This window comes from Prinia subflava, chromosome 2 (genome assembly GCF_021018805.1).
Source record: "Prinia subflava isolate CZ2003 ecotype Zambia chromosome 2, Cam_Psub_1.2, whole genome shotgun sequence".
NCBI classification, from domain to species: Eukaryota; Metazoa; Chordata; class Aves; order Passeriformes; family Cisticolidae; genus Prinia; species Prinia subflava.
The window spans coordinates 96,379,490-96,667,847 of NC_086248.1; the positions used below are offsets into that span (position 1 = coordinate 96,379,490).

Genomic DNA, 288,358 nt, shown 5'->3' on the forward strand with positions numbered 1-288,358 from the left:
GAAAGTTACTTGTATTTCCTTCTGAGGTGTTCAGTGTGTCCAACCAGTTCTTGGGCAAAAACTGAGTTCAATGACTCAGCTGAGCAAAAATGGAATTAACTGATTTTTCTTTCAAAAGATTTTGGATGGTCCACGTGGTGGTTAAAGCAAGAAACACAGGGACTGTGATTTCAAAAGACTGACTTTTCCAATGACTTATGTAATTCAATTTCTCTGTGCTCTCTGAGCACAGAGAAATTGCTCTCATGTCTGAGCAGTGGTGGGAGGATAATGCTGATCCTTCAGGGAACAAAGGGAAGTTTACAAAGTACTCGGGAACTGCAGGCTGCTGTTACATGGCATGAATTGTGCACAGTTCACCCAGACATTCCTAATCTGCTCCTGGAAGGGACTACCTGGTTACTGAAGCCCTCTTCCCTAGAATCCCAAATAAAAAATATCAGTGGGATGATATGGCCATGAAAAAACAGAGACAAAATGTGCAGACACATGAGCAGAATTTCATCTTTTCATTGCACAGCTCTGTTTCCAGAGCCAGCAGGACTGAGACCGGGTCCTGTCTGTATCTTGGATTTGTCTTTTTTGAAGTACAGATTGAAAACAACAGCCTGAATTTTTGAGGGTTTTGGGGTTTTTTTTCCCTCCTGTAGGAATTCTTTAATTATTCCCCAAAGTTTTGTATGTCACACCTTGCACTCTTCAGCTCTCCAAGAGCTCTGTACAGTGTTGTCATGCTTGGAGACGCTTCACCTTAGATACATCCCATATGTCAGATATGGCTTGGAAATGAGACAGAAGACGATGGGTTGGAGTGTGATGACTTCCACATGATATATAAATCTTATATAAACTTTATATAGCACACAATAATAATGCTATATAAAAAGTTATCATAGATGCTGGAACACTACCATGGCCTAACAGATTTCCCAAGGTACTGGCATTTAGGCATCCCGTGATTCTTTGCTATCCCAGGGGATACTTTGTCCAAGGTCAGTTATAGATGGGCTTAGGTTTTGGAACAAATTTTGGTTTGTAGCATGTGCAAAGTGGAGTGGAAGTCACAGAAGCCACTGTGTGTAATCCAAAGGCAAATATTTTACTCAAAGCTCTCAGAATTTTGCCTTTAAAGTGCCCTTTATCGATTACCTGGTTCTTCCTCTTCCAATAATAGCTTTTCTGATTTTTTTTGTCTGAAAAGTGAAATCACATTATGAAGTTACATTAGTGTGCATCGAGAGAGCACCAGTTATCTCATCTGACATTTTATGTATTGATTGAAATGCTAAGAGACAAGAAAGTCATGATTTATATGAGTACAGTGAAAAACTGAGAAACAGGTGAGGGAAGGTCACAAACATGAGCAGTAAAAGGGGTCTGAGCACACTCAGATGAGTCTGACAGGGCTATTCTGTGATGAGAAGGAAGAAATTTGAGGGGGGCTCTTGGATTCCCCAATCCAAGTTTGGTTTGCTTAGCTGTTTTATTTTTCTAAGTAGTCTTACCAACCTAGATGGAATGAACGCCAATGACTGTAAGAATTTATACTAATACCTAATGCAGAACTTCTTATGCAAAAATGGTTCAGAAAGTTAAAACAGTCAAAAATAGTTCATAAAGTTAAAGGAGCAGAGATGCCCCAGGGTGGTAACCTAGCAGGCTGCTGGGAAAGCCAGGACAGCCCCAGCACTCCTGAGCCCCAGTCAAGGAGTCTGTGCTTTTGGCTGGATTGCCTCTAATCACAAGACCAAGAAGGAGTGATGTCAGGTTTGTGTTGTCATCTGCAGTTTGAAATAGCTGGGCAAGTCACACTTAACTTGAGCTGGTTTGTGGAGCTTGCTTGGCTTTGTCAGCCCACCAACCTTGGCCACTGGGAAAAAGCACAGAATGACTTTTAGGGGAGGGTTTTTACAAACAAGATTTTTGCTTTAATTGCTATTTACACGTTCCACCCTTCACCCTTTTTCAGATCTCCTGCAGGGAGATCTTGTTCTATTTTAAAAGCTGGGGCAGGAACTTGAGGCTAGAGACTGCAGCCAAATCAAACAGGAATCTCACCAACCCAATAGAGGGTTGGCTGATAATAAAGGCTATCTTCCCGAGCCTTTAAAGCTCTCTTCTTCCAAAGACACTCCCTTATCTGAAGCCTCTGGCTTCCCATGCAAGGGTATAAACATCTTCCTATGCAGCAGGGTACCCTTTGACATTAAGAGGAAAGCACAACTCAAGATAAATTGAAGAGGCTTTTATGTCTAATCTCAGTAAGCATTCAGAGGCTGTGAATGTCTTTTTATCCTGAGTTGTTGAGGTTTGTTTTGTTTTTTTGGCTGGGAGCACATTTTGCTTGGAGTTTTATTACATCCCTCATGGCATTTTTTTTCCTTTTTTCCAGATGAGCTATCAGGGCAGTACTTGTTTGGTCAAGACTTGTGTGTTTACTTGGCATCTTCAGTGTATAAACCCAGTGCTGTTTGCAGGGCTTCCATGCAGCCAATTCTGCTAATATTTTAAGGCTCTGACTAATGTGGCTTGAGGGTAAATGTTTTCTGACTTTAACATTGTACCCTGCTCACAGGAGCAAATTCTGATTACTTCCTTTCATTGGCAGAGGTTTCAACTTTGTCAATTCACTGCTATTCCTCATTAGTGGTTTTTTAAAAGGTGTCAAAGGTTTTTTCTTTTTTTTTCAGAGCTGTTGGGATCCCATCAATGAACAGCTCACAGAAAGCCCAGCTCACTTCATAGAAATGCATCCTCTGTGACTGCTGAAGGCAAGACCCCGTGCTCCCTCTGCAATAATAATCTCTCTTCCAGCAGTGCTGATCTCCAATGTGCTCTCCAGGACCTCTTCATTGATCCTTGTTTCATGTCCATTCCCAGCCCTTGCATCCCAACACCCTTCTCCTGGCTAATGCAGAGCAAATGAGGTCTCACTCAGAACCTGGTTTAAAAGGCCCCAGTGCTGCCCTAAAGGATGGAGGCTGAAGGATTTATGGGGTTCTTCGTGCCAGCCCAGGGCTGTACACTCTGCTTCTGCTGCCCTCCAGCCTGGGGAGACACTGGAATTGACCTTCTCCTCCCAGCAGCAGTGCCAAAGGCCTTTCTCTTCTGCTTGCTGGGAGCCAAACAGAGAGAAAACAAAGACCCTTCAGTGTAAGATTCAGCCCTGTGACTTACCAGCAGTGCTGTCTTTCCTCAAAGGCCGTCTCAGGCCTCCTCCTTCCATCCCATGGATAGCAAGGAGTGCCTGACACGTTCCCAGTAACCATGGCAGGCCTTCCACACTGGATGTACCCTCACGTTCCAGCCACTTTCATTTCTTCCAAAAGGAAAATATCCCTCGAGGCTCATGGAGCGAACGTGTTTTTAGATAAAGAACATGTATCCAACCACTATAATTAACCTTTCATTTTAAACCCTCCAGTTCCAGATCAGCTCCCTACAGGCTAATTCTTGTGTTTGCAGGAATGCATGAGTGATGCACAGATGCTCTGTAAGGACGCGCTGCCTATTCATTAAGTTTGATTAGGTAGCATTTGCACTCTGCCATCTACGAGTGTGCCACTTTCTGATATAATTAGTGTTCCTCCAATTAGGATAAATGGCTGTTTCATTACTTTTAAGTGGATCATTAAAGTGCCATTCCTGTCTCCTGCCTCTGGAGCTGACAAGGGTACCTGCACACTCCTTTTTGCAAAGTCAAACCTAATTTCAGGAGGCTAATGGGGAAGGTAATGTACCAGGGCAGATGTTGCTCAGGGCTCCTGCTGAGAGCAGTTCCTGGGTAGTTGATTTTCCTGTGTGCTTGAGGCTTTGATTTGAGAAACAGAAGAGCCTGATTGCCAAGACAACTTTTAAAGAAGTTCCTGGAGGCATCGAAACCTGGAAATTATTTAAAATACATATTGATAAGCTTCTGTTGCCAAATGAATTCCTGCTATGCCTGTGGAACTGTATTATTGTCACAGGGAAAACAGATTTTGCCTCATCAAGACCAGTCCTTGCATCTTTGTTTTCTCATCCCACATTCATCCACAAGGATGTCTTCTCTACAGGGGTCATGCAATGCTTGGAACCTGGGTGTAGCAGCCCTTTTTTGTTTCTCCAAGAGGCCTTGCAATTCCTTAATCGTTACATACTGCTGTGTTAAAAACACCATTTTCTGAGAACCAGAGGGCAGGTTTCTGGCCCCTATCAGAGAATTGTGACTCACATTTTGGGAAGGGATAGAGACATCTCTTTAGTAAGGGAGATTTGAGTTGTGAGTCACCATGCTGGTCCCTTTCTGTAATTTTTTTCCTTTTTAGATGTGGAATTCATAGATAACTGTATATTTTAAAAACAGTTAAGGCCACATCTGCAGAAGAATAATCCTGACAATTTTGGATGCTGTAAGTCAGAAGCTGGTCCAGTTCTGAGATCATCTGATTTGCCAGCTGATTAGATCAAGATCTAATACTGTTTCTAAAAATTTCTCAAGAAGGACTAAGATTTGGAAAAACCAAGATTATACTTCTTGCTGCAGGATTAATCTACTCAAGGTGTAGTAAAAAAAACTTTTTAAAAAACCTAAAATATCTGTGGAACCCCCTGGGTATCTTTCTATTGATGAAGCCGAGTCAGATCTTAGATCGCTTGAAATGTAAAAGGCCTATTTGTTTTCCTCTGCTTTCTTTGTTTTCCTCTAGTTTTCTCTGATTTTCAAGCCCTTTTGTTATCTTCTGGCTTGTGGTCACTGGTTCTCTTTTTACCACAACATAATTGTGTGAGATTTATCCTCCCCGGTTCATCCACATTACAATCATCCTCGTTCACATCTCAGATGACTCACGAAGGCCAAAACATCCATAAACCAGTTACCAACTTACTGGTTGCATTTATTTCTCATAAGTCTGGAAGAAAAAAACACTCAGAGATGTTTTTCACTCAGAGATGTTTTTCCCATCCTCCTCAAAGTCAGTGGGTATCAGGCAGGTGGGCTGCAACCTTCATCCCCTTCAATGACTTCTCTGTGGGTAGACTGAAACATGCAGAGCAGTCACAAAAGCCAAGGGAGAGCTGGGCAGGGGGGATTAGATCTTGAGGAATTTTATTTAATTAATCTTTCTGCTAAACTAATCACATCTCACTTCTCAGACCCTTACCCTTTTAGGTCATGTTTTCTCTATCAAACTGTGAAGTAACACACAGAATTATATAGCCTTCTTGGTATCTTTGATTTAAAATAAAAACATAAATAATTCTGAAGTGACATGAAAGTATAAATAGATGGGGTAAGAAAATATTTACTGCTGTGTAAACAGCTGTCAGTCTGTCAGAGATGTATGCAGCTGCTGGATCTCGGTGGGAGGCAGCCTGAGCCTTGCACCTTGAGCCACTTGTGACAAAGGTTTGCATTGATCCCAGATGCTACTTGGAAAACTGAGGCTCGATACATCTCTAGTCTTTGCAGGAAGTCAGAATAAACCCAGCAGCTCCTGTCTGAAAACTGTGCTGCCTTGGCTGTGGAGGGTGTTTTGGGGGTGTAGCAGCTCCAGGTGAAGATTCCGGCTCCAGACACACATTCCAGAACAGAGCGGGATTTTGCAGCGCCACATTTCAGTGACTCAGGCTCCAAACACATCAGGGTAGATCGTCAGCCATTATTAATGCATGGATCCTGCAGCTCTCAAGATGAGGTCTGGCCTCAGGTTCACAGGTTCAAGGCAGGATGTGCTGCTTTGTCACGCCAATGAAACACGGTCAACAGGATATGGGGAGATCTCCAACCTCAGGAAGGGCTACCAAAGGGTCACTGGGAGAAAAGCTGCTTCTTCTATACGTGAAGCATGAGTGCATCCCTTCAGAGTGGCTCCTGCTAAGCTTTTCCTTCAAAGAGGTAAAACCAAGGTCAGGGAGCAGTGAGTTATTGAGTTAAAATCTCTGGATTTTGAGGCCATCTGGGAAATCTACAACATAGCAATAGGAAAGGTGAGGCTTTGCTGAGAAGAGCTGCTCTTGTGCTGCTGTTGATGCAGGTCTGTTCAGTGAATTTCATCACCCATTGTCTCATGAATGTGAAGCATGAGCCAGTTTCTGGGTAAATGTCCTGCTCCCACGGGAGAGCAGACATCCGAGAAATACATTTCTCTGAAAACTGAGAAGGCAGAACAGCCCAGCCATAATGATTACTTGCAGCAACCCACTCCATAAAATATTTTTTCTCCAGATATTCCTGATGGTCCCTAATTTATAGTATCAGGCCTCTTGTCTAAGGGTTTGCAAATACTGAGTACATGAAACCCTGAGGTGAGTCACAGATCCTTCCTAAACCTTGGACCCTGCAAGGAGCCCATGGTGAGTACATTGAGTGGCAGAATAACAATAAGAGTGTCCCTGGTGCAGCTCTCTGAGATCAGTCAGTGGTGTCTGTGCAGGTGTCCCAGGCTGCCTCTTGGATGAGGAGGATGAAGGACACTTGTAGAGTGCCACTGCTGCCTCCTCGCCACAGTATCAGCAGGATGGACTCAAAGGGTGCATCTCTGGTGCCTCTGGCAGCTCCCAAGTGTGTTGGGGCTCTGTAGAAAACAGCAGTTATTGTTTTTGTTCCTCAGGCTTGATACAACTGGGCAGCCCTTTTATCTCCCAGTGATTTTAGGAGTGTAACTCATGTCAGCCTAGTGGAGTTGTGCAGAGGAGGAGTCAGGCTTGGTAGCTGTGCGCACTACAGTGCTGTAACATGAACAAGATAGTTTAATTCTGTCCCTTCAGGTAACTCCAAGCTGTGCTATAACCCATCCTCAGGCAGGACAAACTTTCCTGTGTGCCCTTCCTCCTCGCAGGGCACGGATGTGTCCCCTGAACTGTGGTTGGCCACCTGCAGCCTGGCCTGCCTCTCTCTTCGGGGTCAGGCTCTTGGCTGACTGGGTCAGTCTTCCCCAAATCATTTACTGCAGCCACTCTTAAGCATTTTATAGGCCTTCCTCTTTATTGCTCAGCTTGCAGGTAGCTTATTCCTCCCTCACGAGGCGTACGCTCTGTGTTCTGACGGCACACGTGGCCTGGTGTGGAAACAGTCACGGTGCCAAATCCTCTAAATATTGTAAAATTCCAAGACCCAGTCCAGGTCTCCTAAAATAGCATGTCTGAGCAAACTTCCTGGGGCTTTTTAAACAGCCTTCTGATGTGTGTGCTGGGGTACGACTGGAACTGCGGATTTGTGAAGTGTCAAGGGGGCGAATGTGTGTGCACCCAAATGAGAATATTATGAATGAGTCTCTTCAGAGAAGAACACTGATGAAAGGGACACTGTTAGCAAAAACAACCACAGAAGTATGAGCAAATACTCGAAAGGAAGAACACCCAGGGGGAGTGGGTTCCCACTTTCTAGTGAACTACATTATTTTCTTTTCAGAAGTCATGCTAAATAGGAAAGACCTTCCAGTTTTAGCAAAAAAACTGAAATAACGTCTGTCCTTAGTGTAAGTTCTCCTGGGTGTGAAGACAAGTCCCAGTGTACTTCCATGGCCATAGGATAAGCCTATGAATTTGTCTCTTAAGAGGAGTTAAGTTTAAAAAGGCTAAGCTCTTATCTGTCTTCTGTGTTTACATTGCTTCATCAGCATGTTAATTGTCTCTCAGTTTTAATATCTTTCCAATTACAACATCCTCATGATACAGGGCTTGTGCTGTCTTCTCACAAAAAAGATGAAAAAGTGAGGCACGAAGAGGGTGATTTGCACAAGATTCTTTAAAAGTTGAATTTGTCTCCATTATTTCAGGTTATTGCCCCCTCGTACCACTCTTTGTCTTCCATTTGGTCATCTACAATATGAACAGAAAGTGAGCTGACAGGGACAGTGCCCTCTGTAATAGTGCAGCTCCACTTTCTTCACACTGAAAACCTCTGTTGGCCTCAGATAAAACTTTTCTGCAGCTGTTGTTTGTAGTTCTGTTTCTCTGGGCTCTTCAGCTCTTTCAAATCAGACTAAAGATCTTTCCTAACCTCTGTCTTGAGTGATTTGTTTCCATCTTCAGTGAGGAGAATTGCACAAAAATGGAAAATAGGGCAGAAAACTGCATGGGCTATTCTAAAGCATGTCCCAAGTTTAGGAACAAAGAAGTAGAAATTCCCCCTTTATTTAAACTAATCAAGCTTTGTCATTCCCAGCTTGGGTCTGTTCTCCATCAAGTCACATTCCAAAATTGCTCCTGATAAAGAATTGTGAAGACAAAACTGAGTGAAATACCATTGGCTTTGGGCTAACTATGACAGCCTACATTTTTCCCCTTGCTGGCTGTGTCCCTGAAGGGTCTCAAGGGATTTGGCCAAGGTGAAGTGTGTTCTGGATTTCTCTTTCTTCCACACCAGCCCATATTTTCCCTCATGCCATGAGGTCTGTCAAGGGCAGCACTGGCTGCTACAGCTGAAGACTGAGCTGGCATCTTCATAAAAGGTCTTGCCTCAGCCAGGAAAAGTGCAGCCCAGACTTCAGAGATATGAGGAAGGGCTGTGATTAATCCGTGGCTTTTCTCTGAAGCCTGGGTAGTGAGTATGGTGGGCATACGTGGGTAAATGGTTTGTAGATCTTTCCTGACTTGTATTTCATCACACAGACATTCATGGTCCCTGTCAGCTGCTCTCAGTCCTCCCTCGCAGCACAGGATGGGCTTTTCCTGGGTGTCTGCAAATCTGTTTATAACAAAAGATGGTGCAGGGATGTTCGATGTTGCAGAACAAGGGAGGATACAAAAAGGAGTTGCAAAGCAGTTAAAGTTTGAAATTAAAGAAGCTGATACTGAAAGTTGCAAGATTGCTTCCAACAGGCAGTTGGAATGCAGCTTGAAGGCTGTTCTCCCTAGGAAGAGTGAGAAATCCAAGGCCTGCTTTTTGGGAGTGCTGAATGTTTATGTCAGGAGGGCTGCAGGTGTTAGTGCTCTTATACACAGTAAGTGATTCACCCTGGCATTTCTCACCATCCCAAAGGAAAAGCTGGCTGTATGGGCCTGGGTATTCCCTTCTGATGAGTTAAAGTGAATAAATTCCAGAACACCAGTTGTTTGGATAAAAAGGAGATTATAGCTAGGATATTTTTGTTCATTTCTCATACTCTGTACAATTTATTGTTTCACCTGGGTTTTTTCCTTATTGACTTTGAATTCTTAGGTGCCATTGTTTTAAGCAACAAATCCAAATGGCCATTCCAAAGATTTTTCATGATCGCTGATGAATTTTAGTATCTGACAGTTCTCAAAATAGAATTCATGGACTTCAAATTATCTTGCCTTCTCCCTATTCTCCCTAACCCATCACTCACTTTCCCATAGGTCCATCTTCATGAGGACAATGTCCTTATGGGGCCATCTGTTTTTGTGGGTTTTCCTATCATTCTTAATTTGCAAGCCCTCATCAGAAATAGCAGACCATGTGGGTACCAGAAAAGTGTTAGCATCTCCCAGTGAAATGCCCCGTGGATCCTTGCTCCCATCCTGAACAGGCTCAGCTCAGGTTGGTGACACTCAGTGACTCTCCAGCTGCCTTCTCCTCCCTGGGAAACCAGTTCTGACCCACATGAGCAGATGGGTAGTCATTAAGTGGAGGCTTTACACTGTTAATTAGTTCTGCTGATAAACAGAAGAATTCAGTTCGAAGGTAATAAAAATGCCCATTGTAAAACTCCTACTAAACTGGGCAAACAGACCTAAGAGCTCTGACAAACCTGAGCTCTCTTCCCAGTGCTGCCCATGCCCAGAGGTACATAACTTGATTCTCTCTGCCTCAATTCTTCCGTCTTTAAAGAGGAGATAATAACATGCACTCATCTTTATAAAACACTTCTAGGTTTACTGCTACAAAGTCCCACATGTGCCAAATATGTGTTTTGATACTGCACCTGATCTCAATGCTGAAATCACATTGCCAATCCAATTTTTAGGAACAGCGTCAACAGACCTCACGACCTGAAGAACTCAGCTTTAGGTGGCAGCATGAACAGCCTGGTGGGTATAATCCTGATCCAACACTCTCCCCCAAATCTGCAAATCTGATATCTCAAACTGTTGTTTTGCATGAGGATTCTCCATTTGCTCCACTCCTATCCATCACTGCCCTCCATGCAGGCTTGAGGCAGCCTGATTTCTTTCACTGTGGAATCATGTATGTAGTGACCAACCCAGGGCAATGATTGTTCATAAATCCAGTTTTTCAAGAGACTGGTGAACTGGTAAAAATACTCTAAACAACATTTGGGACATACTAAATAAAGAGTGAAGCCTTCTTTGATACTTACTGATGTTTACATACCATGTAATTATTATTATCATTGAAAATCCTAACTTCCTCTCTTTGAACATAATGTCTAAACAGGAAAAAGCTAACCTTCCTGTTTGGAGAATTGTTAGTTTCAGAAGAAATAGATTATTTTCCTCTCTTGCTTGCAATTCTCAAAGATTTTATTTTTAATACAAATGAAAAAGACAAACAATAGACTATCTAAAAGGAAGGAAAAGCACATGTCTGAAACAAACAGAGTCTGCTATGAATAGATAATCTTTCCACTATGAAATAATTCATGTCATACCTACATTTTGACTTTTGCATATTGGGAAAGGAAATGTAGACTTATTTTTGGCACTCACTGCACTGTATATACACAATACAGAAAGCAAAGTTAAGGTTAGAGAGGGAAGAGAAGCCTCCTGTAGATCTGTACAGAGAGATGGAATCATGTAGGCAGTGGCCTGGCCCAGCAGTAATTTCTAGATGTGAGGCAAGGCTGAATTTAAAACTGCAGGTACCTGCTTGGCATACAGTGTTCTCCGGTTCAAGCCAGTGCTGACACGGCTTTCTGGGTAAATCTCACCTCCTAAACTTTGCTTTTGCAGCTTTTAGTTTAGCTAAAGGAAATACTGGTGGAGCAACACCTGTTCCAGGTGTGGGTGGAATTTTTGATAGCTGCCAGGAGCAGCATAGTGAGACTGAAGAGTGAGACGAGACGCTCAGCTCGTCTTTGGGAGGCAGAAATAAGGAAACAGGTAACTGAAAGCTGAGAATGAAAAGGTGCCCATACCAAAGGCAGAATGAGCTGTTTGGCATTCCAAAAGTGTTTCTTACCTTCCCAGAGTCTGACAGGCAGCCTAATGGAATAACCACCAGGAGAGGCCTTGTGCAGACTGCTGATGTCAGTTTGTCAGTATGGGAAGTGTTCATATTGTCACTTCTCCTTCATGTTATTTCATTGCAGTCAAGGCTGTAGTCTTGCTGATCCTATTTAACAGCAACTACTGAAACATCTTGCATGAATGGAAGAGGATATATATAAGATCACTGCCCACAGAGGGCTGGGAAGCTGGAAAGGCCTGTCTTCTCTCCATCTTCCTAAAGTTCTTTATTCCAGGCCTGACTAATTTAGATGTTCTTCACAGCTAACCAGAGGTTCTGAAATATCTGGGCAATTTCTTGGCTTATTTACATACTGTATAAATATCTACCATCTTTTGATTATGTAGAAAGTATGAAAATGTGGTCTTACAGGGTCAAACACCAGACATTTGTAATTGTTTTCTATTCCTTGGAGTCTTTTTACATCAGTCTCTGATTTTGGAAGCCTTATTTTACAAAACTGCCTGCTTACTGCTGGCAGTACTGTGTAAGTGTAGAGAAACCCTGCCAATATTTTCTCAGGCTATTTCCAGGTGGATCTTCTCACTACATTAGAGCATTATGCTTGCTCGTGTTGGTAGAGTCAGACCCTAAAGACGTATTTTGTTCCTTGTCTGTCTTTGCTTGCTTCATGTTTCTCTTCTCATGGAACCCAAGTGTGCACCCTTCCCAACTTAGTGCTTTTCCAGAGATTTGCGTGTGAAGCTTCAGCTCCATTTGCAACTCACTCAGTCGTGTGCTGCTCTTCATCTGTATTTTCCCAGGTATGGGCCTTGCTTTGTGATTTACTGGACTGCAGCCCCAGCAAGAAGAGAACATGTCAAAGCCATTCTAAAATAATGGGCACCACACGAAATCGAGAATGTGGGGTCCAGTGATCTGAAATGCAGATGGTCACTGGCAGGGAGAAGAGCTGTCATGCTGAAAAAAGACCCAGAAGTCAGCAAATGAGCTGAGTTAATGATGTGACACAAGAAAATTAAAGGCAGAGTGTTTGTGGGCAATGCATGTAGGAGTGTCCCTCCTGAGACTGAGCTCTCTGTAGCCTTACCCATGCTCGTGTTCTCCACGCAGGTACTGGGGTGGAGCAGTGCTGGATATAGGCAGTAGATAGATCACCTTGTAAATTAACAACATGATACTCTACCAGCATGGTGAACAGTCTCTCTGATGGGGATTAACAAGTATAATTGGGCTTCACTGAGAATACTGTGCATGTCAGATAGGAGGGGATGCCTGATTTCACTGTGTGGGAAATGATAATAACAACGTAAAACGTTAAATAATATGTGGCCATACAATTGTTGGCTTCTGGTAGTCTCCATAGGGATATGTCTGTAGAATCTGGGTTCTGGTCCTGAGTGCCTGGATTTCAAGGAGGGGCCCATGCAATCCTTGGACTCTGAGAGGCTGGCTAGATGTCACTGCTGAACAACACTGCCCATTTAACCAGTTAATGTTTATCACATGTACTGCAATGCTAGGACTGGGCTTTGCTACTGAAGATCTGAGCTGATGCCATGGGGCACTGAATCACTGTCCTCCCCTGTGCTGCTACTGTGAATAAATCCACCAGCTTCCACCTTAATAGCTTGCTTTAGAGCCAGTGCCACACTTCACACCCTATTCTGGATCCTCTCCAACAAGTTAATGTTTTTTACTGAGGAAGGTGAGTAAAAATGATGAGAGTATCCTTAACTAAGGAGCCATAAAATTCTGATAGAGCAGTAATGTTCCCAGTGAGCCTGAAGGAAATCCGATCAATAGTTATGAGGCTGAGGCTCAATTTATGGCCTGAATTCATCAAGCATAGTCATTCTCCATCTTTGTACAGGATGCTTTTGTGGTTCCTGCTGAGTAGAGGAGCATACAGTCAGCACAAGTCCTCTCAACAATTCCCCAGGCTTTGTCATTTAAGATAGCTGACTCTACAGAGGTGGTGAGCAGGGTCCTATGATCTATCTGAAGGCAATTTTTCATCATATAGGACAGGCTGTACCAACTGTATGTGTTCTGAGAGTCTCGGGCTTGGAATGGTTTCACAAAGAGTAAAAAATAAAGTTATTTTGGATCTCTTTAAAATTTGACACTGCAGTTATTCATTTGCCTGCAAACCACTTCACAGCCAGGAATGGTTCAGTAGCATATTCTCCAAAAATCCTTTTACTGCTTTTTGTAGACCCCTTGCAATAGGATTTTTAAGATGAAGGCTGGACTAATTCTACATTTCTAAGCTGCCTTTGTTTGGAAGAAGTTTTCCCATCTGCTTCCAGCACAGGTGTGATCTCTTTAAGTTTTGAAATTGGTTTTTAAGGACAGAGGCAGACAATGACATTTTATCCAAGGATTTTATTAAAACCTCCCATGTAAAAAATCAGACATTTCCAAAGCCTGAATTAAATGCAAACCTTATGTAGCCACCTCCCACCAGTGGCATAAGCATGAAATAGACAGAAGCTTTTGAGATGAAATGGAAAAGCTTTGGTTTAAGCCATCTCCTGTATCTACTTGTCATTCCTGAACACACAGGTTAGCAGGAGAAAGTTTTAAGTATCTGAAGTGACAGGAGTATTTTGTAAATACACACTAATGTCCTAAGTGGAGAGGGCTCTAAATTAACACTTGACCAAAACCATTTTGTGATACTCATTCAAATATAATTTCTTAAGGGTGCTTTTAAATCCCAACTCTTACACCATGCACAGATCCATAGACTGAGCACCTGGACCTGTAGATGATCTTCCTTGTACAGATTCCTTCCTGCTTTGGCTATCTGCCCGTGGGTTTTAAGATAAATACTCCCTGGTATAGCCTCTGCATTTAAAGGATGCCTAGAAATATCTGCACTGGTTGACAGGACAAAAGGAGAAAGAGTTGGACATTTTTAGAGAAATGTAAGAAGTGCAGCGAGCTGAAATGCCCAGTGATGGGCAAAAGTGGTGGCTTTTCTGCCGGCTCATGGGGGGCTCTGGGAAGCCAGGGCTGCTGGTGCTTTCCCAGCCCTCTCCTTGCAGCAGGATTTTCCCCTCCTGCCAGCAGCTGCAGTGGCAGGAGACAGCAGGGGCTCAGGAAAGCCAGGCTGTTACCTGAGCCAACAGCGACACCCAGGGCTCCACCAGCACAGTCAATCCCTGCTTTCATCTGCAACCCCGCGTCCCATGCTGCCTGGAAAATATTCCTAGGTTTAACCCTTTCTGCCTTCCTGAATGACTACACTTATTGAGAAGGAAGAGGTATTTTGCTGTAGTAATTTTATCAATCGAAATCATGTACACTGGGCTGAGAGTAAATTAGATCAGCCACAGGCACATCTATATTCCAACGACTGCATTCACACAAAGTGGATTGCACTCTTTCATCTCTACCAAAACAGTTAAGATGATGTTATTTGTTTGCAGCTAAGGTCGAGGCAGACAACTTACAAAACCTCCCATTTCTGCTTCATCACTACTGCAAAAAATCTCACTGAGACCACACTGAAATTATTTTGGTAAGCTTTTGTTGAATAAATGCACAGAGGTGAACAGTACGCTCAAGGAATACATCACGACCAAAATAATAGGTGCAGGTTCTACAACAGTGAACACTGAGTCAGAATTTTATTGAAATGACCCTAAACAACCCCTTGAAGACACACACCTGAGCAGACAGTGGTAAAATAATTAGAGAAGAGAGAGCCAGGCATTAATGCCTCTAGAAAAACATTTCAATAGAAGCAAGAAAACACCTTAGAACTGATCAGCGCACAGGGTGGGCTGAGGACAACCCAAACTACACAGGACAATTACAAAGTACAAATGTATTTCCCACTCCCAGAACGCAAAAGTGCTGTCACCAGGGTACAGCCTGCACAGCTGCTGAGGTAGTGTCTTGTCTCCTTTCCAAGCTCAGGCTTGCTTCAGATCCAAAGGGAACACGGGTTCCTCTCTGCAGGGCAGGAGGCAGGTGAAGGGAAAAAGCACCAAAGGTGAACAAATAGCAAATGTTGTAGACCAACGATTGTAGTTTGACCACCAAGCAGACAAGTTGGTGGAGGAGAAGGGCATGAAGGGAGTCCAAAATTTGTATGTTCCAGCTGAGCTGAGGTAAATTGAGAAGAAAATAAACAAACGACATCTGTGTTACACCAATATAAAGCATAACAGTGCAAAGCAATGATTGTACTGTGAAACAGAGCATGAAAAGCTACCAGTGCAGCAAGAACAGAATTAAATAGTCCAGGAACCACAATGATCAGGCTTGCCAGGGCCTGAGAGCACTTTTGGTCACTCCTGGACAGTACCATGGGCTCTTCTTGAAAAAACAACCATGAGCATTCTTCTCTAGCTGAAACAGACCATTAAGCAGTACGCCAAAAATCAAGACTAAAGGGCCTGAAGATGCATCCAAAATGTGAAGCATCTGTGATTCATTCACTTCTTCTGTGATTCATTCACTTCTTCTGAACATGCATGTTGTAGCCCACAAAACCATTGCGCTTTCATAAACCTGCTGGGTGCTTTGTCTCTGTGTTCTGAAGGATTTATACTGAAACTGTTATCATTCTGCATGTCTTTTCAAGGAAAGATGAAGCCAACTTCTGTTTGTTCCTGCCATGGCACAGCTGGAAATGGGATATTTGCCAGGAACTCACAGTCATTATGAGATAGTTGCTATACGCTGCAGCTCTATACCACTGGCTTTCTTTTGCACTTTTTTTTCTGTCAGAATTTGGCAAGAAAGGTTATCTAGAAACCAATCTACATCTTGATAATCTTCAGGCCACCGCAAATACTGACTCCTTTGTAAGAAGTTTCGAATTGGTTTGTGTTTCTTCAGCTGATACTGAGAAAGTGACCCGACCACTACCACAATGAGGACATCCTTCAGGTCACAGAAGTACCTGCTCTGGGCGACATTAAAGGCTTCCACACACCACCCATCTTTGAGAAACTGCCTGGTCACAACGCAAATCGTTTTCCTGCTGTTCCAAATGGCATCACGGATATTGTTGATATGTTCTTCTCCAGGCAAGAAATCTCTTTCCTCAAAACACAAGGTAAATCTGTTTTTATCAAAATACTGTGAATCCAGGTGCTTTAGCAAAGAATTCTGGACCCATTCAAAGTCATTTTTGCTGTAGCACAGATATGCATCATATTTGTATTCACTTTTATCTGCTACTCGTGGTTGGTTGTCTATCAGTCTTTTTGTGATGGTTTTATACCAGACGAAACAAATTCCCCTGCAGCGAGTGAAAATGATGACTGCCACCAGAAGCATGAGAGGAATCACCGAAGAGATGATGAATAGTGAGAATCTGAGTGTCTGCTGGAGTTCATCCTCATCACAGCCATCAAATGTCAGATATGACAGGGGTACCCCCTCAAAGGCAGGGGGGTACACACAGTACCTGTCAGACTCAGAGCCAGCCAGGGTCACATTGGTTTCATTCAGCCACACCAGCAGGCTCTTTAAAGCACAATCACAGACATAATTATTATGTGTTATATCCAGAATACTCAGAGTCATAAAGACTTCAGGCTCAGGGGAAAACAGCTGGTTTCCAGATAAGTTTAGATTTGTTAGGCTTTCTGGGAAAAGCCCAGGAGAAAGATGAGACAACAGGTTGGAAGCCAGGTTAAGTCTTTTAAGAGATGTTAGACCTCTAAAAATCTCCTGTGGAAGGGCACTAAGGTAGTTGTTATTCAGATGTAGAACCTGAAGATTGGGCAATGCCCCAAACACATCCAAACATAAATCTCTCTCCCACACCAGCTGTAACATATTTTCACCTAGATCCATATATACTAACTGATTGTTTTCTATAACATTAGCACTTTTCCTGCAGTTAGAGAAGCGGTTCTGTTTTAACAAGATATACTGCAGATTTGGAATTCGGAAAAGAGTATACAGGTCACCTAAGTCTGACAACCAATTTCTTTCTAATTCGAGGAATGTTGCAGTTATTGCTTTGTCAGCTACAGACAAGAGCTTATTGTCACCTAAAAAGGCAGAGGCCAGATGTGGAAAGGAAGGGAGTTTTTTAATGGCATTGTCTCGGAGGTCAATTGTTTTCAGATTTACTAATTTACTGAATGCTTGGTCACCAATCATCCCAATATGATTTTGCTGTAAATCAATATATGTTACACTATGCAGACCCTCAAAAGTATAATCGTACAATTCACCCAAAAGGTTACTGGAGAGATTGAGAGTTTTTAGGTTGCCCAAGCCAAAAAATGCTTGCCTTCGGATTTGATTTATCTTGTTTTTGAAAAGGTTCAGTGATTCCAGATTACCAAGACTTTGAAAGATTAAAGAATTGAGAGAGAATATGTAACCTTGTGAAATATCAAAGAACCTAAGATTACTTCTTCCTAGTCCTGCAAAAGTAAAATTATCTGGATTCTTTAAGTTCTCAAAGCCAAATCCTGAACCCATTATATGAGTGCTAAATGTTAAATAAGTTATTTGAGTCCCTTTAATGGCTGTACAGAAATACTGGACTCTCTCTGTGCTCCAGCCATTGTCACTAAGGTCTAGTACACTAAATGTAATATTTTTGAAAGGATTGGAGCACTTGGCCCAGACCACATCTTCTGTCTTGTACAAATGATTAGAACCAAGGTTAAAATAGAAAAAGTTTTTTCCTTGGAAGCTGGTAAGATTAGCTTGACACAAGTTGGATATGCTGTTGGATTTCAGGCTCACACTTTTCAAGGCTGTCAGATTATAAAATAAGGGATGAGGATGAAGATTTGTGATTACATTTATTGAAAGATCCACTTCTTCTAACGACCTCAAATCTTGAAAGTAACGCTCTTCCAGGATGGAGTCTCCAAGGGAATTGTAAAACAGACGGAGGACAGTCAGGCTTGGCAAGCCCACAAACGCATCAAGATCCAGCTGAAGAACCTGATTGCCTCCCAAGTCTAAGACTCGAAGGTTTGGCAGGTTCCTGAACGCTCCTTTTCCTATGGTAACAGGGTGGACTAACTGGTTTCCCATTTCCAACAGCAACAAGTGCTCCAGCAGTGGAAACGAAGTCACAGTCACTTGTCTGATATAGTTGAAACTCAGGAAAAGCTTCACTGTGTCCTTTGGCACAGGTGGAACATCTGTGAGGTTGCAATAAAAATATATGGCAACCTGGGCTTCTGAGTAGCAGCTTCTAGATACCCACACCCCGCTAGCTACTGACAGGCCAAAGACAAGCAGGAGCTGATGACACAACATCATGAACCTATGTGAAAAAAAGTGACAATAGTGAGAATTAGTTCTGCAGTTGGCTGTCTTTGCAGTGAGTTTCAGACCATATTTTTAACAGCTGTAGAACAGAGGGCTAATGCCACATTAAAAATAACTTGTGATTTGAGATTTATCCTTTCTCTGAAGTCTAACAGGAATCACCTGATAGGCTCTTTGGTCAGAACACGCATCCCAAAAAGATGTGAGGACCTCCTATGACCTAAAAAGTAACTCTCCTTTATGTTCCTTAAAACTCCACCAAGTAAGAGTAAAAATCTTGGCCTAGCTATTTAATCTGCACCATTGAACTTGTAATGTTGGTGCATTAGCTGAACTCCTTAATTAGTTTTTCCAAAAAGGCTAAACCAGTTTGGATTGCCCAAGTCAAGTGCAAACACTCTTTCCTTGAGTGTCAGGACACTCACCTGTTTGGAATTCAGATTGTTGTCACACAGAGGTGCCTGACAGCCACGAGTTTTTAAGAAGGGGAACCTCTTTTGAGGCTCCTTGAGCCTCAGACTAACCTGACAATGGGAAATTGTTCTGGAAACGGCTGTAAAATAGTTTTGAAAGTACAGGCAAGAACAAGACTAATAGTGATGGAACAACCAAAAAAAAAAAAAAAAGCAGTAGCCTGAAACTGTGCTGCAAGATTTCATGTTTTATGAAAAATTACATTTCCCAAACTGTAAATTCCTAGATTATTCCAAGATTATCCTAGAAAGGTGCATAGCACAATTTATGCAGCTTGCTGATGAATCCATTTATTCCCACTCTGTTTTCCTTGCATTATGCCATCTGTCTGCCTGTTGCCCTTTTTATCTGAGACATCAACCTCTTCAGAGCAAGGAAGGTCTTTTTTATCGAGCATGGAAAAGACCAGAGCAAATTACTAGCCCTAAGGTGGTGGCTTGTGTAGGGTAGTTTAAAACAACTCCCAACCTTCTAACTAAGACTGCAACCATCTGCTTCTGCTTTTAGCCAAGCATTTATTGAAATGAAATGACGACCCAATGGATGAATTTTTGTGTCCTCCAGCACAATCTGCTTAAAGATTGGTAAGTGTGAACTCTTGTAGAACCAAACCCCCAGCAGCCAAAGTCTGCAAAGTAAATGTATTTCAGAGAGGAATAAAGTGGGGCTTTGAACGATTGCTGGTCTGATTTGAGCATGCCTCCCTCCTTAAAGGACAAGGACAAAACTCTACGCAGAATATTGCACTATTAAATCAAATTAAATTTAAATTATGCTTATTGCTGCCATACAATGGGATTCCTGGGAAATCAGAGAGTATGTCAGTATAAGCCACTATGACATTCCCACTGCAAACACCAAAGGAAAGATCCAGCCAATTTTTAGAGACTATCTGCTCCACAGAAAGTACAAGGATACTACAGTACAATCCAGTCTCATAACTGGCATGCTCCCACTGTATCAAACATTTTTGGTGATGTTCTCCAAGTCATCTGATTATATTAAAACATCAACTTGTAGCAGTTTTGACTGCTGGAGTGAGTCTGCAAATTTTCACCCTAGAGGCTCAAACACTAAGTGGGAAACCCACATAGCTCACTACTTAAAACTGTGATCTTGTCATTTTTAAGACAATCTCATGTGCTTGAGACAAGCTCTGATCCTTGAAAATAAAAGAGATTAGGGAGATACGATAAAAGTTGAGTTCTGAAGTCCTGGCATTCAAACTTCATTCATATTTTGTCTCACTAAGGAATTTAGGATGTGCCATAAAGGAAATCAAATTGCAGGCAGTGAGTATCAAAGTTCTCTTTTATTGAGCATAGTAAAGAACAGAGCAATTTATTACCCCTAAAGGGGTTGTCTGTATACTGCACTTTAAAAAGTGAAGAAATTTTAGCTTCTTCTATGGGGAATAATTCCAAGTACTAAAAAATAATTGTATTTACTAACCTCTTTTTTGACCTAACATGCACTTTTAAAGGGGACTTTATAAGCAGTAAACTATTTAATGTTTGTTGTGACTACAAAATATTGTAGGTTATTAAAAAAGACACAGCTAAACGTACAGCAGGTCATTCAAGATCTTGTTTACTTTTTTACTTTTCTCATTGCTTGAACCATGAAAATAAAACACCTAGTTACCCTTTTAATATTTGATAACTATTATATTGCTTCTTCTTGACACCTTGGTATAAGGTGTTTAGTACAAATAATTCTAAATTACACTTATCTTTCAGACATCTAGATTTTCATCCTAGATGAGATTGCTGCTTTTAAAGTTTGGGCAAAATCACAACATCACCAAAAGCAGTGACAAAGAGAAAATACTTTGAAAGTCAATATTTAATGGATATGTGTAGAATAGACAGCTAAAAAAAGCTCAGAATGTTTAGAATGCAAGAATTAGAAAATGTTGTTTTTAAATTTTAAAGTGTAGTTTTATTTTTATTTTGAGAATATAAGAAAACGGGGAAATGTTTTTAGAGATCTTTTCTTTTACACTGACCTGCTTTCCCACATTCTTGTAAGCTAAAAACCATCTAACAATCTTTTAGCAGTTGGTACACTCCAACTTTGCTCTGGTCTAGTGACAAGCAAGATTTCACTTGTAAACTCTTTGCTCCCTTTCTGCCAAGTTATTCTCTTCCCCCCTGAATCCATGAGCAGCAGAGGGATGCTGGCAGTAAAAAATGCCTCAGGAAGACAGCAAAGATTTGTAATTTATCAGAATCCCATCATGTAGCCGTTTATGCAACCCCTCAGCACTGTACATTAGCACGTAAAAACTTTTGGGAATATTATTCCCACAAAATGCCGATCACCCCATCCAGTTACATGTCTGTGCAGGGGCATGGAGATGGAGGGATGTGTAAATGCTTAATTCATAGAATCACAGAGTCACAGAATCTTTAAGGTTGAAAAAGACCACCAAGATCACTGAGTCCAACCTTTGACCAAACACCACAATGCCAACTAAACCGTGGCACTAACTGCCAAGTCCAGTTGTTTCTTGAACACCTCCAGGGATGGTGACTCCACCACCTCCCTGGGCTGCCTCTTCCAATGTTTAAATACCCTTCCAGTGAAAAAATTCTTTATGATGTCCAACCTAAACCTCCCTGATGGAGCTTGAGTCTATATGCTCTTGTCCTGTCCATTATTGAAAATTTTCTTTATTGAAAACTGGAGCACTGAAGTTCAGAGAACCAGAGCCCAGCACGTGAGATTTTGTTTCCCTCTACTGCACGGATGTCAGAAAATAGTAAAGGGGAAAAGTGGGAAGGCTTTGAGTCATCTGGAACTGGCCTTCCCTATTGCACTCACTGTTTTAAAACCTGGTTTTGCTAACCCGGTTTCAAACCACAGCAAAAGAGGATGGGAACTGGCAGTCCCTGAGAGTGGACGCTGTAGCAGTGCCTGTCCATCTCAGCACTGCTGTGTTTGCCTGAGGACACCCTCAGACTGTCAGTAAGCAGGGCTTGCAGGAAAGCTGGAAAGGAGGGCTCAGACTGTCTCTTTTTGTTGCTCATGCCAGAGTAGCAACTCTCTCATGGAGATTTAGAAAGCACCTGCTGCTCCCTTTTCCACACCCCCAACAAAAATGCACTGGAAAAGTTGCTGTGCAATTGCTGCCTAAACCCCATGAAAATTCACCTGAATAGACAAATGTGTCTCAATCTCCTTCTTCAGACCTTCCAGCCAACCAAAGGAGTCTCCTTTGTGCACTCTTCTCTTTATATTCCCGGGTCACAATTCTGCAGGGAGATGAGAATCATTCCTACTTCTTGGAGAAAGTGCAGAACAAAATATCATTGTCAGATGTCCTAGTATCATTCATGTTTTCCTCACTCATGGCAAAAATTATGACCATCTTTCCCAGAGGCTGGTGATACTCACTGACTGTGAAGGACTATTCATATTTGGTGCTTGGTAAAATTTCTCAGAAAAAAAACCCCAAAGACCTTCAAAGAGCATCCTTTTCCTTTTAATCTATCAGAAAGCCTACTGACAAGGCGTTTGTAATATTTATTTAGGCCATAAAAAAGATCTTGAAAGATATATTGCAAAACAGTAAGCCTTTGTTCTTAGACTGGTCAGATAAAGGCCAACTGCTATTGTGAAAATTTGTATTGCTGCTGTTATCTGATTAGATCAAATCTACTTACTGAAAGAAAAATAAAGCTCCAAGCTTTTCCCTGGGCTTTAGGCCATCAAAATATATGCATTTGTGCTCATAAAAAGTTGTGCAGAGTAAACACACTTTTTGTCATGGGGCACCTCCAGCCAATTAACATCTAAAAAATAAACTATTTCATTCCTCAGATGACTAATGAATGTGCCCCATCCCACCCCCTCAGTCCCTCTCCCTTAAGTTGCCAGGATGCTTAAACCAAATATAACACATTTCCTCTTCAAATCAGGAAGCATCTTACAAGGTAACTGAGCACTGTGACAGTTCCTATCATTGATGGAGAAAAGCATAAGGCAATAAGGCATTTAATGACCTGACAAAGCAGAAGGACCATAAAAGCCAGTACGGGTTTGGGTGTAATGATCTATTTCCTGTTTGTATTTATTTGTTTGTTTTGATATCCCATCAGATCATATTATGAGATGCAAGCACACAAAGACAGATGTGATTCCACTAATTACAGTGAAACAACTCTTTACAAGAGAGCAGTCCCCAGAAGGGTAGGAAAACAAACTTGAAAATAAAGACTAAAACATACTCTGCTCTATTCTGTGGAGGACAGCAGTAAATGGCATAGGCAGAGAGAGTGTGCCCAAGCCCCAGACCTCAGCTTTTGGCCCTAGCTCAGTTTTCAGCCTACAGCACTGTTCTGAGTGTGTCCCTGCTGAGCAGGGCCAGCCTGCTCCCTTCCCTGCCCAGCAGCCAGCTGGGTTTTGTTCCAGCCGGGTCCCCAGCACTGGGCATGGTCCGTGAGCCAGCCCAGCTCTGTCCTGTGTGTCACAGGACACCCCAAAGGGACAAAGAGCCTCACTGGGCCTCAGAAGAGGACCAACAACTTCTTCCAGGTCCTAAGGAAACCAGGCTTCAGTGAGGATAGTGCAGATTAATTTGGAGGTTTTTCATTTGGTGGGGTTTTTTGTTTCTTGTTTGTTTTTCCAAAGTTTTTGCTGCTGTTGTTTTGCAGCAGTGACACTGGTTCACAGCTGCACAAACTACCTGTGGGCAGTCACAGTCACCACTCAGGTATTCTTACCTCACATCTTGAGGCCATGTTTTCCTTATTCTCTGAAAGCTGTCATGTGAGAACTGCCTGGTCTATGCTAGAAGCCACCCTGGGGGAAAAAAAGCCTCCTTCCTGTTAGTTTCCCTTCCCTCTTTGCTAGAACTTTGGACTGTGTTTTTCAGAAACTGGATTTAGCCCAGGGACACAATGTTCTTTTTCTGTGCTTGCAGGATTAATTAGAATCAGCCAGGCTTTAAGCTCTCACCTGGAAAAGATCAAAGTGATAATAGGAAAGGAGTCTTAGGAATGACAGTCAAGTTTTTAAGTTACAGGAAGCCAGCTTTGACAGATGAGGCAGAAATTCTTCAGGAAGCAGTGAATTCTTGACGAAGTGGAGAAGCAGCATTCAGACTGTCACTCCTGGGGTCACAAGCAGAGCTCTGTACAGTTCTTTTTAAAGGTCTCACCTTTTATAAAGCTCATTAGTGCTGTCATGCCTATGAAACACTTGTCAGGCATAAAATAGTGGTAATGCTTTGGTGACCTGAAGTCAGCAAAGATGAGTAACAGTGACTAGACGGAGGGGGAATGGCATGGTTACCATCCCTGCACTTCTGGGACCAAGTCTGGCCACATTATTTATTAAAGAACTATTAAAAAAGTATGGAAACAGAATCCTGAATATACAGAGCCAAAGGAACAAGTTATAAAAGAGATGTTTGCTTTTGCAAATTTGTTTTTTTTTTTTTTTTTGCACGCGCATTTTAAAAAAGCAACCAAAAGATAACAAGCTGCAAATGTCCAGTGACATTGAAATGTCCAATGACCATAAATATAATACAAAGAGAGATAAGATCTGCCCAGCTTTTAGGTGAAATTGGAAACTAGCTTCAGACTGTCCTGGAATCGATATGTTTGAATTTATTTGAAATAGGCTTTAGATCTGAATGAATTTGAGTTTGCTCTAGGTGGTGGAGGATAAAAATGTGAAAATTTCACTCATGAGTATGGCTGACAAAACTCTGTACTGTTGAACCTGTGATGCAATGATGACCTACAAGAGAAGAAAGTAGGAAAGTGGTAGGTAGCCCTCCTGAACTCGTTCCTGTGGGAGGCTCTGGGTGAGGGAGCTGTTCCATTGACTCCCAGCATGGCAGGAGCATCCTAGGGCTCACCTGCATATAGATCCCAGATCAATTGCTTATCTACTGATTTTCCTTACACAAGGTAGTCCCAACCCAAGCAGCTGTCACACAGGCTGAGCTGCATGAAAGGCATTTACAGTGGAGGCAGGAGACTGAATGACACACTCCATGTAGTGCATCCAGAAGAACCTGATTTCTGAATCCAGAAAGACCTGCAGTCAGACACCAAGGGGTTGCCAAAACAGAAATCCCCATGCAGGTTATGTTTTAAATTTTCTCTCTACCCAGCTCTTTCCAGAGAGAAAGCCAGCTATGTCTTTATTTAGCACATTAATCAGTCAAGTAAAACAGTCAGCTCTGTTTTCTTCACAATGCAACACCAAACCCTTTTTTCACACTCATACCCACTAACTGGGGAAGCATTGGTTATTTTGGACAGGAGGCACTCCTCTCTTCCATTATAGCTCTTCCAACTGAGTGAATAATGCTCAAGACTCTCTAAATCATGTTTCAACCTAATGAGGAGTTGGGGGATGCTTTGTATAGGGCTGAGGGAGGAAAATGAGAAGGTCTGCCCTGGGTTTCTTCCATACTCTGACTGTGTACAACCCAAGACATTATCCTTAGAGAGCACTGTGGAGGTCCTTCTTGCCCTGCCCTCCAGTTCCTGTCTTTCACCACCTTATTCAGCTTCTGAAAGTTCTTACACAATGACACAGTTTCACAAGGAAGCCGGAGGAGGCCAAAATTAGCCTGTTGCCAATTAAGAGCAAGACACACATCTCATTCACCCTCGGGCAGAGATCTGATGGACTGAACTCTCCCATGACCTGGGTGAATGCTCCCAGCTGTAAATCATGAATTAAGGAAATACAGTAAGAGTTCACTTATCCATTTTACAACACTGCAGTGTTTTATGCTAGGTCTGAGCTAGACCCTGCCTACCTAACAACTCCTATGCCATGTAGCCAGATTGGTGCTGGCAGTCAGACTGCCAGACCCGGGCACTGCAAAAGCAAAACGCTTCATGCCCGAGTTCTCGAGTACCGAAATCCAGAGTGGAACCTCTGAAATCCCAAACTGGAGCCCTCCAAGGCCAGGTGCAGATGCGGCTTTGTCTTATCAAGTCCCATCTCCACCGTCTTTGTGCCTCTTAGGGACTTTGTACCTCACCGATCTATTTTCTTCCCCCATAAAAAGAGTGTAGTGATCTTTGTCCGCCACGGGGGGGAAAAGTGAATGAGCGCTAAGCTACACAGCTCTTCCAAAAATGCGAAGCGCAACCCCGCAGCCAAAACATTCTCCTAGGGGTGGAGAACCTTAATTCTTGGCGGCTTAAAGGCACAGCGGGAAGGGGAGGCCGAGGGTGGGCTCAGAGGGTGAGGACTGAGCCCCGGACTGCCGTGGGCTGTGGACTGAGCCCCGGACTGCCCTGGGCTGTGGACTGAGCCCCGGACTGCCCTGGGCTGTGGACTGACCCCTGCAGTGCCCTGGGCTATGGACTGAGCCCCGGACTGCCCTGGGCTGTGGACTGAGCCCCGGACTGCCCTGGGCTGTGGACTGACCACTGCAGTGCCCTGGGCTATGGACTGAGCCCCGGACTGCCCTGGGCTGTGGACTGAGCCCCGGACTGCCCTGGGCTGTGGACTGAGCCCCGGACTGCCCTGGGCTGTGGACTGAGCCCCGGACTGCCGTGGGCTGTGGACTGAGCCCCGCAGTGCCCTGGGCTGTGGACTGAGCCCCGGACTGCCCTGGGCTGTGGATTGAGCCCTGGAGTGCCCTGGGCTGTGGACTGAGCCCTGGAGTGCCCTGGGCTGTGGACTGAGCCCCGCAGTGCCCTGGGCTGTGGACTGAGCCCCGCAGTGCCCTGGGCTGTGGATTGAGCCCCGCAGTGCCCTGGGCTGTGGACTGAGCCCCGCAATGCCCTGGGCTGTGGACTGAGCCCCGCAGTGCCCTGGGCTGTGGACTGAGCCCCGCAGTGCCCTGGGCTGTGGACTGACCCCCGCAGTGCCCTGGGCTGTGGACTGAGCCCCGCAGTGCCCTGGGCTGTGGACTGAGCCCGGCAGTGCCGTGGGCTGTGGACTGAGCCCGCAGTGCCCTGGGCTGTGGACTGAGCCCGGCAGTGCCGTGGGCTGTAGACTGAGCCCGGCAATGCCGTGGGCTGTGGACTGAGCCCCGCAGTGCCCTGGGCTGTGGACTGAGCCCCGCAGTGCCCTGGGCTGTGCCGGACCCGCCTGTGCGGGGCTGTCGCTCTCCCTCTCCCTCTCCCGCCCGCAGCCCGGTCCCTGTCCCGGCGCCCCCGCCCGGAGCCCCGGCCGGGAAGAGCCGCCGGGCTCCGCGCCTCGCTCCCCGTTCCCCGCGGTGTTCCCACATACAGACCGGCCGGCTGGAGCGGGACAGCGTTCTCCATGTGCCGGGAATGGCCGGGGCGAGGCAGGAGGGAAGCACCGCCCCGGGGAGAGCGGGAAGGAGCCGAGCCGCTGAGGCCCTCACCCATGGCAGCCCGGAGTAAACATAGGGCAGAGCCGGAGAGCTGGCACCGGCAGGGAGCAGGGGGATTATGTGGATAGGAAACGGGAAAAAAAAAAACCATTAAAAGGTAGAATCATCCGTGAAGAAGCACTGGAAGGTAAATTCCCCAGCAGAATGGAAATCCTCGCTGGCTTTCCAAGATCGGCGGCTGGATGCCGATCTCTAGGGCCCCAGGAAAAGAAGGAAGTGAAGTGTTGGAGCAGAGCCAGAGGAGGGTCACAAAGATTCTTAGAGGGCTGGAGCATCTCTGCTGTGAAGACAGGGTGAGACAGCTGGAGTTGTTCAGCCTGGAGAAGAGAAGGCTCTAGGGAGACCTCATAGCACCCTCCAGATCCTAAAGGGGGCCCACAAGAGGGCAGGGGAGGAGTTTTTAAAAAGGCATGTAGTGACAGGACAAGGGTGAATGGCTCTAAACTGGCAGAATCTAGCTTAGATTTGGATTAGATGTTGGAAGAAATTCTTCACTGTGAGGGTGGTGAGTCACTGGAACAGGTTTCCCAGAGGAGTTGTGGGTGCCCCATCCCTGGAAGTGTTCATGGTCAGGTTGGATCGGGCTTTGAACAGCCTGGACTTGTGGAAGCTGTCCCTGCCCCTGGCAGAGGGGTTGGAACTGGGTGATCTTTACAGTCCCTTGCAATCCAAACTATGCCACGATTCCATGGGAGAGGGTCAGGCCAGGGAAAACCAGACTGAGGGGTGCACCCAGAGCACAGCTGCATTTTAATCTATAGGAGATGATTAGACTGACTCAGCCTAAGAAATGTGAACATTTGTGTTTGCCAGCTGCTTGGTGCTTGAGCTGTTCCTTCTGGTCTTTTTTCAGGTGGAAAGAGCCATCATATCTCTGTCTCCTACCTCTAGTACAGCTGACTCTCTGATCTGCACTTAATCTGACCCAAGATAACTGTAAGCAAGTCATCTTCCACTCACATTATTATCCTATTTCTAATGGCCATTATATTCCATTTCCTACATTACCTTATACTAAGTGGAATACTTAGGCTTCCTAAAGAAGTTAGGATTGAATGATAGATCTGTAACTGAAGTGATTTATTTGCCTTTTACTGTAATTCTAAGAGAGCAATGCAGGAATGAAAAGGGGAGATAAAAGAGAGGACAGGGTAACTTTTATTTTTTAAAAATTATAGTAATTTGGGTTTTCATGTTACATTTAGATAAAATTTCTGGAAATTGATGCTATTTGAAAAAGTGACCACCTCTGAGCTAACTTTTGAGCTCACTTCTGCATGGCCATATCCACAGGAGAGAGCTGGGGATTCAGTAACATTGCATGGGAGACATGGGAGCCTAAAGCACTGGATCTACAATACACATCTTGCTAACCAAAGCATCACCTTATCTGGACAGCTGGAAATGCAGCACTGAGCCGTGTTTTAAGATTATCAAATAAAATTAGTCTTTTGGTGTTGCAGAAGTCTCAACCTCTTTTGGAATTAAGTGCCTAAGGCAGCTCTTGCTCACAAGTGGCACCAAGTTGTGGACCCTTCTGTCCAGATCACTCCTTCTGGAGCCTCCCTCTTTGCTTCATAATAGCTTGTGAACTCTGCTTCTGTCCCCTGGTCCCCACCAGATGATGAGAATATCTAGACAGGAAATTCTTAGTCTTTCCTGCTTAAGCTGTTCTGCTTTCTATGGACTCTACTGGGCCAGAGAGGACACCAAAGTGCCTATTTTCATACTAATCTGTGTTAGGTACCCTTAATTACTTACACTTATGTCACTCCTGTATTAAGTACTTATAAATGTTTGCATACCATAAAGCCTGGACCTCCAGAGACATTGCAACTACAAAAGGCATGCAAAGGAGAGCACTTCAGGTAATCTCATTACACTGGATTACAATCACTTCGTTTCAGAATTTTCATTTATTTCTTTAAACTGAATTTCACTTCGTTATATGTTCACTCCAGTCAGTTTGTTTCACTTTGTTCTCTGACTTCGAGATTTTATTTCCTTTCATATAAGGAAATTCTTCATTTCATGAAGGGAAATGAAATATTGTGATTTCAATGAAGATCCATTCGACAACGTTTGGTCCATTTCCCTGCACTTGAAATATTGAAATCAGAGAATAAAGTGTGATAAACACTAGGGAAAGGAGATATGATGAAATAAAATGAAATTTAAAAAAATAAAAGAAAGAAAATTCAGAAATGGAGTGACTAAAACCATACAGATTGCGGTGAAATGAAGTGCAGTGAAATGAGGTGCAGTGAAAAGGAACAAAATTTGGCAGAACTATACTTACTGAAATCCCAAAATCCGGACATGAAATTAAAAAAAAAAAAAGACAAGAGATAAAATTAATGAAATAAAATGCTAAAAAAAAAAAAAGGAAAATTTTGCAATGAAGTGAAAACAGTGAAAGCCAATAGGATTATATGAACAGCAGGCAGTGGCTCAAAGTGTGCTGCTGCCTTCTGAAATAGTGAACATGGTAGGACTTCTCCTGGACCAAAGCTGCCACCACCTAAATTTCTGGCTGCCCTTGGAGCTCCAAATGCCACCTCTGAGCTGACCCCAAGACACTGGGGAAACGAGTTGTTTTTCCCATGGAAGATGTCCACTGTTCGCCTCCAGTCGCACTGGCCCACCGTGGGGTGCCATCTCCTTAATTCACAAACCATGCAGCATTGCTCTCAGAACAAAGCTGCCAGGTTCTAGGACTGTGGCTGTCCTTGGATCCCCAGACACCTCCTCTGAGCTGACCCTGAGACACTGGGGGCTGAGTACTGTTTTCCTTTGGAAAGGGACCGGTTCTCATCCAGGCATTGGAAGTCCAGGGAGATGGACCAAACCTTGCCAAATTAATCCTCATTTAATTCTCAAGTATTCATTTCCTCTCATTAAATGAAGAATGTCTTTCAATTAAATGTAATAAAATCTTGAATTCTGAAAAGAAAGTGTAACAAACTCTGTTCAAAGGAGATATTACAAAATGCAGTTGAAAGAAAGAAAAATAAAATTTGTAAATGGAATGACTGCAACCTAATGTATTGAGATGAAATGACCGAAGGTTTTCAGAATTATACTTTATGTAATCCTGCAATCACAGAATGAAGTCAAGTGAAGAGACAGGAGAAGAAATAGATGAAATTAAATTCTTTTAAAAGAAAAAAAAGAGAAAATTCTAAATCAAAATGAAAAGACTGTAATGGAATAGCATGACATCAAGTGTAGGTAAGTGGACCAAACCTTGCCAAATTTTTTCTGATCGAACTCATGAGATTTTGTTTCCTTTCATGAAACGAAGAATTGTTTTGAAGTAAGCCCATCCTTCCTGGAATCCTTTGTTTTTAAAGGCTGCTTCCCAAAATACTCTCCAAATAATTCTCTTCAATAGGCCAAATTCTGCCCTCTGGGAATCCAGTGTGGATGTTTTCTTGATGCTCCCTCTTGTTTCACCAAATATTGGAAACTCTACAATTTCACGATCACTGTGCCCCAGACGGCCTCCAGCCACCACATCCCCACCAGGCCATCTCTGTTTGCAAACAGCAGGTTGAGCATAGCCCCTCCGCTGGTAGGCTCGATGACCAGCCGGGATAAATTGTCCTCCACACACTCCAAGAACCTCCCAGCCTGCCTCTTTCCTGTTTTGTGGGGCTCGCAGCAGATATTTGACAGGTTAAAGTCACCTACAAGTCTGTAACAGACTCCCACCAGGATGTCAGCCTTGCCCCTGATCCTTACCCATAGGCACTCAACCTTATCATTGTTAATCACAGTGTCCACAGCATCAAGAGCCTCCCCAATATATAGAGCCAGCCCTCCATCTTTTCTCCCTCGCCTGTCTCTTCTGAAGAGCTTGTAGCCATCCACTGCAGCCCTCCAGTTATGTGAGTCATCCCACATTTCTGTGATTGTGAGTACATCATAGCCTTCCTGCTGTACCATGGCTTCCAGCTCCTCCTGTTTGTTACCTGTGCTGCGTGCATTTGTGTACATCCCCTTCAACTGGGCTGCTGATTTCACCCCTGGCTCTGGCTTACCCTCCTTGGGCTTGTTTCTGGAGAGCCTTTCCCCTCTGAACCTAGAGCCCTCTCAGTCAGCCCCCACATGGGCTAGAATCCTTTTGCCCTTGTTAGTTAGATGGAGCCCATCTGGCTCTAGCAGGCCAGGAGTCATAAAGGTTGCCCCATGATCAAGGAACCCAAAGTTCTGCCCATGGCACCAACCCTTGAGCCATTTGTTGATAATGTGGGTTCTCCTGTTCCTTTCATGATTTGTTCCTGCTCCTTAAGGAATTGAGCAGGACACCACCTGTGTTCCTGCCCCATCAACCAACCAACCCAGAGCTGTGAAGACACTTTTAATTGCCCTGGTACTTTTCTTTCCAATCTCATCACTGCCAGCCTGGAGTATCAGCAGTGGATAATAATCAGAGGGCTAAATCAGCTTAGGGAGTCTCCCACTGATATCCCATACCCAGACACCATGGAGGCAGCCGACTTCCCTGTGGGATGGGTCCAGTCAACACACAGGGCCCTCTGTTTCCCTCAGAAGGGAATCACCTACTGTGACTCCCCTTCTTTTCTTTTTAATGCTGGAGGCAGTGATCCACCTGACACACAAAGTGTAATTGGGAGGCTCTCTGGGCAGATCATTTTCTTCAATGGCACCTGGCTGACCCTCTGGGTCCAGGGCCTTACACCAGTTCTGAAGTGGGGCCCGGGTGGGTGATGGGGGTTGGGAGGAATTTTAATTAACTCCCCAAGTAGGGACTCATTTACCCTCCTCTTTGTCTACTGGGTCTCCTTCTTCTGCCTGATGATAGGAGGCATGGGAGTCCTCTGACTGCTGGGGGGCTGGAAGGGCAAAACTCCATCAACCTATTTCCCTTTCACTTTCCTTAATACTCTTAAGTCTTTCTAGGTTTTCTTTGAGCCTGCCACCAGACAGAGGACATGGTTCACCTGTTTGCACCCCACACAGGCCTTTTGCACTGTCCCTGGTGCTACTGACAGCCTCAAACAATCCTTACAGGAAGGGGTCTGGACAGACACATCCTTCTTGGGGTGTTCTGTTTGGATTGGTACACATTTACTAGCTATAACTTTTAATCATTTGGAGACCATTGCTGGGGAAACCAACCAACCAACCAAAACAAAAAAAAACCACACCCCAAACCAAAAGAAACCGCAAACAAAGAAAAATCCCAACATAAAATAAAAACCTCACAACCAGGAGGATGTCTACAGCCCAGCCTCCTTCCCTTGCCTGCGTGAACCCCTGTGCCACACCCCTGTTTGCCCACTCCTGGCCACTGCCCTCCCCAGAGCCTTCTTCAAAGCGTCTTCTCCTCTAGCCAGAGAAGCTCCTTCCCGAGCCTGAGTGATAACGGGAGGAAAAGGGAACCACCTGGTCAAGTCTCTTTTGAAAGCAACTCCAATGGCACGGATTGGAATGAAACAAGTGCAGAGAAAAGGATAGAACCTTGCAAAAATTGTGCTCATTGAAATCTTGAAATCAGGGAACGAAGTAAATTGAGGAGACAGGAGGAGTAATTGATGAAATGAAATTGCGTTAGTGCACCTCTGTGGTTGCCTGGGATATATTATGCTTACATTAAATCAGGTGACAGATCTGGCACTGAAACAGTCCTAAGGCCACAGAGAATGGGACCTTGAAGACCAGTAATTTTGCTATGTTTGGAATAGTGTGTTTAAACAAAACACAGGGAACTGAAGAGAGACAAATATAGGAAAACTCCTATATAATTCTTTGAGGACACATGGGATATCAGAGAAGTATCTGGAAGCAAATTGTTTTGTGCAAATTTGCATTGTGAGGAAATGGTTGTGATACTTATGCTCAAAAATCTATTTTCTTTTTGGTCCTGCTTCTCCCTTTTATAGTTGAATAGAGAAAACTGGATAATTTAAGTTCTGAATATTTTCAGGATTACTCTTAGCTGTAAGAGTAATAGTAGGAAAATAATAGGAAAAGACAGCAAGCCTGTAGTAGGTCTCTTTTCTACTGAATCTACCACCACAGCACCTCTTTTTATGTGCTGACAGTAAGAACTAGCATCATGATTTAACCATGCTTGCCCCCAGTTCACAGGCTACAAACACCTGTCTGATGTAGATATTTCACTTATAATCTTGTTATTGCAGGTGGGAAGCACCTCAGTCATTGCAGATCCTGTCAGCTTGGGCCTCCAACTGTTTGTCCATATACCTAAAAGGTGAGATATTTTATATTGACTGTACTAAAACAAGGTCTGAAATGCTGTAACAGTTGAGGTGCCAGCTAAGCCAGTTTCAGTTTGTGAAACTGAAGCTGAAATCTTCAGAAGTGGCTGAAGCAGCAGGTTAGCAGGACATCCTTTCATGGCTATAGTTTTTGAGAACCTTTTTGTTTCATACATAATGTGCATTTCAGAATACATGGAAGCAATGTATTCACTACTGCTTGTTGTACAGTCACATGGTGCTAACAAATGCTCATGAATTTACACCAGTGTTTCTTTGCAGAAATAAGTTATGGTTGAAAATCCAACCTGGAACTTTCTGGGGTTGGTGCATTGGCTGATTTGTCACTGAACAATGGTTGCACACCATTATTACGACTGAGGACTTGCTTCTGGATTAAATCTTTTTGATCCAGTTATTAAAAATCTCCAGGCTTCATGTGTATAAATCACAGGACTCCATAATAAAGATGCCAAAATATTCAGCTACTGTAGTTGTTCTCTCTCGCAGAGAGAAAAGAAACAGCCAAGTTGTTTGTTAATGCAGCTGTATTTCCTGTAGCAGTGCGCTGACACCTTTCAGTGCCTTCTAGCACAGAGGAAGTAATGCAATTCCAAATGATGCAGATGAGCTTGTCCTGCATGTTATATTTTGACAACAAAAGGCACACCTACACAGCCCTCTCATGCTGTTCTGTCACTTGAAAGAAATGATGGAAACAAAAACAAAAGTTGTCTTCCTGCCAAGGTGTCTCTGTTAAGCACAGACATGTTTCTTGTTCTTCCCTTGTCTTATGCAAGTCACATACACACAGTGAGCTAGACACCTGGCAGGCACCAAAAGGGATTAGGATGGAGGGGGTAAAAATTCCCTCTCCAGTATGCATGGGAGAACACCAAAAATTAGGAAGAATTACTTACAGAATTTTACTGTCTCCTAGATTTATGCAGCTTCTTGAAATTAAGTACCGAGAGACCTAATTTTAAGGATGTTGCTAATTTCAAGAAAATACCATATATGAAGGTTCATTTATAAAAGATCAGTAAATGCTGTAACAGGTTTTATAGTTCACTGTCTCACATTTTGATAAAGACTGCACAGGTTAATAGGCTGTTTATTGCCAGGGTTTATCACCAGCTATGATGTCTTCTATTGATGTGCTCATAACATTTCCAGTGTATCCCACCCCATTTTAAACATGTTAATAAAATACATGAATAACATGCAATCTTTATAAGCCCTCTTAAAATGCAGCCAGGATATAGTCTTTATTGAAATAAGACCCAAACAGGTGCTCTCTCTTGTATTTAATGGAGTGGATTTAATAGAGAAAAAAATGTGCTTCCAGCCAAAACCAGCCCCTTGTGTGTGCTGGTTGTGCAAATGACATTTGCCAGTTGTAATGTACCCAGCCTATGAAATTCTTATAGCCACAGAAGGTTATCTATGGCGAGTGACTAATACCTTCTAAATTAAGGCCTGTAATTGCACTCCAGTGATTAATGCATTAAATTACCCATTTCTTACATGTAAGACACTTACCAAATGTGTATCTTATTGTAGCTCTGAGCTCACCTATAATGTACAATAGGCAGGTGAAGTACATGAGCATTTCCCCCAGGCTCCTTCTAAAGCAGGCTTCCACCCACACAAGATCAACGCTGTAATAAGGTCATTATTTCTGGAGATGCACATTCTCAGATCTTGTACAGGTAATGCCATTAAGTTCCTTTGCCTTATGAGTCCCAGCTAAAATTATCATAATAAATGCCAAGAATTATTTGATTTTTCCCTATATGGATTTCACAACTAACATAGGAAAATCTATGATCTCTTTAACAAACCTCTAACTTAAAATAAAAAGTACAGTGAGAAAAAACAGTATTTTGGGAATAATTAAGGTGTTCTAGAAAGATTTTTATCAAAGTGGTGAACTCAACAGTTTGTCCACATAATGGAGAGAATAAGAAAAGATAAAATTCTACATGTGCAAACATAATTATTCTCTCTGTATGTACATAGAAGAATCCAAAATGAACTCCTGCAAATTAATTTTTTCCTGCGTTAGGTAGCATTGATTTTGATCTCAGTCTCCTTCTGTGAGCTTTTTTCTTAGTGAGACTAAAGACTTTGGAGAGGCAGGTTTTTGCATTTATCTGCCTTTAGAGCCTTGGCTACCACTGACTTCAGTTACAAATATGACTGTGTTAATTTGAGCAAAGAAGAGAAAAGCAAGTTCAGTAAAGGCTAACTGAGCAAAGCTTGATCAATTGAATAAAGTGCTCTATCCAGCTCAGCATAAGAATAATTCAATATATTACATTTTAGCTTGAAATTATGATGTTTTCATTTTAGCACTCACTGAAACCAAAGTTTCTCTGTTGAAATTAACATGGTCTGATCTTGGCAAAAAAGAAACCCTCAGAGCTGTGCTTACCCTGCTTTAGATTCTTAAACCCAAGGGAAAAGTATGCAAAAGGATAGTGATGGAGGAACTGGTTCCTCCCGGATCTGAGTAGGTTGTAGGAAAAAAATGTACTCCCACAGTTCATTATGGATAAAATACAGCCCTGGATTGTCTGACCTCCACAGCTGTACAGGATAAATTCCTGTTTTGGGCCCTGCTGTCAGGCCAGCCAGACACAGCAGCAGCAGCTGCCCCCCGAGGCCACTCGGAGTAGAAGGAGACCTTTGTTCAGGCAACATCCACCAGCCAGCTGTTCCCTGTATCCAGCAAAAAAAGGCTGACTGAAGCTGAAATCTGGTTTTACTCTAACCTAAATACCTTTGAAATGCTGGGGCTGTAGCAAAATGGCCTGTGACAGCTTTCCTGTTATTCAGTTGTCTGGCATCGGGATGTGAGTGTGCACACGGAGCACTTGTGCAAGCTCAGGATCTGCCACAGAACCCCCTGGGAATCACAGAGGGCACATGGGATCAGGAAAGACAGGAGAGAGCCTCAAGACATAGGTTTCTGCAGTGTTAACAAAAAGGGGAGATGAAGGTGAAACGAAATCCGCTGGTAACACCAGAAGAAATGTCCCATGGAACTGAAAACTGTACATGCTGACAATACACCAGGGTTGTGCATAAGCTGGGATTTAAAAGCCAGCAGCTCCACGACAGCCTTGTATCCTTGTGGCTCCTGTGGCACTCGAGATGTGAGTCAGTTAACAACAGCATCCTCAGCCAGGGTGGCCAGCTTGGTCCATCCTGGCCGCTTCTCCAGATGTAAAAATGACACATGAATTGCAACACCTCGTGTTGTGCCACTCAAAAACACAACAGATGAGGAGAGCGTAAAACTGGCACATCACTTCTTGCACTCCCAGAACGTTATTCTTTTAAGGATCTCCAGAATGGTTTAGTAGCAAAGCATGTGACATCCTAGAGAAAAAGTCCTTAACTTTTTTTTTCATGGAAAGATTACTACAGGCATTAAAATAACAACCTGAAGTCTCAATACTAGATCACATTTGTACCAAGGGGCAGGTGGAAGTAATCTTCTGTTCAAGAGGGAGGATTGCTGGGTGACCACATGAATTCCCAAGCTGGGAATTCTCAGCCTCTCTGCTGCTGCTGCCTCTGGCTCCTATGTCCGGGCAGGAGTGGCCCCAGAGTGGTGCAGACAAGCAGGACCTGCTCACCAGAGGGCTGTGCCAGAGGCTGTGCTTCCCAGTGGCCATCAAAGCCCTCTTTGGAGGGATGCCCTTCCACTCCAGCTCCTGCCCCACAGATGGGAACCACATTGGTGGGGTGAATACAGAATAGAAAAATACAGCAGTTGTTCTGCAGCTCCTTCCACCTCCCACAGTGCTCTGTTTAGCCAAACTCCATCAAGTGGTGCTTTGCACTCCTGATCTTATGCCAATGACACCTGCTGGCCAGAGGAACTGGAGAAAGTGCTTGGAGCAGCACGCCACATCACTTCTGGCTTCGTCCACACCTGAAAGTCCAATCATTCAGGCATGAAATGTGTTTTACTTTTGTATGGCCTCGTCCTGTATTATTTCTGCCTGTTTTGATGTGACAGCAGTTTCTGCTCATTTTGTGCTATCAGCACAAGCCCTAAAACACTGCTCTTGTCCACACCTGTTCGTGTCACAGAGCGTCACTGCCTGAAGAAAAGAGAGATGCTGCAGATGCCAAGAAGCTTCTGTGACTCACTGCCTGTAAAGCAACCATCACCTCACAAATCATGTTTGCCTGGAAAGGGCATGCTTGCCATTTTCAGTAACCCTACCCATTGCTGATATTTTCTTTGTACATTTGAGAGGATTTGGTGCCTGGTCACCTTTGCTCCTGGCTTTTGTGGCCAGTGCACCATTACTGATGGAGCTGTGTGGGTCAAGGCCCAGAGATGGGCTAAACAGTATAAACTTATGTCTCTTTTGCCCTGATGTAGATGGTGAAAATCAAAAAATAGCCTTCAGCAGTGAACAGCTGTTGTTTTTAAGAGAGCAGAATCAATTCCCTATGACCGTGCCAAGGGGCAAAGCATTTGCTCAAGTGGAACATTTGCCAGTTATCACAAATTTGTGATTTGAGGGTTTCTTGCATTTCCTACTTTCTTCAAGTTATATAGAAACAGTTGTGTTTGGCATCTGAAAATGCAAGTCCATCTACATTTGGAATTTAAAATGTATCACAACCTGCTTGGCAGCAGTTTCCCTGTAAGCTTTCAGCATATACTTATGGCTCTCCACAGTCATTCTTCATTTCTTTTTCTGTGGCTCTGCTAATCAAAGCCGCAGCTCACTTTCCTTTTAAGGTCCAAACTCTCCTCACTCTGTAAAAGAGAAAAATACTCATCAAATGTCAAAGGTCTTTGAACTGTTGTGTTGGTGTAATCCTGATGATTACATAGAACTCTTTCCGACCAGCAGCCTGGGATTTGTGCCTTCCTCACTCAGTAAACAAATCTTTTCCACAGAGCCTAAATATGTAATTTCAGGGCAGAGGCTGTTGCTTCTTAGAAAAAACACTTATGAACACATCTTGCACTAAGTGTTGAGATTTCAGTGTAATTACGGGCTAATATTTTTCTGGTTTACAGGCTGGATTTCTTCCCAGGGTCTAAATTATGAACATGAGATTTGGCTTCCCTGTTGTGAACTTCCTGTTCTTCAAGTGCATGACTAATCTGAAGAGAAAAATGAATGCATGGGGACAACACAACAAGGCTAGTCCTAAGCTTTCTTTCTTTATTTATTTTAAAAACCACATTTGTTTAGTTTTCAGTGGTACTCACTTTGGAGCTGATGGGAGTTGAAAATATTCACTGCCTCACAGAGCCAGGCCTGATGGACATCCTGATACAAAGATCTGACAGTGCTGAATACTGCTGAGGCAAAAACCTAAGAGGATTTGCAACCATTTCTAATGGGCCCAGCCCTGACCAGTGGCATGTCCACATTTGGAGTCACCAGGAACTGGGTCTGCTAAACTTGGAAGACGGTTCAAGCAACTTCTCACAAAAGCCACTCCTGTAGTCCCACTGGTTACCAAAACCAGGCAATGCTAAACCAATACAATTCCATTCCATTCCATTCCATTCCATTCCATTCCATTCCATTCCATTCCATTCCATTCCATTCTTTTCACATAATTTCCCATTTTTCTCTCTTTTTGCATTTCATTATATTTAATTCTTTTTCTTTTCCTGTCTTTTCATGTAACTTCATTCCTTGATTTCTCATTTAATTTCCTTTCATGAAATGAAATCACGAGATTTCAATGAGTATCATTTCAGCAGGGTCCATTCCATTCCATTCCATTCCATTCCATTCCATTCCATTCCATTCCATTCCATTCCATTCCATCCCATCCCATTCCATTCCATTCCATCCCATTCCATTCTTTCTACTTAATTTCGCAACTTTTTTTTCTTTTCAAATTCATTCCATTCTATTTCCTTTCCTATCTTTTCATTTCATGTCATTCCTTGAATTCTCATTTCATTTCCTCTCTTTTTATATATTCCAGAGGAGGCAGATACTTGATTTACGTCTGCTGTCTCCTAGTGACATAAAATACAGTTTGGTGACACAGCCTCAATGAAGAAGCTGAAGGTCAGGGCACAATTAATCACATTCTTGCCCATAATTTAATATGAAAATATGTGGCCATATTTAGGACACTTAGGCATCCAAAGGTGAAGGCAGTGCTAGCCTGGATTTATAAGTATCTCAGGGAAACTCTCTCAGTTTCACTTGCTTGTCTTTGCCTAGAGCAGCCAAAGGCTATTTGATGATCTGTTGCACAGCCCTATATTGTGAAGACTCAAATGAACCCACAGCACCACAATGCACCCAGTCAGCCTCGAGTCACTGCAAATGCTGTACTGCAAGTAAAATCAGAAGTCTGGGTGGATTTTCCAGAGTCCAGTTTTGTTCTAAAGAGGTGTCATGGTAAACCCCACCTTCCCTTGAGAGGCAGCACGTGGCCTTTCTTCTGCATCTACGAATCAGATGGGGACTTCTGACTGCACGGTCAGAAAGAGCTCATTGCTGAAAGAGGTCCCAGTTCTCATCCATTTCGCTGGAAACTGAGAGCAGTGTGTATATCCAGAGCCTTCTGTCCGTAACAGCTCCTAGATTCAGAAATTCAGGGAACAGGAGCCTCCCAGACCAGAGAAAACTGAGCGAAGAGGCACCATTATCTTTAATGATTCTTCTTCTTGGCAATTTTTCCTCCCACTTTTCCCATAAAGAGAACACCATCATCTAAGTCTTGTTGTAGGTATGCCTCTCCCCAGTAAGATGTATTTGTAATAGATCAGCCCAGCACCCTAATAGAGAAGTTGGACACTTTACAGCTGTCATGATGTCTTTTCTAACGCCAGGCTTCAGCACTTCTGTAGCTCTGTGTATACTGCACGCTGCTGCAATGTGAATGGATACGTAAGAAAACCTGCTAAGTAATTGTGGCACTTCTCTTCCCAAGTGGTTGTCCAAAATCCAGTGGAAAACCAAGCAGGAGGTGTACAAGCAGACAGCTCCCTTTGCCAGTTGGATTAACCCTCATTTTTGCTGCAGGACTTCAGTAAAAGCCAATTATACTGAACTCCAATAATGGCTCTACCAGTGATAGACTGCAGACATTTATAGTCTTCATCAATGAACAGGCTAAGTGAAGCTAAATCGTTCTGCTAAACTTTTTAGTAAGTAATTAACCCTGAATTATTAACAACAGGCAGCTCTGGTAATGGTTATGAAAGAAATAACAACTGGTTGCACAGTTATTAGCATGAGAGCACTGAACAAGGCAGGCGAGCAGCATGTGCTGCCATGGAATTAATAGAAGGGACAGGGGTGGCAAATGTGATCCCCTGCAGGGCAGTGCAGTTCCAGGGGCTCACAGAGCTGCTCAAAGACTCTTGCTTTGGCAAGAGCAGCACGTACTCAGCGGTGGATGGATGGAAGTCAGAAGCGGATGGTAATAGGGAACGTTAAAAATAAATCCAGCCTCATTAGGTTAAAAAAAAAGAAAAGAGGAAGTGTGTGAACCTGACAGCTCAGCAACTGGCAACTCTTTAGTTCAAGCAGTTATCCAGGGGACAAGAAATTCATACTGGAGTACCAGGAAGCAGGCAGATGAAGTGACCTGCTGTGCACCCTGTGCTCCCTAACTGGACCGTATCAGTGCCAATTTTCTGAAGGTGTGAGCTCACCAGTTCCAGAAAGGAGGGGGTCTTTAAAGAGGTCTTACCTCACCAACACCTTAAAACATTAGCAGATCCTTAAAACCCTTGGCTACTGTGTTTTTACAGGAGTGTTCACGTGTGCCTGTGAATGTTGGGCCGATGAAGGCTGGTGAGATGACAGTCCTGGGACGAGGCACAGACACAGCACTCACCAAGCCATGTGGGCTCCCCTCAGTGCCCCTCTCTAACCATTTTCATGGACCATTTGCCTGCAGAGTGAGAGCTCCATGTCCCTTCTTGTCCTCTCTGCTGAGAACTTAAATGAGCAAGGCAAATAAGAGCAATCTCTTACATGAGAGGGGAAAGTGTCCTGCTGGGTACTGCACTGCAATTAAGCAACTTGCTTTGCTTCCCAGCATGACTGGGGTCACAGAATGAAACTGGAACAACATTCCAGTATTTGGTATTAGCTACCAAAAACCCCTGAGTGAATAGAAGGATAAGCAGAGGAGAAATGAAGGCAAGTACACTAAAATGGAAAAAAAAGTGAATCCAAACGAAAACCAAGGCTGTTATTATAGGCAGAACCAGTGTGATGATGGAAATGCAGAGGTGAAGGAAAAGAGCTGCAGCAGCCCCAAAACTTGGAAGCTTGTGCTTGCCTCTTGACTTTCTTTTGAATGAGTTGTATTAAACAAACAGCCCCCTCCCTTCTTACTGGAGAGCATGGAGAATTTATCCATGTCTCCTGGACTTTATTAAAATTTAAATGTCTTTTCTTCCTTCTCCAAGTTTCTGCTTAATATATTTTAGCAGGTGAGTGCAATTTTCCTGGGTTATAAAATGTCCTCACATAGCAGCTGCCCCTGCCCTGCAGGGCAGCCCCTTTGCCTTGCTGAGGAAAAGTGCCTCGAATCCCAGCCAGCCTCATCCATCCAATTTCTTTATGGGGTCTTTGTGAATTATTAAAAGTCTGCTCTGACACCAGGACAGAAGATAATCAATCCCAGCCCTTTCTGCTGCTGTTAAATAACCTATCTTCCTATCCTGGAAAATGTAGGGCTGGAAGAACAGGCTGTGTGCCACTATAGAATAGAAGTGTGGAGAGAAATCTCAATAGATGAAGTAAGTTATATACATTACACTGGGAGAGAAGGATTTATCTGTCTATTCTGGCTGCACACCTTGGCCTGAGAGAGTGACAGGCAACGCAGGGCCCTGCTCCCCTATGCCACAGGGCTTCCCCTCCAGTTAGTGCAACTCCCTTGGGAGCAGTGTCGAAGGGACTGGATGTGTCCTTGGCTATGGGTGATCCCCTTGAGTTTGGAGCAGATGTTTACTTGCTTTGTAATTCTTTCTGCCCTCAAGTCATGCCTGGGCATCCACAGGAGATCAGGAACAGGAGCTTGAGACGTGCTTCTCTCACCTGTGCTACCCCCCTCCGACAGCTGACATGCTGAGCTGTGCTACCATCCACAGCACGGAGCAGGGAGGAACAAGCAGCTCTTTGGGCATGGGAAGCAAGTTTTGCATAAACATGACAATGGGCTCTGTGCTCCAGTTGCCTGAACTGCTGTTTCTCATTGAACTCAATAGGTGTCTTCAGTTAATTGCCAAGAGAGGATTTACTTCACCTAATGCGCAGGGAGTATTAGAAGGGCTGTATTCATTCAGCTGCCTAAGATAGACAGGAAGACCAGAAAATCCCAAGTTTGGATTTGTAACAGAACAAAATTCTGAAATCAATGTCACTTCAATGCAACAGGGTTTAATGCACAGGATTTTATTGGAGTTCAGCCCACACTACATGGAAGCTTCTGCAGGTGGAATAGGGAGTATTTCTGGCTGTGGTTTTGGTGAGTGCTGACCACTGTGCCCAGTACCATCAGTTTGGAATTAGTCTATGAGCAAAACTGGGCATCAGCCAAGTTTAGTTCTCACAAGCTGGGAATCATGCAGAGACAGAATATGAAGGGGCTCCAAAGCACACATTGTGCATCTCCCCCAATGTTTTCCTGGCCTCTATTTATTTAAAACAGTCTTAAAAAAATCTCTCAGAGGTTTTTACAGCTTCTTCAGACCCTATCTCTCCTAGTAACCATCCCTGTGACTAGAATGTTTTTCCTAATATCTAACCTAATTCTCTCAAACTTCAATTAAATCTAATATTCTTGTCCAACTTATATGGATAAATTCCTTCTTTGCAAAATATGCTTCTTACAGAAAACTGAACTTCTGTGTTCTCGTTGGTGTTCTGTTGTTCACACTGGACGTTACATAATCTGTGACCTGTGAGGACAGGACAGGTTCTTCCAATTCTCTCTGCTTGATTCTCTCTGCTTGGCTGCCATCCAGCTACAGCACGTTTCCCTTGCAGAGGAAAAAATTGCTCAACATTTGACACAGTGCTCTGGCTGAGGCCTTACTAGTGCTGAGTGCAGCTGAAGGATTACTTCATGCATTTGATAAGCTACAGTTCTGTGGGAACACTCCTGTGTTGACATTTAACATGTTCACAGCAGCCAGGTTCTGTTGACTCATGCTCACTTGTGATTCACTCCCTGCAGAGCTCCTGTGAGACCTTGGATCCCCACCCTGCACCCAGCACTCTGCAGGTCAAGCCCCCGATTGTAAGTCAGTGTCAAAGGCTGGCACGTTGCTCACTTCTTCTCTTTCCTCATTTTTAAAAATACTGGCAGAGTGAAGCCAGTTCTTGTTTTTCTTTCCTGGAGTTCTCAGTACAGACCCTTTTTCTCTCTGCTGAAGGCACATGGGTTGTCCACCTTTGCTGACATGCTGCTTCTCCCCTCACCAACAAGGGTTTTCCTGGATCTCTTTTAATTCACATCCAGTTAGCTCAAGGGAAAACAGCCTATGATCTGCCTAAGATGTGCTCATCCTTCCATCTGGTTTCATTTACACATTGACCATCCTGCCACGATCAGAGCAGCCCTTTGGTCTCTTGAAGCCCTAGAAACATCCTGAGGTCTTGGGCCAGGGAGCTGTGGAATTCTCCAGGTTGCTGACACCCCAGCCCAGGGTGTCACCTTGTGGGTTGGGACACAGGTGTGGATCCAGAAGCAGGCAGTCCTCTCATGAGAATTCAAGCCCTGTGTGGAAAAAAAATAGCATGAGAAAAAAATCCTCTCTTTCCCCCCAAGTATTCAAGCATGCAAACCCCCCAAACTCAACCACACAAATAATCCCCCTCCAAAACAGCCTTTCAGAAAGTCTTATCCAACATAAGCAAAACATGGTAAAATTCCCTTCGCTTTACAAGCTGTATTTAGCAAAGTGCTATCAAAAGGCTATCAAGCAAAATTAATACATTCATTTTTTCTGGTGTGTTTGCAGTTCTGCACTTCTTAAAATAAAAATGCTCTTATAAGTCATAAATTTACATTTCTTAAGTTACCCTGTCTGGCTCCCTTAATGAAATGACTGCAATACAATACACACAGCAGTGTAAATATGTAAAACCTCAGAGCTCCAAATATTAATCAAGAAGCTTTCACAACAGAAATTAATAAATGGAAGCAAAAAAATTTAATAAGGAATGAAATTTCACAAGCCACTAAAAGACCAGCAAGAATGGATTTCATATTATTTTATAAGGCATTTAAAGTAAATTCAATACTTTTCAATGGCATTATGAAACTGAAATCACATAACTGACTGGAGGCTTGGGGTGTGCTTCAGCTCAGGCTTGGTTTTACAGCACTTCTGTCTTGTTTGCTGGAGTGATAATTCCAAGCATCAGCTGGTCATGCAAACACCTCTGGAAAGCTTGAGATCTAAAAAGGAAGGCGTAGCCAAGAAAGTACAAACACCTGATAGATACAACCTCGGATAAACCTGAACATACAGCTGCCACTGAGACAATTCAGGAGAAGAAAAATGCAAGTATTGTGTAAGGAAGAATGGAGGATAATATGGAATACATCCCATTTTTCAGTACCCATCGCTGTGTTTTCATCAGTCTTACCGTAGGAAAATTGACATAATTACTTCTGCTCACCACAGTTTTTGGTCTGCTTTTGCTTCTTGCTGTCATGTGTAGTTGCTGACAGGATGCTAATGAACACTTTTCTTGAATGGTTGCAGCACATCTATTATTCCACTAGCCTGACTCATGAGTGGGGCCACTAAATGCTACCACAATACAAATAAATCATTAAACAGTCATGAAAAAATAACAGAGCAGCTTGTAGTGATCCTCTATTTACAGCAATAGAGATATTATTAATTTACTTCGTACATAAAATCAGAACTCCCTTTTGGCTTGGATTAGCCCACATGATGGCAATCTCTGTCATTAACACACAGTGAGTTATTCCTTCAAACATTGCCAGTTTAGGATGTTTCATCTGCACAATACCAAAAATAAGACAAGAAAATCTGCTTGGATTTCCCTAAGTACATGAAACAGCCAGGAATTTTCCTGACAAAGAATAAATAGTGTGTAACGCCATGGAGTGAACCCTTCATACAGGCTTTAGCAAATGCTCTGGCACAGCCTGCAGAGCAGAGAAAACCCTTAACAAAACCCACACTGCATCTGTAGAAGCTGTGCCCCTGCTGCACCCATTCCCTGTGCTCTGCTTAACCAAAACCACTCTCCATTTTCAGCTGGATAATGGTTGTAAAGCTGAAAATGCCACAGGATAGGTGTTCTGCTACCTCCTACCTTCAGGTAGAAGCCAGTGAAAGAAGTAAGGGAGGGAAAAGAAGGCAAACACAATAGTCAGATAAGTCAAAAGAACTGAAACTCAGCTTTATTGTTTTTTTTTAAAAAGTATTCTACAATAATGGCTCAGAATACTACCACAATGTACAGGGACAAGGCAGTGCTCTGGGCTATGACTGTAGATTACTCTCATATATATATATATATTTAAGAGCTTAAGAAAGGTTGAAGCACGGCAGTTCAACATTTCTTAAGCATATATTTCATAATTTTAACATCTTCTAGACCTCTCATATTACAGCAGGATTTATCAAATGCAATGTAGTCACAGAAGTCTTGCATAAATACAAATATTGATACTTTACTTTGAATATTGTCTATGATATAAATTCTGCCTTACCTTTTAAAAAAATCTCCAGATTGTTATGTGACCTGGGAGTCTTTCCTTTTCTTTCTCTTTAAGAGTTTTTAAATATATATATATATTTATATATATTTGCTATTGTACATCAAAGTATATATGAATCCCATCATTTCTGTTATATTTTCTGCAGACATGGTCTGAAGCAAAATCACCAACAACTAAATCAAAAACTTCCTGGTTATCATAGGAAAGCCAAAGAGGATCGTTCCTCTTTTGTTTGTGTTTCAGTACTGATATTTTTTAAACTTGAAAGGATTCTTCATAAACTAGAGGTCCATAGATCATTTAAAGCAGTCTTTATAAGCAAATTTACATCTTTTGACATGCTTCTGTGAGGCAGTTAGTATCAAAATCCAATAGCATTTCTTACAGAGCCATATGACTTTCTGCGATGCAGATATACATTTCGTTTCTAAAAAGCCACAGTTCTTTGTCTACATCTGCTCTCATCAAATCCCCAGGATTCATTCATAAAACTGCTGCTGTTCCCAATGCTGATGCTGTTACCCCTGCTGTGGATTAAGACATACACCCAACCTGGTGACATCATCGCGTGGAAGATTGATCGGTAGGAAAACACCCTCCCCAAATCCACAGAGAGTCTTTTCTGTCTCGGCATCCTCATGATTCATGTCACCCAACAGTGCAATGCGACAGAGACACGACTCAGTGCAGGCTAAGGGTCTTCTTCCATCAAAGGAATCTCTAGGAGAAACAAAGAAATACCATTGGCTGCTGATGGCAATTTCCCTTTTCACTTTTGCAGAGTATTATTGTTACCAATTCTACAAAACCAGAAATGGACAGTGCACATATCTGAACAAGACATGGGATATTGCCAGTTCTAGACCCACTCAGACCCTAACACCTCTATGAAAATTAGATTACTAAAACTACACAGATTTTCTTCAACAAGTTAGGACCACAGAAACCTAAATGCAAACATCCTTGCCACTACATTAATTACTGAAGCAGCATTCAGGGGTGGCAGGGACTTCAACTGGCAACCCCATAATTTCTCCCTCTCCTCCTGGGTGTCCTGTTCCTCTTGTGATACCAGTAAAACTACCCAAACCCCTCTGAAGCAGAAGACTTCCTCCACCCAAATCTTCATCCACACTGGGTTTAAGACAGTGAGCTTCAGCTCAGTGATGGTGATGGTGGAGAGTGGGATATGAGCCTCTCCCTCTAAATGTCTCCAAGGAAAGCCATCTAGTTTCCTTAACACACTGAGCAGCACCAATCAGAACCCCATGAAATCGTGTCAGTACACGCTCATGTTTGATTTAAAGGAAGGCAGTAGTGCATGGCAGGCTCCCCCCCGCACGTAGACCTCTGGACACGTTCTCCTTATGCTGCTGTGACTTCCATGTCCATGGCTTAAGGCTCATGTGCCTCAGATGGAAGGAGCATTTTGCTGGATGCACAGACATGATGAGTTTGTTAGTAAAGGCTGCTAATTTTGGCCCAGTATGAAAATATGATTTGTTTTCTCTTTCAAGGAGAAAATCCTGCTTTTTGCTGTGAAAGCCAGGGTTATGTGAGGGAGCAGTGAACGTAGGAGTTGAGGAGCAGATGAACAGACCAGCACAGGCAAGGTGAGGGTTGGCTTTGCTGCTGTACACAGGTATTTGCTGACATCCCTGTTGATGAGGCCGGGGTCTGGACAGGAGCCTTCAGGCCTGACATTCAAATCACACACACCACAGCTAGCAAGGACACATCACAGACATGAAATTCTATAACCATGGAGCTTTACGATTTAAAAAAAGTTTCAAATTCAGGTGCAGACAAAACCACAGAGATAGTATGAGTGAGTCAGCTGGGTGAATTCCTGCTCTGCCAGTACGGAGAGATGATGTTCATGGACTCACCTACTGCCCCTGTGCAAGACTCACCATCTGTGATATCGATCCGGGGGCTCGTGGACGCAGCGTCCCCGTCAGTGCTCTGGGATGTGTCAGTTCGATCTGGGCCGGGCAGTGCGGCCCCTTGGCACGCCAGGGACGGGTACAAACTTTGCAGCAGTTCAGAGGAGCCCGACCTACTGCCACAGGTCTCAAATTCACTGGGCTGCGTGTCCGGAATCCTGGGACCGGGGTAAGCAGGAGGATTCTGATCTTCTGTCTGCAAAATGTGCCCCTGCCCCGGGGCAGCTGAGTATCCGGGTGCCAGGGCGTTCAGGCCGCTGCTGACGGCTTCGTCATAGGAAGGCAGCATGACAGGAACTCCATCCACCACCACAAAGTCGGGGTCGCCCATGGAGCCCTCCTGGTTGCCTCTACGTCAGACACAGAAAGGTTATTGCAGAGAGCAGGGGCATGTCAGCAGCAGCTCGGAGCAGCTGCTGAGCTTCAGTAAACACCACGCTTTCTGGTCATGCCAAACGAAGCCACAGGGTCATTAACATGCACAGAAATGTTTGCCAAGCTATGCTGGGGCTGACAGGTGGGATCTGTTACAGTCGGAAAAAGTGAAGCCAGTAATGGGCAGAACCGTTCCAAGGAGGGAAGGTAAACAGGTATGTGGAAGAGGTAAGGAGCACCATTTGCTGTGCTGTGCACAGTGGGTATCATGGATATGAGATCACAGACGTAGTTCACCAGGCAAAAGTGTCTGAACCCCTGGCAAAATGTATGTGCTAGAGCACAAAAGTGTTCAGAGCCCAACAGGCCCTGAGATCACTACTGCTGGATGACAAGGGTTTGGTGGCAAGATCTGTGGCCTCCTTCAGGCCTTGTTTTCAAAGGATGGGGGCTTCCTTAGCCAGTATTAAACTGGTTTCTTTTTTAAGCAAAATGTTTCTGTTAATTGGGAAGGTCTGTTAAACCCTAAAGTATCTGTTTAGTAGCCTATTAAACACAGCACAGTCCAGGCAGGAGGGAATTGCTCCCAGGTACCTTTAAGACATTAAAACATCTGAAAAGGAGAGGGCTGAAAGTCATTTTAGTAAGCTAGACAAGTCCAGGCTGTAGGCCTTCCTCATGAAAAGCACTATGTCAATCAATGTCAAATGCTCCCAGCTCCGTAATATTTTATGGAAATAAAGGAAGATGTAGAAGATGTTTATGAATTGTGATGAAAATAACACTAACGGAGGTAAAGCAAACATTTAATACAAATTTGTCCATAGAGAAAAAAGAAATTCTTTCTTAAAATTTACATTATTAAGTCTACAGTAGTTAAAAAATTAATTCCCCTAGCACCTGAAAACGAGTATTTAAAAATATTGTCAGCTATTTTTACAGGCAGGAGCAGCAGCTCTCAATAGAGGAGTGGTAATTACTCCCAGAGTGAATCTGGCAAACTTTGCCTGTTATCTTAGCTGCATGAAGTACTACTGCAGGTTTTTGGGGCTGCCCTTCCACATCAGTGGTTCAGAGACTTCTGCTCAGAGCAGAACAAAGCATCTGCAAGGCTCATGAGCTGCTCCATCTCTCCAGTAAGCAGTGCTGAGTGTGAAAACTGAATCAAGGCCCTCAACCTTCAAAATAAGAAAGAAACCAGTACAAACCGTGGAAGGAAATGTGTCTTAAATTTGGTCTGGAACATCCTGGCTAAAATAACCAGTAGCAGTACTAATAAAACACTGGTAGCAGTAAATGCCACTATTTTCCATGTAGTCAGGAGGGTCTCCTGTGTATTTGGCCAGGTTTGTTCTGTAACAGAAAGACAATACAAGAGTTGTGCTTGTATATTCCCGTTGTTATTTTATATTCAACACCACTCAGAAGTGCCAGTTAGGACCAGACATTTGTTATATGCAACTTGTAAAAACACACATAAACCCTCTGCCCTGTACTAAACGCAGTCTTAACATGAAGCTGTCACAGAGGCTGGATCTTGCTTTTTCCCCTTGACTGGTCTTTTATACATGCAATCATGACCTTAGCTTGCATACATATAAAAACACCCAGTTGTTAAAAAATACATTTGAAGAAGTAACGATCAAAATGGTTTAGAATCATTCAGGATCTTGGGAATGCATAATTGTTATATTTTAGCTTTTTTCAAAACCTGAGACTCTTGAAAATAGCAGCATCTTAAAATCAGTGCTCACCCACTTAAGCATGACATAGACGAAGCCCACCAGGCATCACCAACCTACAGATCTGCTCCAAACGAGGGGCTGTGAGAAGACAGGGCTGTCGGGCTGGGAGTATCCCTTACCTGTTTTGACACAGTACACTTGGTAGGAGGGGAACCACTCTCCGTACTGGCAGGTGATGTACTTGTAGTCGTTGGTGAGGGTGTAGCCGGGGTCGCAGTAGAACTCCACCACGGTGCCGTGGTTGTAGCGCTCGCAGGGCCGTGGGTGGCAGATGTAGTCGCCGTGACTCACCATGGGAGGTAGCGGACAAACTTGGGCAAAGGAACAGAGAGAAGAATGACATTAATGACATTAATGACATTAATGACATTAATGAACCCCCCACCGGCCAGCTTCAGAGTGCCAAAATGCAGCAGGCACACCTCAGGCTCCCTCTCAGCTCCCTGCGGGGACGCCTCATCCACACCCATGGGGGGATGCACATGCCAGGGATCACTGAAGTGGGACCTGAGAGGCTTCCAATACTTGTGGGAAGAGGAGGGTAAGAGGAAGACAAAAGGGGACACATGCCCATCAGGTGGCTGCATGGGGATGGAGCAGGGCAGTCAAAATAAGGAGAACCGCGCTTTTCACGAAGCATTTATAATTCAGCAGTAACATGCTATTTTTTTTGTTTCATTAAGATAATTAAATGGTTATATGCATTAATTAAATTCCTTTTAAAAATAAGTTTGCTGTCAGCAGTGCTGCAAGAGATGCAAAGCACCTAGTGTTGCTTAAGCATGTGCAGTCTGTATCACTGTAATTTTATTAAGTTGAGCTTAAAGTCTACTGGTGGTATTTGTGTTTTGTTATTTCTGAACAGCCCGACTGATCTCAGTGGGACCACTGGTGGAGTGAGGTCTTAAATATAGCAGAGGCTGAGCCTGTGTTAATTAAGTGGAGTGGTTTACTTAGGGTTAGGTAAATAAGAGAGAATTGCAATATAAACATATGGGACTTTTCCCATAGGCCCTGAAATGACAGCCCAGGCAGATGAATTCCATGGAGACCTGAGGGAGCACTCTGGAAAACAGCAGTGGGGAAAGCAGCTCACAAGCAGTATTTTTACAAGAGAGAAAAATTTTCCACTGTGTAAGTGTTGGTTGATTACTGCTTTCTTAAGTGCTTCTAGCACAGGGCAAAAAAACCTTACAAAGTGTAATGATGTTTCAAATGACTGCATACTGACCCAAAAGGGGCTTCAGTTACTGGATGGCTGCTTTTATTTCCCTTCAGAGGCAGTTCCCATCTGGCTCAGTGCCCCATCTACAGGCCCTTCCCTTCACTTCATGCCTCTCTCATGCAGGCAAGACCTACTGCACTGATTTAAATAATGAAAATGACATCTCTTGGAAGAAGAATCTTCCCAGAAATTACAATTCAGCTGCTTCTCCCTGTGAATCTTGTTACATGAATAATGCATTTCATAAAAAAATACACAAGATATTAAATGAATCTTCAAGAGAGGCTGATTACAATGTGCAGCAATGTCTATTCCCCATCCTCTGGAGACACGGTTTTGTTTGCATTTTCACTGGCAAGGCTTAATAATAACTTGAAATCAGAGTAAGTTATTCACATAAAAATTCACATCCTCAATGCTCTGCACATTTTCTAAAGTCTCTGGGCCCACAAGAAAGAGGAATACTTTACTTGGAAGTCAACTCAAGATTGAAAACAATTTTCTTAAGATTAGGGTGAGGTTGTCAGATTGAAATAGCAGGAAAGCACCTATTAATAATCCTTGTATTAAAAAGCAAATGATCAGTGAAAGCCATGATCCTGGCTTGCCACAAGGAAACCCGCTGTATTTTTATTACCTATGCTTAGAACATGAGAACAAAGGAAGAGAACAATTTAAGCTCCTCTGCAACTGAGTTTTGCCAAGCTCTGGCAGTGTGCAAGAGATGTGCAGATGCCCACAACCTTTCCTGCAATGAGCAAGTAGAGCACACCTTATCACAAAGAGCAACACTCAGAGAAACTAATTTTCCCCTCCAGGAATGTAGCTGCTACATCATCCCTAACCTCTTAATGTCATTGAGAGCCAAAGCAGCCTGCTGAATAGAAAAATCCCTCAAAGCTGGCATCCCAGCAATGTGGGTCAGCTCGGGAATGACACATTTCCAGGCAGATTTAAAGCTTTACACTGTGGGGACAACCCAGATATGGAGCTGTCACTCTGTTTACAAACGGAGGTGTGTTTTATAACACCCAAAAATGAGAGTATCACTCTTTGTGTAGGATATGTCCCCACTGCTAAAAAGAGTGCCACCCCTTCCAGGGACACATCCATATTTCAAGGGAAATGCTTGTGCATTGCAGGTGCTGCCTGGAAACTCCTGCAAACAATTTTTTATTGCCCTGTCAAGTATTAATCATGAATTAGTCGAGGTTTACGGGGTCATACCTGCCAACAGCTCCTGCATGAAACACTGGGAACCAACAGAGGCAATGGAACAGGTTTGAGGCTGAGGGCTTTCAGCTCAGCTGAAACAGTGCTTCATTCTTATGTCGACTGGACTGCAGGAGTCAGGGATTCTAACTCACTTGGAACATCACTCACCACCTCCCATGAACTTTATGTTCAGCCAGTTTCAGGATCCCCTCAACACGTCCATGGGCAAACTGGCCCCACGTACAGTCTGTAGCACTCAGGTTCAAAGCCTCTTTTCACAAATCAAGTCAAAGATACATCACAAACAACCCCAAATGAACTCACTTTGAGCTCTGGGCAATTAGTTGTACACCGAGTCCTTTTCTCAACTCACTTCATTCCCATGGGCATCCTGACCCAAGATCCTTTAAAGCCAGTGGAAGGAGAGCCAGCAAGTGGCCTTGGTTTTGATCATAGAAAAGAAAGATTATGAAAGTCTGGAGGGCTGCTGAACACTCTTGGCTGTCTTGGACAGAAAATTTTTAATGCAGAGCTGGTCACCTTATAGAGTCTGAACCCTTATTCATGCCAGATGCCAGTGTATGAAACCGGTTACACGGATTAAAGGAATGTGTCAGATCAAAAACTCAGGTGACAAACCTAAGGCCACTGAAATTTTTTAGTAAAGTTAAAATTCTAGCATTCCCAGTGATGAATCCTAATTGTGTTTGGAAATTACAGGCCATGGACTTCAAATGCATCAAACTCACAGAATGAAAATAGCCATAAACTGATTACAATAAAAGCATTATCTGACAAGTACATTTTCAGTGCCAAAGCCAATAGCAGTATGCACAACAATCATAGAAACAAGGGAATTCTACTTCAGAAAGTTCTCACAGATTGAAAAAAGCCCTAAGTGCTCTTCTTAAATGTTATACTAAATCTTTACTACCAATAGCTTTCAGCATCTTCACTTTATAAGGCTTTGGAGACTTTAATGCTCTAATTACAACATCCAGCGTGGATAATCCAGTAGTATTTTCTGACGACCAGCATTAAAAGACCACATGCCTGTCCTTAACTTTGAAGTTTGGCAGAGGGACAGACATAATTCAAACAGTGTCTTCTGGTGGTTCTGCAGCAGGTGATGCCGGGTCTCTGGATCTGTCTTTGTACAGCAATTGGCCACAGACTGTAAGGGGATTTACAGGAACTTTATAGCTCAGCATTCTCAGCTGAAAAGTTGAATCATTCATCAAAAAGAAAGAGCAATTGTGTTTATATGGCAAACAAATCCCTTGCTGGATGCTCAAGAGTCCTGTTACTCAAGGAAGTTGAAGGGAAAAATTCCTCATTCGATTTGGTGGACTTTGCTGCCTGCTCCTAGGAGCTGCTGGAGCTGAGGGTTCTCCTCTGAGATCAGCTTTCTGCTCTGGCTGATTTTAATGAAGGACTAACACTATCAACAAGAGCTTAAAACCCAGGGAGCTGAGCCTTGTGTCACCAGCAGTGTGACACTGTGGCCTGGAGCAGAGCCAGGCAAGGGTGGCTCAGGCTGAGGGCACTTGAGGAATTAATAAGGTTCACCCAGTGATTTTTCCTACCCATTATGGTCAAGAAGCTTTTTAAACTCTGCCCTGAGGATGCTGCAGTAATTCTGCAATGTTGACACTGGAACTGAAGGAGGGAGGGAAGATTTTTTGGCATTAGCATATTCTCAATTAACATCGAAGGCACATAATAAAGACATTACATGACTTTTTAAAAGCCACTGGTAAAGAGATAACAGTGGTGTTACAGATATTTACACAGCTCAAAACCCATTTTTTTAGACAGTGCTCAAAGGCTAGTGGTTTTAGTCTGTGGTCAATGTAGACAGGTGTAAATCACTCAGGTTTTGCCCAGCGATTTTTATGTGAGCCAAAAAGTAAAAGCAAAAATGCCTTGAAGTATGGGAAAAGTATTAAAAATAATAATTAAAAAAGGGCTAGGAACAAGCAAGCTAATTTTCCCCAGTGTAAGGCCAGCCATTTCTGTTTGACACGGGGATGGAGAGGATTAGAGACATTTGCACCTTGTAAAGAATAACACTTCTTCCAAGCACATGGTGAATGCCTGCTCGTTATTCAGAGTGAGAACAGATTAAGATGAAACTTCCAGATGAGAAAGACACAGATAAAAACCTGCCAGCTCCAGTGTGCAGGGAAATGCTGGTGTGTCTCACTCAGAGAAACATCTGAGAGGAGGAGACACTGTCTGCTTTGCTCACACACTGGAAGAGAACAGGAGTTTCTCCTGACCCTCACTTGTCGTTTTTGTACCCATCAGGACAGTAATTATCACCAGGAATCTGGACACTTGTCACCTGGCTACTGCAACCCAACCAATGTTTAATTCAAGCTGTCACTTACTGAGCAGAGCACAGCTGTGTGTCCCAGCAGGTCTGACCCTGCCCATCGAGGGTGGCCAGGTCCCCCCTGAAGCTTTACTGGCTGGCTTCTGGGGCCTAAGGAGGGATTCTTTTCCATATCCTGCTTCTGTACAAACACATGCTTAGGGTTTCAAGATCTGAAAATTGTATTTTTTATAAGAACATAGAAGATGTAGATTATGTTTGTTTGTTTTCTTTCTTCTTTATGAACACTGTGCTAATAGACTTCCTTTCTTGGTTCCCTCAGGGTGCCATCACCCTTCATACCTTCACAATAAAATCATCAACCAAGAAGTTTTTCTTTCATATTCATAAGAATTCCTGTCCAGTTCACCTGACAGACCTGTCCATTTCCACAGGTATTACCAGCAAATGAATCACACCTGCACTGCACAGTACAGAGCCTGAGGAAAAAAATCTGCACTTTGAATACTAAAAAAGGGATTTTTCTATTCTATACTTCAATTTACAGAAATTTCAGTTATACATAATTTCAATTTACAGAAATGTATAAAATCCAATGTATTTTAATTCTAAAATAGCAAAAGAAAAAATCCCATTAAAATGTCCAGTGTTCTAAGTAGGATGGAAGAAAAACTACTGGACTTAACTGCTCATATCCAATCAAAAGCATGAAGAAGAAATCTGGAGGTTTGTAAAAGGAAGGAAATAGCAAATCCAGTTGCTTTAAAATAAGCCCTGTCAAAACATCTCATTCTAAGAACAGCTGCTTAATTAGACTTTTTTTTATGACACTCTTTAGGAAAGTAAGCAGAACAGGAAGCGTTACTGGAGTAGATTTTCATTTAGGGTGAATGTCAGCCTAACAATATCCTAATGAAACATTCCTACAAGAAATGCTGCTGGCACTGGGAAGAGAGACTTGGTGTCTATTACAGCTGTAAGGGAACAAACTTGGAGGCCATTGAATTTGTGTTCTGAAAGTGATGCCATGCTTTCAGGAATTTTTCTGATTACTCATTCCCATGGCAAAACAGTTATTACAAGAGTAATAACAGAATAGAATATTTGGTGGAAACAACTGAGCACTCATATATAAAGTAAATCCTATTTAAGCCTGACTGGAGATGTAAAATAATGAAGATACAAGATGTTTACTTTGAACTCTCAAGTTGCCAGAGAATTTATTTCTTGAAAGCCTAGAGCAAGAATTATTAATAATATTGTATTCTTAGCCAATAGAGTCCAAATTCTTTTCAGTCTTAACCTTTCTTGATTACTTGACCTTCACAATGCCACTTAGATGTTTTCTACTGAAAAGACACCAAACAAATAAGCAATTTCTTCCTCAGCTAGTCAATGTTCAAGCAGCCAGGAACACACCCCAGGTCTCCTGGCCCCAGACTGCTGGCTGTACCCCTAGAAAATCACCCCAGGGTAATTCTGACCCAGCTTTGACACTGAGGTAAGCCTTTCAATGTGCACACAGTGAGAAGAAGAACTTCTCACCTTCTACAGAGTGTGAAATGAATTGAATAATTAAGTTTTTAAAGAAAAGCTGCTTCTCTGGTCTAGCTTTGATGAGCACCATCTTGCCGAGAATTGCATGAAACAGTATAAAACTAGTTTCAAACATGTTTTAATAATAATTTAAGATTAGCTGATTCCAAAATGGAAACAGACAGTGTTTTACAAGCAGTTATGGTACACAATTCCTTCCTGGAACTGCAAATTGTCCAGCAGGTTTTGCAGTTCCAGTCAGTTGAGCTCCTACAGGAGCATCATGCCAAATTCACACTCAACCTCAACAACTCTGCCCTTCCCAGCACAGTATCCTGTGAAACATTGCTGAAGTCTTTAGTATCAAATGCATTTCACAACAAATACAGGATGAAGCACACCCCAAATGTGCTTCTTCCTATAAATTATAAGTTAAACAATAAAAGTTTCATTTAAACTACAAAAAATTGATTACAAGTTTGCAGCTAGAGAACTAGGACTTCTTTTAGCAAATGCCTCACAATTATATTTAAGGAAATATTTACATTCCTTATTAATTTGTGAGCGCTTGGAGCACTGTGGTCTCATTTACAGCAGATAAATCTGGCTTTCTTCATCCCTTGCTTCCAGTTCTGTTTCCTCCTTCCCTCATGAGTGGATGGCTTTACGATCAGCAATGGTCTTTTTAGGACTTTGAGAAACAGATGCTGGGAACTACATAGACACTTTGCAGGGAGGAATTAGAAAACTCCAAAATCAATCAAGGCTTGGGTATGTGACAGGCATCCCAGGATAACCTGATGACTGGGAAAGGTCAAAGTGCTTAGAAGTATAATGGAAGGGAGAGAAAGAACAGTCAGGAAGCTGGCTAAGAAAACCAGACAGCCAAAGGCTCCTGTCAGGAATGTCTGAAAAAGCCAGTGCTCACTGAAAGCTGGATGTATCAGCAGGTTTTTATGTTACTTTAATCCCTCTATTTTGAATAGCTTTTCCTTCTTTGTCATAAGCAAGAATCCCTTGCTTGTGTGGGGTTACCTACACCCATCATCAGGGACTGATGGAGACAAGGAATGCTGGAATAGACAAGCTGTAATCCAGGGCTTATCTGAAGGCTGAGGAAATCAAGCTGTACCACATAAGGAAGGAAAATCACAAGGTCCCATTCCCAATGGAGAGCTACAAGAAAAAAAACCCAAAATGGTTTGGGGAGGAAAACCAGCACATGATCTTAGCACTGTAATTTCACAAACCATCTTACAAGACCAGGAGGGCATGGAGGAGTGATGGTTTCTGGTATTTGTGTTCAGTTCCCAAGTGCCTGCCTACACTGATTGGTAGAAGTGCCACCTTTTAAATATTGGGGTTTATCTCTGGAAATGAACAAGGGAGTAGACTTCCTGATTCACAGAGTCCATAGCTACAGTTCCCTCCATCTGTGGAAGATGTTCTGTGAGTGCACTGTGCGGCCAAATTTAATGAACATGTCCGTAAAGCGCAAAGATGTTTGATTTCAAGGTAGGCAATGTATTATTTTCCCTTCCTATCCTTGTCAGATACAGTTAAAGATTAATATCAAAAAATAGCCCTCAGGAAGAATTTTTGCCTGCTTTCCCCCACCTAACTCACAGTATATTTAAAGCGCTATGGATAAAACACTACATGCATCTGGCAGCTGATATGGAACTTCAGGGCAGAAATTATGACTCCATGAACAAGCTGGGATGTCTGACTGATTCTAGAAATGCTAAGGAGTTTCTGAAAGGTACAGGGGTGATAGAGCAGGTGTAAAACAATGATTTACTGTGCCAGTCCTGTGCAACAAGCAGTATCAATGACATGAAAGAAACAGATTACAAGATGTTACTCTGTTCCTTTCTTGAAAAACTATGAACAGTGCAGAGGGCATCTATTTCAAAACCAGCCAAAATCAAAGATTTCTGCAATGCAAAAAAGGAGCAAGCACTTAGAAATATAATGCACTTCTTAGAAATATATGTTCTTCCATGTCTTCAACTTGGAGCCTGTTCTCTAAACCTTCCATCCCTCACAACAAGAGCTGCAAAAAGCTCATTTTGTTGCCTATCCATTCTGTCTTGGATGTGGACTATTTTCCTTCATGTTTCACTTTGCAATACAACTGCTGGAGTTAAGAGACTGAATGACTACTTAGTAGCATAACTTGACTTCTCTGTCTAGCATTTCATGTCTCTGCTTCTTTTTTATTCAATTCTTTTCCACACCTCTTCTGCTGTGGGTAACAGATCAAGTTCAGCATTTTCCAACAGCACAAAAATCCAGATGTTCCAAGTTAAAGTGTTCGCCTTCCACACTCACACATGGATGCATATAATTTCTGCACTCCTGGATGATGAATGAATCACCTGTCTACAGTGCAGAAACAAGCAGAATTATTAAATGACTTTTTCTAAAAAAAAAAAATATAATCTTAGATTTCTCATCATGCTTGCTTTCCACAACAAGCACCCTCCGGGTGAGACACTGTCAGCCTATTTCATCCTTTGGGTATCAGGCTGAAGGTGTCACTGACATAAAGGTGTTGCCCTGTCTATCCTTAGATATATGGTTGTCTGCTGCTATTTAAGCATTTACTGCTGGTTGTAGTGTCTGAGTCACACATTTTGCTGTAGGCAGTGAAATACCACTGTAGTCAGAGCTATTAAAAAGCAGGCTATCAATATGTCCTATGTTAACATTAACTCAGTTAACTTGGATGACCTCTTTGGCAGTTGAGCAATATTTAATTTATTCTCCCTCCTGCCTGCAAGCTGAGTAGCTGCAAACCAAAAACAGAATCCCGGTATCTATCTCACTTAATTTCTCAATACCACAGTGTTTCATAACTTGCTTGTATTGCTGCCCTCTGCTCCCTCTACAGGACTTCTATGTGTTGGAGATGTGCTGCATCAACATTATCATCCCTGAGGATACACATCAGTCTGTCATGTTGGAATTTATCTAAAGCCTTCTCAAAGTCAGCAGAGAAACACAGAGAGAAATCCATTTGTACCACTGTACAACATCTCAGGCTTAGGATTACTTACTTCATCCCATCTCCTGAACATAACTGATTGCAGGCTGACTTCTGTCCTTTTTTCTTGGGGTGTTGCTCTATGCTCCTTCAAGAATTTAAAAGATTTTAAGCCTAGTTTATCAGATAGATGGCTTGGTGTCAGTCACTATTCCTGACATTAGGAATTGTTATGGAAGAATATACATCTGTGAAGCTTTCCTTCAAAGTGTCCTGCACGTAGCTAGTAACAAAGTTTAAGCTATTTTGTTTTGAACAATTACAAGGCTAAGGCATTTCATCTGTCGTATCAACCTCTTCTGTCACACCCCTTCTAGGGTCTAAATCAGAATTACCAGCCCCTCTCTACGAGTGTGTATCCTCAGGCCTACGAGAAGAAAAATTTTAAACCTCTGTTCTGTGTTCTGGCCTGTCTTTCAAGAGTATTTTTTTTCTCTGCAGCATACTTTGTTGGTTTTGATTTTCATCTGGCTAACCCCTTTTTAATCTCCACAAATCTCCTGTTGCCCAGGTAAGGGGGGTTGGGTTCCCTTGCAATTCTTGCTTTGTTGTAAAATTTCTTAATTCCTTCCTTCTCCTACCTTTCTTCCACAGTTTCTATAATTTTCAGAATCCTGTCAGTACCTTTATGGTTGCTTAGCTTTGTATCTTTTCATCTACCCTCACAATGAGGTGGTTTTATATTCCAGAGTTCAGAAATACCTTCAGGTTTTTTCTGTGTTTCACTCTCTTCTGTTTATTGAATATCTCCTTTGAAGTCTATTCCTCATGTTTGTTTCATTTTGATTTCAGATCTACCTACAAAAATTTGAAATTTTCTATTTTACCTTCTTTCAAGTTTAACTTCAGCTAAAGAATCTGCTGGTCCCAGAAAGGAGAATGAAGCTTTGATATTGCAATATATTTGACTTCTTGCAAGACCAGCTTTTCTGTTCAGCTGGGATGCTGCTGAAACAAGACATTCTAGGTAACAGGATCATGTCTATTGTTTGCAAATTCTATCAACCTGTTTTCCCTTTTACTCTTAAATACAAAGCCAGGAATTCCCAATGACACTATCCATACAACTGCTTTATTTTCTGGCACTATAATCAAATTCTCCCAGCCCTTCCTCTCTTTATCTCCTTCCCTTGCCACTCCTCACCCAGTTCTTTATAAGAACTATTCCTTACATCTCCTTGGAAGATTTCCAAAGGGCATGAAAAATTAAAATACAGACTCCAGATGGCAAGGAATGTAATCATATGCAGATCTTGTTCCCAAAGTACTCATGGCCAAGGTTTCTTTTTTCAGTTTGGTTTGGGGTTTCTTGGGTTCAGGGTTTTTGGGGTTTTTTGTTGATTTTTTTTCTCAAAGTCCTGTGTGATCTCTCAGTTCACTTTAAAGTACCATATCATAAACATTTCCTAGTTTTAAATGTTTCATTTCACAGAGTTCCATACAGGTATGTTTTCAAGTGTTTGCTCTCCTCTGATGTTTCTGGAAGCCATTTGATTTATTTTACAATTAATATTTATACCCCCTGTGGTATTCTTCACTCTCATTAATTCTGCACCCATGTTTTGCATACTGGATTTTACAGAAGGCAATCACTATCTTACATCAGTTTCTACAGATGGATAATTAACCCCAAATTGGTAATTTAAAAATCATATTAAAAACCCCAAAGCCCATTTTCCTTCAATTTTCTTGGAAGTGCCTATTGAGTTTCCGTACAAAAGAAGGTTTAAAAAGTTTCTGCATAATTGTGGAAGTCCACTAGAAAAAAAAGGAAATTAAGAAAGTTAAAGAAGAAGAAAATTCAGTGTGAAGATGCTTCATCTTATCCTCTAAATGAATGTAAAAATTTCTAGAACTGGTAAAACAACACTGTTTCCTTTACTGTCCTCTGATACCGCTCAACCATTTCAACTGCAGCCACCCCAAATGATTCAGCTTGAGGCAGACACTCAAAAATCAATCCAAATGTTTTAAATCTGGCACAAGCATTTAAGAAGAGGATCTCGTAGCAGCGAACACTTGGCAGCCTGAGCCAGAGGCATCCTTTTTTGCCAGAGCCATAAGCACTGCCCTGGCCACAAGCAGCTGTCCCTGAGCAGTCGCTGCTCAGCTCTGCACTGCTGGCTGCACTTCAGTGCCAGGTGACACACTTTCTATGCTCTGCTCTGAATAAAGTGGCACTGGTTTCACAGAAATCAAAAAAACCTTCCTTCCCAAACAGCAAAAACCAGTCTCTCAGCCGAGCTGGTGGCAGCTCCGTGCTCACTGCTGTTGAGGGTGAGGCTGGGAAGCCTTGGAAAGCCTGATGTGCAACAGGAGCTGCATGGTCCCTGCTGTGACCTTCTATTCAAATAGAGCTGCAAACCCTTCATTCAGAATTTATTTGCCCTAACAAAGAGGAAAAAATTCACCAGATTGATGTATAGTATTTTTATGACTACACACAAATTTAGGAAATCCCTTCTGTGGAGGCTTCAACAAGAACATACATCTAAATGAGGAAGCTGTAAGCAGCATTGTTTATAGGAGAATAAAAGCTCTCAAATGGTTTGCTATAGCTTCCTAGCAGTCATTTGCTTTTAATCATTACCATATTAAAATACTGAGCAGGAAATGTCATTACGATGCATTTTTAATTGAACATGGAAAGAAATAAATGGAATTAATTTGTTATTTGCAGATTTCCTCTGTGAAAAATACTGCTTGGTGAGATTACACCACACACATAAAGGGAACGCTGAAAAATGAGCTTGACATTGGAATGCAAGGTGGAGACTAAAAAAATATGCAGGGAAGGAATTTTGTCCACAAATTAAGAGTAGTGGATTGTAACAAGATTCCTGGAGACTGGCACTCCTTGCATAAATCACTTGAACAAGCACTTTCAAACAAGGGCATCTCAAGTTGATTTACCCTGTCTGGATTCATTCTGACGATCGCTGCACACCTGCTGCAGCAGCCCTACGGCACATCTCACAAGGGGAGCTGTCAGGAGTGACCTTTCAGTGCTGCTGGAAGCTCTCTCTTCTCTCCCAAAGATGAGCAGCATCAGCTCTTGCAAGCCTTGTGCTCCAGATTTGGTCTCCTGTGGTTCACTTAATGAATGCACTGATGGGATGCCCACGTGAAACCACCATGGAAAGGTTTGGCATTTAAAGAGGGCAGTAAGAAAGTGATTCAAAGGGAGGCTGAACTGAAATCAGAACTGAGGAGGCCTCCCTTTGATGGCTTTGGCCCAGAATCTGGCATACACCGATCCCCCCATCAAAGACCATCATAGCTGAGTGGGGATGATAACTTTTGACGTGTAACTTAGAATGTAGAACTGTCAGGGCAGAAGTTCTTGCCCCATGTTTTAAATTATCGAGAAAAAGAGCCTCTCTGTGACTTTATAATACAAGCAAGAAACAATTGAGCACATGAGTTTTCCCAGGTATTTTGATAGCAGCTGAGATCCTCACCTGTGTTAAGTACAGTAAGACACAACTTTTTCTGCTTCACATGCTCAAGTTTCATGCTCTCATCCTTCTAACTGAAGAATTGTCATTTTTATCAAATCAGTTATATTGTTTGGATTAAGCCTAACAGTGCCCTTCTGATTTTTTAATGTGTTTTCCATGCTATAAACAACAACAAACAAGCCTTCCAAAAATGGCTTACATAGAGCTGATTGAGGATTAATCTTTCATGGTGAGCTAAATAAACAAACAAAAAATCATGTTTTGTCATTCCAAAATTGCAAAGGCATTTTTGAATTTTGGAACTTGAACTGTCAGCTAAAAATAAGGATCATTTAATTACTTTTGTGTGGTTTATCACTTCGTTGATGCTTTTGGCAAATTTTTGCACTTCCAGAATGCTTAGCATTTAGTTCAGTGACATAAGCATCACATATGAATTCCTCTAATTGCTTTTGGCTAAATTCTACATATAGAGAGCTTCCTTACAGGCTTGAAATAGAACAAAAATTGAGTTCTTTTAGGGGAATGAAATGCCAAGGATGTATTTGGATTCTCATGACTCCCTGGGATGTTTCATTCAAGATGTGAAGATGTGGGAGGCCAGTTTATGCCATTTTGGCGATGTATGGAGCAATCCATCCGGTGTCACTGTGTTAAATGTCTGGGATGCAAATAAAAAAGCACTGTAACACCCTCCATCCCAGCTCTAGTCACAGATTATTCCTTTCGGCTCGGTAGGCTCTACCTGTTTCACACAGAATGGTTTTTGTGTTCCTCATCAATAAATCAGCTCAGTCGTTTTAGTTGTCAGTCCCTCTTTAAGGCTGACTACTACGAGAGACAGCGAATACTCGAGCGTGCAGCACCGTGTGGTGCTGAGCAATGACTGCAGCTGGCACAGCCCAAACCAAGAGTTTCTGTGGGGTATTTTCAGCTGATCATGGAAATCCATCCGTATGTGTAGGAGCTCTGGCCATCTGCACGGGAAGGCGAGTTATGTAACCTCTCCAGAGCTCTGATCAGAAAGGCAGAGAGAGTTCGCATTTTAAAGGCAAAGCAATCATTGGGAGCTTTCCCTCTTGCTCTTGGGACACTGCGAGAGCAAACTCTGCTTAGGGAGCACCAGGGGCTGAGGTACAGCAGGCACAGCAGGCTGCACACAGCAGAACCCACACAGGCTCTGCACAGCCAGAGGAAACAGCAGCGAGAGTGGAACTGTGCCCACAGCCCTGAGGCACAGTCACACACAGCATGCAGGTCTGGCAAACTGCAAAGATAAACAAACAGTAAGACATTTACCTTCCACATCAAGGCACCTAGGTGGGCTATCTGACCAGATAAGGTTATACATGCACTCAAGGATCTCTGCCCCTTCTAGTTTATATCCAGGAAAGCACTGATAATACACCACTGTTCCTACGGGGAAGGAGGCCCCGAACTCAGATACGTTAATGTAACTATGAGGAAGAACCAACGGCCTCAGGCAACCTGCAAATTAAGAAGAGGGAGGTTTCTTTTATTATCAAGTGCTTATCTCAGTCATCTTCACGCATCTCAGTTACAGTTTCTAAATTGAGGAGTGAGATATTTTTCATCCTCTCCACTATGAATGGCATGTCTGCGTGATCTCCCTCAGATATATCTGCCTCATTATCCTCTTTCAAACCCTTTTGTTGTTTAGCCCACACGCTTTGCTAGCGTGGGCTTCACTCCCAACAAATCCAGGGAAGGTTTTCGGAAACTGACAGTATTTTGTTTAACAAACATTCACCGTTTCAGCAGATGGCAATTTCTTTCTGAGGTAGAATCTTTAATAAATGAAGATTGTCATTTATATAAATGGTGAGCTTTATTCCTCCTCCTAAAAGTGACAGGCATGTAAACTCTCTTAAATATTAAAGCCGCTCCTGTGACAAACTGCACGCAGCTGTAAAAGATTTGCAAGCAGAGTGAATGACTTCGAAATTCTGGTCTGAGGAAGTCTGAAGGGACATGACTTCCTAGGAGCAGTCCCATGACAACCATTGAGCGAGGGCTCTGACTAGGTTAGCAAAAAGTTAAGGCACCTGTTATTGTCAGAAATTGTAAATGTAGTCAGAATCTGAGGCTGTGCTCCAGTTCTACTTCTGGAATTACTCCTGAGGGATTTGTATGATGGCTGGTACTGAGCAGTGTCAGTTAAATGGTCACCAACCAAATTCGGGGCAACAAGGAGCAGTGAATTTAACAGATGGCTTGTCTTTGTAACATGTCATTCCTCGTGGCCCTAGAAATGACCCTCTGGGTAATACTTGATACTGCTCAATTTTTTAATTTGCAATAATGTGGAGAAAAGATGACTACTAATCATGCCATGAAAAATAATATTTTAAAATTATGTGACTAATGGAAGCTGCATTATGGCAGTCCACAAATAGGTCTCTTGCCACTACTAGGAATTTGTGAAGGATGTTCATAGGACTCCCATAATATTAAGCTAGAGGAGGAAACAAAAATCAGTCTGAGAACTTCTTGTAAGGTACTGGCATTTAAAACAAAAAGCCTCAGCAGCATTTCAAGCATCTATTTCCTTGCAATGGTCTTTTGAGGGAGAGGAACAAATGCAAAAGAAAATAAGATAAAAAGCTTGAAGCTTTTTGCAGCATGCTGTACCACCAGAGCAATGATTTTGTAGCTGTTTAAGCAGCTGGTTATGACCCTGCTGAAATAAAGTTCCAAGCACCCTATCTGCTGGCTGCTGCTTCTACCCTGATCAAGAATGCCCCACACACAACCCACTAATTCCTGCAAACTGAGCAGCCCATGGAGCAGGATGACATAAGTAGCCCCCAGCGGGACAAAAAGAGCACAGACTGCCCAAGCAAGACCAAGCTTACTCTTCTCTGAACTGTATCAGGGAAAATTTGGTCCTGCTGGCTCAGAATTTTAATGCTCATTCTGTTCCTGGTCATGCAGGACAGAGATTTATTTGAATTTGTATGACAGCCAAGCATTTGTGAAAATTCCTTGGTCTCCAAACAAGTCAAGTTGCTTGAAAAATTTAATTTTGACTTTTTTTTTTTTTTTTTTTTTTTTTTTTTTTTTTTTTTTTTTTTTGGCTAAATAACATCATTCCAGACCAGTAATTAATATTATTACCTCATGGCAAAAATTGAGGTTAGGTTCTTAAACACTCTACAATCCTTCCCCACTGCTCTGGCAGGGATAAAAGGCATCTTAGTGTCATCAGCCTCCCCTGCCTTTTGTAATGGAAGGGCTGCAGAAATGTAACTGACAGCCTACCTGGAGCGAGTAGACAAGTGCCTTTGATCTTACCAGTGCCTGACATGGCAAAAAGGAAATTCTGGAATTCTGGAACTTTAAGGAATTTGGCAAAATATGGCAGGGTCTTGAATCTGAGTTGCCTATTCTCTGCCTGCCTGGTAATGACAGCACTTGGGTCTCGTGCAATTGGTTTCTTAACTTTTATCAGCACTGCTTTCATTTTGAAAAGCAATTAATATTGACTATTGAGTAGGAGCAATTGATTGTGTTTCACAGTACAAACACAGCCACAGAAGTAACAGGCTAAGGGGTATTTGGGATACTTCTGCTTGCTCAGTAAATATTGCCTGTCACAAAGTTTGCACCTGGATCTCTGGCAAATACAGCATCTGCAAATCAATCTTTTAAGCATTCATCTCCCCCTACTGCAAGAGTTTTAATCTACCTAAATTAAGTGTGAGGTGCACAGAGAAGGGCTGTACACTTCACAACTGCCACACGTGATGCCGTGGCTGATAAGATACCTCAAAGCTGGTTTTGCTATGGTTTTGTAAAGCCTCCCCTTTGCTGTTAGCCCTGTTCAGATACAATGTGTACATGTAAAATGCTGAGCTAGCCTGGTAATATGTCTAAGTTTCTGCCACAGTTGAAGGCAAGATCTTGGGGGACAGTCTGATGTGCTATTGCTCCTGAGAAGTGTCCCAGCTCCCCTGCCTGCCTGCCCTGACTCTGCAAATTGTTGTGGCAGTGTAATTGAGTGCCTACAGAGAAGTGTTAGCTCTAAGAGGCAACAGATGGGTTTGAGGAAAGTTGGGACTAACCCAGTCTGCTCCTCACTTAGAATCGCTGGCTGCTGTTCAGTGGGCCAAGCTTGTTACCAAGGCGTGGCTTGGTTAAAACGGAGCCAGTGGTACTCAGATGTGCTTCTTAAAATGTGAAGGGAAAGGGAGCCCAGGGTTATTGAGTTTCCACTCACTAAAGCTGGCTTACCCCCAGCCATTTCTCACAGTCTAAGCTGAGCTGGGATCCCATGCTGTTGATATTTCCAGTTCTGTGGCTAATGGCTTTTCTGGCCAAAATCACCCCTGTGCATACTCTGAATTTTCAGTCAATACGTAAAGGTTTAATGGACTGTGAATCTAATCAACAGCTCTGCTGAAAACTCTGACAGAAGAACAGGTTCCAGTTTCTCTCCTCTTCCCCTGCCCTCTGCACAAGGTAAAGGAAGATAAAGTGCAGTTAGAAGCTTAAATTTTTCTACAAATCAATTGGTGGAAAAATGTAAGATGCCCATCAGAACTTCTGACTGATTACCTTGCTTGTTTGTTACTTTTTGTTTCACTGTATCTGTGTCAGATTTGAGTTTTGCAAACAAAAAACAGTATTTAAAGTAGTATTATAAGCATGGGAATGTTCAGGAAGCGACATCTTTCCTGCAGTAAGCAAAGGGAAAGAGAAATCAAAAAAATCTTAGCAGCAACACTACTCAAACACTGCACTGTGGAGCTTATCAGATCACTGACATTCTTACAACTGTAGGAAAAAATATTGGCAAGCTATCACAAGAGGCGTGAGCTATAAAACAGGACGTGCTGGAGTACTAAACCTTGACATATGGGTAGATTATCCCATGTTCCATCGTCTTGACATATGGAAACCATGTTGTCTAAGTCAGGGTAACGGATCTGGAATCCTTCATGACAGCTGATTATTAACTTATCGCCAGTCCTGTATGTCTTGTTATGAACCTCTGCATCTTCAACATGTGGAACAAGGCAATCTGTGACTTCACGAGAAAAAGAAATAGTAACTTAATTAAAAAAACATGGCTAGCTATTCAGTAATCAAGCTCTTAAACAGAAGTTAGCATTCAATACAAGTGCTGTGCTTAAACTGTTTGGAAAATGCATGCATTTCAGTAAACGTGCCCTTTCCTTACTAAACCACCATTTTACAAAGTCTATAGCACTGTAGGAGAAGCTGAGGTAATGAATCATTCCCCCAGCCTTTTAAAAACCAACAAAATTAGGAGCCTTTAGGAAGACTGTGGTTAAATTTGACCCTCCATTCATCTTGTGTGCAAATTACACCCCAAAGTCTGACTATCCCAAGGTTCCACGCAAAGGCAGACTCTGACAGCACTAAGGACAGGACGAAAGAAAAGATAAAATACAGATATGGCACAAGGAACACAGAAAAGCTGCAGTTTTGGCAGAGAGACAGATGAAAATCAGGTACATTTACAAGGGTTTATCCAGCTCCATTCCACAGAGTTCATTATGAGAATGCCTTCACTTTAATCTCCTTGATTATGTTTCAAATCAGATAGTTTTGTGTGCCTGCATTCATATGCCTTTAGAGGACATGATTTTTAGGGTCCTGAGCAGCATCTCAAGTGCTTGTAGGAGACTCTCAAGAAAGGACTGCCAGCCTGAAGTGATAAACAGGGACGGGCTCTAGTACCTGTCTGTGACACATGCATCAGACAGTCTCTTATCTCACTCTAGGTACCAGTGCTAAAGACACCAAAATACAGAATGAAACTCAGAACTCTGAAAGATGTGGAAAGGGGAAAAATCCTCTAGTAATACTGAATTATTGAGAAACAAGCCAGGAGGGTATGAGGGAATACTCTGGGTGACTCAAAGTTCATCCTCATCACAAAGGCAAAGTGAGATGAAACAGAAGACAGGAAAAGATTAAATACTGGGAGAAAAATTTTGTTTGTCTGCCAGCAGTCAATCCATGACAGAGATGGTAATAAAAGTTTCCAGGCATCAAAACCCAAGAAGTATTTCAAACACAAGAAAGACAAAAAATATTATAAACCTGTGTTATGTTGGTTTATTCCCCCAACACTTCTACCTTGAGAGATGGTTATATTCATTTGAGAACTCTGTACTTATTAAGAAAATAAAAAAGAAATCTCTTGAGACTTGCATAGAAGAGAAAGTTTCTGCCATTTTCATGGGTAATTCTTGCTAAAGAGGAAGAGGCAAAGCTAAATTTATATTTAGCAATTAATTGTTAGTATGCACTAAGCAAAGTGACAATGACAGCTTGTTTGTTTAGAAGCACAAGTAGAAGGAAGATAAACTGTCATTTAGCATTCACAAACTACTAAAAGCAAATGTATTTCATAATGTTCTTATTTAGTTGGGGGGGGTCTGTTACTCTGAGACTCAACCACTAAATTTACTAACCTGAAGGGGGAAAGTGTTGCTCCCCCAATTAAAACATATTTTGTACCCTCCCATCACAGAGATGTTTCTAAAACACATTGTACTTGGCTATCTTTTGGTAAGGGGCCTGAGCACATTATTAGTTCAAACTCGGTCCATTTCTCCTGTTACTTTTTAGCTTCTTGGCAGATGCTGCAGGTGCCTCCCGCTGCTGGCAGCAGGAAGGGCTGGCAGCCTGCCAGGTGGGCAGAGAAACTGCAGCAAGAAGTTCTCTTAGAATTTATTCATTTATAAATGCATGAGTCTGGGAGGATCCATGCCCTAACTGGAGGCTGTAAAATACACTGCCGAGGGTGCAGACATTACTTCCAAAGATGGAACAGTTTTCTCTCTATATATAAAGTTAATCAGCAGAGAAGACAGCAGAGGATGCCCCAGAAGAAATGCCTTACACTAAGCCATAAATGCTGTCATGAAGAGTCTGTCCTGGGCACCCCAAGAGGATGGGATGAGATAGATGGAGAACCTGCTTGGCAGACACGTAGCAGGAGGCTGGAGATGGATACCAGAAGATAACGTCAGAGAACAGCTCCCTCTCCCCTCTCTTGCTACAACCTCTTTCTGTTGCTATACAAATAAAGGAGGTGTGTGTACACACAGCACAGTAAAACATGAGATTTCACTTTCAAAGTGGGAGGAATTGATTCTGTGACAATGATCTATCACAGCACTCCATCCCTATTATTCCAGGGAACAGCTGTAGATGGGATCACTTTAATCGGGTAGATGTTGGCAGAGAACAGCGATAAGTTGCTCACTGCACCATCCTCCGCCTGCCACATCCTGGCTGACTTTGACAACAGGCTTATTGCAAGCCCCAGCTAAACACCAGACCAATGGACCACAATATTACAGCTCTTTTTCCTGATGCCTTGCAAGCAAATGCTTTCCCACTGGCTGAATTCGTATTGTTTAGCACTTAGTCAGGCATAAACTGCAGTAGCCACCTCTCCACGAACAACTGGATTAGCTAGCACCAATTCTAGCTCGGAAAAGCTAGAAGGAAGTGACTGAATTTTAAAATGTCCTGTCCTAGAAAATAAACTACATTATTCTAAGTCCTTCTCAGCAAATCCATGGAAGATGCTAAACCATTTAAGGGAATATAAGGTCTTTAACCAATCTCAAACAGCAAAGGCTGTGACTTACTCTTCTTTCTGGCAGTTTTACATGATCTGCTTCTATCTACTCTGTGAGTATTAAAATGGGCCAGCCAAAAGGACACATTCCTTGTCTTGCAGAGGCAGAAAGAGTTGGAGTAAAGCCAGCAGCTCAACAGCCTGAGTGAGGGCTCACCTTGTGCTTACTTGCACAAAGATTTGTACATTAGGAACTCTTGGCTTTAGCAAACCAAGTACATCCCTCATCACAGAAGACTGGTCTGAAGAACAAAATTTGTTAAACAGTATAGTTAGAGTGTTCTGCTCAGGTGCAAACCGTGCAGAACCTCTCAGAACTGTTCCTTCCACCCCATGGGGAAGGAAGATCACCCTACCTCCCCCCAAGAGCACTTGGACCACAAGAGCACCTCAGAAGGAGGGCGTGACTTAGACACCACGGAGGTAGCCACACCACCCATGGGTACCAGCTGGTCTGGGATGGCTTCTCTCTGCTGCAGGTGAGCCCTTACCATCCAAAAATGATCCCTGTTCCATGCTAATCCAAGAAGGTGCTTATAGGATTTACTTGGGAGTTCTGCTGGATGTTAGCCAAAACCATGTCAAGGGTCTTTCCAACACTGTAAGAGTGTGTACAGTTGAAGAACAGTGTCATCCCTGCTCTGGCACTGTTTTGATTACTGTCTGTATGTAAATTCAAATGCAGAGGTCAGATGCTCCTGTGCACTCCTATCTGATGCTCCTATCTCACTGTGGACAATCTCTGAATTAGCCTTGACTGCATCAAGTCACCACTGGCAGGCTGGAACACAGAGAAACAGGGAGGAAGGATGGAAGGACTATCATGAAGAATTGGTTTGATGCAGGGACACCTCATCTACACCCTGTGCTCTTAAAAGTAAACATTTAAGACCAATATGGTCTCTTGGTTTTTTTTAACTAGTGTTAAATTCACAGTAGTGTCTTATTAGGATTGTTCTGTGGATGGCAAATGGTATTTTAGAGCACATTAAATAACACTTTCTCTTTATTGTCTTTGCTTATATTGTAACAGTGCAGAGAGACTTCACCTAAGATCTGTGGCCATTGAGCTGTGGCCTGGTTACAACTATCATAACCAGGCTTAAGAATCAGGGCAAGAATCAGGCAAACACTGGGCAAGACAGATAAGAGATCGGGAAATAAAAATATTTCAGTCATCTCACAGACTCAGGGACAAAGGCAAAGCAAATGGAGGGCTAAATGTCCTACAGGAAAGCTGTAGTCAAACCATGTACTAGTCCACTACTTTCACTGCAGGTTTATCGTCCCTGTCAGTGGGAGAATGAGGCACTGAGAACATCTCCAAGGTGTCTGCCTGCAGAAGCACAGGGAGAGGAGGGCACAGCTCTTCGCTTCATTGCCATCTCCATGCAGACTGTAAATTTAGATTCAATCTCATAGGAAAGAGCTAGCATTTGTTCCAAGTAGGGCAACAGCCTCAGCAGCCACATTATCACAGTGGGAGAAGATTAGATTAAAGTGTGAACAACATGACATACTGCTCTTAAACAGTAAATACAAAATTCCTACCTCAGAGGTTTGGTATTTATGTGCATAACCGTATTAGAGCTGATGAAAGGTACAGTCGCAACATGCTGTAGATCAACATAAGAACATAACTCTAATACAGATTTTTGACAGGGCATTTATTGGGCACCGAGTCATGCAACTTCATTCTCGTCCTGACACTTAAATAATCACCTGCCTCTTAATGAGAAATGACAGACCTATAAAATCAAATTGATTGGGTGAAGAGCTCCAGGCACACATATTAGTTCTAAAATCAATTACATTCTGAAACAGGTTGCTTTGCTTCCTTTGGTAAAAAGCATCCATTTGTGATTAGAGATTGTGCTAGTAAACACATAACGACAATTAAACGTACATAACATATAGACACAAAATTGTCCTTCGCCCAATCCAAACCCCTGAGAATAAATGAACTCCAAAGTATGGAGTGTTTTTACTGTTCAAGCTCAGCTGGCACTGCCTGACATTTATATATGCTGGGATGAGAGGCGTGTGGAGCATACCATAGCCCACGGAGCAGCCAGCCCCTGCTGTAAATGGTAAATGCAGCATAAAGTTTATTTCACCTTGTGATAGGTAATGATGAATGGGAAAACATTAACTTCTCCCTTCTACAGCGGTTGCTGGAAATTTCAGATTTCTTTCTATATATCATTACAGAATTTCTGCAATGAAGATTTTTATGTATGTCATTAGACAGCTGAGAATCACAAACCCTGTTGTAATTCTCTCTTACCTCGTCCCCAGACGTGCCACATTCCTACACTGTCCACCTCCCTACTACGGCCCTCTCTCAATATTCTGCTCCAGTGTGCAAAAGGATCAGTCTACAAATCAGTTAAGCCGATGCTTAGGCCTCGTGGACTGCCACTGAGCCTTTGCTTAGCATTTCTTCTGAATCAGTGGTGCTATTGTGCATTGCAAAGAAGAATTAATGCTGTAGTCTAATACCTGAGGTATTATTATAATGTTAATCAGGGAAGTGCTTAAGCACTTGCTTCACTAAATCCTAAATCAGGGTCCTACTCCTAGGTCCAAATAATAAGAAGCATTTTTGCATCTGCCTAATTTTGAGCACAGAACTTTAACAAGACTAATCACATAATTACAGTTATGCTCCAGCTTAAGTGCTTTGCTTGATCAGAGCATTGGCTAGCAATCCTTTTTAAGCGTTCTGTGCTGGGAAGTAATTATTATCTCTAAAGCAACTGTTGTCACATCATCTATCACACTCTCATCTTCCAATTTCTTTCTCTTTTGAAAACACCTGGCTCGAGTGTTGATCACACTGACATTAGTGGCAGTTTTGTTGCTGGTGGCATTGTGAAAAGAAACTTCCTCCACAGATTTCCACTGGGCCAGAGGGCCTGGGAAGAGGTTTGAATATTCAATAAGACACATTAATGCTTATTTTAACAACTGCAGTGGATGATACAGCCAACATTTCAAAGATGCACATCAGCATTCCTAGCTCCCTGCTGTGCTTAAGGAAACAGAGTTTCCAAGCATTAAAGCTTTTTCTGGTAGTTCCAAGAGCCAGTTTAGACACAGGCTGCTGTCACTCTATATGTATTTTTTTCTTAAATAATCATGACATAAGAGACAAGGTCATTTAGGAAAAGTGGCTGTCAAGAAGAGGGCACGATTTTCATACATACTTATTTTAAAAGCATCAGGTTGTTTCTTTGAAGCTGACCCATGTGACCATATGGTGAGGTGCTATTGGCACCCTTTTGCCTTTACTGGACATCAGCTGTCACCTCACGGGACAGCTCACGACTGTGCCCCTCATGGCTCTGTAGCCCATGGCTTCACACATGTCCAGGAGAACATATTTTACCAAAATTTCTCCTTCCTGCAGCCCAGCTGCCTGAAAGCCCATGCACTCCTCACCAGCTGCTTCTGGCCACTCTCCAATATCTCATGCACCACTACCACACTGGCCACTTTTTAGGATTGTTCCCTTCACATGCACCTCCTGAGCAGGGTCTTCCCAGGCCCTGCTTGTCCCTGGTGTGGCACATCCCTGTCCTGGCAGAGGATGCTCACACCCGCCCCCCCAGGATCACAAACAAGTACCTGCAGTTTTTATAAAGGCTAAGTGATGCATGATCCTATGCAGTAAGTGTGTTGTGAGCCACATAACCCTTCAACTGCCTCTGAATAAAGTCCATGTATTTGTTTGATTTTAAATGGTGAAAGGTAACCTGAAGTAGAATTTATCTTGCTCCACCATGAAGACAATGAGGCAATGGCTAATGTCTTCAGTGGAGAAGTCACAACACTAAAATGTAAACCCTTTATTTAACTAACACTTTTCATGTCTATTGACTTTAATAGCTCTGTTGACCAAAAATAAATCAACACCAAGGACAGGTTATATCTTTAATATACTTGGTGAAATAAATAATTTGCGCTGGTTGGGTGTACTTTGGACCAAATTTACAGTTAAGAAATTCAAATTAATCCTGCCTCTAAGACCTAGAAGAAGAAAGCAATGTAACATCCTAAGTATTTAAAACCAAATACAATTTCAAATATACGATAAAAATAAATTGGTTTATGCCATAATAGTCTGAATTATCTCACAGTAAACTTTAAACTTTTGCAGTCTACATGTATTTGATTTTGCTACTTGACTCATGCATACATCATAAAATACTATTGTTTAAAATTTCTGATTAGCAGGAGCAGTAGCATTGGAAACACTGTATTTTTCTAGTAAAATATTGCAGAAAGGAATATTAAGTGGGCAGCTTTAATAAATAGTTACAGTTACCTTACAATGGAGGTTGTTTTTCCTCTCTGCATCAATTTGCAGCTAGTTAAAAGGGGAGGTTAAATTCTGTTTTCACATTTCTTTATGTCCCTTTCAACACACAAAGCCTCTCACGGTACAAATCTAGCTGACAAACGAGGATTATGGATGGAAAATTAAAGTATGTACCCAATAAGCCACAGTGAAATGGACTCCAGCCTGTTGTGGTTTGTCCAGAGACACACGGACATGGTACATGGACAGCGAGAAGAACTGACATGGTGAACAGCTTGAAGAAAAGTGACTTACCTTCTTGTAGGCACACAGGTTTATCACTGGGTTTCCAGCTCAGGGAGCCATTAAAGTGTCTCACACAAAGTTTTTTGGAAGTACCATTGAGCCTGTATCCCTCTTGGCAGTGGAACCGGACCACCACGCTTTCAAAGAAAACGCCTGCGCTGGGCGTCTTGTAGCCATGTTCAGGAGCTCCAGGATCAGCACAGGCTTGCAGGTCATCAAACCCTGTGTCAGACACAGATACAATCAAACTGTGCTCCTTTACTCCTCACGCTTTTCCTATCTTTATCCATTATCTTCACGAGGACCTTGCATCTTCTATACTGACCGCTAGCAACCCTGCTTGGGTGCCAGGAACCCCAGAGCTGGGAGAGGACCCACCCCCAGGCACAGCTGAAATGCTCAGGTGACAGAAGCACTCCTGTCTTTTCACACAGCCACTGGGGAAGCAAAAGTCAACCACTCTCCTTAGTAGCTGCCCTGGATAAAAACAAAGCACTTGACCCAACCTACCAGTGGGGATTGCTCAGTAATGTATCTGTAATTACTTTTGGGGACTGTGGGATTTTGGAGGTCTCATGGAGTCACTGGTAAGAATAATAATGTGTCAGAAGCAGAGAGGAAGAGGAAATAAAGGGGCATGAAAGTTAACTGCCATCCAAAGACACAGTAATTGAAATAGCAGAACTGCTAAGTAGAGGGAGATTTCAAGATGGGAGGGAGATCTGCCACAGGGGAAAGGGACACTGTGACGTTGGATGAATGTGACCCCCTTATCCCTTTGGCTTGATGGCCCTACCACACTTTCCAAACACTGTTTCATGGGAGCGCTGTATTACTTATTGATACTGGAAGGAAGTTTGTAAAGTCCTTTGCCTCTACAAAATTAACTGTAAAATAACAAACTAAACCCCAATAGTTGCAATCACTAAATGCGACTGTTTATCCCTTTATCAAACTCATTTCAATACCATTTCCATAAGTGGAAGCTTTTTTTTACTGCAAAGCAGCAAAGGTTTAGTGCAGCACTGAACAAGGGCTGCATACAGAAAGAGCAAATAGCTTTGGAACAGGAACAGCAGGGGGGCAATTAATGCTGGCAGGAGGGATGGCTGGAAAATGTGAAAATCATTGCATGGTAGTTTTAATGTTTTGATTTTAAAAGAATAGTATCAGAGAGCCTCAGCCACTTCCTGCATGATAAGAATGAGATGCCTCCCCGGTGCAGTCAGGGAGAAGGAAGATATTACAGTAAAGGACTTCTGGAAATAAATCTCCATTTCCCGAGGCTAAATCATTCCCTCTGCCAAGGGCTCGTTGTGACGCTGTGGCAGCCAAATGGAGAGCACTGAAGGTGATGAAGGGCTCTTGCATTTGAGCACTGAGTGTCTCTGCTCAGTCCCCTGGCTGACAGCTGCTAGTGGAGAAGGGGAGCCCCACAGCAAGCCACTGTGTCCTATGTCCCATCACCTGTGAGCACAGGCAGGACACACTGTGGGGTCACCAGGGTGGGCTGCACATTCCTCATTTCCAGGTCCTGCGCTGAACTCCCCGACCAGGCTACAGTTCCCAGGAGGTGACGTGAAGGACAGAAGCCAGCCTGAATTCCATGACTGACAGCCAGCCTGTGCCCCTCTGCAGTGCTCCGACACCAGGGACCTCCCTCTCCACCAGCATCCCCTCTCCTGGCTGAAACAGCACCAGAGCAGCAGAGCAGCTCCTGTGCAGCTGCACTCCTCCATCCAGTGCAGTTTGTCCTGGGAACTGAGGAGCCAGTGCAGTGACCAGGTCAAACACGTCCCTGAATTCCAGCCAGGCCTGCTCATCTGCCACACAGCTCAAGGCCCCCAGAGCACATCGCCCAGACCCTCTGTCGTTTGCCAATGGGATGAACAAGGAGAAGCACAGTCATTATGATTGTGGGATTACACGCTGTGGGCAATACTTATTAACAGGGAAAGGCTGTCTGTTTTTACTGGAGATTAAAAAGAAGCTCCTTATGCTTCAGACAGCAAACCCACACCCTTTAATAATGTCAGTGAAGATCTTAATTATTTCCCATTAAACCAAGGAATAGCATGACATTTAGATCAATTTTGTTACTTCAGTATCTCGGAATTTGCAGTCAGGCGAGGAATATTGTAACCCACCTTGAGATATGTGTCCTTTCTCACTGGCTGCATTAGGGAAAAGTATGCTACTGCCTACTACTTTGCCTCTGCAACAACATGGAAAAAGCAAAGGTGCTGAGGTCACACACAATTTGCCTGGTAAAAAAATAAAGAGCCAAGCTCATTTCTCAGTTCTCATTAAGTCAAACAGGCAAAGTTAGAGATTTTGTGCCCGTCAGCACAAAACCCGACAGGGAAGGCAAGAATGTTTTCTTCCCTGGTGCAGGCTAATTCTGTGACCCTACTGCCACTTTTTTGGTGACCCTTCACAAGCAAAGATTTCCATTCCTCCTAGGGATCCTTTTGCAGTGTGTTGGTCTCTCAGGTTCTTTTTCTCGAGTGCAGTTAGCGAGCAGACAAATCTATCCCCAAGGGGAATTCCCAAGCAGAAACTGGAACACGAATGGGAAAATTGAATTATGCACCCTCTAGTTTCTACAGTGCCAGCAGCCAGCTGTTACTCAGCTACAGCATACGAGATGATGCATGGACTCGGCACAGGATCGCTGTCTCCTTGCTTGTTCCCGAAGCAAGGAAGAAGGAAAAAGCCTCAGGGAAGGGCCAGTTAGGCAGATGGCACATGCAATAGAGCAACATCTCGTGGTAAAGCCATGAAGGCAAAGCAACCAAAACCCTAACCCCATCTTTGCTCCATAGGTAGCAACAGTAGGCTTGGCCCAAATTGAACTCCTACTGGAACCGGTGGAAGGCACCTGTGTGTCAGGCTTCTTTATGAAGGTGTAGATGATCCAGGCACAAAGCAGTGAAACCAGGGCTGTGCTTGGGCTGGGAAGGAGGAAGAACACATAGGAGGAAGATGTGGGGAGGCTGCCCCTGTGCTGAGGATCTCTGGCACTGCAGGTGTTCCAAAGGGGCAATTGCCACCACCCAGAGAAGCCAAGAACTGCCCTGATTTTCACCAAGGCTGCTCCTCTCTTGCACAGGAGCTGTGCTGAAGTTTCAACAGCTTATTTAGCTAACAGCTAAGTCCATCAGTCTTTTCCAATTTAAGTATAAAATTTCTGGTACAATATTCAAGAACAATAATGCTCAAACATCCCTGAGAATTGCCATCTTCCAATTCTTCTTAACAATAGCAGACTTGGACTCTTTACATAATAATCCTTTCCATATGATCTCATCTAGTTAAGATCCACTCTATCAAAAATCTGTAAATACATGTCTTTAATGAGATACAGCTTGGTAATTTTTTTTTCCTCACAATTCTTGTTTTCTTCTCCTTTTCAAAACTATTCCTTCAAGAGCAGCTACTCCAAGTTGTGATACAGTAACTTTCTAAGGGTAGGAGTAATCCTACATTACAGATGAGATGCCATAGACATCTTATGCTCTGATCCCTTTATAACTTGATGAAAAAAGCCAGAAAACTTCTCAGCCAGAGCCACAATGTAAGTCTTTGGAAGAGAAAGCCAATCTTTTGGCTAGAATAAAAAGCTGCGATCCTTCACGAAAAAGGTATATCAAGATAAAAAGTAACTTCCAACTACAATGGATTCTGTTTCTTGACAAACCCTGCAATGAGTCTTTGGGAGAAAGATTACTGGACTTTTTCTCATGGTTAAAAGGAGGGAAGGGGAAATCATCATCACCACCTACTAGTAAAAAATATACAACACACTTATTAAATACAGTAGTAAACTTTCCTGTTGCTTATATAGTAAAAATTTAGTAAGGCCAGCAGCCATCATAATCAATACTACATCATTAGCAGCAACTTTATGGGTGCTATTGCATGGCTTTAAACCCCTAAAGCAAAGACCACACAATTGCTGCTGGAACTGACTATTTCAGTAATCAAAATAGGTTAATATTTGGTCCAAGCTGCAGAGTTTCTGTATCACAGCACCTTTAAGGGATATTGTGTAAAATATCATGGACAATAATGTCTGCTTGGCAAGGTTAATGAGCACATAAGGTCATCATCACCAACAAAGCATGCAGTTGATACAGAATATATTTTGGGTTTGGTATATACCTTTTTATCACATTTCTACAGTTGGGCCAACCAGAAAATAGCAATGCTCTTATTTTGGATAACCCTCAAGCAGATTATATGGGTGCTTACTTTACCTAAATTACTTGGCATTGTCAGTCAGGTAAAATAATGTAAAATTAATGAGAAGACTGAAAAATAAGCAGTGCCCTCCTTGGGGTAGAAAATGAACCATTGCAAATAACTTGATCAGATTAACTCCTAGAATTCTGTGTTGTACATTCTCCAACACAAAATAACTCATCCCCAGAGAAAAGCCTGAAATGTTGGAATCCAGGAGAAAATTACATATGTGTGATCATATCGTGATATCATGATAGCCACAACTGAGCTTCAGACATGCCTAAAAAAAGGCAGGAGGAAGAATCCCTCTTCCTTCAGGAAGAGGAAGTTCATCCCAAAAATCTGGTTTTCTCTGTTTCTTTTTCTTAGTTTCATATTTTGTTTTCCTTGTTTCCCTCTTCCCTCACCTCTGTCTTACAGCTCCTTATAAATTCATGGTGCTGGCAAGGTGATTTCTAATCCAGATTTGATGGACTTCTTTGCCTCTAAAGCTGCTATAAAACATTTCACTGACACACTGATGATGCATGTGAGCTCAGAACTGGCTGCACTCATTCTTAAACAGAGGCATCACTCTCATTTCAGTTTGTTACATACACCCAGTGAATGAGAAGTGACATATAATGTGCAATAATATTCAAGATAGAGAGTATTTTCAGTGTTTGTCTTCAGTAGGATGGAGAAGGGGCTTCTTGTACACCCAGACCTGCTTTTGGGTTCAGTAAATCTGTCTCAAGCAGAAGCAGAGGGAGGCAGAGGCTTCACAGACTGTGGCAGGACCAGACTGCCTGCACGCACATTTTAGAAGGAGTCTGTAAACACTGCAGGAGCGGGTTATCTTAGGCCAGCTCTCAGTAAAAAGCCATTCTGGGACTAAAGCAGAAGGGCCACGAGTGCAAACATGCCAAGGGCTTGCTTGTTTTGTACAAAGAAAAGTCGTTTTCATCCCTTCAGGAGTTTCTGCCCCGTTTCTGTGAAAGCCACGGAGACACAGCGCTGTGTGCCCCCGGCTGTTGATGCTTCCTTGCTGTTGATGATGTTAATTGAACTATCCATGTACCCCAGGAACAAGAAAAGGAAGGATATGCTTCGATTAGCATCTAGACTTGGAAGTGAAATTTAATTATAAAGCCATGATTTCATTAGAGAAATGCCTGCTAAAATCTAAACTCTCCTTAATCCCTGAAGGGTCACTAACACTTAAGCTTCCCTGAGACTTGAGCAGCTTTGTAAAACCCTGCCCTGTTTAAGATGTGGATCACAGCCTCCCTCACTATCCTTGCAGAACACGCTCCCAACTCCCAGCACGGCTGGATATCCCTCCTCACTTGGCTAAGCTTTACCCAGGGCAGCCTAACAAGGCACTGCAAGAAAGGGAGAAGGGAAAATTATTTTGTAGGAGAAACAGAGCAGCAAAAAAGTCCTCCAAGGGCAGGTATTTTGCTTAAGTCACAAGCTGATCTATCAAATCAAGAACACCATTAAGGGTCTTAACCCAAGAGCATCATAGCAGAAAAAAGAAAATTGGTGTGTAATGCAGCTCATGAGCACCAAACTGACCCATCTGCAGTAAAAAATGAACATGCAAGCCTTGCATGAAAGGCAGCAGACTCCAAGAGGCAATTGGTCATTCAAGAGGCTGAAAGGTCGACTCATTTGCAATTCCTTATTTTCCTGATCTTTCATCTTCTCCCACAACCCTGGCCTCCCACCTGTGTTCACTCAGGGATGCTCCTAAGGGTGACGATCAGCTCAACCTTAAAATCCCTACTCAGGTATGACAAGTCCCTGGGCATTTTTGTGCTAAAACAAGGTGACAACTCCCTAGAAAGCCCAAGAATTGCTGCTCCCTCCAGAGTGGGTACAGGGTAAGGAATGTGAGGAGCCACAAGCAGGATAAAGTGTCCTCAGAGGACAAAATGGGTCTTCTAGGAACCACCCATGAACTGCTTCTGCCTGGGAATACCACCAGGGAGAAAGGAGCACGAGGTGCAGTGTCAGCAGGGCAGGCTCCTGGGCCCTGCATAGATGCCTGCAGATGTAATAACAGCATCTTTATTTCAGGGGTCACGCCTCCAATTAGTTACTGCAATTACCATTCCACACTCACGGCTGACAGCACACCCCAGCTGGTGCCTGCCCAGTGTCATACAGCAGGCAACAAGCTCAATTTCCTACCCAAGGAAACCATCACCAGTTTTAATTTTGAATGTGAACCTTGATGCAGGATTCTTTTATTGCCTTGACATAAGGCTAATACACAAGGAAAAAAACACTTAAAACTGCTGGAAAAGGAAGGCAGTTCAGAATACAATCAGCAAAGCACTTCAGTAAACCCACAGCAAACTCAAAAGATGCATTTGTTTCTTCTGGAAAAGGAGTTTCTTCTAATTAACGTCTTAAATAGCACAGGCCTATCCCTTTAATCACAAGTTCTCACAATTAATATAGCTATGTCATCTTTGTAAATAAGCCATTTCATTTATAATGCAAGAAGCACTTGTTACTCCCAGGCTTTTGTAATCCAACAAGTCTGACTGCATAATTTATGAGCCCTTATGAAATGTCATATGCTGCTCTGTGATCCTCTGAACTTGCCATCACTTAAATGAAAAACAAAAGGCAGAAAGCAAAATTGCTGCTGGTTCTGCTGACAGAGCTCACTTCTGTGTGTTTGTTACAGAAAGTTACCATGGCTGTCCTGGGATATGATTCAGGGTGAATAAAAGCCAATTTACCAAACAATAAATCCCACAACCTCCTCTCAGCTCCTAAACTTTTAAACGGGATATTTATTTTTCCAACAAAGCCGTTGTAAATTATAAAACTGGTACTCTGAGGCCTAGACTGGGGTAAGCTCAAATCAAGTATTAGGCAGAAATAATTAAAATCCTGAAGACAATGTTTGGTCAGGTTTCTGCAAATATAGGATGAATATTTTCCAAATCAACATTTACTCAGCTAGTTCAGTTTAATGATTTGTTCAATTCAAGCTGCAAACTCCACCAGAAATTTTAAAAAGTATAGAACCAGAGAGGCTTTTTCCTATTCCTGAAAAAGAAGCATGTGAGAATAAATGACTTCTTCATTTTCCAGTAATATTTCATGTTTCTAAGTTAATGTAAAATACAAAATGTGCTTAAACAAGCTTATCTGTGTGCATATTTATTATCCTTAAGGTAATTTAAACTACTTTCAAGTGATTCTTCTTGGAAATGGTAGTTCCACACTTCTTATGGGAACCTTGAACATCCATGAATTCTAATTTCTCTCTGTTTTATTTAATCTAGTTTCTATTTAATTTACTCCTTCTCATTTCTATCTATAAAAAAATTTAAACATGGTTTGACAAGGATGACTAATTTTTGAAACAATCCAGTTTTAAAAAATAATCAAACACCACCTTTAATAAAAACAGGAATGAAGTAAATGCACACTAAGCTCTCTCTGTGCTTCAGTAAATGGGCAAATACCTAAAACAACCTCCTATTCATTTTGCTGATAAGACACTGCAATAAAGATTATATTTGCCAATGTGTGCTTGTAGACTGGTGACCCATAAGCATCATCATAAGAAATTAAATATGTACAAATCCAGAATATAAAATATTAATACATCACTTATGCCAAGATTTTCTTTTTACTGATTTAAATGAATAAGTGAGCTCATTACTTGGATGTAAACCAACCAAACCCATTTCTGTTTTCATCCTCAGATGTAACATTTTATATATTAGCTGTCTAAGGATTTCATTAGAGTTGCAATACTGTCAGTGTGGGAATCCAGCCTTAGGTCACTAAACTGGATTAATAACAACATAGAAAGCTACTAATAAAAATATGACAAATAAAACAATATCCCCATAATTTCAAGAATGTAATGGGCCTGCTGTGTTTTTCAAAAAGCCGTATCTAAGTATTGTTGTTTATCTGTCCCATATTTTTAGCACTCTGGAAAAAATTAATTACCATGAGTTAGTTTAAACAATCTTAGTCTAGACAGGCAACCCTTAGGAAATACAGCAGAAAAAAAAACACATTAGAAATGAATCATGAGCTAGTTACTATAGTAATGCTTCTTCTAGACCAATAGCATATAATATTATGCATCACAGCAAATCCAAAGTGATGAAATGTCACACTGTTCAGCAGAGATCCTTGTTTCTATAAGACGCAGAAATCAAATACTCAGGGGTATGAGTTGGGGGGTTGATATTTATGCTCTCATCAGCTACAGGCCTCCCTAGATAACACTACATTTTTATTGTACACCACAGCATGGTAATCCAACAATTTTTTGCTTTTCAGCTGTGCTGCATAAATCGATTTTATACTTTGCCAAGACCAGGCAGAACTGGATATGGGGACAATCAGGATTAATGTGTGAATATTGTAATATTAAACTTTTAAATGAAGTGCACACTAGAGAAGACTGAGAGACAGGGGATTTAAAAAGCTGGTACATACTAAAACAGGAGAGCAGATAGGCACCGTTTCCAGCTTTTGCAATATTCCTTATCACAAATCCTCTGATGCTTCTGGGTACTCTGGCAGCTCTCATGCCCTACAGTGATTTTTCCCTATATACACCTGCCCATGAAACCATGGCCTGTCCTCTTAAGTGGGGATCTCACCACAGCCATCCATTTTTTATTCATCTTTTCCTCTGTATATGTTTTACTTGCAGGTACTCATTTACTTAGCCTTGCAGAGTTGGGATGTTATTTACCTACAGGTCTAGAAGACGTAAAGGAAGGTGGCCTTGTGGGTTGACCAGGTATTTCCCACATGAGGACTGGCATTGCACCTTCCACATTTGCTTCAGATCACCCTGCAAAAGCATTTCTAGTCAAGCAAGGCTTTTAGAAAGCAAGCAGATAATATACACTGGGAAAAGAAAAAGAATACCCTTATTGATTTTCGTCCTAATCTGGACCCAAGGAGAACTGCTTTTCTTCTCTGTTAAAAAGTTCCAATATGCTTCTGTGCTCTGCTAGTACTGTTAGCAGAAAACACAGGTTTTTCACTCTGTTTCTCTTCATGAGAATGCATTTTCTGAAGAAAAAATGGAACAAAATCATCTTGCTCTTTTCCAAGTATGTGATAAACCCAAATTTGTATAGAAAGACAGAAGGAGTCTGGCTGGGCACAAATAATGATGTATTGTCATCATATCCAAGTACTTTTAACTTAAATTACTCATTTAAAGTGCTCTGTCCTGTGAGTTATTTAGTCCATACTGAGAAGACTGGAAAAATCAGTGGGAGGTTAAGATGATGCAGACACATTTTTCCTCCCTTTTTTTTTGATTCATGACTGTGTTACATTTATTCCCGGTGTGCCCATTTTCCTCATCAAGTCCTTCCAAGGAACTCCCAACAGACAGAAAGTGATGGGAGGCTGCTCACAGCATTGGAACAAGCAACTCAGAGCAAAGCCACAGAAGAGCCAGTGAGCAAGATGGAAACATTTATAATTAAAATGCTGTGTAATTACACAGACACCATGTTTAACTCCCTAAAAAAAAAACCAGAAAAATGCCAATGACATGGCATGCTCAATCTTTGTGGCATCACCAAAAAATCACTGGTGTACAAAGTCCCCTCTGGCCCAGTATTTCCCCTTTCAATGCAGCCTGTTTACCTTCTAGTCAGTTTTCTATCAGTTCTCCCATTCTTCTATGACCCCAAATCTTCACAAACACTTTCCCTAGTGGCAGTTTACAAAAGTCAGGGTGGACAATATCTGCTATATTTTCCATCCTTGGGAAACCAGCTGTTTTCTCAGGAGATTAACAGGTTATTCAGACACAACCTTTCTTTTAATACAGCTATGTTTTATTTTATATCATACCTCCAATATTTTTAACCTCATTACCTTAAAACAACCGTAAAATGTCAAATTTTTGAAGTGAGAGAACCAAGTCCCTGATTGCCATAGGCTGTGGTGTTCTTTCCTTTTTTCCCCCTTTAATCTGTGAATATTACAGACAGTGTCTTAGGGAAATACTGGAAGTTGTTCCATTTCAGTTCTATGGCAGTGAACTCAGGCAGAAGAAGAGGAAGCTGAGGATGGAAGAGAAACCAAAGGAACTGGAGCAGGAACAGCAGGAGAGACTTGGCAAAGGTACAGAACTGGGATGTAGGGACATGCAAAACTGTGTTAGCCTGGAAGGTGACTGACAGCGGTTTGGATGGTGATAGCACTAGCAGGTCAGAGAGGAGGAGATGGGAACACAAGAAGCAGCCCAGTAGGGTTCCCAGGAGGCTGAAACATGGAACTGGAGAGGGCTGAGAGGGAAGAGAGGGAGAGACCCTCAGTCACAGCAACAGATGGGCAGTGCCTCGCAGGAGGACTTTGGAGGCTGGTAAGACACTGTGAGAACCTCCTCAAGGTTAATGGCCTACTCTTTTGGATTAGAAAAACTGGATTTTTTTTTTTTCTGATGACACCTCTAAAACCTACAGACTCTGTAATGTACTTGGCGTTGACAACACTGACACTGAGACTGTCAGATCAAGTCTAATACAATTTATATAACACACACACATCACTAGTAGTAATCTGAAAGATTGAGAGTTAGGGTATTCTTGTGCATAGATAATAGATATGGCTGAGCTACCCGATGCTCAAAACATTTTCATAAAAGCCAATCTGAAAATCACATATGCTAGTTAAACTTAAAGATTATGGGCTTTTGTTGTTCAGAAACCATTCACATCCCTACCTTTCATGAAAATAGGCTCTCATCATTTTGAAGAAACAGAGGAAGAATAAGCTGTTATTAAATTGTTATGGTACTGTAAGTTGATTAACTGGGAACTAGGAAAGGTCTAGAGCTGGTAAGGCAACAGTTCTTTGTTCTTATTCAAGGGACAGTAGTTTTAACCATATACATAAGCAATTTATTTGAAACTTATTTTTCCTAATAGATATTCATTTGAGGATTTCTGCAGCCTCTCTTTCCCCAGAGTGTTAGATGGTTCTTTTCAGAGCAACAGCTGCAGCAAACCTAGTTAAAATAAAGAGCAGGCAGCACACAGATCCATACATACGCTTTGCAAGAAACAGGCAGCACATCCAGATTTATATGTGTGCCACTCCCCTAGGATATCATAATTGTGTTTGTTCTTTTAATAACTTGAGGCTCCAGTGATCAGAATAAAAATTCTATGCTGAAGCTAATGCTTCATCCTTAGTTCACCTCACTAGCCTGAATTATATAGTAAGCAGACTTAAATAAATGCAGGAGTCTGGCTCCTTCCTTACAGCAGACTCCAGCCACACACATAATAGGTTGCCTGATTTAATTCAGGGACTCTCTCTTCAAATCTTATTTTGTTTTTACAAAACATTTGGCTCAGCCATTTCTTTCCGTGTACAGCTTTCCGAGCCCGCCTTCCAGCATTTGGTGAATTGCAGTCTCCCTAACAGGAGCAGCACAAGCTTCCTGACTTGCAAGAGCAGTTGGGTTATTTAGACAATCTTGTTCTTCCTAATTATTATATCTACACTTTACATTTACAACCTCTTTCCACAAACATACCTGAATAACTGAGTTAGTTGAGCAGCTTGTTCAGTGGGCACGGCCTTCCAGCAGCTGTTGTTACTACAGCATGCCAGTCCTAATCTAATGATTACATATGATTTTTTAATTCCTATACCCCAGATGCAGATTACCTTGTAATGAAGACAGACTTACAGATTGCCAGTACCCATGAGGAGCATTGAGACAAGCAGAGGTCATAAGCAGCATAAGCTCATGGGACAGAGCAAAAAGCCAAACCCCAGCCAGTCAGTGCCTAGTCCAATGTGTGGTACAACACAATGGCTAAAAGTGAGCTGCACATGCCTAAATATACTCCCATTTTCAGCTTCTGACCACCTTGAAACATTTTCTTCTTTCTAAGATGATCTACATGATCTAACACTACCTTGAACCTTGTCTGAGACCAGAGATAGCTCCTTCAGGAAGTTACAGAATCATAAAATGGTTTGGGTATGAAGGAATTTTGAAAACAATCTAGTTCCAGCCCCTGTACTATAAGCAGGGACAATTTCCACTAGACCAGGTCGTTTAGAGCCCCCTCCAGCCTGGCCTTGAACACTTCCAGGGATGGGGCAGCCACAGCTTCTCTGGGCAACCTGTGCCAGTGCCTCACCACCCAATTCTTGCAAAATTCTTGGAGGCCTTGCTGGATCAGGCAAGACTATTTGTTACATGAAATACATGGATATTTTTTGACTCAAAGCCAGTTTCACAATAGAACTCCAAGCCTGGTTGTTGATAATGCTGGTGGAAAAAGAATATCAATATGGTCCCTGCACCAGTTCCCTGACCACCACATTATGCTGACCCTTTTAATTATTACCAGTCTTACAGTCCTCCTGAGAACAATAATGCCCCTTTGTTTCCATATCTCCTCTATCCTTACTTAACTTTCTTCTGTGGTTCTGCTGGGTTCTGCCTTCCCAACACCTCTATTAAAATATTTTCCTTTCTTCCTTCCCATTCTGATTGATGAGAGTCTGCCAACATGCTTTGATCCAGAGCCCAGTGGCAAAACTGCCCTTCTAGAACTGCCTTGAATCCCATGTCCCTGTTTTTCCCGTTAATGTCTCTGCCATGGTGTCAATCTCTGCCAGCACCCTGAGGACACTGCCTGGCCCCACCTGGAACCCCTCTCACACCCTCTGCCCATGGCCAGGAGCTCCAGGTAGCTCAGCCTTGCTCCCAGAGCTTGCCTGGGCTGTGCTGTAGCTGTGCCTGTCTCCAGTCCCATCCCCTGGGTGAACCTTGGAGCAGTGTTGGACTCCCAGCACATTCTGCTGCTCTGACTGGGTTCATCCCTGGCTGCTCCTGGGGCTGTTCCCAGATCCCACACCAGCCCCAGCTCTGCTGAGGCGCTGTGGGACTGTGCCCTGGTCAGTGGGAACACAGCCCCACTTCCCTTCACTGTTTGCCTTTCTTCTCCTTGTGAAGTTCAAGCCCCTCAGCCTGTTCTTCCTCAGCATATGTCCCTATTCTCCATTTTTTCTGTGTCCTGATTTTCTTCCACATTCTCCCCAGGATATCTTTTTGGCTGCTTTTCTTTTCTCATCCTTGAATTTATCTTTTTACAACACCTTCCTATTCCCCTGTTTTTCCCCTTTCAAGTCCAGTTGTCCTTTAAACCCTATCTCAAAATTCCATTTAATTCATTTATTCAAGCTGCTTTCTCCTTTGAGGATTATTCTCCATGAGGTCTTTGAGTTTAGGCAGTACAATCCCCAGTCAAGCAAGCATCTTACCACACTTTGTGGCCTTGGACACAGCCTGCCCTAACCTTGGACTGAAAATCTTAATCTTTTAACTATTTCTTCCTCGAAAAAGCCACCTTTCTTCACATGTCATTAATTTTCTGTGAATATGTTGCTGTACCCACAAACAGAGAGACTTTGATTGATGTGGCCTGGTTTGTTATTAAGAAATACTTGCTCCTGGGATGAAGACTCTCTGCTCATGATTGCTGACTCAGGCCACTTGGTAGCCCACATGGTGCTCACCAAAGACGTATCAATCATCACACATCAGCAGGAGTGACCTCCACAGGTAGTTACAAGTGCCCTCACTGAGATATCACACATGGCTTCACCTAAAGTTCTTTCCCACTCACAAAGCAGGCCTGTCCTCCAAGCTTTCAGACCTTCTGCTCTTGTAAAATGCAGCATCTTGTGCCTGATCAGCAACGTGATGAAGCTAGGCATGGATATGGAAATTGTACTGGTTTTATTTTCCACTATCTTTATGGAAAGACTGTATAGATATTTGTCCTTGTGCATTTTAAAACTCAGCATATTTCCTACGCCATAGGTACAATTATACACACACTACACCACATACACAAGCCTAACTGGAAACTGAGTGAAGGTAAAATAACTGCATCCCATGGAAAAATTGAGGAAACTGCTACTTCTCAAAGTCTCTGTATGCAACCCTGGCTGAAACATCTCAGCCTTCTCTCAGGAGCCAGGGGATGCTCTCTCAGCATTATCAACTGTTCTACATGGTATGGAAACAAATACAAGAACAGATACTCCAAATTGGGATGAGTTCAGCATTTTTTTTACAGTTCATTTAATCAGTAATCAGGTAAACTTAATCTGGTGCCAGAAACCCACACGGTTACACTCACTTTTGAAAGCCAGCATACCCAAATGAGGGAGGAAATTGCTTTAGTGTGATTTATAAGGGCAATGAATGGTTATATCCTTTTTGGTAATGACATTGTGTGATACATTTTCTCTTTGGAGAGAAAGGTTCTGAAGTGTTTTAAGCCGTCTCATCTACTGTTACAGACTCCAGCAAAACTGTGAAATCCTCACAAGAATCACGACTGTATAAAAATCCAGTTATAACCCACAAGCTTCTCTGCACTTGGGTTGTGCTTTTTTTTTTTTTTTTTTTTTTTTTTTTTTTTTTTTTTTTTTGGTAGATTCTAGGCTCCATCAAACTTTCATGGAAAATTTGCCAGTTTTACAGCTCACTGGGCCATTGAAAGGGCTGTAGCTGTATATTATGGCTTCTATGTTTGTGGGCAGCTTTTAGAGTGAAAGGGGAGAGGCAGAGCGCGATGAGGAGGGAGAGCAGCTTGCTCATCACCTACAGAAAATGAATGAACTGGGCAGCACAAACGCCCAGTGTACAAATGGGAAGGGCACTACTTAAAACTAGCCCCTGCTTTGGCAACTGGGAGGGTCAGGGCCACTTCTAGGGCTGGCAGAGGCTGCGTGGAGCTGGTGCCTGTCCCACCCCCTTGCACAGCCCAGCCTGTGCACTCTCCTTGCCCATGAGATGAAATGCATTAGCTCCCACTTCCTGCAGCCACACTATTTATCAGATGGATTCCTAACAAACAGCAGAACCCAACTGCTGAATTATTTTACATATGCTTGGGAAGCCTGGGAGGAAAATAAACACAAAATAAATTACTAACGGGAATTGAGTGATGCATTTTTGAGCGCAACAGAGCCCATCATTATTTCAAAAAGCCTCTGTGCAGTACAATTCCATTTGAAAAAAAAGTCAAAAATAAAAGTAGTTTCACACTCTAAGTGAGATAACGGGTCTAATTTTCACTCAGTAGAAATATGAATCCTGTTCCTGTCTGAGCACCTGTTCATTAGCAATGGTTAAGAATGTGTTAAAGCTCATATTGTGCTGCAAATATGCTTCAGCTTTGCCTGCAGGAAATTCCCTTTTCCCCCTTCACCATGAATCTACATTGCTGCTTCTGTACAACAGCTATTATTATTATTACTATTACTATTACAACAGCTAATATTATTATTATTACTATTATTACTATTAGTATTACTATTATTATTACTATTATTATTACTATTTTGGTTTGGGCTTTCAGTCTTAGGAGGTGATCCGCTTTTTTCGGCTTTTTTTTTAAAAAAAACAAGATCCAAACAAAACTAACGCAGCCACGAGAGGGAGCCTCTGATGTCTTTGTAGAGAAGAAAAAGCTATTGACAGTGACAGAGAAATTAATGAAAATAATTATAGTTGAGAAATTGAATTCCAAGGAGCAGTGACTTTGCCTTAAGACCAAATTCTATTTCAGTGTAAGGTTTTGTGAAAAGATGTGATTTATGGCATAACTGCCTCCTTTCAATATGCAAAGTATTCGGAGGAAGGACAAAAATCTGACTGGGAGGAGAGCAACTTTGATTAACAGTTGCTTCATCAAAAAATGTAGCAACTCTTCAGCCACTGTGAGTAGCAGAAGCAATTCAGGCTACTCAAGAGAGCCAGGCCTTTGCAAGCAGATATTAATATATAAATAACAGGAGAGGAGTAGAATAGTAGCAATTTTCATTATCTTGACAAAAACTTTTTTATGGATTTTGCAAAAGAAAACATGCAGTTTCTTTCCTCTGTGTGATGTCTGTGTGAACACAGGTTTTACATGTGTCACAGCTGCCTTGGCAAGAAGGGGGATGAAACCAGAGCTCTCCAGAAAAGACAGAAGAGCTTTCTCAGACCTCTCAACATCTTGCATAACCCTATCATGTTCCCTAGACAGCTGACCTTCAAAATGTCATAAAAATAGGCAATATTAAAAGTACACTTCTACAGAGTAGCATCTATGCTTTCTATCCTATTCTTGCCATGGCTCTTCAGAAGAAATCTACCTTAAAGCATATTTTACTTAAAGGATAAAAAAGGATATAGTATGTTTGCAACTAGTATTTCAACAGTACATTTAGTGAAATATTCATCACTTGTTCTAGTCCCTGAACTACTTCTGAATTGCTTGTGTCATTTTTTTAGAAGATACTCACCATATAAAGACTTTTTATGTTGGTATTTCTTAACTATCATCCTTCTAACCAAGAAATCTTGCCAGAGGGGCTTCACTTCACAATTACAAAAACTTATGTTTTAGTTTACTTGGTCTGGAACTGTGAAACCTCCCTTTCTCTTCCTGCTAATGGAGGAAAATGCTGCCAGGGAAGTACCAGACTGATTTCTTGCATGTACAGTACTTACCACACTGCCCCAAGATGCTTCTCATGCATGCTGGGGGACTCAGTTCTGGGCTTTTCTTTCCTATAAATGACACAAATATGCCACTGGAACCCACTCCAGGAACACTGGTCAGTTGAATCTATCTTTCATTCTCATATCCAAAATAACTCTGCACAGGCAACCCAAGCAGTAACACAGTGGGCACAATTAGGTATTTTTAAAATCTTGTCCTAATATTTCCCAAAATCCAAAGTTATTAAGCCAGAGATAGAACAAGAGTGGACAATTTCATTTGAATGCTTCAGTACAAAGTGACAGAGCACTGAAAGTAAGGATTCCTACTGAAGCAGCTCTGGCTACAGGCTTTGCTGCCAACTCCACCTTCCCCAGCTCAGCACAACCCCTCTCGACTACACATCTGTTCATCACACCTAATATAATCTCAGTTATATAAGCAGCTCCAGCACAAGGCACTTGATATAAATGTTGATGTCATGGTGATTTTTAAAAACAACATTTCTATTAACATTCTGTCTTCAGCCTTCCCAGCTGGCTGACTGCAGACCATTTCCCAAGATGTTCCAGTTCTTCCCTGCAGAGCTTTCTCATGTATCTTAATAATAATTCATAACATTTCTATTGCACCTTTTACTTTGACTCCCACTGACATATTCAGCTGTGACTTCAGAGCAGCAGCAATGCTGTTGTAGCTGTGATTGCCTCCAGGATACATCAAGGCAACATTTGTCAGGAAAAGAAATATATTTTACTAAACCAATTAAGATAATTATAAAAAACAGACCATCTCACAGCCACACAAAGCCTTCCTCACAAAATCTGCTGTATTGTCTCTCCTGCAGTTATGAACTAGAAAATGCCTGCTTAATGATGTGCTGGCCAGAAGATTGAATTGATTGGGAATATAACCTAACCTTATTACAGGAGTTATAAGTTTGCAAAGATTTTATATTTCGAATCAGGGCAAAATCTAATCAAACTAGAAACACATTTCCAAAAGCACTTTTCCTCTCCCTCTCATCATTAGACTCTTCACTGACCTCCTTAACCTTTTCATATATATGTGGATCAGTGAGTAACTATTTACATTTTATGCTAAAAATTAAGAGGCCAAGAAATGCATGCCAGAACAAAGAAGAGAATGTAGATCAATCTAAACCTAAAGCAATCAAGGAGAAAATGAGGTAAAATCACTTGGCAGGTCTGTTCCAGCATTTTCCCTCCCCAGTTTCAGGAACAAGTACAACAAGCAATCACATGCCACTATAAATTACCCTACCTCTAATAGCATACACACAAGGCCAGAAACCAGTGAGCAAACATCACTGAGCATAGTCTAAAAAGCACAAAAATTATTTTCCTTTTGGCAAGAATGTAAAATACTATGAAGTAAAATAACAGAAACCTTAGTAGAGGGTGATTGCAAATTTCTCCCATTGCCCCAGCAGTACTCTCTGGTCCCAAGGAGTTAAATTCTACAATCAAACACAGTTCAACTTCCATAATCTCACCCAAAGCTGGCACCTCTGATGAGACTGTGAAAGGTCATGAGGAGACCATGTGGGATACATACATCTGAGCAACCGGAAAATCCATTTTACATGTGTGAGTCCATTTAATTATCTACTTAGATGGCAGGAATCTCTTGTCACTGTTGAACTATGGCTATTGAATCATGAGTTTAAAATATAGTATTCTTCACCCCTCTGTCCAGGTTCAAGGTTTCAAGGCCGTTGTGGCTTTTATGTAACCAACCATGAGATGCTGCCAACAGAGCAGTCATGGCTACACAACATATTCACACATTCAGAATCAGACATGGGAAGAAATGTCTCCAAATGCATGTATGTCTGTGAAATCGGTCACTTTGCAACTTCTGAAAATATTTATTTCTGTGTGGTGTGTGCTCGCCATATTTGAGAGATGTTTGGTATAATCTGTGCAGTGGAGAACTACATCTAGGACTGACTGCTAGACAACACCAAACTGTAATAGCCAGCATACTCCAATGAAAGCCAGTTCATTTGACCTTCTGCATCTTGTTTTAACCAAGCCAGGAACACTCCTGCTATGCCATCTGTCCCTACCACGGAAGCACAACACAAGGACACTGAAGAAGATGAGCTGTGCCTTAGCAGCCCGGTCCTACTTGAGCCAAGGCAGCATACGGTCATGTCGTGTGTTCACCAAGACGACACCCGTGCAGCAAACTTCCTAATCTCAGCTGAGGATGGCAGCCAGGCTATGCTAAAAGCAACTGTGTCACTCATAACAGCAATAACAAGGGTGGTAAGAGCAACAGCAAACTACAAGAGCACAGCCATGTCTAATGTCTTTGTAATTTTAATTTTCTGTCATTCCCGTCACTTACATTGCAATACAGATCCTTAACTCTGCTTTGAAAAGGTTGCTAAATTGTTTCACCCTGACCACGTGCTCATTTATCTGGACTAAAGTTAGAAGAGATATGAAAGGGGAGGAAGAGTAGTTATGTGTGGCCAAAATTAAATATTTCTTAGGTGTCTTGGGTTATGTAACCAAAAATATGTATTCTATTTCATCTGTAGAAAGCAGTTGGGAGATGGTTTCTTTTTTTTTCCTCTTTATCTCTTGTAACTCCAGGGGGAGGAGGGTGAATGTCTTCTGATAATAGGCCAGCTGTTAAACCATGTGGGGCAGTGTTTCTTATCTCTTTCATCAGCTTTGTCCACCCTCAGGAGATATCTTCTGTTAATGGGCCATTAAGGCTCACCAGTGACAGGACACATTACATCATCCCATTGTGAGATGCTCCACCCAGTGGGGAGGAGCCAACCATTCCCTACCCAGATAAAAATGGGGACATAGAGAAGGCAGATCATATTCTTTTCCACTGGATTCTCAGGGGAAGACTGGACTCATCTCACCACCACTGAGCCTGTCTTCTACAGAATCATCTCTACTCCAACAGAACCACATCTGTGATCATCTCTATTCCACAGAACCACATCTGTCACTCCAGGAGGATTTATTTGGACTGCTTCCAACACCCTGGCCAACAGAGTGTCAGATCGTATCGCTGACTCCGTCAGGGTTTTCTAGGACTTTTGTTTGTTTCCTTGCTTGTTTTTGGTATTACTGCATTTGTATTTTTTAATATTCCTAGTAACGAACTGTTATTCCTATTCCCATATTTTAGCCTGACAGCTCCTAATTGCAAAGTTGTAATAATTTGGAGGGAGGGGGTTTTACATTCTCCATTCCAAGAGAAACTCCAGTTTTCCCTGACAGATACCTGTCTTTCCAAACCGAGACATTAGGCCATATTTCCAGGCTGGAATTATCCAGGTTCTGAAACATGAGCAAAAATGTCCACATGTGTGTATACAAATCTTGCTGGATACCCTTAAAATTTCAAATAGCAGGTCTGAGACCTTCATCTGCTTCATTATGTTATGAGTTCACCCCAGCCTTGCACCCAGCTTGCTGTAAGTCCATATGCTTTGGACATGACCTGCAAATCACAGATCTTCAGCCGTTCCATAACTACACAATGTCTGCATAACAGAGTGTCTCCCACACTTCTTATTTCCCTGACAGGACTGATGAACAGGCTTCCTCTGATGTGTGTTGATATTTGGTATATCATAGAACAGCAGAACTGCTAAAGGCTGGAAGGGACCTTCTGATCATCTAGTCCACAGCCCCAGCTCAGCCAGGGACAGCTGGTGCAGGCTGCCCAGGACTGTGCCCAGTATTGGATATCTCCTCAGATGGAGACTCCACCACCTCTCTGGGAAACCAGTGCTTGGTCATCCCCAAAATGAAATAGTTTCCAGATGTTCAGAGGAAACCTCCTTGTTTCCATTTGTACCTTTTACCTCCTGTGCTGCCACTGGGCATCATTGAAAGCCTGGCTCTGTCTTCTTTGTCCTCCCCATTCAGGTTATTTTTACACATCACCAAGAGCTTCCCTGAGCCTTCCCTCCTCCAGGCTGAACAGTCTCAGCTCTCCTGGCCTCTCCTCACAGGAAACAAGCTCCAGTGCCTCTCTATTCCCAGTGCAGCCCAGGATGCTGTTGGCTGCCTTTGCTGCAAGGGCACACTGCTGGCTCATGGTCACCTTCCTGTCCACCAGGACCCCCAGCTTCCTCTCTCCCAAGCTGCTTTCTGTCTGCTCAGCCCAAGACTGACTAATAAGATTTGTAGGTGTCTGAAAATGAACTTCCCTTTAAAATGTGTTTCTGCAAAACACCAGACTTGGATGTTGATGCACAAATGGCAAAGAAAAAGGAGATCCTTTAGACTAGGCCAGGCAGCGGAATTTGTTACAGCCAACTGTGAAGTGTTGATGAGTCAAACATGAGACTTAAAGTGGAGTGCTCAGCTTGCAGCTACCCTGAGTTAAAAAATTCCTCTCAGACATTCACACAGGACCAGAACAGACAGATATAGTCTTCTGCTTTGAAAACATCTCCCTGGTGTGGTTTGATAAGATTCCACTCTCTCCTGCACAACAAAAGAAGATAAATACCCATGACCACCAGTTTTATGCCTCCTATGAAACACAACTCATCTTCAACCTTCTACATCCGTCATTTCAGAGATGAAACTTTCATTGGCTATCTCGATTCTCATGTCTGGCCAAGGAAAATATGAATCCTTGAAAAGGAAAATATTCTGCACAATTTGCTACATAGTGAAGATTGCTTCCAAAATCAAAGGTAAGTGATCAGTAGCCTGTTGCAGTCTGAAGTGTCTTCTGGATTCTTAATTCAATATCCATATGGCTTCTGTAAGTATAAAACCTCCTTCCATGGTTAAAGGCTTTTTCCATGGCTTGAAGACATAGCCAAAGCACACTACACCTTTCTCTGGATCGACTCTGGATCAGCTACCCTATCCCACTGTACATGGCAACAGACAGAAGCTACAGAATTTATAACTAAGAGAAGGGAGAACACATTCCCAATGACCCAGTATGGCAAGAGCCAAAATCAATTTGATTTTCCAAATCAGTGAAGTAGTGAGAAGGTTGCACCCTCTCCTGAAATTGCCCCTTCATGGCCACAGCAATGTTCTTAGGATCAAGATTCCAAAGACAAGACCTGCAATACAACAGGTGCAGTGACAAAGGGTGGCAGAATTCCACCTCTTCTGCTGAGAGCTCACCTATGGAATATGATTGTGATCTCAGAACTTATTATTACCAGAATGAAGCAGAAGGCTCACGTCACAATAGCTCATAGGATTCTATAGGAATTTTCTCAATGACAATAAATGGAAGAAGCATCAATAAAATTTTTGCCATGTTGCACTCTTGCTTAATGCACTGCAGAGGAAAGGGGGAATATATACAGTCAGTGTTTCCTTTTCTGACTTTTTTTTCCACAGAAAGCTCTAGTCTTAGACATCTGCACTCATTAGACAGATGCACAAGAGCAAACTTGAAGTGCAAGTGCATGAAACTCTAAGTGCATGGTTCAAAATATTTCTTCAGTTCTCTCTCAACACAAAATTCTATTGAATATCAGTCAGATTAATTCTTTTGTTGAAAAATGAGTGCAGGATTGATTACTTATGACCTCCGCATCTCAAAGGACTGTACCTAGTACAAGCACAGATTGTAAGCTACAAGTAATCACACCCTCCTTCTAGAAGACTGAGAAGATGGTAATTTTGAAAATGCTAGTCTTCAAGAGGCATTCAAAACAAAGAATATCGTGAGTGTTCAGTTTTGAGGATGATTCTAAAGAAATATATGATTTATTTGACATATTTCACAGTTTAAATCTTTATAACTCCAGACCCGTTATACAAGTCAGAACTTTCCAGAGTCTGAAACAGAGCAATCAGAAACCATGTGTGCATGATTGCTTATAAAACCAAAATGTTGTATAAAACACATACAGGGTATAAAGGAAACTGAGGTGGGAGATCAGCTCCACTAATTTCTTCAGCCTACACAGACATATGCCCAAAGGATAAAGCTACCATCTTCTAGATATTATATCTATTCTGCACCATTTTAATTTCTAAGCAGTCAGATCTTTTGCCCAAGGAGTCTTCCAACTCGGCACTGCTAACACATCCCTGAAAAAAACACACATTCATTTCAAAATTGCATAGAAACACAATTTACTAACAATTACTTCAGCTACTTATTCCTCCAGATTTCAAACATAAAGCCACAGCTTTGCACCCTGAAACAAGCTCACCCTGCAGGCAGGACATGGGTTGGATTCTCACGGCTGTGTCCCAGTGAACCAAGGTGCACTGGGACACCTCAGCTGCTCCTGCGTGACAAGTCCCACACGCAGTGGAATCGCAGTGGATCAGCACATTTGGGACAGGCTGGGGACAGGCACTGCCTTCATTTCACACAGCAGCTGTTGGGTGTGGCCGTACAAACCTGAGAGCAAGACAAACCCAACACTACTGACTCCAAGGGCACCGGGAGGCACAAGCAGCCCCTGGAGAACTCACATGGCAGGGCAGGCACAGCTCTGTGAGCAGAAGTGGTGACCACTTTGGGATGGGATGAGTGCCCTGCTGCACACACAGAAGACAAATCCATGAATAGTGAGGTGTTCATCCTGAATGATCAATCTTAGGAGCTGTCACCTGCTCGGGTGGAGTGGATAGAAGATCCACGCTTAAATAAATATAACCTGTTTGATTTAAAAAATCACTGCCCCGAGCAAACACTTGAGTATATATTTACATGAAGAACAGAAGAATGAGTAGGCAGAATACAATATTCCACTCCATTCCAAAAGCACACTGCATAAAAATCTCACAAATACAAGCCTGGAGCAATGTCAAGATTATTTCACTGCCTACTTAAAACCTGCAATTTTGCTGTTAAGCTTGATGTTTGGAGCAAGAATCATTAATGCTCTAACAAGAGGTGAAACCACTCACAGAACACAGTCGGTTTTGGTAGCAAGGGACACACAACCTCACCCAGAGGCCGTGGGAGAGGTTCTCAATTCAGCAGCAGAAGCTGGATTCAAAAGCAGGGACACATCACCAAGAGCCACTGCTGTTAAAAGGGCAAGACAATGCAGGCACTGCCCTGGTTAAGCAGGCAGCAGGTCTGTGAGCATTTTGCAGACAGAGTAAAGCAGAACTGAACAGCATGGCTGAAGCCATGGGCTTCGTGGGCTTGGCTAAAGGGATCAGACTGTGTATTCCAGCTCTTAACATTTATCCATTTAGAAACCTTTTCAGCTTAGGTCAGTCAGCTTATACCATGTACAGCATTATCTATTGACAAATAACCTTTACAACATTCAAGCACAGGAGCACATGTACTAAAAAACCGTCAGATTTAATATTTTCCTGCTTGCAGCTGACTCATTATGTGACCTGAACTTTATATTTAAATCCTGTGTGTGCGTGTGCACAGTATGTCTCTTGGTATTTGCTTTGGTTTTTCAAATATGTTGTTAAGTGAAAAATGTCCTGCTGTACAAGCCAAAGATGCTGAACACAGTAAGCTGTCTCTCTTAAAAAACATACTAACTTTTGAACTGCTACATGCATAAATAGGTATTTAGAGGCAGTTTAAAAGCAGATTATTTATGTAACAGTTCATAATAAATCCTGTAGCAACAGTACCATTTTCATGCAAATTTGAACTGAATGCCTTTTAAAAATATACTCCTTTTGTCTAATATACTTACACAAAGGTAAAGCAGTTCAGAAAACAGTGTTACTGAGCTGTGCAGTTTTCAGTATACATCAACTTCCATTTTGTGAATGTACTGGGTCAGATTCAGCTGTGTCACAAGTCCAGAGATGTCAGAATATTCTGTAATTAGTGTTTCCTGCCTTTGCAGAACACTGGGCAGATGGTCACATTTCAAAGAGATTTCAGTACAGTGGCCAGAAGTCCTTCCTCACTAATGGTGCCGTACGACTGAGGTGTCTTGGGTCAGGGTCTGGTTTCAAAAAATGGTACAAAATCACAACTTCCGTGGACTTTGACTAGAAATTTGGGATAAATCACCTCTGAAAATTAAGTCCTTCAATTAAATCAGTGGTCTCCAGTGCTTTTTTTTTTTACATTAGTAACATTTGATCTTGAAATGCCACCTGATGTGTCAGGGCTCAGCCCCAGGCAAAGATTTTTCATTAAATGGGAAAATAAATGCACAGAGGACAAACTCTGGAACCTAAAAGAAAGTCAAGCCATCAGTGCAAATAATCTGGAGTCATAATCTAGCTTTCAGAGAGACCCAGGGTCTCCCCTGTTCAGTTTCATAAGTTAAAGGATCAAGTAGGTCAGAAAAGTTCTGCTGTGTAGGCATTAGCCTGCTACAACTGAAATCTATTGTATTGAACAGAAATATCAATTTCTAAATTGGCACTAATTAAAGGAAATTGAAAAGTGAGCTAAATTTTATATTTTTAAATGCTTTCAGTGTATCTCTAAAAGTATGATTCTAATTGGATTATCCATGGGACAATCTGTGCAGAGCCAGGATTTGGACTTCCATGATCTTTGTGGGCCACTTCCAACTCAGAATACAGTACAAAAAGAAATTATTCCATGGAAATTTGGAAACTGAATTTCTCTACTTAATTGTGACATTTTACTTCTGATGCAGTACTCATGTGGTCTTCACTGAACCAGGCAACACTCAGAAAATACACAGGGGAGGCCACGGCAGCCTTGTGGGACAACTGGTGCTAAATGTAAAACTTCCAGGGACGGCAGAACAATTCCCTCTCTTTGCTAACTCAGTACCAGCTTTTCCTTCAATACTGACAGCAATTACTGGGAATTAGTGTCAAGTGGCCTAGGGCTGTGGGACAGACAGGAATCCCACAAGAGTACAGTAAGAGAAGGCCTCCAGGTGAGAGGAGCTTCAGATTTGGAGCTAACAAGTGCTGACCTACTGAGGGAAGAAGGATCAATGATCAAGTACAAATCCCTGTTGTGCTCAGCCCTCTTGAATATACAACCACTCAATATTAATTTTCCATTTTTTTTACAGGCTGACATTTCAACCCCCTGCTCCTATTTCTGGCTGCATAACTTTGCATCCTGTATTCCCCATGTATAAAGAACAGGATTCTTGTGTACAAGTATATTTTTTCCCCCAGCAACTCGTAAAGGAGTGGGTGTTCACATATGTGTAAGGCATATGTGCAAGCACTCACCCACATTAACATTTTTGGGTTGTCAGTGGCTAGGTCTGTGTGCAATAATCATAAGACAGGTTGAGACACAACACGGAAATCTGTCCCATCTGCAAAACTGAATCAATCATGTGCTGTCAGCAGAGATTTAGCTCACAAAGAGCTTGAGTCTTACAACATATTATTGATTTAAAGGCCATGCTGGTAAAGAAAATGGTATAAATTAATACTCACCACAGTATTATATCCTTCATTTAAATGTCTAAGAAAGGGGCAAACAAAAAAACACAGCTGTCCAAAAATGTCAGGTCTGTAGCTCAGTGACCACTGCCAAACCAAGGGGACTGGGATTCCTTGGGCAACTCACCTTACACACATCAGGGATACTATCTGGGGATTTTTTTTACCTGCCAGCTCAGGGTTTTTTGCATCCAAATATTGTATTGCAGTTGACACAATTTCCTCTGTCTGAGGAGCAGAGAGAAAAGAAATCTGAGTTGCCTTCTCTGTCTGCTCAGGGATCTGAGGAAGCAGGGAGAACAGATGGGCAAAGTAGCATGTGCAAAAGCATCCCTGAACCCAGCAAGTCACTCAACAGAAGATCTAGAAGGGACCCTTCAGCTGTCACTTTCCCAGAGGTATCATGTAACATTTTGGGGGCTGGGTTTTTGGATTTTTGGTGTGTTTTGTTGTTTTTTTTTTTTTAATCACAGGCATTTCAATATATTAAGCTGAAAATGAGAATATCTGTGGGACTTTTGGCATTGACATCATTCAGTAAGTCCAAGAAACCAACAGGCTCTGTCCACTGAGCCACAAATTATGACCTTCCAGGAAAGGGCTATGACTCCAGAGCTGCCCAAATCTGCAATACAGAAATCACTACAATGAGCATGGGGAGGGTACAGCTGAGTTCTGCTCCCACCATGGCATTTTATTTCCTGAGTCTGGGTAGCTCCTCACAAGAAAAAGGAATTACATGCTAGCAGCGTTTACCACCCACAGACCCTGACGGATTTAGCAAGAGGTACGGTGATTCAGTACACAGAGGGTGGATTAAAAATAGTGACGTTGTGGCTAAGTTGCCTCCACTGTGTCTCTAAACACTGACAGCCTCAAAGCAGCCACTTACAACACTTGAAAACCATCTGTGCTATTGGAATTGTGTGTCTACACACCAGGGTTGTGAAACATCTCCTGGACATGAGGGCGGCAAGGCTGGACAAAAGACAATGTGGCCAAAAATCCTGGTTGTACAGATAGTTACTGAACAAAAGCACTGCTTCCTACTCTGTGCATTACAGCTTTAAAAAAGGGTGAGTCAAGAAGGCAAGTGGAGACAGCAGCACAGCACAAACCCAGTAGCATCACTGTGCCCCAGGATATAATAAAATGAGTAGAGAAGAGCTCAAATATACAGAGAGACTGTTCTACTTCCACTATCTGCAATCAGTATGTTTGTTCTGGGATAAAACAAACATCCATAATCAATACTGAAGGAATGCTGGACTCATACACTTGGGTAACTGATCAAGAAATAATTTATCCCTGTGCAAGTCTTGCCCTTGTAGGTCTGCCAAGGTCAGTGTCACTTTAGGTTATCAGCTGTTGGAAGTGCTGGCTAAGTTAAACTGCCTAGAGCAAGCTTTAAACTTACATACCCGACTTCTTTGACAAAATGTCTGTGTCTTGCTTTATCTGAATTTGCAATCCCCTGATAATGCAAGGCACATTCTTCCCCTGTGCTCCTTATGCTCTGCCCTTACTTCCCTTTTTGGCTCAGATAAGTCTTCCATATGTAGCAGACAAGACTTCACTGTGAAGAACATACAAGCATCACTCAGCTGACATTCACCATCATATGCCCCTCTTAAGAGATAACTCAAATTAGATTTAAATCCTGGTGAGGTGGGTTCTTTCCATTAAAAGGTTGCTGTATGTGCAGTTTCTTAAAGTGATTAAAAATATTTTTCTTTTCTTCAGCTCACCATAAAACCAATAATCTCCTCATCAAGTATGCTGCATCACCATTATGAGCCATAGATTAGTATCTAAACCCTACTATTCAGTAACCTGAATGCAGGTTTTTGCTTTGGTCACAGTCTTAGCAAGTGTCCCAAAGGCAGGAGCACCTCTCTGGTCTGCCCCATACCTTCACATACCTTCCTTTGTTTCACTGGAAACTGAGGGACTTCAGGCTTATTTCAGTGCTTAAGCCAATTCTAAAGCAGTTCTTAAACTCCAAAGTCCTTCACTGCTTTTTAAGGTGTAAACACGGGGTTTTTTTCCTTCAAATCTGACAGTATTATCACTCACTTTTACTCAGAAATTCAATGTTAGGAACTGGAACTGCTTGGGTGCAACAGGGGATTTTAATGACCAGGTATTCCCCAGGTAACCCTGGCAGGAGAAGAGGCCATGCAGCCTGGTAGGCTTTGCAGCACTCCATGAGATTAAGAGCAAAGCTTTCAGAAATCAGTGCACTTTTCCAAACTGAATCTGGATCAGTTATTCCATGGGAAAATGTGATTTTTCTTTTATTATACCAGTACTACCAAATGTCTCACCTCCAAAAATCATTCTCTAAACATAAAACAACTAGCACTGTGAAGGAAAATGGAGAAAATATTTATACCTTAAATAGCACAAACCAAATTCACAGACTTGTGTGTTGCTGTTTCGGTTAAATCAGTCACATTTTCTACTTTGGCTGTTTCCAGCAAAAATTCAAGTTGCAAAGTCTCTGTCCTGTGTGAGGGCCTGTACAGAACCAGAAGAGCAGAGAGCCATTCTCTCAAGGAATGAGCCTATTATGAATAGAAGCCAAACAGATGCATGGCATCTTGCAGAAACCTGGTTAAAAACAGAAAGATGAACATTAAACCTCTCAGCAATACCAGCATGTTCAACAAAAGGCACAGCTGGTATGGAAAGATGAACCTTTGCTCCACTGTCTCCTCTTCAGAGCTAAAAATAATAGTGAGTCATGCCAGTAGCAGTTTTGCTATTTAGCTTTACAAATTCAGGTCATTAGGCTCAGATGTACAGAATCATTCCCTTCCTACCACAGATCACATGAACTGATAGTAAGGAACACTCAGGACTGGACACTGACCAGCCCCTGCTTTCAAAACTCACTAAGATAGCCCAGAACAAACCTAATGACTACAGTCACATTCAATCAGAGTCAAGAGTGAAACTACCATTACAAATAGGAGAAAAAAGGAAGCTTTACATAAAGCTCTGAATAATACATCCCTTGACTACCTTTCTCCCCATCTAGAACAGCTCTGTCTTGTTTTTCTGGCTCTTTTGTTATATTTCTGATCAAGGCAAATGGTTAAAAAGTGTGTGTGAAGACATTTTTTAAAAGCTAGTTGATCTAGACAGCAGAGAGACCAGATGATCTGGAGAAGGCTGAATGGGAGCCAAATTACAAAAAGAGACATATTAAACATTTTTAATTGCCTTGTAGCTTCCCAGAAAATCTCCCAGAAAAGGCACTAGTCCACCTGTTCATTTTATTTTCAGGTAAGTAGTTTTAAAAATAAGTCAGAGGAAGAGATAAGTATGGACTGACAAGGATGTAAGGGAGAAAGAAAAAATAAGTGGTCTTCACATGCTGAAAGGAGAGCCTGTACATCCAGCCAGAAGTACCAGCATCATCTTGTGTTGTAGAAAAAGCAGATTTTCCTCATCCCTGCATGTAAATTGAGGGGGCATCATTTTAGAACTGTTTCATGAGGTCAGGTCTCTTCCCTACCTCCTCCATTCCCAAGGTCAAGAATAGGAGGTAACAGAGAGGATCCAGATTTGCTCTTGTAGGAAATTTGGCTGTGCTGCTGGTGCCCAGAGTCCCCACAGCCTGAAGGACTGCCTTGGAGCAGGAGAGGAAATTCACAGGAGAAATGGAAAGCTGATGAACAGGAAAATCCCTACATCATCCTATTTCCAACCACGATCAGAGTGGGGAAAAACCAGCAAATGGATTTCCAGGCTCACAAACAGCAGCCTGGTGTTAACATCCACAGTAAGCTGCCAGTCCCACTGGCCCTGGAACCCTGCTACAGCTCCCTGTCCTGCCTGGGTTTGTGCTTCAGAGCAGATTTTACAATAACAGGATCACTTGACTGCAAGGACAGAAAATAGCAGCACATGGAAAATATTTTTTCTAACACTAGAGGTATATATGCACTACCTAAGGACTTTTCCCTCTCCAGTAAAACAGAATTAAACTGAGATTAAGTATGGCAAAAAGGGATCATAAACAGCAAATGCTAAGATGACTACAGAGTTGCAGCTGGGAGCTGCTACATTGTTCCTTTGGAAAAAAATAATTATCAGACCAGATTTATAAAATATATTTTAAAAAATCAGATAATATTTATAACTGTTTTCCCTGAAAGTCTGCATTTTAAAATCACAGCTTTAAACAGGCCAGGATGGCAAATGTCATGAATCATTTACCTGTGATACTAATGCAGTGCAGCAAAACCTCAAGTTGACATAATTCTGAGCTACTTTAAATGAGTGCCCTCTTACATTTATTAATATTCTAATAATGCTGGCATTCTAAAAAAAGTTCAAAATACTAGTTTTTTCAGTCCTGTAACCTTGACCTGTGTGACATACTGACTTCCTGAGCAGCATGGATCTACCTGCTCTAAGCACAAGGTTTCTCAGACAGCCTTTTGGAAGGACCAAGAAAACTCTTCCCATGCAGAACCCAGGGTTAAAAAATACACCTGTTAGTGGCATCCAGGCAACACACCTCCTAGTACATCAAGGCTGCTGCAGAAAGGCATCTTTCATCTTGGTTTTCACAAAATTCCTCTCCCCGCAGTGAACGCAATTTATCTGATGGATTTCTCTTGGAAATGAGGAATGAAGTCCATCTCAGTAACGTTACTGAATATGAAATAAAAATGAAATAGAATCTAAATATACCCAACACTATCCCGGTCTCCATCCCTCACATGAATCCAGTATCACTCTTGTGCCTAAACAGAAGCATTAGTGGCAGCGCTCATCCATATTTCAGTGTAAAAAGCAACCTTTTAAATGCTAAGAACCAGCATAAGAACTTTGGAAAGACTGTCAATGAGAGTAGTATATTTTTTGCCATTTCATTCGTGGGTTGTGGGTTTGGGGTTTTTTAAGTTTCTTACTCTTATTCAGCATATAGGCATACTTCTCTCTATTTATGTTCCTCCCTACCCATCCCCCTATCCATAAGATTAATAAGGGCCATGCTAAGTGCATGGCTGCAGGCAAAGACAGGTATGTACCCCTCCTTCATAACCTGCAGTTTCTTCCACTGGCATCCCTCACAGCCTGTGCAGAGGTGTGTCCCATCAGGACCTAATTTCCAAGAGATCACAGGCACGATGGAGTTGGGCTCCATCTACACACATTGTGCAATCCTTCATATGTTCTATCTGGGGAATATTTTCACTGGGATTTTCCCTTTGGACTAAAGCATCCTAGCCCCTGCAGACCAGCCTGGTCTTGACAAACCCAGTCCTAGACTTCTTTGAGCTGGTCTCAAAGGCTGACGCACTGGGTAAGGGCAGCAGTGACAATGATGCACAGGCTACCAGCAGGGAAGGACTCTGCTAGACTGGAAAGGTGGATTCTTCCATCTGGGCAAACATTTCTGAGTGTCAAAAGAGAAGAGGGCAAGGCCTGAAACAACAGCCTCACTAGCTGGGACATGAATCCCACCACACAGAGTGAGGGGGAGTTTTAAAATGTGGGTACTGTGCTGTCACAACCATGTCACACCCTCCAGCTCAGCCATGTAACTCCAGATGGCATTAACCTGGAATTATGTCTAAAGAAAAGAGACTGTATCCTCCATACTTCTTCCCTGTCCCCACAGAAGAACCTCAGGCCTTGGAGAAGAGAACAAGGAGTGCAGAGAAAAGAGCATGTGATGTTATGAGTTAGCAGTGGAAAGAACTGCCCGGGATGATTATCTCTGAACCCAAGGAGGGATGGAGCTGGACCCAGGATTGTGGCTGCAGCAGCTTGATGCTCCCCCAGAATGGTTGTGACTACTTTTGGGGGGCCATGGTCCCCCTTCAGAGGAGAGAAGAATGTTCTGCTCTTTCACAAGATCAAGACAAATGTCTGTGTATTTTCATTTTTGCTATTGCTCATGATAACACCATTTTATCTTAATTCCTTCAAGATTACTGCAAAGCTGGTAATTGCAATCAAGCTATTTTATAAGTCCAATTTACAGGAGACCAAATTATTTATTATTTATTTTCAGTTCTAAGTGGATCATTTGTGTTTTCTCTGAGTAAGATGATGTGTACAAAATATCCCTAAAAATGTCAACTAAGTGGAGAGATACAGAAAAATGCCTCTCTGTCTCATAAGTACCCATTGCTTTCAGAATACAAATCACTCTTACACAAACACAGCAATAGCATGGTAGGCTTCCACAGAGTATTTGAAATGCATAAAAACCCCCACTGTATGCCATGAAATTCTTACAGCTAAAAGATTTACCCAAGCAAGCCGTGCTGTTGACCTCAGTCCTCACACCATCGCAGGTCTCCTCTTGCTAATTCAGCTCTTAGTGCTGCTCCCAATCTAACTTTCATTTTAACCTAACCCTGCAGCTCCTCCCCACACACTCTCCAACATAGCCCACCTCTCCCCCTGCCATTCCTGAATGACACAGTCTTTCTGGATACCCACAATCAGCAACCATTTCACTGGAAATGGGAACTCAGGCACTGGGGGTGGCAGCTGTTAGGCAGCTGCATATCAAAATTCCAGTTAAAATTGTTTATTTGCAAACACACATGGAAGTCTTCAGCTATTGACTGGCTTTTGTGTGAATCTAATCTATTACCACAGGGCTGTTCAGTATATACAACTTCACTCAGTCTGCAGAAGTAAAATACAAATTCACTTGGGTGCAATTTACTGTGGCAATAACCATACTGTTTACATCATGATCAAGTACAAAGAGTTGGTCTAATATCCCCAAGGAGAACAGGCTGTGTAAATAAGCATCTTTTATGGGAGGACTCTGAGATTTATTCCTGATGTTTTCCAACTGTGACTTTAAAAATCCTTGCGAGCCCTTCAGAACAAGCAAGGCAAAGCTGACCTTTCTGATAGCTGCTGGTAAAATCTTGTGCTAAGCACAAACTTAGCTGTGACCTTCACTAAACCAGAAAAACAGAAGATCCACCATCGAGAACCACAGCAGCTCCTCCTGTGCTGGCAGCAACACATGAACATCGGGCTACAGCTACAGCTACAGCTAAACTTCAGCTCCCAGGCTGTTAATTAATCCATAACTTTTGAAAGGATCTTTGCTGGGGCAGTCTGCATTCTTCCAGCCTGACCCAGGAGAGTGACAGCAGCAGTCAGCGTGGCCCAAGACACAGCACTGATGGATTTGCACTGACAAGCAGCACAGTGCAGGAAGTAACACTTGGGAATCCCACACGAGAGATGGAAATCCTCAGAGTCCTACATTACAGCAATGACAATTTGAGTCAGACTTGACAAAAACATTTACAGAGGTTAGAGAGTGAAGCATTTGAATAGGTGGTAGAGTTTCCAACCTAAAGTCTTAAATGGTAACATGCTTGAGGTAAGTGTGCTCTGGGCAGGAAGAGAAACTACAGGCATTTCTGAGCTTTTTTCCAGTCCTATTTCTGTGACTCTGCTCTCAAGTGTGTTGTCCCATGTCTTGAAAGATGGAAAGGAAATTTCTGTTCCACAGTTTTTCACTGTACACACTCACTGGTGCTAATGACAGAAGTGAGAACAGGACCCCATGTTTACAGGCTTCTTTTTCTGAGCATCTTCTCCTCCCTCCCAGCATGTATGGCAGCTTTTCTCTTGAACCTGTATGGGCTTCTCAAGCCTCCTGACAGATAAACAGCTATGAGTTCTGCTGCCTTTCTGCAGGACCAAAAAGGATCTGAAGGCTTTGCATTTTCAAAGACAACCTCTTCTTTTTAGCGTGTTCCCTCGGTCTCCAGAGCAGGAGTCCAGTGATATAATGATTCCTCTGATTCATGGGCATGCCATATCCCATTTTTTCTTTAGCAGTGTACAAGAGAGTGTATTTTTAGGATATTATCTCATGATACACTTGATAACCCAACTTCTACATAACCTAACCCTTAGTAACATAGCCTATTTTCTTCCTCAGGCTATTATAAGCTGTTTCCTCTTTTCAGTTTCCATTTTTTTTTCAGATTTTATAAATTTTTCTAGTTTTCAGAATTTGGCTTTACACAGAAACTCTGCTGCACCCTTAGCCGTGCTTCACCCTGTGCAGAAAGGATCAAGGGACCAGACCTGTTTCATCCTTCTGTGTCCTCTGCATTACATCTTATGTTTTCATGAGCAAACATTTGTAAGCTGAATCCATATTTTTATGGAAGCACATTACACATCCACTGATTTCCAAAGTGGGACGGGAAGTATAAGGCAATGGCACTCATGCCACAGCCTGCATGGAGCTGCCTGTCATGCAATGATCATCTCCTAACTGTTCAAGTATGTTAGAATTAATTTAAAATACATGCAGTACTTCTTTAATGTTGCCCTTTCGTGTAAACTGTGATCATGAACCACATGACTGAGCAAGGCAGAAATACCCTTCCTGTTAATATGGGCTTTACACCATGAGAAACCTGCATAATACCATTTTTCAGGGCTCTACCCTATCTCATAACACTTTTTTTGTTGTTGTTATTCCGAAGATGTTTTTGGTGTCTGGAAAAATGCCATGTGCTATCTCAGACATAAAGGAGTCAGGCAAATAAACCACACTGGAAAAACTCTCTGATTTGCTTAAGTAGCAATTTAAGTGAATAGGAAATCTGCTGCTCATCTCAATTAGAAGACAGTCACAGCCAAAAAATCCTATTATAGAGACCACATTACAAAAATGTGGATTAGGAATTTCCCTAAATTCTATTTACAGAAGGAAGAGCCAGTTGAAGATCCAAAGGATCTCTTCCCTGTATATGGCAACATCTGTTTCTTACGTGAAATGTGTCTTTAAGACATTATATCTTTCTACAGTCATTTCTCCATCTACAAAGGAGCATAATAAAACTTATGTTCCTTTATAAACTGCTTTAAACTCCATGGATGAGAAGAGCTATATGAAAAAAAGGTCACATTTTTATTACATTATAATTGTTGTTATTATTAAGCTACCACAAGCAAGAATATTTGTCAAATTATGGGTTTAATGAGATATGTTTATCAAAAGTAAGTAGGGGTGCTGGCAGAAAAGCCCCTATACTCCTTTCTGAAGTTGCTCATACTGACAAAATCAGTTAATACAGAAATGTTCCTGATAAGTTCTGGAATCTCCCTAGCTAAAAAAAGCTTGGTACGATCCCTTAACAACAAGCAGAAGAGGAACCCAGGAAGGACACTACTCAAATGAAAAGATTCAAGGGTCACAAACGTGGAAACACATTTGCCCCACAGGATCTCGGTGAGAGCAGATCCACCACCAACTGCTTCCAGTGTTTACAGCACGAGGAGAAAGAAACATCCCGACTCACACAAATCCCACCAGCAGCCCAGCTGCTCAGGAAAAGCCACTGGGAGCCCCCTCTGAAAAGCAGGAGGCCAAGCCTGGTGTCAGCAGGAGCCATGGGGTCACACAGTCAGATAGAAGGTGAGTGTGGACACCAAGAACTGCTGTTATAAACCACACCACCGAGAGAATTAATAGATGTACAGCCCATAATTGGTTTCATAGTGCTCTGCTTGTGCCTCCTCCAAGGAAGCAGCTGAGGAGATGTAAAATCAAGTGAGGAGATGCCAGTTTCACAGTTAAATCGTTGAATTTTGTAAGATCCTTGTACCTTCATTCCCTTAATATGTTAGCAAAGCAAATTTTTCCACTTAGTGAATCAAATTGTACACACTACACCACTTTATCCCTCGAGCTCATTTTCTGACTGAGCAATGCTCACCAGTAAGTGTAGCCCAGCCTTCATTCACATTTGCACTGGCACACAGCAAATGTGAATTCAGGCCACACTTTGTTGTCCTTTTCCTGCCTAAAACCTCATGAAAATGCACAGCACAAGTGTAAGGTTTCCTACTTCTAATAATGTGTATTTTGTTATAAAAATAAATGAATTGCAATCAGAGTTAACCAATATTTGAAAAAAAAAAACCAGTTGAGTACATGACCAATGCTGTAGAAAAAATCTGTAAGAATCTGTAAAAGTCAAAAAATATAGCATTCCCTAATTCTGGTAAGAATATTTAATTATTAAACTCATAAATACCAACAACAAAAATCATGAATAGTAAAGGATGTTCTACTTTGATGAAGCTCAGTTTATGTTTTGCTAAAATTCCTATTTCTTACTCCAGTAACATTTTCTTTGGGAGGTTCTCGAACTCCCTCATAACACGCCCACAAAATAAATCGCTTATCTACTTTACAGATGAGAAAATCAAGCAAAGCATGATTAATTAATTCACCAAAAGTTGTAATCATCTCTAATACAGAGATCAAAGATACTCTATTGCAATCCTGGGAGTAAGGGAGCAAAGCAGAGAAGCCAAAGTTAACCTCAGTCTCCAAATGACACAGCACATCAGTGATAAAGCTTCTTGCAGAGTGCTAAGAAACTGATTTAAGATTCATCTATCAAATATGCCCACCTCTCTCAAGGCTGTAGGCAGATAGATGTGCCACTAAGACAAATGATGAACTGCCATCCTCTGATGTCACTGGCCTTGCCACTTGCAATCAGAACAGCACTGGAATGGTACTCAACTGCTGAGAACAGAGGCTGCACCAGGCACATCTGGGACTGAGATCCTGACAGGGCGGGAAAAATCTTTTCCTTCCACAACACTGAGCTTCTCCAATAAGCTGGAGGTGAAAAACAATGCTGCAAAATAACTGATGATTTCATCGAGTGTACAGGGAACTTGAGGCTGAAATGTCTGTTCTGCTTGACAAGCAAAGCAGACGCACTGAGGGGGAGACAGTAAAATACATTAACTACAGACCTAGTGAGAGGGTATCAGAAAACATTCAGAGTTTTCAGAAAACCTTCTTTATAATCCCAAAATCACATGCAAGGCAGTTACTGGCAAATCTCTGGCTGGCTTTTCTTGGAGGTTACCAAAAAGTCAGCCCTATCACAGGCCTGCATCATCAGCACACACCAAAAACTTGTATTACCCCAACAAAACAAGTCCACCATCCTCAGAAACCTGAGGGATGTGTTTTTGATGGCCACATCCAAAGTCAGTGGTTAGTTACCATAACCACGGCATAACCAAAATTTCAATCCAATGCAATACAATCACAGAGCAGTCACAATTCAGCCTTGGTCTAGAGAAAGAAGCTCACCACTGTTCTTCATGGAATCACTAAAATTCATTATATTTGAAGGTTTCACAACATGCCAAATTTCTTTGCCATCATGCATGATGTACTTCTCAGCTTAAAAGCACTACTGATGTGCAGGGATGTTGCCAGGAGAAAATGCAACCAGGGAAACACCACAAATTTAATACAATGCCAAAAAAAAAAAAAAGAGCTTATTTTTTGCCCTGGGAGCTGCGGGGAATCAAAAGCTGAACACAAGCCAGCATCATTCTGACAACAAAGGAACCTGGGAGGTCAGAGCAGGAGCAGAGCTCCAAGGCATAGATATTCCTCAGCTCTGTTCAGTGCCAGTGAGGCACATTCCACAGGGAAGTGGTTCCATGAGAGCAAGCTCATGGTCTGAATGACCAGCAATCCAGAAAGTATGACAAAAACTTAAAGAAAAGTTCAGAGAAACTGGAGCCACTGGGCTTTGGAGGAACTGGATGTGCATTTCTGCAGCGGAACATGGAAGAGATGAAACAGAGCATGAAAGACAGCCAGAACATTGACCCTGCTCGAGGCCAGGAGGCAAGACAGGGCCGTGGCCCTCTCCGAGCCCACGGTGATGTGTCTGCAGCCCTGAGACTCCCCACTGGGCCTTGCAGAAGACACTGCAGAAGAACAGAGTTCACCCCACTGACCCACGACAACAAAGCAGACACATGCCCAGGTCACATCTGGGTGCAAGACCACATTACAAACCTCAAAAACAGAAGCTTATTGAACTTTTTTTCTCCATCTCCTTTTAGATTTCATCATCCTCCACTATTTTAGTACAGTCACAGGAATTTGGAATATATTTAAAATTTTATTGTTACAGCTATTATCCCCATACTACAGTTTTCATAGTGAACTCAGTACAATACCTTAAAACTCCAGAGTAAGTTGTCGTCAGCCCCATTCACTATGCATTTCATTTGTCCTCATGCCAGCCTTCCCAGCCTGCTCCTGCTTTGTCTCTTTTTTTGTCCCTCCTGGTGAGGAGCAGCTGAGGGAGCTGGGGAGGCTCAGCCTGGAGAAAATGATGCTGAGGGGGCACCTTGTCACTCTCTACAACCACCTGAAAGGAGGGCATGGCTGGGTGGGGGACATCTCCTCTCCCACGTAATGAGCACCAGGACAGGAGGAAATGGCCTCAAAGTGGAGGTTTAGATTGGATACCAGAGGAGGTTTAGATTGGATAATAGAAAAAATTTCTTCACCAAAAGAGTGGTCAAGCATTGGAACAGGCTGCCCAGGAAGATGGTTGAGTCAGCCCCCCCTGGGTGTTTAAAAGATGTGTGGATGTGGCACTCAGGGCCATCGTTTAGTGGTGGCTTGGCAGTGCTGGGTTAACACTGGGGCTCGATGATCTTAAAGGTCTTTTCCAACCCAAACAATTCTGTGATCCTGTAAACAAAAATGATTAGATGAAAGCCACAGGCTGAAGTATGAGAGAGACACTTTATCCTCGGTATCAGCAGAGTTTTAAATACATCAGGGATGAATGAGGGATATTGATGGCTGAAAGGTTTGCTCACTTGAGTTCACTTCTACAGCAAATTTTTTCGCTAGATTCACTTTTGCGAAAGTCAAAGTGTAATAAACAAAGTTATTCTCTGTAGGGTTATTGACAAGAAAAAAAAGAGTTATAAGTAGTATTGATTTGGGGTGAAATGGTAGAACGTGACAATCAATAGAGCTTAGTCAGATATAAAATAGAAGGAGTCACACAAGTCATGACAGGATTATTACAGGAGACAAATCCTGGTATCAGCCAGGGAAGGGAAGAAGCTGTAAATGGGATCCAATATAAAAGCTGTGGATTGCTTTCTAGAAAAAATAACCCTAAATTATTCATTTAAATGTTTTAATATGTGAGGTAGTTTTTATTTCAGCATATTGTCAGTGCTGTTTTTCTAAAGCTTTTGAAACAAATTCTTTCCACCTCCATAGTATTTTCATTAAATGTCATCAAAGCTCTTTTCAAATCTCTGAGAGAAGTATGATTATCCTTATTTAACAGATAATGAGAAGATAGAAAGAGACTGGAGCTACATTTTCCAAACCAGTCAGTAATGCCGTGTGCCTTCTGTCTAAATACACAAATCCATAAAATGAGAGTCCTACAGAAACAAAATTTTCAAAGGTCCCGCGAAATCACAGCTTTGGTCAACAGCTGCTTACAAGTTCCCAAACTCTGGGTCACAGGCTGGGGAGCCAAAAGCTGAGCCCTCACAGCAAACACAGCAAGCTACGTAAGCACAGCGAGCTTGCTCACAGATACAACAGAGCCTAAAATAGGAGGGATGCTAGCTCGCACTCTTCTGTTCTAATTACAAAGCTCATTATTTTCACCACTCGAATGACCCAGGGTGAAAGAAACCCAACAACCGTATATCCTACCACATGAAAGGACTGCGTTTGCTGGGATTTATACAGTGCCTACCTTCTGAGCACAACCACACTGGAAAATAATAGCAGTAGTCAGAACAGCAATGAACGCTTTTCACTGGTGATTATGCCCATGCACAATCGCTCTGTGCATTGCCTTTTCCTAGACTCTGGACCAAAAAAAACCCCCCAAATTATTGAAAGATGCTAAAATGATTTACAAATGAAATTCGATACAGAATTAGTTACACTGCTGAGGTGAAAGGCAGCGGCGTTAATAACGATCAGCGTGGCACAGCAATTTATTGCAGGCTGTGATGGAAACTGCTCCATTTGAGGGAGATATAAACCATCTTTTGAAGAACCCCTTGCACTAATCCACTAAATAAGTGCTGACAATCAAACTGTGGGATATGCAGAGCCTCAGGGGGAAGGGGTCTTGGAACAGCTTCATTTTTATGAATGGAGCCATAAGAAGGAGGTTAGAGAAGGACAGGAGCACGCACAACTCCAATCCCAAGAAAGGCACAGGACAGGCTGAACAGCACCACCACACTGAAACATGAGCTGCCCAGGAAATCAAGGGTTACATAGTTGCAAGAAAATATTTTAAAAAAAAAAAGTCATTGATTTCTAAAGAGGGATATGTAGTCACTGCAACAGTTTAAAAGCTTTTTTAGCTGGAATCACATTTGCAGTCACGGGATTTCTATTGGAAAATGGCATTATCGTCTCCAGAGAGAAAACTAGGACTGAATCACATCAGGAGGAGGATGGACAAGATGACCTTTTGAAGTCCTCTTCAGCCGTATTCCTGTAAGTCCACATTCAGTGACAGAAAACACATCTGGACTGGAGCTGTTGGGGCTTAGGCATTCAAGTTAGAGAATTCTGGCATAAGTCTTTGGCTTGAGAAGAAGCCCAAGCAATTTTTATATTGGGCTCTGTCTGCCATTAGTGATGTGATTCAATCATAAAATGGCTTATTCCCGCAACACAAATATAAAAGACCATGCCGGAGTAGGAATGCGAAGCTGCTCTCATTATCACAGCTAAGTTCATTTTACAGCAAAGCAGTTTACTTTAAGACTTTTCCAGTAATCCAAGTCTAATTATGGAATCAATTTAAAACAATTTTGTAATTAAAAGTACCTGCTGAAAATATCTCACAGGCTCAATAATTTAAATGATAGTGTTAAAAAGGTAATTAAAATTAAAAAGGCCGAATGAGGCTGGGTCGCTCCTCCACTAGGAGAGTGCTGAAGGACGCTGCATTTGCAAACCCGAATCGCCAGCTTCCTTCCCCAAATTCCTGCTTTCCCCAGCTGCGTGGGGATTTCGCACCAAGAGTAATCCAAGAGATGTCTGAGCGGACCGCGGCGGGGCAAGGCGGTTTTTTGGTTTTGTTGGTTTGTTTTTTTTTTTTCCTTTTTCTTTAAATTCAAAACATCACGCTGTTTCAAAATGAAGCTGTACTTACAGAGAGCCGGAGCTCCCTAGCCGGGGCCGGGGTGAGGCTCCCTCCTGCCGGGGGTCCCCCCGCAGGGTGCCCAAGGCTGCGCGCCCCCGCGGCGGGCACGGGAGCGGGTGGGGGGCGCAGGGGGGGAACTTTCCCCGCTCCCCCCGGGCCGGGCCCGCGGGGCCGGCTGGGGATGGGGTGGCGTGGCCGGGGCCGGGCGGAGGAGGGGACGGGGACGGGGCCGGGGCCCCTCACTCACTCACCGCCCGCCGCCGGCCCCGGGCCGAGGCTCAGCGCCAGCTGCAGCCACAGCGCCGCGGCCAGCGCCCGCCGCCGCGCCGCCGGGAGGGCACCGCCGCCGCTCGCCCGCTTCCCATGACACATCTTCTGCCCGCCAAAGGCATCCGGTTCGCCGCCACCTGCAACGAGAGAGCCGCTCCGCCTCGCCGCTGCCCGGGGCTCCGCGCCGGCTCCGCGGGTCGCCCCCGCGCCGCCCCCGCCGGCCCCGGGACGCGCTCCCGCTCCCGCCCCCGCCCGCCCGGCCCCGCCGCTCCCCCGGCCCTGCCCGCCGCCGCCGCTACCTGCGGGGGCCCCCCCGCCGGAGCCGGCGGTACCTCCGCGGCTGCTGCCGCCGCCTCCGCCGCTGCGGCTCGGCAGCCTGCCGGGGCCGGGCGGAGCGCACACGCACGCACTCTCTCTCTCACACACACACGCTGACACGCACACAGGGACGCACTCCCCGCGCCGGCCGGCCCTACCTGCGAGCGGGGCAGCGGCAGCCGCAGCGCGCTCCTGCCCGGCCCGCCCGCCCGGAGCGGGGGCGCGGGGAGCCGAGCCCAGCACGCATGGCAGCCGCGGGCACCGCCGCCCCCCGGGCACCCCGGGCACCCCGGCCCACCGCCGCGGGTAGGGGAAGGCGAAGTTAAGGCTTCGCGCCCGGTAGTTTCTGCTCGTTTTCACCTCCAACGGGGTTTCGTGGTGCGCAGCTCTGACGGAGCATCTTTTGGAATGCCCTGTGCTTCGTCACGTAGGCAGAGCGTTAGATACGAGGCACAGTTTAGCGGGGCTAGTGGCACTGCCGCGTCTTCGGCAGTTTTGGGGGGTGGGAGGGTGTATTCCTGAGCCCTGTCACTGTCAGCTGCCATTGGGGAAGGCAGGACGCCTGGGCCTGCCGGCTGGAGCAGTTCGCTGCTAGGAATCAGCATCCAGCTGTATTTAGTGAATCTGTGAAATTCACAGCCACGAATGACTCAATCAGAGACACGGTGTCGTGGCTGCAGCGGCTGTGGTAGCTCTGTGAGTCCTGGTGCCATTCCCAGTGTGCTGGTAGGGGTATTGCCCCTTTGCCCACTGCTGGGCATTGCACCTCTTCCCTTGCTCAGAGGTAGCAGAGGGTGTCCTCTAGCTGAAGACGACCCTGCTAAGCAGATGAAGGTGTTTGGCACACTCCTGGGACGCAGGAGGGGAACAAAACCATGGATAAGGGAAGACACATTCGTAACAAAACATAGCTATGCTCAGTACAGATACAGACCCAAAGGTACGTGGGATAATATTAACAGCGTGTGGACACAGCACATCCTGATGCTTCAAAGGTAATAGTAAAAACTGGTAAAGTTGAAGTCCTTTTCAAGTGTCTCAGCTACGTGATGCTGTCTTTTCCAAGTTAAAACTTAGGGCTCTTCAGGAGAGATTTTAGTTCAAATCATGTATCAGTTCAAAGGCCAGCAAAAGAAGCACAGATCTTTATCTCCCCTGGAGAAAATGGGCATCTCGCAGTGAAATGCAGGTATTCTGCTAAGAACGGGAAAGTATGTGGCCAATTTTCAGCTGAGAGAATGTATTATCTCTGAAATACCTTTGCTTCTCCTTTTAAACAGGAAAATTTGGAAACTATAGAGCATTTTCAGCAAGCGTCATTTCCTGGTCAGGTCAGTTTTCATGTCCCCAGCCAGCCCAAAGAGGGAGTTCAGCAAACACGGCACAGGCACAGTTACATGATAGAAGTGCTCCCCAGAGGAAATAAGCCCCTGACTACTACAAGTGCCAGGACAGAGCAACAGTGCAGCAACTCCTATTATCTGTAATAAGAGGATCTTTATGTTACTGGTCTGGTGGCTTTCATTTTTGAAATCAAAATAGCAAAAGATAGTGTCCTGAGCAATCTGATGCTATTCGTGTTCTCCATCAGTTAAAATGCGAGGTGCTGGGTGCAATGTCTACCTTCAGTGTGGGTGGAGCACCCAGACACTCCTGAGGAGGAGGAGGCAAGTGAACTAATATCTGTCAGTGCTGATAGGGAATACTTAACCCTTGTTTCTGCCATTTACTCCTATCCCCACGTGTGCAGCTGCACCTCTGACACCATTCAGCCTGGGGAAGGACAACTGAGTGCTCCAGGCACCTGTCAGCTACCCCACCTGAACAGGAGCACCACTGCTCCAAACAGCACCAGGAAATCAAGGTTTCCTTGTGCAGCAGCTCTTCTTCAGAATCTTAATGAGCTGTAAAAATTCACCTCTTGCTGAGCAGGGCACGTATGTGCAAGGTGGTGGCAGTGGCTGAAGGGGCTGGGGGGACTGCCCCCCCAGTGGCTGAAGGAGTTTAGTGGGAATCTGTGTCAGTCAAGAGCAGGGAAGGGCTCCTGCAGCCTGGAAAAGCCTAAACTGAGTGAGGAGCAGCAAAAGCTGGAGGAGGATGAAGCCTGAGGCAACCCCGACCACAGAGAGGCAGAGGGAAAGGAGCAGCATCGCTTTGGCTTGGACTTTGTTTCTGGAAGGGATGGATGGATTGCCTGAAGGGCTACAACCGCTCTGTGACCAAATCTGACATCTGTAATCAATTTTAGTGCATCCTCCTGAGCTGAAGTGGGGCCAGAGCAGTGATCAGCAGCGGGCTGGGCCCGAAGCTCTGAGCTGCTGTTACACAGCACAGATAGTAAAATACAGGGGGATTTGTCCCCTGCTTATCCCACCCAGATGTCACAATTTCTGTGCCTTCCTACACTTGGCTGGCCCTCCACTATTTTTTTTTAAAGCAAGTTACAGTTGAGCCTCAAAGCTGTGGGGACTAACCCTGAATTGCCCCTGGTGGGGGGATAAACCCTCCCTGGTGCTGATGCAGATGGGCTGGAAACAAGTCCGAGAGATGATGAGACTTTTTGGTTTTTTGCTTTGTGTGTTGTCACAAAGCTGCTTCCATCTCCCTTTGCTGCTTCTGCAGCTAAAAATGCCACCCCTCAGAATGAAGGTGAGGAGTGCCAGTGCTCATCTGCACCCTCCAGGCTCAGGCTCCTGTTGTTTGGGTCCAGGAGCATGGAGGTGGTGGTGGGAACGGGGGAAGATCAGGTCTTGCTCGTGGCAGGCTGTGGGTGCTGCCGTGTGGGGAGAGGCGTTCCTGGCCAGCTTCACTCCCCTCGGAGGAGAGGCTTCAGCTCCGCTCCAGCTGGTGCACACAGTCAGTTCCTGGCTGCTTCCAGCAAGTGCAAGGTGGGCATCCCAGCCAGATTCTGGCTGGCTGTGGACTTACAGCTCATCTTCTCCTGGGGTTTTGTAATTGCCTTCATGAATAAACAATTGTGTGTATAACTCCTGTAGTTGCAGGATTTTAATTTTGCCTTGCCATACACATTCATCTGCTTCATTCTCTTGTTTTTATTTTCTCACATCCCCCTTTTTAGTTGATTATCTTATCCTGAGGTTTGTACTGGATAAAAAGCTAGATTGGAAAATTCATTTAAATGCATCCAACCCAAAATAGTGGCCCCTTACTCCAAGCCAAGTGACAAGAGCAGCAAAATTGACACTGCCCAGGACTAGGAATATAAAGGCCATGCCCACCCTACACAGCATTTGGCCCTGAGTCCTGGATGTAATGCAATAATTTTCTCTCTGTGTCAGGAACTAGGGACTATCTTTCAAAGCACCCAAGGCAATGTGAGAGTCTGTGGCATCCCCAGTCCAAGTGGTGCCCTTGCAACGTGAACCTGTGTTGCACAGCTGCTGCCATGGCACATGGAAGTGTTCAAGAATGCTCAAAAACCAGGACAAAAGTGGGACAGGAGCAGCCAAATCTGCTGTAGTCTCATTCACACTGCTCATTGGGAAGGTGTCTGGACTAAATTATTTCCAGAACTGCCAACATGTTTTGTTTCAAAGGGAACAAATTCATTGACTCAAAAAAAAAGAGCTAGGGAATGAATGAGCTCACCCAGTCCTCCACCATCCTGACAGGAAGCGGGGGAGAATTGGGGAAAAAAAGAGAAGAAAGTCATGGGTTGAAATCAGAACAATTTAATAATTGAGATAAGAACAGTTTAATAATTGAAACAAAGTAAAATATAGTAAGAATACTAATGATAATAATAATTAGAATGAAAAAGATGGACAGAGAGAGAGAGAGAGAGAGGAATAAGCCCCAAGAGAAACAAGTGATGCACAACACAGTTGCTCACCATCCTCTGACTGATGCCTAACAACGATTGGTCCCTCCTGGCCAATTCCCCCCAGTTTATGTCCTGAGCATGACTCTTTATGGTGTGGAATATCCTTTGGCCAGCTCAGGTCAGCTGCCCTGGCTGTGCTCCCTCGTGGCTTCTTGTGCAGCTCCTCGTTGGCAGAGTATGGGAAACAGAAAAGTCTTGGTTTAGAGTAAGCACTACTCAGCAACAACTAAAATATCAGTGTATTGTCAACACTCTTCTCATACTGAACCCAAAACACAGCACTTACCACCCACTAAGAGGAAAATCAGCTCTGTCCCAGCCAAGCCCATGACACTGTGGTAGGAGTCAGCTGGAAAGGAGGCTTTGTGGTCCAAATCCTTGGCTACCTAACACTCTGGTTGGCCTCAGTGCATGCATGAGTGGTCATGCATATCTTTAATTTGCTAGCAAAATGTAACTCAAAATGGTGGGTGTTGGATTAAGTGTTTGGGGATTTTAATTATTACATTAAGATATTCCTTCTCCACGTTTTACCTGCTCAAAAACAAGGCTGGAAGGAATTGTCCTGGGGATGTGGCTGTTGGGTAGGTAAGTCTCATCCTTTAATTGGACTCCAGAAAGAGTGAAAAGGCAGTGGTGAGGATTGTAGCTGAGGGTGAAGAGAGGATTTATCTGAAGCAGTGTGGGCCTGTAAAAAAAGACCCCAGGGCATGTTAGTGACAGTTGACTGAGTAAAGGGGTGGTCAGTCCATGGGGAAAAGAACAGCCTAACCCAGAAGTCTGCAATTAATTATTTTAAAATATAAAATTACAATGACTGGCATTGAGATTTGGCTGCAGAACATCAATCCAGACTGCAAGTACATATTGTTGCAAAACATCCTCCAGACCTCCTGGCCACAGAGCAGCTCCTCATTTCATCAGCCACAAGGAAGAGCTGTTGCCTCCAGCTCACAGGTATTTATTGGTGTAAACACAATTCTGCACACAAAATTAAGAAGAGAAGCTCAAGCATCATCTAACAAAATGCAGGGAGCTGCTAAAGGGAGTTCTGAATGTCTTGGAAGGCACAAACTATTCAGGGCTATTATAAGATTCATAAAGACCTTGTTGTGTCCTTATGAAAGATAATAGCCTGAGATATGCTGTAGTACTTGTATTCTTAACAGGCTCGAGCTTTCAAGCATTTTCAAGTAAAAACTCATTTGTTGAACTCCCTTATATATCAGATAAGGCATTCAGTCACTTCCTTCATACCTGGAGTACACCGTATTTCCCTTTGAACTTAGAAATATTAATGAGCTGATATTTCACAAAAACAAGGTGTGCATGGGTGACCTGGGGAAATGCCCATTATTAAAGTGTGTAAGAATAAATAGATCCTTTGCAAAGAAAGGTTTTGTCTTCTTAGATGTTAGTGGTGATGTCTTACTGTTAATATTTGGGAATTAACGAGTTCCTGAGTGCTTTCCAATCTATTCCCAAGTGTGCTCTGGCCCCCAGAAGGGTCCTTCTGGAGACCCTCCTCTTCACCCTGACGTTGCTTTTGCTTGATTCTGCAGGAGACTGACCCCCTACACGTCTCTGGGTAGATTTGCATTGGAACACTTGATTTCATCATTTCCCTCCATCCATGTCCAAAAAGATCAGCTCTCTCACCTCCCTCAGCCTGAAGAGGGTGATTGCTGGACACGCAGCAATTGCAGGGATTGCAGGAAAGCAATTATTCTAAACAGGGTACTTTAAGGTGATTGCTTATAAGAGAGGCTTCCCTCGTAAATGTGCTTTCAAAAACAGGTAAGCCATTAGGAGGATAATTATTTTGATGAATTCTGAACCACTAACAGTTATGATGGCTCAAGAAAAGCAGCCCTAAAATTGTAGAGTCCTGATTCTGCAGATGGTAAATAGTGCTGGGTCCTTTAAAATCCTACCAAATTCAAAGGAGAGCTGAAGGCATTCATTTTCTCACAAAGTTGGGATGTAAGAAGAACTTTTCTCTTCCCTAAACATAATCACTCTTGTTTTGAAGGGAGCAGGGGATAACCCGAAGAAAATGACAGGAATATGAAAGGGGAATTCTTTTTCCTTCACTGAGCCTTTAGTACTCACAGCCATAAACTCACATCTGGGACCAATACACAAACATTAATAACCAGCCATCAGTGTAGTTTTACCAATTAGTGCTAATTACATTTCATTAGACCAACTGGCAGTGTAGGAAGGATGGAGTTTGAACTACTTTTTTCTTTCCTACTGACCTACATAACTAATGAAAAGTTTTAGGTAACAGAAAACCACGTTTTACTGATATTTCCATCAACACAGTTTAGAGGACATCACAGAAATAAATGATACCTGGCTAATTGGAGAACTGGACCAAATCACACTTACTGAGAGGCCAATTCTTCAGCCAAACACATGGAGATTTTTGTATTCTTCTGATTGCAGCCAAATTACTCTTGCCACTAGTCCTGTGACTACATTTGGCCCTTGCTTTCCAGTAAACAGTAATTTAAAGCAGAAGAATGTAAAATGAAACAATTGCAGGAGCTGAAACAATTTAAATGGGATATGAGTGCTTTTCATTTCATCCCCCCAGACCAGAAGAGGCTCGAAAACACAAAATGCAGCATACAGTGTTTGATTTGCAACACCATTCTAAGCCCTGGATGATATTCATCACCCTTAAGTATAAACTCATGATGGATTTCCCTATGCCCACAGCACACTTGGCACAGTTCATTTCCTTTGCATTATGATACCCCAAGTTCTGCATAAGAGGACTCCAGTGTCTTTCACCTCCAGCTTACAAGTTCATTACTCACTGGCCTGTTTAAACCAAGGTACTCAGCCCCATCCATTTACCCTCTGGAAAAGTTCCAAAATCCCACTTTCTGACCTTTTCATCAGTCTGGCAGAAGCAGACCTGAGTGCCATGGTGCCTTTGGGGTGGGCAGCACAGTCCCTGGCACAGGGACAGCAGGACACAAATTCCTGCCCACCACTGCCTGAACTTACAGCTACAGCCAAGTCTCACAGACTCAGCTCCCCCAAAGGGCACCTACATCCAAAATTTCAGCCTCCAGACCCCAGCTCAGCTGCAGTTTAAGTCAAAGGCCCTTCACTATCTCTTAGCAAACATTCCCAGGAGTTTGTGCTTGTGTTTCAGGCTGTGGGCTCAGCCCTGGCAGCAGGGATCTTGTGGGTTGTTTGGTAGGGTTGCACCTCTGTGTGCTGGATTCACAGAAGCTTTCACAATGCTTCTGATAAGCAAAATGTCTTTCAAACCAGAAGGGATGTGCCTGCCTTTGTCCAAACAGAGAAGCTGAGCTTTCCACTCAGGTGCAGAAGAAATCGGCCTCCACGGCCCTTGGATTCTGGCCCTTGCATCTCATGTCTCTGCAGAGTTGGTGTAGACAGAGTGTGTTTGCCTAGAAGCATTTAACTAAGCCATGTAGAAAAGTAAAGAATTGTGCACTACCTTTTCCCTTGCATGGAGAGCAGCTTTATGTATTCCTTGAGGACACAAGGAAAGAAGAATAAGGAATCGCAGCAGAGCCCCCATGGGAGAACAGAATGAGAGAGCTGAAGCAGATGTGCTCAAACATATTCTTTGAAAAGCTGTGACAAAAATAGAGCAGCTGGTTGAGAACCCTTCCAGTGCAAATATCTGTACCTTTACAATCCTAAAGGTAGAATAACAGAAAAAGTTAAAATGTCACAATTTTATAGTGCTGCATAATGACTTCCTAGGATGTTGAGATTTTTTTATATTGAGTCCTAACTAAATGCCGTGCAAAATCTGAGCTCCATAACATATGGTCAAATGTGAATTCAGAGAATTAAGAATTAATTTACATGCATCTTATGTATTCTGTGTCTACACATTTTTTATGTTTCTTGGTAGGCATACAGCAATTTGCATTAACTTCATTTCCTAGCAAAACCATGGAAAAGCTGCAACAGGATAGTTCTTTCAGTGTTACACTAGAATTTTTGTAACTTCCTCTGGCATCTGTTCTGATGCACATACTAAAACCCACCAGTATTTGGCTCCAAAACTGTTCCAAAAGTCCACAGTGTGAAGCAGCCACGTAGTGTGAATTAGTGCAGCCAGAAGAAAGGGATCAGAAAGATCCTAGACATAATTCAATATGAACAGGCCTTGAAGATGCAGAGATTTGGATTTGAGCTGTTTTCATCTCTAATTTCCATGTTTATTTTCTACCTTTTTCACACAGACACAAAAATAACTCTCTCTGCTGTAGCCACATTACCACTGAGTTGTGCCAATTGTATCAGCTGTTCATCTGGCTCAGTACAGGCAACAGTTCAGGTTTGCTCAGGTTTCTCCCTGCATGTGATCCTTTCCTTCCTTTTTGCTGATGCATCCTTGTAGTTTAATATCTGTCAGCTCTTATCAGGTGAGATAATAACAAATCTAAAGCTGTCTGGAAAATACATGATCACCATTCCTGCTTGCTGTTGCCACCCTGAAATTCATAGCAACAAGAGGATTAGCTTGAATTGAAGACTAAACAAGATTAGGTTCGATTAGCTATTCTCCTTTAGCAAAAGAAACTCTAAACAAATCAAACCCCCAAACAAACAAATATATATATATTTCTTTTTTATTTATATATATCTCAGCAGTTCCTAAAAGGAGGGGTGCAAGAAGGTCAGGAAAAGCCCAGCCAGCCCTGAAGGTTCTGTCCTTTGGGGGCTGTCCCTGCCCTCTCTGCTCCACAGAGGCGAAGCTGTGGGTGGAGAGCAACAGAAGGTGGGAGAAGAGGGTCAGGAAAAGGGAAATTGTTGGAATTGGGGTGAGTTACCCAGTGATAATCTCTTTGGGAACAGAAAACATGGACATGAGAGCAAACCCTCCACAGTCTGGAAAAGGAGAGGGCAGCAGCCTGCCAGGGACACTTTGTTGCAAGTGGCAACAGCCTGGATTGGAAAGATCTCTGAAATGGGGCTGCTTTCCTCTGTTCTTCATGTCCCTGCCTTTTCTGCACAAGGTCTGCTGCCTCCCCCAGGGACAGCAGGTCCCCAAAGCAATGGCTGAAACCCAGCCTAGCTGCACAGAGAAAGGAATTCTGCCTTTTTTTGTCACGCATAAGATGACTTTCAGATATTTAGATCCCCATGGGAGCCATCTAATTCTTCATGCTTGCTAATGAAAAGCAAATCCAGCCAGGTTTAGTCTTCCTCAACAGATTAATTGTCATAATATTAATTACTCCTTTTTATGAAGTTTAGTGCCATTTAAAGCTTTGCCCTTCTTTGTACTTAGGTGTTAAGGCTATATTATTTATATGTGATTGGACTGTTTAAAGTGTAAAAGACAAACTGAAACATAAACTAACTTTTTTTTGGTATAGCAATGCCAATACATTTTTTGGTGCAATAAAGCATCAGGTATTGAATACATGAATGGGACAGTGTGTGGTGGTGAGATGGCAAGAACTTCACATGACAGGCTTTCAAAATCTAATGCTGATTACATCTTCATCAGCTCAGAACTTCCTCGTGCCCCTGACCTCTCTATTTCTCTCAGTTGCCCCACTATATTTTGTATGCTGAAACTGATTAGTGTCTGGTAAAACCAAGGTTTCCATGATATCCAGTTTGCTTGTGTTAGTTTGGTCAAACACTCGGTTACTTTCCATGTGAAAATAAGATTTCCAACTATCCAAAGTGAATTTGTCAACTTCAGCTCACAAACAATGATTTCTCAGAGGGTTGTGGTTTTTTTCACTTGGATTTCCCCTGACCCTCATTTGGAGTCCCTTCATAACTGTACTTTTTCTCATGAAAATACTTCAATAGCACATTTGAAGCAGTTCACAAGATTCTTCAAGGTAAGAGCGAGGTCTTCAAATTTCTCACACTGAGAGCATCAAAAAGGAGCTTGTCTGAGCAGCTCCAGGGCCACCTGGCACGGAGAAGGCTGAGCAGGGGCAGGACCCCTGGGTGGTCTAGGTGATCATTCAATGATTCTGTGACTCTGTCCTGTGACAGGGCATGCCTGAGCTGGTGGCCCCTGTGACCTGGACCTGCCCCAGCCACCTCTGTGCTCACCACTGCTGTGGCACTAAGGGAAAGCCTTGCTGGGCAGAGAAGGCTTGGCTCAGCTTGCTCCTGCATCGTGAGCAGCAGGGAGAGGAGGGGTTTGAGTCCCCACCTTGGCAGCCACTGCCAGCAGCCGGGCTCTGCTGAGCTCCTGTGCAGGGAGGGAGAAGCCTGTGCTGGGGTGGAAAAGGCTTTGCTCAGTCCTGACGAAAAAAAGGCAGGAAGAAACAGACATTCCTCTCTTAAGAGGTGGTTCTTTCTCTTCTTTGGAGCTACAAACTTCACAGTTGAGAGGTTCATAGTAGCCCCTTTTTCAAAGGGATTTCTCCACCAGCCCCAGCACAGGGCTGTCCTGCCCCTAAGGAAAATCCCAAACTGCCTTGTGCCCAGCCTGAAAGGAACTGAAAGTTTTCACTGTCACGTCTTTCTGTCCCTCCTCCATTCCCCCACTTGATAAATTCTCATCTATGATTGATCGTTATATGTTGCCCTTATTTATTGGTTGTGTATCACTGCTTATCCCTAATTACTGCTTTCATTTTTTTTTCAGAATCTGGCTTTCGGGCAATGCTGTCATCTTTCTTGGTACTGGAATCACAGCTTTTTGGCTGTTTAATGAGCTCTTCTTGAAAGAGATCACAGTTCTCCATCACATTTGCTCCTTCTGAGTTGTTTTTCTCACTATCACTGTCTTCATCTGTGGGAAACTAGTCTTTCTGAAACACTAAAAATGTGTCAAAGTCTGTTTTCTTTTTGCCCATTGTAAATACTGGCAGGCAGTGATTACCAGTCCATGGCTGACCACTGAGCTTTACCTGTAACAGAAGGGTCCAGACTAGATTTGTTTGGGAGGGGTGTTCAAGATTAGAAAGTTACACTTGTAACTTTAGAAAAAAAATGCCTTTGGAATAGTCTTGAAGGATATTGCAACTCTTTCCTTACACAAAGATTATGAAGAAGAGGGTGACTGTAAAGTTTTGTTGTAACTGATTTGAATCCAGGAGTTCTTGTTCAGTCCATCATAGTCAAGTCAGAAATTATTTTTCTAACATTTGAGACTGTTTGGGTAGCAGGTTGTATTTCAGCTGATGATTTATTTATAAATTGGAGGAAAAGGATTATTTATGACTGCAAATGCAGGATAAATTGTGAAATTTTACCTACAACCAGAGTTACAAAACTTCAGCATATATTTTATTCACAGGCTTCCTTCCTTTTACATTATTTAGCAAACATAACGGCATCTCATTATATGTGGTCTTTGCCCCAAAGAGTTTGCAGTCTCATTCAGGCACCAAAGATTTTTTAGCAGAGGAAAGCATAATGAAGTAATTAGTTTTGAAATAAACAGACATCACTGCAGATTAGAGAGGATGCACATTAAATTAAGGCATCATCCAGAACCCTTCTCCTGCAAGGCAGGTGTTCTGCACCAGTCATGGCTAAAGAAAGGACTTCACTGGAAGCAGAGACATTTCCCTTTGGATTAAGAGCGTGAAGTCATTTTATCCATGCCAAGATCTTAAGGCCATCAGTAAAGCTGGGAGTGATTTCAAAAGCCATACATTATGTTTAACCCTCCTGACAATGCACTCAGAGCATTTCCCCGTGGTTTGATTTTGCTGGGAGCTGAAACCACGGAGGTGCTCAGTCCTCAGGCAGAGTTATTCCACCACAGCTCAGTGCCATTTACCACGCCTCATCATACAGACAGTCCCTGAATGCAAATGGGAAGAATAATTTCATTAAAGCATTTTTGCAACTGCATAATTTTGGTAATTAAAACCTTTACTTATACCTATTCAAGAATGAGCAGAATATTATATTAATGCACTGCACTTATTAAATTTTTAAGGTTGACTGGTAAATTTAGGGGTGATGCAAGACATAGTTAAACACCTTTGAGGAAAAAATGGTCAAACAGCATTTTGATTAGTACAAATATGCAGGAATTGTCTCCTCAAATTTAGTTTGGTGGGAACAGATGGGCTTTTCCATGTATCTGATTCTATGCCTTTTTTTGCTGTGCTTCAGATGTTTCTGAGGCACAGGTGTTTCTAGGCAACATTTAGAGAATTCCCAGAGGAGAAATATCAGCATAGGAAAAGCAAAACTTAAAGCTGCCTGACCCAGCCCCTGTACTGAGTTAGCATGTTGTCTACTTCTTCAGTCATTCAAGGCCAAAGAAATACACTTATTTATTTCTTTGGGCTTTGTGTCAAGCTTTTAGGTTATGATTTGCAAAAACAGTGGGAAACCCAAACAGAGCAAAGCCCAAGAGACATGTAATGAAGACATTCATCAAATACTGATAATCATTCTGTCATCTCCATAAGCATGGAGAGGACACAGAAAACAAATGCAACAAAGCATATGCAGTACATTAAAATCCTGATGTTATATATATTTTATCCTGTCAAAAAAACCTGGATATCTCACATACACACACACACAAAAAAAAAAAAAAAACAAAAAACCCACATGTAAAGGTGCAAGGCTCAATACAGATTTAATCACAATGTCTGATCCCAGGTTAGTTTGAAAGAAAATGAAACAAATCATCTCACCTTTCATAATTCATTAGAAATGTAAGTTAGACACTACAATTGATTCAGAGGAGTACATGACACTTTTTTCATTGCCTCTTCTCTATTTCTCTGCCAGAAAGCTCTTATATCTCGGCTTCTTACAAGATTGTTAAATTACTAGTCAGAAGAACAAACCTTTGAAAAGATTTAGAGGTTTTACCTTCTGGATTATATACCATGGTAATTTAATGCTAACAAGCTGCAGTGCTGACTCAGGCAATTTGATTCATAAGAATTTATGGGCTATTCAGAATATATCCCGAAGCATGATTACAATTATCTGACAAATTGTTCTGTGAGGAGTGGGACTGATGCTGCATCCGTGTCCTCTTCCCATCCCAGGCATCCCAGCTCTCTGCTTCCCTCAGCAGCCCTTGGCTGTGGCTGGGGCAGAGCTGCAAACATCCCAGCTATTGCTTCTGGAGCCAGACAAAACCTGCAGTGTGTTGATTCTACACCTAAAACCAGCGTGCACAATAGAAGGAAGGACTGTTTAATAATCCTGGTAGAAAGAGGCTTTCTTTTCCTGGTCCCTTCACAAGTCTGTTTATTCTCACTGCTATCCAAGCAAGGCAGGATTGCCACAACAGCTTTAGGCACCTGCTGGAAACCGAGATCACAAGTCCTTTGTAATTCATGGGGATTTGCCTTTGTCCCCGCAGTTAGAGGATCATTATTGAAATCTTTCAGCACTCTGTTTGTACTTGCACAGGTTATCTGGACTGCACCTCCTATGCTTGATCGTATTCCAGCTTTACAAACAGAAAAGTCCTTGGGAATATACAATTCTGAGAATATACAATTTACAGTTTCACCTTATCTACTGTGACTACAAGGTAAAAATCGTAAAGAAAAAGACACAACAACAAAAGAGTACAGTGGGGTGAAATTCTGTTTTCTCACCCTGGAATCACTCCCAGGAGCTGTGCAGCTGAAGTAAGTGGATTTACACTCAAGTAGATTAGAGCAGATTTAGTTCCTAGACTGTCACCCATATCTGCCTCTTATCTCATCATTGTCATGCTTGCCCTACACTGTTAAAACTATTGAGGAATGATACCTTCATTTAACACTGCCCACAGATCTGTAATTCCAACTGTACGAAAATGAGGTTTTGGCTGCCGCTGAATTGGGCTTCTACTTTGGTTCTTGTAAAAGAAAATGCTCACTGCCCTAACATTTTGCCTAACCTTCTCCCAAAGTGATTCTAACTCATATCAGCACTAATTTCACTTCAGCTCTGATCAGGCAACATCTTGGACGGCTTTGGAAGAGCAGAAATGCAAAGTGTCTCCTGTTCTTTCTAGTAGCAGAGCAAATGAGCATCCTAGGACTTCTGATCTGAGCCACTTTCTTTTCAGCCTCTGCAATATCTTTATCACCTCTGGCTGTTACATTACATATCCATCTGTGATAATCATTCTGGAGTCATTTCAAGCTCTTATTACTCGGTGTTCAGGTGCAGTTGTTGTCAGTAATTCTAAAATAGAAGAGTTCCTGCACTCTGAGAAGCTAAACTGCTTAATGCCCTGAGACTGAGTCTCCCCTGGCTGAATTCTCTTGGTGTTTAGACTGGCTCTGCCAGCTCCCCAAAAGTTTGCTGCCAGCTTTGTTTATCAGAGACTGCAATAATTAATTTCCTGTTACTTTCCTGTGATGATGGATGAACGTTTTCAAGGATCTGAGGGAAGACTCCAGCTGTGAAAAGCTCAGCCACAGTGGGAATTGCCATTGCAGGCACCAAGGAAGTCTGAGAGTCTGCTGCCTCCTCAGAGAATCCCCGAGTGAGCATTTCCATGTAAAGTGCTTCACACCATGCTCAATTGCCTAGAATTACAGATTGGAAAGTAAAAGGCTGTGCACTGACACCAGGAAAATAAAAAGTTTTTATGCACAACAGAAGAAATACTTGACCAGTCTATAGTCTTTGTAGGAAGAATAATCTTCAGTCCCATTCTAACTGCAAAAGGAGGAAAACTGTTAAAACCAAATCACATTATAGTGTTTATGCTTATGTCTTGCATAAATTTCTTGCTCTCTATAAAGTTTGACTCTGATGAGAAGGAAAGCTGTGTTAGGAATGATTACGAGCTTATTTTCATAGAAATGATCCCCCAGTTTCTGAAGAAAACAACAGAGAAATATGCTTGAAAGATACCAGCTCTGACATCACGTTGCCACACTTGTTTTCTTCTACAAATACCAAAGTCTTGAGATAAATCTGAAAGTTCTTTAGTCTCTTAGACAAAAATGAACATAGTCAGTTATGAAATGGTAAGTTTCATGCTAAAATCTCAAAAGCTACAGAAAAAACATCCTTTTGTGGTAATATTTGGGTTTATGTTTTGTTTAGGGAAGAGTCACAGAAGAATCTGATCTATGACAGCAAAGTGGTTATATCACCCTCTAGAAAGCAGTCAGATATGCATTAATTTTGAGAGAGAAGCCAGCAAGCTGCTGGTTCTCTCTCTTTACTCTCTCCCCACTGGCTAAAACACAAAATAGCAAAAAATCACAACCCAAGCCCCTATACTAAACAAAACATGGATGTAGTTCTATGTTGGATTTAAATAAGCATTTGTTTGAAACCTTGCAAGCCTTTGTATCCAGCAGCACTAAAAAGCCTGAAGCAGAAAACACATTAAAAAGCAATCATAATTCACATGCAGGTACAAAAGGATGCTGCTCTCCCTGTGCAGTTCACCAAGCCTTATTCAAATAACCACTAGAAACACTGCCCCATATCTCTACTGCTAATCACAGAACAAAGAGTAAAAAGGTCACTTCATACCCATCTCAGCTTCATATACAATCTCATCTAGTTGGGCTTGAGGGGAATAAGGTGTTTTCTAGGCATCTTGGACAGGATATCCAAATTTTAAATCCAAAGAGGGTCATTAGGCATTATGAGAAATTTTAACATTTTCCCTCTTCATCTTTAATATTTTGCTTGCAAATAGTGAAGTTCTCATACTCCTTAGTGCTAAGATTTTGGTCTTCTAGATAATGCCCTGCAGATTTGCTGGACAGAGAGATAAGTGAAACAAGCAGTTTCTTGTGGGGTGTATCACTGCTTCTACTGCTGTGAGGATACTCTCTGTGAACATAAATGGTTTTCTGTGTTGTAGGAATTTGAATATCTCAGTTCTCAGACCATTTATTGACTTTCAAAATCTGTATGGCTGAATTCTATGGCACAAAACAAATCTTTTATATTTAAATAGAGCAAACAGGAAATGCCACAGTGGTATGATGAAATGAATTTCTTTTTATAACAGGTTGTTTGCTGTAACCATTGGAACAGAGAGATAACTGGGTGAGCTTGCAGGTTATTAATTCCTTTTCATTGTAGAAAAACCTAGTGACAATGTATTTTTCTTTGCCTTTCCAAAATGAGCTTGCGTTTTCTTTAGTTGAATCCCTTAACATCAGGGGAACTGTTCAGCTGAACTGGTCATGCTGAGTCACAACAATTCAGGAGTTGAGCAGACAGAAACCTAATTATCCCCCAACCTTCACCACAGATCAAGTCTCTCTGGGCAAAGGTTGGTGAGTATGACTAAATGACAGTGGAAATCTCATCCATTCAGCTTCTTCAGGCTAGTTATTGCACTGGGGATCAAGTAACAGTCCCAAACTCCAGTTTTCACACTGCCTCCTGCAATTTCAAAGTAGCTAGATGAATCTGCATCCTTTGTAGATGGCACTGTGCAGATTATGTCTGCTTTATCCAGACAAGCTGCAGCCCAGAGGAATCACATATTTAATGCTATCAGTGTCGTGGGCTGCCTCCTCAGGGGAGGTGCAGCTAACAGGCAAGGCAGGGTGCACCGGTGGAGCAGCTCCCTGCAAACCCAGCACCCCAAAGTGCTCCTGCCTCCTTGGCTGTTCAGCAGGGGGGATCAGCCCCCTTGCAGGAATCCTCTCCTCTCCTTTCCATGCTGATCACAGACCTGTGTGAAACCCAGCACTGGCAGTAACACTGACACACTCTCCATGCTCTCCTGTGGTCTCGACACTTCTACAGGCAAAACCCTGACAGAAAGGATCACTGACCTCGAGAAACTTCAGACCCCGTGGCTGATGGATCCAGAAGACACAGAGTAAGAGGCATATTTGAATAGAGTGAGGGAACAGAATGAAGCAAAGCATGTCCTGAACATACTCAATCCACTGAAATGGATTAACTCCTCATGGATGTCCTGGGACAAGTAAAGCTAGAGGATGAGTTTGGATCCTGATAAATCTACATTGGGGGACCATCCAGTCATCTTGTCATGGTCTGCTGAAGGTCTGAGGAGGTGTTTAAATCCTCAAGAGAAAAGCAGATAAACAACATTTCCAATCTGAATTAGATTGCTGAAACCTTATTAGAAAAATGTCTCACCTCAAAAAAAAAAGTTCTTCATCATTTCAGCGGTTTCCTAGGATATCTATGATGTCATGCACAGCACATGGACCACTATGTCTCCCTCCTAAAGGTCCCTGACCGTTAATTAAAGCTTCACTGTAGATCCATCTTTCGAGGGATGTCTTCTCAGCTTGCCATCTGGAAGGTTAATGACGCTCAGAGTCGCAGGCCGTGCTTGGATCCAAAGATGGATTTCATACACCACTGATTGCAGCAGATGTTCAGAACTGCATTTTGGGTGCTTTGCATAGGAAGGGCCCTTCTGAAAGTCTGGGTTCAGTGTCAAGGCTTTCACAGGGCTCCATTCCAGTGCTGGAGATGCCAATGTTGACTGCTCGAGTGCTGGGCATGTAAATAATCAGAAAGGGCCATGTGAAAAGATAAGAGATCCTCTGTGGCCATCTGGGTGGGGAGAACAGCTGAGTGACCACCTGGGACTGCTTTGACAAGCAAACAGCTTCAGCCAGTTTTGGTGCCACCTTCCCTTACACGACATTGAGCCTCAGGGCTGGAATTCAGGGACAAGTAATAACACAGACAGGTTGTATCTTCTCTTTTAGCACCAGAGAGAGAAAGATTAGCAAAAGCTTCCTAAATAGTGGACTTTCACAGCTTCTCTGTGACTCTTTTGAGTGTTTTGGGGGAATTTCTGGTGGTAGACTCACAGCTACAGCACTTGAAATACAAACCCCTTGGATGGCACTCCCATGTTTAACCCAAACTCTTTCAGTGGTCTCAGCTCTCTCTTTTCTAAATCCCACTTCATTCTATCTTTCAGTATTAAATAACTGATGTTTCGTGCCTGGCATTTTTAAAGGTCTCCAAAGCAACAAATCCTGAACTTTAATACTGGTGTATGGCTTTGTCTTCCTCTTACAACCTCGACTAATTTACCCATTCTTTGCATCCATGCCCTTGTCTAAGAGGTGCAGGGGAGCACAGCAATTTGTAACCCAGGAATGCAGTTCATGCCTGGAAAATGGTGTTGCACACCCCACCCCCTAACCCACGAAGGGCTGCAGTCTTTTACCACACACAGATCACCAGCCACAGAAGGGCAAAGGTGTCGGATCAAGCCGAGCTGTCCCCTGTGCACGGAGCCTTGTTTCCTGGTAACATGTTACAACCCATATAATAGAAAAACAGCATCCAGAGCTGTAGGCAGCGTTCCCCAGAGAGGAAAAATTTGCAGCTAGAGAAAAGGCTGCTATTTGGTACATTATTCTGGCACTGCTTAGCATTGAGTTCTATTTTTGCTTGGGAAGACAGCTCGTGATGAGGAATGTCTCACCTTATCAGCGATGGACAGCAGCTGCTGCACAGGGATGAGAGGTCTTTAGGTGATCAGCTGCACTGGGAATAATTTGAAGAGATGAGAGTTAATTAGTCCAGGATAAACTAAGAAGGGATCTGATTAGCCAGAGTACTAAAAGCCAATTACTTCCAGAACACAGCTAAATGGCTTTACAAAGCTAAAAAAAGACAGCATCTGATAGCTTTTCCAACACATGAGCTCTGATCACTAAAAAAACGACCTCTCCTTGCCCTCCTCCAGAAAATTCAGTTCTGCATGAGGGGCAGGCTTGGGAGACAGTTTGTTGCTTTTTTTTTTTTTTTTTTTGTGTGTGTGTGTGTGTGTGTGTGTAACTTCTACAAGGGTTTGTAAGATACCCAGCCACTCATGAGCAGGTTTTAATGTGCAGGAAAACTCATCACCACACAGCACGATTTTTTTTTTTGGAGAGCCACTGTTAAGAGCAAACTGATGCCTCTTGCTGAGTCAAGTTGTCCCTTCTTTAAGTGGAGTTGGCACTCGAGCAACTCAGCCAGCCTGGCCACTGCATCAGGTCAGCCTCCTAACAGCTGGTCCCCTCTTCTGTGGCAAGGAGAAAATGTCCTGTATGTAATTAATGACCTGATTATTTTCCTCCCATGGGTTGTGCATTAAAATATCTACTAACTCTGTTTGTGGCTGAAACATGAAGAAGTGTATTTCTGGATATTCAAACATGTTCAGGGTCTTGTATAATGTATACAAAAACAAAAGGATGCTGAAGATGGGCAAAGCTGGAAATGTGAGCAAGAACTGGACCATCTGTGGGCTGGTGTGGGGCTGCCTTTGTGGCTGCTAACACTTAATTCCAGCTGGACTGTCAGATCCTTGCTTGTAAGCATACTGTCACTGTAAATTGACAGGAATCCCCGGGATCCCAGCTCTGGAATGGATTCCCTTATAGAGCGCTAATTGTCCACAACAGGGCAGATATGGCAGGAGAGGATGTTTGACTAATTGCATGTAAGATTGCATCCAAGCCAAAAAGCAGCCACAGAAGAGGCAGAGTGGAGGTTCAGATAGGGAAAAATGAGATCACATGAATGCATGAACTCAGCCACTTAGGTTCTGCTTAAATTCTCCCTGTAAATACCCAGCAGAATTTGCAGAGCCGTGAGCCGGTGCTCTGCACGAATGTGAATTGCATCCCTCACATTTATAAACTCTGCCTTGGATAATTCATGAGAATAGCCACACGGGGTCACACCAAAGGTTCATTTAGCTCAGCATCCTGTCTCTGAGGCTGAACAGTGAAAGGTGTGTAGGAAAAAAGCATAAGAAATGGGATAAGCATAGCATGCTTCTTCTCCTGGTGTGCTCTCTATCTGCTGACAGTCACTGGTTCAGTCTTTTGGAGGCTGTTCCTGCTTCCCAGAGCTTAATGGCCCATGAGAGACCTTTCTTACTGATTCTGTCTAATTACTTCTGCCCATTTTTGCTTCTATACAAAACATCTTGTGGCAAGGAGGTGTACAGTTTAATTATATGTTGTGTGCAGATGTTCTTCGTTTCATTTACTGTGATTCATAATTTCATGTGTTTCTTACTAATTCCTGAGTTATAATAAAGAGTGAACAATCTTTTCTCACTCATTTTTGCCATTTGCTCTTCTTCCCATAGATTGCTTTGTATTATTTGGAGAAAATTAAACCTTCAAGTGTCTCATTTCAGATATTAACCTGATAAGAGATCACACCTATTTGTTAACTTCCAGCAATGAATAGTGGACCTGTTCTGAATTTCAGGTGCTAGAAATGGTCTGTCTTTAATGTTCAGGCTTTGAACACAAATTACAGCATGAACCTGCCTCCAGCATTATTATCTACTGGACTACTGGGATTTAAAATCTCTTTGTATCTTGTGTGGTTACTATGGCCATTCTCAAAGTCTGTACTTTGTATCAGACCCGTAAGTACAAGGCAGCTTAAAAGGTGCAGCACTTCAGTAAAAATCTCTCCACGTTCAGACACAGAGGTTTCAGTAGGCCCCCAAATGGGAAGACCAAAAGGAGCCCAGAAACCTTGGATCTAAAAGAAAACCAATCCCGTTTCTCTCTTCCCCTCATCTCCACAGGTGGTGTTGTGCAAAATACTCCTATGAAGGTCTCTCTCTGCAACTGTTCCACCCATCATTGGCTTCTGCATCTCATTCAAAGTCTCACAGATATCCTGCCTCACTTTATGCAGTGTACCTGTCTCCTAATACTGTACCAGATGCCTCTTCCTGATTGCTTGCCATGGGCAACAGTCATTTTCCCTTTCTCAAGGGAAAGCCACATTCATACATCAATTCTCCATCTTCATGCTAGAGTCTCTCTCCCTCACTTCTTGTTTTCAAAGCCCCTCATATAAAATGCACAAGGGGTGAGAAATGACAGAAAATCAGAGCATCAGCATTTTGTATTCCTCTGGCTCTGGCTTGAGTGGCTGCACAAAAACACAAGCCTGGAGTTTTGAGGTCCCCAGCTCTCATCACCCTTGTGTCTCTGCTTCTGTTAAAGACTTCTTTCCCTTCTGGCCTGTCTGAATTGGAGTCACAAAGGCAAGAAAAAGTGATATTCACTGTGCTCCTCTTCTCATTGCCAGTGTCTGGGAATATTAACAAGTCAGTGCACCCCGACAATGGTTCATTTCAAGTGTGGAGCATTACAATTCTCATCGAGGGCAAAGAACCTAGTGCAGTTCACAAGAGCTCAGGTGCTTTAAGCTCCTTTCTAAAATTACATTTCTGCAGACAGCAGACCATTTAGTTGAGTCACTCTGTGCAAACTGAATGAAATCTTCCAGTTGCAGTTCCCTGTGATCAATAGCAGGTGCATCATTTGAGGGGAATGTTTTAAACCATCCCGTGTGGAAGTTTAGCTCTGCAGCCTTGGCAGTGGCCAGGCTCCGCCACACAGCAAAGGGCCAGGACAGCCCCTTTCTCCTCCTCCTCCTGCTGCTGATCCTTCCCACTGCAAAAGAGGGGAGAGCAAGAGCCCGTCAGTGGAGACAAGGGAGGGGTGCTCCCAGCCTGAGAGCTGGCACATGACCAGGACAGCCTGGTGCAGCCCTTGGCTGCCCTCCTCCAAGCTGTGTGTCCCCACAGAACAGTGTCCAGCAGATGCCCTCGTTCTTCCAGATGTCCTCCATCTGTCCACCCAAGACAACACTCAGGGGACAAGTGAACGCAGCTCCTCCCAGCTTCAGCTGGGGAGCAGGGACCCATCTGCCCAGTTCTGGGGACAGAGCTGAAGTAGGCAGCACCTGGAGTGCTCAACACTCTTGAAGGGACCTAAGGATTTCCCTCTCTCCTGCTGCAGCTTGATGGGCACTGACTTCCTCCGGGCAAAGGGTAGCAGCACCATCCTCAGTTCTGCAGATGTGTGGGTTCAGGAGAAAAGAGCCACCCTGACTTTTTTTCCAGGGTTCAAATGGTGAGCAGCAAGACTCCCACCATTTTCAGACAGGACAGTTCAGAGCCCTTTGCTTGGAATCATCCTCCAGAAACCAGGCTGTGCTCACAGAGGAGCCCCACAGCAGAAAGGGTCTCTGGGGAGCTGCCACCCAGCCCCAGCAGCCTGAGCATGGCAGAGCTGGGACCCCCTGCCCTCTGGGTTCTCTGACCCACAACAAAAACCTCTCCTCCCAGCACCACCACCAAGGCCGTCCTGGTGTTCCTGATGGTTTTCCAACACTCTGTGTTCCCTGAGGAGCACGGCTGGACCATCTCTCCCTCCTTCCTAGCTCACCCCCCCGGCCAGACATCACCTCTGCACAGCCAGAGGCAGCTGAAAGGCATCCTTGCTGCTGCCATCATCCCCCTCTTCGTCCTGCCCCACTGCCTTTTTTCCACCACTCAGCACCCACAGTTCTTGGGGCAGAGCTCAGACCAGAGGGACACAGCAGGGTAGCAGCTCATCTCTTTCTCAAGAGATGTTATGGATGGCAGGCACGCAAGGAAAGAACCGGGACACAGCTGAGGGGAAGGATCACCTCCCTCCACCTGTTGGTCTTCACCTCCCCTTGCTTTGAGCTTCACTGCTGGTCCTGATCTCTGATAAACTTGGTGCCACTTTGGGCCACCAGGCTTCGGGCCCAGCCACAGCCAGTTTTCAAACCACCTCCCACCCTGCTCAGCCTGTGCACACTTCAGCTTCTCCATGAGGCTCTTCTGGCAGACAGTCCTCCTGGACAATGGCCACTGTACTCCCCTCATGTCCCAGCCCAGTCATTTCACCACAGAAGATTGTCAGATGTGGCAAGCAGGGTCTCCTCTGCTGTGTTCATGCTGGCTCCTAGTTCCAATCACTTCCATTTCCTTCACGTCTCCAGGAAGTGATGTGGTATTCCCAGCATCTCCATGAACATAGGATCTCCTTTTCTTACCAAATTCAATAGTAAGTTCAGGGTACCTGGAGATCTGGGCCTTAATTTTTTGTGGTTTTGCTTTGTTGTTTGTTTTTGGTTTTTTTTTCCAAGCCTCTCCAAGAATGTGACAGTGAACACTACAGCAAACATTTAGCAAGATGTGTGGGCTCTGTCCTCATTAGTCTAAACATGAGGGGTGAAGCAGCAGATGCATGCAGAGCAGGCATTGCTGAACGACGTGAAGTTAATTGGAGCTTGCAAGAGGGGAGCCTTTGACTGGCAGACAGCCCTGGTGAACCAGCAAGTGAGAGCCCTCAGCCACATTGCATTGCCTATTGCCCCAGGGTCCTTCACTGGAATATGATTTTAAAACACCCCAAAAAGCCAAGGGCAAGTGGAACAGAAATTTGAGATCGACTTGTTGTCAAAGCTGTTTTGATAACTGAATTCACCTTGTATTTGAGAGCTTATTTCCTTGAGCCATGTTCACAGCACCTGCTATGAAATTGTTCTTCCAGGGCATTTTTTCCTTGCAGGCTTGCTGTACTATCACCCACATTTTACAGAAAGGCAACAGAGATACAGGGGGAGACTTGCTCAAGGTCAGAATGGGCTGATGTGATAGAAATGGAAAATGCACAGAAACAATGTGGAAAAGATGGGTCTGATCTATACAAGAGGAACTCAAGTGACAGTGATTTATACACATATTTATACCAAGCCTGAAATGAAAACATAGTGTCAAGACATTTACATTATCACTTCTTTTTATTCTTAATAAAGGCAATGATTTGGCTTGGAAAATAGAATTAGTCTGACCTTAAACATAGACTTGATATTTTCCTTAGGGATTTTTAACTTCTGATTATTATTCCTTAGACTTTCTCATCTCATCTTTCCCCTTCTCAAATTCACTGTTGTTTGTTTATGACATTACCCACGTCTGAGCTGCCAGGATTGCTCCTGTGAGCAATCCTCCCAAAGCATTTTCCACCAAGGCTTAGGAGCAGGCCTCTTCCTTAGTCTAGCCACAAAAGCCTCCTGCTATTGCAAGAAGATCCAAATACAGTCACTATTTTCAGGGAAGTTCGTGAACTAAGGCATCACATGCAGCGTTTTGTAGAAAACCATTAAAGCAGAGCTGCCTGTTGCTGAGCTTGGGGGCAGGTTGAAGCCAGTCGACCTACAAGACACAGGTGACACAGCACGGCTCCCTCCAGCTGAACAGGACTTCCCCTGGAGCACCTGGGGCCAGCCAGCACCACTGCAGTGTCTCATGAAGAAAACCCATTTTGCTGAAAAGAAGCAGAGACACAGGCATCAACTGTGATGTGCTCGGAGTCCCCCTGAGAGGCACCATACCATGCCACCAGCCACAGTCCAGAGCAGCAGTGATGCACATCTTGCCCTCAGACTCTTCATAAGATCACAGGGATTTGAATAGAGAGTCCAGATTCAGGCTGCAAGGATAAAATTCTCTCTGCTTCCTTGGGTATATCTCTGTCAGCCACAAATGATATGACAAGAATCCTATACTGGAAAAAAAGAGAAAAGCACATGAAAATTATGTGTCCCAGGGAGGAGAATAATGCGAAGGACCCTCCATGATGCTGCAGACAAGGCCACTGTGCCTGTGTGGAGCAGATGAGTAAAAACATACATTTTAGATTAGTCCCCTGGCAGATGTATGGCTCTTGCTCAGTCTTACTGCACAGGACATAAAGCATCTGCCTGCACCCTGTGGTTCCTCAGCACACTCTGAAGAGGAGCCACTTGTCAAGTGGTCCCTAACATACGTCAGCAGCTAGAGAGGAGTCAGAGCCAGGGGTCATGACATCTCCCTCTTTCAGTTCCATCTCTGATGCAGAAAGACAGCAGGATTGTGAGTAGGAACACAAGCTAGTACAGCTCCCAGCATCATCTTGGTTCCCAGTTTGGACTGCCCAGGAGTCCCATGAACACAAAAATCAATATGGTACAAGTGTGGAGAGTTCATTGATCTGCATAATTCTGGCTTTGGTTATACTGCTGTCATGGGCAGAATGGGAGCTTCAGCTGAAGTTTATTAGAGAAGCCCTTCTGTTGAGTCATGAGGGACAGAAAGAACCATTCTGCTTTCTAAACTCCTTCCTAGAGAGGAGTCCAGGTGCTGCTGGATCCAATTTTAGCCCCAGATTTGTCAGTGATTTAAGGCTAAAGGATTAGAAAGTTGTAATTGAACCTTTACACAACTTCGTCCCACAAGGCAAAGGATGGCAAACCAAATACATCTATATAAAAATAAATAATTATAATGACTAGACTAAAAGATCTTAATCAAAATTATTTACTACACAGTAGGGAAGCCATAACTATTAGTATTGTACAATATTTTGAAGCAATATTGAAGCAATTATATTGTAGCAAGCAAAACCAATTATTAAGTAGAGATTGATGTTACTCACCCGTGCCAACAACTGCAGGCAAATCTCTCTCAGCCTCAAGGAGTAACCTTGAGGGGTGTCCCCACTCCAGGGAGGAATCTCCAAACACACTCCAAGGAGTATGTTAGAAGGTGTGAGCCCTGGCACAGGATGCCCAGAGAAGCTGTGGATGCCCCATCCCTGGAAGTGCTCAAGGCCAGGCTGGACGGGGCTCTGAGCAGCCTGGCCTAGTGGAAGGTGTCCCTGCCCATGGCAGGAGGGTTGGAACTGGATGATCTTTAAGGTCCCTTCCAACCCAAACCATTCTGTGATTCTGTGAAGACCCTGATGTTAAAATGTGGGACTGGGTTTTTATATATAAAGTGATTTTCTGTCTGTCATATGTCTCCAGACCAGCTGTGTCAGCTCAGCAGCTTTAGATAAGTTATCAACAGTATCACTTGCCTGTCCCTTTATATCAGGTACTATATCAGGTCTGCCACATCTTCAAGTCACTATCAGGATGTTTATCTTTGGGAATGATGAGTCAGGCTGTTCCCAGCATCATTCAGCACCGAAAGCAGTGTGCCAGCCCCCTTCTCCTTCACTGCTGATGGCTTTGCAAACAGGGTGTTGCTCGAGTTGTTCCCCACTCTCCAGGCAGTGCATCCTGCTGCAGCTGCCCTTCTGAGCTCTCACTGGCTTTGACTAGAGCCTCAAATCTATAATTCACTCCTGCTCCCACCAACCCTGAATTCAGATCAAACTTTTTGAAAACAAGTAATAGCATTTGCCAATTGAGTCATTAGGCCCAGTTAGCTTTAATAGAGGTAACTTTTACTGGAAAAACTATAAACAGCTATTGATAGATCTCTTACACTAAGGTGATAAAATATTGCTAATTGAGCAATGTTTCATTTTCCTAGGGTGAAAATATGACTGCTGGGAGGATACTAATCTGCCTGATTCTTACAGCTCCTTCTGAACTCCTGCCTCTTGAGCTTTGCCACTCTCTCTCTCTTCAAAGAAAAACGTCTGCAAAAGGGGGAAACATTAGTTAACCTCGTGCTTCTCTTGGAGCTCATCAGCAGTGTGATTAATGGTTTGAAGGGAGAAAATCCTTCTTGCATGAGCTCCAAGAGGGACCTGAAGGATTGCTGTAATGTAGTGTCTCCTACACAGTTTGTGATAGCAGTTATTTGCTCCCATTTGTTCCAAAATTGAAATTTGTGTCCAGTTTATAGCACGCCAGGCCAGGTGGGGAATGGTTTGCTGGCCTAAAAGAGTTACCATTACTTTGAATATCCTTGCTTCTTCTTTATTGTTTAAAAGGCAAAACCAGGAGGTTTTTTTGCTTGAAGATTATATTAAAATTGTGTCAATGTTTTGATTTCAAACACCTTTCCTGTAAATTAAAATTTTGAGGGAGAAGAAATTGCATGAATTCATTGATATTCCCATTCTGCTTCAGCTCTCTTCTGAGACTGAAAATGCAGTAAGCCTGATTTGTTTCAACACAGAGGCACTTTCTGACAAAAAGAGCATTTTGAAGGATCATTCCTCAGGTAGCTGTTACAGAGGCAGGCTGAGAGCTTTCCAAGATCTCCCTCTGCCCACTCAGGTACTTCACCATTACTACAACTCTCCTCTCTCCAGCTTGTCAGTGCCATTTGTATCATTGGAATATCAAAACAGAGGAGCTGCTTTGTCATCCAGCAGACTCTGAGCTTAGCAAAACAGTTGAGGGAGCTGCTTTGGAGCACAGCTGCATATAGGAGAGCTGGGTCACAATCCCCAGGTTTGCATTTGGGTTGAACCTTGAGATAATCTGGAATAGCTGAGTGTCTTGGTTTGGAAAGACAGGTATCTGTCAGGGAAAAACTGAAGTTTCTCTTGGAATGGAGAATGTAAACCTCCCCTCTCCCTCCAAATTATTACAATTTTGCAATTAGGAGCTTTCAGGCAAAAATATGGGAATAGGAATAACAGTTGTTTACTAGGAATATTAAAAAAGGAAAAATACAAATACAGTAGTACAAAAAAACAAACAAGCAAACAAACAAAAGTCCTAGAAACCCCTGACAGAGTCAGACGTACGACTGACACCGTGTTGTCAGGCTGTTGGAAGCAGTCCAAATAAATCCTCCTGGAGTAACAGATATTCTGTGGAATAGAAATGATCCTGTAGAACAAAGGATCCAGTGCTGGCGAGATGAGTCCAGTCTTCCTCTGAGAATTCAGTGGAAAACCAGCTGAATTAGTGTTGGGATTGCTGGTTTTATCCCAGTGGAAAGGCTTTGGCTCCTCCCACTGGGTGGAGCATCTCACAATGCAATGAGGTGATGTTATCAGTCATGTGAGAGGCCTTAAATGGCCCATTCACAGGTGGTGTCCCTCGAAGGAGGATGGGTGCAGGAGAGGGATGGGTGCAGGAGGAGAGAAGAACAGTATCTCCCAACAGATTTCAACAGATGAAAATAGAATACACATTTTTGGTTACATTTTTCAACCCAAGACACTGAGGTGCTTATAATAACCTCCGTGGGGGAGGTTTGCAGCTGTGGGATGGCATCAGGCAATGCTAAATGAAAAGGGAAAGACTCCCTGGCTTTCCCTGCATGGTGAGCCTTGTTTGTCAGGACTTCAGGAGGTCAGGGAGGTGCAGGCAGTGACACAGAGAGACACTCAGCATCAGCTGCCGCTCAAGCACTCCCAGGTTTATCTGCAAAATTAATATATTCACTGCTGATAAAGTAACCCAAGATGAGATAGGAAACAATCAGAGCTGGTCTTATTCGGATGTGAGATAATTAATTTAAAATTACTTATTTGTGAAACTGTGATGATCAGTGTTGTGTTTTCTCTCCAGATGACAGGGTTATTAGTTAGCTTCAGGCTGCCTGAGGGTATGAAGCAGGCAGGAATTGTAGTTAAATAGCAGGCATGTACATGCCACATATATTACATTAACACCCCTTCCCTTTTTTCTCCCCATCATGCCCCCTGGCCATATCTCCTTGGACTTTTACTTGTTTGACCTCTGGCATGTATTAAAAAACCACTGAAAATCAAAGGTCAGTACAGTCACTTACTACTGCTTTTGAACAATATTAATCAGAATTTAATTTCAGCTGCTGCAACACAGTGTGAAATAGAAGCACTTTCTTTAAACACCTCCTGAATTTTCTCTCCCAGCCTCCGAGATTTCATTAAAATTATCCAACTGAGTTTTATCTTGCAGTGTTCAGGTCACATTCACAAAATGTTTAACAAACAAGAAAAAAAAATAATCTGTGATTCTGCAAGGGGACACAAAGAGTCCGTCCTTGATTCCTCTCCCCCATGCCAGGGCTCACCCAAAGCTTGTCCCTGGGCAGAGGTTTGCATCAAAGCAGTTGATGTGAGTTGGGATTGGGCTCATGCTTGGGATCCGCCCTGTGCTGACAGTTTGATTCTGTACTCGCCTGTGTAAGGCAGCTCCTGCACTGGTGGAAGTCACTGGCAGCACAGCAGTATTGAATATAAAGTTAGGGGCATCCCTTCCTAGCTGGAAATAAAGGATGCAGCCACCCAGAAAGCCAGGGGCAATGCTTTATTCTAATTGACTTTTCAGGCATCATGGAGCCCTCTGTCACATTCCCATTTTTTTCCTAAAGAGAAAAGGATATGTATTTCTATAAAATACAAATAAGGTTTATGTTACATTTTAAATGGTTACTACTGATTTTACTGTTTCAATGGAGTTCTTTTTAAAACAAATTCACAACATTCTTTATATCTGCTCAGAAATCACCCAAATTTAAAGTGTAGTGTCAACAAAATCAATACCTAGGAGCTTTTGCAATCTGTCCATGTTTCTTTAAAGACAGAAGGTGCTACATACAGGAGAGAAATGGACATAACAAATTCCACCTGTTTAAAAAAAAAAAGTTAGAGTGTTAACTGGAATTTCACCAATCAAAGTGAGACCATTACTGCAAGGATAGATCAGACTGTGTCACTCAAGCCTCTCTGGGAGAGGAGATGCTTGCAACACCTCTCCATCATTTATACATCTTTGGCTCATTCTGGCTGTGTTTCTTAAGCAGATTTCTCAGTAGAGGACCTTTAAAATGGGGCGGACATCAATGTGAGGATCTTTCCTCCTCTGATGGAGCTTGTTCTGAGCTCCCAGGCTGCACATATCTCTCCTGCAGCACCACACCCCAGCCAGACAGGAGCTCACTCCTGCAGAGCCCAAGGGGAGCTGGAGCTCTCCTCTGCTTGGGAGCGACTGAGCTGGAAGGAAATCTTCCAGAAAAGCTCTGCTAAAAAATACCCAGGCCCTGCCAAAAGGAGCTGGCACATTATCGTTTCACTAGTCCTGCCATGCACAAGTACTCACAGGGTCTCTGCAGTTAAACAGTTCCAGCCTTGAAAATGCTTTTGAAAACAAGTGATACTAACTCCTTCCTCTGAGCAGGAACGGATGACATCCCCTTGACTCTTCCCTGTGTATTGAGTCATGATCCTCATAATCAAAAATTTATGTCCAAAATGAAAATGAATCATATTTATTATTTTTAGAGCTAGCCACTGGTACTGGCATGTGTGAGTATATTCAACAAGGTTGTTTTGAGGATCAGAGTACCCTCCTAATCTGAACTGGAAAGAATGAACTGTTTTATTATCTGATCTGACCTTTGCTTGTATTAGAGTAAAGCTTGTGACTTCAGTGATAACTCATGTTTTATTGTCTTTTATTCCTCTTACTCCTATAAACCCTGGAAAGTGTGGTCTAGATTTTATTTCCCTTCTTTATCACCAGGGAAATCATGGACTGAGTTCCCAAACATTTATACACTGCAAATTCTCTTGAAGCAAAGATGCCACTCAGGTTCCAGGCTGGAAAAAGCCATCAGGGCCTATTTTGTTTGGTGGAACCTTTATTCAACACACTGGTCTGGGACATCTGCCCAGACTGATGGGTGGCACTGGGACAGTTAAGAGCTTTTTCTCTTGGGAACTGAGCATATAAATTTACATGGATATTGGGGGTGACAGAAGACACAGGGCTCTGCCAGCCTGCATGCAGAAGAACTTTTCCTTTTTGAAAGAGGACTCTCTTCTAGAACTCAACAAAAGATGCATGGTGTTGCAATTCCAGCAGAGCAGGCTGTCACATATCAGGAGAGATCCCAAAGCAATAAGGTGGGTCTGGAGGCTCAGGCAGACCTTGCTGCTGCTTTATACTGGTTTTAATCAGGCTGTGCTGAAAGGCAATTTTTGGATTCCACTCTTTGTGCAGTGCTCATGGATGCGGCACCTGGTGCACGTCTTACCCAATTTGAAAGCAGATCTGTCTCATAGATCTTGGTTGTGGGAATGGAGCGCATGGAAAATCTCAGGCCAAAGCCTTGTGTTGCTGGGAGTGAGTGAAAAGGGCTAAATGAAAAGGAAGCATTACAGCTTGGATATCATCATCACTAAGAAGCATGTTTGCAGACAGATATATTTGTCCCTTTGAGCACCCAGATGCTTCTCCTCTGGGGACTGATCTCTGTCAGGATAGCTTTTTAAATCCTAGTGGCTTTTTATTCCATCCCACAAGTAATTTTCTAGAGCTGTTAGAAAACAGGAGTTAGGAAGGAATGCTTTCAGGTGATCTGGGGTGATCTCTATAGTCACTGCTGTCATCAGATCTGAAAATCAGAGCCATGGGTTGTCCCCACACTGTGCTTCCTGAGGGAGCCCTAGAGACCCAGGGAGGTTTTTACAATTGGCAGAGACCAGGATTGTGTGAAATAATTGTAATATATGTCTTAGTGCCTCCAAGGCCACACATTGTAAGTTATTTTTATAGGAAAAAACCAATTATGTTTTTCTAGGTTGCCTTCTGCTTTAGAGTAATTGTTACTAATCAAAAATACTTCAGCCAATTCAATAATTGGACAAAACTGGGCTTTGCAAATACCTTTCACAGTTTCATTGCCTTATAAATCTATAAATAAAGAATAAACATACAACTTATCACTCTGTAGGAATTATTTCAAATGCAGTAAAAGCAACAAAGGAAGGAGGAGGAGGAGAAGTGAAATCCTTCTGAAAGGGCACAAGTTCCTTCTGCTCTGTGGCACGTCAGCTCCTCTCTGCTCAGCAGAGCAGAAGCTGACAGGAGGCTCCTGGCAACCCAGAGAGGTGAAATTCAAAGCACTGGTGGTACCTGTACAGCAGATGGGGACAAGTCTATTTGAGGTAACATGGAGCAAGCACTGGTCTCCTGAAAGGGAGAGTCCAGTGGACCATCCTGTCTCAAAGTGTCCAAGATCAAGTGTTTCAGAGTAGCCACAGAGATGGAGCGTTATTTTAACTTCACAGCAGGTTTGCTCTCAATCTCTAACATTAGTGGTCAACTCAAAGCCTGAAATTATGAAGTTTTGTAATTTTAAAAAAGGTGGTTTAGCAATGAAGATTAAAACAAAACTACTGATTGCCCTTTTGTCCATACAAATGTCTGATTCCTCTTCTCATCTTGCCAAATACTGTAGACCAACAACATCCAGTTACAACGTGTTTTGCATTTTAATTAGAATTTGTAAAATGTATTTCCTTTGACACAGTCTAAGTGTGTTATTTCAGTATTATATTGAACATCTTCTCCTGGAGTACAGAAGATCTTTTCTTGAGAGAGCTCCTGGGCAACCCATTGGCTAAGAGATTAGGTTCTACAAAATTTGAAAACAAAGGAAGAAAAGAGATACAAAATCCACCAAACATTACTATGACATTTTTGGCTGGTTTCAGCAAAATATGGGGATAGCACCAAAGGATCCAGACTCCAGCTGCTTGCCAGGAGTGGTGGAAACCCAGATGCACCAATGCTGCGTGAAAGCCATTGAAAGACGTGGAATACACTTAAATGCACTTCAGGTATTAAACGTCAGGATGAGTGGAAGGGAAAGTGCACCACTACTTGGCAGATGTATTTGGCTTTTTACTGCTGGTTGTAATTACTCTTGCATAGTTTCATTGGCTTCCTGCCTGCACGCCTGTGCATTCCTGTGACAACAGTGGGATAAATGGAGGTGTCTGGAGGTGGAGGTTCCTTCTGTCTGTCAGGTCATCTGGGGGTCATTGTGCTCCTTGTTTCAGCAGCATGCCATCTACTGATAAGGACTTACTTCTTCCCCAAATGAGATGGCACTGAAGAACTCACAGCGTAGCTCCGGGGTATTGTAGGACCAAGGAACCTATGGATGTGCACTGCCAATGGCTTCCTCCGGCTCTTGTTCACAGGAGATCCTGTGAACAACGCCCTTCCCTCCCCCAGTAAGTGTCTCCACAACAGTCCCATGGCTTCAGGGGCCCTACTCAGCCAGGAACTCTGTGTGGGTGAGGGTCTCCATGTGGGCCTGGGGATGTCTCTGCAGCAGCTGAAGGCTCTGCCGGGCGTTCCCCAAGCAGTCTGTGCGGGCGAGCACAAAATTGGGCTGGGGACTGCGCTGATACCACGACAGCCAGAATAATCTGAGCAATAGATAAAGAACCAAGAGTGGTTCCCCAGTGTAATTAGGAAGAGCACTGTTATGCAATTAAGAAAATTAATTAGATGTAGACATAGGGAGTGCAGGTTGAAGGCATACTGCAACACAGGCTTGTCTAGCTCTGTACTTTTGAGATCTGCTGGTGGCATAATTGGTTTTACAGTGTCTCTGAATGAGCTGTACTCCCAGATTTCTCTATTGGCCACTCCTATGTCATGGAGCATAATTTACTACAAACAGCAGAAAACTTCAACCTATCCGGACCAATATCAAAATATGCTGAGCACTTTCTGCTCAATGCAGAAAACCTCGTTAGTCCAGCCAGAATCACTCCTCCTCTAGCTGAGTTCTGATTTAGCTGTCTCCATCCCTCCATGAAATGATCTTGTACTTAGGGATGGAAACATCAAGTATCCTCAAGCCAGCTATAGCTGTGTTACCAGCTCCTTTTAAATGAAATGAATGAGACCTGGCCAACAGTATTTTACTTACCTTTTTCTCCCAGGAATCCCAAAACAGAAGAGTTCATTCAGAGGAGAAGAAAGTTGAAATAAAAAATCATTTTCCTGGTATCTGAGGAAATTTCATCTGTTGTATGTGTAGTAATCCAGAGAAGCAATACCATGGTTTGACAAACACTGTGATTATTCAAGACATGCTCATGTATATGTTATTCACAAAGTGTACCTTGTGTTAAAAGAAATGTACATCCCTAGTGACAGCAGGGCTTCACCATTACAAAGCTCCATTATATCACAGAATGGCGACAGGATATCAGGTACTGAGGGGAGATATACTTTAGATTAGAGTAATATTTGCATCCTATGGAGAGAGGTGGCTCAAGGATTTTTATGAGGACTGGCAAAATTAAATCTGTGATTGACAGGGTAACCTATGACAACAACCCACATAATTTTAAAAATCATTATTTTTTTCTTACTCAAGTTACTGGTATCACCATAGAGTGCAAGGTGTAAACTCTGAAATTAAGTGTATTTTCTCTCTACATAAAGCGTGTTCATTGTTTTTTCTGTAGTCAGCTTGGACACTAAAATTTGGTTAGTTAATTTCTCATTCAAGCTTTCATGCACCAGACCAACATGTCTGCAATTCAAACATTATCATTATGTATAAAAGCACACACACAAAAAAAATCCCAGCCCAAAACTGAGATGAGTTCAAATTAAATTAACATATAGAAAGCTGGCACTCTCTGCTGGAATCAACTTCGTTATGATTAAGTTTACTACTGCTGTTTCAGATAGCTCCTTCTCTAGTGGTTCTGGTTAAAGGTGCTTTACAAATTAGAGGTCAGGCAGGTACCTTATAATTTTCTCATTTTTCCTTTAATCTCTTTTTTTTTTTTTTTCTGTTTAATTAATTCTGTGGTGATTCTTTCTTAAACTGAACACATTTTCCCAGTCTCCTGTATTCACAGTTGCCATCTGCCGGGCGAAGCTTCCCCAGCAAAGACCCTTTCACTCAAGGCAGATGGGAGCATCCTTCAGACGACACAGCCTTCACACTGGAATGTTCCTTGGGAATGCTGCTGCACCCCAACACAGAGACCCTGTGGGATGCCCCACTGCCTGCCACACCACCGATCACCACCAGTCATCAATCCCATGTTTGACGAGCACTGCGTTTCCTAAGCTTCCTGAGCTTATTACATCCAAATTAATAAGCAAATATGATGATTTTCTAAAACGTAGCAAAACACAATTTGCAATGAACTGTGCTGGTCATAAAGCTCCTTTAAACTCCCAAGAGATCCTACCTGCTCTGGTGTGTGTACTGGGTAAATTTGCACAGTGGTCTAAGAGTGTGATTACAGCCTGGGAAAACACACAGTTTTACAAACACACACAGTTTTAAGCTGGCTGGCTTAGTGACTGTGCCAGATATCTTACTCGTATCAATTACCAAATAAAGCTCTTGAAATAAGAAGAAATATTTTCTTTCCTGATCAAGCCTACATGGATGACATTTAAGACAGGTAACGCTGAAGTCCAGAGAGCCATGCCCAAGAACTGGCCTAGGAGTGCTGGCTGATCAGGTAAAGGTGTGTTGAGAAACTCAGACACAGGAATGAGAAATCTCTGGAAATGCCAGATCTTGTGCTATCTGTAGCTATCTTGTGCTATCTGTATCTGCCACAGCTAAGCTGTGGCAAAAGAATGCCCATCACTACTAAAGAGAGCACTGATGATTTTACCATTACAGTAATGTCACACTGCCTTGACCTATTCTCCTTCTCCCTTGAAGGCTTCATCAGACAAACAAGAAGCCGTGACTCCTTTCAGAGGTGTTAAAGGCAATGAGAGCTACTGGTTTAGTAATAGACCAGTTTCTGTGTCTAAATACAGGCCCTCAGTGGCAAGGAGATTGGTTGCCTATTTTCTCTTCATAATCTGTGATGCCACTGCCAGGGCAGTGATGTTTGTGGTGGGAAGTTCAGTGGTGTCCCCGTGGAGCCACAGGGCTGAGTAAAGACACAGAGAAAACAACATTGAAATGTGGTTACTGTACCCATGTGTCTATGATGCAGTGAAGACACACCTTTGGGAAGATTTGTGGTGCTTTCTACATGGAGAGACAAAGCTTTTTCTTGGGGACTCTGTGGGGATGCTGTGCCTCACATACCTGGGTTCTGTGAGCTGAAGTGGCCTCAGCAGAGCACCTGGGTGATGTCTGCCAGTGATTGTAGCTACTCCTGCTGCTCTACCACAGCACTGCTGCTGGTGTGGCAGGTCTGGAGCACAGCACAGACCCTGCTCTCTGGGCATGGCTTGTGTCTTCACTGGCAGGGAGTGAACGATGGAGGATGATAGTGAAAGTTCCCCTTCAAAACCAGCCTCAGTGGTTTTTTACACATAACAAAGGAACACTGAAACATTTCACTGTATCAGCTGAAAAGGAGCATACAGCAGAGATAAAAATGTGACACACTGTGCATTTAGGAGAATAAGAGAGAGACTATCAAAAAGGATATGGGAATTTAGGGAAGCCTGAAATGCTTTAAGACATTGGAAGAAGGCCCTCACTGTTATCTCCTCTGTAAGAGCGAGATCAAGATGCACCATTTAAACCAGCCTAGGAAAACCTAATTTGGTGAGGGGTCACATTGAGGAGCACACCAGCTAGTTTGAACTTAAAGAAAATACCTTTGAGTTTGATGGTTTGTGGGTTTTCTGAATGAATAAAAGGTGGGTACGAGAAATACCTTAATCACTCCTTGGGCTGACAATGGTTTTTTATATGTGTATAGATGAGTGAATAGACAAAACTACCAATGTTTTACAGAGTTTTCAAAATATCAAAGGAGCATGATTTTTTTTCTAAGTCAGCTCTGTATGTTTTGAAGGGAGTGTACATGTCTTCTTCCCTGAAATTTGCAGGGTCACAGAAGAACATATTTTCTCCAGTTCCTGACATTGTTCAGCTGCTGAATGGACAAAAAGCTGTTTCATTCAGCTTCCTCCTGTTATTAAAGTGTTTGTCCAGGTACTTCTTGAGTCCATCCCTCAGACACATTCCTACAGATTATGTTCTGCTGCCTGCTCTTTGTCTCTGCACACAACCTTCCCCAGCACCTCCTGCCCACACAGGGCAAGTCAGGTGAGAGCTACATCAAAGATTTCAAAGACTGAGGAAGGAGTTAATGAGTGGCCAACAGTAGCAAGTGAAGTAATTTGCTCTATTAAAGAAAGAGAGGATTTTATGCCGTACGTGCCAGTTATACAGAGAGAGACAGACACCATGGCAACAAGCTTGTCAGGCAGGAGCAGGGCACTCCTTCAAGATGAACTATCGCTGGGGACATCATTAGTGGTGGAGAAACTTCAAAAGCTTTGGAATTTGGGTTCTTTTTGCACCCAGAATCTCACCTGCTTTCATGGAATTTGAATCTCCGGTCTATCAGCTTAGCCTGGGATAACAATAGCAGGCTGGGATGTTGGATGCACCCTGAATAACATTCCTGAAAGGAAGAATGTGCCTACAGTATGTCAGTGCTTCCAGGCCTGCCTGGTTGTCTGAACTGTATGGAAAGGAAGAATGAAAACATACCATTGAGTCAGGTTCAGCAGGATTGTCTGAAATAAAGATTGAAAAGGAATTTGTAAAGGACTACTCCTTCTGTGCTTACTCATAAGCCATGGATCTGATCATTAGCCTGCACTGATAAAGAGATCCCCCTGTAAATCTCCCATTCTGGGAGGATGAACAGGTGACAGATAATTGCACACACAAGGCTGATTCTTCTCATTCTCCCAGCTCATAGGCAGAATCACAAATACCTGTGGTTGTGCTGGTCACACTGCAGACTTAACTCTGGTGCAAAGCTGGAGTCAGATGCTGATGGGGTAGGATTTATACCCACGGGAAGCTCCGCTGTAGGCAACCACAAAGCAATTAGTGCACAAGGCATTTGGAGCTCTGAATGTGGTTTAATGTGAATCTCATTTTACCAGAGCAATGTACAGAGTTCAAGTTTCCAGTTCACCAGCCTGCAGTGCAGAGGAAAATATTTCTATGGGCAAGTGGAGAGAGAAAAGAAAGATCTGAAGAGCTGTGGCAGAGTTTCTGTGGGAGTCTCTTTAGCCCTGCCATATCTATAAAGTGCTGAGAATGCCACACAGCATAGTTTTCATTGTGACATGATCACAAATTCATGAACCTTTGTCACTTGCCTTCATTATAATTCCCCATGACTGAGCTACTCAAATCTAAGGAGAGCTGCAAAAATGAAGCACAGCCAACACGCAGAGTGTAAGAGTGCAGAGAGTCCAGATGCCCAAGCCCTGGCTCAGCTCACCCTGCTCCACTGCTTCCACAGGAGCTGCTGCAGGCATTTTAGTCAAAAGCTATTTTAGTCCCATCAGGACTAACTGGGAGAACTGATGAGCACAGACATTTGCCCAGCTTGCAGCACAGGGAAGGAAAATCAGGTGGACATTAATCATCTTTTTGCAGATGTGTCAAGTAAGAAGGAGAAGCACATTCAATCCCATGAAAAGGCTTATTTTTGAGCAGTTGTTCTCTAAGACCTGTTAGCCAAGTGCTGTGCTCAAAGAACAAATGAAAGAAGAGGTGGCTCCTCTGGAGCTGCCTGCTTTCCAAAGATAAAGGAAGATGGAGTGCAGCGCTCTGCCCATCCTGTACAGGAGGGTGAGAGCCATTGAGATAACTGTGAGAATTATTGTGATGGGGGCATCAGGCTTGCTGTAAAAGGAGAAGAAGTGGGAGCATGCAATGGATTTCTGCATATGCTTGAGTTTTCCCAGTCCTGTGGAGAGAGGCCTCTCTGACCATAATTGGAACGAGCTCATGAATAGCGCGTGTGAGCAGAAAGCAAATCTGAAGCTGCAAGCAGCCAGCTCACCCTGCTGCATGGTTAGCAAGGAGACGTGTTGCATATGCAAGATGTAGGGCAGAGAAGGACACGTTCATCCTACTGAACAGGCAGAGCATTCACCAGAATTTTCTGGTGGTTTTGGAGCGCTCAGCTTGCCCCAGGTAGCTCTGTCTTCCAGACAGGTGGAAGTACACAGATGTCTGTTGTTGGTCAGCAGGCAAATATGTGCCAGCAGAAACTGGTGGCACCCTGTGACAGCTGCACACAGGTCATGGCCAGTGATATGTGCAGAGGGGGAAAGCCTGTGGTTCCTACTCTAGCTGCTTTTATCCTGCAACCCAAAGGAAACATTTATTTCTCTTTTACTGGCAGAGGACATCAATTAGAAAGGCAGAGTCGTGCAGTGACACAGGTCATGCATCCCTTTTAGTCAGACAGCTGTGGCCAGCAGCAAGAAGAAATGCTGGGAGATGTGAGGTGTAGGGTTTATCAGAAGGCATTCTGTGTTCAGAGATGGGAACCAAACAACAGCTTTCTTCCTGCTCAAAGAAAGAGCTTAGGAACCAGCAGGTGTGGAGAAAGGCCTCTCTCAAACACAGCACTGAAGAGAAAGGGGGAGACAGTCTTGGCCCCACATCTGCCTCGAGGACAGAGATGTCAGCCTGCACTCCTTCTCCTCCTGGGGAGAAGTGTCAGACATGTCACTGATCACAGTATGCTTGGTCTTGTCAGATCATTATTGCAAGTTCCAGAAATATTTTCTGATTGCTTATACAGAGTGCTGGATTATCTTGCCTGCATTGCTATGATATTACTCTTTAGAATACTATGAAAATTAATGTAGAGAGGAGCTTTTTTTAAGAGGACAAATGTTTTACAAGGTCTTAGGAAAGCACAGAGCTGTGAGCCAGGGCAAAGTGTTGAACCCAGCTAGCTTCAGTTTCTTCTTTAAGTCACAATCCACATTAGCACATCCCCCTCATTTTCAGACCTTCTCCTAGACCCCCTACATGCACATTTTTTGTTTCTTGCCTTCATGAGCTTCTGAACTCCAGTCACTCATTAAACTAAAGCTCCAAATCCCATCTTTGGGCACACATATGGACAAGCATTCACAGGAGAAGATCTCAGCTGAAATAATTTCAGAGTATTGAATCTGACCTTCCATCCTCTCTCCTCCTCCCAGAGGACTGAGATGAGACTTGTGGAGGAGTGCCATCACATTTTCCTGATTCCCAGTTAATCCTTGGGGCTGTGTCTGTGCCCATATTCTCTGTGCTCCCAGCAGCTGAGCATCTGCCTCCAAGCTCCTCACCCCCAGATTCTGCAGACACTTGGCACAGCCAAAGCAGACAATTGTCTGCAAAGGGAGGTTGCCAGGGCAGCAACATAAATTTTGCCCACACTCTTGAGCATGGAGCAAAACATATGCTAGATTTTGCAGCAATGGAGATCTCTTCCAGGATTTTGAACACTGCTGAACTTTTCTGCACAGTCAGAAGTCAAACCACAGCCACCTGGGTCCATCCATGCTAAGTCAAAATTGATGAGATTTCAGCATGGCACGGAGCAATACTCCATGGGCAGGAAAAGTAAAGGAGGTCAGTCCTGGGTTTGTTTATTTGTTTGTTTAAGAATGCATTTATTTTATAACTGACAGTAAATAATTTTTATTGGCTTAAAGTAACTTGCCAGGAATAAAAACAAGTTTCTCTTTCTGTTTTTCCCAACAAGGAGATGCCAAACAAGTGGTTTTATGCTCAGAAGAGCCTCAGAGGTCTCTGCTGAATTGACTGACCGTGGTTCAAACCAGTGTGCAGCACAGCCACTGAGGGAGAAACAGAACAAGGAGTCAGTGCAGGAAGGTCTACAGGATGCCACTGGGGCATTCTTCCATGGCTTTGGGAGAACAAGCTGGGAAAGGCTGGAGTTGCATTTTAATCTTTTATATGTGTAGGATCCATCTGCTCTTGAACTTCAGGGAAATCTACTGCCAGGATCAGCCTCAAACACTGCAAGTAGGGTCTCTTCCAAAGGAAGATGAGTTCTACAGGGCAAGCTGGAGAAAGCTTCAACTTTCAGCCTTGAAAAACTCCAGGGTGGGAGTACACAATGTACAATTTCAGTGAGATTTAACTAACTGTGACTGAAGGTCACAGGGCCTCCCAGCCATCCTCCTCCCCTTGAGCCAGTCTTCAGCTGAGAGGACTAATTGGATGGACCTCTTGGGGCTCCTTCCAGCTGTTTCCTGAGATATATTTGTATTCTGCAAAGGGAAGGCTCAAGCTGATTGCTTTTACCACAGCTTCAACAGGGAAGATTTGCATTAAAAACAATGTGGGAAAAAAACCAACCCTGGCATCTTAAAAGGTTTCTTCTAATTCTGGCAGGTTGATCAGTACATTCTCTGCCAGAAAAGAAGAGTTCCCTGCTGTGTGTTTTCTAATGAATTGACCACTTCCCTCTAAAAGGAGATAGTGAAATGCACTGTGTAAGCACCTTCTCTATCAGCCTTGAGAGTTTTGAAGGTACCTTTACTTTTTTGCTCATATAAGGTAAAAGTTCATTCTATTAATTCAAACAGGCTTTGTGGGCTGAAGAACATTTTCACATAAACAAACTTGCCCTTTGAATCACTACCATGTTTCTCTTATAATAGTGATTAAATCACTTATAACAGTGATTTTAAATAAGTGTATTTTAGTGTGGTCTACTGCTGCAGTTGAATCAGGTGGTATTTCAATCTGACCAGCTTTACCTCAGGCAGAGAGATCTGGATGACTCCATTCTTGTCTTTGTCGAGGAGATAGAACACTTCTGAAATGTAAGAAGAGTGGGGAAAAAACTGGATATAAACCACAGAGTTTGACATGTAGAGAATCACTGTCTGACAAAATGTAAAGGTCTGGCTTTCTGCCATGATCTACTGGAAATTTAGACTGGTTCTGTAAGACAATATTACAGCTGTTCTTCTTTCTTCTTACAAATAATTTCTAAGCTGCTTCATGGGGTGGAATAGATCTGCAGCAGCAAAATGGGAGTTGGCAGCAGGACAACTATAAAATCTGATGTGGTGGTATCTGGCACGATCCAGGGACAAACCTGTAAATCAGGTCTGAGTGAGAACTGCAAGTGATAAATGGTGCCATTTGTCAGAGCTGCAACAATGTGGGGGCCAGAGCAGTGACCATAAGTTGCTGATGACTGTAAAGCACAAGAGAATGAATGGTGTGTTATGGAAACATGTCCCTTACTCCCCATGGTCATTCAGACAGAAAGTCTTTTGCTATTTCTCTGCTGCTTCGTCTGACACAATTTTGCTGGCACCCCGACCTTTCCATGCAATTTGCTACATTCACAGCTAAAAGACAGCAAATAAGGTGTCTTTTAGCTAAGGCAACCCCAAAGCTTTCAGGAATTGCCCTTGGGCACTCACTGAACAGGGTCTCCAGACGGATCATGCAGGCCACAAAGCCATCGAAGTCGATGGTCAGCTTGGTGCTGCAGGCGTAGCGGGCGACGATGCTGTGCTGCACCTCATCGTTGAGCCTGAAACCTGAGGAGAGCATGGAATCACTGACACAGCAGGCTAAGTTCTGTCTTGGATGTGACTTATCCGTGGACTGCTGCAGCTGCAGGTGGAGGGGCAGGACTGTTCCTCCCAGAAGGTCTGTTGGACTCCCACACCCACCCCTGTAGGTCCTTTCCAAAGCCCATTGTCCTGGGTGAAGAAAGGCATAGAGTTCTCCCACAGCATTTTGTCAGACTGCATATTTCACATTGTTTCACAGTATAACCAGTCCTATGTTCCCCAGATAAACCCCTAATTAGTGAGTCTTGGCACTCCAGCTGAATAGCAGTGATTGCAGCAGAGCCAATTGCTCACATAACACATTGGGCTCTATTCAGGCCCATATTCATGCTATTTCTGTCTCTGGATCATTCACATAAAATCCACTGAGCACAAGACAAATCAAAAAAACAGTGCTCCTCTAGATGCCCCTGGCAAGCTCTGCTCCAAAAGTGAACACATCAGAGAGGACATCATTGGGGCATGCCTTGATCTCTAGAGGAGAGAAAGGTGGTGGGAGGAAATGAAGGAAAAGGACAGTTTGGGCACAGCTCTGAAAGAGGACTATTAGATTAGGAAATAATGAGGCCAAAACCAGAGCAAGTAATAATCAGATGGATAAGCAATGGTCACAGCATGGACAAAAGCACCAGTGGTTCCTAATGCAGAACAGAGGATGGGGTTTGATGTATGAAACAGCAAAAGGATTGCAGCGTGTGACTGTCAGGAAGGGAGGATGTCACTGGCAATGCTGTGATCTAGGTGACAGGAGAGAAGAAAAGCCAGTAAAACACTCTGCTGTTCTCCCAGTGTTTGGTGATCCAGTGGGGCCCCAAGCAGCACTCACCTGCCTCTCTGAGGGCATTTCGCATCTCATGGGAGTCGATGGTACCAGAGTAGTCACTGTCCACTTTCCTATAGATTGCCTGTGCCAAAGGGGAAGGAGAGAATGGGAGAGGGCCCTGGAGCGTGTACCCCTGCAGCAGTGCCGTAGTGCGGGCACGGGAGGCAGGCTGGGCTTGCACAGCTGGCTCACAGCAGCTGTGAAGATGTGGTAACAGGTCTCACCAGGGGCTACAAGCCACAGTGAACGACTCAGAGGGCTCCTCTAGGCTTTAACCTTGGTCTGCTAGGCCGCCATGCAGCCCCTGCCTTGCCATCCTTCCTGCTTGTGCGGCTAATCAGTGCCAGGACAATCATTCCTACCTCTGCCACGTTCCCATTGTCACTGCTGTGCCCACTGCTGGCTGGGACTTGTACCACCACGAGCTCCTACTCTTTGAAACATTAATGAGCAAGGGAAACATTTCAAGCAGCTAGTGGCAAGCCAGGCAGAGTGGGAAACACGTTCCCATGGGCTGGCAGCTTGCCTGCCTTCACATTACATGGTGGCAGACAGGCCAGTGAGGAAAATATCCTATCGTTTGGCAAACACTGCAACAGACCAAGTCCATCTTGTTTAATATTTCAGACAAGATGACAGATGCCTCTCACTGCCAGCAGGTTTATTACCCAGAATTAGAAGCCACCCAGGCCTATAGTTAATACTGGATTTGGGTCTCAGGGCTTGCTTTTCTGACAAGCCTTAGGACAGAGCTGGGTCTTCATGAGCCCAGCATTTCTTCATGGAACTCCAGGGCAGATGATCTGTGATGAACAACATCAAATATATGGCAGTAGGCTTGTCTGAAAGGGAGGTGGTCACACCAAGAATGTCCAAATCTGACCTTCCTTAAGACCACTTCATTCTAAGGGAACTTCTTGGGATATTAAGTCCTCTACCAGAAAAACAATTCAGCAGTTCTATAACATTTCAAAAATACAAAGGCAGGGTTTTTTTGAAGGTCCTAAAAATACATTTCTTGTGTTTGCTTATGCTCAGCCAGCAATGCAACATATTGCAACAGCCGAGATATGTTCATATGAGCTTTAATAGAGCAGGCAGCAGAGAGAGCTGTCTTTGCCAATAACCAAAGAGAGTTAATCTGTCTTTCCATAAGGTACTGCAAATCATGGAGAATGATGGGGCCAAGGTGAAAGAGGATTTGCTTGTGCCCTGTTGAGTGAGAGGTGTTTCAGAGCCCTGGAACAAACTCGAGCCCTGAGTTTGGGAAGCCTGAAGGAAGGTTTCCAATTATCTCTGCCTGTGAGGGTTTAACTCTATCTCAGTTCTGGATCTGTACTTCAACACTGAGAGGGGAGGGAAGGAAATAGAGTCAAAAATGTTGTTACCAAATACTTTTGAATCTTCATCCAAAGTGTCTTGAATTCTACAAGTCCCAAGGTGCCAGTCCCGTCGGTCTGGGCCATGTTAAGGCATGGTTCAAAAATCAGGATTCCTTTATCCTTAACCAAACTGGAGAGCAATCAGTTCTGATAAAAACAAATCACCCATCACAGTGTCATCCTAATGCCAGTTTAGTCCTCATTTGTAATGCATCTCCATCTCCCACAGACATGCCCACAGCTCCACATTTGCTTGGCTAAAGGCATGCCAAGAATTTCTAGGCTATCTTCACTCTCAAGGAATGATATATGTGATTGCTAAATATATAAGCATGATTAAAAGCACTCACATTTTGTACACTTAGCAGTAGATTAGAGTCCTTAGAGGGAAAAGGGCCTGGTCTTCCAGCAGACAATTGTTAGAAACCAGAGGCAGGAGCTGCAAGTAGAGTCAATAGCAGTCTACGCAAAAATTAGGCAGAAACAGGGATTTGGACACCATGACATTGTACTTACTGAGTTACCCCATTAGGCTTGGCAGCCCGTGGAGTGTAGGGCAATGGTATCACTTCTCCTAACAGCCAGTTATCCCCAAGATCCACATGAATCCCTGCTGGCCTCAATATGGCCGTGCCACGACAGCAGCACCAGCGAGATCCTGGCAGCATGGCCCTTCACCCTCCCAGTGCATAGGAGCACTGGGTAGAGGTGTTGACCTCTCTTTTACCTTTGGCCACACAAACCTGGGCAGAGGTGTTGACCTCTCCTTTTCCCTTGGCTACTCAAACCTCATAAGCTCCCAAGTGTCCTCCCAGTTAAGCAGAAGGGAGGTAGGCACTGCCTGTACTTGCAGCCTTCCCCCTGGGAACAGCTTCTTGCAGTACTTGCAGTACTTGCAGCTTTCCCCCAGGAGCTGTGAGCTCGGGGCTCTGTAAGCAGGACCTGACTCAGAGACAGCAGCTGAGGACGTGCTCAGAACCTGCATCCTGCCAAGCATGCTGTGTGTGCACCTGGAACTGCACAGGTGCAGCCAGGCAGAAAGGCTCTATTTCTACTCCCCGCTATATTTAGGAAAAAGTTTAAGTAATGAGAGATGCGGTGAGAGAAGCAGCTGATGATTAAATGGTTCAGGTTTCTGCCACCATGAGCTGATAGAGATGCTTGGCTGAATTTTTTGCCCCCAGCCACGTGACTGGACAACTGAAGTGTAAACTTAGCCCAGCTTGTCAGGAAGTTTTGCAAAAGAGATTCAGGAACTTTAAAGGTGATAAAATTACATTCAAAGGATACATCTAAAAGGCTGATCATCTCCCTGCAAGTGTTAATGTTGAATCCATCACTTTTCACATCCTTTCCTGTACAAAAAGGAAATATAAAAGTCCAAGTCAGAAATAGTTTAAGATGAATAGTTTTCTGCAGACAATGCTGGAGATATCAACCACCTTAAAATCTTGGTAGCAAAGTAAATGCCCTGCCATTTCCTCCACTATATCCTTTCAGTTGAATAATATGGCTCTTTTTTTTCACAGTGGGAGGGGTGTTATTGGTTTTGGTGGAGATAATCCTCCATCTGTCCACAGAAGTCATGCAGCAGCATAATTACACTGCCCATGGTGGTCCTCCCAGAAAAGTACAGGGAATGTTGTGCCTCTGCAGAACATCTGCTGGCAGAGTTTGGAAGGGAAGCAGCAGGCAGTATTTCCACCCTACCCCATATTTAGAGGTTCAACAAGCCAGGAGAAATTCAGCTGGGACCAGACACAAACTCAGTTTTTCATCACCCCTAGCTGACAGAGCTGGGTTTTGCTAGCACAGACCCCAGTGTCAGCTCCATCCAATGGGAATACATAATGTCACTTACTCTTTGCCAAAACCCTGTTTAGGATCCTTTGAAGTTCAGTAGCAGTCACTTCACAGTCCTGGACAGAAAACAAAACATACTGTAGGTGTTAACACAGAAATTATTTGAAACAAGCTCTACTGATTTGTTATCAGACATCCAGAGACTATTTTCCTTCCAAATCTAAGGCATGTAAACCCTTCATTTTTTTCTGACCCTTCACATTTACCCTCAGATATCAGAGGGAGAAGATCTCCAGTCATATTTGCTAGACATTCAACCAGGAAATAAATGGTTTGTTAGGTGCTACAGTGACATGACCAATTAAATGGCAACTTTTTAAAACGTTTGACTGAATAAAAAGGTTCAGGAAAACATTTGAGATTTTCAGGGCTTGTGGAAACTACAACCAAGCAATTCTAAAATTCCCTCTCAAAACTCAGAAATGTCTTCCTAAAAAGACATTTTCCCTCTCCAGTAGCAGTGGCCACCTGTTCATTAAGAGGAAATCTGACATGACAGCCACAGGCTAACGCAGTGGGGCTTTGTAGATACTGTTTTTCAAATACATTAGGTAGAGAAAAAGCCCAGCCAACAGTTTTCCAGTTCCTGGGGCTAAACAAAAAGGAAGGAATTGGCCAGCCAAGCAATTGTCAGAATTATACGATAACTCCACAGGTAATTTATTTCACCCTGGGATAATATTTTCACAGTCCTCACTCCCATCACCCCTATTTTCAAAGTTATTCCCTGCCTTGCACTATCAAGGGGAAAAAAAATCACATTCTGCACCAATAAGAAGAACAATGTAGAAAATCTTCTCTATTGCGAGATAAACTGAACTGAAGCTGTGAGTTAATAAAAGGGGAGAAATACATGGTTTTTTGAACAGACAGTAAAAGGAATTGGCAAGTCAAATATTTGTATAATCATAACAGAGAGGTCTTGGTCTTTTTTGTTCACTTTAATCCACTTACCTCTCCAGAGAGCTTTTGGAAGAGAGTCTTGAACTCATCATCTATATCTTTGTTATCAACATGAGGCTAGAGGAAAGGGATGGCCAAGAGAGTGGTTAACAAGATGGTTCTAGAAAGTGAGCTGTGGATATTGTAAAGATGCTGGACAGGGGCTTATTTACAGCAAAAGAAAATGAGTATGTACTCTGCAGTAATGGGAAAACAGAGGCACTATTTAAGTCATGACCAGCCAGAGGCTGCCTTAATTTGAAAGCAAATACCTCCTAAGGCTGATGGGAAAGTTTTTTTCTGTTACCAAGATAGTTTTAGAAAATAGTGAAAATATTGCTGCACTAGGCCAGAGCAACCCAGCAGCTCCTTGGAAACCTTTTGCAGCTTCTCCCAGGCTTCAGGAAGACTACTTGTTTCTATGGAAATATGCCCCCTACACCTTCTCCTACCCATGCTGGAGGTAAGGACAATCGAATGTGGTCCAGCTCAGTCTACAAGGGTGAAGTGTCTGTGCCACATGGCCCAGCTACATAAAAATGAATGTGAAACTAAGACATGGATATATGTGAAAAATCCCCATGAGCAAAAAATATTTCTCCTCAGCACAAAAACATTCTGTAATCCCAGCTCAAGCAAGAAATAAAAATCTTGCTCCTGTTTTACTTCCATGTGATGAAGGAAAATTCTGCCCACTTAGGGCATCTAACCTCATATGGCTTTGCAGACACCTCATCACCCATCATCCTATGGAAAAAAAAGAAGAAAAAATTAAACAACCAGAAATCATGAGTCTACTTTAAAGTCTTGCCTTTAAAATAATTAGAAAAATAATTTTTAAAAAGCTGTTTAACCATGAGGTGTTAATAAATGCACAGAACAAGTCCTCAAGTTTCTTGCTTCCCATGCTCCACATCCCCCCTCTGCCTGCCCCAACGCTTTGAAGATCTTTTCCATGGGAAATGCAGCCTTGCTCTTCTTGTCTTCCATCCAGACCCCTGGTTTTTCAACCAGTGGATGCTATTGATACAACCCTTTTAAAAACCATCTCATCATCATCATAGTCTCAAATCCTGCACTCTTTCATTGTGGGAACTTCTCCTTCACAGAGCTGAGGGACCTTGTTCCCAGCCGAGTGCTTAGTGGACACCTCCGAGGGGACATCTGAAGATGGTGATGCTGAAGAACCATCTGCCATGGATGGTGCCATAGTTCCATGGTTCTACCACAGTGTGGTCACTGTGGTAGACTGTGGAAAAGACGGGTTGTGGCAATGGGTCTATTTTGCTGTTAAGACACAAGATCAAGCCCAGGGTGTGGGTGCAACACGTGACCTTCTCCTTTGCGTGCCTCCCCAGCAGAAGGGGGCGTTCCAGGAAGGTACTCACTGTGGTTTGGCCTGTTTCTCAGCAAACACCCTCAGGCAGAACTCCCCGTTCTTGTAGGGCTCAAAGGTGGAGGGCACGATGAGGTACTGTCCCCGGGGCAGCGTCATGCGGCTGGAGACCTCGCGCAGGTTCACGTAGGGGTCAGTCCGGGCTGCTGGCTGGTGCCTCGCAAAGAAAGCACGGCCCACAGGCACATCTGTGCTGTCTTCCAGCTGTGGAGAACGCGGTTTTGTCAGGAACCCTTTGGCAGTTCCCTGGTAAGCCAGCCACCCAATTTCAGTTTCAGCGCTTCAAAGCCATCTCAAGCTTTTCTTTGCATAAAACAAAAAATCCGTGAGGGATGGCACAAAAGAAAACCACCAGGGTTCTGTCATGGCAAACAGGCAGGTGATTAGAAAGGGCGAGAATCTTCCTCTTTAAAGATTATCTTTTCACATGCCTCTTTACACTTGGTACCATAAAATAAATAAAAGTATCATAATGTGGGGTCATATCTGATCAAATTACCACACTGTGAATTTTTCATGCATTGAGCATTTTTTGCTTTCATAAGCAGCTTGTGGACAAATTTAGTTTTCAGAATATTTGTGAGCAATTTATGGTATGGAAAAAATCTCCTAATTGCATAGGAATTGTAGTCTCTGATTTCTTTAAATAGACGAAAAAGAATAGTAAACAGAACAAAGTAGTAGTCACAAGGGTGAGACTTTTGGGGCCACATTAGGTGATTTACCCAACTTCTATTAGTAATACTAAGGATATTCATTTGGATTTTGTAGAAAACAGTACTTAAATATTCCTTAATACAAATATACTCTTTAGAAAGTTAAACATTGCACAGTTCATAAAATAAAACACTGACATAAGAAGGAACAGTAGTGTAAGAACCACATCTCTGCTATAAAACTCCTGTTCATGACTTTTGCTCCACTAAGATGTCTTTCAAAAAGTATGATTCAGTGACACACAAAATGCTGTGTGGCTGATGCAGGATGGGAAGCATAATTTAGGGATAAAGTTTCTTTCTGTCTAAGACCAGAGCACACAAAAATCTTACCAAACATTTTACAGTCATTCAGGTTTTCTCTTGTGAACTGTAGAAAAATATGGAGGTTTTCCCTCTTTTGTTTTGAGATAAGATTGAATTTGGTATTTATTCAATAGCCCCATCCTTTCCCCTCACTCGGTATTAAGCTAAGTGGGGCTGCAAAGGTTAAGAAGATAGATCCATATCTTCTCCAATATATAAAGTTCATTTTCCACTTGCACTTGCAAGGCTGCTAAAAGAACACAGTTAATTGCTACACGGCCACACATTCATTTACTGAGAGAGTAAAAAGGCTGAAAAGCCAAGGAAAAATTGGCAGTATAGGCTGCTGGACCTCAGTAATGAGTATAGGCTATTCCTACTGCCAGACACCCCTGGGGTCTCTTTCTCCAGCAATGAAAAGTCTCTTTGCCTCAGCATTGACATCCGGGGGGATTAGGAAAGGTTGAGCAGGGCTTGTTCATTACCAGGAGCCCCAGGTCAGCATTGTAAAAGGAACGGATCCGCAGAGCTTAGCATTTCTTCTAAACAATATTAGCTACATTTTCTCAGTTTTTAAGTGCAGAGATCCTGTTCTGCCTTCACCTGAACTAAACAGACAAATTCTGACCTCGGTTGTACAAACTTCCTGGAAGCCAAATTTCAACAAGTATAAATGAGATCAAGACTGGGAGTCAGACATCTGTAATAAATCCATGTGCCCCAGTCCCCTGAAAATGATTATTCAGAACTTGAGATATTGGTCCAGTGATTCAAGGGCAAAGCTCTCCAGAAGAGAAATCACTAGTAAGGAAGAATCATCGTGGCAGCTAAATTCTCCAGTGCAAGGGGAGGTGCCCATGTGGAGGCTGGAACTCTTCAGCAGAGACTACATACCTCCTGAGGAATCTGTAAGGAAGGAAAGAGACAATGTTAAAGTGCTGTTATATACCTACACCTGCCAGTAGGGAAAAAACTTCAGATAAAGCCTCCTTCAGACACTTTTTGAAAAATAAATTTCATTTACAACCACATATAATAGTATCAGATACATATGAAATTCTGTCTTGTCCTAGAGCTGTTGCAAAGGAAAATCTGAATCTTCATCCAGAGAAATCTATAGCATATTGAATTGCTTTTCCCCTTGATGTGGTGTTGTGAATAATACTGTCGGTTGGAAATATTCAAGTAAGTCTTTAAATGCTCAGTCAGGAAAGTCAAGAAGTTAGTCCTACTTGCTAACCAAAACCAGAGAGTTTATTACAGCAGACCCTAACTCCACTAGTCTACTGCTACTGAATATGATGAAAATAAAAGGCTATCGTTACTAGCAATCAGCCTGGGGAGGATGAGATTGTTGTGAAGCAACTGTAACAAGTAACAACTTTCAATATTTGGCCCTTCCTAAATTAACTGAATTGCTATGTTAACTTGTACCTCCGAATACAAGGCAAATTTTCCAAAAGCAATAAGTTGCCTTGAGAGCATGGGTTCCAGTGAGAGCCAAAGAGAATGTGCTCCCAAGTCCCAAAAGAGCTTTTAAAAATATCACCCATACAACATTTCTGGAGCCTGAGTGGCCCCTTGAGACCTCAGGTGTTGTTGCCTATAGCCAGCACACTGGAAGGGCAGGAGCTGGAGGGTGATGGACACACAGTTGTTGTCAGCAGGCAGCTACATGGCTTAAAAAAGCTCTGCAGGGCAGGTAGACAGATTTGAACACATCTTTTCACCTTCTCCTGCAGAGAGATCTGCTTTAGGTCAGCATCTCTGCAGTCCCAGCTGGAGCTCCCCAGCCACAGCATCAGCTGCCATGAAGTAAATCCACTACGGTGTGTGATCCAAGGAGCTGGGATCATAGCTCAGTGCCTACCTGAGATGACTTAGCAGCCAGGGTTTTCCAGAAAATTAACACCTTAAAAGTCACTTCAGTGACTTAAGAGTCACCTAGTCTATGCTACTGTGGGTAAGGCCGCAGAGGACACAGATGGGATGGAACAGACGTAAAGCACAAGAAGTTCTCCAGTGTTGTACCCAGTGATGGGAGCAAACAGACATCCACAATGCACAAATTTGGGATGCTGATAGGTGAGGGTGCCTGGTACCACAGAGAAGGCAGCTCAGAAATGTGCTCAGTGAGAGCCATGTGTGCATGCAGGCACTTGGGCACTAGGGAAAACCTTTCATCATTTCGAGCCATCCCACATAAGATCCATTAGCAAAAGTCAGCCATTCCCATCTGCTCCACCTGTGCTGCCTAATGACCTTCTTCCAGTGGAGTCTACACAACATTTAATTGCACTTCTTCGCATATGATATTGGTAATGATGATACTGGTTGGAAATTTTTGCATTTGCTTCTCTCCCCTCACATGATAGAAATTAGAGGTTACACTAAAGGGTTTTCCTTACGTTATATTTTTAGCAACACTGGGAAAACCAGGGAAAACAAAGCCCCAAATTTACTGAACCAGAACAGTAGCAAATGGCAGATGATGGATCAAAAAAGTTTGAAATACAAGGGACAAATAATAACAAAAAAGAAAGTGACTACCAAGGGCTAATAATAGGCTATAATCAGAAACACTTATCTGGAATTGCCAGGCACCCCAAGCCTGCCCCCATTCAGGTTTTGTAAAAGAAGATTCTCAATTAGACTGTTACTAAATTACTGGCTCAATAATTTACATTGCCATCCAGTTGAAGTGGGGAAAAATCCTGAGCCTCAATTTATCTGAGTCTTCCCATATTATGGGAGTCAGGAAGAAATGAGAGAAGTAATTGAATCATTTTGCAAAATCCAGATCTTACTGAAGTGTAGGGCTGAATGCCAAGATGTAGCACGCTGCTAATTCTTTCCAGCTTAATAGGACAAGGAATAAATTCTTTAAAATCAGGAACAAGCTTTACCTGATAGAGTGAAAAACCAATACTAAGCAGACCTTCTCCCATTCTTTGCTGTCTCCTGTGGTTCTTCTGCATCAGTCCCACCAGGATGGTGCAGCACGGCTCGTTGGGACTCCCTGCATGGTCATCGTCTGGTTCGTCCAACCGGATTCTAAACTGGGGGTTGGTCCAGTATGTTGCTAAGAATTCCCAACAGGAGACAAGAAGGAGGAGGCTTTGCTGTCATTGCAGCCAATACGGCTGTCACTAGACCTACAGAGAATATTTCCCTGGAAGGACTTGTGTCCGGAATTTTTCCAGTTCTTTCTGTTGAGTTATATGGGTTTATGTTTTCACAGCTATGCTGAGCATCAGTTGGAGCCATGGGAAATCAAAGCACCAGGATGTTCCCTGGGACTAATGACCAGAAGGGAGGAGCTGATACTGTTAATTCCAGCCAGTCATTTATCTCCAGGAAATGCCCTTGGCTGAGGCTGTTATTGTTGCAAGAGGACGAAATGCCAGACAGCCTCTCCAGAGGTCTAACCTGAAAACGAATTGGAAATAACAGTGCCACTGAACTGTGACACTTTCCTGGCCTACCCAGCTCTTGAGAGGATTACTCCGGCCAGTAGCAAAAGCCATGTAAGCAGGAAAAGCAGACAGAGAAAAAAAAAATACAGCCATGAATTAACTGCTTGGTGGGCTGGTAATCCCCCACGAGGAAGTAAGTGTGAATTAGATCTTCATTTAAACTCCCAGGCTTTTGCTTACTATCTAAACCCCACAGAAATTTTTGTACCTCCAAGCTCTTTTTTCCCCTCCAGTTCACAAGCAGTTTTTGAATGTTTTGTTGGGGATTTCACCAAAGGCCCATTTGGTTGGGTGCTTACCTTGGTAGTTCTGGCAGCCCCCAGCAGATGAACCCCGTCTCCACTGTCCATTAAACATGGTCAGGTCCCATTTGTTGACCTTGTTGCTTGCCAGTGTGTCAGGAGTCAAATTGCAGATCTCAAGGCAGCTAAACTGCCTTTGGAAATCTGAAAATGCCATCCTGGCACACAAAGAGACCAGGTTAGTCCATCAGCCTGCAACAGATGAGGTGACTGCAGCTGGACACCTCTCCCAATGGGGCAGCAAACACTGGTGTTGCAGAGCTGTCCAAAGCTGCATTTAATTGAATTCTGAAACTTGGAACTGGCTTTTGGGACACAAAATTGCCCACTGCCTGAATGAGCTGTATCTTCTGGAGACAGCCTCTGTCAATGACTTTTACACATTATGGGCTCAGTCAAACCATTTTCTGTCATCCCCAGCTGTGGGCAATCTCTCATGGATCATGCTTCATGAGCAAATTCACTGGGACTGGTAAAACAATATGTGTGAGGAGATCCCATTTACAGGGAGTAAGTGTTGGCCCTTGGGAAAGCATCACTGTAGGAAAACAGTCTCAGTTTGGTGTTTTGCTTCAGTCCCATCATTGACGTTTGTTTTTACCATTCCTGGTAGGTTTCCATGAGTGACAGACCTTGATTGCTTCATGCTGCAAGCAGAGGTCTGCCCTGATTTCCCAGTGCCTGACGGCCCATGGAGCTGATTGCACTGGAGGACGGTGGCCGTTTATCTTTCCAGGCTAGGACAGAGTGACATCAGCTCAGCACTGATCCATATATAATCAGATCAGGGTTAGGACAGGCTTTCTATTAGGTCTGAGTAAACAGACTCTTCCCAAGATGGTAATCTGAACTTTTTCATTAGTGTGTAGCATTTAAGCAAAAAAACAAACCTCAAACTGCAGAGCAGCTGAGGTTCATTCTTGCCACCTCATTAATTTTATTACCATCTGGTCTCTATATTTTGGATAAGTGCCGAGTTATGCAAGCTCTAATAAAAGGTAATATTTGAATAGGAAGGGAGATAAATAAGAGGCTAACAATGCATGCATGTCATTATTAACCCCCTTGGTGCTGGCAGTTTTTCTCCATCTGATTGAAAGCATTTCTTAAGGCACATAAAATGTCCAAAAAAGTAAGCTAAATGAACAATTCTCACCAAAACTCTCCATCATCTACTTGCTTATCCAGAGCCTGCTTTTGTTTGGGATCAACATAATTCCACTCAGGAGCACTGCAGACAAAGCACAAAAGCACACTCTTCAGCTGTTGCATTTTATTCTACAGTGAGATCTGAGTTAGATTCTATCTTGGGCTGATAAAGGAGTATATATTTCTTCAACAAATAGACCTTGTGCCCCTCCAAATGACAGCACGCCCTGCAACCTGACTGTGCTGAGCTGGAATTAGACTGCAACAGTATTTGCAACAAATAGGCCTTGAATTGAATCTCCCCTGCCAGGTGCCAGAAGGTACAAACAGACTGGCTGGATTAGGAAATTCACAGCCTGAAAGTCAGTCAGAGCTTCAGCATTTTAAGATCTATTGGGGCAGCCTGATATCCTCCCTAGGAAAATGATATAACCTCCATTGTTGGGCATCATGAAAGTACAGGAAAGCAAAAAGGTAAAATCAGAAAATTTACTGCAGTAAACAGCGTTGCTCCCTCGCCATTCTGATATTAATGTGCTCAGGATGGATTCTGCCCTGATCTGCTCCCATGCAACAATGCAGTGTCACCTGCCTCAGCAAGGTTCCCATGGTAAAACAGGTGTAACAACACCAGGATATGGCGTGTGTGCGTGCCTGAGGCACCTTACCTTGGGGCTGAGCAAAGCAGCTCTGATAGAAGTAAAATTAATTGTAAGCTTATCTCTATCCTTAACTAAGATACATCAGCATCCAGGCTGCAGTCAGTCAGGACAGGAAACTGAAATCTCAAAGTGCTGCATGAAAAAATATATTGTGGCCCAAATGACGGTAAAATTTATGCCATTCTAAATATAAAAATAAAAGAGGTGTTGTCACTACTATGCTCCCAAGATTCCAAGATAGTTGAAGCCCAGACAGTTTCTGAGAGATTTTGAAACTTTTGTGTCCTTATCTTAGTCAGCATCCCCCCTTTTTCAAGATTCTCAGATAGGTACCAAATTCTGGTGTGATTTAGAGCTGAGCAACCTCAGAGTCAAAGCAGAGGTATAATGGTTTATCCCAGGAACAAGACTGGTTTGTATATTTTACTTAGATCCTGGAACCATTGGTAGGATCAATTTGAGAAAAATTGTCTTGCAAAATGATGTGGATTTGCCTTGCATTGGGCTGCTCAGAGTTAAACCAAGGGCTGTTGTCCCTGATGAGAAATCTCCGCCTGAGGCAGGTATTAATGCCCACTGGAAAGAATGGATCAATATGCAACCCTGGTAATAAATTAATAGTGTTTTATTCCAACTGATTTAGTCTCTCTCCTAAATGCGCTTTGTGATTGGATTAACTGCATTGTCCCAATTTAATTTTTAATAGATTCCAAAATACACCAAAGAGAGAGAAGCAAGGGCATATAAAAACCTACTTATCACTCCAAGATCCAGTCCATTCTACTTCACCCCAGGGATTCCTAAGCCTCACTAGTTTCTCTGGGCGTCCTCGGTAATATACCTAAAAGATCCACAACAAACAGAGCCTGAGCACTTCCATTATTCCAATCATCAGAGGGCAATTGTTTTTCAGATAGGATAAAACATGATTTTTACTTGAGTGATGCAGTCCATTACAATTTGCAATAGCTAAAAGACACCTAGATGCTTTCCACACTTATTTACATTATCTTGTGCCACCAAGTGAGCCATTAGCTGCAGCACTCACCATTTCATATAATAACAGCAACCTGCAAGGAAAATCATCAGCTACAAACCAGCAGAATATCTGCATCCTCAAAAGCAGGAAGGATTGCACAACACAGGTTGGAAGGAGGTTATGTGGGATGGACATCTGTGTAAAGATTCTAGTTTTGGAGGAGCAGGAATACCTGGGGCTTACTCTGAAGATGAGACTCATCAAAGAGGCTTTTTCTCTTTTCCCATCAGCTCTGACTGGGAAAGTTCTTGCTCCCACCTCACACAACATAAACACGTGGGGAATGGCTGCCTCCTCTCCTGCTCCTCCTCTCTGTACCCTGAATTTTGGTAACAGCTTAGCCAACCTTTACACAGCCTGTTGGTACCATACAAGTGGCAGGCTGCATGGTGTGCTTCACACCACTACCTGTACAGAGCTTCTGACCTGGCTGACTACTACAGGTGCTTCCTTTTTCTGTATGAATGTGTAAAATTTAGGAACATTTTTATGGTCAGTCACTGAAAGCCACCAGAAAGTTGAAGGCACTGCAGTGTTGCAACCCCAAGCTGGTTTGCATGATGGCCCCAGAGAGGCTGGCTTACCTCCTCTGCTCCAGTGATAGAGTAAGCATGTCCTTTTACCAGCTTCAGACTTGTGATTGCTTCTATTTCAGCTGCAGCAGTTATCTGGAAAAATAAAAGTATGCACATTTATGATTATATATTGTGTATGAACTGAGCTTTCATAAGCAAATTAATATGGGGGGAAATATCCAAAGTGGTGTGCACAATGAATATCAATATTCTTGATGCAAAATATATTAAATTAAGGTGAGATCCACAGCAAAAGCTGCAGTTTCATGCCCCTTGATATGCAGTCTGAGCACAGAAAAATTCACAATGAAATCTAAATCTAAATCCAGTTCCCAGCTCAGGTGACAGTCCCAGTCACCTGCAAAGACATGTTCACATGAACTTAGCTCCAGCCTGTCTCAGTCGAGATCCAGTATACCAAAACTGGAGCTCTGGTAATTCTATACACCACAATGCAAACAAGGAAATGAAACAGGATGTGAAAGGTGTGAAGTTTCCAAGCATGTTTAAACATCATCTGTAATTTGAGAGTGTTTGTATTACAGGTATCAGTAGTTTTTAGGACTGAAAGCTGAAGCCAGAATCAGACTACAGGGTACAACAAAGTGTCTCAGCAAGTTTGTCTCTGGCAGTTGAGTGTCTGCAGCTGAAATTACACAAAATTTGAATGAGAAAAGACATTCAGAGGATGGAGTTCCAGAATATCAGTAGGTTGTTCACAGCTCTAAGTTTTATCACATGCTGTCATGCAAATAGGGAGACATGATGAGCATTGGTTATTTGGAACTTTGTCCAAATTTTTTGATACTGAAATCAATAAAGCTCTCACATTAATTCAGTTTGCTCTTGTATCAGACCTTCCTACCTATATCTTACATTGCTGTGGGGTTTTGTCACAGTATGGGCCAGAGCCCTGAGAAGAGGAGCAAGGAGAGTAAACCTTTGTCAGTCTCTTACATCGATGGAGCAGCCAAGCAGTGACCCAGCTCTCAAGGCTTTCTGGATGATTTGGTACAGGTTTGCAGGAGCCCTCCGCAGCTCATAGGACTCAGAGATGCCTCCAGTAAAATCCTCAAAGCCCTCCACAGTGGATCCTCCTGCTAGAGCTTCATAAGAGCCATTCAACCTGGGGGAGAAATGATAAGAGCTATACTAGGATCCATCTCCACCTGCAAGCACAAGGTACCACAGAAAGAAGGGTTTATCATTTAGGATCTCTTAATTTGGTTGTCATCAACGTGACCTGTGGCAAGAAAATTCAAACCCCTTGAAATACAGTTGGTAACACCCTTTATGGACCAGAGGGAACTGTAAATGTTGGGTGGGAGGGAGGCTGGAGGGAGGCTGCCTTAGAATGAAGTGTGCTGTGACTGACACCCCTGGTCTGGACCACCATCAGGGGCACAGCCAGGGGCGCAGCTCCCGCCCTGCCCCACTCACTTGGCGTAGGCCTTCTCCAGCAGTGCACTCCAGAACTCGCTGCCCTCCTCTGAGTGCACAAAGAGCAGCTTCCCGTTCTTGGTGGGCAGCCTGTCGTCCACCACCACGTCCACCCACTCCCCGTACTGCCAGAACTGAGGGAAAGAAGAAAGGAAAAGATCGTGCAGGCTGGTGGGCCCATATGTCTTGGGTTATGTAACAAAAAAAAGAGTATTCTATTTCATCTGTAGAAAGCAGTTGGGAGATGGTTTCTTTTTTTTCTTTCTCTCTTGTAACTCCAGGGGGAGGAGGGTGGGTGCCTTCTGATAATAGACCATCTGTTAAACCATGTGGGGCAGTGTTTCTTATCTCTTTCATCAACTTTGTCCACACTCCTGCCCCCAGGGGATATCTTCTGGTAATGGGCCATTAAGGCTCACCAATGACATGACACATTCCATCATCCCATTGTGAGATGCTCCACCCAGTGGGGAGGAGCCAAACATTCCCTACCATAAATGAGGTATGAGATAAAAATGAGGACACAGGGACCCCAGACATCCTCTTTTCCACTTGATTCCCAGAGGAAGACCGAACTCATCTCACCACCACTGAGCCTGTCCTCTACAGGATCATCTCTACTCTATTGCTTCCAACACCCTAGTGATCAGGGTGTCAGATTGTATTCCTGACTCCGCCAGGGTTTTCTAGGACTTTAGTTTGTTTGCTTGCTTGCCTTTTTTTTTTTTTTTTTAATTACTGCATTTGTATTTTTTAATATTCCTAGTAAAGAACTGTTATTCCTATTCCCATATTTTTGCCTGAAAGCTCCTAATTGCAAAATTGTAATAATTTGGAGGGAGGGGGTTTTACGTTCTCCATTCCAAGGGAAACTCCAGTTTCCCCTGACAGATACCTGTCTTTCCAAACTAAGACACCATAATAGCTCCATGCTACCATCCTCCTACCCCTTCACCTGTCATCACTTCCCCCTGCATAAGCCACTGTAGGGTTTGCTCCCATGCTGGATTCCTTTCCTTTGTAATACAGACAAACTCCTCCCAGCTCCGTGGATCATTCAGCAGGGTTCTTAATGCTATATTAAATTTTGCTGATAGGAAATATTAACAGCATCTTGTTGTACCTAGCATCAAAACCACTGTCTGAACCTGTAAAGTGAATTTACACGGTGGACAGCCCAGAAAGCCAGCATGGAGGTAGGATACTCAGAACTAGCTCAAGGCACAAACCTTAAGGAAAAAAGCAAAAACCGATATGCCTGTAAAAATGCCTGTAAGGAGAAGTCATCTAAAGGGGAAGCACTCAATAGTGCTAATCCTTTTTGAAAATACTAGGAAATGTGTGAATCACTGCTAGTGCTAAATTTTGGTCTCAAACCTAGAAATGTTCATTCCAGGATTTGCTGCATTCCTGAAAGGAGAGAAAATAGTTCTCACCCTAACACTCAAAGATGAGCCGGTGGAAGGGCTAGGTATGGGTTCTAAAACTTCTGTCCTCACCAGAACAGCTCCTTTAGCAGGGTGAATCCACACTGCTGCCACCTGAGCCTAATCTCTAGCCAAAGAAAGTTGGCTAAATCTCAACACTCTGGCTCCACAGGCAAGGAAATAAAGGCATAGCAGGGAGGGAAAGGGAGGAAGGAAGAGGAACCACATCAGCCTGAATTCACTCTCAATTGCTGGCAGCAAAAGAGCTTGGTTTGGGCTCATGTGGCCTGATGGTTCAGCTCAGTTTACAAAATCTGTAAAACTCCCCAGAGCCCCATCAGCTGTAAGACAGCAGAACCTCACCCGTGAGCAGGTTTCATTTATCATTATTTAACTCTGTTCTTGTTCTCTTTCTCTCTCCCCCATCAATTTCATGTACACACTGTAACTGTTGATTATTTCATGTGTTCCAAACAACAACCACAACAAAGCTGCTTCTAGTTAAATACTAGCATTTTCCCTTTTTATTATCAATCCCCTGATCATACGGGTACCTGGAAATGAAAGATTCCAGCATAGTCCTTCTGGAAACTCTGTGCCTTGGGAACAACACGGAACAGAATATCTGGATTCAAAGTGAGAGATGCAATGGCAGCTAGGAGCCAGCAATCACCTAAAAACACACACATTACAAGGCAGAAACGTTCATTAATAACTCCATTAAGAGTTTGCTCTCACTTGGATTAAAATGCCAGCAGTAAGAGCTATGCCAGACTCAATCTTGGTTCAGCAATCCATTCTTGTTCTGTTATTTCTCTCTTTTGCTCATTTTCCACTCACTCAAACCACACAGGTGTCCTGGGGCCTCTGAGGCTGACCACAGTAGTAATTTCAATGGTCCAGTTTGTGCTTTGATTTTGTAATGAAGCTGTGGAAACAGGCTGCTTTACCTAAGTTCGTTAGTGTCCTCAGGAGATCAAGAACACAGCCAGAAGAAAGCATTTGAGGTATGTGGATTGCAAAGTGTGGCTGGGCAGGACAGAGTTAATGACCTGTGATACTTTAGGTAGACTCCAGTCACCATATCTGGGGCAGATAAGGGCTTAGGAGATGTCCAGGAGAGGGCAAAAGCTCTGGGTTGATAGAAGGATGGTGGACTTCCTATTTTTTGGAGAAGATTCAATGGATAGCAGGAACATTTGTGGGCCTATTCCTCCTCAGCCCTTTCTTTGAAGGTCTGAACTTAGAGCTATTGCCAGGGATTTGCCCAGCAGTCTAATGGAAGCTGAAGTCTTCTGGGCCTTTGTGAGCAGGCAAGTCCTTTCTCTGGCCCATTCCTTATTCTGGAGAGGCTGGGCTTGCCCAGCCCTCCCTGCAGGCTGTGTGCTTGCAGCTGGAGCTGTTTGCTGCATTGGTTACCTGTTTATTGAGGACTGGAGGCTGGGTAAGCAGCAGCCTCTGTCACACCAAAGGTGGTGCCCCTGGGAAATGCAGTGACTCGTGATGTTTGCACACTGCAAACAGCAGGAGGAACTTCTGTGATTCTGTTTTATTTCTGAGGTGTGCAGAAAGCCTAGCAAAACAAAACTGCTCTGAAAGTACTAACATTTTCCTGGTTCCCTGAGGATTATCTGTGCCAAGACATAGTTCCTTTGGCGGGTGCATATTCTGCAGAAGCAATTTGCATCGTGGCTCTTGCTTCAGAGGAAATGAGTGAATTGAGAAACCAAGGAAAGAGTTTAATCTGCAGCAAGATTGAACATCCTAGAGCAGCAGTTAACTTTCTATATTGACTTGGGAATTATGGTTCAACACCATGGTGAATACAAGTGTAAAAGTAGGATGAAGGGCCTTGCCAAGTGCTCTCTGCTGCCTGTACCCCTGGATGATAGAAGAGTTATCAAAGGGTGATAGAAGGGGGATAAACAGGTAACCAATCTAGCAAACAGCTCCAGCTGCAAGCACACAGGGAGGGCTGGGCAAGCCCAGCCTCTCCAGAATAAGGAATGGGCCAAAGAAAGGACTCACCTGCTCACAAAGGCCCAGAAGACTTCAGCTTCCATTAGACTGCTGGGCAAATCCCTGGCAATAGCTCTAAGTTCAGACCTTCAAAGAAAGGGCTGAGGAGGAATAGGCCCACAAATGTTCCTGCTATCCATTGAATCTTCTCCAAAAGATAGGAATGGAAGTCCCACCATCCTTCTATCAACCCAGTGAGAGGGAGGTACCCAGATGGCTCCTATGAGCTGCCTTAAGAAACCTCTGTAAAGGAGCTGTTCCTTGGTGTGATGACCTGTAACTACCTGAGCTGGCTGATCACACCATGGGTCCCAAGCCACAACAGGCATTATGATATATTTCTACCTCTTGTGGCAGTTCAAGCCTTTCTAAAAATGAGGACAAACCATTCTTAGTATGTGAGGTGTTGCTTGAGCCTTCCCCAGGATTCTCTGCCTTATCTTGGCTGCCATGTTCCAAAGAGTGCATTTAAGCTGGAAGGGGGCAGACAAATGGTTGGATTGCCTGGCATTTTTTATGAGAAGAGGTTAAAAAAATTTGTCCTGCTCATCCTATACAAGTGAGGTTTGAAGAGGAAGTGTGAGGCAGGTTAAATGCTACTTTGCAGAAAAGCTGTTTCAGCCAAGAGCTCTTAGTAGAAAGATAATATTTTCTTTGCAGAGAAGGAGGTAAAATAAAAGGATTGTGACATGTTTAAAGTGGAAATAGGGAAAAGTTGATGCTCTGCATATAGAAAAGAAAGTCCAGGAGCTTCAGACTATAGAATATCTATGAGCAAAAACCTTCTCAAGGAAGGATCAACTTGCTGGCCTGGAAGTTTGCTCCCAGCCTTAGGTACTTATGTATAAAATAAGCAAAATTATAAGACCACAAGGTGTGGGAAAAAAGGTTTTAAGAACATTCTCTCCCAAGGAAATGTAGGTGCAGGAAAGAAAATGAAACTGAGAACACTCAGATCTGCTTTGTAGCTATTTCTTTGAGGCTTTCCTTGGTACAGTGTATGCCTTAAGCTGTTATAATTTCTGTTTTCCTTGAAGAGGTAGAAATAATGGTGATACGTCTGGGGAATGGATTTTCAGAGGAGAAAGATGAAAAGCCAAATCAAGTCAGAACTGAAATTCTCATTTTTCTGATGCTCTGGCTGCCCCTGGCACGCTGTGAAGTGCAGCAGATTATTTCTGAGAAGGTGGCAAGGTGGGTGTCCCTGGTGTTCCTGTTGTGTCCCTCCAGCCTGTGAGACCAGAGAAGGCCTGCAGCAGTGACAAATTGGTGCTCTCCCAGTGTGCAACATCTGGAACAGTTTCCCCTAAAGTCCTGGCCAGGATTTTGAAGCCAGTGAGTGAGAAACTACTCCAGATTTTGCTGAGGAAGTAAATGTTAGATGAACAACTAGGCAGAAGATTTGGTGAAATGAGGGGTGTTTCCTTAAATATGTTGTTTACTTCCTGCCTCAGAACTCAACAATTTCAGAATCTCAGACCAGAGGATGCCAAATGCAGCGTGAAATCCTTTAAGGCACCTTTCTTACAGCATGAATTAACTTCTTAGCGCTTGGGAGAGTGAGTGACGTGGGTGCTGCTGCTGTTTCCAACACTCCAGTGCAGTCTGACCTCCCAGGGAAGCATTCCAGGGCATGCCTGCCCAAAGCACGCCTGGGAAGAATTGTGTTGGAAGAGTTGCAGTGGTGAACTTGGCCTTAAAAGCAGCCATGCATGCCTTCCTCAAGCACTGCAGAGTCCTATCTCCAAACCTTACTTTGTGGGGCCTAATATCTTTGACTAAGCTTGTGCCAAGCAAAAGGAACCAGCTGGGAATTGGTTGCTGCTCAGTAATGTGATAAAAATGGAAGTGTGTCTGAATGTAGATGGTTTGGGGGAATCTTTGTATAGCAGAGATGCACGACATTTAAGCTCCTGTGATATTTACTTTCAGAGGATGTAGGAACCTGTCTATACCAAGGAGCTTCCATGAGGGGGCCTAAACTGTGGCCTCTTACCCTATTGTGCACCATAATGGGATCCTGGCCCATTAATAAGCCTTCTCAGTCCTACTGGGTAATATATGACTAATTCTAAAAGAGTACAAATTGACACTTCCTGTTCCCTTTTTCAAAGTTCAACATCGTTTTGCCAGCAGCACGGTTTGAAGTTTAGTTTGTGGTTGTGCCTATAGAACAGCAGAAGAGCACAAGCTGCCCAGAAAGGCACATTATGTAGGACCCTCAAACTTGTTCTGGTTCTGCTGCAGGTTCTAAGTAATCTTTCACACTCTGAGGAAACTATTTTGTTCCATTCCTAAAAAGGGAATATTTTGAGGGAGAGAAAAAGAGGCCAATTGACCAATTAATTAGAATATATTTCAAATAGGCTCATAGTCAGAAAAATGACAATATCAAAAAACATTTCACTGTATGGGTTTAAAGTTGCAGCATTTCAGCTTATAAAAATAACTATTTTTGTTAAAGCCTTCTCAATATGACCCCTGCAAGGATAAATCACTTATGGACACATATCACTGCTTCTGTTCAGTCTCATATTTCATGAACAAAAGTTCCAGACAAATGCCAGTTACAGTGTTTACTGCCACTGCTGAATGTCCTTTAAAGGAGCCAGCTTGATTTCTGGATCTGAAGTAAATTGAAACGGTAATAAAGTGAAATTTGGGTGTTTTTTACTTTTTGTTTTTAAATTTAAGCAGTTCTGACCTTGAGTTTGTGGTGGAAAGGGTAAACATGAAGCTTAGCTGTGCCTATCTCCTATGTGTGTGTGTGTATATATATATACATATACATATATACACACATATACATGTGTGATCTTGGAGAATTATTTTGACTGTTAGTGCACTTGAAATAGAATCCCTTGCAGCTCACAGATGCCCTGAGTTGGCTCATGTCCTCAGTGCCACCAGGCAGCTCCTGGTTTACAGAGATAATCACGTTGCTGCAGCGAAGAGCGAATCCCTGGTCACCCGGCAGCTCAGCGACTCCTCCGTATTGATGATGTTTACCCAAGCATGCTCCACTTGCAGAGGCCATAAAATAAATGAGAAATTTGATTAGGTTCGGTTGCTCCAGAGCTGTGCTCAGTTTCTGTTTAGCTATCATCAAAGTGTCTAGACACAGAGCATCTAAACTCTCCCTTGACCTAGAGATGGTGATTTGCAGCCAAAAGTCCAAGTTGTCTGGTTCCAGGATGCAACTGGGCAGCACAGAGGCATTTCTGTCCTGACTCTGTTCTGGCTTGTTGCTGTTTCAGCAATGCCTGATGTTCAGAAAGGATCCAAACACAGTGGGTTACTGGATTGCCCAGCAGCTCTGACTCTCAGCTTTAGTCTCTGCTGGAAGCCCTTGTTCAGAGCTAGTAGCACCTGGGGCATCACACCAGACAGCAAGGAAGCACTGACCCACCAGCTTATAATTTATGGCAGTGCAGGTTGCCTCTGCTTTGAGATTTCTAAAGATTTTCTGAGGTTTTCTATGGAAATTAATTTTGTTCTGCAGCTGTGTACAGATAGGCAAAGGAGAATCCAGCAAAGGAACAGGCTTTTTTCTCCTTGGGGTCTCAGAGTTGTTAGCAAATGTATTTTTTTATATCAATGGGATATATTTGCTAGAACCAGGATCTCCAATATCCCTGAGCCCATGGGATTAAATGTCAGAAGGGCCAGGTATTAATGTCTACAGCAAAGTAAGTGAACAAGCCCAGTACTATTCATTTCTCTCCTGCCTGCAACCACTTCAAAGGCTCCCTCAACAGGTATCAGATCTATCTCAGAGCTGTCAGGCTTCGGTTTGTTTTCCAGGGTACCTCTAATCTCCCCAAATCTGCCTGTAGGGCAAGGCATGCACAAAGCACACGTGGGGTGGGCTCCTGGGCTGGTGTGAGCTGGTGCATTTGTCTTGGCTTCAGGGACCTCCTCCATCTGCCAGCCCAGGCCCAGGGAACTGCCCTGCCTGGAGTGACCTCTGGGCGCTCAGAACAAAAGGCAACTCATGAATATAAATAGTGTGGATCTGGAAAGCTAATATTAAACTGAGGGGGTTTCAGTACCTTTTATATTATTTAAATTAAATTTTATGCCACTTACTTCTTAAGAACTTCTGCAAACAGTCCTCAGGTTAACTTATTCAGATAGCAGCAAGAAAATTTCATAAGTCACCTTTAATAACTAAGACTATGTGACTACATTTCAAGTTGTTACTAGGCTATCAAAAAGATATGGTTCAAAGAACGTTTAAAACATTTCAAGACTTTCAAGTCCCCATCAAACTTCCCAAGCTGATATTCATCTAGCTTACGCTGTTGTCAAAGAAATAAGTTTAATGGAGTGAGACCAGCTCAGGATTTTCTTGTTCCTTTTGTTCATATAAACCCAGACCTGCAGTGTTATTCTTAAAAGAAAAGAAACATGTCAGAGAATATTATTAAAAATAGGCTCTATGTCCCTAAAGGACGTGTTACCCAGCCACATACGTGGCTTTTGTAAATATGTAATCAGGGTCTGTTTCAATAGAAGTGTTTTACATGAGGGTCTTGGTAACAAGGATTTTGATATTCAAGGTATTGGATCAAATACCAAAAAAGCTTAGTATGCCTCAGGGATGTAAAGCAAGTACCTGAAGGCTAAAAGGGAAGTCCCATGCCTGCAGTTTATTTTTGTGAAGGGTCAGTGTGTGTAGAAGCAATTACAAGCAGCCTTGCAGAAACAAATTGGATTATCTTTCATTATTTTCTCTTTTTCCTCTTTTGTGTGCGTGTGTGTGTGAGAGAGAGAGAGAAAATCAAGTTCCTAATAATAGCAGAAGCAGATTTTGGGGCTTTTCTTCTAGGTTTGGAACGGTTTTCAGGACCAGACTTTGGGTTACTGGCCACCAACATCTGTCTTGGGAAAACCCAGAGCAAGGCACCATCCCCAAATTCACAGGAGGTTTTGGGGTCCAACCTGGTCCATCCAGTTCTGTTTTTAACCACTATGTGTTGGATTCTGGCACTGATCTCTAATGAAAGCCCAGTTGGCACAAGGGATTCCACAGAAACATTCAGCAGGTGACAGAAACAGAAAAGAGCTCAGGGTATTTGTATTCAGTTTCTAGGCTAAGCACAAATAATGCACTGGCCTCTTCTAGTTTAAGAACAGATAATATTTTTTCAGTCCTATAGCTTGTAAGCTGTCTGGGAAAATGAGGCTTTACTTCAGGTGTATGTTCTTAAATTTTTTTATGCCCTTATAGAAACTTTCCAAATAGGAGATGACAAGAAGTATCATTTTTACTACTAATTTGAGCCATTCTCCTGAAATACAGTAAGTGATTTCCCCATACTCTTTTCCAGCATCCACCAAATAAATATCCTGGAGCAAGTATATGATTGGGCATCTTATTTTTAGCATTTGGAGTACAAGCCCACACACCAGGGAATTTTTTAGCAATTGCTTTAATAGTGCTGTGTTTACAAGAGCAGCACCGGTGTTATTTATCGCCAGCGACTTGCAGAATTGTTTCAATCTCATTTGCACAATGGATGTGCTGGAAGACCAGTGAGGTCAGGAGTACTGCAGTTAGCAGCACAGGAGGGAGAAAAGCTGATTTCTCTGTGTCTAATCTATCAAATTCTCATTACAAGAGTTTCAGCCTTCTCGCCTCTCTATGCAGTCAAGGGTTTGCTGCCGCTGTCCTCTGCAGCTGGATCTTATCAGTGAGGCAGGCAGGGAAGGCAGCTGCTGCTGCAGCTACTCCAAGGAGGAATAAAGTCCCCTTACAGCTCCCTTCTGGCCACTTGCACAGCAGCTCTGTTTAGCCAAAGGCAAGCACTGCAGAAAAATGGGTAAGGAAGGCTTTTCCTGATGGATATCTGGGAGAGGATGAGTGCTGCCTGAGAGATACTTCCTCTGCATTCAGGGAGCTGAGCAGCACTGCCTTTTTTCTCTGTATGGCTGGTTCCTGGTTGCTCCTGTCCCTCCTCACAGCTCTACATGAATGCTGTTCAAGCAGAAAGGAGGGTTCAGCATGAAGGGCTTGGAACGATTTGTTTGTTGTGGATGGTATTACAAAGTTTGCATTCTCTGTTCATTTCTTTCTGATGTGGTCCCTGTTTCTAACTCACACTTGGACCATCCTGCTTGACACAAAATAGCACATCACAGTCCTGGCCCCTCTACTAAACCAGTTCCTTCTCTGTTCCTTGGTTCTTGTGATTTGTTTTGTGTGAAAACTGGGGCAGGAACTTGCTCTGCCTCCCAAATAAAAGAACCTAAGGACTAGGTTACAGCAGAAAACTTCCCTGATGTCCCTTGTCCCCTGAGCCTTTGGAGCTGCTCTTGCTGGCACAGGCATGAATCCCACTCTAGCCTCAGGGCAAGTGCTCCCATGATCAGGTTGGCATCCACCTCTGTCTTAAGAGGTCAAAAGCAAACCAGTTTTCTGTTCCACATAATTACTTCCTTCCTCCAGGACACAGTTTGGTGTCTTCCAGTTTTGACATACCTCTAACAAGCCCACATATACCCCTTTTCAAGCAGCAGTGCTGGCATGTGAGTCCTCTTCTTGGGTATCTGTCCCTCCATACTATGTCTGGGAGACAGCCAATAAAATGGTCCACGTAGCAGGAATTTTTAAATGAAGCTTCATTTCTTTTTCTTCTTCCAAAACAAAATTCAGAAGCTCTGTACATACCCAGCTCTCCTTGGCAGACATCTGTTCGGGTAGCTCCTCCGATTATAAACTGAGGGTTGGCACATAACTCCTGGAAAGACATGATTTCAAAGTTTGTATCACCCTTTCTGGCCTGAAAAGTTCCCTTTTCTTCTTTATAGTTTCAATATTCAAAAACTATTAAACACTTTAAACATTTCTTTAAAAATATATCCTTCCTCCTCCGTCTGATTAACATGGTCCCAGACAAAATTTCTTTATTAAATTGAGACCTGCATGTATTTTTTTTAGGCAAATCCTGATGCCCTTTGCTACTAGGCACTGTCAGTAATACTACCAAGAATTTTTGCTACTGTGGAGACAGAGGTGAAAATTCACCTCAGCATTTACATCTTATTTCATCTTGCTGAGGTTTTGGCTCAAGCAGCACAAATGAGTTGGTGACTGTGACTGCTGCCTGTGCCACTGGAACTGTGCTGAGTTTCCAGTGCCAACAGTGTGGAGGATGTTCCCCCACCCTGACCCTGCTTCCTGGGAGGCCAACCACACAAATGCCTTTATTAGCAACAACCCCTCTTTCTTCCTGGCCCTTTGGGGCCAGCCAAGTAGGTTATGGCAATGACTGTCACTGCTATCCCAACTCTGAGCTCTCCAACAACTCATGGCCTATATTAGGAAGTCATTATTGTCTCTCTAGAGACAAAAGCCTTTTCTGTTTTCCTGAGAATTTTCCATGAGTTTCTGGATGGCAGCAAGGAGCAGTTTATAGGAAGCCTAACTTGGCAGGCAGGGTTGAGGACAGTTTAGGCAGTCATGGCTCTCCTCGAGAGCAGCAGTTGTCAGCTCTGAGCATCCCATGGAGAGACAAAGACAACCCAGGACTTCTTGTATATGATGAAGATCCAGTTTGTGAATTTTTCCTCCAATAGGGATCATCTCAGCTACATCCTTTTGCTTCTGTCCAGTGGAGAGGGGTCCAGCAGTATTTTACCCACCACACAGAAGGTTTTATGTAATTTTTTCTCTTCACCCTCCAAAGTTCTGCACCTGGTGTCAGTCAGCTGCATATGACTTATTACTCACCCGGACACCTGTCCTTCCTGAGCCACTCCCAAGGGCCACATGCACCTTTCACACAGCTGAGCTTCCCCTCAGGGGTCCCACGGGCTGGTCTCTGGCAGGCAGGGCTGGGACATTTAACCCTGTTGGATCTCAGCCCTCAGTTATTCCTTACCCTGTTATGCTTGTGGCTGAGTCTCTGCCTGCAGCAGGCCCAACATTGTTCTTGTGTGAGAAACCCCAGTCTAATTTCGTGAGTTTTCTATGGCTGATCTTCTGCAAGGATAGGCAAAGCCAAGAAATACATCCACGGTATTTGTTGAGGTAACATCCAGGTGCCAGAGTGAGGTGCTGATGGATAAATGGGGTTGCCAGGGTTATTAAACCTGGAGTTACTAAACCTGCAAGTTTCTGTTTCTCACTTTTCAGGTGAAAAAATATTAAAGTTTAAAGCCTTGAAATTTTCTGTTCTTCTCATTCTCCCTTCTTCCAGAAAGGAGTAAGTAATTTGGGGAGAGAGGAATCCCCCCCTTTTATTTTAATATTTCTTGATGTTGCGAAATGGCAAAGGAGAAGTAAGTGAGGACAGAAATAAATGACCGAAAAATGTGAGTGCAGAAAAATCTCAGAAGCCCTGATTTTGTGACTTAAAAAAAAATCATCTAATTTTTGCTGATGAAAATTACCTTCTTAGAATCAGAGGCCATTTCTAGGAGATACTTATTTAGATAATAACATTTCCAGTCAGTTACTATTTAACTGTTACAGGCAGCTTGAAATGTTACAGGCAGAGGTTTTTATTTAGGTATTTTTATTAGCCTGATTTCCTGAGGGGCACAATGGCAAGACCTTGGTGTGGGTGTTGTTACAAATGACAGTCGATAGCTCCTGGGGTGGCCCAACGTCAGGCTGGATATATGTGGGGCTTTTGCATCCATCTCTGGAGCTGGGATGGGTAGGAAGAAAGCAGGTTGCCATGAAGCAGGTACCCATGAAGAAGTTCTAGGATTCCCTGCTTTACAATGGGCTTAGAAGATGATTCCTTTCCCCACCCCCTTTCCAACCTAGGTTCTGCCATAGAAGTAAAGCAAGATAGAATTAAGAGAAAAGACCTACAGGAACAGTGGATATTGAAGCTCAGCAGTGATTTAACCTGGATGTTCAGCTGGGCTTTGGCTAGATTTGAACCCAGTGAGACAGGAGTTACAGAGCACTCTTACCGTGGGGCGCTTCCAGACTATCCCCTGAGTTTTGAAGGAATACGGTCCCAGGTCCCGGTAGCCCAGAGCAGAAGGACAGGCTGGGAACTCTTCATCCTTGAACAGTGTGCCAGTCTGCAGGCACTGCTGCTTCAGGGCTTCATAGTCCTGCTTCAGATACTTGATGGCATTCCTGTTGGATCCGAGCCCGTCCGCTGCTGCTCGTTCTTGGCACAGTCTCGCCGTGACCCTGGACATGCTGCCCACCCTGCCAGTGCGTGCTGCAGCAAAGAGAGGAGGTGAGTATGGGCAGCCAGCAGGCTTGGGTGGAGCCAAGGACTGCCCCAAGTGCTGCAGCAGCCCTGGAGGGAGGAGGCACCAGGAGAGCAAATATGTACCTGGGAGAGGGGCGGGAGCCGCAGCGATCACAGCAGGGACTCTGGGCACTGCCTGCTGCTACTCCCATGATATTTGCTTTTTTTGCTGTCCATTTTTAAAATACCTTTTTTTTTTTTTTTTTTTTAGCAAGAAGACGGAGAACTTCTTGCAGGCACACCTGTTAACAGATAGAAAGAGACTGTGTGCATTCCGTGTGCTGAAAGTCAGGTTTAAGGATCAGTCTTTTAAAAATCCAGGTGAGGATGGTTCAAAACTCCTTTCCTCCTTCTGAAATGGGACTCTATGCTGTTAGAGGGTTGTGCAGCCACAAAACCTGGGGCTGGATATCTATTGCTACAGCTTACATGGCTACGGAGATGCCATGGAGTTTTAAAGCTAGGGAAAATTGAACCCACCTCCGGCTCAAACAATGAGTTTTTGTAAAAAGACCCCTCTCTTTGGTACTCTCAAAACAGTATGAATTTACAAGTTAATTTATTAGCAACAAGAAGTGTGAAGTTGACAGAGCTAGAGCTGGCCACTTGCAGAGGGCAAGGATACAACCCAGGAGCATGACCTAGGCCAAACACAGGAAATTGTTTCACCAAGTAGGAGGGAAGCTGGTAAGCCCTGCTACCCCTCTCCAATGTCACCTTGGGCAGAAGTCACTAAAACGTCCCCATCTATAAAAACGGGGTCTTGTCTCAGCTAGTGAGAGATTACCCATCATATTTACAGTCTTCTGCTGGTGTTTTCTGCATATAAAATGTTTACAGGCAGAAAACAAAGAAATCCTTGGGTGCAAAAGGCTTTATAGACCTTAGGAAACAGTGGGTGCTGTCCTTGTAGGAAAAACCCCTCAATTTCTACCCTAGCAACCCCATTTTGTACTGACACAGGTCCACACTTCCTTGGCAAGGTGGCTGCCTTTGTAGATTTAGGAACTGAAGGTGGAAATATTTTCCATGGAGCACAACTGCTCTCTGCTGTCATCTTATGTAATGGCTGAGATTCCCCAACAAAGCCACTGCCTGTCCAGCTGAGAGCTGGGTAAACAGTAACTTTGTTTGCCAAGGAGCATGTCTGATGACTACCCTAGGTAAATTTAGACAGGAGGTGTGGGGAAGGGAAGAGAGAATTTTTAAGGAATGAAACACGGTGAGATAAGGAATCCAAACAGAGGCTAGTCAGGTTGCTTGTCTGCAAATATTTGAAGAGAGTGAATGCAAGGGAGGAAACAAAATTACTTGGTCTGTTCCAGGCAGTGAAGGCTGGGCTGGGGAAATTAGTATATCAGTTACCCCAGAATTAAACTGATTCTGTTGAAATTGAGTAAAGGAAAAGCGTGGCCAGCATTTGATCCCTGTTGCATTTCAGTACTTCCAGGCATGTCTGTGTACTGAACCAGAGTGAGGAGTGGAATAATAAAAGGTTGAAGGGAGGGTTTTTTCTTTCCAGGGTGGATTTGTTTTCCTGACAAATAGACACACTCAGGGGCACCCACTTTCTTTGCTCATGAGGCAGAATACTGCTTTCCTCCCCCACCCTGCATCAGTGCCTTGTGCTGAAATTTCCTCTCTTCCTGTGGTCCGGAGGAACGCTCCCACTTTGATGTGACTGCTGTAAGCTGCAAGTTTGGCAACATTGTTCATAGAAAAGCATGGTGCTCCAGCAACTGGAAAAGGTCATTTTGAACAATTACAGTATTTTGTTTTCTGTGTACTTTCTCAGACATACACTTGACGTGCTGTGTGCTCTAAAACTCCAGTTGCCACTCGATTTGAGCAGGCACAGCAGGGGTGAACCCTTGTGCATCACCAGAGTGCAACAGGGAAGGACAGACCAAAGGTAGGAGCACCTCCCCTGTGGAGACAGGCTGAGAGCACTGGGGTTTCTCAGACTGGGGAAGAAAAGGCTCCAGGAAGACCGTAGAGCATCTTCCAATTCCTAAAGAAGGCTACCAGGAATCTGGAAAGGGAATTTTTACAGAGTTTGTAGTGATAAGACAAATGGGAATGCATCTTCAGATTGACAGAGGGGAGATTTAGATGAAACATTAAGTAGAAACTCTTCACTGTAAGGATAGTGATGCTTTGGAACAGGTTTCACAGAGAGGTTGTGGATGTCTCATCCCTGGAAGTGTTCAAGGCCAGGTTGGATGAGCCTTTGGGCACCCTCTTCTAATGAAAGGTGCCCCTGTCCAGGGTAGGGGGGTTGGAACAAGATGATATTTAGGGTCCCTTCCAACACAAACCTTTCTTTAATTCTATAATACAATCAGATTTTAATAACTAATTTCAGTTTTCACATTTGGAAAGAGGCTGAGGACAACTCTTTTCTCTGGGGGAAGCTTGGACCAGGTGGGCACTCAATGTGTCCACCACAACTATTTGATTCTAGTGATCTGTCACAGCACTTCAAATCCATTTTCCAAGCTTGACTAGCAGCAGCATGATTTATTTTGTGTAGAATGTGATACACAAGCACCATCTAGAGGATATAAAGGAGATGATGATGACTGTAGTTGACTACAGCATTAACTGACAGCTGTACTATAGGAGGAAAAGGTTTTAAGGTTCCATGACTTAAAAACTGCAGCTGAAGTGGCATTAACTCCTAGGGTTAATAGTTATAACAATTATTCTGACTTTTGTTGCTTCTAGGATTTGCATTTTTTTGCCTGGCTCTTCTTGCCTCCCTCTCCCTCTCCTCCTTCTTGATAAGGAATAACCAATTAAACCAGAAAAAAGCATCACCTGGGTTTCAAAGAAGAGACTGAAAATTCCAGTCGGGATATCACCGTGGAGGCCCAACCAGGAAAACAGACTGGGGACAGAGATCTGGGTGCAACAGAGCAGCAGGGCAGAAGACCTGCCCTTAGTTTATTTTTCCATTATATATCTGTGGCAAGGTGACCATGGATTGGAGAAGGGTATCGCCACCTCTCCTGTCACATTGGTCCAGGAGGCTGTCATTCAGCCTCCCCTTCTCTTGGAGAAAGTATTCATAACATTGCCAATATTTACAAAACATGGTCCTGTGTTTACAATTCACCAGCGTGAGAAACTGCACGTTTCTCCTTTAATATGAACGCTCAGCAAACCAGGAAAATTCATGGCAACATCGGGACTGTTCTGTGTATGGGGAAATCTTGAGAAGAAAATAACTGCCAATTACCCAGCAGTTTCAGATACATTTCTGACATAGTGCATTAGAGAGAAATGAGAGGGCTCTCCTGTACTGCAGCACTTGGCTAATGAAGATTAAATCTGCTTTGCTGTACTGTAGACCTTGCAGCATGAAAACAGATCAGTTTCATTTCTGAGAGCTTGCCTTCTCGTATTCTAGATGTATGGGTTCCTACCCACCCTATTACTGTGAAAATTGAGTGAGTATCAATAAGAAAGCCATTGGGAGATACGAAAGTTCCTAGATGTTTGGCTCTAAGATTATTGTTTTAGAGGTTGTAGTATTTTATCCAAGTGTTTGGGGAGGAATGGGTTGCTACAAGTTGCAGCCTCACAGGTTCCCTACTGGGAAAAACATCTGAAATTATCTCTGATTCTGCTTAGATGTTTTATAAAAGCCACAAAATTGTTGGTGCCTGAGGAGAAGGAAGATGATATCCTGCAGAGGTAATGCCTGCACCACACATGTGAAGCCCCACAACACAAGCTGGGCTGATCCAGAATGATGGTTCAGCACTGGGAAGGAAGCTGGGAAGGATAGCTGGATTTTGCAGGATGACCCAGGTCTTTCTGACACTTCACACTGAACTGGCCAGGGCTGGAGACACCTTGTGATGATGGGAAAAGCTCAGTACCTCTCCAGAGCCCAGCCTCAGACAGGGAATCTATTCCCTTCCTCATGAAACATCAGTAATGGTACTGCAAGCCTCTTCCCCAGGGAAACCACCCTCATCCTGATGAGGATGGGGCAGCTCCTGGGAAGGAAAAGAGGAGCCCAGAAGGTGCATGGGCCCATTCCTCCCTTCCTGAGCTGTTGGCCATTTGTTCACCAGTGTCCATGTACAGTGAAAGGACAGAGGAGCAAGAGGGAGGAGGGATGATGCAAGGAAGAGCAGCTCTGAGTTACTCACAATTGCTGAGTGTGGGCATGAGAAAAGATAAGCCCATCCTGCCTGAAACTCCATGCTGTGAGTGGCAGCTGGATGCTCTTTTTCAGGAAGCAGAATGAGCTGCTGCAGCAACAGCTGAAACCACTCACTTGCAAAATGTGAGAGTTGGTGACTTCTTTGAAGAGCTGCAGGTGTGCAGGGAGATTAAGAAGAAATCAGATTTCTTTTTCCTTCTGAAATTGCCTGGTTTTAGGGAGACACAAGTAGGTAACTATTCGTGGAACTGCTATTTTCACTTAAGAGCATTACACTGGTCTCACAGTCAAATGGAAGTCACCTCTTTCTTTAAAGAAAATGGGCATACTGTGTAAGTACATAGAAAATGAAGGAACTGGCTCACACAGTGCTCAAAAGAGCTTCCTTCCCTTAAACTCTGTACTCCCATCCACATCTGCTGCTGGGTTGGAAGTGGAAGTAGTTGACTTGTTGACTTAGCTGGCTGCAGAGGACTTTGTGGGCAGGTGCTCCTAGCCAGCGGGAGGCTGGCTATCCTAGATGGCTGCTGGAATAGCCAGCTTCCCATGTAAGAAGAGGAATTCTGTATTACACCAATATATCCTTACCTTGTCATTGGACAAGGGACAGTATGGTCCGTAGACATCTGGGACCAGTCTAACAAGCCCGGGTGGCAAATACACATCTCCCCTGTATTGCCTAGGTACCTCTCCCACTACTTAATGGAATCCTTGCTGGTTCAATTTCCTTCTGGCTTTGTTCCCTTCTGTTCTTCTCCTTTTCTGTTTGGCTCAGTCTCAACCCTCATTGCACCGCAGAGACTCTAAGAAAACTCTGGTAGCTCTGACTGAGCAGAGCAGCCACATATGAGCCTTGCACACACTTGGTCTTGATCGTCGTCCAGCAGAGGCTGTCAGCTGCCAGCAAATTCCAAAGTGGTCTGTGAGGATCATCTATGGGGGCACATAAGAGATAGCTAAGAAAAGCAAAGTAATTATATGACAAATTTTCAACCCAGCTCAAACTCCTGCACCTGCTGGAAAATAGCTAGAGCAGAAGAGTTCACAAACCAAAACTGGTTTTGTGTGCCAGTGAAAACCATTGCTTTGACTGACTGCGGTTTCCTTTAACCCTGACTCTTGTAAAACCAGAGAAGTGTGACCCATGGCAGCTGTACGGATTTGAACCACTGCGTGGAGCCAAAGAAACACTTTTTGAGCAGCTCTACAGCTCCCAGATCCATCACGTTAGGATGCAACACAGCCCACTGTTAAACTCCAAGGCGGAGGTGCTGTTGTCTCCTGGTCCAGGAGATGGCCTTACCCGTGAGATAACTCAGAGGTGCTTAACAAATCTAAGCAGCTGAGCAAAACCATCCTCCCATGCCACTCTGTGTCCTGCTTGAGCTTCAGCACAGCCATGCTGGAGACCCTGGCTAAAGACATCCTCAACTGAGTGCACACAGCTTATAGCACATAACATTACTGGATCTGCTTCCAGCTCTCCATGTGTGATTGATTTCCCACGTGCTGCTAAAAATACCATTATTCCCTTTATAAAGAGAGCCCTTCTGACCCGTAGGGGTCAGGAGGCATCTTCAAAGCACAGTGAAGTTGGACTGTGCCTTGCCAGGTTTGCATAACCAAGTGGTATCAGGGCTGTTTTCTTGTGAGGCCATGATCTACAACAGGTGTTGCTCAGATCCCTCATATCTAACTTCAAAAAGATTTTGGGGGCCTCCTCTGCTACAGTGGGAACTGAATGGGCAATGCTTGGGTCTTTTTACTGTTTAATGTCAATGGCTTCCCATGAACTGTGCAAGTAGGGCCTGTGCTGAGCTTAGGAAGAGGAATAATAAATGATGAAAGTGCAAAACCAGCACACAAACGGACAGTGGTATACAGTGGTTTGGAGCACCATGTACCAGCAATGAAGGAAAACTCCCACCACACCTCAGCAAACAGCAAGCAGTACTGCCAGTAATTTAAGCTTCTTAAAGCATTTTTCAAGCAATAATGTTTATTTTAGTCAAGATAGCTCCATGATTCATGGATCCAGGACTTGGAAAACGATGTATAAAAAGAGGTACCTATCCTTCCAGGACAGCTGGGCAGCCACTGTGGGGGGTGGGTGCAGCACGAAGGGCTCAGTGTGCTGCCCAGGGAACACTGCCTGACACATCCTGAGTCAGACTTAAAATATGAAACAAATGGTTTGAATTCTCTCTGAGAGTTGCTGCTCTACGTGGGTGCCAGCAGCAGCATTTCAGCCATTCTTGGCAGCAACTCACTGCCAAAATGGAGATGTTCTTTTTCCCACACCGTGTGTGTGTGTGTGTTTTGGGGAAACTCGGGGGAACTCACTGTTTGGGGTTTGGGCTGTGCAGGGAGTGCAGGTGGGTCCATGCCAGCAGTGGCAAAACACGCACTGACCACCAGCAAATCAAGCTGTGAGCGATCTCTGTTACTTGCAGTGTTCAAAGGTGTAACAAGGTGACAACATGTGGTACAGACATACTGTAGTGGGATTTGAGTCACAGGAGGCTTTTCCTTCCTTTGGGCTTCTTGTTTGGTTTGGTTTGAGTTTTGTTTGATTGTTTACTTTTTGTTGTTGGGTTTTTCCTCCTAAACTTAGAGAATTTATATGCATAGTTCTGGTTTTTACATGGAAAATGCGAACTTTTTTGAATTGAAGCGTACATGTGGCAATAGGGGAGCCAGGTGTGCAGCTGATGAGGCGCCAGTGAGGCAGAGATGCTTCTGCACGGGACAGGGAGCTGGAGGGACCGGGAGGGGAAGTTTCTCTATCCGCGACTGCCGGGACAGAGCCACCCGAGCCAAGCCGGGGGTGCGGCGGGGCAGAGCAGTGGAGCGGCACCGGGTGGAGGGGAGGGATGACAGGCGGGGCTGGGATGTGCCGTGCCGGGATGTGCCGTGCCGTGCCGGGGCGGGGCGGCGGCGGCGATGGCGGGGATGGCGGAGGCGCTGGCGAAGGAGCGGGCGGTGGCGGCGGGCGCGGGGCGCCACGACCGCGCCGTGCCCTACCTGGGGCAGCGCTTCGGGGCGCTGCGCCAGGAGTGCCTGCAGGAGGGGCGGCTCTTCCAGGACCCCTCCTTCCCCGCCGGCCCCGCCGCCCTCGGCTACCGGGAGCTGGGGCCGCGCTCGCACAAGACACAGGGCGTCGTCTGGCGCAGACCCACGGTAGGGCGGCGGGGGAGGGGGGATCCCCGGTAGCATCGATCCGCGGTAGCATCAGTCCACAGGGTCTCCCGGTTTTTCTCCTTCCCCCCGCCGTAAATTTGGGTGGATTGAAGCGTGCGGGGGCGGCGGGTTGGGGCGCGGCTGCCGAGCGCGGTGCGCCCGTCCCGGGCAGCTGCGGATGCTCAGGGCACCGGAGGCTCCCCTTTGCTCCGGGGACAGGCTGGCGGCTTGTCTTGCTCTGCCTGGAGAACGAACAAATCAGAAAGGCCGCTTTCCTCTCCATCCAGAACTCTCCGTGTGGGCAGATCGCTTTGGGTAGCGCTTGGGGCTCTCTCTCCCGTTAACTCTTTCCCTCAGCAGAGCCATGAGCTGACCACCGTGAGGTTTATTCCCGAAGCAGCCCTGCCGGCCATGGGAGCCGTGGGGTCAGGTGGACCCCGGGGTGCCTCCAGGCACTTCTGAAAGCCCTTGGTGTACCCAGTGGTGGGGAGGTAATGGCAGAGCAGTGTGTGCACGTGTGTGAAGATGCAGTGCACCTCCTGGCACGTCCTGTGAAGTGAGATGGCTGCACACGAGTTTTGCTCACCAGCTCCCGTTCTCACTGTGCTTGGTGTGTCTGGTGCCCGCCCCCGTTCCTGCCCTGCTCCGTCTCTGTGGTGTTCATCCGCTGTGGTCCATGGTTTGGTTAATTTGCTGCGAGTGGGGCCTGGTTCCGTGCCTTACCTGGCTGTGTGTAATGCGAGGCTTGTTCTGTTCCCAGGAGCTGTGTTCCAGCCCCCAGTTCATAGCCGGCGGAGCCACTCGCACGGACATCTGCCAAGGCGCCTTGGGTAAGGTGGGGCAGAAAGCTGAGTGTTCTGTGCAGGTGCTGCCCCAGGACACCATGGTTTACACATGGCTGTAGCTCACTCTAAATACCTCCTTTTGCATCCTACCGCCTCCATTCATATCAAATCAGACCTTTCTCGCCTCTCCTTGGTATTTGCAGTTGGGGACCGTGTGTGTGGCCACTGAGCACAGCCCCTCTGCGTGCATCAAACCAGGGGACACACTGGTGTTCTGATGGCTTTTCTGATCGTGGCCAGTTCCTTTCACATCCATATCCATGTGCCTGAGAGCAGCCTGACTCATTTCTGCCTTCAACAGTCTGCTTGGAGGAGCAGTGGTGTGCATAGCAGGACTTCTCCTTCCCCAGTGGCAGAGAGTTCTGCTGAGCAGGAGGCACCTTCTGAAACCTCGGGAGATGCTGTAGAGAGAAAAGTTGTATGGAGGATTTCCTGCTGGTCACCAGCACTCGAGGAAGACAAAATTGGGGTGTTTCAGGAGGGGTGGGCCAGCCTGTGAGCCCTCTGCTTTTGCCGTGGCTTCTGCTCAGTTTGTGCAGTGGCAGCCCCTTGGTGGGGCTCACCAGAGGAGCTGCAGGGAAGTGCCAGGGGACAGTGGGGGGCAAATGGCTTAGCCTGGCTGTGAATGCACAGCTATCCACATCTGGAAACCCCCCTCCTGCCTTGCCTGACAGAAGGGGCTTTAGGTGGACAATATCTGTAGAGATATGAGGAGAAGAAATAAAGTGAAGTGAAAGCTATTCCATAGCTGTAGTGAGAGTGTTTTAGATTAGACAGATAGTGTGGTTCAAGGAAAGCTCTCATGTAGGAAACATGACTAATACGAGCTGTGCTGTGCTGCTGCAGTTGGCAAAGGAACCAAGTTCTGTTTGTTTGCTTTCAAATATTCATCACACTGTGACTTCTTAGTTTCTAGTCCCACTGCTGCTATTTGTGGGTTCATGTCCAAAAATGTAACAGGCAGAGAAGCTTATATTTTATGCTTATATTTTCATTCAGAAGTTTTTTAGGTTACTGCTTTGACAGCCAGATGCAATTTGTGTAAAAAATCCATGACAGTAAAAATATTTAGGTTATGAACTTGGTTCTCCTCACGCCCCAGTATCATCGGTGATGTGGGTTAGGCTCTGTTGTGCCTTGGGCTGTTGCCATGTCACCAGCTTCCTTCCTGTGCTCTCTCTGCCCAATGCTGTATCTCCCACCATGACTGTTTTGGCATGAAGTATGTCCCAGTGCTTAAACACATGTGCCAGACATCTGTTATCTCTTTTTGTTGTGAAACTTTATGGTAAGAAGTTCTTCAAATTGAAATCAAAGTTTACTGTAATGCTATTTCAATATCTGGCATCTCTGTAGCGATGCTGGTTTCTGGAGTCAGTTGCTTTCTGCCTTTTGCTTTTCCAGCTTTTCTCTGCAGATGCTGTGGCAGCAAGAGCACGGGAATGAAAGATCTGAAGCTTCATTTTCAAGTTGTGAAATTGCTGTTATTAATACCAAACTCTGTTTTAAATTGATGAAAGCATTTGCTGCCCTAGTGGTCTTTAGACTAGTCAGATGTTCTCATGGGGTGTATGGTACCAGCAGAGGATATGAAGTGACTCACAGCCGGTATTTTTGTACCTCCTGACTATATTTGAATCAGAGGTTGTCAGTGTTCTTGTTTGTATCTCCTTTTTCACCGTCACTAAGTACTGCGATGACTCTCCTGGCTGTCTTCTCATGAATCTGGGCAGGATCTTGGTATTGTGTGACAATTGTTGATTAAAAATTAGATGCTTTTGATCTTATCTCTGTGTAGCCACTGAGTTCCTAAGAGCCTGGATGGAATCTCTGCTCTTTCACACAATGGGGCTGGCAGATGCACTGTACAAATGCCGTTGTTTTTTTTCCACTGCCTTATCTGACACCAGCATTTGTATTGATAAATTTGCTTAAGCTTCCATTTGCTTGAACTTTGTATTTACTTTGAATGTTCATGTCCCATCACATTTTAGGATGCTATAGAGAAGACTGTACTGGAAGATGTCAGATGCCTTTGGAAACCTGTACTTTTTATTATGCTGCTTCTTTTCTATAGGAACCTTTTGTAGTCTCATCCCCCAGAAGGCTTGATAAAAAAGCAACAGGCCTGTGCCCATGGGGAGTTTCACTGCTTTTGCTGAGCCTCCCAGAACATCTGGGAGTACTGCAGGGACAGATGAGACATCCAGAGCACATGGACCCATCACATCTGCATGGCAGGTTCTTGGCAAGGAATGTGTAACCAAACAACTCAGCTAATGAGCAGAGTTTCTTTTAGCTCAGGAGTCTTTGGCCAGGTGCATACATTTGTTTCATTGCTTTTGACCTGGACTATAAGAAACTGTGATGCATATAAGGCAAAGCTGATCATCAGTGCAGAAAAGGTTCTGCAGGCACCAAAGTTCTGCCCCTTGGGATTTGGATTATCCTTTATTCTGGCCTTGTGAGTTTTTTTGGTTTGAGTTTGTTACGGTTGGGTTTTGTCATTGTTTTGTGGATTTTTTCCTTAGAAGAAACTTTTGAAGGCAAGTATTTGGAGTTGGTTTTGCAGTATCAGATCTGCAAAGTCAGTGATGGTATTTGGCTCCAAATGGCAGCACATAGGATGTGATGACTCATTACAGCTGAGAGGAGGATCCAAAGCCAGAGAAGCCTGGTTCACCCTTAACCACCTTTTTTTGGAGCTGATGTCACCATGGTATCACAACACTGAGTTGTAAACAGCACAGGATCTCCCAGCTGCTTTTTGGATGCAGGTGTCTCCTCCTTACTGGTAACAAATGTGTGAAAAAAAGCCCAAAATTGAACAGATTGAATTTTGAAAATCAGACCCTTGGTTTTCTCATGCTGACAGCCACTCTACTGCCAGTGGGTTGCCACAGCCTTGTGTTTGTAACCAGAAAACTTCCTGAAGTGTCGTGGTAGTAATATAAATACATTCATAGTAGCTGTTAATCTAAGACTGATTTAAAAGAATGATGAGTCTGTGGTTGGCAGAATGTACATTTTTCCTTTTACCCCATACTCTTACATGAGCTGTGCAGGGACCAGAGGAGCTGCCTTTTGCTTACAGCCCCTCAGGCATCTGATGGGTGTGTTTTGTTTGTCTTTTCTTTCCTGAATGGCTAATTTTAAGTCCTTACGGCTATTTATGCTTGCCTTGCAATTACTTTTTTTTTTTTTCTAACATTCTTGTTACAGCTGGTGATTAGGTAAATGCAGAGATGGGTATATGGAAATAACAAGTAAAACATTGAAAGCAGGAAAAAGTAAGCATGACAGGACAAAAAATAGCACTTCTTGTTAGTATGTGTTATAGATAAACTCACAGTCCGATAATATTCCCTTTTCTGATAACCTTGTGCTGCCTACTGTTCAATTACAAAAAATAATTATGAATAATGTAGCCTTGTTAAGACTCCTTTCAGACTTTAAGCAATCTGTCACACTCTCCTTGGATTTTTCTTCCCTATCAAAGGAAAGTCACTGTCAAGAATCTTGCAGAAGCACCAGTTCTGGAAGTTCAGACTGTCTGGTAAAGACCCTGCTCAGCTTGCTTAGTGCAGGCTAAAATTCCAGGTATAATCACAAGATCTGTTCTCACCCAGGATCTGAATTATCGAGTTTGCTTTTAGAGATGGCTGTTCACAAAGGTAGAGATGATGTCCTGGCTGTTGAGCACTTTTAAGTGTGGAAACCAAAGCATGTCTTCCATATATGCTCTAGCTGCCTTTAAACCTCAAGACCTTGCCCAGAATTGTCAGAGTTAAGATTTGTGTTTGACTCCAAATTCTTCTTAGAAACCAGTATAAAGTTCAACTGAGAGATTTTACAACAGGCTGTAATTTCAGTCTGCCTTGATGGGACAGCTAGAAAATGAAGGAAATTCTTTACAAATTCTGCTTGTGGGTGTGGAGGCCCTCTGGGGGGAGTTTCTCCTTGAATTTCCATGCTTCTTACCTCCAGGGGAAACATGACTCAAAGATGTATTACAGCATTGAAGTGTATGTTGGTAATCTGGAGGACTAATCAACTCCTTGACCAAGCCTTCTGAGCTGCTGTGGCCATTTGAATTGTTCATTTGTTCTTCCTGTGCTGCCCAGCCCCTGCCCTGGGTTTGGAATAGAAATACTGATATTTCTTGGGAAGAATGGTGCGACAGCTGCCCTCTGAGGCAGACTCTTTCCTCATGGCCCTGTCTGTCCAAGGAAATGCCTTTGCAGTACATAGTGCTACCTCTGGATGCAGCTCCCAGGGAAGGGGGTCTCAGCTCCTTGAAGGAGGCTGTGAGAGGAGTCACCACTTTGCAGGGCGAAATGAGTGTGCTGTGAAAGAGTAGGAGGGGAGTTTCATCATTGCTTCACAGTCTGTCACAGGAGAATAGCAAGGTGACTTTCCTGTTTGAAGACTTCTCTGACATGCTGATTTTTCCATTGCAGTACAAGCAGCCAGAGGCAGGGCTGAAGGGAAAGTTTTACATTTGATTCTTCCCCTCCAGGTTGTGAAGCAGTATAAGCACCTTAGGTTTTGAAATTACTCTGCAATCTCACCTCTTCCACCTTTCCTGAGATGTGACAAGATGTGTGGGACAGACGTGTTTCACAGAGCCGCTGCTGGGTCAGCTGTGCGGGGAGGGCAGCCTGGAGGGAGCGCAGGTTGTCCGTGTTCCGCTGCCTGAGCAGTGAGGGGCCCGAGGGTGCACCTCGAGGGCTGCTTTAGAGTTAATTCACCCCGAGACTTTCCTATTTCCCAGCTTCTCACCGATAAGCTTTTGAGCCTTTTCCCGTGGGAGAGGGCTGGCTGTGTCGGGCCTGCTGCTTTCCCTCTGGCTCGCTGGCAGCCATGGCAGGTTCACACGTGGGACCCGCAGTCCTGCAGGGCTCTCCTGTGGGATCTCACTGCGATGCCCACTGCGCTCTGTCCTGGAAGGAAGAGCGGCTCTGGTGATGGTGACAGGGAGATTTGTGTGGGGCCTGGCAGCCAGGGATGGCCTGGCTCTGTGGATCTCTGACCACCTCGCTAATGGGCTGCAGGAGGCCCATGGCTGAGCGGGACGTGACAGCTCTGGTAAAGCACAACTGGGCTCTGAGAAGAAAGACAGAAAGGAGAGCTGTGATGTTTGTGGAGCTGATGTCTGTTCCTCTGCAGCATGGTGAAACACTGCCAGGCAGGCCTTTTACTGTTTTACACAGTAAAACACTGCCAGGCAGGCCTTTTACTGTTTTACACAGTAAAACACTGCCAGGCAGGCCTTTTACTGTTTTACACAGTAAAACACTGCCAGGCAGGCCTGGTGTGTGCTGGCCCATGCCGGGCAGGGTGAGGGGGGTGTGGGACCCGGACACAGCGCCTGCCCTCAGGCCTTTCCTGGCTCTGTCTGTGCTGCAGACAGACCAGGGATAAACAGAGAGGCCTCCAGAGATGTGCAGGGTGAAAGGAGCTCCTGTGTGCAGGGAAGCCTCCCGCAGGTCTCTGGATAGCAAGGCAACATGTTTATTAAACACGGAGAAGGGAAAAGAGTGCAGCCTACACCTGAGAAAACACTGTCCCTTTGAGGGGAAATTGCACCCCTAAGCACCTGTGTGTGCCCACAGGCTCTTTGCCTTTTCTCTGTGCTGCTTCCTGTCATGCAGGCACTCAATTGAATGTTAAGGGTTTTTCCAAACAGTGCCAGAATGGGTGATGACTGTGGGGGTAGGTCAGAAAAGCCTGCTTTGACTTTTTTTTTATGACTTTGGTCTTGAGGAAACACTTGCCTAGATCTGGAGGGTATTTGCATTCATATATTTGATCTGGCTCAGAGATAAAGTAATGGGAGGGCTCATCCTATCCCAGCTGAGGGAATTGTTAGTTATAATGCACAATCCTGAGGTAGAGCAAAAACTAAAGTTTGAATAATGAATACTGTCTGTTTTGGGTTTTGTTTTCCTTTTCTTTTTTACAGGAGACTGTTGGCTCTTGGCAGCCATTGCTTCTCTCACCCTGAATGAAGAAATTCTGGCCCGTGTTGTTCCCAAAGACCAGAGCTTCCAGGATAAATATGCAGGAATTTTCCACTTCCAGGTATGTGGAAAACAGCCTTTTCCCCTTAGTGCTATTGGGCAGGAGCCAGTGCGGCTGGCTATGTATCCATGTGTGATGTTTCCTGGCATGGCTTTGTGGGATGTCAAAGAGCCAGACAGAAAAAAGGAGACATCTAAAAAGGGTGGTGGAAGGAACAAGACCATTAATCAAAGATCTGGGAGCAGGGGCTGCCTTTGTGGTCCTTCCTCCCTGAGCAGAGCCAGCTGGGTATGTGCATCCCTGAACAGGGTGGGTGAAGCTGGCTGGGACAGGGATTGCTTTTCCCCAGGAATATCAACATTCAAAGGTAAACATCCTGGTGATGGGAGTGCACAGCGTGGGGCGGTGATGGAGGTGTGTGCTCTCTCTCCCTCAGTTCTGGCAGTACGGGGAGTGGGTGGACGTGGTGGTGGACGACAGGCTGCCCACCAAGAATGGGGAGCTGCTCTTCGTGCACTCGGCGGAGGGCAGCGAGTTCTGGAGCGCGCTGCTGGAGAAGGCCTACGCCAAGTGAGTGGGGCCAGGCGTCCCCCCTGCACATCCCTGCTTCCCCATAGCATCCCCACTGCATGGATACTGTGCATTTAAAGGGTCAGTCTGCTTATTAGCCCTTGCAGCTTCTGGAGTATCCCACAATGGCTCCTTTGGTACAGTGTTGTTGACAGATGTCTGAGACAAGGAGCCCAAAGCATCGGATTTGTTGCTAGCCAAGAAAAGTAGCTCTTGCCTCTCGTGGCGAGGCTGTTCCTGCAGCAGCCTTCTGTCACCAGGGTCTGGGAAGCTCCACTCCATGTGCTCTATGCACCTCTGAGGGCTTGGCAGCTGCAGTGCTTCAGTGTGCAAAGCACATCAATCCATGTGCCAAGGTCTGTGTTCAATGCTCATATCTGAATCTCCATTTTTGGGTTGGCCAGAGAGGAATTCTGTCCTCTAACTCTATTTTGAATTGACTTAAGAAATTTAGATCTGCTGAAATTCAGACCTGTCGCTGTTAGCCTCGCTCAAGTAACACACAGAGTCAGGAATTTTGGGAGAGAAGCAAACAGCAGAGGAGAATCCCTGCTTTGTTTATTACTTCCTATTATATACTTTTAGCAGGATGACTATGGATTGGAGAGTGGTATTCCCACCTCTCAACCACATTGGTCAAAGGGACTGTCACACAATCATTCCTCCCCTTGGAGAAGAATGTGAAAACAATGATAATATTTACAAATACAGTCTCCTTGTTTACATGAAACGAGAAGGTGCACAATTCTACTTTAATATGAACGCTCATCAAACTAGGAAAATCTCATAGTGACACAGACCCATAAGTGTTAAAGGGACTTAAAGACTGTGGAACTAGAGAGGCAAATTGTTTGGTCTTAATTTTTTTTCTGTATAATGTTTTTTCTTCAGGTAGTGTTCATGATTCCTGTCATTGATAGGGCTGAACCTGCAAGGTCCATGCATGATTGTATAATATTTTATGCTGAGCTTTCCAAGTACAGAGGTCGAAGAAGCAAAGCTGAATGGAGGGGTGCGTTTGTAGCTGCTGTAATGCTCCTGAAAGCAGAAATGCTGTGACAGCTGGCACATTGAGTGCCTCTCCTGAAGGGAGAGGGGAACAGGGAGCCTGATGGTTGTGTGCATGTGAGGAGAACAGGGAGCCTGATAGTTGTGTCTATCTCCCATTTTGTGCAGGCTGAATGGATCATACGAGTCCCTCTCTGGTGGCACCACCACCGAAGGCTTTGAGGACTTCACTGGTGGCATTGCAGAATGGTATGAGCTGCAGAAGCCACCTCCCAACCTCTTCAAAATCATTCAGAAGGCACTCCAGAAAGGCTCTCTCCTTGGCTGCTCCATTGATGTGAGTTAGCAGGTTCATTTCTGGGTTCTTGCTGTGCACACAGGCTGAGGGTGGACCTGTGCTGCCCCTGCAGGAGCTGCACACACGATGCCAGTCCCCTCTGCCTATGCTTCCTTGCTCTACCATGTGCCTGAAGAATTTGACCCACAAATGTGACCCAGGCATGTGCTCTTCATGGGGGCTAGGCTGAAACTAAACTTCATCAGTTCACAGAAAAAGCTCATTCCCTCCCTTGTGCTCCTTCCATGAGACCTTCTGCTGTTTAGTAGGCTCATGGTAATGAACAACACAGGGAACTTGTTAGGGGTCCCGATGGAGATGTGTGCTCCTAAGAAAGCCTCAGCTTGGCAGCAGGATGGAACAGGCTGAGAGGGTTTGGACAGAGAGCTGCTGCTAATAGCTCCGGCAGTCAGGTGCCCAGAGGTGACAATGTCCACCCTTGCTGCAGCCTTTTTGTTGCACAAGTTGTACCTAAAATGTTCCCAAAAATCTGGGCTCCGTTCTTGAAGCAGAGAGGCTCAACCAAGGACTGTTGCCAGACTTTAAAAGGTTTTCTGGGAAGACACGTTGTCAGAAGCTGAATCCATATGGGAGAGAAAAGAGGAGCTTTGGCCCTGCCTTCAAGGATTCAGCATTGTTTTTAGCCTTACTGAAATGAGTCTAAATATTGTTATTGTGGTAATCGCCCTCCTCCCAAATGAGATTGTGTCTTAGTTATGTCAAAAGGGAAGGTAAATTGTTTACAAAAACTCCATTCATAATATAAATGTAAATGTTTCCTCCCATTTTTCAAGTTAAATCAGAGTCCCAGGAGAGGGAAGCTTCACAGCAGGAAAAGTGCTTGGTTAATGTCAATTTAACTTTGTGGTATTCTCAAGGCCTGTTTTACTCGTTTGCATTTAGATAAGAATCTGACATCTGGATTTTTGCCCCAGATTGATACAAATCCCTTGGGTGGGTGGGGGGGCAGAGTAAATATATTATGTTGTTGATAAGTGCTGGCACTTTCTGTAGTGTAAATTAACTGTTGCTGAGTTTATCCTTTGAAAAAAAACCTTGTAAAATCTTTCCTTCTCTTCTGTAAGAGAAACAGGGATGCAGAGATTAGGCATTAAATGGAGAGTGTGCTGTGTGGCAGTAATAGGCTATGAATTGACAGCAGGAATCCTGCCTGCTCTATCCAGTCCTCTCCGTTTGTTTAAGCTTCAAATATGCTTCTTTAGAGGTCACACGCTTCTGAAATGGTGGACAGGCAATGACAGCCACATGTTTCTTAGGTGGTTAAACATTCACTGTCTGGCAAGAAGTGACTTTGCAGTGTTTAAAGGCCAGACTGCCCAAGCAGTGACTGTGAAAAATTGAGAGGGGGATGTGCCTTCAGGTACGAATGGCATCCAAAGCTCAGCCTCTTCCCTTGCTGCCCTGCAGGGCAGATCCTAGAGTGGCAGGGCTAGTGAGAGGGAGGGGAACCTCCCACCCTGTTTTGGAGCTGAAGAGGGTGTTTTGACCCTGAAATTTGCTGCACCTGGATGTGATCCCAGTGTAGGCTGCACCACACCAAGCCAGGAGAGAACTTTGCTGCAGTGCCAGGCTTCTGGTGTGCACCCCATGCCACAGACAAGTTCCCTGGGTCCCAGCACCACCACGTGTGCTGCTGTCCCCTCTCCCTGCTCTCTCACACTTGTTGCTTTTGAGCAGCAGCTGCACCACTCCTGCAGCCTCCCAGCAAGACAAAAGCTCTGCTGGAGGGGGGAGCTTTGTTCTGTTGGATCCCCTGCAATCACCGATGTCCTTTGCTCCTCCAGATCACCAGTGCTGCAGAAACAGAAGCAGTCACTTCCCAGAAGCTGGTGAAGGGCCACGCGTACTCAGTCACCGGGGCAGAGGAGGTAGGTGTCCCTCCCCAAGTGCAGCAGCTTTTGTGTGTGGCAGCCACAAACCCACCCTCAGCACTGCAAATTCCTAAGTGTCACCCCTTTTGCTGAGCTGGGTTTTGAGTTTCTTCTTTCTGAAGGAATGCTTAACTAGTTGGTATGTTTTGGATAAACACAGATTTGCCTTCCTGAGTGTTTGACCAAAAGAAGGCCCCTATTATTCCATGAGCTTGGCTGTTTCCCAGGGTGGTGGGCAGCTCTGTGCAGAGGGCGTGCTACCCTCTGCTGGTGACCAGGCCCTTCAGCACAGTTCTGAACAGCAGGCCACACTTCCTACCTTAGAAGCACACCAAGAAGAGTCCTGAGCAAAAAGCCCCAGGTGTTATTGTCCCTGAAGTGCCTGCTGAACAGCAGCTTGCAGCTGGGCTTGGTGTTCAGACACAAGGGGCACGCCCAAGAGCGGGCGACTGGTGAGGGCAAGACAAAACAGAGGCAGATCATGGCATCCTTCCATGTGTGCAGTGGATTTTTGGTTAGTTCACTGATAATTGTTTCTGAAATAATTTTTGAAAGTTCAGGGTGAGGTGTAGAGAGCTGCTGACACACTATGCTGGTTTGTGGGTGTGCATTTTGTCTTCTCACAGCAACAGCAGGGGAGAGGGAGTTTGTTCACCTCAATTTGCAGGTAGGCCTGATTTAGCCAGGCTATTCCTTTGGAGACCTGTGCAGGCTCTGTAAGGATAGTTCAACTGGGGTGTCATCTCTGGACTGCTGCTGCTGCTGCTCTGCAGCTTTCTTGGCTTCAGGCTCCAGAGGTGCACCAGCTCCAGCCTCACGTGAGTGCTGTGTGTTCCCCAGAAACAGTGGGTGTTCCCACTGAAGCTCTCACATCTGTGCTTGGCCTGGCCTCTGTGTGTGCAGAGACCAGCAGGTGACAAGAGGAGGGGCTGAGCCTGCTGCTCTGTGGGGCATTGGTGTGGTCAGAGGGGTTGTGGCCAGTCTGAGTGGCCTGTCTGTTGTAACAGGCTCCTCTTATATGTAAGGAGGGGGGTAAAAAGGCATTTGAATGTGAGGAGGCAGTTTATACCTAAGTGATGACTTTGAGAAACACCTCTGTACCTGCTTTTTTGCTTTTGTATAGCAGTTTTACATTCCCTTTGCTTGTAATCCTATCACAGGTGATTTTGTAGCAGCACAAACCAGACATTTTGGTTTTCATGGGCTTTGGTTTGTGCATGCTGTAAAACTTCTCTGGACAAGCCTGGCTGTGTGAAGCTCACTCAGAGTTAGTTGGACTCAGGTCTTTTGGACCAGAGGTCTGCATGTTGTTGTGTCCTGCAGCGAGATGCTTGCTCTGTTGTGTTTTTAATTACTGTAGAGGATGAGGGAGGGAGTGTGGTGCTGAGTCCCTGGTAACTCTCCATGCACTTCTGATCCCATCAGGTGAACTTCCGAGGAACAGTGCAGAAGCTGATCAGAATCCGAAATCCCTGGGGAGAGGTGGAGTGGACTGGGAAATGGAATGACAAGTGAGTCAATGGCTTACTTGTTGCCAGTAGCCCTTTATTGCAGGGGTGCAGTCGTGTTTCTGTGCTTTTCTGTCTGTTCCCTGCCTGAAATTCCTCTGTAAGTCCTGCCTGGATGTAGTGTTCACACCGAACTGTTTCAGAGAGAAGCATCCCTCACTGTCATCTCCCTGTAGCCATCACAGTACGTGGTGCCTTTCATGCAAATCCCAGCTTTGTGTGAGATGTAGTGATTTAGTTGGTGAATCCTAGAAAGCTCCCTGTAGTTTCTGCTTATTTAACAGCCTGGATTCAGTGGAGAGCTTCTGAAAACTCACTTTCTAAAAGGGCTTTAAAAATCCATTTCTGCTGTTAGCCATGAAAGCTGGAGTTTACTCATTTCTGTGGCTGGGCAGTTTTTATTCTGACTCTTTCTGTCTCAGTCCTGGCATTAGCACTTTCTAAAAATAACACTCTGTTTCTCATCCTTACCTTGGATATTTGAGAAGTGAGGTGTTTTGTGTGCCAGGTGCATCTATTTTTAATTCTGAAGTGTTTGAGAATTCTGGAACTGCTAGAAGTTGGATCTTGTGCCAGAACAGCCACATTAGGGTACCACCTCTCCCATGGGCTGTAGTTGATGTGGGGTTCTGTTCCAGCTGCCCAAACTGGAGTGGTGTTGACCCTGAGGTGCGGGAGCGACTGACCAGGAGACACGAAGACGGGGAGTTTTGGTGAGTGTCACCGGGTTCCCATTCCAGCAGAAGGGAATGTCAGCTGCTCTGCTTTTATTCATGCAAAGTAACCTCTCCCAGTTTGCTCCCCGAGATAAGTGTGCAAATTCACCGCAAACCCCAGTGCTAAATCACAGTGACAGGGAGGGAGGATGGACGAGGTGGCGGTGTGGAAAACCTGTCCCTCCTGAGGAGACGTTGCCAGTGGCATTGCCTCCCACAGGATGGCGTTCAATGACTTCCTGAGGCACTACTCCCGCCTGGAGATCTGCAACCTGACTCCTGACACCCTGGCAAGTGACAGGTACAAAAAGTGGAGCCTGCTGAAGCTGGATGGGAACTGGAGGCGAGGAGCCACTGCAGGGGGCTGCAGGAATTACCCAAGTAAGAAAAAGTGCAGAAACCTTTTACTTGTCCACTTGTACTTTCTCTGGGAGCTTCCAGGAGAGGGGTTCCTAGGACTGATCTCCAAAAAGTGCAGGTGTCTGGGAAATGTGGCTCCCTGATGAGGGTCTGTTGTGGCTGTAAAGCCTGAGGTGGGGGTGGGCAGGGCAGTGGAGTGGTCTTCTCTTCTCACAGCTGAGTTTGGCAGTCAGAGCCATATCTGTCCCAGCTGACATGTTTAAATATCATCACGGTTACTGTCAAAGAAGCCTCTGAGCAGTTTGCTTAAATCCACTTCCCAGACACTTTCTGGACGAATCCGCAGTACTTAATCAAGCTGGAGGAAGAAGATGAGGACCCCGATCATCCTGAGGGGGGCTGCACTTTCCTCATTGGGCTGATCCAGAAGCACCGTCGGAAGCAGAGGAAGATGGGGGAGGACATGCACACCATCGGCTTTGCCATTTATGAGGCAAGGAAGGCTGTACAGGAATGGGAGGAAAAGGGAAAATCATTCCCCCTGTACATGGGACAGTGCAGTTCCCACGCTGGGCTTTCCATCAAAACTCGGATGGGTTGGGTTGGACAGCAGCTGCAGCAAGGAGGCTGTAAAGAAAGAAAGCTGCATTATTGTCTTGCTTAGCCCCTGTATCCTCTCCTGATGATAGAGAGGTCAGAGGGGCAGGAGTGTGAAAGAGGAGATGGGGAGAAATAGTGGAGAAATTGAGCAATGCAAAGTGCTATACAATAAAAATCACAACGGGCTGCAGGGAGGAGATTCAGCAGGAAGCCACAACCAGCCTGGCTGTGGCTGTGGCTGCACCCACGCTGCCCCAGGTGAGCCTCACCTGCCTCAGGGCTGGAGCTGGGAGCTGAGCCAGCACTTGGCCTTGGGTGATGTGGGTTCAACACCCATCTTCACCTCCAGCCAAGTCTTTTGTTCTTTGGTTGGTTTGGGTTGGGTTTTTTTTCAACAATGTGGATGTCCTTGCAAGGTAATGGTGAAAAGAAGATGGAGATGCCCTTCAACAAACAAATAACTCCCTCCTTTTCTCGTTGCAGGTGCCCCCAGAGGTATGTGGCATGGGTTGGTGGTCAAGGTGCGGAGTTTGGGTTCCATGGCTGGTGGGAAGAAGAGGTTCAGAGGATCCTGCTTCATTGCAGGACAACATGACTGCACAGAGTCTACAGTTAGAGGGCATTTATTCTGGAAAGGGCCTTGAGCCCACGTTGCATTTTCAGAGTGTCCTGGATTGGGATAAGAGTGTTCAGTGCTGCAGAAACTCCCCAAAGCAGCTCTTCTGTGGCTCTTATCCCAGCCCAGCCCCACACTTGCTCCCCCAGAGCACAGCTGCTTTTTCCAGGTTTGCACAGAGTTCATGTTTGTCTCATGAAAAATATTCCAAGGAGGTGTTTATATTCATTTCCTTAAGCACCACCTCTTTGGTTTCTCTCTATTTCTACCTACAGGCAGCTCTAGTACACCCTGGGGGTCACAGAGGGGTGGCAATGCAGCGATGCCTCTGAGCTGTTGCTCCTGAGAGGAAGGACTGAAGCTGAGCAAAACCCCAGGGTAACCCCCTTACTGGGTTTGCTGTCCCTGCCTCCTGAGGCTGTGCCCAAACCAGTGGCTTTTATGTAAAGTATGGTTTCATCAGGAAAAGAAACGGTGCTACTGGTTAATTAAATTTCTTATGTAACTTTTTAATGCCTTAGCAGTGCTCTGTCACTCACTCTAGTGGTCAAAATATTTCATTTCCATAAGAAAACTGATTCTGTCTGCAGTCCCGCAACTCTTTTTCCCCCAAAAGGTGGAATTTTGTCTCCCAGTATGCAGCAGGTCTGACAGGTTTTGAAAATTCTTTATTCTTAAAAATCTGGGAGGACAGGAAGGAGGAGGTGTCTGAAAGATGGACATTCCTGAAGCTGACTTCTAGAGCTGAAACAGCCCACCTGTAAGATGCAAAAATAGTTCATTCTGGAATATCACAGAGTTATAGAATGATTTGAGTTGGAAGGGACCTTAAAGATCTCCCAGTTCCAACCCCTTGTCATGGGCAGAGACACCTTTCACTAGATGTTACACTCTAAATGTGATTTTATTTTATTATTTTGTGGTTTTTTATTCTTGGAGCCCTCCATGATCAGGCTGTGCTCTAAGGCAGCCCGACCTGGGAGACAGTGCTGAGCTGCAGGGGGCACCAGCTCTGGGGACCAGAGGGACGTGGCTCATGTGCCATCTCAGTTTAAAGAAAAATTATTGGTGGAAGAATTTGCCCAATGTCTTCAGCCACCCATCATCATCTGCAAGACAAAAGCATGACCAGAATGATTTATTGCAATGACCTGCAAAATACATTTGCAGCCACATCTCAGGAGTTCCACCCCCTTTCTCTTCTTTTTCGGTTCTGTCAAACTGACATATTTTTTCTATTCTTTTCCACAGACCTAGCTAACTGCCATATCTATGATATTTTTAATTTGTAAATGTGAACACATGCAGATTGCAGTGGGTTTTTTTCCCTTTCTTTGCTTTTCCGAAGTTTTCTGGCCAGACAAATATCCATCTGAGCAAAAACTTCTTCCTGACCAACAAAGCCCGGGAGAAATCCAACACCTTCATCAACCTGCGGGAGGTGCTGAACCGGTTCAAGCTGCCTGCAGGAGAGTACATCGTGGTGCCCTCCACCTTTGAACCCAACAAGAACGGGGACTTCTGCCTGAGAGTCTTCTCTGAAAAAAATGCAAACTCCACGTACGGAGCTTTTGGTGACCATATTACAGCAGTGGGCACATGGGGGAGATTGTTGTTACTGTTGTTATTTGTATTTGTTTTGGTATCCCTATTACTATTTACTTAAAATTAAAAGTCTTAGACATGTCACATCTTGAAGAGCAGCTGGGCTAAAGCCTGAGGAAGGGGTGTGGGGTCTTTTGTATTGAGTTGCCCTGATTCAAAGCAAGGAAGAACCTTGCTCTATCTTGTAACATTTTGCTGCGTATTCCTGCAGCAGTGAGAAGCCCAGGGTGTTTGTTGTGTGAGGACACATTCAGCTTTTGATGGGCTCTTAGGAGTGCTTGGGCACCATCTGTAGGTCTTGGTGCTCTCTCAGCACCTGGGGGGCAGCATAAGACACATCAGAATTACTTTAGGGCTCTCATTTTTTTGCTGTTTTAAAGAAGAAATGTCTAGAGAAAGTTTGATTTGTACCCAAGAACCTGGTCCTGTGCTAAGTAGGCAGTGACCCAAAGAGTTATGTGAGCCCCAAATCCTGTCTGTGGCTCTGCAGCACGTTGCACAGTGTGTACTGTCTTTTCAAACTCTTGTTGCCATAGCTGGCAAATACAGCTTTCACTGTGCTATGCAGTGTCCATAGCTGATTAATCCAGTACTTTTTGAATGCTCATTGTTATTTCCATATTTTTTAAGACTCTCTTTAACTGAAGCTTGAAGGAAAAGCATCATAAACATGAGTTGTTTTGATTTTAATATTGATTTCTTTCTAGGGTGATAGATGATGAAATTGAAGGCAATTTTGATGAGGTATGTCAAATTAAATGTTTTAAATTGAGATCATTTTGTTGTAAGGGGGGGTTGGAGTGCCTGTTCCCTGTGCAGGGTGATGTTTTCTATAGGCATTATCAAGAAATGTTGTCCCACTTTGGGAAAAGATCTTTCAGTATCCATAGCTGGGTGTCAAGCAAATGGAACTATCATCAGGAATGTAGTGGAAACAAGTGTTGTCCTTTATCTAGAATTTTGATTTCCTAGGCAGAGGTACACTCTGAAGAGTTAACTGGAGCCACAGGAAATTCCCTTTGCACTCCAGGAATCCAGGAGTGCAGCTTTCAGCAGCAGGGCTGTTTCTGCATGTAATGCTGTTTCCAGGAATAACTAGTGGCTCATCATATGTTTAGTCTTGCTGGAGCTGGGGATGCTTTGCCTACTACAGCAGCTACCCCATGTGTAGTGGGTGTTTCCAGCATTTACAATGCCAGCATTTTGAGGTATCCCTGAAAATAAAACTGAATAAAATCATGGTAAAAACCACCTTGTACCTTCAACCTTGCCATTTGATGTTTTTATTAAGAGCAAGGAAATTTATTAAGTCTTTCTCAGGCAGAAACTTTCCCCCTTTTGACATTCTCTGTTTCTGTCTTTTAGACTGAGATCAGTGAAGATGACATCGAACCCAGCTTTAAAAAGCTTTTTGGGCAGCTAGCAGGAAATGTGAGTGGTTTTCTGGTAATACCTTACTGGCATTGTGGGTGAGTGGGTAAGAGAGATGCCTCCCCCAGGACAGAACTGAATTCTTGTGCAGAGTCATCTCTCAAGTGTGAGCACAATTGTGCATCCCAGAATCTGTGCAGTCACCAATCTGCTTCCACAGCGGATTTGTGAGCGCTCCTTTTGAACTCTGGGCTTGACTTTTATCTCTGCAGGGCCCGAATTCTGTGCTTGGGCAGAGCAGATGGCTGGGCTGGGCCTTGTCCCCAGGCTGCTCTTGCCTCGGGCACACCTTGCTGCTGGGTGTGCTAATCCCTGGGAATTGGTGGTGTCCTGGGAATGGAGGTGGGGAGAGCTTCCCACTTGCTTCCATGCAAGGGAACTGAACTCGAGGAGTGTTTGAAGTTGGCCAACTTGCCCAAAGGAATCAGAGGCTGCAGGTGGTGTCTGCAGCTCATGGTGGAAAATTTGTTTTCCCCTTTTCCACAGGATGCAGAGATCTCCGCCTTTGAACTGCGCAGCATCTTGAATAAAATCCTGGCGAAACGTAAGTGCCTTCCTCCCACAGCAGCCTCAGGTGGCCCCCAGCAGGGTTCCCCCATGGCCCTGGGAGCACGGAGGGCACTGCTGACCTGGGCAGGGTCAGAGTCTGGGCTCTGCCCCAGACCTGCTGCTTGCTTCTCCATATGGCCACGACTGCTCTGTGCTGCTTCAGGGGGCCACAGAAAGGCTGGGGCTGTGCCAGCCCAGAAGGTGTTTCACAGGATGTGTGCTTTGGCAGGGTACAGATGGGTGTCTCTTATCCCAGCATCTGCCACTGGGAATTGGCTGCCAGGAAGATGGATGGATTTGAATAATCCTTGATAATAATCAGGAGAGGTATTGCTGCTGTTTTAGTACTGAACCACCCAGGAGTGGTTCAAGCAGTAGCCCAGCCAACGGTCTGGGGTGTCCTTAAGGAGGAGGAGAAACTTTGAAACTCTGGGCTTCTTTTTCTGTGAAGAGATTCCTACCTTGGCTCTGCATTATTTTGCTTCCCACTAAACAGTGCTCAAGAAACAACTGCTTGGAGAAACAAGTGCCTCTGTAATTTCCAGAGTGAAATCTTATCAGACTGTGGTGTATGTCTGTGTGCAGCAGCCAGTAATCAGCAATAGAGTGTTGCTGGCTACCAAGCTTGGCTTTATGTTCAGCCTTTCATGAAGCCACCCCCTGCTGGCCTCCATAGCTGGAAGTCCACATTTTCCACGGAAGTCCACTTTGCAGGCAGGCAGAAGGAGCAGGAAAGCTTTTATCTCTGTCTCCTGCTCCTGTAGCACGCCTGCAAACCAGACTGCTCCGGCTGTTTGCCTGGGGACAGAGCCCAGCTCACTTGTGCCCAAAGCTCTTTGTCAGCTCCAGGGATGGCACCATTGGAAGCAAATAAAGGCTGGTTGAGAGCTCATGAGCTGTTTAGGAAGGTGCTGTGGTACAGCATGCAGTGCTAATCCTGTCTTTTGCTCTTTCTTTACAGGCCAAGATATTAAATCTGATGGCTTTAGTATTGAGACGTGCAAAATAATGGTTGACCTGTTAGATGTATCCTTTCAAGCTCTTCGTGCATGATATTCCCCTTCCTGTGCTGAAGCAGGCCTTTGCCTTTGCTCCCTGGTGGGTCCATCCTGGTGCACTGATGGCTCCTGAGGTGGAGAAGCAGCCTCAGCCCCCATTCCCCTGCAAAAGCCACTCCCTTGTTACTGTTGTTCACACTTGCGTTATCCCAGGCAATGGAGAAATCCATTATCAAACAAAGTCTGCCTGGAAGCCTTCCCAGCTCCTGGGTGTTCTGGTTTAGCTGGGCACAAAGTGATGTTTGTGCTGGGAAAAGGCACCTGGCTCCCAGCATGGTGAGGACGGCCTTGGCTGTAGGGTTGTTTCACCCCTCTGTTACCTGGCTGGAGTTGGTAGGAGCATCACAAAGCCATGGGGACCTAGCAAATGGAAAATGAGGGGAACAAATGCAGTATTTTGTTGGGACATGCCATACAGGAAGCAGAGAGTATGGAGGGTTTTGCAAGCTTTTACTCCTGGGAATACACACAAAAGTGTGGGATGGAGGATCAGGTCTAAAATAGTGTTCAGCTTCTCTGTGCAGTGGGAGTTGAATTGCAGAGTTGGAGAAAGGGAAAATTACCAACACAAGATGATACTCTGCTATAATTTGGTGTAAAATACAGCAGTCCATAGGAACTCCATGGCAGGTTTTGGGAGCAATGCCATGACCAGGTTCTTTTGTTAGCTGCTTGCTCAAGAGCTGAAGGTCTCCAAATAGCAGGCTTGGCTGTGGCTTTTCCTGTTTATAATCCAGAGCCAGGACTTGTGCTCCAGTAACTGCAGGTGTTGATGCCACTATGCAGAACAAAATGGCATCATCCTGGCTCGTTCATACTTGTAGTGGAAAGACAGAACTGCAGTGGGGGTGCAGAAAGAGCTTGTGAACTGGCCATGATTTAAATTGATGATCTTAATGATTTGGAAAGAAATCTTGGACAACAATCGTGTATTCAACAGGATGAGTCCTGGAGAGAGGACGAGTCCTTCAGAGAGGACTTGAATCCCTTTTTTGTTTGCAATTTTTTTTAAGTCACAACTGCCCATGCAAGTAAACCCAGCAGAGGGAACCCCCTTTTTCTTCCCTCTGAAGAAACTTCCTTAACTCAGAGAAGAATGATGGGAGTGGCAAACTGGGACTGAAGGAGTTCCACACCCTCTGGACAAAGATTCAGAAATACCAGGTAAGACACAACCCCTCTGGGGGAACAATCACACGTAGAAGTGGCTGTAGAACTGATTTGTGCCATACAACGTGCACAGTCACCTTTCCCAGAGCAGAGATTGTGTGTCTGCAGTCCCCCAGGTTTTGTCTTTATCTGCTCTGGCTACTGCATTAAAAAACCTTACTTTTTAAAGCCACCTTTAAAAGAAAGGGATGTGAGTACCATGTCCTTCAGACCAGTGTTGCAAAGTGCTTTAAGTAACATGCAGGCTGCATTTCAGAATGTTTGGCTTCTGCCAGAAGCCAAACCACACTGAATTACTGTCAAGGTTTCACTTTGGGGCTTGTGTTTTGCAGAAAATTTACAGAGAAATTGATGTGGATCGATCGGGTACCATGAACTCGTATGAGATGAGGAGGGCACTGCAAACAGCAGGTATTTCTATTGATCTGTCTCTGCAGGATTCCATCACTTTCAAGCAGGGTTGAGAGATGCTCAGAGCCACACAGTCCTGTCTTAACCTACTGAATTTTGGGCACTCTGGAGCCTTCCCCTCCTGCCACCATGCAAGATGAGGCATTTCCTTTTGTACCCGTGTTTACTCCTTGGAAATAGTCTTCTAAATCCTTGGCATTGCATTTTCAGGGTTCAAACTGAACTGCCAGCTACACCAGGTCATCGTGGCTCGCTTTGCTGACGAGGATCTCATCATTGACTTTGATAACTTCGTGCGGTGCCTGATTCGGCTCGAAACCCTGTTCAGTGAGTACACGCTCAGGGACAGACAGGCCCTGCTGCCCTGTGAGTTCAGCAGGACAACTGTCCAGGCAGAACTGCCCAGAAGCCCAGGATAAGGTATTCAGGCAAATTCAAACCTGAAATATTAATCTGGCTTCTCCTAGATTCAGAAATCAGTCTTTTAGGCCAGGCTGCTGAACCACAGCCAGTCTTCCCTGTAAACAACTCTATGTTGATTAAAATACTAGACAATAATTAAAAATGCTCAGTCTTGCTCCTGCACAATGACTTTAGACTGGCCCTTTCTGATTTGGAGTGTTAGGCCATTGTCAAATTTTAGATTCTGGATTTGGAGTGTTAGGCCATTGTCAAATTCTAGATTCTGGGACTAAATTCCTTCTTGATCCTGAAGCACAAAGAAAGGCAAGACTTTCAAATTAATTCCTGTATTTACCCTTGTCTGTCATCTCTCTCCCACCACAGAAATGTTTAGAAAACTGGATACTGAGAAAAGTGGGACAATAGAATTGAACCTTGTTAATGTAAGTTCATTTAGCTCTAAAAGATTTGTTTTCATTTTGGGGGGAAAATGGTGGGGAGGGGAATGTAGAGTCTGTCCTGCTCCATGCTGACTGAGCATGGCTGGTTGTAAGTCCTCAAATTTTGCTGGATTTTTCTACCTTGTCCATTTATAAGCAGCCTTAGAAAGGTTACCTTTTAAAAATGTACCTACATCACAAGATACTCTCTAACAGACAAGGTTACTTGCACCAGAAGCCCTTTGTCCCTTTGCTGGCAGTAATTTTGGCTTCTTCCCTGCTTTTTCTGTCAACAGAGCAAAATGTAAGTGCAGTTACCTAGGCAAGACTGATGGTCTTGCTCATGTCTGCTTCTTTCTGCTCCATGTGTGCCCTGTAGAAAGGACTAAGTTGGGAGGAAAGTCCCCTCCTACATGTGTTTGCCTTGTTTATTACCTGAACATAACTTATTTCTGAACCTGAGAATCTCACATTTAAATGAGACACAAATTTAAATTGCTCAGGAAAGATCCTAAAATTACTTGTGTAACAACAGGCTGACTATATGCTAGAAATGTGACTGTGCATGCTTGCTACAGGTCTTTTTACTAAATTTAACCTTGTTTTCCTCTCCCTCTCCTTACAGTGGCTGTGCTTTACTGTAATTTGAGCCACTGGCATCAGCTTGACACCTCAGCAAGAGCATGATCAGGTGAAGATAACCAAGCTACATACAAGTAATGCCCAAACATAAATGTGCCTTAACTTACACACAGCAAGCAGATTTTGCACGCAATTGCAAGAAGAAAAGTATTCTGCTTCCACAGAAGAACCTGCAGCCTCATTTTTATGGGTCTGACAGTCTGTGCCTGCTCTCATATAGCCTCTGGACAAAGGCTTTAATTTAGTACCAATCCTCAGTTTTGCAAATCCTGCTTTGCTAGTATCTTTGTATTTAAGATGTTTTACAGGACTTCAGGAAGAAAAGCTCATTACAGCTTGACAAGCTGGTTTTAAAAAGTCCTTTTTGAACAATATCCTGCATATCTGAAATTAGGAAAGAGATAGTATTGCATATCTTAAGACCAGTACTCAGAGACAGGGGTTTCCTGTATGCTTTGTGTCAAGCCCCAGCACTATTCTAGTTAAATATTCTTTAGAGAATTTGAGTAGCAAGTGCATCTTTGACCAAAGTGAGCACTGATGAGCCTGGAGCAGGAGGCTGGTGGCAACAAGATTCTTCCAAGAGAAAGCACATGCTTTCACGTGGAATCTTGAGTTCCTGTATCTTATTTATCTCCCTTTGAAATACAAGAAAGTATTTAAATAATAACAATAATAAAGTGTAGAAATAAAGTTTGCCAGACTGTTATTTCTGCTGAAACTAAGTACTTTTTTTTCCTTAGAACTAGATCATCACAGTGCACATGCAGAGCTTTTGCTTTCAGGAATGAAAGTTGCTGCCTTTCAAAGGGGAAAAGCAGCATGCTGGAGCTGACTGTGGATGTGTAGCAGTTCATGAAATGTTAGATAAGCTGATACTTTAAAGATTACTGCTTGAACAGCTAAAGGTTTCCAAGATAGATAATTGATGCCATATACCCCAGACCCAGCCTGTTGAAAGCACAGGCTGTGACCAGGAGCCAGTTGCTGCTGCCTTTGGTTTCCCCACCTGAGGAATTGTGTCCTTACAAACTATTTCTTCCTTATGGACACCTTTTTAGAAAGCAGTAGGACTTACCTAGTAGGAAAACATGAACCTGCAGGGTGAGGCACTTTCTAAATATCCATGAGGAATTATTTGCTCCTCTGTTAAATACTGTTCAGTATCAAATTATTGCCAGAGAGAAAGGATAGCTATAGGAAAGGCTTTATTTGGAAAATACTTGTACCAAGTTGGTTTTTTTCTTTTTCTTTAGTATGATGTCCCTTAACTTTTAAGGTGAACAATGTGCAACTAACAGATTCAGCTCAATTTTAAATGCAGAAAAACTACCTTGAATGGATGGGGGAGGAAGAGTTCAGTTTAATACAGAAAGTAGCTGAATGTTAATGTAATGTAAAACAGCAGTAACATTTCTAATAAAAACCACTATTAAAATAAGAGTTAAAGCTTAAGAAGACAAGTTTAATGGTGAAGTAAACAAGCAGAGTAAAAACAAGTAAGTTGTCAAGGACTACAGAAAGATTCTACATTTAGTCTTCAAAGTACAAAATACAATAAATACATGAGGCTCTTTGTAAAAAGAGGAATCTAAAACTACATTTCTGTTACAGCACATGATATTTTGAATACATATAACTTCTAAAATGCTACAGCTTTTTTAAAAGTTATTGCTTAATGGACTGGTCATGTGGTTGTCACTCTTCAGATCCACTCCAGTTTTTTTAGCTTCTTTTGAAAAACATTCTGCTTCCAGCAATAGGCAGTTGGGTGCTGTGCACATACTTTAATTTCTCCCATCTGGAAAAAGCCTTGGGATGAATTTGGACAAAGCCAAGTTGTCTGTTTCATGGTGATTCCTTCAATGGCAAATTCAAAAGGTCCTTGTATTTAATGCAGAAAAAAAGTGAAACTCTCTTCTGCCATATTTGAAGAAATCCGGGTGGGTACTTGAACATAATGGCTTGATTCGACCAAAGGCAGCAGAATTTCATTTGCTTGGAAGCATTATTTCATCTTGTACAATGCCCTCATCCATTTGCTAATGCATCAATCCTTCATTTGTTTTCAAAGCACATTTTTCATAGCTTTCAAATGACATTGTCATTGAAATAAGTCTCATGATACTGGAACCAACACAAAATGGAGGGTTTTTTCTGTAAGTTATCCATGATTAGCACTTCAAGAATCTGGCTGCTGTACTATTTCATGCCAAGCTTCTTTGTCTAGGTTTAATCCTTGGATACAGCTGAGGGTAAAACAGAAACGAGGTTTAAAATTTTAGTAACTTTAAAAGGTTACTTTTTGAAAAAGAAAAAATAAATAAATAAAATAAATCCCTCTCTTTGGTGCTACAATTCTAATGTAATCCACAGTAGCAAAAGCATGGTTATAAAAACACCCAGGGCACTGACAAATATGAATTTAGCAGTCTTAGGCAAGCTTAAGAAAATACCAACCCTGTCAGTACAACAGGAAGGTATTGAACAGCACATAAATGAGCACTTGCAGCTCTACCCAGATGGGTGGGCCAGGAAAAGCACATGGCTTTGTCAGTCAAGACACTTCTGTGCTCAGTCAACTGTGGGATCGTTCCCTGTTTTACAAATGGGACCAGAGAGGTACTGAAGCCTGGTTGGCTTCCTCTCACCTATCAGCTTTTATGGCAGTGCAACTTTGGGCAAGCTGGAAGCATCTGTCTGCAGCAGGACCATGGAAGTGGAGGTTCCATGAACGACCCGCCCAGCAGGAAACTGGTCCCTGCTGGCCTGCGGCCCCTGGGCCGTGTGCTGCTCACACACCCTGGCCACACACACAGGGGTGCAGGGGACAACTGACAGGACACAGCTCGGGACAGCACTCAGCAGGGATGAGATGTCTGGGAAGCTGCTGGCACCCACTTGGAAGGAAAGCATGGCCACTGGCACATGGAAATAGCAGGATGCACTCCATACAGTTAGGAGAGATGGATCCTCCGTGCTCTAAAGGGCAATGCAAGTCTCCATCACAGCTTTTCCCAGCTAAAGCTCTCCTTAAAGCTGCCCCTGTTCTCTTTAGCCAGACCCTGGCTTGCTTCTTTTCTCAGTGACTGAGACAAGGCCAACAACTTCACCACAAGGTGTGTCTCAGCCTGCTGGGATTTCACCACTCTTAGAGATGAAGTCAGTCAGTCACAGTGTCGTAACACCTGACAGTGTTCAAAAATCTCCCTTTGGCAGTATTACTTTACTAGCTTCAGGAGCTAGGGAGTCACCAAGAAGGGTAGAGCACTGATACAGATAATTTAATCCTTGCTTTTATTCAGAACACCTGACTGCAATATATAAAGCAACTATGATAAAAACAGCAATTTATTAATCTACCAAATGTTTTCCTCTTTGGTGAATGTCATAGACTAGAATTCAGCTGCTGTATTGAGAGGCCAGGAATTGGAATCTGGAAAATCACCACAGGATATGTCAGCGGCAGCACTAGAACAACTAAGCTGACACAGGAGTGTCACAGTTAATAAATACTGTCTATTTTTCCCCAAATATTCTGTTGGGATTGTGTTGTGCTTACATGAGCAAGTTTTGACCCCCAGTTTAACCTGTGCTGCCTTGTGCTTTTTTTTCCCCTAGAAGCACAGATGTTCCTTATGTTCTCACACACCTGTGCTCAGGCTCAAAGCCCAAGCTTATGAACAAGCACTACATGCACAATTCACCCCAGGGCAGGCAAAAGTCAAAAAGCTGCCATTTTAACCTTACTGTGCAGGGCTGATAGCTGTTCTCAATTTAGAAATGTTTACTTTGGAGAGGAAAAACTGAGCAGGAGTACTACATTAGGGAGGATTTTACAGTACATGGTGTGTAGGCCTGACCTGGAAATGATACAGATATGAAAACTGATTCTGCATTAGATAGAGTCTCTCTGCAAAATCCAACCAGTTTAAGAGTAAGGATTATCTGCATGAGGAAGGAGGTTCAGCCTCTTTCGAGCATCATACATCAATCAGCTAAAATTCACAGTGGTTAATCTTGGAGAACCCTCTTATCTCCAGCACCAGGGCAGCTAGAATTGTAGAAAAAAGCTTAATGGAATTTTTATGTATGTGTCCATATGCCATTATTTTCTAGCAATTCAGCTATGAGGAGAAATACAGGGACATAACTGAAAGTCTCTTATTTAGACACAGTTGTTTTTAATAAAACACAATACAAAAGGTGATGAGAGAAGGAGAGGCCATTCCTGTATGGCCTTGGATATATGGTTAAATGTTACTTAAAAAGCATAGGAGAAAAAGATCTGCCTTTACTGAGCAATAAAGTCTGTTTTCCAACACTAGAAAAAAAGATAAACACTGCAAAAATCTAGGTTATCTCCTTGGATCAAAAGGTGCCCTGTGTACACAGGGAAGGATCATGACTCACTCTTCATACAAGTTTCAGTTCTGAAGGCCCTTTGGGCCAGTATGTCACTTTTTTGAAGCAGAGAAAACTAGTTTTGTTCTCAAACAATCATAGAATATCCTGAGTTGGAAGGGACCCCCTCCAAGGAACCACTAAGTCTAACACCTAGCCCTACACAGGACAGCCCCAAAATCACCCCATGTGCCTGAGATCATGCTCAAGAACATCTTATTCACACATCATGTTTGGATAAGAGGGTTTCTTTTTCTTTAAGATGGTGGGACAAGGTTGGTATTAGGGCCTGCTGTGTAAAGCAGGGTGGTGATATATGCTGCTCCTTTGTGCATCCATTAATCTGTGTTAAGTACCTTAAACAGAGGGTGTTAACCCACTCTGCCAAGGTATTCAGCTCTCTAAATAAAGATGGAGAATGTCAACTCCTTCCTCTTGACTCTTGGAGGTGCACCTCAATGCAAGAGATCCAATGAGAACCCAATGCTGTGTGCACTCCACATCCTGGGGTGGGGTTTTTGGCTCTGGAAGCAGCCAGGACTCACCCCCAGCAGGTTTCTGGGCACGTAGCCTTCCTTGTCATTCAGCCGTGCCCACCACCACTCGATCTCCTGCTCGTCCTCCCGGCGCAGGATTGTCATGCAGTCTCCTTCCTTCATGGACAGCTCGTCATCGTTCTGAGCCTCGTAATCCCACAGCCCATAAATCACTCCTTTGTTCATGATCCCCATCTTCTCCTGCACTCCTGCAACATTGAAAACACAGAGCACCTCTACTGAAAAGAGATAAATAAAAAGGACAACAGGAGGGAAGACTCCTCTTTTCTTACTGGAAGACAGTCCAGGAGAAAAACCCCAAAATTCCTAACTACTTGGCACCTTATTGCTTACTCAAGAGTTGGCCCTGGAAGAAGTGGCTGTGTGAAGTTACTTAGAGCAGACAGATTCCTTCCTTAAACATGCTCCAAAAAATACAAGGCAAATGGGGAGAGCAGCACTGATTGATAAAAGGTTATATTTTTGTGTTCACGCTTTCTAGCCCTAAGTGATGAGCAAGAAGCACTTTCTGTACTCTGAGTGCAACAGCAATCTCTTTCTGTCACAGCAAGACAGCAATGCCTGCTTGGGTGGACCACCATTATAATTTTAATGCTTGTGGTGTCATTTGCCACCTGGGTCATTTTATTTCAGAACTTTAAAGCAAGTTCCATTCTCAGACCTGTACCTGAGAGATTTGCCTGCTACTCTGCAGCTGCTTTTGGTTATCTCAGCAGCTCTTAATTTCTAACATTTGTTTTTCTTGTTTTAAACACTGCCTTCAGAAATACAGTTCTGTTCAATTATTTCTGGACCAAGGTGTTTTGGAGTACACACATGCACCCTGCATGGTTATTCCAAACTTGCTCATTTTACAGCTGTAGCCAGAGATGATAGTTCTATTTCTGTACACATTCCTCAGCCTCTAAGCAGAAAGCTGGAAAAGGTATCTTTGTACACACGTTGATTTTCTCTTAGGTAGTTATTTTAAAATACTAAGTTCTACTGGGGATTTTTTTTGGTTGGTTTTGGTATTTTCAGGAGCAGAGAGTACACTGCACACCATGTCACAAAACTTGTCCCTTCCCTTTTCATCACACGCCTATTCACCAGGTACATCTGCTACAGGAAGCACCTGCTCCTCTCAAGTTCTTCTGCACACCAGCTCAGCACATAACATTAAATGATTTACCAGCTTCCAGCAGGTAAGCTCTGCTCAGAGCAGCTCCTCCCTTGCTTTGCATTCGGTGTGATTAGAGGTTTGGCCAAAGATGATTGAGCAGCCAGCATCAAAGGAGACAAAGAAGATTGACACAATGCACGTGGTGTCCTAAAGGGGTGCTAGCAGTCACACCAGGGCAGTGGGGCAAACAGAGCCAGCACAGGCATTACATTTAAGAAAGTGAAAATTTCCATACTTGGGCAGCATCAGACCTGTCATTTAATCAGGATGATTTGTTTTATTTAAACCTACCTGGACTTCTTATTTGATACTGGACATCATTTGCAACAAAAAAGATTAGGTGAATCAATGAATTACACCCAGGTTTATTAGCTTAATAATGAATAGAGAGGGACAGGTTTTAGTGCAGTTCTGGAAACAGATACACACACATTCCCAAACTTCTTTCACAGAAGCAGTTTTAGGCAGGGAAAAATTTCTTACAGTAACTACAGCAACCAGAACCAGTCTTAGCAATAGGATTAATTTCTGCTGGAACAATATGGAACTTCAATAGCTGAACAGCCAACACAAAGAGAGAGTTTTAGTGGTTCCAATCTGGAAAAACTGGCAATAGGCCAAAGCCTGACAGTCCTTTCAGGACCCATCAAAAAGTACTTCGTAACACAAAAGGATCCCAAACTCAACAACAACAAAAAAAAGAGTATCAAGTGAAATCACCAGATGGCAGGCCATAAAAAACCCCACAAACAAAAAGAATGTTTTTCTTTATGCTGTATATAATGAGACCATGGACCTCCTTTCCACAGAATCTCATAGGCAGTTTACCTGAATTTAAGAGCTGGACAAATTCCTGAAAGAAATCTCTCAGGAGTTGTTCAACACAAATATACTATCTCTTAATTACTATCTGAGTTAAAACCAGTTTAAAATATTAGACAAGTATTATTTTTTATCTTGTCCTACAATCTTCCTTGGGTATTTGGTGCTGATGACCTCCTTTGGAGTCTGGATACAAAACCAAATGGAATTTTGCTCAGCCTACAAATTTTGATGCCAGTTAAAAAGGCTTCCTCACACAGACACATTTTCCAGCTTACTGAGGACAGCTGGACAGACTGTTTTGAAATCTCCTGGCTGAGCAGCTTAGAGAAACTCAGCTCTCGCCTGTGCCACCAAAGCAGAAAGGCAGTTTCACAGCTTCTTCTGCTGTGTTACATTGCTGTTACTCTAACCTCTTGCAGAGAGATGACACACCAGCTGGTACATGCCGTGGGGACATGAGCTACATACAAAACAGAGAAAAGTAATTTAAAACCTCATTACACACAAAACATACAGTGAAGTAATGTAAAACCTCATTGACTAATGCTCATCACACCCTAGGGAGAATTAGTTTTCTCCATTCAAAGACAGTATCTCTGTAGACTTACTATTTGAATAAAATCTAAATTTAATATGGGATTTCTTTTTAAATGCAAGTGAAGAAAAAAGTCAGGAAGGGAAAGTCAAATTCAGTGCTTACTAACATCCATCAAGGCAGGAGTTTGGCAATACCTTTTCTGGTTCTAAGGTGCACATTAGGTCCTCATTTCAAGACACCAGGTAACAGCTATGAACTGCCTGCTGACATATCCATACCACTTTTGTTTTCATGCAGAAGCTATTCTTATGTGGCAAGATTCACCTAACTGGTGTATCTGTCAATGCACGTGCTTCACTCAAAGCTGTTAATGTAGGGAAACCTTTTGTAACTCCTCCTCCACAGGGTGAGTATTACGCAGTCAATCTGATGGAACTCAGCCTGTGAGGGGAAGCTGGCCAAAGCCTCTCTCTTTCCAAGAGGAACCTGTGGCACAGGCACCTAAACCCGAGTGTGCAACCTCCCCATGCACGAAGGACTGAGGGGTGGCAGGGAGCCCGGGGGTGGCACTCACCATAGAGGAACTGGGAGCACTGCGTGTAGCCCTCCTCCATCTCCTCGCACTTGTCGGCGGCCGTCTGCATGTCGCTGTAGGTCATGGCAAACACAGCGGCCCCCGACTCCACCAGGAACTTGCACACCTGCACGTTATTGCAGGACGCTGCACAGTGCAGAGGGGTCCTGCAAGGCAAGGCACAGCCGTGGCTCCTCACTCCCACCATGGCTCACGAGTGGCCCTGCCCTGCGAGGGCTGCACAGCACAGCACTCACAGCGCCCAGAGCCATCGCTTTGCTCAGGTAACAGCAGCGACTGAGGGCTGCTTCAGCCCTAAAGCTAAGTGTCCATACACATCTCCAGCTATTCTACCTTTCCATTATCTATTAGCATTTTAGGGACGTTCATTAAGGCACTAAAAAAATTAATCAATACTAAAAACCCACTCAAATCTTTCTGACACCGTGCCTCTTACAATCTAGATAATTACTTCAAGATCTGACTTTGTGACAAGTGCACGTAATTGTGATAACTCCTAAGGCTGAGGGAGCACAAACACCTTTTTTCAGTTTTAGGCTTCAAACACTCCTGTTATAGGCAGAAGTAACAGCAAAATCACTACTCCCTGCACCAGCCTTCTATAAATAATCTCCCTAATTATTTGTAAAAAGGATTTGTAACATATTATCAGCTGCAAGCCTTGTTTGAAGGTTGCAGTTTTCCACTTTGTTTTGGTTTCAGGTTGGCTGATAATTGGATAAAGAACTGGTGAGGGTTTGCAGGGCTAGATGCTGCCCAGAGCACAGGTTAGTTATAGGTTATCTCACAGAGGATATTGGGAATTTCAGCACAAGGGTCATTATAAGCTGTCTTCAATTATCTCAAAGAAACAGAGCGATTTCCTGACAACTGTGTCCACCCCTACAATGGTTTTCTCATACAGGGAATATTGCTATAATGTCCCTATTTTCCCATATGATACTCCACAAAGAACTGCTGTTGCACTGCTTTGGAAAGAAAACTTACTGCCAGCTCCACAGGAGCAAAGCAAGGGACATTGTGAGGGACCTGCAGCAGCTCCCAAGTCCTGATTCTTGTGGAGAACATCCATAAGGAACCACTTAATGAAACCCTTACCATCCGTCACTGTCTGCAGCATTCACGTTCACCCCAAACTGCACCAGGAACTTCACGATTTCCGTGTGCCCAGCACACACAGCGTTGTGCAGAGCAGTAATTCCTTCATCATTGGGCATGCTAGGATCTTCCACCTGGCCAGCCAGAAAGGAACCAATCACATTCAGGTGAAACTCTCTGGAATAAACACCTCTTCTCATACAAAAATCAGTTGTCTTATTCTGAAATACTAATTTGTGACGTATTTCTAGGAAGGACATGAGCAAGAAGACTACAACCATTACCAATTCTGCACCAAGACTCATATTTAAGCTTGCAGTCTCCCTTTAACAGTGTGGTTCAGAGAAACAGGATCTTGATGACTTCCAAAAATGCTTTTAACAAATTTCTGATATATGACTAATTTAACTGTGAGCAAAGTTCACATGGATTTCACCTATCAAATTATCTGAGAACATGCCAGGGAATGAAACACTATATAAAGAAAAACAAACAAGAAAAAGGTGTCCTGCAAATTTGTAGTCTTGATGCTAAAAAATCCACTGTGGATTTAACACACTTAAAATCAGCCTTCACGTATGACCATTCAGAACCTGCTAGGATTTATCTCCTCAAAAACAGATCTAGGTTCTGCACTAGTCCAGAAAAGCTATGACTTCCTGGTTTCAACCTGGATTGAAATTCCTTGTCTTGCAAATTAGCATTTGTACCTCATAAATTATTCTCTGCACAAGGTCAAACTCCCCCTCCAAAGATGAATCCAGAAGCAATGCCAAGGGATTGAATTTCACTCTCATTCCATGCCCAATCCTTTCGGAGCCAGTCTTACGCAAGTTTGTCCTCTTCCCCTGTGGAAAGGTAACACAAGTTACAGGCACTTCCTGGCAAGAAGATGAATGCAAAACTGCTTATTTGGGAATGACAGCAGAAATTATCAACTAGAAAAGTGTTTAATAGGAAATTTATAGTATTTTTTACCAGTCCTCAAACACATTATGGATATATTAGGTTAAGCATGTTATGAAAGATCTCTGCCTTTATCTCTGGACAAGGTCATTATTCAACTCTCATACAGAAATTATCTTGATCAAACATCAACAAAGGAGCGAAACCACCAAAGAACAGGAAAAGATGCCATTTTTTCTTGTTGTTTGGACAATTTTCCCACTAACTCTCATAGCTGTTAGATAAACCAAGCAGTGCACTCCACAAAGTACACTACTTTAAGTGCTGATGCAAAGTTCCTAACATTTTTTTCAAATATAGCAGAGGTTAGCAGGAGTAAACAGTGATGGAAAATGGTTTTGGGAAAGTATAGAACCAAGTGTAGAATTGCTTTAGATGCTCCCATTGATACTAGAAACCAAGTATTTCTGTAGCTGAGTTTGTACCCATTCCTTGGGGGAACACGCTTGCATTAGCTCAGCGCTCGCCCAGCTGCCTGGGCAGCAGCAATAAGACCATTCACAGGGTATGTAAATTTCTGACAGATGTCCAGGCAAAGATGAATAGAACTGACTCATATTCTGCAACAGCAGGCATGTGGAGATAAGATATATAAGTAGAGATTCCCATGAAATACCCTTCTGCCTGTAGATTTGTACATAATATCAAAAGTAGGGACTTTTTCAAGAGTGAGCCTGGCAGAACAACCCATGGATTTAAATATGAAATCAAGAAGTTGGGCTGGTTTCCTCTCATCATTTCAGAATTACTACAAGACCAAGCAGAAATGAGTTCTCACAATTCAGGAAATCCTACCACTCAAGTTTCCCTGTAAAATGGAGCAAGAACAAAATCTTTATAGCATGAATGCATGAAATGTCTACTCCATGCACAAATTACAAGGTTAAAAAGCACATTTAAGCCTTTTAACTCCTGTGCACTGAAGTGATAGAAGAAAAAAACACTTTCATGTATCAGGTTATCAAAACTGTTATCAAAACCCTACTCTTGATAGGTTTTTAAAGAAAGTCTTTGAGAGACCAAAAACATTAAGCATTTTTGTTCTACAACAGTGAGATAACATCATACCACACACAAACTTGCAAAATAAAATGGTAAAAGTGCTGCCTCCTCCCAGCCCCAAGAGATTCCATTTTGATGCAACTCAAGAGTAGACTGATGTCAAACCAGATTACAAAGAAATTCTGGAAACATTCAATAGAAGAAGTACAAACAGCTGATGCCTACAAATGAGTTTTTAAGGCTGAAACTAAAGGATGTCTGTTCCTTCATATTTTTCAAGCAAGGCACTTTCAGATAAATAAATGCAATCCAGAATTAAGAAAATTAGCAACAGTGGGGAATGTTTGTGAAATTTATATCTGTACCTCAAGGGAAAAAAAAATCAGCTTTAATTTTTCTTAAAAAGGAAGTAAAATCTGGGTGTAGGCAGCCTTCTATGAGGAATGTTCTTTACAGCTCAGTAGAGTTTTACTGTTTGTGTATTCCATTTGAAACTTTTCATTATGTCATTAATGCTAGGGACAAGAGAGACTTTTCATTACTGTTATGCAGTCTGGAGATCAGAGCATCACACAAATGGAACAGATACCCACAGAGAGATTTCTAGACTGGGTGACTGTTCTCCCACATCTGCCTGAGCTCTACAACACAATGCACAGGGTTTATGGCAGCACTTGAGATGATTTATTGACAGAGCACCCCAGCTGTAAGCTCATACTTACAGGAGGCAAGGAGAACTGTCCAGTGACTTCAGGAGGCCTCATACTGAATGAGTCCTCTCCCAAACTCTCTGGCTCCCCTGAAGGATAGGGAGGTGGTGGGTATGGAGGATATTCTTCCATGTACACCTCCAGTGGCAGGGGAGCTTCTAGGTTTGGCTCCTCTGGTTTGGGCTGCGTGAGCTCCTCACTGTCTGACAGAGCTTCAGGTACAGTGTCCAAAGGAATGGGGGGAAGAGCAGCTTCGCTCTGCTCTGCTGCTGTGCCCTCTGTCTCCTCAGCAATAGCCGGTTCTGGCACAGAAGCAGCTGTTTCTTTTTCTGGTTCTGTGCTTAGATAAGGATTTGGGATTTCCACTGGGCTTTCAGGACCAGCAGCTGACGCCGTCTGTTTGGAGGTATGCGAGGGAGCTGAGATGGTCTCCATTGCAGCCAGGGTGGTCCTCTGGTACAGCAGCTTCTGGATGTTGGGGCCATTGGGCCCCTCGGGCTCGGTGATGGAGCTGCGCTTCTTCAGCGGCCGGGGGGCGTTGGACAGCTTCTTGCGCAGCGCCTCCAGGTCGGCGTCGCTCTGGTTGCGGTAGGGGTTGGACAGGAAGGGCAGCAGCTTGGTGGGGCTCAGGGGCCGGGGGATCCGCTCTGCTTCGTGGTTCTCGTGGGCAGAGGCTGCTGCCTCCGTCTCAGGCTCTGGACTGCCCGGCTTGCCCTGGAGGCTGGAGTAGATGTTCTCCGTCTGCGGCAGCTGGTTCTGCATCCCAGCTCCTGCCATCACGGGCTTGCCATACACTGTGGAGCAATCAGAGAGGGGTGGGGGAAACAGGTTTGAATGTTTGATCAACAAGAAAACAACAACAAAGGAAGGTGAATCGGGTTGTGTGTTCTTTATACAGAGCACAGAAGCAGAATACAAAAAACTGAACAGAACTAACCGGGTAACCAGATCTACCATTAGTTATCTTGCAAACCCAAGACACATTCTGTACTTGTTGTTCACACTCTTACACAGCATGGAAGACCCAGCTAAGATTCTTACAGCTGCCCTCACCCACTTAATTCCCCTGATGAACAGCTTCATACCCATGGACCAGGTGGAAAGAACATCTATCTGAGGTTTATCAGACAGAGGAGAGGGAGAGAGCCACATGCTTACCGCTTGGGAAGTGTGGTCCTCTGGTCTGCACCCTCGTCAGAGCACTCTGCACTGCCTGCTGGAAGTTCTTCCCAGGAGTCTGCTGCTGGGTGTACATGCTGTAAATGGAACTTGCAGCCACAGTCTGAGGCTTTCGAAACGGTGGCAGTGAAGTCTCTTTGGATGGCTGAGGAGTAAAAGGTCTCACAGCTGCTGCTGGGGGATTCTCCTGTTTGGAGGAAGGAAGAATTTGATCCTGGCTAGAGGAAGAACCTGCAGGAAGTACTGAAATTCTTTGCTGTATCTGCTGAGAAGGATGAGAAGGCTGCTGTGCCACTGATTTTTGCTTGTTCCCCAAAGCTGCAACAGGCAAAGGCAGCTTCTGCAGGTTTCCATCCAGCTTTGTATCAGCAGGTTGCAGGTGACTGGCTTGACCAAAGTAAGGCAAGTTTATCTGTTTTGGTTTCGTGGGGACAGGTGGTGGCACCTTGGTTACATTTTTATTGGTTGTCTGAAAGACAGAAAACTTGCATTAAAGTCAAACAGTAAAACACGATTAGGAGTTCTGCTATGAAGGACCAAAGAGCCTCAAAGTATGACACAGTATCTTGCGTCTATTGCTGCTGTAATAAGGTTTACAACAGCATTGGAAACAAGAAGAAACTGCTTGAAACATTTTGTCAGCACTGATGTTTGTAAATACTTTGAGCCTATTCTCTTTCATTCTTTCTGTAACAGCTATGTTTAAAACAGGAGCAATGGCAAGACACAGTAATTCCTCTAGAGATATCAGTTGGCAAGAGGCTGCTTTCCAACAAAGCACTTGTCACAGTTGTAGGCTAGTTCACTCCTACCTGATCAAACTGTGCCCTCATGCCAAAATTTATGTGGGAAGTTTTGCTGCTGTCAAACACCTGAAGGCCACTGTTGCATTAAAGAGTGAAACAAGTATGTAGATGATTTGGGAAAAAAAACCCCAAACATGCCAATGCCTCTTTGTATCTTTGGGGGAAAAGATACACACTCCTACTAGTAGTACAGCCATAGATTCTCACCACAGTGACTGCCGAGAAGGATTTGGAGTTACCAATCGCCATTAAAGGCCTAAGAGACTCCTTTTCTCAGAAGCAATCTTCTCCAAGCTGACCTCAGAGCTTTCTGGCAGCCACATTAGAACAGCTGAGGGTCAGGCCTGGCAGATGGGAGGCAGCAGCCCGGGCTCCCTGCATACCTGTGCTTCCCGCAGCAGATCCTCGCTGCTCTGGTTCTTCCTCAGCGTGCCCAGCCCAGCAGACTGATCCACCGAGTCAAACATGGAGAACGGACGCACCTTCTTCTCTTTGTCTCGTAAAAAAGTTTCTCCTTCAGCTGGTGTTGAAGAGAGGAGACAACTTTCAAGAGGGATGGCACAACTGGAGGGGTGAAGTCCTGCTCTGGGCAACGTTCACCACAGTGCATGCAGGGGATGCTTTTTGCATCCATCTCACCTCTGCACTAAGGGCCCCTGGGCCTGTCAAATGCTGTATTATGCAAACTCAACAGCAGCATGTAAGAAGGAATTAGGATCTACTTCATCACCTGAAGCGAGTTGTGGGTTTGGTTTCCTTCTTAAAAACCCTGCAACACCATAGCACACCAATGGCAACGTTTTTGTTTTTGTTTTTTTTGTGCTTTCAAATGAATTCTCAATTATTTACTGAAGCATTTAGAAGAGAGGTATCATCAACTGCATTCTCCAAATTTTAAGATTAGCCAATCACACAAGAACATACCTTGTCCTTCACTTGTTACAATTCCTTTTCCTGAAGTCAAGGCTGATCCTTGATTAATATGATTGTCTGTATTTGAACTACTCCAGTCAGGGGCAGATGGGGAAGGTTTTGCATTGGGGACCACAGAACCTAGGAGAGAATAAGTGGAATAAATTAGGCTGAAATAGTAGTTTTTATTGACTTATTACAAATATGGGGGTTTTTTAGAGCCAGGTCTATCTAATGTAAAAGCATCACAGAGGTTAACTGCTATAAAACCTACCATTAGAGATTTTCATTTGTTTTAAAACAAGAATGCAAATGAAGTTCAAGAACAACTACCAAAAGCAGCAGTAAAACTCTGTCACAGCACACATCTGCACTTAAAGCATTCAAAAAAGAAACTTCTCTAGATTAGCTTATTTCCAGTTAGTAGGAAATCTTTGAGTGTCTGTGCTAAGTTAAAAGTGATAATGTTAAGTACAAAAAAGATATATTGTGTGAAGAAAAACATGATGCTTTGAAGCATGGACAGACCCTGCCAGGGATATTCAAAACAAGAGAAAATTCATCTGTGTGTTTAATGTGCATACAGGGTCTGCATTAAAGCTGATCTTTAAATGCACTGGAGTAGGCATCCAGATCTGCAAAAACCACTAAGAAAATGCTTGCAATCTCCTATTAAGTATTTCACCAGATTCTCTCTACTAAATTCTAAATAACCTAAGTAATGTTAAATTCAAACAGTAATAATAAGCAGCAGCAAAAGTTTCATTCTAACAAAGTACCAAAAACTCTCTAGGAAAGCAGTCCTTCTGTCCACATACTAAAAACTAAGAAGGGATAGTTTAGTTCACCACACATTCCTCCAGCAAAAACTCAAATTTTGTGTGGTCTAGAGTTTAAATTCCTCTCCAGTAGTTTAAGGATCAGAAAACCAAATAAAAAGAAACAATCCTCTATTCTCCAACACGGCAAGAGGCACTTGGAACTGCTTTTGTGCAATGGTTATTTTAGTATCTGCCAGAACTGGAGATGGAGGAAGGGAGATAGAAAATAAACAGAACCACTCTATAAGCTCCATTTCTTGCTTTTGGGAAGACCAGTGTTTCTCTCCTCTCCCAGCTGAAAAGATATCTCTCCCAAGAAGATGTCTTCTCCCAAGACAGAACAGAAGAGATATTTACAACTCTCTAGAAGTTTCTTTAGACTTCTCTTACTGAACTGTCTCTCATAGGAGAAAGCCACAGAGAGAAGCCAACAAATCTCCATTAACTCTCCAAGTAGGAGAGGCCAAACCTCACTCATCAGCAAGTCAGTAACTTTACTGCTATTTCTGTGCTACAAGCAACTTCCTCCTTTGTAAAGTTTGTCATGTTGGTTAATTCTTTACATGGGTCATCTCCAAAATGCACAATCAGAAAATTTGCTGTTGTCAATTTTTAAATCCAGGTACCAGGTTACCAGGTATGTACTAAAATTGCCTCTAGAAACTCAAACACACAATTGAATAGTTCTGAGGAGAACTTTAAAATAAATATTTACTTTATAGAAAGATTATCCTATAGTCTGCCCTGTATAACAACTCAAAGTGCTCACTAATAGATTTACTTAATTTTTAACACTGAATCATAGAATCTCAGTGCTTATAAAATATATTCTCTGGTGCAGGAAAAACTGCAAGTAGCACGACTGACATCTCTAATAACGCTTTGGTTTAAAAAAAAAAAACAAAACATCAAAACAGAGCTGTTAGGTAAGAAAACAAAACACGTCTGGACAAAAAAATACTAATTGTAAGCTATTACCTGCAGGAGCTTTAGCTTGTGAACTGTTCCCAGCTCTCATATTGGGCAACGTCTGTGTTTTCAGTGGCCCGTCAGGTACTTGCAAAGCTGGTGTCCCATCTGAAAATGCTGGCTTCACCAAAAGCTCAGGTCTGGAAGCAATACGTGGCATAGTAGAGGACTGGATGTAAGGACCTACTGCTGCCACTCGACTCGGAGCAGAAGCCACTGACTGTGATAAATTCCCATCTGAAGAAACCTTGGGGAAAAAATAAAGAAGCAAATTTAAAGAATTTTACTCTGCAGTATCCATTCATAGACTTTGAAACAGAAGTCAAAAAGGACAGAACATGTAGCAAATGACACTCTAATATTAAAAGTGTTTTTTTGAAAAAGCTCTGAGAATTATAAAGCTGAGGTAGTAATAGCAAAAAAACCCCTAAAATAAAATTCACAACAGCATAAGACTTTTGTCTGTAAAGAGTAAGTAGGTTAACACTAATGTACCATGAAAAGGACTTTAATAATACAAGACTTCCACTACATATGGATAAAGACAACAAGTCTAGCATCTCAACATCCTTCCCCCAAGCAAGTTTTTACTTCAGGCTGTACAGGCAAGACACAGAATTAATGTTTGAGTTATTAAATAGCCCACACTTACTGGTACATTCTCCTTCTGTTGCAGAGCTGCCTTTTTCTTCCACAGGCGCTCGCGCAGCTCATTAACACGCTTATCCATGACTGCCACCTCCAAGTTGCGCTTGTTCAAACACTCCCTCTGTTGCTGCAGCTTGGCATTCTGCTCCTGGTTCAGTTTGTTCCTCAGCTGAATAAATTCGCAAAGCAGTGGGGGAGGAGGGGAAAACAACCAAAATAAAAACAAATTCACTTTCAGGATGGAGGACAGGAAACTCTTGGAAAGAGAAAAGCCTTCTAAAAAGTCAAGTCATGTTTTCCCTCCAGAGAAAACTTTGGTGAGTCTCCAAATTTTGCAGAAAGGAAAGGTACAGACAGCGTGTGCTCCTTCCTCTCTTTACCTTGAACCCAGCACAACTAACCCTCCATCCTCAGCACACAGGCCATCCCACAGCCCTGGCAGGAACAGCAGCAACGGGATTTCTTTCCAACAAGGTAAGAAACAACCCAACCAACTTTTAGCCCGGGAGAGCTGAGGGTCACGGGCTGGCCTCCCACTACCTGCAGCTCCTTGTAGAGGCGGTCGAGCTCAGCTACAGCCGACTGGTTGTCGTGGTAACCATCAATCCGGCCGTTCTTCAGCATCTCCAGTTGCCTGGTGAGCTCCTCCACTTTGGACGCGGCCAGCACCAGCTCGCGCTGCTTTTGCTGGAACAGGCTGTTCATCTGTTCAATCTCCTCCACTGCAGACAAGGGCACAGCACAATAGCTGCCCTGAGAAACAGCCCAGCGTGGGCTGCTTCCAAGGCAGCACTTAAGGGGACAGAGAGCGCCCTGCCAGCCCCAGAGCTGCTCAGGCAGAGCCGCTGCCCTGTCACACCAGCTCTTCCTCTGAGCTCTGGCAAATGCACGCTCACTACAATGGTCATAGAGATTTGGTCTGCTCAGAGCACTGACAGGGAGGGAAACAGAATTTTTTTTTTTTTTTTTTTTTTTTTTTTTTTAAACTTTCTGAAGTATGGAAACAAACAAAACCACAATGCTAGACTGAATTCATCTGGAGAAGCCTAAATTCAGTGAACGCTGAATTCAGCAGGAAGACATTCACTAAACCACAAGGCATATTTATGATACTTAGAAGCCTGAATTTAGGTGATAAGAACTCAGTGACAAAACACCCAAGCTGTCATATTAAACAAAGACTCCGAGGGCTTTTTAGGGTCTATCATAAACACCTGTCATCAGCTGCTCCCACTGCTGAAACTGTTCTATTGTAGAATAAAGTTTAAGGAATCAGTAAGAATTCAAGCAACTACCAAAATCAGACCTGCTGGGGATGGTGCAGGAAAACAGATTCACATGCTCCAGGATCTTGTATTATTCTACCATCCTTCCATGCCTTAAAACTTATGTTTATTTTGAGCAACAGAACCCAAACAGAAAAGGGATTCTCTGACAGAAAAACTTCTGTTCTGCCAACAAAAATGCATCTTTCTACAAACAACATACTCATGTTTTCAGTTAAGTCAGGCTGCAAATAACAAGTTGTGCACAATAGAGAGGATGAAAAGGTAGGCAGAAGAATAAATATTTATTTCAGACTTAATGTTGTATCAGCATGCTTAACTACAAGCACACAACCAGTACCATAGCAAGCGAGACCCTGGTCAGATTTCCATCATTAAAAAGAAAATATGCAGCCAATTTGGCCCTTAGTTACCTCTTGAATAAAAGGTAACTGGGTACCAGCTAAGCTTTGTTACAGGCCAAGAAAATAACACTCTAAATGTGTAGGGTATTGACATCAAGGATGGAAAAAGTTACTGTGGTGCACAAAAGGTATTCAAGTAAGGGAAAAAACTACACTGTAATTAAAGAGCAGACATGCTAGGCTCAAAATACAGGCTGCTCTTTACAGGATGTTTTAAAATACAGTAGGAAAATATTTCCTGGAATGCTGTATATAACTCCTCCGAATCACTGAAATCACCAGAAATTTTTGACTTCCAAGAACTGCGTTTCATGAAAAATCCCAGGCTACCTTCCCCAAGCAGCAACTCACCTAATTTCCCATTGCTGAGTCTTTTTTGCTCCACATGACCTTTCAATGCTCTCACTTTCTTAAGTTTGGCTTCTTGATTCTCAGCAATTTCCTTTAACCTCTTCAGTTTTTCCTGCTCAGCAGCTTGCTGTTGCTGTCGCTGATCTTGCTGCTTCAGGAATTTCAGGCGCTGTTCCTGCAGTCAAGACAAAGATTTTGAAGTCTAACAAAAGTTTTAGCATTCATGTTGCAAGTCATTTGCTAATTTGACTTAATCACTACTTGGCTCTTGAGTTACAAGAGCTAAGGACTATTTCCTCTCCACCTTCTCCATGCTGCTTGTACTTTACATCTATCATATGTCACATTTTAAACAACTAAGTCATGCTGGAGAATGAGACATTCTTTAGGTAAAAGGTATTCCATGAATTACTGGTATTTTCCATCACTATTTGTACTTTTACTAGTTATGCTAAAAATCTCCTTGAGATGGAGGATGGCTGCACACCAAACCTCTGAAAACACACTGATCTCCTGATAATGATCACCACTATCACCACACATATAATTCAAGATACTAGAAAAACTTCACAGTAACCTGGCCCATTTAAACAACAGATATCACCTTAGTGGAGAGGATCCTTGTGCCTTTCCAAGAGAGTAAAAGGATGTGTTATCAGTTTCTACATACACATGTTTAGTTTAGACCTAGAAGAAACCATGAGACCACTGGATCATCCACAAAGAATTCCTCTAAGTCACTGGCCATTATACATGGCTTCCAGCTCTGGAGATGAAAGGTTGCTCCAGGGGAGTAGAACTAGTAAGACTTTCCCAAGCACCCACTAAAATCCAAGACTACCACTGCTTACTAACATTAGAACTCCACACTTCCTCCAAAAAAACCAAACCCACAAAAGAAAAAAAATCACCAGTCACATTTATAAAACAGGAATTCTTGTGCACTTGGAGTAAAAAAAGCAGAGCAAAAAAATGAGCTTGCCTTCTGGAGAAAACCAGGACCAGGCAGCACCCCCAGTGTATGCACTAGTTTAGAGTCACTCCCACGCAGGAAAAATGTCACCAAAAAAAATTACACTTGTCTAAAAAGAAAGTGTATTTTTCCTCCCTCGGAATCTATTTTTAATATTGCATCTGATTTCAGAAGGCAGGAAACAGACAATGGAAAGTCACTCTGAGGAGGCACCTAGGAAAGCAGGTTTGTTGCAGGGAGTGGGACACCCACAGGGCTACTCCTCTTCAAACTACAGGCAGCAGACACCTACCCAGTGGGTAGCTATCCAGACTCAAACTCATATTTTCATTTTTTTAAAATCTTGTACAACTCCATTTACAGTAAAAATAGCCTTCCTGTCTCTTGTGACTACAGTGTTATTTATAAGACCAGGGTGCATTGCCACCACCTGTGAGTGAAGCAGAAACTGGTAAAGTTTGAGCTTCTCATATATAAACACAGCTGGAACTGAGAAGAGGGCAAAACTCTTTGGCCAATTAAACAAGGCAGTATGGGTGTTAATTGTGCTGCTCCATTTCAGATGAAACCTCTCATCCCTTGGGTGATTGACCACTTTCCTGCATCACAGCTGCACCTGTTCTTACCACGAAGCAGAGAAAGTTTTATTGTCTATTCTGACAGGCCATAATACCCTTAGCAGTGCTGCAGAACTATTAGAAAGCCAGGGCTTGAAGCATTTCCCTGAGATACAACCATTGAGGGCCAAGGGAACAGAACAAGGTACTAAACATACAGACACACACAGCTGATCCCAAAGGGAGACAGGGTGTGTGACACAGGGAAAGTACTGAGAGCAGACCCTCAGAGCAGCCTTCTTCCCCAGCAAAGGAGATTCTAAAACGCATGGGAACACCCACCCAGACAGATGAGCCCTCTTCAGGACAGGCTCACATTTAAAAATCATCTGCTAACAGCAGCATTTTCTGTTACATTCTCGAGAGTAATGTGTACCAACAACACTCAGGCAAAACATGAACTCTGTGCCACCATTCTGCAGATGCATTCAGAGTATTTCCCCCCCTACACAATTCAAAAGCACCCTGTGTGCTTCCATTAGCTTTTCTGTTATTGTTCTGCAAGCATTTTATAAATCACAGTCCTAGGTTACTTTTATCACATACAAGACATCTCTTCCAGACAGTTGCCCCAGAAAATCAGGCATGCTGAACTCTTATCAGGAGAAGGCAAGATAGCATGACAGGACAGCAGAGACAAAAAGATTGTTCAGTGATCAAACTGTGAATTGCTGGTCACCACATGGAGCACAAATAGAGCTGGCAGAGCCACCAGGATGAATGACAACATATCAATGTTATTTGCTCTATCTTTCAATAAGCTAAATGGTCACTTCTACTACTGGCCTTATTTATATGTTTTACAATTGGATATTTGCATACATTGACTTTCAAATTTAAAAACAGGCAGCCAAAGGAAAGGAGCCCTCTGTTTAGAAAGGGTGAAAAGACCCCAATTCCCTAATCCTCCCTCCACTTCACATGACTCTTACTACCTTTGTTTCTGGCCCAAACAATCTAATTCCAAACTCACCTTGTTAGCCAGCATTTGCTGTTGAGCCTCAATTTGTTGCTGTTGGCGTGATGCCATTTCCTGAAGTTCAGCCAGCGTCATATCCATCCTTGGTGCACTTACCTGTCAAAGAAAACCCAAAGCATGCTAAGTCTAGATTTTTTAATTTGGCTACCACTTCAGGGAGCTACTGCAGACAAGTATGATGAAAGTCTTTCAAAAGTAACAACTGAATAGCCAATAAAATAATTAGAGGGACACAGCATCTTCTCATGGTAAAGGAATAAACAATTGTACGCTCATATGCATGTGTAGCCCAATCCAACAACTCACACAAAATGACATCTCTTAGAACATTAGTGCTTCTAGCAAAATCCCAACAGCATTTTAAAGAGGCATTTCAGAGCCCTTTATAATTCAGCTCAGCATGAATCAGTGTTGACTGACTGAGCCCAGAATGCTCAGCATGTGGCAGGATGGATCTGTGCTCGTAGGTGTATCACTACAATTTGAAGCACTTCCGTGTAAGCTGAAGAAAATAGAAAGTTTAAATACGGCTGGGCAGGAGGGAAAATACCACTCTCAAAGACAGCACTGTTATTGGCTGTCTGTTCAGGTATTTCCTGAATCTAGATTCCATCTTACATCCATAATTATGGAGCAAGAGTGGCAGACAATGGCTGAAACAGTAACTGGTGTCAACTTGAAATCCGGAGTTAGAGACCTCTGACAAAATTGCAAGTGAAAAAAACCCCAAACTGAAGTAATATGAGAAAAGAATTCTGGTTAAAGTAGAGAAGGGGAAGTATGGTGCATTTGCTGCTCTGAGATCACCTGTACAAGCACAGCTACAGCATCCAACAGATCCTGGTGACATTCTGGAAACTGAAAGCCAGGATGATAATGGCTAGAGGCTTTGGGTCTATTTTAGAGCAGTCATTAACAACCTCACCACAACAGCCACCTTAGTTTCTTTGCATGGTACAACTTGCATCAGTATCCCCACAGAGGGGAAGCCTCCATTCTCACTATAATGGCAATTTTTCCAGAGGTTTGTGGATGCTGAGTATCATGATGTACTCACTCAATGCCATTTTGCTTTTCCCAAGAGTTTATGAGGTTATTTCAAAAATTAGTCCCACTGTCTGATTCAATTCTCTCCAAGGTTGAGTGGGTCCTGCTGAGCACTCCTTGGCTCTCCAGTCAAACTGGTTCATGGATGGGAACTACAGAGTCTCAGTTGGTGTGGTATTGCTGCCAGTGCACTGCCCTTGGGAGCAGTTGTCACTTGCCGGTTTTCAACTTGCAGCAATCCCACGATGAACAGGTTTTTTTGTGCCAGGTAGGGTGCATAACTGATCACCTCTGCATTCACAGTAGCTACAGCAAAACCCTACAGTACCCCTTAGGATCCCTGAAGTACCCTCTCCTGAGGTAGCTGATGCTTTTGCCACTTGTCCCCTGTCAAACTCACCTCGGCCTCTGATACAGACAACTCCTGGCATCCCCCAGTCACTCCTGAGATCCAGAGGGGTTCTGCATTCCCGTGCCTCGATGGCATCAGTAACACACATCAGTTATCTACTAAAGCTCCATACTTGTCTGATGGGCCAGGCCACCAAACCCACACAGCCCAGCGTGCCCAGTCACCCCTTTCCTCCTCTTGGCCAGAGGCAGGGACCCTCTATTCCTGCTCCTGGCCAGAGTATTCTGGCTGACCTTTGCGAGGCCAGATCAGAAATCCCCTCACCACGGTTAAAGGAGGTGATTTCAGTCCTTTTATGTCTGGGTCATCACCAATTGCCTTCCTGTCTTTCTGTGGCAACTACACTGACAGCCTTCCTGGGTGAGCCTTTCTGAACAGCTCTCTTCCCTCCCAGTTGACAGACACGAGCCTCCAGCTTAGAGGTGGGTTCACCATCCCACTGCCTCGTGTCTTCTGCCTGCTCACGTAGAAACACCCAGAGCCTGTTACATGACCTGTTCTTGGGGCTTCCCTTCCCTCTGACTGGGGCACCCTAACATCTGGGGTGCTGGCCCACAGAGATGCAGAAGTACCCAGTTTCTTCTACATTTCAGAGCCAGGAGGATGCCACCTCTACAGCTGGTGTATCCATCTGCAGGTAATACAGTGCCACAAAGATGCTGGAATATGATGCTGGGGCACTTTGAACCACCTTCCTCCACATGGCCACCGCACAGGGGACATCCTCTGGATCTTTACGGACATTGTCACTTTTTAGATCACTATAGATGACTTCCAGCACTGCCAATTCTCTCAGGTACTAGATATCTTCATGTGCAGTGGTTCACATTCCTGGGAATGTACAGGATCTTCCTTAAACCGATACCTTGCCCTCACACTTGAGAGGAGCCATGCCCAGAAACTGCCAATGGCTGTTTTCCAATTCCTTTCAGCTTCCTCATCTCCAGCAAGGGGTCCCAGCTGTTGGGCTTCATGACCTTCCAAGTGCTGTCAGCCCCATTACCCCAGCACTGAAGCAGCAGGCAGAACTCTGCTCATGTGGCTGGCAGCTGTAATCTTTTCACAGGTCTCGAAGTTCTGATGAGGCCAGGGACCGAGTAACTTCATCTCCTGTTTGATTTGTCACACTCCTTGCAATTTCTTTTTTGGAGGACTGGCTTCTTTATCTGATCCTTACTCTCCTAATTCTCCTCCTTCCTCCCTTTCCAACCAACAATATGGACCTGTAGCTTACTTTGTCCGTTTCCCTTTTGTCTTTTTCCCTACTGGAGCGATTATGGTGGTTTGAGTCCCTGTCTCAGCCACAGTATCCCGAAACACAGTTTGGGTTCCTGCCTCAGCTACAGGGCTTTGAGTACTGTGGCTCACAGGCCAGGCCCCAGTACAGGGTGGGAGGCAGCTGGTTTTCACTGGGGTAGGCAAGGCACCCTTCTCTCAGCTGACAGGGCAGTGTGCCAGGGTACACTGATCCCCCGTTCAGGTGTAAAGTCCCAGGCAATGGGAGGTGATAACCACCCCAGGCACCTGCCCAAATCCCTCCACACACCCTGCCACCCAGGCACTGGATACCTCAGAGCACATCTCAGTATCTCCTCACCTAAAGTTTGTTTTCTCCCACACCAGGGTGACACTGATTTCCACAAACCACGCAGAGTGCCAAGAGTATTAGTTAATATTATTAATAGTATTAAACAGCTTATATATGGATGAGCAAACATGGGAGCCTGCATTTTAAAAGCGTTCAATCAATCTCAGGCAGGGAGAGGGAGGTGTATTTCTTCATCACCCCACGAGACAGCTCCCCCAGCATAACAAGGCCATCAGTGTGAGGGCAAAGCACACAGACACTGCTTGTATTAATATGTTCCCAAAGTCAGCAAAATAAAGAGATAAGCAGTGCAGCTGACAAACTCTGCCCCACATAGGAGCTCGATACTTGGCAACTACTTTTCACTATGGGTTGCAAAATATTTATATATATATATGTACATCTATAACCACCTTGTCTCACCCTGTTCAGGGTCGGAAAAGGACCGTGGTTGACTGACCTTGGCTGGATGCCTGGTGCCCACCAAGCTGCTCTACTACTCCCTTCCCAGTGGGACAGGGCAGAGAGAATAAGCTGGAAAACTACTACACTGAGAAAAGGCAGTTTACTAAAGCCAAGGCAAGGAAGTTCATGTAAGTAAGCAAGGACAAAAAATAGTTTATTCTCACCTATCAGAGAGTGATGTCCAGCTGCTTCCTGGGAAGCAGGGCTTCAGCACAGGGAGCAGTTGCTCCAGGAGGCAAACATTGTAAAATAAATGTTCCCCTGTTCCTCCTCCTTCCCCTGGCTTTGTATCTCAGCTGACGCCACATGCCATGGAACATCCCTTTGGTTACTTTGGGTCAGATGATCCAGTTGTGTCCCCTCCCAGGACCTCACCCACTGCCAGCTCCTTGATGTTGGGGAATGTTGGGACAGTGCTAATGCTGTGCCAGCCCAGTAGCCCAAACTCTGGGGTGTTCTCACCACCTTTCTGGCTGCCAGTGCAAAGGGCAGCACTGGGAGGGGCTGCTGTGGGAAGACGAACTGCAGCTCAGCCAGACCCAATCCAACTGCATCAGGCACTTACCCCATTCTCTATTCTTCGATCACCGGGTACTTTCACACCATTTCTTTTGAAGGCTGGATCTTGAGGCCTTTGTCCAGTCCCTAGACAGAAATAGTCAAAAATGGTAAGGCAACATAAGATCTTTCTTATCCTTTTAGACATAGCATTCAGTACAAAAGGAGAATCAGAATAATCATTATGGAGTAGAATCTGAACACCTGTTCTTATGTGTCTACTACTAAGATGAATTTAAGTGATGAGACAACACATTTTCTGCAGATTTCTGTTCAATGTCAACTTTAAAATAAAAGTATAGTTCTGTTCAAAAATACAGACAAACAAAAGCAGCTTAACCAACAGTAGCCTATTTCAAGTATTTATCCTGTGGCAAGCAGGCAGTCAGCCCCTACTAAATTATAGATCTATAATCTACGGTAAACATGTTATATAAGTAATAGATTGTATAAGTATATAGATTATGTATTATAGTAAATAATCCATAGTAAATTTAGTAAATCTGCACCCCTGTGCACTATAGATACACAGTTTAAAAGCACCTTTTTCCTCTTCCTGGCAGCCATTGTGTCAGTAAAGATGCTGCTTCACTAAAACCCTACTTCATTCCCATTAAATTATGTGCAAATAGTGCTCAGATGCTCAATAACAAGCTCATTGATTTCCCTGTAGAACCTAAGTGTATACAGGACAAAGCCTGCTTTACCTTCTTGCCCATTTGATTCCTATTTCAAGACCATTTCTCTGTGAGACTAACTCAGAGCTCAAATACATTGCTTAGCAATGCTGTGGCCAACAAAATTACAATAATCCTAATACCACAAGCACCCTTGACTTGCAAAAAATACATTTTGACAACTAAACTGCTCTGTAAGATCCTCAGAAGGTAGAAATGGCACAACTTTAGCTTTTCATGCACTCATTCTATCACCAGTACACAACTCAAATATCAAGTAGTAGTCTAAAATATGATGGGTACATTGCAACTTAACAAATGCAGTATTTCCAACACTGAGGAAGATTACCAAGGATGAAAACAGAAAAAGGGGAGGAAAAAGAATCTGGTAGATTGATTTAAAGGTAAAAGTGAGAAATTCTACTGAGGAGATGAATATGGAATACACAGGAAACTCCTGAAAAGCTGAAAGTAATTTCCTTTACAGGTTTCACATTTCAATTTACAATGAGAAACATATTCTCAGAGAACTTGACCAGACACTTCATTTAATGCTATTCCTAAAACTAACAAATGGTGGGAGAAACTTTGAAGAACTCTATCTTTGCCAAGTATGTCAAGTTTATTGCCCTGGTAAAGTATTATCCAGGTGAATAATCACCCAGATCACAGATTACATTACTGGGCAACAGCTTGGTTACTATATTTAAAAGAGCTCACTACCACAGATCTCAAGATATTTTGCTGGAGAAAACATATTTAACACATGTCCTTGGATGCTTTGGTGACAACCAGCTCTAGAAAACCTGCAGACATTTTAATTTGGATTTAGTATTCCCAGATATGGCAAGGGAAGATGAAGCCATAACAAAGATTAGCCAATGGTCAGACAAAAAAGGGGCTGCAACACCTACTGGCTATGAGCATTAATAAATAACACACAGAAGCTGTTTCCTTAACCTTGAAGAATGGAACAGAAGCTGAACAAACAAAGCAGCTGAGATCACCTACCTGCTTCCCGGCAGGGAGAGCGCTCGTGCCGCAGGAAGAACCGCACCTCGCTCCTCTGCATCCCAAACCTCTGCAGAATATCCAGCATCCGCTCATTATCGGCTATGGGACGCTCTGGAAAGGTCAAAGATCAGTCAGCTGCTACATCCCACCACAGCTTGGGCCCACACCAAACCAAAAACACCTGTCCATCTTTCACCTGAACACCTGTCAGGGCACAGGTGAGTGAGTGTACATAACACTTGCCCTCATCCAAGGTATTTCTCCTTTTTCCTGGAGAAGACACTGAGTCACTCCTCACTTCTGACACTAAACCAACACCTCTGAATAGCAGCCCTGGAAAAGTCCACCCCTGAAGGGAAAAGCTGAGGCACCACCACAGCCCGAGGGAAAACAAACAGGGAATTTAGAGCTTTCAGTTCTAGTGCCCTCACTCTGTATGTGCAAATCACCTTACCCACTCACCAGCGCAGGAAATGTGCTGTTGTACCTCTCACTTCTCGGTGACACCTCAAACTCATTCCTTAGTCATTCCCACCCCCTCCTCAAGGGCACTGCTGCCACAATTCCTCCAGGGACTCATTTACTTCCTAATTGCAATGAGAATGAAGAGAGCTGCAAAGATAAGCTCTCGGGGAAGAGGAATTTTTCTCCTGACGCTGGATGGCAGCCCTGGCACTCAAGCTCAGGCAGAAGCGCTCAGCACCCCGAAGAGGCTCCCCAGCGGGCCTGATCCTCAGCATGCCAGCACAGCTCCTGTCACTTCAAGTGTTCTCCCACTGCTCCTGTCAGACACAGACCCAGCTCATTGTCTTGGACAGCAAATTTCATGAAGTTCAGATGAGATGCATTTTGAAAGCCTTATTTCTGATAAACCTTGAAAAGCTGAACTACTTTGGATTCACAGCTCAAAGTAAAAAAAAGGATCAGACAGTGAAAAGTGAGCCCAGGAAGAACTTGCCATTTCCTTTCAAATAACTGAGATGAAAAAGCTACATGCACAAATTCCACAAATTTCTTTTCCTGATTTTATTCTGAAGCTCAGGATTCAATCCTATAAGTAATTTTTAAGCCTTACTTGCTGCCTTTTGATAACAGAGAAACCCAGTGAGAGTCTGAAACTACCAGTACTCCTCCCTTTCTGTATTACCATTCTTTAAAAATTTACATACATCACAGCCAGGCACTCACAGCCAGAATATAGCCAGAATTACTTATTGACCTCTAAATCTTTACATAAAAGCAGTTTCTTTTATTCTTCTAGACATTTTTGCCATACATTTTTCTGCCTATTTTAAATGTGATGGCAACAGTGTGGTCAGTTATCACAGCAGTGAATTTACACAGTCAGGATACTGTCACAGTATCCTCTAACAGCATTGGGGCTCATGATCATGTTGGACCCATTTGTGCTGGATGCCAGACCAGCAGAAGATATTGTTCCTGGCCTGAGAAATCAAACAAGCAAACAAAGAATGAAATTAAATACCACCATTTTTGCACCAGTTTCATTTTTACTGACATTGCTTTTGTTGCCAGTTTCCTTTCATTTATAAGCAAGGGGAGGGGAAAAAAAAGAAAAAAGAAATCAGAGTAGTTCATTCATATTCAACAGTCTTTCAAAAGTCACTATCTTAATATGAAATAATCTTTTCAGCAGGAAAAATTGTTGGCGTTAAGTATAAATGTTTTCAGTTTCTTAAAAAAAGGAGCTCCTAACATGTTTTCAGTATGTGAAAAGCTCTTTTCAACATAAAAGTGTTTCTTTAAATGAAAATGCTGCAGCTGTGCTCAAGCAATCTAGGAAGGAGAATTTCTGGAGTCACTGTCAAAAGAGATTAGCTTTACAGAATAAGCAAGTAGGTCACTGTTACAGAAAAAGCCGTCTCTTGGCAGTTACTTGTCTAGACAGCGAAAAATGTTCCTCATCTGCTAAACCTTAATTCAAGAAAAAAGGCAAAAAACAACAACAACAAAATCAACAGTACCACTGGCAGATTTTTGTCTTAAAGGCTATACAGCAGGCTTATGAGGCAGATTTCTAGCAGCTCAGCAATAGTTCAGCTGAAACTCTATAATCAAGGGAGATGCCCTTTACACAAGGATTCGGTCAATACCACTCACTGGCTTCAAAGGAAGGTCAAAGAGATTTTCAAATACCAAATAAATGTACATTTGGAAAGCTCAAGAAGAATGGACAATCAGTTTTGGGGTTTTTTTCCTTATCTGTCTCAGAGAGAAGGAAAAAGGAGATCTTTATACATGCACTTCTTTTGATGCTTTACACAGCAGGCAAGGTAACTGCCTAACAGAATTCTGACATTAATAGGAAGGTCAAGAAATTTTGCCCTGATATTCACCAAATTTCAAGCAAAACTAGGAGGACAGGGAGAGTAATAAACTTGCTCCCTTCAGGGAGCAAAGTGCCTCAAGCACACTTGCAAGCAATCTTTCAAAGTAGGCTTAATAAGGTCTGACAACAGAAGCTAAAATTCCTGAATAAGTGTCAGAAAAAGAAAGACACAAGCAATGTAAGAAGGATGGCGATAATTGAAGACTGAGAAGTCATTTTCCAACACAAATCTTTTGTTTCTACCCTCAGAGGTTAGCTGTACTGCATCATGTTTGTTTTAAAGCAGTTGAGTTTGTTCAGTGTAATACGCAAACAAAACAGAAATCGTGGCTAATCCTGGCAGAACAAGATGGAAAACTTTGCTGACATCTAAAATGAGATTAGCAAAAAGCTAGAAGTATTTCTCTCCCCCACTGCCTCCTCCCCTCACCAAAAAAAAATCCAGAATATATATGAAAACATATTGCAAATGCTTGTTACTGGATGCTATGCAGATGCTTAAGACGTATTTTATCCAAAGCAACATTCACTAATCCAGTACTCAAATCTTTTAATGCTACTGAGGTAAGTGCATTTTTGTTCACAAGTACAACTGGGAACTGCATTTGGAACTTCAGCAAGGCCCTGCCCTTGGGTCACAACAAGCCCAAACACTGCTGCTGGCTGGGGGCAGGGTAGCTGGAAAGCTGCCCAGTGGAAAAGGACCTGGGGGTGCTTCAGCAGCAGCTGAACGTGAGCCACTGCCACCCCACCAGGGCAGCGAGTGTCCCCTGTACTCAGCACTGGGGAGGCCACACCTCAAGGGCTGGGTCAGTTCTGGGCCCTCACTGCAAGAGGGACATCGAGGGGCTGGAGAGAGTCCAGGGAAGGGCAGTGGAGCTGGAGCACAGGTCTGATGAGGAGCAGCTGAGGGAGCTGGGGGTGTTCAGCCAGGAGAAAAGGAGGCTCAGGGGAGACCTTATCACTCTCTACAACTCCCTGAAAGGAGACTGTAGCCAGCTGGGGCTTGCTCTCTTCTCCCAGGTAACACAACAAGAGAAAACAGCCTCACACTGCACCAGGGGAGGTTAAGGTTGGACACCAGGAAGCATTTCTTCACTGAAAGGTTGGTTAAGCATTTGAACAGGCTGCCTAGGGAGGTGGAGTCACCATCCCTAAAAATGTTCAAGAGACAACTGCACACGGGACTTTGTGTTATGGTCTAGTTGGCACGGTGGTGTTCAGTCAAAGGTTGGACTCAATGACCTTGTCAAGGTTTTCACTGTAAAAATGGATGAAGCTTTTTTTTTTTGCCTTATAACAACAGCTGTCCAAGCAACATTTAGATATCTGTTCTCGTGTGTCACATGATGTCTCTACAAAGACTAATCTCAGAAAATGTTCTCTGGTTCACTTCATGTTTCTGTATAGAGATTATTTTCTTATACCTCCTTGACCAGCAGAGAGGCTGGTAAATTGATGATATTAATAAAACACTGCATACTGTATTGTCCCACTCACGCAGAAGTTCACTTTTCAGCTTAACAAGAACATTTGGGCACTAAGTACTGGCAGCCTTCACTTGCCTCTTACTATAGGTGCTCTCCTTTGATTTCAGGACAATCTCACCGCCCTTTCTAGCATACTCTACATCTCCATCTCAAAAACCAAGCAAGAATCCAGGTTCAGGAAACATGAGAGGAGCTGCCACTCTAGCACAGCTTCCAACTTCAGCAGCAACAGGAGAATCCTGTCCCTCACCACAACCACTTCTGCTCTTTAACAGGGTGTGGGCACTAAGGCTAACTATAAATTCAATAGTTTTACCCAAACCTCTTTTACTTCTCTTTCACTGCAGACTTCAGTATTGTGTTGATTTAGACAAAGATGTACAATTAAAATACATTCCTAGAAGATCTCTTTCTATGATGAATTGGTGATTTTATTATCATTTATGAAGCAAAGCTTCTTTATCTTCTAAGGAGAAAAAAAAAATTGTTCCATTTTTTAGACTCAGAAGTATCAGAAACATTACATCTCTGTCAGAAGCAAGTAAATATCAAGAGATAACTCAGGTATCTCATAGCATTAAACAAAAATCCATCTCACCAAAGACTTCTTTTAACAGATGTGAGCCTGAGATAACAGCAGTGGAAGACAGAAATATAAGCCCTTATCATCTGACTCTTTTATAATCTTGTTGAAGCATCTCAAAAAGGTTGGCTCAGACATAATTATTTTTCATTACTCAAAATTCTGTCAGGGACTCATCTATCTTTTGCCTCTGGATGGCTCCCAGTATCTAAGGAGTATCATGGAGACAGGAGATAGTCCAGAGCCCTTTCCTATTTAAGCCATGAGATATTAGTAATATTTTAGGCTTTGTTTGTAGACATATTCTCCAGTTCCAATGGAGCACGGCAAGTTAGGGAGATTCGAATTCCCAAGATCAGAAGAACACAGAAAAGGCAAAAAAAAATACAACAAGCCACATGCACAAACCCCTTTTCCACATGCCTGAAAGGACAGTCAAAAGTAGCTTCTCCATCCTCCCTGTCACCCACTTTTAGAGCACTTCACACCAGGTAACTCCCACTACTTCTGCTAACACACTCCTTCCCAACCACACTCAGTGCAGCTGGTAACACTGAAGGTGTCATCAGAAAAAGGAAGCTTCATTTTGCCACTGCAAGTGAAAATGGCTGTGGGATTAAAGAAATTATGAACTAAAAGAAATTTTGAACTAGTCACTGAACTACCAATACTTAGTACTTCAAAACTCCCATAAAGGCTGCTGGGTTCCCACTGTGAGGAGGAGGAGGAAGAGGAACAAACTCTCTCACACTCCTCAGACTCATCTGAGTCACAGAAGGGCTGCAAAGACACAAGAACATCTGCATGCTTAAGTTCCCTTTTGCTTTTAACTCAGTTCTGCATGGGTGAGCCTTCTTGCAGCTGCATTATCATACAGCCAGTCTGATGAAGACACCGACGAAATGGTAATGCTGAGACTCTCTGGGACAGGATCACGTCTGTCAGGTCTCCATGTGCCACCTTCTCAGGAGCAGAGAAGGCCCAGTAACTCAGCAGCTGCCAGCCTGACCCACCTGAGCCACACCACACCTCAGCCAGGTGGCACTCGCTCTCCCCAGGCTCCTTGCACAGCTCCACCACATCTCTGCAGGTTGTCTCGGGGGTGACTGGCACCTCAGTGAAGTGCTGCTCGTTGTTGCTGAGGTACACGGTCAGAAACATCTGCAAAGACAAAGGCAACAGCTCACGGTTACTTTCCAACACAAAGGCAGGCTGCACCTGCCTGCAGTCACAACCTGCTCATTAAATGCATTCTTTCTCACACAGATAACATCTTATCAACTACAGTGGGTACAATTTTCCAAACAATCCCAAATTTCTTTAAGGTATAAGCGAGGGAGAAGTAATCCCCTGCTGAACTAAATGACACTGGAGGATTACTCCATTTTAAATCTAGACCTGGTGCTCCTTCCTTCTCTGCTCAGGTGATGTGTCAGAACTCCTCCCACCTTCCTATGTGCATATGCATCCTGCAATCATTTGACACAGCAGGAGAAACAGTCAACTAGAGTTCAGCAGGAGTGAAAAACAATGGTAGTTACATCTGGTATAAAAAAAGACCAGAGCTTACTACATGGACAGTGAACTGGAAACAATTTGCATTTCTGTAACATATTTCATCAAAAGGTTCCTAGAAACAGAAGTCAACTTGCCCTGCTCTTAGTCTCAGCCTGAATACAAGGTCCCCCCAAACCCCATTTCTCAAGAAACCAAGGCTATTTTACTTGGCTTCCTCTTCACAGCTGGAGAAGGATCCTTGTTTTTTCTGTTTATACACACCACACAGATGTTGTTCTTGCTCATGTCTTTCCTGCCACAACTACTAAACAAGCACTCTAAAAAATCAGTTGCCATATTTGATAGAACACGTTGATGATTACTGCCTCTGAGCACCATCTCACTACATGCTATTAATATTAAACTGCTATCAAAGTTTAGCTGCTAGCTACAAATTAATGTCAATTCTCTTCAGACCAATTCTCAACTTCAGTCTCAACTGGCTGTTAGTCACATGGCTCCCAGCAACACAAAAAATCAGTCAAATGTCTCCAGAAAGCAATTACTCCACTAAGCATTTCAAGCAACAGCAACCTATACAATTCAGGATTCTTCATACAGATGGAAAAGGTGGTTTCTCAAGAAAAGACACAGATCCTTGCCTGTCCTCATTTGTAAAGGGTGAAAGGGGTATACATCCTTAAGAGCAACAGTTCAAAAGGTCAAAAAGGAGGAAAAGGAGGCCAGATCAAACAAAGGGAGAGGTATAAATAACCTCCTAAATAAATGTAAATAATAACTTAAAAAACAACAAAACCATTACCACATGCACTATATTTCAGTGATTTTGTGTAAATACTGTGGAATTAGAGTTTTTTATCCCTTTGCAGAGTGAAATTCAGCCCCATCTGTTTCACAGCTTTAGGAATCCTCTGTTGGGGATTCTCATGGAATACAACAGTGCACATGCACATTCCTGATGTCTCCAAAGCCCTTCCAGGGCTCTTTGGAGTGCCAAGATCCCCTTCAACCCTATGTGAGAGGCTGCCTTAACTCTTTTAAAAGCTTTGACAAAAACACTCCAGACTCTGCACATCTTGTTACACAGAGTGCAAGTATTTGGCCCACTCGTGGCAGTATAAACACTTGCAAACAGTGGTTTTGGAGCCCTGGCACTGCACCAAGAGCACAGAATTTCTTACCACTGGTTTTGCACAGCTCCCCCAAGACAAGGTTTTCTGATAAATTCCTGAATACCTTCTACAAATATTCAGAGAGAGGAAAAAGCCTGCTGAAAGCGAGCTCAAAACTGCCTGATGGCTACATTCCCCCACTCATTTCCTTGTCACTTTATGGGATGGGAAAAAACCCCAAAAAATCAACAAGAAAATCAAACAAGAAAGCCAGACTTGAAGCTTGTAAGGAGGGAAACTAGGAGAGAGATTGTGGAGGTCCGTAAGATCAGTTTAGCTCACACTTATTATATAGTGAAGATGGGCAAAAGTGGTTCTGCTGTCTACAGCACAAGGAGGTAGTGACCTAAATTAAGAGACAAAGCTTTCCAAGCAGGGACTCTGACACTTGGCTTTAATCTTTTGTCACAGAACGTGCCACCTTTCAGATACAGTGTCTCTGACTCCCTGGAGCAGCCTGACAGTGAAGGATGCCAGGTGCAGCCAGGTAAGAATATCTCTTAATCACAATTACTGGGGCAGAAGAGTATAAAACAAAAAAGAAGTTCCCAAATAGAATTACAGCAGGGTTATGTAGATGTGTAAAACATATCAACCCTTCACATTTAATGCTGCACAACCTTGTATTCAGAACACTACCAAGTGGCACAGGCTGTGTGTCTGCAACAACATTTGTTAATTTAAAAGATGAGCTCACAGATGGGAATTAAGAGAAAATTATAAAAACCATGGCATTATACACAAAGCAGACCTAATTTGACCCTAGCACGGCTGTTCACTCTTCAATGTGCCTGTCTATATCCAGTTGTTAATCCTTAGGATTTAGCAATACAGACAACTACACAGGAAGGATCACGAGTTGCCATTTCTATCCACAATGCTCAGGATAATTACTAATACATTAAGCCAAGAGCACTCAAACCTGCTGTGTGGGGGCTGTTTCTGGGACTTGGGAGTGTCTGCATCACCTCTAGCCCACATATTCTAGGAACTGAGGAAAGGAAAAGAAACCAAACTGCAAATTCCCTGAAAACAGCCCTCAAAGTCCTTCCGAGTCTAAAGTAAATTAAATGTTATTACAGTGATGTTATCCCATTCTGCTTCCCTTCAGCTCCAGGGGCAATGCTGAGATGATCAAGTTCTCTAAGTCACTGTGGTCCTCTCACATTTGTCACCACTGCCTGCTCACCTGCAAGGCCTCCTGGGGTACCCTGCTGCCCACCTGGACACGCTGGAGCCCAGGGCAAGCTGGCCAGAGTGTGTCCATCACAGAGATGCCTCTTCCCAGAGAGGAGTGGGAAAGGTGGAGAAACCAGTGTGAACCAAAGGCCTGCTGGGGCTTCCTGGTGCTGCTGGTCACCCCTGGGGCTGCTGTGGCCTGCACCACCTCGCACTGGGAGCCCAAGGACTCACTCATGCTTCCCCTGGGAATGGCTCAGCTGTGACATCCATCAACCATTCAGCCTGTTAGTTTATATCACTGATTTATTGCTGTGTGGCAACAAGAAACAAAGGAAATGAGTACTCTCATGACATTTTGTTCAGAAGCTGAAATCCTTACATCCACCTAGAGCACAAAACAGTTTCTTGCTCCCCCCTGAAACTGAAGATTTTTTAAGACAGTTGTATACAAACATCCAGTAATTTCAAAGGGGAAAAAAACCCAACCCAACATGCAAAAAATTCTGTTTTAAACTAGGCATAAATGAAGGACTTGATTAAAAAAAACGAAAGGAGGACAAATTTCAGTCAGATCTTGTCCTTTTTTAAAAGATAGCATTACAGCAATTACTGAAAAATCTGACAATTCCATATAGACCAGGATGAGGGTTTCTCCTCTAGGCTTTCAAATACTCAGTTTTATGAATGCCCAGCACACAAAGTATTTTTTGCTTTGAACATTGAACAGGACTCAGATCCCTAAAGTAAGGCCTAAACTAAAGAATTTCCCTCCCTTTTCCCAGCCCAAAGACATGCTCACCACAGGTACTGAAAAGCTTTAAAATATAAAGGCACTGCAGTACTTTGGCATACTTGGGAGAAACCAGGGGTGTTGTGTATCTACTGAAGCAGTTCCTTTTAAAATCACATCACAGATTCCAGCTGACTCTGCTCCAGCTTAGAAAATAGAAGTTTGCAGTTATGGAGCCACCAAATGAGGCAGTTCGATCGGCTGCACCAAGGACATCAGCGAGAAGAGCAAGGTCACACGAGCTAAAGCAAGGGAGAGTTTTTGCAAGGAATCACTGCAGTGTTTGACTTACAAACAACTGGATGGGAAAGCAGAGTACTGAACACAAAAGACCTCGTGTCTCAAAAAGCCTCTCACTTAAGTCACAAATATAACAAAAATCCACACTGGTGTGAAGTACAACTTTGGGTAACCTCAGCATGAAATACATCATTTCCCTTCAACTCATTATCTATGAATGAACTCCAACTACAGCCACTAAGTCAGGATTGTAACACACCCAGGAACAGGAAGGGAGCATCGTAAGAAAAGCAACCAAACAGGACAGAAGAAGGCATCAATTAAAGCAAATCAGGGGCCATTTTATAATCCTCCATCTCTCTTCTGCACATCATCCCAAACAGCCTTACATTTATTTGCCTGCAAATCTGACCCATTCATTGCTGAGCTCATCAACGGGACCACTTCATACAATTACACCAATATTAAATACAAAAGGTCTCAACATCTGCAAATACATTTTCAACGGAAAGTAAAATATTTAAGAATGGTTAGCTCTGTAAAAGTGCTAGGCTACAACCACACTCCATTTTGGCTCCTGCTTTGTTGCCACACAAAACAACAAGTAAATAAAAAACCCTCTCCAAACCCAGAAGAAATCGTTACCAAAAACTAACCTGAGCAAACACATCTTATAATTCACATCCATCCAACAAGATATCATCTCACATCAAAGGCCTTGTATCACTCTTCTCAGATCAGAAGGCCTCAATTATTGATTAAAGGGGGAGAAATAGAAATGCAATTTACTTTTCAGCTTTGATGGTGTTTCTGCAAGGATCAGACTTCTCTTACTCCTCAGTTATTATAAAGCTGATGTCACACATCTTCAGTATTAAAAGGGTACTCAACTGGATACCTTCTAACTAATACACTAATAGCATTCAAGTATTCAGGATTCAAATATTCAGAAGAACACTATTATATGGGGTATGATGTAAATTAAAATACACTTCATTAACTCCTGAAACTATCTGAGTTAAAAAGGACACATTTCCCCCTTTCCCAATTTCTAGAGAAAGATCTAATTCCGATCATAAAATGTCAGCAATGGAAACAATCAGCAAAACTCAGTCCCTCACAAAACATAATGAAGAAGAGAATATGTTTTTTAAAAACCCAACTTAACCCTGGTTTTCACTATTGTCTGAATTCCTAACTTTATGGAGGCTTCCTGCACAGCATGCACTGTACAATACGAACCGTGGCATCCATTCACACAGTATTCTTCAGCTTCAAAGCACTTTACCACCAGGAAGTCATGACACAAGCAAGCAGTTTCCTACTTTACAGGCAGGGAAACTGAGGCATACAGGAAGGCAATAACACAGCAAATCCCATTATGTGATAGCCAAACAAGCATTCTGCCTCTGGAAAATTTGATTCATTTTGTTACCTTGCATCAGAGCTAATAACATAATTCTGTACCACATTCTGTATTAGCTGCATTTCAGACTGAAACCTAATCCCTTCAAGCACTCATTACCTGTGTTGAAGGTTTTTGTATTTCCATAACACAGCTAAGTAATGGTTTTAGCTTGCATAACAAATTTTCTCAGCTCTGATTTTTAAGGAGGTATTAAAAGTCACTCTTTAGGTCTTTTCAAACTTAAACAGTTTCTATGAATTTACATTCTAAAGTAAAATGTAATTTTAGAAGCTAGTTTAAATTAACTGAAAAACTAGCAACACAGAAATTTTAGAATTAATAAATTAACTATCACATTTCAAGTAGAGGTGACAGAAATGAGAAATAACTGCTTTCATCCACAGTTTAAACTACTACTAAGTCTTCCCTGATAAAACCCCTCCATACAAGGAGTTTTAAATTTAAGTCTTGCATCTTACCTAGTGGGAGCAATGATGCTGCACCTTTCCAGATGGCTACAAAGAAATCAGTGGCTAAAACAGATATTTTTGCTGACTTGATGCAACTTTCTGAACAACAGAAGACAGCCTGCACAACAGCACATTTTCCTGTTCCAATAAGCAGCAGTCAGAACTGGTGCACAGTTACAGCTCCCCATTCAGTGCAAAGTATACCACAACAACAGAGTAATTCAGTGATTCTTCTGCATGAAGCTCCTCAGAACCTGAAAACCGTCCTTCAGGAGGAAACACCTCACTTATTGTGCCTAAAGATTAAGGTAAGCAAAAGATTAAGGTAAGCAAAAGATAATAATAGACTTACTAGAAGACAGGCACACGGGATGACTGCTATCCCTGATCCTTTTCATACCCAGCTGGTCAGTAAGGGTTCAACAGAACTGCAGAGTAAAGTTTAGTATTTGCCTCCAGCCACACCCAAACGCATGGAGGAGCTCAGCTCGTTCCATCTCACCCTCCGCACACACTACTCCGTTTATTTTGCACTGGCTTTGGGCCATAAATACGAGAAAGGAAGTTATGATGCAAGGTAGGTGGAGTACAGTAGGAAGCACCATGAGACTGTTCATATTATTCCCAGTCTATATAAAGCACAGCCCTTTTTCCTTTTCATTGTATCACAGAAGAAAACAAGACTGAGCCTTTACTCTCAATGGCATGGTAGTTTCTACTGGTACAAACTATTTAAACTATAATTGTCGTGCACTTGTATTTTATCTTTAGTAAAAGGTCAATTTTTCCCAGGACTTAAAATACAATGTACATCTATGTGCACTTTGAGGAGGGCATGGGGAAAATGAGCTGGAAGCAGCAAAGAGGAAGCTTTCCCTTTCCTTTTTTTTTTCTCCTGCCTCTTATCCTTACTGTAGAGAGAACAGAATGAAAGCCATCTGCTTATGGTATATGCTGGTTGAACTGGGCAAAGGCTACAGCACAAATGCCACATTACATCTCACTATCAGGCATCTGAATCATCATGATGGGAACCTGAAGAGCTGCAAGGGAAACAGCCCGAGTTCTGGCCAAGTATTGTTACTGCCTGAAATTAATGGATGGAGGTTTGCTCTCATTGTACCTCACGGACTGCAACCTCAACAACAGAGCTCAGCACTGCAGTTCAGACTCACTAATGAGGAATATGCAGTAACAATCTTCCTGCCAAATCTTGTAGAAAATCATTATCTTAGATTAGCAATTTTGATTTTGTGAAGTCTATCAGGACTGGTAAACACAGGATTCTTGACCTACATCCCCCCTTCTTTCAGCAGAGCATTATGCACGCAGTCTTTAAGAGAGCTTTCCAAACAAAGGCTTCTACTTTGAACCCAAGTTATGTTTTCCAACTTGACATTTTTCTTCAGGCATTTTCATACACAAGAAAGCAGAAGTCCTCCCACAAGCCAGACAACAGAAAGGTCTATGCAAATAAAGCTCACTATTTTAAATGAACACTCAGCACAGGAGCAACATAACTCCCCATTCCCTGGTTGAGCTACCACATATCACACAAGGCAAGAAAATCTCAAACAAAAGTGGCTTTTAAAGCCACCCATACTTTTGCACTTCAAGTATCTATTGCAACATCAGCATTTTCTAGAAAACAACCCCCAGAAAACTAGAAGTTTGTATTAGGTTGACCCTGGCTGGATGCCAAGCACCCACCAAACCCTCTCTATCACTCCCCTCTGCAACTGAATGAGAGAGACAAAATATAATGAAGGATTCATACATTGAGATAAGAAGCTGGAGATCCCTCCCCAAATAATGTCACAGGCAAAACAGATTCAAATTAGAGATATTAACTGGATTTATGACTAAAAAACTCAGAGCAGGATAGTAAGAAGTACAATAAGACCTTTCCCCCACCAGCTCTTTCCCCCAGAGGTGCAGGGAGATGAGAATACGGACTGTGGTCAGTTCATTCCTGTTGCTGCTCAGGGAGAGGAGTCCTTCCTGTGCCCCAGTGAGGGGTCCCTCCCACGGGATAAAGATCTCCATGAACTTCTCCAGTGTGAGTCCACCCCAGGGGCAGCATTCTCCACAAACCGCTACAAGGAGGGTCACTCTTCCACATGCTGCAGTGTTTCAGAAGCACAGCTTGCTCCAGTGGGAGTCTCCCACAGGGTCACAGGTCCTACCAGGAAACCTGCTTCGGCAGGGGCTCCTCTCTCCACAGGTCTGAAGGTCCCTTCCAGGAGCCTCTTCTGCCATGGGCCTCCCACAGGTTCAGAGCCCATTCACAGCCTCCTCTGAGGCATCCCCCTGCCATGGTGGGGGTCTTCTCCATGGGCTGCAGGTGGATCTCTGCATCTCCGTGGACCTCTAGGAGCTGCAGGGGCACAGCTGCCTCACCATGGTCTTCACCACAGGCTGCCAGGGAATCTCGCTTCCAGTGCCTGGAGCACCTCCTCCCCCTCCTTCTGCAGTGATTTTGGTGTCTGCAGAGTTGTTCCTCTCAAATTCTCACTCTCCTCTTCTTCAGCCATAATTACATCTGCACAATATCAGGGCTTTCTTCCTGAAGATGTTATCCCAGAGGTGCTGCTACCATTTCTGACTGGTCCAGCCTTGACCAGCAGTGGGTCCATCTTGGAGCTGGCTGGAATTGGCTCTGCTGGACATGGAGGAAGCTTCTAGCAATTTCTCACAGAAGCCACCTGTGTAGCCCTGCCCCCCCCCCCAAAGGCTTTTATCCTTGTATTGGGCTGTACAAACCCAGTACAAGGATAAAAAACAAACAAATTGGCCTGTAAGAGATATAAAATACATTGGTTTCAGTAACACATGTAGGAAACCACAGCCTTTTACTGAGCACCCACATTTGCCAACACAAATCATCTATTCTGCTCAGACCTGAATCCACTTGGATTTGCACCAATGCAGTTCAACAACTGCAGAAATTCAGAGCAAACAAACCCTGAATATATTCTTCATATTATACCACACTGCAGCATGTTCACAGGTCCCTCACCACTGTCATCTGTGTAGCTCCTCTCCTTTAATATATTCCCTTCCACTCCAAAATATTTGTTCCCTTTTCCCCCAAACCATTCCTTGTGGCTCCTTGCAGACACTGCTTTTGCACTGTTAGACACTTAACCATAAACTCTGCAAGCTGACTGTCAGAAAAGCAAGCCCACACATGGTGTTTAGGCTTGTACTCTTGGTGTCCTACTTGCAGCTTGCTCCTCCTCCTCCTCCTGGAGCCAGCAAAGGAGAATCTTTGGAGGTTTGCCCCTTCAGGTAGGCTCTGCCTCATCTTCTGCATTCAGCACCAAGTTATGAACATTTCATACACAAGGACAATGAAATAAACATTATTTCCAGGCAGATAAAAAATGATACCATGTAATTCTTACAATAGATATGTACTACAGAAAAGGGGAACAGTCCAACTCATAAACATAATCAGAGGGGGTTCCAGTTGCTCCTCCTCCCATTCCTCCCAGTATCAAACCACAGGCTGCTCCTAACAATCCTAAAGCCAAGGCAACATCCAAGCATAATGAATGGGGTTATGAACTCAAGTTTAAGCCTGAATCATCTCAATTTTCTGTACTTGCGTCAAACCCAAAGGAAATCTTTGTACAAAAGGAAAAAAAGGTAGTAATAACTACATAAAGGGAAAAAAAAAAAAAAAGTAAGTAAGCTGCTCTTGCTGCTCTAGAGCTTTGCATCCCCCCATTGGGAATAAGTGTTATGGTTCTCTCAGCCTCTTACATGGCCAGAGGCCAAAAAAGGGCCGCACTAAATGCTCCCTGTCTCCCTGTCGGGACTTGGGAGAGTTACACATCTCAAGACAGTCTTAAAATGCAGGTACTTCCTCACAATGAAAAGAAAGCCCAGTGTTTTTCCTGGTAATAAAAAGAGATTTTGTACAAGACAAGACTCTCTTCCTGGAGAAAAATGAAAATAGATGTGCATCAGGGATGAAAGCGCATTTAACACCACCTACACCTAAACAACACAGGCTATCACAGGATCTGGCACCTGTCCCACCCACACCACACCTCCCACTGCCTGAGACACCAACTCCTTCTGGGTTCAAAAACACTCCTTTTCTGCTTTTCCAGCCAACGCGTAATAATCTCACCAATAAAAAGACGATCGACATTCACACCAGGAAGCAACTGCACCTCAGCCCACCAGAACACACAAGGCAAAGTCACATTCATCATACAGCAAGTGCCTACCCATACATCAAGCACAGTCATTACTTAAATTCTATTTACTGAACCAGGGGGCTGTGCTGGAGGGAGCACCCATGGGGGAGGGCAGGGTATGGAAGCAGAAAAGAGGAATTTCTTTTTGTGTGAGTCAATGTATCTAAAACAGTATTTAAAAAAAAAAAAAAAAAACAAACAAAAAACCAAGAGAGCAGAAGGTTTGTGATGTAATAGCAACAGAAAACAAATCATGTAGCAAGTCAGAAAAAAAAAAAAGAAGTGTAGAACACTCATTTCCTCCAAACTCAGCAACTCCACAGAGCTCTGTGCCAAACACTTTTGAAAACACATTGTATTAGTCACTCCTCCAGGAAAACAGCTGTCAAAACCTGTGTCCTACCTCCATAAAACAGCTCTATGTCCAAACCAAAACACTCATGACACACACAGGCAGGTCAGAAGACACATAATTTCTGGCATCTGAAACAATGACATGCTTAACCACACAGGTTAATTCCAGTGTGGGAAAAGTCACAGGACACACTGGGCTGTTCTGTGATGCAGGCTGACCAAGGTTTCTGGTACCTTAAAATGCATTACTACAATGGCAAATTCAGAGGCATTTTAGCACACCACAGGTTGGGTTTACATCTCCTTTATGCTGCAATTCCAGAATGTGCTATTCAGCTATCTCCCTTCAGGACAAGCATAAAACAAACCAAACTAGGACTTTCAGACCACACAGCACAATAACGTGCCTGTTTACCGCCTTCCAAGTCCCCTCTCCCTTGCTATATATTTGCTGTTACAATGTAGAGGCTTCCTTGTTACACCTTCTAAATATCACCAGAGTAAATTATATGTTTTTGTTAGTCCAAATTAATCCTTGCAGTGAGTGACACAAAGATGGTGGAGAAATTCTCCTGTATTATCAACTCTCAAGGGAGGGTAGGAAGAGGGTAAAGTATCCTCTGACTGTTCCAGCTCAGCCAACCTAAATGGGGAGCTGAGGGATACCATGATGTTCCCAAATCCATCCGTTATTTCTGATCACACAGCCACATGACAAATCACTTCCACCATGGAAGTCTTTTAGTTCCTTTTCTGCCTTTAGTGTGGGCAGCATTTCCTACAAACCATCACTCAAGTCGTTATTAAATTCAAGGGGTAGCTACAAAAGACAACGTGGCTTTGGGTGTGGATGGAAACCAAAGGAACAAGGCCATCCACTTGAGCAGCATCCTACTATTAAATTAATTAGGTGTAATGTCCCACCACACCTTTGCAGAAGGGCAGCTCTCCCTAGTTCACCACCAGCTCTGGATGGGTACACACTCCTGCTGCATGGGAATGACCTTCACTTGTCACATCCAGGACACACAGCACTGCAGACACCTGACACAGCCACGAGCCACGCCAAAGACAGCCAGCATGAAGTGCCTGTGCTTGGTGGTCACACCCATGTGACAACAGCTGATATTATTATTATTCAAAGCCACAAAGGAGGAGTTTTGTCCTACTTCTGAGCGGCAAGCACATGGGAAGTCATGAGTAACTAAAGCAGCACCCATTCAGCTGGCACACAGGACACACTGAGCATTTGCAGCAAAACAGATGGATCTTTGCTGTTATTTTACAGGTTAAAAGGGATCAGTGGGGCACATGATGGACAGCCAGACAGTCTTAGCCAACCACTCTACAGGAATAGGGTATGTAAAACTACAGCAGAACTGGGAAGGAGAAGTCCTGTCCCTTGAGTGAGCCCATCAGCTCAAGCAACTTGCTTGATGCAACCTTTGCTCCTGTGATGTGGAGCTCTACACACTTTAACTTGTATCCCAAACAGTCAGGCACGCCACCAGACGCTGCAGAAGGGTGGCAGATTGTAGAGCTGATCACTGTCTGACAGGTTTTATTTCAGTGCTGCTCACTCCCCACAGCTCTTTCCAGGCAATAGCAGACACACCAGCCAAGAAGTGAAGGGAGAACAGTTCAGCAGGGGAAGGCTGCAGAGCTTGCTGGGTTTTGGCTTTACAAGTCGTCACCAAAGTCATTACAGTGAACAAGACAGTGTTGTACAGAATGGTGGTTGCTTAGGTGATGTCACACCTATTTTAAATGAATTAAACAGAGCAGAGTTTAAACAAATAACATTCATATTATGCCAGGCTCCTCTTGCTTCAAGAGCCTCAGAAGCTGTCCCTTTCAGCCTGGTACTACTTGGCTGCTCATTCAGCTTCCCTGGAGGTAGAAAACTTCTTCTCTTAGCCAACACTGCTACATACTATTTGCAAGAGAAGCACCCTAAATAACAATGTTTTTTGTGCAACACTGCTAAATCACTCTGCAGAAGGGCCTCGTGGGCAAGACCTAGGGACCATAGCAGAGGCAAGGAGCGCAGAGTGTGTTTCCATGGCTTCCCTGCACAACCTTTCCTTGTAGCAGAAGGTGTTCTCAAAAGGCTGGAAGACGCGGCGTGGCTGTCGCTGATAGAGAGGCTACAGGGCAGCATGACAGGACAGCAACGCTCCTCAGGAACACGGCCTGGACACGAGCCATGGCAGAGGCCCTTTGCCACCTCGGTATTTCACAGGAGAGCTGCCTGGCACTTTCCTGGGAGGTCTGGTTCATTTTGCCTAGTCCCTTGCACTCTGCCTTTCACGACTCAGTGATGCCTCCCTCTGCTACAGAAATCAGTCATTCGCTGCTATGTCAGCTTCTCCTGAACATATGATTATGTTGAGAGACACACAGTTGTACTACAGCTAAGACCAGAAAAGCTCTAACAAATTCTGGGAATACTGTTCTTTAGAGGATCTTCCCTGGCTTAGGATATCCAAAGATAGCAAGAAAGGGTTTCCCTTGTCTGGAGAAGTCAGGCAGGAGCTAACAATCACTGCTCTGCATGACTCAGATACTGATCTAGGTAAGATTCTCCACTCAGGACAGCAAATACATCTATACAATGGAGAGTAGAGAAAAAAAGGTCTTTGCACACTCTTAAAAAAATAGTGCACTAGACAAGCCACCATTCTCAGGCAGCAGGGAAATTAGCAAGTTATAGCTGTGCACAGGTATGACAAACAGCTGAGTAAGAGAGCCAGCTACAGGGAGTAAAAGTCCTCCTCTAAATTCAGATTATTTGCTAGCCCAGCCAAGTTGCACAATTTCAGCTTTGTCCAGAAAAACTAAGGAACAGGAGGGTGAGATCTCTCTGTCTTGCTGAAGAGGCTTGTGGCTACTGAAACTCAGGAAGGGGACAGTCAACTTGCAGAAGGTGAGGCTTGACTGCCAAGCCTCCACACCTTGAGAATGCAAGAAGGATAAACTACAGCAGTGCCTATGTGGCCTTCCACTTCCTTGCTCACACACTCACAGGCTGCTGCTACACTGGAGTTACCATGGTTTGGTGCAAAAAAGAGCTTAAATACATTTTTACAAAATCCACTGAGGAAGATTAAAAAAAAAAAGGATTTTATTCTTTTACATGACAGAAGGAAAATTAATGTAAGAAAAATACACAATTCCAGATACTCTCCCTTAGCTTTCAATTCGAAGAAACAATGGGATTTAATACCCTAATGAAATAGAGGAAAACCAGTAATCTAAGCTTAGATCTAAATTACTCCTTAAGCAGTTAAGTTTCACAAAATAGAAGTATCAAATTACAAGGAAAATCTCCTAACTTATTCAACAAAAAAAAAAATCAAAACAAACCCCACATGCTGCCTCTTATCCAAGATACATCTTAAACAGTGAAATAAGAATATTTATTTTACATACTTGTAAAGGATTTGTGAAGAAACATCTCTTTCTCAAGCATGGAACACAATGAATTACCACCAGAGTTCTCTCCCCATCTGTGATTAACACTACAAATAATTTACATACTGATGTTGGATATGACAGATCTATATTCCAGCTGCACCACAATGTATCAGGTGCTTTGACTCTACAGGTCTCCCATCCTAGGCTGAACTCACTGCATGACCTCCCTGCAGCTTCTGCTCACTTAATTCAAAGTTACGATCAATAGCTGTTTGCATTTTGCAGATCAAATGATACAGAGTAATTCAAAACAATAATGTCAGAACCTTTAAAGTCATCTCCCTGTCAATTGTGGGAACATGTCCATGTTTTTACATGAGTTTGGGTACTATAACCCAGACACACTGCAATTAAAGGCTTTTAAGAATCAGTTTTATTATCAAGAGAACCACACAGAACGAGTCATAACTGCAGTACAAGCTTGATTCTAAAATGTCTATGTTTTACTTTGCAGAATGATGGAATAAAGATATGAAGAGGACTAAAAAAAATAGACAAATGCACAAAGTTTTCCCCTAATTTTCCTTTTTAAAATAAACACCAGTAAAAGGCAGGGCACTGCACACAGCCATCTACCAAAGGTTCATATCCTATTAAGAACTGGAAGCATCACGGCACCACAGAAGAAATTTGTATAGAAACTACATTACCAGCTCAATTAAAAAAATCTTGGTACTAATGCCAGAGACAAAAACCCAAAGGTTCATCCTTAGACACCAATGGGTTCAACATCCACATAATACCACCCCTGTGGTGAAACACCCAGCAAGGACACATGCATGACTAACTCTAAACAGCAGCAGCAAGAGCCTGAATATTAATGATTAACTAAATGCAAACAGCAAAAGCAGAAGACAACTTAGTGCCCTTTAACACGTCAGAGTCACATTTGCTGTTCTGTCCCCAGCTCACCATTCCCTCTCCATGAACATTTATCCTGAACTACAAGAAGTTATCTAACACTGTTTTAAACAACATTTCAGCTCTTTGGTGCTCACAGAAAAGCCTGAAACCTGCAAACCAGTTTAAGCAGTAGTGACTAAGATAATTAAGTACACTTCACGTGATGTCCAGGATTTCTGGTGACCTTTACTCACAGGATCATCCAACTATTTGGGAACTGAAGATCAAAAAGACTTTGCCTGACTCACAAGTGACTAAGCTGACAGAAACCAGGCCTCAAGATAATAAAACTTGAGAGCCAAGAGAAGTTTTATCTGCTCATTACCTCCTGAATAGAAGCATCCTCCAGTTTCCAGAGCACTAAGTTTTTACATTTCACAAGATGGTGAAAGCCCAGACATTAGAAGGATGTGAGTGTTCCTTTGTTGTCAGTGGGCACTTGCACAATGAAGTGAGAAGCCCTTCAGCTGTGCCAAGCCATAGGAGGGAGCCTGAGCCAGTCTTCTCAGGGTTACCCGACTTCTTCTCCTGGGAGGCAGCAAGACACGGCTCTGCACGTAATTAAACAAGCTCCATAACACACACAGTGGGAGAGAAAGGAGAGTCCCCAAGGCAGGCTGCTAACAAGGACAGAGGCTAGACAAATGGAGCACTTTCAAGACTGTTTCTCCATCAATAACTGGAAAGGAATGCTAGGCACACTGCCATCCCGCTAGTTTATTCTGTGGAAATAACCTTTATACCTGCCTCTTTTAAAGTCCAACTGACTTGCACGTAAATTAATCCCACAAAGCAGATCTGCTCGCCAAAAAAGCAGAGATCCCATCTGACAACACTAGGAAGGATAAGACAAAATTCCGTGAATTATCCATCCATCCCAAACTTCATGACTGCATATTAGCCCTCGAAACTGTAAATGCAAGAGCCCCACGGGGCACTCAGCCCCTGAACTGTTCAATAATCAGAAGAGGCATAATTAACTAGTCCCATGGTCTCCACAGCTTGATCTGGTATGAATTTGTAATATTGCCCTTCCCCCATGCCTGATAAAAGCCACACAAAGAAGCAAGGATACTAACACACTGCTGTGTAATATAACACAAATTGCAGGTAGAGTGCTACAGTATTAAAAAAAACATAGGAGAGAGCAAATGCATTTAAAACTACTCCAGGAACAATTATTCACTGGATAGAAAAAAATAAAAAAGATCTTGTTGTAACAGCATGAAGCAAAGGGAGGGAAAAAAGAAAAAGAGTACTCTGGGAAGCTCAAGGCTTCTATTGTGCAAAATGACAGATCAGAATCTGTAAGAAGTGCAGGAGGTTTGAGAAGTTTAGAGCTAAGACAGCATAGCAAAACAATCACCTAAGCTTTACTTAGCATTCTAGACAGAATACCTAAACACCAAGTACCACATTAAAGTGTTTGAATACAGTATTAAAACTTTTAAATTATTAACATTAAGTGGATATTCAGTTAAAAGAACCCTTAATAAACTAAATCCTCCAATCAGATGAAGATATGCAGCATATTTGAAGAGCTCACAGTCTGAAACCCCATTCATGCACTGAAAGGGGCCAAGGAAAACAGTGTTAATGACTGATAAACTTGATCAGAGATAAATAACTACAAGATAACAGGAAACACTCCTGTGAGATTCTACAGTTCACTTATTCCTCTCCTAAACTCTGCTGGGAGTCACTTTGTTTATAAACTTACAGCTGCTTATCTTACAGAGCGCAAGAGATTCATCTCTGCTAAAAGGTCTTTAGTTAAACTACAAGAAAAGTGCTTGCTACAAAAATTCCCAAAGACTGGCTAGTACTAGACTACCTCAGTAAATCAGAATCCATATGGCAGCTCCAATTAACTGCAAAACAGCTTGTAGGGTTGTTTTTTTTTAAGGTAAAATGTACACATATCCACAAACTAGTGAGCATTCTGCAATGAAAATATGTACTTGAAGTACTTACTGGATGTGGTGACTCCAAGAAGATCACTTGGGACAACATGTTAAGACTTTAGAAGGAAAGCACTACTCCTTGTGGTATCAAAGTTACAGCATTACACTTAAAAGCTTAAGTTGATTAGAAAAGAGCACATGGTTATCAAGAACTTCTGTGTCAGACATTTCAGTCATTTCTGATGACAGAAGGCAAAACTTACTACGGAATTAAAGTGCTCTTCAGTTTGCCAAGTTAGTCCCTAACAATATAGCTGCTGGTCTGGATCCATCCTGATTTCAGGAGGCCCCCAGCAACCAATGCACATAATTCAAAATGGAAAATTAACTTTTATCTAGATCAAGGGGGTTTGATCTAAAAAGTTCTCAGGATATTAAAGGGTAGCTCAATCTACCACATCCCACATTCTGACAGGAAAAAAACCCCAAACATTTATCTAGCATGCATAATGACCCAAATTATTTCTCAATGCATGCTCCTTTTAGGGTAATAATGTAAAATAAAAGGAGAGATACCAATTATGCTGTGGAAAAATATGCTATTTTAGAAAGTGTTTCCAGCTCCTTTTCACTGCTTAACAGTACCAGTCACACTCCCACAAGCCTTCAGAGATGAAAGGTGAGACAACCTCACACAGCTTGCCAGCATTAACCCTGTTATTACCTTCATCAGTACAGCTACACACAAATTACTTCTTAGTACACCCTCGTGCAGACTTTCAATCACATTGCCCTGACATATGGTTACAGCAGCAGTTTAGCTCCTCTCCGTCATTACCACAAGGAAAACATTCCCATTTCAGGGTAGTCTCCCAAGAGCATGAGTAGTTACGCTGCTACAGCAATTTCCCAGCTTTTCCCTGGCAGCTGCTCAGAGGTGAATTCCTGGCTGGGCTCACGTTGCCTGTATTTCCCACATGGGGAACGAACTGTGTTGTTTAATCCTTTGCCCACGCTCTCTTCTGGAACACAGGAGATGGACTGAGAGTTAAAAATCATATACAGTTTATTTTATTTTTCTCCTTCTTTTCCCCACCCTACAGCTTAAACTTTAAGAAACAAGACATTTTGTAGACAGTTTAGGGCCAGCCTACTACTTCTCATTCAAACAATGTAGAAAAAGACACTGAAATCTATGAACACTTCATTACTGCATAAATAAAAGAGCCCTCATGTCCTGCTACCTCACTGTCTTCAAACCCTCCTTCTCTGCCCATCTCAAACTTTTAATTTTTTGTGAAAATATAAATGAGATTTTTTTTTTGTTAACTGAAAGACAACTAGGAAATCTGGAGAAAAGCTTTTAAAGCTAAATTAAAAGTTCTAATACTCAAAATACTTAAATTTTTAATTCCTTAAGCCACTTTCAACCCTCACAAACCTTTCATTATTCGCAGTAAATGCAATGCGAGAAGGCTGTATTCATCCCTTTATTTATGTGTTAAAAACCGGAATCACTAATGAGTTGAGTCATCAGCCAAAGCTAAGTCTGAGCCACCGGGGCAATGCATACTCTGGAACTTCTCACCTGCAAATGCTGATGGGGTAAGACTGAGCCTGTTTGATTCCTCCTTTTTATGAACTCAGTGACAAAGAACTCACCAGCAACAGCATCTCCTGGAGATTTCACTGATATATGAAGGCACTTACCTAGCTCAGTTTTGACATGGATTGAATTAACACATTATAATATTTACTGCTTGTTTTTCTAAGTTTTTACAGGCAGACAACACGACTGTTGCACAACACACTGGCTATTTAATCTAGTTGGGCTCATATTCTGTCTGTTCCTCCCTCATTAGCTAGAGCAATCGTCACCCAGCCTTCTCTAGTGTTCTGCGAGATCAAATTATCACTCATTATTTCCTCCTAATTGCAGAGGAAGAACCTCACACCTATAGCAAAACAAGCTTCCCCCGTAACACCCACATCCTTCCAGCATGGATTCCCGGTTTCACCTTTCAGTACAGCTCCACTTTTTGCTTGCTTCAGTCGGTCCCTTGAAGAGTTAAACTAGAAATAATCTTTAATACAAGAGCGCTCTTGAAAGAATCACCTATGCGTGCAAAGCTACTCGGCAAGACAGGCCACACTGCCCGGGGGAGGATGGCAGAGAGAACACTCCAAAGCACCCTCAGCTCGGACTAAATATGTATTAAGCATGTCGGGATTTTCTGTACATACTCCAACCTATCCGAGCAACAGAATATGGATTTCACGGGACATCCCTGCCACTAAACCCCGGGATTTAGTGGCAGGTGTACTTTCAAAGGAAACTATTTTACGTCACCACTTTCACATATATTATGCTGGAAACTAAGGAAAAGCTGCTGGGCTTTGCTTTCATCCAACCGCAGCTGACAAAATCGGCGCAGTTTTAAAATTCACAGTAAAACTCCTTGGAGGAGGTGGTGCTTCGTGTGCCTTTTGAAAGTGCTATAACCGAGGCGTCTCTCGGAGCCGGGCAGGTTCAGCACACACCGCCAAGAGCTCCCGAAACTCTCCGGGCCGAGGTCGGGAATACCTGCCCGAGAGCTGCCAGGCACTGTGACCCGTAAACAACATGGACACCATCTTCTCTGGGAGCCCGGGCACTCCGAAACAAAGCCACCCCCAGGAGCCGCACGGCTCAAACCAACTTTAAGAACTCCGTACCATTAAAAACAAACAAACAAAACCAAAACAACAAAAAAAAAAAATTAAAAAGAAGAAGCAGCAAGCAGGAGCCAGGCGCAGTGCCCGTTCGGTTCGGGAGCGGGGCGAGCAGCCCTGGCGGGGCAGCCTCACCCCCGGCCGCGGGGCGAAGGGAAAGCCGCGGGCGCTGCGGGCCCCCCTCCGCCCCGCGCCGCCGCCGGGGCCCCGCGGCCCCCCGGCCCTGGCTCGGCTCCAGCGGGCCCGTCTAACAAGTTGATCCCGGCGTGAAAGAGGAAGAAAAGGAAAACCTGGGAGGGGGAGGGGAAGCCCCTGCGCGGCCGCGGAGCCCGGGCTGAGCGGGGGAAGGCGGGCAGGGAATGCCGGGGGGAAGGAGGGTCGCCTCCCGCCCTCCTCCACGTCCGCAGGATCCATTTTCCCTCCCGCTGCCCCGCTCCAACTTTCCGCTCGCCGAGGCCCGGGACTCACCGGCATCATCTTGGAGCCGAACCGCATGGGGGCGGCCGGTGCCGGTCCCGCCACCCGGAGGGGGAGCGGCGGCCCGGGGGGCGGAGGGGCTGCGCTGCCGCCGGGACGACCTGTTGCGGGAGGCACCCAGCCCGGCCCAGCCTCAGCGCCCGCCCGCCGCTTTGTTCCCACCGGGAGCCGCTCTCCCACCGCCGCCTCCACCCCCGGCTCCGCTCCGAAACTAACCCCGGCCCGGCGAGGAGGAGCCGCCGCGCCCCGCCCGCCGCCCACCCCCGGGAGGGGCCGGCCCGCCTCCTGCCCCGCCGGGGGTGCCGGCCCGGAGCTCCACGAGGGAGGGAGGCCACAGCTCCCGGGGCTCGGCAGCCAGCGGGGCTGTGACCATACACGCTCCGTGGGAGTGCCCACGGGTCGCCTCCTCCTGCGCACCGCTCCGAAACGCGCCGGTTTGGGCCCCACGGAGGGCGGGGGCACACGCAGCCCGGCTTTCCCTGGATCGGCAGCGCGGGTGGGAAGCCACCGGCCAAGGTCAGCCTTCAACAGCAGCGCCTGCCCTAGCCTGATCTGCGAGCCCCTGCCGTCTCTACTGCCTCAGACGGACCGTCCTACAGAAGCCTCTTAGCTCCTCGTTTATGCAGTCAATGGAGCATCCCTGCCCAAGGCATGTTTTATTTTTTTGTTATTTTTGGTTGGACCTGGTGAGTCAATCAAGTCAGACCTCGTTGAGATGACAAAGCCTTAGCTGGGCTGTCCAAAAAACATCCCCACGAATCTTTTGCACTCACTTAAGAAGTGGAGGGAAAAAGTTCTCCCTTCCTTGGAGCAGTGTGCAGGACACCCATTTCAAACCCAGGCGCTTTGCTAGCAGCACTACAGAAGCTCACGCAAGGCTTGGGAAAAAAAGTATATTTAATCAGCACCGTTACAGGGCTCCCTCGGCAGGAAAACCAGCTCCATCTGTTTTCCCTACTCATACTCAAATCTAGCAATAATTAGGCAGTATAAAAGCGGAGGGATTAGAAGCTCCCAGATGAAGGGAGAGCAAAACACGAGCCTAATTTGTATACAAACATCTCTTTTTCTAAAGAAGTAAAGAAACTTTGAGACTATTAATAACGCCCTCCTCCCCGCGCCCCTTGCCCCAGGAACTCCTAGGCGGTAAGCAAGCACTGTTTAATTCAATATTGCTGCAGTGAGGGGGACAGGGATAAAGCCGCGGCCGAACGGGACCGTGTCCCCCGGTCCGTGTTCGCCCCGATCCCGGGGCCGCTCCCGCTTCCCACCCCCCACCCCGCGCTCCTCGCCTCGCGCCACGGCCACCCAATGAGGAGGCGCCGCCGCCGCATGACGTCACCTCCCCCGGCGCCCATTGGGCGCCTCGCGAACACAGCGCGGCGTCTCCTGGCAACGCCGTGACGTCACGGCCGCGCCCGGCCGCGTCCCGAGCAGCGGCTCCCCGGTGTCCCGGCGGGAGAGGCGCGTCCCGAGCAGCGGCTCCCCGGTGTCCCGGCGGGAGAGGCGCGTCCCGAGCAGCGGCTCCCCGGTGTCCCGGCGGGAGAGGCGCGTCCCGGCGCGGTTGTTGGACCCAGGGACGGCCAGAACCGCGGGCGAAGAGCCGCACTGCTGTTCCAGACCCCGCGGATATCCCACCGCCTGAGCGGATCTGTGAATTCCACCTCTTTCCCGATTTGCGCCCGTTCCGATCCGCTTCTCCACTGCCTGCATGCGTGGGTCAACCTAGGCATAGAAGGTTTATAAAGCTAGTTTTCATTTGCTAGTTTTTTTAAAACTCACACTTTAGATTTATCTTACAGGATAAAAATGTTACAGGTCAAGGCAAGTGGCAATGGAGAACCGAAATTCTTAGAATCGTAGAGTAATAGAATCACTGAGTTTGGAAGATCACTGAGTTCAATTATTAACCCAACAGTGCCACCTCTGCCGCGAAACCATGTCCCTAAGCACCACATCTCCATGTCCTCCGAGCACTTCTAGGGAGGGTGACTGCCTCACTTCCCCGGGCAGCCTTTGAATTAAGACATTTCAGTGAAGACATTTTTCCTAATATCCAATCTAAACACCTCCTGGTGCAACTTGGGGCCATGTCCTGTTGCCCTATCACTTGTTACTTGGGAGGAAAGACCGACTCCCAGCTGGCTACAACCTCCCTTCAGGCAGCTGTAGAGCACCGCGAGGTCCCTCTGATCATCCTTTTCCCTGGGCTAAACAACTCCCAGTCCCACCTCCGAAGCCTTGCTGCTCCAGACCCTTCCCCAGCTTTGTTGTCCCTCTTTGGACACACTCCAGCCAAGGATTCTGCAAATCCCTGCTGAATTTTTAGAAGCGTCTAGTTGGTAAGGGATAAAATCAGGAGTGTGATCTTTTAATGTACTCCCTAAATACAGGCACAAATAATTCTAATAATTAGAATATTAAAATAACAATTTTAAGCCTGTAAAATAAACCTGGAAATGGTTAGGTAAAAATCAAGTAGCAAAGGTGTTTCAGCTGAGTGTATGTGCAAGGTAGCCACATTTTGCTAGCACAGGCCTCTTGAAGGCCAATCCACAGAAGTCTCTTTTGGCTCAAGTTTTAACTTTGACATCTTCCAAAGAGAACTACAACCCCATCCCTGCTAAGGAAATGAAGCTCCAAGGGGTGCACCTATTTATATTTCCAGTTCTGTGCAGGCTCTGTGACTCATACACTGCAGTGAAGGCTCTCAGTGCCATCTGGTCTCGCACTTTAGATCCCAGCTCCTCTCCAGCAGAGGGGACAGTGCTGGCCAGGTTTGCAGGCAGAGTGGGGCCAAAACCGCTTGTACCCGTGCCTATCTCAGCAGCACTGCTTGCCCTCCCTAGGGCACCTCACATTCCTGCCTCTCACAGCTACTCAGACATGATTTCACTGGAGAAGCATGACATGAATTTCTCACAATGGGTTATTAATCACAGGAGAGGCTTTTTGGTTTACAAGCAGGGAGTTGATGATTCCCCCAGAGCGAGCAGAAATAGGGGAGGGTTTCTGACCACAGGTTCAACCTCCAGAGTGTCGACAGCTGGAGATAACTGAGTCAGGCACAGGAGCATTGGCAAGGGGCAGCAGTTCCCAGTCCTGCATACACAGAGCTATTAGAAAAAGGAAGAGGAGATCCACAGGATCTGGAGCCAATGGCATGGACAGATGAAGCTCTGCACCTCTTCCCTGCTTCCCACTATTTGTGGCCTAAACAGAGCATGGTACACTTGACCAAGGCCACATACAGTTCCCTAGAAGTAATCACAGCAAGGGTTCTGGGGAAGTTGATACTCCTGGAATGGCTTGAAAAGTATCCAAGAAAAGGAAAAAAAAAAAGTCCACCAAACTACTAAATAGAAATGTAGCAGAATCATTCTTCTTTCTACAGATCTCTTTGATCTGAGCCACAGAAACCTGCAGTAGCAGAGACATTACAGATAGTATTGGTAATGATAATCAGTATCATCTTTTCTTGTCATTAGTCTTTCCATACAATGGGATCTGTAGGACAGGGCTGGAAAAACACTGCTGTATTTCATGCTCTCAGCACACTACTTAGAACTCAAAAACTCCACCTAATTCCTTCAGTGTTATATCTAAGTAATGTTAAGAGTAACTTCACATCATCTGCTTTACCAGACTGCCTAAAACTATTTCCAGACCAGCCAAGACCCCTTTTACAGTCGTGACAAAAATTCGGAGGATTATCAGGTAACATTACTTTTGCAAGAACTCGTAAGAATTGAAAGGAAAAAATAAGCTGCACCTGTCGGTTGTTTTTAATAAATCCTTCGGTTCTTCAGCAAAAAGCTGAATAGGATTCTTAGACGGCTTCTAAGACAGTAATTTCAGAGAGTGTTTGTCATAAATCAAGAAAGCAGTAGCAATAGAAGAGGTACAGGAGGGCAGCCAGGTTAGATTTGCTGTCCACTGCCACCTACTGTTAAAACTCCACCAAGTCAGACTTGTGAGCTCTAATTCCCGAAGGATACGATTTAAGAGCCTGGAAGGAAGGAAAAACTTTGGAATTGAGATTACTGTGGAGAAGTTAAAAAAAAAAAAAAGGTATATGCCAAGAGAATTGCTCACCTAAACTCATCAGGCTGTGGCACAGCAGCTTCACAAGTTTGGATTCCTTCCAGCAATGTTGAAATTCTGGCACCTAATTTATACAGCTACTCTTCAGCTAAAGATAAGGCTTTTCCGGGCAGTGATTCAACAAAGACCTCCATTGGTCTGTGTTGTCAAACTTCCTCACAACGAGAAAATGCAGCTAAAGAAGAGAAAACCCATGGTTTAACACTTTCAGCACCTATGTACAGTTCCGTAATCCACCAGCTGCCCTCTTGTTGCTGTTAGATTCACTTCCACTATTTAGTGCTGCATTCCTACAATTTAATTTGTTTTCAAAACATCAGATAACAGACCCTACAGCAGAAACAGTTTGAGGGAAAACATGCAGCAATGACTGAGTCTATCTCCCAGCTGGAAATAAAGTTCCCTTTTTTATAGAACCAGAGAATCATTAAGGTTGGAAAAGACCTCTAAAGTCATCAAGTCCAACCCTTAACCCAATATTGCCAGGTCCTTCACAACTATAGGGCCACAATTACACATTTTTGAACACTTCTGGGGCAGTGATTCCATCACTTTCCTGGGCAGCCTGCTTCAGTGCTTGACCAAGTTCCAAAATGCAGGTAAGATTTATGAAATCTTTTAAGAAATTTGCTAACAACATCAGCTAGAACATCCCATGTTATTCCAATGGCTGCTTCCAAAGCAAAAGTCTTTGGTCTATGCCACATTCCAACCAGTACATCAAGAAGCATTTAGCAAGAGTAAATTTTAAATTAGGACAAGTTCTCTTAGCCCAGTTGTCTAAGTGTAAAGTTTCCTTGGGCACTAAGGAGTGATACAGCAGACATACCTTCCTCCTGGAGATAAGCCACTTCTCTAAACTTGTGTCTGGCAGCTGAAATGAATCTCTTTAGGGAGTTTTTCATATCAGTGCTTGCTTAATGCAGAACATCACCAAGCTCCTACACAGATGGCCTGTGCTTTGTGCTCACACCAAGTCCATTTTGGTTGTGGCATATACTTATTCACACACAGATGAAATCCATTTAAAATCTAAACAAATAACCGTGTTCTGTCACTTTTGTATGGCACAGCTGAAACAAAATCTAGACTTTCCCAGCACAAGGAACAGCTCAGTTCCTCACTCAGGGACATGGGAGCCAGTGCCTTCCTTTGTGATAGCACTTACACCTGCACAAAGTAAATACAAACTTCATTGGTCACTGTATGCAGTCATGCATATAAGCAACCACATGAGACAACAGAGGTTCAGGCTCTGTAACTTTAAAGTTGGTTAAAAATTATTGCTTGCTTAACTTGCATGCTCTCTGTAAACTAACCCCATTATCTAAGTTGTGACAGTCCCACATGCACCCACTGCACAAAGTACCTACTCAATCATGTCCCTCACTAAACTAATAATTGTACAGAGCCAGCAGCACTCAGAAAATAGTTCAGAAACTTGCATCAATTTTGCTGCAACCTATTCAGGCCTTAAGCTGATCATTTAAATACAATTTCAAAGGATGATTCTCTAAAAATAGAAAGTGTCATTAATATCACAAGCATCACTCACTTTAAACAGAAGTCTTCAATTTATTCCAGATCAACCAGGAATTATTTAACTTCAGTAAATTAAAGCTCCTCCAACTTCTCAAGTTACTTGCTGGAAGAAAATTCTACTTTCATCACTCAGAATTCTTTTCTATGTAATTTAAATTCAGTGTGGGGTTTTTTTCCTCACAGGTAATTTAACAACCAGCCGGCTAGAGCAAGTCTGCACTGTGTCTTAAAAAGAGAAGAAATCAACTTCCTCTTCCATTTGTCCCCAGCATCTTTCAACAAAATGTGGGCTGGCACAAATCTATGTTTTGTATGCATCACACAGAGCTGCCATTCTTCTCAATAACTAAATTGTATTCACTGCACTCACTCTGGATCCCTGTCGATTTATCTGAGCACAGACCCTGACAGAAGACCCTCTGTAACCAAACGTCTGTTTAGGGCAATTACAGCGACTGGGAAAGCTGTATCTGCCTGTACTGCCTGCAGCCACTCATCCAGCCTCAGAAGGGAGCTGGCCATGGGGAAAAACAGGGAGGGAACTGAAACACATGCTCCTTAAGCACAAAGATATTCAGCTGCTGGAAACAGAAATTCTGTGATCAAAATCCCATTTCTTACCAGAAGCTTTAAGACACTGATTAGCCACACAGTGACTCTGGACCTTCACCCCAGCTGGATGTTTGGAGGATGTGGAGAGTTAAATGAGCACTGCCATTTCACTGTTGCCTCATCCCCATTGCTCAGCTGCCAAGAAGCCAGACTTAGCTCATGCTAGCAGTCCCTCTGGAGTCAAGAGAGAATGAAACCAGAAGGATTTCAGAAAATACAAAATTATTGCAAGATCAGGCCCACAACTATTTCTTTTTTTGTAAAGTGACTGCAGGACTGAGCAGACCATGTCTTTGTAAACCTATTCTCATGGTTCATTTACCTATTTTCTTTGCACCTTCTCACACAGAGCTGTGGTCCTGTGCCTCGCCATATCAAACTCTGCTTGAGATAATCTGGGCAGACATGGGAACATCCAAAGTATTGGTGCAGCTTGTTGTGTCTGTGATATTTCTCCAAGCTGAACTGATGAGACACAGAGACATTATTGATGTCTTCACTGAATTATCTTTATCATAGTGCAAATATGTGGTAGTACACTGAAATTAAAGGAATTCCTTGGAACTTACATCAAAATTGAGCCCTTCCTCATGGTGAAGAAAAATTCTGTGCCCTAGGGATGGCAAACATCCTACAAGAGAATGCAGAGAATTAGCAAAAGTCCTGTTATCTAATGAAAGCCTCTTATTTTTTTATCTAAGTTTGTTCACTAAGGTTATTTCTGAGTACAGCTGTGTGAGGATATGCAACCCCACCAAGGCAACTTGCTACCAGTACTTGATTCTGCAGCCTTCCTTGGGGGAGGTATTTTGACTACAAGGAAATAGAAAGGGTATTTGTCTGAACTCTTGTTCTTTTTATCCCCCAAGTACATGAGTTTGCGTGATCTGTAATTTGTAATTATTAGTAGTATAGAATTAATTCAGTATGTGTCTACAAACCCAAATTTTCCTGTGGATTTGATAACACTTGAAGTTAAGTATTTTCTTGAAACTTGATACAGAAAAACATATTTGATGACAGCTTGACTGTGCAACATGCCTGCCCTACATAAACCACTCAAGGTTAGTCTGGTCCCCACACTTTCAGTTCAGAAAAATCCACAGAGGCTGTATTTTCTACCCTCCTGTCTTCTACTTGTTTTCCTTTTGTTTCTATCTCTCATCTCCCACGGAACATTATATTCTTCTGCCTCTCAACATCTGATTACTATCAGATACCTAATATACAGTATTACAAGTAAATTTAGCGGTAAATGTAGATTTTAGAGTCAGTTCGTCAAGTTTTTTATGCAACATGTAGCACTACTGGGTCCAAAACTGATTAAACTGCAAAGGATCCAGTTAAATATTTATATTGATTTAATTAAAGTGGGATTACATTCATATCTGAAGCTGACTCCATACCACAATATTTACTCATTTATCTATTAAAGGATTAAGAGTTTCAGCTGCAGAAGATTAATGTGTTCAAATTTACACTGCTGTCTGTGTTTATTAACAACACTCTCAAAGGAAATTTAAATATAACTTTTTTCCATTTTTAATGCCTTTCACAAAAAGACCTTTAAGCAAGAAAGACCTTACTCTGCCCTAGTGTCCAGCAGCCTGAATGAAAATACAGCTGTGTGAATAGATCAGACTTCTTTTAAATTTAGCATCTCTTTTTAAAATTCCCTAATATCCACGAAGTGAGCAAACTGCCGCCCCTGAGAAGAAAATAAATCATGGGGAAAGCCTTTTCTATTTTTCTATTGATTACACTAATTTAATAAAACAAATCTGTTCTCCTCCCACCCAACTTCTGCTCTTACCCTCAGTTTTTGAGCACGTTACTCCTCTTTGCTCCAATATTCCACATCAACATGACAGTTCCTGACCCACTTACACACTTTCCCTGACCTTTAACCCCTGCTGTTAAATTTTTCCCCCACTCCCATCTTCCAGATGTCTGCTTGTTAGCTCCTGCTTCTCCCTCTCTCTCTTTCTGCCCTTTCTTTAATTTCTTCTCATTTCTCAGATCTCGTAGATACAACTTGACTTGTGTTTGAGACAGGCTTCCTCCTCTTCATCACAGTTCTTGGTGTTGCTTGCTTCCAACGAAAATATTCCACATAATTTCAGTAAAATTTCACAGTCCCTGCTGACCTGAACACACCACACTCCAATCAGCTGGGAGCACAACATCCAGTCCAGAGTACAAAGACATCCAAGTTTCATTCCCCCAAACATAAATAAAAATATTATGAGGCTCTTTGCATGAAAGGAGTTAAAAAAATTCATTTTGCCTAACACCTTCTCGTGAGTCATTGAAAAGTTTAAAAAAAAACCAGTCTAACTATACTTATAATTCCAACATGGTAAAATCAAAACCATGGCTATTTCAAGATTTTAAGATTTAAGGCTATGTCAAGATGATACATGACATTTAACATGCAAATAAATTCTACATAATTATTTCATCCCTTTTAGAAAGTATTATCAAGTTTTCTGGCTTCACAGTATCCCAAAATAACTGAAAAGTTCATCCACTGGGGAGTCTGTAATGGGGGTTTTGTGAAAGTGCGTGAGAACTGTGTTTTTCCAAATTAATGCAAAGTGATGCATGCTCAGAAAAATGACACCAGATACACTGGGGAAGGACATGAGTCAGAACCTGGAAGGCAGCAGAGTTACCCTACTTACTAAAATAGACTTATTAACTGTTAAGCTATGTATATAGGTAGCACAAAATATATATTGTTCATTGTATTTATTCTCTTTGGTGATATGATAAACATGCAGCTTATATTTAGTAAACATAGAGCTGTACCTAAAAACCTGAAATTATTTACATGATATGACAAAAAAAAAAGCTTTCTTGAAACAATGTGAAATGTTATATGCTTAGGTAGGCTGAAAAACTCCACTTCCTTTCAAAGCACCAATACACTGCCAGCCCAAACTTCATGTGCCAAGTCACAAGTTCATAAAGAATTCTCCTGAGCGAGTTTCAAACTGCTGACGGTGCATGTGAAAGGAGATCAGGTCTGCAAACCACGCACAAGAATAAAACCCTTGTTGCAAGATAGCAGCATTGACGAGCTGAGGGAGCAAAACACTTCCAGATCCATACAAGGCACACAGTGTTCTGCTCCCAAAAAGGAAATATTAATTTCAGCGCACATTTTTGGAGTGCCATTGGGATGACACACATAAAGCCTTACTCTTGCATTTCCCCTGCTCCCAAGTTAATTCTTTTCCAGATGCCTTTTTTTTTTTTAAGAAAGAGGTTGCTGATGAGTTTCCGAGGAGAGGAGGGACTGAAAGAAATGGGTTATGATAAAGCTTCAAAGAGAGGAAGCATGGCTGAAAAAAAATGAACAGAGGTGTTGCAGGCAGCTAATTCTTTAGTCCTGTAATATTTTAAGCTGTACTGCCTTGGTGCAGGTACTGAAAGACGTGGTCTCGTTCTCCCCAAACATTTATGTCTTTTTCCCACACACTTAGCAACCATCACTCTTGACATTTGTTTAGTGATTTCCTCTGACAAGTCCCTGAGCACCAGTTCCCCAGTCAGGCACAGACACCCAACGCTGCTGACATGAAACAAAGCAGCAGCAGCAGCTGAGGGCACCGAGGAGACTGGCACTGAACTTTTCAAAGGCTGTGCCAACTTCTGTCAGGCTAAAACGCTTGTGAAACTGAGGTGTGTCTGTTCTCAGCAGCACCCTGGAATGTTCTAGAAACAGCCCTTGGTCCCATCCCTTTGTTGTCCCAGCAATCTGATCCAGAAACCTATGTAATATACAGGATGAAGGGCAAATAAAGGAGTAGAGTTTGCGTTATTCTGGGTGTTCCGCCTGCCCGATCACGGCTGGTTGCAGGCAGTGGGTTTCGGGCTGCCGAGGGCTTTGCCAGCTGGCTCTGATCCCAGAGAGGGCAGAGCAGGGGCAGCTCGGACACCGGACACAAAGGGCTGCTCGCCCATCCACAGGTAAAATACAGCAGGCTGGATTACTCTGTAGTGAGGATGCAGTTGTGCCTCCCTCAGGAGCCATAGGGTATTTTCCACCCTCTAGCTCTCTCACCAATCCAAGCACATCCTCCGGTAGGTCACTGTGCGGACGGAGCACCGCCGGGCTCCTGCGCAGCAGCACCCGCGGAGTTTTGGGAGGTCCTTCCCACAGTTTCCTCAGAGAGGCATGGAGAGGGAGGCACTCATCCCTCCTCTCCGGCTGGAGGCCGTAGCACACGAGAGGATGCTCCAAAGCCGCCTCGGGGGAGGTTCAGGTTGGGTATCAGGGAGAGTGGGAATCCTGCATGGAATCACAGAATCGCCAGGGTTGGGAGGGACCTCTGGAGATCACCAGTCCAACCCCCTGCCACGGCAGGGTCACCTGGACCAGGTGACACAGGAACGTGTCCAAGTGGGGTCTGCACATCTCCGGAGAGAGCCTCCACGACCTCCCCGGGCAGCTGTTCCAGTGCTCTGACACCCTCAGCTTAAAAAAAGAATCTCCCCTAGGCTGGGGAGCTTCTCGTGTTTTAGTCTATGGCCCTCGCTCCTCGTCCCGTCTCTGGGCACCTCCGACAAGAGTCGGACACCATCCCTCTGACCCGCCCGCGAAGGGCTCCCCGGGCAGGGCTGGCGGCCCGAGCCCCGGGCGCCGCAGCAGCACCCGCGGCTCCGCTCCCCTCGCTCGCTGCGGGAATGCCGGGGCGGCCCGCCCGTGACGGCTGCGGAAGAGGCGTCACAGGGAGGCGGCGCCGTCCCCCCGCGGAGGAAGGACGGGCTCCAAGATGGCGGCGCCGGAGGAGCGGCTCGTGTCGGAGGGCGAAGGCGGCGCCCCGGGCTCGGCGCGGCTCTCCCCGGCCCCGCTGCCGGAGGCCGCCGAGCCGCTGGCGCCCATGGAGCCGCCGCCTCAGAGCAACACGCTCATGGGGCTGCCCATCGTGGCCATCGAGAGCATCCTCAGCTTCCTGTCCTACGATGAGACGAGCCAGCTGCGCTTGGTAGGGGCCGCGGAGGGGAGGCGGCGCGGCGGGGGCCCCGCTGCGGCCGGGACCGGGCTCAGCCCGCCCGGCCCGGGGCAGGGGCGGGGGTGGCGGCGGCCCCGGCGGCCCCCGCAGGGCTGCTGCGCTCGCCGGGAAGGGGCTGGATGAGGTGGGGTGGGGTGGGATGGGGCTTTATCCCTTCTCCGCTCACGGTGTGCGCTTTCCCACACGCATTCCTAAAGCTCTTTTTACCGCCTCTTAACTCTTTCATTCGTTTCATGCTCTGTGAGAAAGCACCGGGCTGCCGGAGGCTCATTTCTCCTACAGCTGGTTGGGGTGGGTAGTCTATTGTGTCTCATATGTGTGTTTATTTTTACTTATAGGGCTTAAGCCTACAAGTGTAGGAGGTGGTGAGCTGCTGCTCCAAGAATCCTCCCCTATGTAGAAATGTGGGTCAAAAAAGAAGATGTAAAAAAAAAAAAAAAAAAAAGACCCCCTGCTTCTTCCAGTCTTAGTGGATTTGTAATTAATAACATATGATATATGCACCTCTGAACTTGATAATGCCAAAAATCCCCACAGCTGTCAGAGAGGAGATCAATGTATATCAATATTTAACTGCCTGCATAAGGAGCCTGATGTAAACTATGTCATATTATGATAAGCTGCTGTCTTACTGAATCTCTTACGAGGTTGTAAATGGAATAATAGTGAGGGAATTAATGCACAGCTTATGTAACTCTCAGTAAACGTGCATGCACTGCACCGTTCCTATTTTAAGAACTCCATTAGTCTAAACTGGATAATATTACAAGTGTATTTCTGCAGGAAACTGGACTGCCTGTGTCCTGGATCAGCAACCTGAAGTGTTGCATCCTGACTGTAACTTTAAACCAAACCCCTTCAAGCAAAACATTTGTTCTCATTTATACTGCCCCAAGTACACAGGTCCCTAAGTATTTCTAGAGTGTGCTGTCAGTCCCCTGAAGCCTTCAGCTTCTTCTGTGAGAGCAGGCAGTGGATCTGTAAAAAAGATGTGGTACTGTGAGAACCACAGAATAGCCTGAGTTAGAGGGGAGGCACAAGGATCACAAAGTCCAGCTCCTGACCCTGCACAGGACATCCCCGAGATCACGGGTGGTACTTGCAGTTTGACCACGGGGAAGGGAAGTACATCACACGGTGTGTGGATGTGCCACGTTTCAGGCTAGAATTTCAAGGCCAGGCACAGCCTGTGGCTGCACCTTTCCCATTGCACCTTATGAATGGTAGTGCCTGTGGGAGCTCTCACAAATCAACGGAATGCTTTTTTTTTCTCCAGCACTGAGTGTTTGTAAGCAATGCTGTGTTGGCAGTGAAGGTGAGAGTAGGAAAGGTGATGATATCAGGACTAAACCAGCTGTTTAGCTCTCACTGGCACTTAGGAAATAAAATGTGACTACTTTTATGCCCTCTTGTATAGCACCTACAAGTTCCTTTTTCCAGAAGATGACTGCCCCTTTCAGAAATACGCAAAACCAGACTGGATAAATACCAACTTTGAAACATACATAGAACAATACTGAGTGTAAAATGAAGGAAACTATTCAGTTAGTCTTTCCCTGTTTCGAGTTTTTGAGTTCACTGACAGCCAAGAAAATTAATCTCCATCAAATTCCTAGCCGTTCCCTTAAGCACATCAGAAGGCATTATGAGCATTCTTGTGAGAAGAAAGTAGCCTTTTGTTAACCAGCAGTAATGTAAAGAATCAAAGCCTTTCTGGTTTGAGCCCATTAATTTGATCAGCTGGGTCTTTCAGGTGGCTGTTCAGAGCTGAAGGTGTTCTTTGGCAGTTCACTGGGAGGCAGACACTGAATGTTCTTCATGGCTCCAGGTGCTGTTGTCAGAGAATTAAGGTGGCCTTTAAAAATAGCAATGCCCAGGCATAAGTTCATAATGGAATTTCATTACTTTGGGATTTTTAAAGGTGGTGAATAGCCCTTGGGAAGTCCTGTGTATTCCTGCTCTAAGAGCTGCTTTGCACAAACATTAATTTTTTGTTTCCTGTGAGGACTGACTCGAGCTGCTTATCAAAGATGAATGAACGTATCTTATTATAAGTAGTATTGTGTTAAAGATACATTGCAGGAGCACATTAATTGAATGACAGGTATTAAATTGCTCAGGTCTCAAGCATATTAGAAACATGCCCCAAAACAGCCTCATTTCCCTTTAGAATGTGGGATTTCATGGGCTAAAGCATCTTGAGGAAGGCAGGAAAATCCAGGACATCAATTGACCTAAACAAAGTTTGATCGTACATGTTTAGACAAAAAAAATGTGGGTTCCTTAAACTAATCATTTTGATGCATTCTCTGGATCCCAGCATGGAAGGAATGGATGTCCTAATGTGCTTTTTGTTTTGGATCACTTTAGCTCAGTGATCCATTAATAAAAAAACCAACAAATTCTCAGAATTGAACTGGGTTTGGATCTAAGTGTGTATAAGACAACAGAGGAGTTGGCTGGGTGGGAGGATATAGAACACCAGAATGTTTTCAGATTGAAATGGAGATAGGAACATGCATTGTTTATGTAGAGCATAATGAGGAACACAATCTCAGGCATAAGATCCAGAAGTCTTTTTCTGTCACCAAAGGATGAGGTAAAGAACATTTCCTGCTTGTGATGATTTCCATCAGGCAAGGCAAGACAAGACCACGGGCCCCTCATTGTGCCAAAAGCACTTGCTTTCCTGAGCAGAACGCTTTCTGTTGTTCCTGGGGCTGCTGCGTGTAAGCGTAAATGAAGCACCCACTGGTTAAGCAGTGAAGTAGATCCGAGGAACAGAGACTAAACAATAGGTATTCAGAGAGCAGTCATGTCTGAAATGAGGGAAATCTTGAGCCCTCAAACTTTTGTCCAGATAAAGTGAATGAGAGGAAAAGCAGCAGCATTTTGCTTTCAGCCCTTATCTTCTTCCTCTGATGATCCCCATGAGAGAAACACAGAAAACCCCAAAGATCCCAGTGTCTGAAGCTGTAATGCTCTGGACAAACCTACTGTGCATGTTGACAGGGAAGCTCACTATCTTCCAGCTTTTGAAGGCTCCTTTCACTGAGATATTTTTAGTGACTTGCAAAAGCTTTGAAATTTTTGCCTCAGTGGGATAATAATGAAATTCTTAGATTCCAGTTTCTTTTTCAGTCACGTGTCTGAGCTTGGAAAGGCACTTCCATTCAGGCTATTACTACAGCAAGCATAATTAAAATCACACAGTCCACAACCTCCTTCCCTGAGCACTCTGAGAAGGTTATCTTGGATTCTGACACACATCAGAATTATTTAGATTCTGCAGCAAACTTGTGCTTATTTCCTGCACAGCACAAGTAAGGACTGATCGCCTTTGGACAGCATGGCTTTAATTTTTCCAGTTTCAGTCTGTATTTACAGGCATTTCTATGTTAAAAGATTCTTGATGAAGTCATGAGCGTTTTGCCACTTACTTTACCCTAAAAAGGGCATTTTACAGAACATGGTGTCAGTATACCATCTAAGATAAATAACATATATTGAATCTGAACACCCTAGGGTATTTTATATTTGTTTTGGAGTTGGTTATCTGATATTGGAACTGGGAAGAAATAAGACATGCTTGAGGAAACAGAAGTTAGTAGATTGTGTCTGTTTACAAAAGAAGTGGAAATTTAGTTTATAGGATTGTGGAAGGCTGTTATCACATACAAGTCAGCATGAAGAAGCAACCTCTTTCTGCTTTTTACAAGGACTTGGAATACCTTTGTAACCCTGAAACTTGAACACAGGGTCTGGTTGACCTTTGGGGAAACAGCCTCTTTCAGCTCTGTGACTAAAATAAGAAAATATTCACACCAAACAGCAAAATTGCAAATACAAGGATGAGAAATTCAACTTATGATCTGTCGAATAGCTAATACCAAACTGTCTTGGACCCCTATGGACAGCTGAAAGCGTAATGATGCTACTTTGCATATGACTGACTGTGCAATCTAGGAGTATATTGTTCCTATAAATCCAGGTGCTGTGTGCTTTACATGGTGAACCAGCTGAGAATTATGAGATGATTGGTGAAATAAGTTGCAAACAAACACTTTTCATTTCTGGTGGTACTGGTGTTTGGTTCTAGACTAATTATTGGCTAAATGTGGGTAACGTCGAGAAACTGGAGCCAGTAATTCTCCATGCTGTGTGGGTAGGCAGAGGGGGAGGGTTAAGAAGCCCGGCGCGGTTCGTGTCGCGGCTCCCGGGAGGGGCTCTGTGCCGGCAGGTGTCACTGTGCGCGGGTTAAAGCCTCGGTGCCGCCTGCGGGCGCGGAGCTGAGCGCGGCCCGGGGTGTTTCCTCTTGTGCCCGCTGATGCGGAGCTGGCGCGGCCCGGCGCCGGTACCGGCTCCTGCCGCGGGGGTTCGGTACCGCCAGAGCTGAGAAAGCGGCAAAGCTCGAACTGGGACACGATTTAAATCCGTGTGCCCCTGGAGCTGCGAGCTCAGGGAAGAGAGAACAATTTCCTCCTTCCTGTAGGAAGGGCCAGCATTTTCCCTTATGCACAGGAGATGATTTAGCTGGATCACTGAATGGTGGGGCAGTGTGCTGAGACTCTCCCTCTGCAGTTTGCCTGTCTGACCCTTCTTTGTTAACCAGGCAGATCTAGTACTGAGGAGCACAGACACATCCACAGTCACTGCTCAGTGGCCTGGTCATGCAGATCTGTCTGAAAGTGGTCGCTTCTCACAGAACTTGGGCCAGCTGAGACTAGAGGGAGACTCACAAAGCAGAACTTCTTTCTGTTTATACAGAAGGCATTACAAAAGTAATTGCAGGTTCTCTGGGAGAGGTGAGACTCTTCTTCCTTAAGGTATAAACTTACATAGACATAAAAGTTACGAAATGAGGAGTGTATGGAGGAAAAGAGTGTTTATTTTTTTAAAAAAAGCATCTTTATTGGCCAGTAGGGTCACAGTGGGAGCTGTGGACTTTAGAACTTAAAAAACCCCACCAAAACAATTTCAAAGAACAGTTGGACCACTTAGCTCTTGCATCTTCAGAATTGAATAGCAATTGCTTTAGACTTTTGTATGAGTTGGCTTTGTCCTATAACTGGTAACTTTGTGAAGGTTTAACTGTAGCAGTTTATTATATCCTCTTCTTAATGTCCCTTCTTCCTGAAGCTGTGGAGCAAAAAAACCCTGGGACTATTTGTGTCCAACATAGGAAATGAAGGATTCCTTTAAACAGAAAAGACTTTCTTACACAAAGAGAAGAATCTTGTTCCATGTGCAATGTTTTCCATGTGTTTTTAAATTTAATAGTGGTTGACTTCAAAAATACAAGCCTTAAGCACTGGGAGAAAACCACAGTGATTTCTTGTCTTTAAAGGTTTCTGTTTTTGAGACTACAAAATATTAACTTGATTTACCAGAATCACTCTGGAGACCATGCTAAAAGCCAGGCATGGGCATTGTCAACTTCCATTAAAATCAGAGGAAATTGTATTTGCTTCTAATAGGTGACATTCAGCTTGCTGTCTCTTGTTAGGCAACATCAATAGATTTATTTGTGAACTGTGTAGAGCATAGATGCTCCCTTTTGGAGTATCATGATCTTTGAAGCTGGGAATGCCTGAATCTCAACTGCAGTTTTTGCTTGTTGAAATGGAGCAAACAACAGTAAGAAAATCTTTTGCTACTTGGCAAGAAGGAATAAGATAATAGTAAAAGTGACTTGTGAACTTAATTGAGCCTTAAGATTTCTTTTTACTTAAATACAGGTTTGTAAGCGAATGGACTTGGTTTGCCAGAGAATGTTAAATCAGGGATTTGTGAAAGTGGAAAGATACCACAACTTGTGTCAAAAGCAAGTTAAAGCTCAACTTCCAAGGTATGTACCAGTTAAAACTGGAATTAAAATTGTTTGTGTTAGATTCATTTAAGTGGCTTATTGAAAAGGAATTCCTTTCTGGCGAATTCCTCTTACATAACTTGAAAATTTGAGACACATTTGCCTTTATTTCATTTTTTTTTCTAGTAGCACCTTGAACCTAAGATTTAATAACAGAATAATGGTGTGAAAAGTGTGTCTGGTATTTGAAACAGGGAAGTCTGGGTCCTGTATTACACAACTCTTCTGGCAAATCCAGCGAGGATTCCTGGGAATGAATAAATGCCATTCCTTTTCAAGACCAACTGCCTTCACTGATCATTTATCAAAGACTCTGCTTAAAAAAAAAGGGCAAGGTTTTTCACTGCCAAGGATTAAACGGGAACAAGGAAGAGGGATTTGACATGTGAGCATTACTGAGAACTGGTTTCTCACTAAAGCAATGTCTTTCTTCCTCTTTCCAGTGAATAAGTGCAGCTGCTGCTGTGTCCTATCAGATTTCCCAGTCAGAGTGAAGAAACGAAGTGCTACTTAGCATAGAGATCCTTTGTCAGAAAGCATTTCTATCTCAACCTAAACTTCATAGCAGTTCTTCACCACGTAAACTTCACTACCAATATATTACATTTGTTATTTCAATCGCATTCAAGTACTGACCGTATGAGTGAGTGAGATAAAAATATTCGCTCTGACTCAGTCTCTGCTGCTAGTTAGTACTGCAGCCTTGTTCTTAAATAGTCCTAACTTACATACAAAATTGGTGGAGCACATAAGATATAGTAATTATTTAGAGGACAAATTTTGCCTGAGCAAGTGTAGTATGCTGTTACTAGCTGGGTTTCAGTCAGTACCTTTTATTTCCATGGAGACAAATATTAGCAGTTACAGGGTTTTAAGGGTGAAATGAACTTGTCAAATGTTACAGTTTGATTTTTTGACTCCTTGTTAAATCGGTGTCACCTTGTGGTCTGTTTTCCAGACGGGAGTCAGAAAGGAGAAACCATTCATTAGCTCGCCATGCAGACATCCTCGCTGCTGTGGAAACGAGGCTCTCTCTCTTAAATATGACTTTCATGAAGTATGTGGATTCCAATCTCTGTTGCTTCATACCTGGAAAGGTAAAATGTAGACTATATTATGTGAATATGTATCTGTGTTTGAAAAATAGGATTGTGTAACTTAATCTGGCACAGCTGGGGAAAATTGATGTAGTGTGTGTATATCTATCTATCTATCTATCTATATATATGTGTATATGCTTGCAAACAAACCTACAAGCAAATACTCTGTTTTACCAGGCAGTCTGAAATGAGTAAACCAGGCTGTATTTAAATATTCATTACTTTAAATTTGTTTTCTATTTGCCCTTAGATTCTTTTTTCATTCTGACATTTGATTTGTGGTATACTCATCCACTACAACCTTTTAGAAAATACATGTGATCAGGCCATTGGAAGATGTAGTAATTTAGATTACACATAGCACTAAGCACTCAGTCAATCAAGATTTTAGGCATCTTTCTTAAGGGTTTGAGTACTTCAGGTTAATTGAATTAAGGTATTTAGTATGTCAAAACACTGTTCGGTATTACAGTGGATGGTAT

General features: G+C 43.7%; 6 protein-coding genes and 1 long non-coding RNA gene across 14 annotated transcripts in view; 3 read left to right on the forward strand and 4 right to left on the reverse strand.

Annotated features, from left to right (window-relative positions):
- Window positions 1-13,480: 13,480 nt before the first annotated feature.
- Window positions 13,481-27,958, reverse strand: TLR5 (toll like receptor 5). Of its 3 annotated transcripts, none has more exons than XM_063391096.1 (3): window positions 27,066-27,957; window positions 22,001-22,101; window positions 13,481-18,365 (listed from the first exon to the last, which is right to left on the reverse strand). In XM_063391096.1, exon 3 carries the CDS (start codon window positions 18,359-18,361, stop codon window positions 15,779-15,781), a length of 2,583 nt encoding a protein of 860 aa, XP_063247166.1. In that variant the 5' UTR covers window positions 18,362-18,365; window positions 22,001-22,101; window positions 27,066-27,957; the 3' UTR covers window positions 13,481-15,778. The 3 variants fall into 3 exon arrangements, with proteins under 3 accessions (XP_063247166.1, XP_063247167.1, XP_063247168.1); XM_063391097.1 differs by having other exon boundaries at window positions 27,062-27,957; XM_063391098.1 differs by lacking the exon at window positions 22,001-22,101 and having other exon boundaries at window positions 27,066-27,958.
- Window positions 27,345-30,157, forward strand: LOC134547318 (uncharacterized). Of its 2 annotated transcripts, none has more exons than XR_010079443.1 (3): window positions 27,345-27,481; window positions 28,042-28,124; window positions 28,394-30,157. It is a non-coding gene; the product is annotated as an uncharacterized LOC134547318 (long non-coding RNA). The 2 variants fall into 2 exon arrangements; XR_010079444.1 differs by having other exon boundaries at window positions 28,482-30,157.
- Window positions 30,158-45,834: 15,677 nt separating this feature from the next.
- SUSD4 (sushi domain containing 4) lies at window positions 45,835-117,390 on the reverse strand. Of its 3 annotated transcripts, none has more exons than XM_063391102.1 (9): window positions 117,228-117,390; window positions 116,733-116,888; window positions 75,331-75,543; window positions 67,938-68,117; window positions 64,367-64,555; window positions 50,363-50,554; window positions 49,707-49,851; window positions 48,091-48,473; window positions 45,835-46,897 (listed from the first exon to the last, which is right to left on the reverse strand). In XM_063391102.1, exons 2-9 carry the CDS (start codon window positions 116,851-116,853, stop codon window positions 46,869-46,871), a joined length of 1,452 nt encoding a protein of 483 aa, XP_063247172.1. In that variant the 5' UTR covers window positions 116,854-116,888; window positions 117,228-117,390; the 3' UTR covers window positions 45,835-46,868. The 3 variants fall into 3 exon arrangements, with proteins under 3 accessions (XP_063247172.1, XP_063247171.1, XP_063247173.1); XM_063391101.1 differs by lacking the exon at window positions 117,228-117,390 and adding an exon at window positions 117,051-117,209; XM_063391103.1 differs by lacking the exon at window positions 117,228-117,390 and adding an exon at window positions 117,084-117,147.
- A 39,177-nt stretch (window positions 117,391-156,567) lies between these two features.
- On the reverse strand, window positions 156,568-187,716 carry CAPN8 (calpain 8). 3 transcript variants are annotated; one of them, XM_063391105.1, is made up of 21 exons: window positions 186,991-187,708; window positions 184,733-184,802; window positions 176,595-176,713; window positions 174,614-174,747; window positions 174,131-174,299; window positions 173,183-173,266; window positions 172,315-172,400; window positions 170,905-170,979; window positions 169,746-169,906; window positions 168,877-169,052; window positions 166,865-166,876; window positions 164,941-165,152; window positions 164,263-164,299; window positions 163,565-163,630; window positions 162,609-162,666; window positions 162,038-162,102; window positions 160,754-160,822; window positions 159,369-159,447; window positions 158,387-158,506; window positions 157,709-157,767; window positions 156,568-156,778 (listed from the first exon to the last, which is right to left on the reverse strand). In XM_063391105.1, the coding sequence occupies exons 1-21, from the start codon at window positions 187,225-187,227 to the stop codon at window positions 156,755-156,757; spliced, it is 2,112 nt and encodes a 703-aa protein (XP_063247175.1). In that variant the 5' UTR covers window positions 187,228-187,708; the 3' UTR covers window positions 156,568-156,754. The 3 variants fall into 3 exon arrangements, with proteins under 3 accessions (XP_063247175.1, XP_063247176.1, XP_063247174.1); XM_063391104.1 differs by lacking the exon at window positions 156,568-156,778 and adding an exon at window positions 156,795-157,216 and having other exon boundaries at window positions 186,991-187,716; XM_063391106.1 differs by lacking the exons at window positions 156,568-156,778; window positions 176,595-176,713 and adding an exon at window positions 156,793-157,216 and having other exon boundaries at window positions 186,991-187,130.
- A 6,643-nt stretch (window positions 187,717-194,359) lies between these two features.
- CAPN2 (calpain 2) lies at window positions 194,360-218,228 on the forward strand. The gene is made up of 21 exons (XM_063391108.1): window positions 194,360-194,640; window positions 195,401-195,470; window positions 201,451-201,569; window positions 201,946-202,079; window positions 203,256-203,424; window positions 205,230-205,313; window positions 206,742-206,827; window positions 207,463-207,537; window positions 207,761-207,921; window positions 208,224-208,393; window positions 208,984-208,995; window positions 210,465-210,676; window positions 211,429-211,465; window positions 212,087-212,152; window positions 212,639-212,696; window positions 213,663-213,727; window positions 214,855-214,923; window positions 215,262-215,340; window positions 215,551-215,667; window positions 216,127-216,185; window positions 216,808-218,228. Exons 1-21 carry the CDS (start codon window positions 194,404-194,406, stop codon window positions 216,829-216,831), a joined length of 2,103 nt encoding a protein of 700 aa, XP_063247178.1. The 5' UTR covers window positions 194,360-194,403; the 3' UTR covers window positions 216,832-218,228.
- A 40-nt stretch (window positions 218,229-218,268) lies between these two features.
- Window positions 218,269-269,862, reverse strand: TP53BP2 (tumor protein p53 binding protein 2). The gene is made up of 18 exons (XM_063391107.1): window positions 269,620-269,862; window positions 249,824-249,971; window positions 244,385-244,498; window positions 242,704-242,783; window positions 238,621-238,722; window positions 236,058-236,232; window positions 234,557-234,738; window positions 234,021-234,185; window positions 233,378-233,615; window positions 231,591-231,719; window positions 231,050-231,186; window positions 229,840-230,329; window positions 228,694-229,475; window positions 226,714-226,851; window positions 226,004-226,137; window positions 224,885-225,051; window positions 221,774-221,973; window positions 218,269-219,073 (listed from the first exon to the last, which is right to left on the reverse strand). The coding sequence occupies exons 1-18, from the start codon at window positions 269,644-269,646 to the stop codon at window positions 219,032-219,034; spliced, it is 3,450 nt and encodes a 1,149-aa protein (XP_063247177.1). The 5' UTR covers window positions 269,647-269,862; the 3' UTR covers window positions 218,269-219,031.
- Window positions 269,863-280,625: 10,763 nt separating this feature from the next.
- FBXO28 (F-box protein 28) overlaps window positions 280,626-288,358 on the forward strand; it is a 14,657-nt gene continuing 6,924 nt past the window's right edge. The window contains exons 1-3 of the mRNA XM_063391110.1: window positions 280,626-280,880; window positions 286,646-286,755; window positions 287,735-287,873. Coding sequence (XP_063247180.1) covers window positions 280,668-280,880; window positions 286,646-286,755; window positions 287,735-287,873 — 462 coding nt within the window. The 5' untranslated portion in view covers window positions 280,626-280,667. The remainder of the gene's footprint in view (window positions 280,881-286,645; window positions 286,756-287,734; window positions 287,874-288,358) is intronic.

Bases quoted from the DNA above. Each gene is read 5' to 3' on its own strand.
- TLR5 (XM_063391098.1), bottom strand. From the start codon at position 18,361: ATGATGTTGTGTCATCAGCTCCTGCTTGTCTTTGGCCTGTCAGTAGCT.
- SUSD4 (XM_063391102.1), bottom strand. From the start codon at position 116,853: ATGTGTCATGGGAAGCGGGCGAGCGGCGGCGGTGCCCTCCCGGCGGCG. The intron at 75,544-116,732 runs GTGAGTGAGTGA...TGTCTGACACAG, and splicing joins CCCGGGGCCGGCGGCGGGCG to GGTTTGATGACCTGCAAGCC. The intron at 68,118-75,330 runs GTAAGTCACTTT...TTTCTCGTGAAG, and splicing joins ACCTGTGTGCCTACAAGAAG to TCACAGATTGCCTTGTTCCA.
- CAPN8 (XM_063391104.1), bottom strand. From the start codon at position 187,227: ATGTCCAGGGTCACGGCGAGACTGTGCCAAGAACGAGCAGCAGCGGAC. The intron at 172,401-173,182 runs GTAAGCCAGCCT...TGGATCTTTTAG, and splicing joins CTATCACTGGAGCAGAGGAG to GTATATTACCGAGGACGCCC. The intron at 170,980-172,314 runs GTAGGTTTTTAT...CTTTGTCTGCAG, and splicing joins ACTGGATCTTGGAGTGATAA to TGCTCCTGAGTGGAATTATG.
- CAPN2 (XM_063391108.1), top strand. From the start codon at position 194,404: ATGGCGGGGATGGCGGAGGCGCTGGCGAAGGAGCGGGCGGTGGCGGCG. The intron at 202,080-203,255 runs GTGAGTGGGGCC...CATTTTGTGCAG, and splicing joins CTGGAGAAGGCCTACGCCAA to GCTGAATGGATCATACGAGT. The intron at 212,153-212,638 runs GTGAGTGGTTTT...CCTTTTCCACAG, and splicing joins TTGGGCAGCTAGCAGGAAAT to GATGCAGAGATCTCCGCCTT.
- TP53BP2 (XM_063391107.1), bottom strand. From the start codon at position 269,646: ATGCGGTTCGGCTCCAAGATGATGCCG. The intron at 242,784-244,384 runs GTAGGTGATCTC...ATTTCTGTCTAG, and splicing joins CTCTCCCTGCCGGGAAGCAG to GGACTGGACAAAGGCCTCAA. The intron at 234,739-236,057 runs GTGAGTTGCTGC...CCTTGTCTGCAG, and splicing joins ACTCAGCAATGGGAAATTAG to TGGAGGAGATTGAACAGATG.